Below are 288,358 nucleotides of genomic sequence, written 5' to 3'. Positions count from 1 at the left end.
TGGAGATTTCACAGGCTGGAAAAATGCCACTGAATTGGAGGTATCACAGGCTGGAAAAAAGCATCTGAAATGGAGGTTTCACAGGCTGGAAAAAAGCATCTGAAATGGAGGTATCACAGGCTGGAAAAAAGCATCTGAAATGGAGGTTTCACAGGCTGGAAAAATGCCTCTGAAACGGACTCGAGAGAGTCCAGAAATATTTCACAAGAAGAGTCCTTCACTCCTCCACTCACAACAAAATACCTTATTCCACCAGACTTGAAATATTGGGATTAGACAAATTACAACTACATCACCTCCGATCTGATCTAACTGTAGTTCATAAAATCATCTACCACAATGTCCTTCCTGTTAATGACTACTTCACCTTCAACCGCAGCAATACACAAGCACATAATAGATTCAAACTCAATGTAAACCACTCCAAACTCGACTGCGGAAAATACGATTTCAGCAATAGAGTGGTCAATACCTGGAATGCACTACCTGACTGCGGTTTCTTTCCCAAACCCCAAAACTTTTAACCTTAGACTGTCTACAGTCAACCTCTCCCTCTGCACGGAGGTTTCACAGGCTGGAAAAAAGCCTCTGAAATGGAGGTTTCACAGGCTTGAAAAGCAAGGCATAATGCTCACAACCAATGAACCTGTTACTTAAGTTCACTCTGGTAACAGCTGATTGAGGGTATTCAGGGAGGCCATACACACACACACACACAATCACTTTTTTTCTTATTTTCCTCCCCAAAAACTAAGGTGCATGTTATATTTCGGTGCATCAGAGTAAAATGCACCAAAATATGGTAACTGTCTTGCTTAACAACGGAAATGCTGAACTCAATTGTGGTCGCAAGTCAAGGACTACCTGTATTGAAATGTTATTCCAAAGGAATGCATTTTCCAACAAGATCAAACTTCTGGTTTTAAGCCATTTTCTTGCCATCCTAATTTTGAACATCAGGAGGTACCCAAAGGCAGGTCTCTTAGGCAACCATTGTATCTGACTGACTGATTTAGTTTGCAATGAGATGCTGTCACGCTGCAGGAATTATTTTCCTGCCCTGTTAATCTCTCGGGCAGCTCGGCCTCTCAGCGAAGAATCTCAGGGCACCTGAAAAGGCCAACTTACACTTGTGCAAGTTAAAATCGCCAGCGTTGCCAGTATGTAGAATAAAATGCAAAATATTTCAGGGTAAAGATTTAAAGCCGGGATTCGGCTGCTTTTGCCCAGCCCTTTGTAATGTTGATAAAAGATTAAGGATGGGTTTATGTGTTTTTATGACCTGCCTCGACAACCCAGTGAACTGATTTACTGCCACGTCTTTGTTTGATTCCCTGCCTGAATCTCATTAGGCTTGAAGCCTAAAATGAGAGGAAAGAAGAAAGAATTCTAAGGAAGAACGAAATCCAGCAGCTGCCTTCAGACATTTTTAACTAGCCCAGATAGAAGGTTGCATTGTTCAATATGCAAAGCTGGATGAAGGCGAAACTGGCTTGCTTCGTTCTTTAGCGTAGCACATGGTGCAAATCCAATTAGGTGGCCCTTAATGTAGTGTGTCATCCTAGGAAATGAGCTGATTTTGTGATGTGATGATGTTCATCCATCGTGTTCAAAGAGGACCGTGACATCTAATGGGTTGTGAGCTGTACACAATATGTCCGCAGGTAGCTGGTAAGGCCTATACCCCTGATGGCACATAGAACCATATTGGAGGACACATGAGATGTTGCCCTATGTCAGCTCCAGTGTACATGCATGCGCTAGCCAGCTGATTTTCAGTTTTGGTTCAAAGCCATTTCACCCTCCGGATGCTTCAGAGAAGCTTCCCTGAACCATCTGGATTGCAAAAAGCACAATGGGCAAACCAGAAGTTTGCGCAGAAGTAGAAAATCTTGCCATAACACAGGTGGACCTGCGTCTCCCTCCGTGCACAATTTTGCTATCTGCACGGGCGCAGCAGCACAACTCTGCTGAAACTCACAGGACCTCCAGAGCCTCGGAGGCATTCTGGCTAGTAGCCCACCGATGGATGGGTGGGTGGGTGGGTGGGTGGGTGGGTGGGTGGGTGGGTGGGTGGATGGATGGAAAGAAAGAAAGAAAGAAAGAAAGAAAGAAAGAAAGAAAGAAAGAAAGAAAGAAGTTAATTAGGTAGCAGGTGATGGAGCAGTGGGGAGGGCATGGAGCGCTTTTCCGATGCTCAGCTATGAGACAAACACAGAACTTGCCTTTATGGGGGTTGGTGGGGGCGAGGCAGCAATCTCCCCAGCCACGTTTTCTCCTGCTTGGGCGAAATCGACTGCTGGGCCAAAGTGCAGCAGCCCTCTGTCGCCCTCTAGAGGTCAGAGTTTAGAAAGCTCTCAATTTTTTTTAAAAAAATTGTCAAACATCTATAGGATAATAGTACCGTAATTTCCGGCGTATAAGACGACTGGGTGTATAAGACGACCCCCTAACTTTTCCAGTTAAAATATAGAATTTGAGATATACTCGCCGTATAAGACTACCCCTCTTCTGACGCACACCAAATAAAAATGAAAAAAAACCCATCAGATTTGATTTCAATATGATAATAATTTTAATTCAACTGCTTATGACATGCAGGTGTTTAGCAGGAAAACATAAGACTGCTTGTCATCAAACATCAAACCTAACTACCTAACTACCTACCTACTTTTCTATCATTCCATCTTTCTCATCTATTTATCTCTCCCTCTATCTATTTAACTATCTATCTACCTACCTACCTACCTATCTTCTATCCATCTATCATATATCTTTCTGTCGGTCTGTATGTCTATCTATCTATCTATCTATCTATCTATCCATCCATCCATCCATCCTCCATCCATCATCTGTCTGTCTGTCTGTCTGTCTGTCTATCTATCTATCCATCCATCCATCATATATCTTTCTGTCTATCTATCTATCTATCCATCCATCCATCCTCCATCCATCATCTGTCTGTCTGTCTGTCTATCTATCTACCTATCCATCCATCATATATCTTTCTGTCTATCTATCTATCTATCTATCTATCTATCTATCTATCCATCCATCCTCCATCCATCCATCATATATCTTTCTGTCTATCTATCTACCTATCCATCCATCCATCATATATCTTTGTCTGTCTATCTATCTATCTATCTATCTATCTATCTATCTATCTATCTATCTATCCATCTATCCTCCATCCATCATCTGTCTGTCTGTCTGTCTGTCTGTCTGTCTATCTATCTATCTATCTACCTACCTACCTATCCATCATATATCTTTCTATCTATCTATCCATCCATCCATCCATCCATCATCTGTCTGTCTATCTGTGTCTGTCTCTAAATTTGTAATTGGCTTATAGCAGGACTCTGAGCAGTATACAATTTAATCAATGTAATAAAACGTTAAAACAAAATAATTAAGATTTTTTAAAAATGTAAAATAACATTATCAAATTACATTTTTTGTATGTGTGGTGGTGGCTATCACACACACGTAAAAAGGCTTCAATCCTTGTGGGGCCCACCATTTTAATGCTGTTGACTATGCCTGAAGAGATTTCCACCCCACTTAGCATAGCTAAGAATGCTGACAGCCCAAATTGAGGGAAAAACAAGATTAAGAATTGTCCTAAAATTCATTTGCAGTAACTAAACTTAATAAAGCATCAAACAGTCACCTCTTCAGGTAAAGTCAGATGTAACCAGCTGTTGGACAATTAGTAAACAGGTTGCTCAACGGCCCTCCTAGAACTGACAAAGGCATTCAAACTGTCAACTGCCACAACCATCTTAGAATGGAACGTATTCAAATATGTGAGAGTTCTGAAACAGTTGCTGAAGGGGGCGGGGGAAGACAGGCATTTAAAAAAAACCAAAACCTCTTCCTTTTATTTTTCTTTTTTCTTTTCTTCTTTCTTCTCTGCCTCGCCTCCGCTACTCCCGCCACCTTTGCTCTCCCCACCGGGCGAGAAGAAGCGGCGGATAGCTGGCGAGGCGCCGGCTAGAGGGCTGGACCCCGTCGCTTTGCCGCCGCCGGCTTTGCTGGGGTTGAGCGCCACGCCCGGCGGCAGGAACTGCGGGGGGGTAGCCGGCGTAACGAGCCCTTGCCGCAGCTATCTGCCGCTTCTTTCTTCTCTGCCTCGCCTCCGCTACTCCCGCCGCCACCTTTGCTCTTCCCGCCGGGCAAGAGGCAAAGGCGGTGGCGGGAGTAGCGGAGGCGAGGCGGAGAAGAAAGAAGCGGCAGATAGCTGCGGCAAGGGCTCGTTACGCCGGCTACCCCCCCCCCCCCGCAGTTCCTGCCGCCGGGCGTGGCGCTCAACCCCAGCAAAGCCGGCGGCGGCAAAGCAGCGGGGTCCAGCCCTCTAGCCGGCGCCTCGCCAGCTATCCGCCGCTTCTTTCTTCTCCGCCTCGCCTCCGCTACTCCCGCCGCCGCCTTTGCTCTCCCCGCCGGCGTATCCGGCGTTTAAGACGACCCCCCACTTTGGGAAAGATTTTCAGGGGTTAAAAAGTCATCTTATACGCCGGAAAATACGGTAGTTTGTATAAACATAAGTAAAAAGTAACAATAAAAGATGAGAATAGGACAGTAGGACAGGGATGGTAGGCACAGTGGTGCGCTTATGCATGCCCCTTACAGACCTCTTAGAAATGGGGAGAGGTCAACAGTAGACACTCTAAGGTTAAAGCTTTTGGGGTTTGGGGAAGAAACCAGAGCCAGGTAATACATTCCAGGCATTGATCACTCTGTTGCTGAAGTCATATTTTCTGAAGTCGAGTTTGGAGCGGTTTACTTTAGTTTGAATCTGTTATGTGCTCGTGTATTGCTGCTCCCTATGACATGTAGGGAATGGCCAAAGAGAGTTCGAGGTCTCTGGTCTACATAAAAGTTATTTATGTACATTTGCATGTAGCACTTAATCAGTTTTCAATAGCCAGAGATTTGTTTTCATGTCTTTCCCTCTGGCTTTAGCTTCGGTTTCTTCCAAATTAAAATGGCATTCTCGGCTGTAATATTGCATCAACATACTTGAAAATAGAAGCAAACCATTTTGTGGTTAATTATTATATCGGCGATTAATCACAATCAATGGAATGATTTGCCTCCAGAAGTTGTGAATGCTCCAACACTAGAGGTTATTAATAAGAGATTGTACAACCGTTTGTCTGAAATGTGATGTGCTGGTGCCTGGAAGCTGTAAGGGTCTGGATGGGAAAAACAGGCTCAAACTCAACCCAGACAAGACGGAGTGGCTGTGGGCATTTCCTCCTAAGGACTCCTCAATCTCTCCATCCATTGTTCAGGGGGGGGGAACATTGACCCCCTCAGATAGGGTCCGCAACTTGGGTGTCCTCCTGGACCCACATCTGAGTCTTGACCATCATCTTTCGGCTGTGGCCAGGGGGACCTTCACCCAGGTTCGCCTGGTTCACCAGTTGAGGCCCTATTTGGATCAGGAGGCTCTACGCATTTATTCAGGCCCTCATCACCTCCCGTCTTGATTATTGCAATGCACTCCACATGGGACTACCCTTTAAGAGTGTTCGGAGACTGCAAATTGTCCAGAATGCAGCCATGCGAGCTGTCATGGGTGCACCTCAGGATACCCATAGAACACCTACACTCCGTGAGCTGCACTGGCTTCCTATTAGTCTCCGGTCACAATTCAAGGTATTGGTTGTTACCTATAAAGCTCTACATGGCTCAGGGCCGGATTATTTACCGGACCGTCTCTTACTGCATACTTTCTAGAGACCAATAAGAGCACACAGAGTTGGCCTCCTCCGGGTCCTGTTGACCAAGCAATGAAGGTTGGTGGGGCCACAGGGGAGGGCCTCCTCTGTTGCCCACCCAGCTTTATGGTATCAACTACTCCCCAATATCCATAGTGCTCCCACCCTGCTGGTCTTCCACAAGCCGTGAAAATCTGGCTTTTCCAGCAGACCTGAGGGCCATGAATTGACATCTATCATGGCCAAATTCTGTGAATGGTATGCATGTATGTTGATTGAATTGTTAAACTGTGGATTTTAATTGGGGTTTTATATTATTTATTTATTTATTTATTTATTTATTTTATTAGATTTGTATGCCGCCCCTCTCCGCAGACTCGGGGCGGCTCACAGCAATAATAAGAACAATATACGGTAACAAAACTAATAATTAAAAAAACTAAAAAACCTTTATTTAAAATAAAACATACACTCAAACATACCATGCATAAAATATATAGGCCGGGGGAGATGTCTCAATTCCCCCATGCCTGACGGCAGAGGTGGGTCTTAAGAAGTTTACGAAAGGCAAGGAGGGTGGGTGCAATCCTAATCTCCGGGGGGAGCTGGTTCCAAAGGGTCGGGGCCGCCACAGAGAAGGCTCTTCCCCTGGGTCCCGCCAGCCAACATTGTTTAGTCGACGGGACCCGGAGAAGGCCAACTCTGTGGGACCTTTTTTTTAAAAAATAAGTTTTTTTTAATTAAATTTTTCCACAACAAACAAACAAAAAACTTAAAGAAAAAGTGCCCAACACCGATAACCCCTCCACCATTAGGGGGTTCAGTTATTTACAGTAAATTTCAATTTCTTCCTTGGCTCCGGTTTACATTTCTTTACATACAAAGAGTGATTGAAGTTTGTTTTTCAAATTGTCGTCATATATTCTATGTAAAATATAATCTTTCACCTTATTCCATCGTGCCATCAGCTTCTCCAATTTATTTTCATCGCAGTTAATTAATCTTGATTCCGTAATTTCAAAGTGAATGTGGTCCACCATGTACCAGTACCAATTTTGGATTGTCCATTTATTGCTGTCCTTCCACCCTAATACCACTACTGCTTGTGCACTTTCCAAGGCTGCTGTTTTGATTTCTCTAAATTCTCATAATTCCCTATATTTAACTAGTGTTGCTAATTCTTTCGTGATTATTTATTTATTTATTTATTTATTGGATTTGTATGCCGCCCCTTTCCAGAGACTCGGGGCGGCTAAAAGCGACAATAAAACAGTGTACTGTACAATAGTAATTTGGTATTGATGATTAAAAATCAATTAATATAAAAACCAAACATACATACATACATACCATGCATAGAATTGTAAAGGCCTAGGGGGAAAGAGGATCTCAATTCCCCCATGCCTGGCGGCAGAGGTGGGTTTTAAGTTGTTTACGAAAGGCAAGGAGGGTGGGGGCAGTTCTAATCTCTGGGGAGAGTTGGTTCCAGAGGGCCGGGGCCGCCACAGAGAAGGCTCTTCCCCTGGGTCCCGCCAGGCGACATTGCTTAGTTGACGGGACCCGGAGAAGATCCACTCTGTGGGACCTAACTGGTCGCTGGGATTCGTGCAGCAGAAGGCGGTCCCTGAGGTAATCTGGTCCGGTGCCATGAAGGGCTTTATAGGTCATAACCAACACTTTGAATTGTGACCGGAAACTGATCGGCAACCAATGCAGATTGCGGAGTGTTGGTGTAACATGGGCATATTTGGGAAAGCCCATGATTGCTCTCGCAGCTGCATTCTGCATGATCTGAAGTTTCCGAACATTTTTCAGAGGTAGCCCCATGTAGAGAGCGTTACAGTAGTCAAGGCTCGAGGTGATGAGGGCATGAGTGACCGTGAGCAGTGACTCCCGGTCCAAGTAGGGTCGCAACTGGTGCACCAAGCGAACCTGGGCAAACGTCCCCCTCGCCACAGCTGAAAGATGTTTCTCTAATGTGAGCTGTGGATCGAGGAGGATGCCCAAGTTGCGAACCTTCTCTGAGGGGGCCAGTGATTCTCCCCCCAGGGTAATGGACAGACAGATGGAGTTGTCCTTGGGAGGTAAGATCCACAGCCACTCCGTCTTGTCTGGGTTGAGTTTGAGCTTGTTGACACTCATCCAGGCCCTAACATCCTCCAGGCACTGGCCCATCACTTCCACTGCTTCGTTGGCTGGACATGGGGTGGAGATGTATAACTGGGTATCATCGGCGTATTGATGATATCTCACCCCATGCCCTTGGATGATCTCACCTAGCGGTTTCATGTAGATATTAAATAGCAGGGGGGACAGGACCGACCCCTGAGGCACCCCACAAGGGAGAGACCTAGAGGTCGACCTCTGATCCCCTACTAACACCGACTGCGACCGACCAGAGAGGTATGAGGAGAACCACTGAAGAACAGTGCCTCCCACCCTCAACCCCTCTAGTCGGTGCAGAAGGATACCATGGTCGATGGTATCGAAAGCCGCTGAGAGGTCAAGAAGCACCAGGACAGAGGACAAGCCCCTGTCCTGGGCCCGCCAGAGATCATCCATCAACGCGACCAAAGCAGTTTCCGTGCTGTAGCCGGGCCTGAATCCAGACTGTTGAGGACCTAGATAATCGGCTTCTTCCAAGGACCGCTGGAGCTGAAGTGCCACCACCTTCTCAACAACCTTCCCCATAAAGGGAAGGTTGGAGACTGGACGGTAGTTATTGAGTATGGCTGGGTCCAGGGAAGGCTTCTTGAGGAGGGGGCGCACAAGTGCCTCCTTATAAGGAGCCGGAAAGGACCCACTCCCCAAGGAGGCGTTGACAATCTCCCGGACCCAGCTCCGTGTCACCTCTCGACTGACCGAAACCAACCAAGAGGGACACGGATCCAGTAGACAGGTGGCGGAACACACAGCTCCAATGGCCTTGTCCACTTCCTTAGGTGTCACTAAGTCAAACTTCTCCCAGACAGATGGACAAAGACGTTTAGCCCCAGTCACCTCGACTGACTCGTTGTCAGTTGACTCTGTTTTACAATTGGAGTCGAGATCCGCTCGAATCCGAGCAATTTTATCAGCGAAAAACGTGTTAAAATCCTCGGCACTACTCTGCAAGGGCTCCCTAACTCCCCCCTGGTTAAGAAGGGAGCGGGTTACCCTAAACAGAGCGGCCGGGTGGGATGCAATCAAGGTGGCATGATACGCGCATCTTGCTGCCTTGAGTGCCACTTTGTAAGTCATAATATGAGCTCTTACAAGTGTTCGATCGGATTCGGACTTACTCTTCCTCCATCGCTTCTCTAGACGTCTCTTCTGGCGTTTCAACTCCCGGAGCTCCTCGTTGAATTATCCAATTAATGTTTAACATATTGTTAATTTCATTCTGTACTTCCTTCCAAAATTTTTGAACTTCAGCACATTCCCAAAGCATATGCAAAAAAACTCCTTTTATTTGGCAACCATGCCAACAGTTTCCTTTTCCTTTCCTCTGGAAGTGTGCTAGTTTTACTGGCGTGAAGTACCATTTGTGTAAAATTTTCCTTCTCATTTCTCTAATTCTTGTGTTCTTTATCTTATATATATTTTCAACTACTTCTTCCATCTCGTTTTCATTGATCTGTAATTCGTTTTGCCAGTATCTTGTTAAGCCTTTAATCACTTCCTCTTCCACTTGTAATAACATACTATAAATCTTACTAGCCTGTCCTTTTGAATCATTACTCTTTTCTTTCAGTATTTTCTCTAGACAGTTTTCTTCTCTTAAAAATGCTTCTTTAATCTCCGTTTTATTCAAATATTTGCATATTGCATTAATCTGCAACCATTTTTGTTGGCCCAGCCACCATTCGAGGCGAGTTCTGTTAACTCTTCCATCTGTTTCATATAATTGTTCTATTCTCATTATGCCTTTATCATTTAATTCCTTTATAACTCTATCTAGGTTAATGTCATTATTTTAGTTCAAAACATGCAACGTTGATAATTTTGAATTCCTATTTGCTAATTTCCCTTGCCATTTTGACCAAATATCTACAGCTGCTTTCAAAGGATCGGCTAATCTATTGATTTCTATTTTACTCCATTTTTTAAATAAAATTTCTTTGTTTTTAACGTTGTTAATCTCCTTTTCAAGTTTCACCCACTTCTTTTCTGTCAGTAATTGTAATTCCATTAATCTTTCTATTTGAAATGCCTCTCTATATAATTCTAAATTTGGGTACCCCCATCCTCCATCTTTTTCTCTGGCAATCAGCCATCGTTTCCTTGTTCTAGGTTTTTTATTTCCTTCAATCCAATAGTTCATTTTAGTGTCCCATTCCCTTAATTTTACTCCTGGGAAGGTACCTGGTAAAACTTGAAATAAGTACATCATTTTTGGAATAATCATCATTTTAAGAGCTCTTACTTTGGCCATTTTTCTCAAACTTTTATCTTTCCACTTTTAAATTTGCTTTTGCATTTTTTTCCATATTAAGTTATAATTTGCCTCAGCAATTTTATTTGGGTTTTTAAATAACCAAATTCCTAAATATTTCATTTTTTTACATCCTAATTTCAATCCTGAGTTTTTTCATATCTCGATTTGCTCTTTGGGACCTATATTCAAACAGAATATTTCTGATTTCTCAATATTAATTGAGAGACCTGATTGGTCTTTAAATTCCTGAAGTACCACCATTAATTTTCGCATCATTTCAATGGGGATTTCAGACAGTATTATGGCATTGTCTGCAAAGAGATTTAATTTCAATTCGAGTTTCCCAATTCGGTAACCCTTCTAATCCCTATCATCTCTAATTTTATTTGCTAGAACCTCAATTGCCATTGCAAACAGGATGGGGGAAAGTGGACATCCCTGCTTAGTTCCATTTTGGATATTAATTTTCTCTGTTCTATTTCCATTTACCCTAATATAGGCCATATTATCCTTATAAATTTCTTTTATAATTTGACAGAAATTTTCTCCCATATTTAATTCCTTACAAATTTGAAACAGGTAATTATGATTAACTTTGTCGAATGCTTTGTACACATCTAACTTCAAAACGCATAATTTCTTTTTGGTAGTGCTAGCATGGTGTAACACATTAACAACATTTCTAATTGGTTCGTGAATTTTTCTTCCTTTAACAAATCCATATTGATCTTCACCAATTATTTTTGGTAAGATACTCTCTATCCTATTTGCTATAATTTTCATAAATATTTTATAGTCCTGGTTTAATAAACTGATGGGGCGATAGGATCCCGGATCTAACAAATCCTGATCTGGTTTTGGAATAGTGATGATCTCGGATGTCTTCCATGACTGTGGAATATTGAAGGTTTGAAGTATGTTATTAAATAGTTTCCCCAAATGAGGTAATAATTGAGTCCCAAAAGTCTTATAATATTCCCCCGTAAGTCTGTCTGGGCCTGGAGCTTTGGCAGGTTTCAGTCCATTAACAACTCTAATAATTTCATCATTTGTTATTGTCCCGTTTAACATTTGTTTATCTTCATCAGTTAATTTCTCCTTAGTCTCTATCTTTTGCAAAATAATCTGATCTTTTTTATATAACTCATAAAACTCTTTCATTATTTTTTGCAAGTCATCATTACTACGTTTTGTAACACCTTTTTTATCCCTTAAAGCAACTATACAAGATTTTTCTTTTCTTTTTTTAAAATAATTTGTTTCATTGATTTATTGCCCCATCCCAAAATTTTCTGCTTTACAATCAATCTCATATTATTCCATATTTGTTCATCCATAAGTCTGTTGTTGTTTTTTACTACATAAGTAGAGTGTAAAAAATGTACAATATGCATATCTCTTTTGTCTTTCTGTATTTGGTTTTTATTGTATATATTTAATAAATTTATTTTCAAAAAAAAAAAGTCTGGTTTTTTTTAATTTTTAGTAAATTGTTCCACTCCCCATTTCTTGTACTTTTCAATCTTTCTTGAGTTAACTCAATATCTTTAATTAATTTTTTCCTTTCTGTCTCACATTTTTTTTTAATATAAATTTCGGTACTGATACAATTCCCTCTCATAAAGGCCTTATGTGCATCCCAAATTGTTGATTGCTTCATATTTGCCGTGTCATTTATTTTAAAATATTCAATCAATTCTTTTTGAAGTTTCAATTTATTTTCTTCTCTTCCTGACACAATAGGATTGTATCTCCATATTTTTTGTTTATTGTTTGAGTCAAATACAATTACTGCTAATAATGGGGCGTGGTCAGATAACCAAATGCTTTCAGTTTCAACTCTTTTAAGATATGCATTCCCGATTTTGTTCATTAATATATAGTCGATGCAGCTAAACTTATTATGCCTAGCTGAATAGAACGTGGCTCTATTTGTCGCTTCGGCATGAAGATCCATCATACCTAATTTATTTAATGGCAAATTGTTTTTTCCCTGTTTCCCTGCTATCAGTTCAATATTGAAATCACCTGCCAAAATCACTGTACCTTCTGCAAAGTTATTCAATTTATGCTTTGTATTTAATATAAATTGCTTTGTGTTTACATTTGGGGCATAAATTACTGCTAATGTTATTACCTTATTATTCATTTTTCCTTTAACAAATAACATCCTTCCCTCCTTGTCCCGTTTAGTCTGGGTCAATTCAAAAGGAACTCTTTTATTTGCGACTCCTTTACTTTTATTATTATTGCTTCTTGACTCATATATTCTTCCCCAATCCTTGCAGTTTGTTAATTTATCATTTCTTTTTCTCCCCTTATGTGTTTCTGATAAAAATAGAAAGTTTACTTTTTTATCCCTAGCCAGTTTCATGATTCTGTAACGTTTGATCTGTGACGACAAACCGTTTACATTTAGTGACATCAGAACTTTATCACCCATTCCTTTTAATTATGTTTCTCTCCTCTGTAAAGCGAAGCATATTGGAAGATTCTCCATTTATAATCTTGAACCCCCACCCAAGTGCCCCTCCCTCAACATTCCCCCAGGGGGGAATCAATGGAAGAAAACTCCATTGGCTCCGAGAGGCACCCATGGCTTTGCTATCCCTCTAGTACGCTCTAACAAAAATACTCCTTTAAGAGTCAAATAGTAACCCTCAACCCCCCCCCCCCATTCCTTCCTTTAGATATTAAAGGGAAAAAAATACCCAAAAAGTTAGTCAGCTGGGAACAACACCAGTTATACAATGCAATACTTGTTTCTTATTTCTTCTTTTGGCGTGTGACGCATCCCTCCTCCTTCTTTCCCTTTTCTCGGAGTAAAGCTAGTTCCTTTTCTAATGCGATGATTCTTTCCTCCTTCTCTTGGCTGCTGGGATCTCCTGTAGATAGCAGAGGAATTGCTTCTCCCCCTTCAGCTCTAATTGTATCTTTTGTTGACATTGCTTGGTGATTTATATCTGGATTTATTCCCAGCTGTCGAAGCATTTGCATTCCTTCTTCCAGGGAGCTCGCAGAATAAGTCTTGGCATCTTTGAAAATCAGAATCGTGGCTGGAAGTTTCCATGTGTAACGCTGATTATTCTGATGGAGCATATTCATCACTTATCTGATTTCTTAACATCAGCGTCTGGGGAGATAAATCTTTCAAGACACGGACAGGAGAGCCTTTATAATGAAGATTTGCAGTTTGTTTAAGCTGTGTAAAAACTTCGACTGCTCTCTGCTCTCCGCTCCAAGGCAAATCTTATCACAATATCTTTTTGATTAGCTAAATTCCGAGGACCATAAACCCAATGGACTCTCTCAATTTCATCCAAGTCCACTGTAATTTTACTTTCCAGGAACCATTGGTAAATCAATTGGATTAATTTCTTATTTTCACCAAAATCCTGCTTAAAACCCCTCAAACGTAAGTTTGATCTCCTCTGCCGGTCCTCCAAATTGTTTATACGCTGCTCTTGTTTTTTCCTATCAGCCTCCAGTCTCAAGATCCTTATCTCCTGATCTTTGGATTGAACTTTCAGTTTGTTCATGCCATCTGTCATTTCTTTCATGGCTAGTTGCATTTCTTTAAGTTGTTGCCCCACGTTAGTAAATGCCTGGAGGAGTGTATCCATTTTTTCCCATAGATCTGGGATAGTCACCCTTTCCCTTGGTCGTTTTACTCACTTTTTTAACAGTGAAGTTCTGGTCTATAACTCCTCTTTTTAGCTGATCCAAGCAGGTTTTCGAAGTCTCTTTCAAGTTGTCTAACTCTTAAATCACTTTCACTTAGCTTGAGAGGGCTGTTGAGGGTTAAGATTTGTTTTCTCTAATCACATCTGGAGAGCGTTCCGTGGGAGCGTCTACTCTGGACGCATGCGCAAAGAAGGCTTTGTGCGGAAGAACTCTGTGGGACCTAACTGGTCGCTGGGATTCATGCGGCAGAAGGCTGTCCTAGAGATATTCTGGTCCGATGCCATGAAGGGCTTTATAGGTCATAACCAACACTTTGAATTGTGACCGGAAACTGATTGGCAACCAATGCAGACTGCGGAGTGTTGGTGTAACATGGGCATACTTAGGGAAACCCATGATTGCTCTCGCAGCTGCATTCTGCACGATCTGAAGTTTCCGAACACTTTTCAAAGGTAGCCCCATGTAGAGAGTGTTACAGTAGTCGAACCTCGAGGTGATGAGGGCATGAGTGACTGTGAGCAGTGAGTCCCGGTCCAGATAGGGCCGCAACTGGTGCACCAGGCGAACCTGGGCAAACGCCCTCCTCGCCACAGCTGAAAAATGGTTCTCTAATGTAAGTTTTACATTTTTTTTATAGTTTTACAGTTATAGTTTCAGACTTTTATATTTGATTTCTTTTATTGTATTGTATTTGTATTTTTATGTCATTGTAAGCCGCCTTGAGTTCTTCAGGAATGGGCAGCATAGGAATCTAAACACAACACACATACAAACAAACAAGCAAACAAACAAACAAGGTGTTGCTTATCAATCATTTTGAACCCTCTTTTAGATATATTTCATGGCTACAGGCTATGGCCAACCACCACCAAGACTTAACAAGCCTTTGTGGATCCCCTGTGACATATCTCTCTCTCTCTCTCTCTCTCTCTCTCTCTCTCTCTCTCTCTCTCTCTCTCTCTCACACACACACACACACACACACACACACACACTCTCTCTCTCTCTCTCTCTCTCACTCACTCACTCACACACACACCATGGGGTCCATGGACTAGAGGTTAAGAACCACTGGTATAAGGTTTCATAGAAACATAGAAACATAGAAGTCTGACGGCAGAAAAAGACCTCATGGTCCATCTAGTCTGCCCTTATACTATTTTCTGTATTTTATCTTAGGATGGATATATGTTTATCCCAGGCATGTTTAAATTCAGTTACTGTGGATTTATCCACCACGTCTGCTGGAAGTTTGTTCCAAGGATCTACTACTCTTTCAGTAAAATAATATTTTCTCCAATGCACTTGCAAGGAGAGTCCAACGTGGGTAATTCTCCAGTCTCATTGGAGGGACTGAGTTTTAATTTAAATATTATGCAGGCAACACCCCCTAGCCCCCCAGTCATGAAAACTCAGTCGCAGTAAAGGGACCTTTTTGAGTTTTCTCTGTACTGAAGTATTAGTAATTTTTATATGATTAAATATTGTTGTATTTCTTGTTACTAATGCTTCTTAATCTATCTTTTCTTTATGTTTTGCAGGTTTTTTTATGGAAGACAGGCTCCCTCCCTTACGGCAGTGGACCAGGCCCTCCGTGGGTGCTGTGCACTGGACTGTCATGCTCTGCCCCCCCCTCCTACCTTTCTCACATCGGCCCTTGGAAACGGCCGTGGGGGGGGTGAAAAAGTAATTTCTTGACAGAGCGGCCGGGTTCCCGACCCCCGAGGTCGCTCCCGGTGTCGGAGGCGGTTGACGTCAGGAGGGGCCTGCCCCGCCCGACAGAGATTACCAGAGCCGAAAAACGGAGAGATCAGGCGACCGTAACGAGCTTCAGCCGAGCAGGGGCTATAATGGGAGGAGAAAGGCCGCCAGAGCTATAAAACGCCAGGACGGCGTTACTCAAAGCTGGCAGGCCTATTCCTCACAAAGTCTCGGCGGGAACGACTGTTTGGTTGCCCGCCGGTTGTCATGACGATGGCGCGGCGGCCATTTTTGTTAAATCGGCCAAGTGCGACGTAATTGCCAAGGGGGTGAGAGGAGCGGGAAGGCTCCCAGGCCACACCCCTAGTCTGCCTGGTAACGCGCAGTCGAGCTTGGCATGCAGATAGAGACAGTTGTACACAGCTCTTCTTCTCTGCTGCGACATAGCTGGGCCTTTGGTTTACCGGACAACCCGTGCGTGAGTGTACTATTATGGCGGACAATTCAGTCCACTCAGGGGAGGAGGTGGCCAGTTCAATCAGGCCCGGTACCCCTAAGGACAAGCCTCATTCAGAAAAATCCAAGGCAAAATCCTCTCAGAGTGCCTCCCTTAAAGAGGCTGAGAAGCGGATTCGAGCACTCGAGAGGCAATTAGAACTGTCCCAGAGACAGCAGCCAGCACAGCTGCCTCAGCCTACTCTCATTATGGGACCCACTCCCCCTCCGGCCTCCCCCCTAACCGGCATAGCGGGGGTAGCAGGCTCGGCTACGGAGCATGATTGGTCGCCTGAACGCCCCCTATTAACAACGGGACCTCAATATGGCCAGGAAGTGCAGTTTAACCAGCCCATGGCCACCTTTACTCCTTCCGCCGTGGGTCTGAGGAACTCTTTTAACACCTGGCAAAGTATGCCCCAGAACCTCCAGGACTTAATCAGCAACGTTTATGCTCAGGGCATCACCGGGGGATGAACAACCACCCGAACCACCAAGCCTTGTAGGCCTGTTCAAGCCTTCTCTTTTCCGAATCATGTTGAATAAGGCTAAGCTGGTTTTTGAAGGGGCAGGAGAGGGGAAGTTGCCTAAGGATGTCACCGCACAGGCCTCAACAGGGGTCTTGCTGTCAGTGCCAAAGAAGGAACCAGAAACCATCCCCTCATCTGACATTTTCCTAGACAATATTAAAAAACCTTGGGAAGCACCAGCAGCAGCACAGGGGCCCTCTATGATTGACCGAAAATACTACACCTTCGATCAGGAGATGGAATCCCTTTTGACACCTCCCACCATAGACACCCCTGTGGCAAGTTTGGTATCTACCGCCTTGGTTCCATCTGAGTTTTCTGATGGCCTGAAGGCGGAAGACAAAAGAGCCGAGACTATAGTGATGAAGACCCATCAAATGGCAGCCTGGGCCTTACGTGCCGCTTCGGCTGCCTCATTTTTCAATAGGGCAACTATCCTGTGGATACAGGACATACAATCACGAGTGAGCCAGGAGGATAGCAAGCTCCGCCAAGATTTAAATAAACTGCTGGCGGCTACGGAGTTTTCCGCAGATGCAACAATGGATGCGGCCAAGTTTGCATCTCACGCGTTAGCATCTTCATTGTCCTCCCGGAGATTAATCTGGCTGCGAAGCTGGCAGGCGGACGTAAAATCAAAATGGCGCCTTGCCTCAGCCAGATTCCAAGGGGAAAAGTTGTTTGGCGATTCCCTTGAAAAAGTCCTTATCGAGGATAAGGACAAGAAGAAAGTTCTTCCCAGATCCAACAGGAGAGGAGAAAGGCGTTTCACACCATTCTATAGAAGGCAGTCCTTTCGTGCCGAGCCCTCCTCAACCGTCTCTCAGGGTTCGAGGACCTTTACCCAGGGCTCCTTCAATCAGGGAGGCTTCCGTCAGGACAGACCGTACTTCGCGGACCGAGGAAGACCCTATCAGCAGGGACGCCGTCCATACAGAGGTTCAAACTTCAAGGGGTCCAAACGAGGGAAATGACTCTACAGAATCCTACCCTCTGGGGGGCAAGCTCCTCTACTTCGCCAACACCTGGAAGACTGCCTCCCTCGACTCCTGGGCAGTTGCCACAGCAACTCAGGGGTTGCGGATAAATTTTCTCCGTGTACCCCCAAACAGATTCCTTCCTTGTCCTCAGGTGATAGATCCCCAAAAGAGGGCGCTGTTACACCGGGAAATAGAGCATCTCTTGGAGATAGAAGCGATAGAGGAGGTCCCCTTCCACCTGAGGGGGAAAGGATTCTATTCAATCGTTTTCCTAGTCCCCAAGTCCTCGGGCGGGGTCCGTTTGATTTTAAATCTCAAACGGTTGAATCTGTATGTGCGTTATCAAAAATTCAAAATGCACTCCCTCAGGTCTATTCTGCAGTCAATACGGCCAGGAGACCTCCTCACCTCTATCGATCTCAAGGAGGCCTACCTCCATGTACCGGTATTACCAGAGCACAGACAATTCCTCTGTTTTTTCGTGAACGGATCTCATTACCAATATCGAGCAATGCCATTTGGCCTGTCATCAGCGCCGAGGACGTTCACCAAACTTTTGGACGTCCTCACGGCCACCTTGAGACACCGGTCAGTGCGCCTCATGGCATATCTCGACGACATTCTAATTTTGTCAAAGTCCCGGGACTGGGCACAACGAGATCTCCAACTAACCTTGGCTACCCTACGAACATACGGGTTTACCATAAACCTGGAAAAGAGTCACTTAACACCAACAACCAGATTGGCTCACCTGGGCACCCTCATAGACACGGACATGTGCCAGGTATTCCTATCAGAGGACAGACAGGACAATATCCGGAATCTACTCCAGACACTGTCATCTCAGCCAAGACCTTCCCTGGCCTTCCTATCCAAGATCTTGGGCACGCTTGTCTCTTGCATAGATGTGGTTCCCTGGGCCAGGTTACACATTCGCTCCGTCCAATGGTTCCTCCTACCCTACCAAAGGAGGAAAACCAGCCATACCAGGACACAGGTGATCCTCCCGGCAGGGGTCAGGAGATCCATGCGGTGGTGGACTTCAACCGCCATTCAGAGGGGGTCTCCTTTTCAAGGACAGGACTTCATCACTCTCACAACGGACGCCAGCCTGTTCGGGTGGGGTGCCTACCTTTCATCCAGTGTGGCACAAGGTCTGTGGACTCCTCGGGATTTAGAAAACATCAACATCAATTTTTTGGAATTGAGGGCAGTGTTCCTGGCCCTACTGAGCTTTTCTCACCTGGTGCAGGGCAGCCATGTCCTGGTCCTAACGGACAATGATTCCGCTCGCTCTTACATCAACCACCAGGGCGGGACAAGGTCCAGACGCCTCATGCAGGAGGCCGACACTCTGTTCAGATGGGCAGAGGTCCAGTTGGCCTCTCTCTCAGCCGAGCACATCTCAGGCCAAGAGAATATATGGGCGGACTGGCTGAGCCGCAAAACTCTGGACCCGGCAGAGTGGAAATTGGATCCAGCTGTATTCAGAACCCTGTCAACTCGGTTCAACACACCGATCCTGGACCTGTTTGCAACGTGCCACAACACGCAGCTGCCCCGCTTTTTTTCCCGGTTCCCATCTCTGGGTACGGAGGGGGTGGATGCGCTGCGCCTTCCTTGGCCAAAAGGACTCCTGTATGCGTTCCCGCCTACTCGCATCCTCCAGAGAGTCCTACAGAAGATCATACAGGAACGTGCCGAGGTACTACTAGTAGCTCCCTTCTGGCCTCGACGGGCTTGGTTCTCGGACTTGACGGAGTTGTCGATCTCCCCTCCTTGGAGAATCCCAGACCATCAGATAGCCCTCAGCCAGGGGTGCATTGCGCACCCGGAGCCCCAGTGGTGGAGCTTGACCGTGTGGCACTTGAAGGGGACCGGCTGAGGCGCCTTCATCTCCCTGACACGGTCATAGCTACCATGCAGGCTGCACGTAGACCAGCTATGAGGCGAATTTATCAGTCCACCTGGTCAGCCTTCTGTACTTTCTGCGGAGTCCAGGAAATCGACCCTTTAGCCGCCTTGCCAGGGACTGTCTTAACCTTTCTTCAGGCGGGATTGGATAAAGGTTTGGCTCCTAACACTTTGCACCGCCATGTGGCCGCTTTGTCAACGATTTTAAGTCCAGATTACTACCGGCCTTTGTCACGACACCCTTGGATTCGGGATTTCTTAAAGGGAGCGACGAATATTAGACCGCCTACTATTCATCGATTCCCTTCTTGGGACCTCCCACTTGTACTTAAGGCCTTGACAGCTCCACCCTTCGAACCGTTGAGGACGGTATCAATGCGCTTTTTGTCCATAAAAACGGCCTTTCTAGTTGCTATTTCTTCGGCCAGAAGGGTGTCGGAGTTGTCAGCCCTATCAGTGAGACCTGACCTATGTCTGTTCCATCCGGATAGAGTGGTCCTTCGGTTGGACCCGTCATTCATCCCCAAGGTGAACTCGGGGTTCCATAGAGCGCAAGAAATAGTATTGCCTGATTTCTGTACACATGGCACACATCCATCTGAACTCAGATGGCATAAATTGGACGTGAGACGTGCGGTCAAAATTTATATTCGTAGAACACAGCATTCCCGATCATCGGAAGCATTGTTTGTCTCCTTCTCTTCACACGGCACGGGCACTAAGGTGTCCTCACAGACTATTAGTCGTTGGATAAGAGCCTGCATCTCTGAGGCCTATAAAGCATCAGGACAGGCGATCCCTCAGGGAATAACAGGACATTCGACTCGCAGTGCGGCAGTTTCGGCAGCCTGGTCAACACAAGCTTCGATCGAAGAGATTTGTAGAGCAGCCACGTGGGCAGCTCCTTCTACCTTCATCAAGCATTACCGAATTGACACTTTCGCTTCTGCGGAAGCAGCCTTTGGGAGGAGGGTGTTGCAGAGGGTGTGTTCCACTTAAACGCCCTTGGGCCTAGTTTCCTTCCCGTTTATTATGTCTTGGGTACATCCCACGTTGGACTCTCCTTGCAAGTGCATTGGAGAAGAACCGTTGAAACTTACCTGAACGGTCTTCTCGATGCACTGCAAGGAGAGTCCAAAACCCACCCGTTTGGTGGACCAAGGGCTTTCTTCCTGACATTGTTTAAGTTATTTGGCCGGGCTTGTTGCCTTCCAGTTGTTTAATAAAAAGTTATAGTTTACTGCTCCTTCGTTTTTTTATGACTGGGGGGCTAGGGGGCGTTGCCTGCATAATATTTAAATTAAAACTCAGTCCCTCCAATGAGACTGGAGAATTACCCACGTTGGACTCTCCTTGCAGTGCATCGAGAAGACCGTTCAGGTAAGTTTCAACGGTTCTTCTCATGTTGCTTTTGATCTTTCCCCCAACTAACTTCAGATTGTGACCCCTTGTTCTTGTGTTCACTTTCCTATTAAAAACACTTCCCTCCTGGACCTTATTTAACCCTTTAATATATTTAAATGTTTCGATCATGTCCCCCTTTTCCTTCTGTCCTCTAGACTATACAGATTGAGTTCATTAAGTCTTTCCTGATACGTTTTATGCTTAAGACCTTCCACCATTCTTGTAGCCCGTCTTTGGACCCGTTCAATTTTGTCAATATCTTTTTGTAGGTGAGGTCTCCAGAACTGAACACAGTATTCCAAATGTGGTCTCACCAGCATTCTATATGGCGGGATCATAATCTCCTTCTTCCTGCTTGTTTTACCTCTAGCTATACAGCCAAGCATCCTACTTGCTTTCCCTACCGCCTGACTGCACTGTTCACCCATTTTGACTGTCAGAAATCATTACCCCTAAATCCTTTTCTTTTGAAGTATTTGCTAACACAGAACTGCCAATACAATACTCAGATTGAGGATTCCTTTTCCCCAAGTGCATTATTTTACATTTGGAAACATTAAACTGCAGTTTCCATTGCTTTGACCATTTATCTAGTAAAGCTAAATCATTTACCATATTACAGACCCCTCCAGGAATATCAACCCTATTGCACACTTTAGAGTCATCGGCAAATAGGCAAACTTTCCCTACCAAACCTTCCCCTATGTCACTCACAAACATATTAAAAAGAATAGGACCCAGAACAGACCCTTGCGGCACACCGCTTGTAACCTGACTCTGCTCAGAATACTCGCCATTAACAATAACTCTCTGATGTCTATGCTTCAGCCAGCTGCAAATCCATTGAACTATCCAGGGATTAAGTCCAATCTTCACTAATTTATCTATCAGCTCTTTATGTGGAACGATATCAAAGGCTTTGCTGAAGTCCAGGTAGGCAATATCCACGGCACCACCTTCATCCAACACCTTTGTGACATAGTCAAAGAAATCAATGAGATTAGTCTGACATGATTTGCCTTCAGTAAAGCCATGCTGATTTGGGTCCAATAAGTTATTGTTTTTTAGGTGCTGATTTATCCTCTTTTTGAGTAGAGTCTCCATCATTTTAACTACAACTGATGTCAAGCTAACTGGCCTGTAGTTACCAGCTTCTTCTCTACTGCCCTTCTTGTGAATAGGCACAACACTGGCCATTCTCCAATCCTCAGGAATTTCTCCTGTTAACAAGGATTGGTTAAACAAATCAGTCAGGGGGGTAGTAATGACAGATCTGAGTTCTTTAAGAACTCTGGGGTGGATGCCATCTGGACCCATTGCCTTATTTATCTTTAATCGTTCAAGTTCTTCTAAGACATCGGCTTCTAAGATCACTGGAGCTGAATCCGTACAGCTGGAAGCAATGCTATATCCCTCTATAGTATTATTTTGTACGGTGTCTTTTGAGAAAACTGAACAGAAGTAGCTATTGAAATGGTCAGCGATCTCCTTATTCCCATTAATGCATGTATTATTCCCGGTACTAAGTTTCGTGATGCCGCAGTTTTTCTTCTTCTTATCACTAATATATCTGAAGAAGGTTTTATCCCCCTTCTTTACAGATTTGGCAATTTCTTCCTCTTTTGAGGCTTTAGCAGCATATATTATCTGTTTCGCCTCCTTCTGTCTCATTTTATACACCTCCCTATCAGCTATACTTCCAGACTCTTTATACCTCCTATAGGCAGCCTTTTTTTCATTGACTATAGCCCTTACATCATTGCTAAACCATAGCGGTTTCTTCTTCCTTTTACCTTTAGTTATTTGTCTTACATACAGTCCAGTGGCTTTTAAGATGGCCTTTTTTAATACAGTCCACTGGGTGCTCGCTCCTGCCATTTTATCCCTCCCCTTTAATTCATTTTCTAAATATTCCCCCATTGCATTAAAATTTGTTTTTCTGAAATCCAATACTTTGGTTGCAGTATAGGATTGCTCACAATTAGTTTTTACATCAAACCACAAACATAGATGGTCACTGCATCCTAAATTTTCTCCCACCTTGACATCTGAAACCCAATTCCCATTCGTAAAAACTAAATCTAGAATATTCTCCCCTCTAGTTGGTGTCTTAACCAGCTGTGCCAGAGCTGCTCCTGTAAAGGCCTCTACTATATTCTTACTTTTGCATGTAAGGGCACTGGGGATATTCCAGTCAACATCAGGCGTGTTGAAATCACCCATAACCACAATATCTCCCTTTACTGCCATTTGGGTAATTTCATCCACCATCTTGTTGTCATATTCCTCGGATTGCCCTGGAGGCCTATAGATCACCCCAATTGTAATGACAGAACCTTCTTTATTTTGCATGCAAATCCAGAGAGTCTCTAGATCTTGACATGTATTGTGAATTAGTGTTGTTTTTAGACTTTCTTTAATATAAATGGCTACTCCACCTCCCCTTCTCTCTATTCTATCCTTCCTATACAGTGTATATCCTGGTATGGATATTTCCCATTCATTAGAATCCTTAAACCATGTCTCAGTTATGGCAACCAGGTCCAAATTATCTCTATATATTATGGCCATTAATTCACAGAGCTTGTTGCTCAAGCTTCGAGCCTTCGTGCACATTACCCGAAGAACATTATTTTCATTATTAGTCTGCCCCTTATCATCAACAACTACATCTATTTCATTTGCAACTCCCTTTTCATAAGCTTCCAAAAACTGCTTTATCCTCATTGGTCGGGGACAGAAATCACCCACATCAGTTACATCTCTGTCCCCTTTACCTAGTTTAAATGCCTGTCCAAAAAAGTTCTGAATTCCTCACCGAGCACCTGGGTACCTATGTATGATGGATGCAAACCATCCCTCTTAAACAACTCCCTATTAGACCACCTACTGACATCATGACTTACATAGCCAAAACCTTCAGCATTACACCACTGCCTTAACCACACATTAAACTCTCTGATACACATTGTTTTATCCTCTTGGCCACAAACCGGTAACACCTCTGAGAAAGTCACTGAATCAGTTATTTTACCCAGCTCCACACTTAGACATTGAAAATCTCTTTTTACTACATTAACATTTCTCTGGGACAAATCATTTGTGCCAAGATGCACCACCACATCAACGTTATTACCTTTACTCACAGCCTCAACAATGTTTGTAATCCGCCTCCTGTCCCTGCTGGCAGTGGCCCCTGGGAGACACCTCAGTTTCCTGTTTGACCAACGGATTGGATTAGAAGATGTCCAATGTGCCTTCCAATTCTGTCGTTCTGTTGTGGTCCCTGACTGCAAAGCCACAGATATTATACAATGGGTATTATAGAACCTCATGTTTGAAAATACCCCAGTTGTACTTGGAGGACCTGATGTAGAAACTCCCATGCCCCAAGAATGGACAGAGCCATAATTGACAGGTGAGAATTCAGTTTACTTCTTTCCATTGGGTATCTGCTTTGGACCATTCTAGTACAATGGTACTACTACTTATGAACTTAATTCGTTCCGTGACCAGGTTCTTAAGTAGAAAAGTTTGTAAGAAGAAGTAGATTAGATTAGATTAGATTTATTGGATTTATATGCCGCCGCTCTCCGCAAACTCGTAATTTTCCCCATAGGAATCAATGTAAAAGCAAACAATGGGGGAACCCACAGGGAAGGTGGAGGCCTTGTTTCCTCCCAGGAGATTCCTAGAGAGGCCCCACAGAGGCTTCTCCCTGCCTTTTTCGGCACTGTTTCCTCCCAGGAGATTCCTAGAGAGGCCCCACGGAGGTTTCTCCCTGCCTTTTGCAGTTACAGTTTTGGAGGTTCGGATTTGTAAGTGGAAAATGGTTCTTGAGAAGAGGGGGAAAAAATCTTGAACACCCAGTTCTTATCCAATAAAGTTAATAAGTAGCGGCATTTGTAGGTAGAGGTACCACTGTACTTGCTCTACATGGCATAAAGTCATTTGAAAATAAGAAAAAAAATAACATTAAAGTAATGAAAGAGGAAATTCCTCATCATGCAATAGCTGTACACATTTTGTTACTAGTTCTGTACCTCCTAGGCAGAGGTGGAATTTGAGCAAAGTCAGACATCCCAAGCACCCTAGAAGTATTCACTTGTTGGCTCAAAATCCTGGGTAATTTAATTGCAAAACTATAAAAAGGAAATTATCTGCCATTCTGAATAATTTTACATCCCCATTGCATGTACTAGGGCTGCTTCCCAGATATAATTCTCTCCCTACAAAACAATGTTCATCTTACCCCAATTTAACTGCCCTCTAGAAACACGGACCCAGAATAGCCATGCTAACTAGGGCAATTCTACAAGCCCACATAGCAACTGAATGTCCAAAATGGCGAAGTAGATGAAACTAGCTTCTGATCCATTATCAAATCCATTAAAGGAGGATTCAAAACCGCCTTGTATCCAATGAGTGACATCCTTTTCTAAAATAGGTACTGTTTTTCCCCAAAATAAGACATCCCCTGATAATAAGCCCAATCAGGCTTTTGAGTGCATGGCAATATGGCCAAGCGCTTATTTCAGGGTTCGAATAATATATATAAGACAGGGTTTTATTTTCAGGGAAACACAGTATCACAAGAACAGTTGCCTATTCAAAACCAGCTTCTCGGTGTACTTGGATGACCCTGAATCTGTCATGATTAATTTGTTATTATTTGATTCTATCTTTACAAGGAGCAGGAAGGGGATGAGATGGGTCATCCCCTGGTGCTAGGAAGCACACATGCAGATTCAACCTGTAACAATCGCTTCCTGTAAAGGATTACAAAAGAAAGGCAGTTTTGGGAGAATTTGGAGTGACAGTGCCAACACCAAAGGATCAAAGCTTTGATTTAGCCTCTGCGAAAATCACAAGATAGGAAACAAAAAAATAAAATGGGTAGCTAAGAGCATAGAGAAGTGATGGCAAACCTATGGTACATGTGCCACAGGCGACACGTGGAGACATATCTGCTGGCATGCAAGCCATTGCCCTAGCTTTAGTTCCAGCGCACATGTGCACTCCATCTAGCTGATTTTCGGCTTATGCGGAGGCTCTGGGTGGGCATTTTCGGCTTCCAGAAGGCCTCTGGGCAGGCAGGGGAGGGCATTTTTGCTCTCCCCAGAATCTATGGAAGCCTCTGGAGCCTGGGGAGAGCACAACATGTACCTACTGAACCCACCGGAAGTCAGAAAATGGGCCATTCACGCAAGTACAATAGCGCACATGTATGCACTTTTGGCACCTGAGGAAAACAAGGTTTGCCATCACTGGCATAGAATCAAAAAATGGGAAGAGAAAAGCCCTGGCTGATGGTCTTTCCATTCAAGTCTATTTCCTGACGTCAGGTGACTTCTCTTGCCCAAAAAAATACATCCCAAGCTTAGCAAAATAAATAAAATAGGGGTTCTGGGCTCATTGTTGAGCTAAGCAGGGGATGGAAATGCCAAGAGGATCAACCAATCCATCCAATTAAAGGCTGTACCTCGATGCACCTTCTACAAGATCAATGGTGTCAAACTCAATTTCATTGAGGGCCGCATCAGCTTTTGTGTTTGACCTTGGAGGGGCCAGGGTGGGTGTGGCCAGCTCGATGTCACTCATGTTGGGTCCGCCTGTGCGCTCTGCTGGCAAAAACAGGCTCTCAAACTCAGTTTTCAGCTGCGACGGCCTCCTGCAACCCTCTGCCAGTGAAAATGGAGCACGTGGCTCTCCCAAGCTCCATTTTGCTGGCAGGTTGCATTGCAGCCAGAAACCGAACTTGGGAGCCCATTTTTGCCAGCAAAGGCACTGCAGGCCGGTCCCTCACTGTATCCAGAGTGGCCCCGCAGGGCAGATCTAAGCATTCTGCAGGCCAAATCCAACCTGTGGGTCTTGAGTTTGACACCCCTGTATTAGATGCCAGCTCTGTTTGCAGCTTTTGACTTCTGATTACAGAACTGCACACACACCATCCTTCTTTCCTCCCTTGCTGTTATAGTCGCTGATTTTAAATGTTGCTTTCAACTTGCCTCAACAAACAACACTTTGTGATTCAAATAAGCTGTGGATCACCGAGCCAGGACTTCTAAACCCCAGTGCCCATGACATCAGAAACTTTCTCTGCTTTGGAGACATCGCCAGACATTGCCCACGCATGCACTGCCAAACCAATCTTTGCAGCCTTAAGAATGGAAAAATTTTACATTTCCCCAAAACAAAAGCAGGAAACAACCCACAATCTGCTGGCCTTCTTTTCTATGCTCAGTGTTAATATGAAGGCACCAATCTATCAGCTTGAATGAGTAAAAAAATAGGATTCCATTTAAGAAAGTCATTCAAACCAACTACGTATTTGTTTTTTAAGAGATATCTGATGGAGCGGAGGTTGAAACTTCAGCATTTCAACCTTTGCCTGCTGTTTTTCATTCCCTGCTTTTATTTCATCTGTTGGACAGTTCAAAGGTTATCTCTTCAGCTGCAACAGGTACAATAACATCTTCGTGGTGCTGGCACTTGAGTGCAAAGAGCATCAGCAGAACTGCAAAAACAAAATGTTTTCTGTTTTAATAATGCAGGAAATTGCAATCCAGATGTTTTGCCACTCTGCACCAGCAGCAGTTGACTTAAATTGGGCATGAGCCAAGCTCCTTATGAAATAAGAAAGGTGTGGAACCAGCGCATGTAAGGAAACATAATGCCAATGGGAGAGAATATTTGTAGCTCAGGGTTGAACTGCGGGATCGTTGGGGCTCCCTAATGTCCCAAAAGTGCTTTTATTTTACTTTCAAGAGGCAACAGGACTTTCTGGTTTTTCTTTCAAGGCGTTTCTTCAGCTCTGACTGGATGATGGGAAAGGATTTATACTTCCTGCAGACAGCTGGACAGCAGACAATAATTTGCATTCTTTTAGATCATTGAGGCCACCCCTCTTCTGCCTCTTACTTCCCAGAGGCCGATCAGCACCCACAAGGTTGGCCTCTGGCTTCTGCTGGCCAAACAATGCTGACTAGCAGGACCACGGGGGAGGGCCTTCTCTGTGGTGGCCCCAGCTCTCTGGAACCAACTACCCCAACCAATGGTGGGCCACAACATTTCCTAAAAGGTTGAGGGCCTATTAGCTTAAAGCATTTACTAGCAACAATACAAACCTTCCAGCGATTGCCACACTCATTACAGAGCACGAAAGTTGTCATGGGCTCATCAGCACTCCGGGTTTGCACCTGATTATAGGTGCAGTTCTTTTTCTTGCACTTTCCGCACTGGAAGAGGTCGGTAGCGGTACCTCCTGTCTTTGCCATCTGGTGCTCTCGGATTGCTTCTTGGGTCATGGCGTTTCTTAGCTCCTTCAGTTCATCACTAGCCATTTCCTGCAACGCACAACAGCATTAATTGTATTCAGCATTGTATTTAGCATTCAACTGCAACTGAGTCAGTTTAGTTAGGCAGGTTTCATCGGAGTTACATCTTGCTGGGTTCGAAAGCCAGTGGAAGCATTGGCATGCAATGGTCCATTTGGTTTTAAACCTTGGTTAGAAATTTTTTTGAAGGGGCGAGGGTGTGTGTGACTTGCTAGGCAAACTTCGTTAGTGAATGGGTTATGCAATCCAGAAAATGCATACTTTAAAAAGGTTAAAAGCAGGGTATGGACACAGTCACAAATTGTTGAGGTCTTAATTTGTGGATTAGAGTTGAGAGACTAAAAGACTTAGATCAACTGGGCAGCAGGAAAAAAACAATGGCTGAGCTAACCCATAATGTAGCCTGTTTGTTTTTGGCGTCAAATGGATTGCTAAACTAACGGTTGTAAGTCAAGTAGTAAGTCACTACTTATATCAGTGATGGCGAACCTATGGCACGTCAAATGACCAGCATAAAATTTACATGAACCCAGATATGCAATAACTGTCATGTATCAGCTGTTATATTTACATTTAAAAATGCCATTGAAGACTTAAAGTAAGGTAATCAACTTAACAAACAAGATAGCTTTAAAATCTGATTGTCAGATCTCGATACAACAGATTTTGCACATAGTAAAGCTAATCACTGTGACAATATCCAGCTTTTGCATAAGTGCCCTGGGGACACCCTCTCTTATTTAACAGGCCTTTCCTCCCTCCCCCCAAAACTGATTTGTTAAATTCAAGTTTTATTTGTATTATACAAGCCTGGGAAAAACAACACGCCACCTCTTTCTACTGACCTCTGCCGTCATCTTTGCAATTAGGGCTGGCGGGATGCTTCCACACAGCACATTGCGCCGTAAACCAGGATTCTTGGGGTCCTTCAGGTTGCTGATTCTGCTCCTCACTCGATTGCGGTATTTCATATCTGTGCTTTTCAGTTCTTGGTAGATATGTGGCAGCATCAAGGAATGATGTTGATATTAGTCTGGACTAGTTTGGTCTAGTGGTGATTAAAACCCCAGGCAAAAAAACTCCAGGAGACTGTGAGTTCTAGTCTTACATTATTATTATTATTATTATTATTATTGTTGTTGTTGTTGTTATTGTTGTTTTATTGAATTTATATCTGCCCCTCTCCAAAGACTCGGGGCGGTGTTAGGTATAACTTTGGACCAGGGGTGAAATGCTCCCAGTTTGCTTGTGCCTATCGGTTATCAGAGAGCTGGTCAGGAAGGGAGCTTGAGGCTCCGCCCACCTACCCACATGCTGTAGAGGATCAAAGAACCCAAATGGTGGCGTCTGGGCAGGTGGGTGGAGCCTCACACTCACTTCGTGACCGGCTCTCCTATGACCAGTAGGCATGAGCAAACCGGGAGTATTTCACCCCTGCTTTGGGCCAATCAACAGGAGATGGAGAGCGATAGCCCTGCCTCAGGCATGAAAGCAAGATGGTGGACTTTAGACCAATCCCCAGGAGGTGGTGAGTTTTAATTCTGCCTTAAGCATGTAAGCTGGCTGGGTGACTTTGAGCCAATCCCCAGGAGACGGTGAGTTATAGTCCCACCTTAGGCTGAGTGAGTTTGGGAGTGCCCCACTTTCAGCCCAACCCACTTCACAGGGCTGCTGTTGTGAAGAGAAGGAGGAAAAAGTATTAAGCATATTCTCTGCCGTATGTTACTATAAGAGCCTTGGTGGCGCAGTGGTTAGAGTGCAGTACTGCAAGATACTTCTGCTGATCACCGGCTGCCAGCAATTTGGCTGATCGAATCTCAGCAGGCTCAAGGTTGATTCAGCCTTCCATCCTTCTGAGGTGGGTAAAATGAGGACCTACATTGTTGGAGGCAATATGCTGACTCTGTAAACCGCTTAGAGAGGGCTGTGAAGCAGTATATAAATCTAAATGCTATTGAATGCTATGCTATAAGTAGTAATGGTCGTAAGAAAACAGGTGAGATAAAAATTAAATATGTGGAAAACGAAGAGAACATGCAGAAAATTGCATCTCTAGCAATTCTTGCGGTTGTTTCTGCTTTCTCATTCCACCTTTCTGCTCCAAACAGTTTTCCCAATCCCTGAAGATACTGATTTTTTGTTTGTTTCTTCCTTTGGCATTCCTGCAAACCCAGGATCTTGCTGATTCTCCATCTCCCATACAGACAGAACAAATCTGCCCACAGTAGAGACGGAGAATTGCCATTAGTCCTAAAAGCTAGTTATAGCCATATATATATATATAAATATATTACGCATTATTAAAATTAAGATGTTCTCAAATGTTTTTATATTTCTCATGACTCTGAATCTTAACAATGCCTAATATATTCCCAGAAGAGCATACTTTCTGTCCGAAGCGGTATGCAATTACTGTAGTTCCCATACAAAGTTGAACCCTTTTTAGCCTCTTAACCTTTTAGGGGAAAAAAAGTTCAAGAAAGCATCTCTCGAATTTATAACAATTCAAATGATTGGATTTTTTGTGTTTAACTCATCAAGGCAGCATCTGTCCAATATTAGCATGAACCTTTCCCACTCTGATACATTCCCCACCTGTACTAATAACCAGCAGACCCGAATATCAAAAAGATATGATCTTCAATTTCAGCTGCCATCTTCTCACAGTTGACCATAAATTCTTTGTAATCGTCTTGCATTGAGATGAAAAGGAGAAAGAAATGAAAATGGAGACGGAAGGGAAAAAAATGTTCAGTTTTGTATCCAACCAAAAAATCCTGAACTTCTATACTTAGATCACGCTACCCATCCTTGGCAACTTTAAGACTTCTGGACTTCAAGTTCCAGAATTTCCCAGCAAGCATGGGAGCTGTAAGTCCCCATGTCTTAAAAATGCTAAAGTTGAACACCCCTTAGTTTAAAAAATAAATGCATAATTAACTAGTGTAAGGGCAACAATAAAAAATTATAATTTCCTTGTAGAATGCCTATTAATATCAATAATGCAATAAGCAGTAGCAGCAGAAAATAATTGTTTACTTCTGGATGTGAATTTTTTAAAACTATGGATTGTTGTTTCCATTATACTTATTTGAACTGGGAGCATTTGCAGGTTCTGATGCTTTTATTAAAGTGATAAAGCAACATGCCATGAGTTCTGTCACTTCCAAACCCACATTTGATGTTGTGACATACACCCAAAAGAACAGAGTTTGCATTGTGATGTTCTTTTCATTATTTATCTCCTTGGCTCTCCCTGTAAATGCCTCTGATTTGGAGTTGCTTTTTATCTTAGGGTTGCTCTTCATTTTATCTTATTTTACAGACTGTTTTTACAGACATTTTCTGCTGCTGCTGCTGCTTGGTGTGGTACAATAAGTAAAATGGATGGCATTATCAATCATCTCTACATCAATATCGATGTTGTGTCATGGTGGCACAGTGGTTAGAATGTAGGATTGCAGGCTTATTGCCAGGAGTTTGATCCTGACCGGCTCAGGGTTGACTCAACCATCCGTTCTTCCAAGGTCTGTAAAATGAGGACCCAGATTGTTACGGACAATATACTGACTTTATAAACTGCTGGAGATAAAAACATCTGGACCAGAGCTCCAGATCAGACTGTAAACTCTCTAGTTCCCTTTGACTCTCATCCTAAATTAATGTCTTAATTCCCCCCAGGATGTTTTTTTTTTCTCACCATCCATTTTCAGGGCTGCGGAGATCATCTCAATACACTTGTCCCTAATTGAGTCTCCAGTCAAATAGCAGGAGGGCAAGAAGCAGACAGATGTTCCAAATGTTGGTGTGACAGGGCTGATTGGCATCCTGGGCAGCTCACTTCGAGATCTGTCATTTGATCTGAGCAGGACATCGAGTGAGATTTTTGTTTTAATGAAACATGCTAATTTTTTATCCCTTCAATATAGCCCCTAACCCAGTGGTTCTCAATCTTTCCAATGCCACAACCCCTTAATACAGTTCCTCATGTCGTGTTGACCCCCAACAATAAGTCTAGCACCAATTCTCCCAACAGAACTTTAAGCTAATTGGCAGGAAGGTTAGAGGGACACCCCCACTGTAAACGCCTGATTGGTTGGATTGCAAAAATACGTTCCAAGGTGCCAGAATAGAAATTTTAGTTCTTAACACCATGGAAAATTTGTCTTTTCTCATAGTCTTAGGCAGTGTTTCCCCTAAGATGCGCAGGTGCACGCTGGCGCAGGTAGCAACAGCCTTCTGCACAGGGCTTAACAAACCCCGTGTAGGAGCCAAATGCTATTCCACCCGAGAGGGAAGAAGACACTTTGCTGCTGCAAAGAACTGGACAAGGTGTTCCCTCAGCACATCTTGAGAGTCCCGTGGAGGCGAAGCCCAGACAGATAGAAATTTTACAGAAGCAAAAGATGCACCAAGGGGATGCCTTGCCCCCAGGATCCCTGGGCCCAACCCTAAGTGCCTTGGACTCCCTTTCCAAGCCAGCCCCCAGCAAAGCCCAGGCTGCGCAGTGGGGGGGTGTAGCTCTTCCTCGTCTCGGCAACGTCGAAGCTCTGCCGCTGCGGGGCTTGCACGACACAACTCTGGTTGGTCTCCTCCTCCCCCCTCCCCCCCCCCACATGGCAGTGTTATGGCCTCTTGTTGGGAAGAGGAAGGGTCCATTGCTTGGAAGTCAGCGCACCTCCTGCTCCTCTTTGTGATGTCCTTTGTGTCTGGAACCAGGAAAGCCGTGCCTGGCGTGGGACCAAACGCCACTTCTTTATTCTCTCCTTCCTTCCTTTACCCCCCCCCCTTCACAGCAAACCGGCGGGACAAGACTTCGTAGACCCCACCTCTGCCTTGGAACCATCCCGCATTCCCGCCTCCTCTCTCAGGGCTGCCTCAGGGTGAACTTCTGCGCCCCGTCATGAGAAAGGCGGTGGGAGGGCAAGGCAAGAGCTCTGGTTTGGGCAGCACTGCAGGAGTGTGCGTGTGTGTGTATTCTGTGAGGAAAAAGCAGCAGTCGTTCCTGTTGCTCAGCTGACAGCGCTGCCCAAACCTGAGCTCTTGCCTCACCCTCCCTCCACCTTCCTCTTTAAAGCTCACGCCAGAGCGCTCAGCCTCCTCTCCCCCCAGAGGCACATGGCGGGGCCCAGAAGTTTGCCCTGAGGCAACTCTGAGGAAGGAGGCGGGGATTGCACCCATGTTGCATGTGAGCTCCTCGTTCCGTTGCCAGCCCACCCTGCGCTTGGGGGGGGCAACGTGAGGTCGAACCCCGTTCCCTCCAGCTGGCAACAGTCCAACTCGGTCCCTGGGACTGGCCTCCACATCCGATTCATCAGAGCGAATGTAGGAGAGTGAGTGCCTGCTATCTCCTGCCCTGGTAATCGCCGGGAGTGAGTGCAGCCGGGTAACCCGACAGGAGAGAGGGGAAGGAAGGAAGAGGGGGGAGAAAGAGGGAGAGAGAAAGGGAGGGAAGGAAGGAAGGGAGAGAAAGAAAGAGGGGAGAAGAAAGAGAGGGGGAAAGGGAGGGAAGGAGGTATAGAGAAAGCAATAGGAGAGAAGGAGGGAGAAAGAAAGAGGGAGGGAGGGAGAGAGAGAGAGAAAGAGAAAAAAGACAGAAAGGAAAAGAAAGGAAGGAAGGAAGAGAGGGAAAGGGGGTAAAGAGAGAAAGGAAGGGAGAGAGAGAGAAATATAAAGGGAGGGAGGGAGGAAGGGAGGAAGAAAGAGTGAGAGGGAGGGAAGGAGGGAAGAGAGAGAGAGGAAGGAAGAGAGAAAGAGAGAAAAAGGTGGAAGGAAAAGAAGGAAAGAAAGGGAAGGAAGGGAGAGGGAAAGAGAAAAAAAGAGAGGAAGAAAGAGAGAGAGAAAGAAAGACTGAGGGAGAGAGAAAGAGAGAGGGGGAAAGAAAGAGAGAGGGGGAGAGAAAGAAAATCAAAATCTAGTTTGAAACTAGCTCAACTCTTTCAGCGGCATTTTGATATTGATAAGAGTTGCCCCATTTTGAGGTCACTGTTATAGACACACAGTATTTTATTTTGAAATTCTCTGAGGCAAACTATGGTGGGTTTTTTAAAAACCAAAATATCTTTACTGCAGATTAAGATCACAAAACAATATCAATCACCCAATTTCTTAATATACTTTAATTATTATGTCTCTCAGCTGCATAAAAACCTTTGATAGCTTATAATTAAAAAGGAAAATAACGAAAAGAAAAATGCAGGCTACTGAAAAACAACAACATGGTTTCTTCCCTTTGGCAAGAGTGGTAGAAATTTGAGGAGGGACGATTGATTAATAAATATGGATTGACTGTGATGGTAAAAAATATATTTAGATGTAGACCAGGTGAAATTGAAGCCTTATTTGAAAAGAAGCCATGATAAAAACAACATACATGATAGAAAAAAACATGCTAATTCTAATGAAATAAGAATGAAGATGATTGAAGGTAAGAAAACAGAGAGTGATAGAAAACAACATGCTCTTTCTAATGAAGATGATTGAAGGTGAGGAAACAGCTCTCTGTTTCCTCACCTTCAATCATCTTCATTTTTATTTCATTAGAAAGACCATATTTTTTCTATCATATACTGTTGTTTTTGTGATGGTTTATTATCAAATAAGGCTGCAAAAATCATTCAAGTGGACACCTAGTCCACTTGACAAAGCGTGACCCTTGTTCGACCCCCCAAAGGGGTCCCAATTTCCAGGTTGAGAACCACTGATAGTTTTGAAGAGGTTTCAGATAAAAATGTAAGGACAACTATTTATTTTAGGCTGATATAGGAAACATCTACAGTGGTAGCTCTACCTAAGAACGCCTCTACTTACGAACTTTTCTAGATAACATCCAGGTGTTCAAGATTTATTTGCTTCTTCTCAAGAACCATTTTCCACTTACAAATCCGAACCTCCAAAACTGTAACCGGAAAAGGCAGGGAAAAGCCTCCGTGGGGCCTCTTTAGGAACCTCCTGGGAGGAAACAGGGCTGGAAAAGGCAGGGAGAAGCCTCCGTGGGGCCTCTCTAGGAATCTCCTAGGAGGAAACAGGGCCTCCACCCTCCCTGTGGTTTCCCCAATTGCACGCATTATTTGCTTTTACATTGATTCCTATGGAAAAAATTGCTTCTTCTTACAAACTTTTCTACTTAAGAACCTAGCCATGGAACGAATTAAGGTCATAAGTAGAGGTACCACTGTAGTTCTAAAGCACTCTAACAGTGAATAACAGCTCCTGTAGAAGCAATGGGCAATTGGAGCCACTTCATTTTTTTAGTACTGCTCTCCATTCTTATGCCTCACGGTTTGGCTGGCCTTCTTTTTTCCTTTGAACACCTCCCCCCAGCCAAACATTACCTTTCATCTTTGCTACCCTCTTTGTTTTTATGCGATCCAGGAGGTGAGGCTGCTGGGTTGGAGCCCGTAGAGGTTCTCCTAGAATGGATACAGAGAGGTGCATTGTAACAATTTCAACTTAGATCAGTGATGGGCAACCTTTTGAGCTTGGTGTGTCAAAATTCGCCAAAAAACCGAGCATAATTCGGGTGGTGTGTCACCTTGAGAAAAAAACACTCTCACTCTCTCTCACTCTCTTCCTTCCTCTCTCCTCTCACTCTTTCTTTCTTGCTCTCTCTCACTCTCTCTCTTCCTTCCTATCCTCTCTCTCTTTCTCTCTCTCCCTTCCTTTCTTTCCTTCTCTCTTCCTTCCACTTTTTTCTTTCTCTCTCTTTTCCTTCCTTCCCCTCTCTCTCCCTCTCTTTCTCCCTCTCTCCCTTTATATTTATCTCTTCCTTCCTTCCTCTCTTCCTCCCTTTCTCTCTCCCTCTCGTTCACTTTTCTCTCCCTTCCTTCCCTCCCTCCCTCCTTCTTTCCTCTCCTCTTTCCCTCCCTCGCTTTCCCTTCTTTCTCTCCACGTCTCCGGCGGGCAGCCGGCTTTGCTGACCGGCACAAGGCTCAAGCCAGCTGCCCGGGAAAGCCCTGTGCCGGCCAGGAAAGCCGGCTTTCCGGGAAAGCAGCGCGCTTTTCATATGCGCTGCTTTCCTGCTGCAACTCTTTCCTGGGGGGGGCGACCCCCCAAACTGGTCAGATTCAAGAAAAAAGCTTATCAAGGGGGGCAGGGGGTTGTAAAAATCTAGTTACGAGCCGCCAAAGGAGGAAGCAAACAGCGCGACGTCCACAGAGTTCTTTTTTCGGACTCTCTTTTTTGCGAGCCCAGCATGATTTTTTTAATTACAAATTAATAACCCCTCTTACTCTCCCTCTCTTTTTCTCACTTTCCCTCTCTTGTTTTCTTTCTCTCTCTCTCTTGCTTTCTCTCTCACACTCTTTCTCTCGTTTTCTTTCTCTCACTCTTTCTTTCTCTCTCTCGTTTTCTCTCTCTTGCTATCTCTTTCTCTCCCCCCCCCTCTCTTTCTCACTTTCTCTCTATCTTGCTCTGTCGCTCTCACTCTCTTTCGTTCTCCGGAGGCTGGCAAAAGTGATTTTCAGTGTCGGGCGCGCGGGCCGGCACGTGCTCTCCCCATCGCCCTGCCAGCCCGCCCAGAACATTCAAAGTAAGAGCGAAGGTTTTTCTTACTTTGAATGTTCCTGGTGAGCTGGCAGGGCGATGGGGACAGCGTGCGCCAGGCCGCGCGCCTGACACTGAAAATCGCCTTCGCCGGCCCCCGCCTGCTGCGCCTCTCTTGCAGCGGAGGAGAAAGAGAGGCGAAGCGGGCGGGCGGGCAGGGGGCAACAGCGAGTAGCCAGGGGCGTGAGGGGGCTAGAGGCGGGGGGGGTTGGTTCATGCGCGCCCTTGGAAAAGGGTGTGCAGGGCGGGCGGCATTTTGGGGTGCGCTGGCGCAGGCGTGCGCAGGCTACAGCGAACGCTGTGGCACAATGACTGCTGCGGGCGCCAGGGGGCCGGCACACGGTGGCGGGCCAAAACCGGGGCGGGCGCCCCCCCGCCCAAATTTCAGTTTGGACGGGCCCCTGACGCCAGTCCCGGTAGTACCGGCCTATCGGTGGCCCTGCTATACCTGCTTGCAGTCGGTGGGAAATTGGAAAGCGGGGAGATTTGTATCTTGGCCACTCCCTAAAGCTCCCCTTTTCTCGGCGGCCGCGTGTCACCGAAAATGGCTACACGTGTCAGTGCTGACACGCGTGTCATAGGTTCGCCATCACAGATCATGATCATTCAAAGCACAGTTTTAGGGCCTTTTGAAAAACAAAGCAGCAGGATAAATTCTCTCCATGTCAATGTGTGTGATCTTATCTCCTCTAAGGAAGGAGTAGAAGAAGAGTTATTTCCTCCTGTTAATCAGTAGAACGAATTACCTCCAGAAAGTTGTGGATGCTCCAACAATGGAAGTTTTTAAGAAGAGATCCTCTTGTATTTCTTTCCCTTCTTTCTAAATCCCTTTCCCTTTCTTTCCCTCTCCTTCCCCAATCACGCATGCTATATAAGTAAACTATAATTGCTAGAATGTACATTATATATATTCCCTTTATTTTTCTGTACCCTGTTTTTAATGTATATAACCAATAAATATATTTATTTTTTTTAAAAAGGAATTTTTTAAGAAGAGATTGGACAACCAGTTATATGAAATGTATTTATTTATTTAGTTAAGTACGTATTGATGGCATACAGAGATATAACAATGTTTATATACATGATACAAGTAAAGGAGAAACATTAGCATAGGGGACAGAAGGCATGCTGGTGCACTTATGCATGCCCCTTACTGACCTCTTAGGAATCGGGTGAAGTCAACAGTGGGTAATCTAAGGGTAAAGTTTTGGGTGTTAGGTGATTATACTACAGAGTCAGGTAGTTAGTTCCATGCATCAACTACTCGGTTACTAAAGTCGTATTTCCTGCAGTTGAGTTTAGAGCAGTTTACTTTAAGTTTGTATCTATTGTGTGCTTGTGTGTTGTTGTGGTTGAAGCTGAAGTAGTCATTGACAGGAAGGATGTTGTAGCAGATGATTTTATGGGCTATGATTAGGTCGTGTTTAAGGCGATGTAGTTCTACGTTTTCTAAACCTAGGATTGTAAGTTTAGTTGTGTAGGGTATTCTGTTGCGAGTGGAGGAGTGGAGGGCTCTTGTAAAGTATCTCTGGACGTTTTCTAGAGTGTTTATGTCCGAAATATGGTGTGGGCTCCAAACAGATGAGATGTACTCAAGGATTGGTCTGGCAAAAGTTTTGTATGCTCAGGAATCCCTCAAGAAAGTACAATAATTAATAAAATTTATGAATGCACCAAAATGGATAGACTGACAATAGATTTATGCGGCCAGAAAGATTCAGATTGTTATGAAACCTGGTATTAATGGTATCAATGGATTGAGCATAGAAAAATGAAGAAAGAAAAGTTAGAGTTAAAGTATAATATGTAAATATGTAAAAAGAAATGTATAAATATTATAACAAAAAAGATTAAGTATGTGATTGTTTATACAATGTGATTAAGCTCAAGAAAAAAAATGCAACAATGCAGAATTACTCAAAGTATTATTGTATTATTGTTTTTCAAGAAAATAACTGAAAACTAATCAAGTTTATACAAAAGAAAGACTGTGCGAGAGAAAAGACCTTTTTTGCTGGGGAGGAATTCACTGCAAATTAAATAAAAAAAGGTTTATCGGGGCAAGGACTGGGCTTTGGGCTGCTGGGCAAGCTTAGGTCACAACGCTGCAAGGTCCCAGGACTGTTCCTACTCCTTTATCCTGAACCTTGCTTAGATCAGTAGAACCAAGGTAAAACGATCAGTAATGGAATTAGCACAAGGGCTGGATTATCTTACCTGTCCACCGACAGTCTCCTGGGAGAGGAAGTACAGGAACTAGAAGTAGAGCTGGAAGATCTTGAATCTTTGAAGTCCCTCCTTTATAAGTGGGGGGGAAAGAGGGATGAAGAATGTGGGCAATGATGCATACATCATTAGGCCTCTTTGCCATAAAATTGAATCTAACTCAATTTAGGACTGCAATAACTTACATCAGAAATCCTGGTCCCAATTGTGCTCCCTTGGTCACCTTAAGAATGGTTCTCCACGATATCAGACGGTTACGATAAAGGGACAATGTATCTAATTTATTTATTTATTATTTATTTATTAATCAGATTTGTATGCCGCCCCTCTCCGCAGACTCGGGGCGGCTCACAGCAATAATAATACAATGTAAACAAATCTAATATTTAAGTTAATTTAAAACCCCAATTTAGAAACCAATTATACATACTAGCATACCACGCATAAATTTTATAAGCCTAGGGGGAGGGAAAATATCAATTCCCCCATGCCTGACGACAGAGGTGGGTTTTAAGGAGCTTACGAAAGGCAAGGAGGGTGGAGGCAACTCTGATATCTGGGGGGAGTTGGTTCCAAAGGGTCGGGGCCGCCACAGAGAAGGCTCTTCCCCTGGGTCCCGCCAAACGACATTGTTTAGTTGACGGGACCCGGAGAAGGCCAACTCTGTGGGACCTAACTGGTCGCTGGGATTCATGCGGCAGAAGGCGGTCCCGGAGATATTCTTGACCGAAGCAAGAATTGTCTATGCACAACAGTGGAAGAGCAAAAACACCCCTTCAGAATAGCAATAGCATTTAGACTTATATACCACTTCATAGTGCTTTTATAGTCCTCTCTAAGAGGTTTACAGAGCCAACCTCTTGCCCCCAACAATCTGAGTCCTCATTTCATCCACCTCAAAAGGATGGAAGGCTGAGTCAACCTTGAGCTGCTGGTGAGATTTGAACTGCTGAACTACAGCTAGCAATTACTTGAAGTAGCCTGCAGGTCTGCACTCTAACCAATGCGCTACCCCGGCTCTGAGACAATAAAGAAAATACTTGTCTGTGCAGAAACAGACAGACTAATGTTAAAAATAAAAGATAAATGGGGATACAGAATACCAAGCCACATGGAATAGATTCTATCTATGGTTGGAAGTTAGAATGCAATAGAATCAGGTTGGGTGGAAATGGAAAGAGATACTATATATATACTGTATTAGAATATAGGTACAGTGGTACCTCAAGATACGAACCCCTCGTCTTACGAACAACTCGTGATACAAACCCGGGGTTCAGAAAAATTTTGCCTCTTCTTACGAACTTTTTTCGAGTTACGAACCGGCGTTCGGAGACTGCTGGGAAGCCGCGCGGCTGTTTTAAAAGGTGACAGCCGGGCGGCGGGGCTTCCCAGAAGCTTCCCGAACGCCGGTTCGTAACTCGAAAAAAGTTCGTAGGAAGAGGCAAAATTTTTCTGCACCCCGAGTTCGGTTCGGGAGGTTGCTGGGAAGCCCCCCAGCCTGGCTGTCACTTTTTAAAACAGCCGCGCGGCTTCCCAGCTGTCTCCGAACGCCGAACACGGAAGTTCGGGTTTGGCGTTCGGCTTCGGGAGACAGCTGGGAAGCCGCGCGGCTGTTTTAAAAGGTCACAGCCGGCCTGGGGGGCTTCCCAGCACCCCCCCCGAACCCTGAACCCGGAAGTTCGGCAAAGGTTCGGGGTTCGGGGGGGTGCTGGGAAGCCCCTCAGGCCGGCTGTCACCTTTTACAACAGCCGCGCGGCTTCCCAGCTGTCTCCCGAAGCCGAACGCCAAACCCGAACTTCCGCGTTCGGAGACAGCTGGGAAGCCGCACGGCTGTTTTAAAATGTCACAGCCAGCCTGGGGAGCTTCCCAGCACCCACCCACCCCCGAACCCCGAACTTCCCAGCAGTCGCCGAACGCCGTTTTTTTGCGGGGGGATTTTTTGGTTGCATGGATTAATTGACTTTACATTGTTTCCTATGGGAAACAATGTTTCGTCTTACGAACCTTTCGTCTTACGAACCTCCTCCTTGCACCAATTAAGTTCGTATCATGAGGTATTACTGTATTAGAATGAAAGATACATTTGTTACTCTAGAATGTGATGGTCAGAAATAACTGGGGTGAAATCCAGCAGATTCTGGCAGGTTCTGAAGAACTGGTAGCAGAAATTTTGACTAGTTCAGAGAACCGGCAAATACCACCCAGGGTAGGGAAGGAAGGGAGATTTTGTAGTATCCTTCCCATGGAATGGGGTGGGAATGGAGATTTTGCAGTATCCTTCCCCTGCCATGCCCACCACGCCACGCCCACAAGGCCACAGCACATCCACCAATCCACGCCCACAGAACTGGTAGTAAAAAAAAATGGATTTCATCACTGCTGTATAGCACTAGCACTGTTTAAAATAGTATTTATTTATTTATTCGATATATGTTAGTTTGTTTCCACCTTTGTTTCATTCTAAATCTTTATGTCTCTCATCTTTAAGCTCCTTCCTTGGTGAAGAGTAGTAGCTATCTCCAGACTTCTGAAAACATACCTCTCTTTTTTGAGCTCCAAGTGTGGCTTTTGGGAAGTAGAAGCATCTTTTGGGTCTCTGCAGGGGGAGAACAAATGTTAAGATTGTGTTACATCTTGAACAATACTCAGAGGTAACTTTTTTGATGACATAATAAAACGACTGGTGTCTCAGCTCTGCAATTCACAATCATTAAGTCATTGCTCAAGTCAGTTTACTCTAGAAAAAAACAGGATAATCACAGAATATCCATCTTTCAATGACAAACAAAAAAAATCCCCCAAAAACAAAAAGCCCACTGAAGCATAAGCAAAGGACAATTAGGGACTTCCAGTCTGATGTTACAACCAGACTCCGTTATGGTCATAAGTCAAGGAGTACAGTATTTATATTTCTGTTTCTTGCTTAGCTTTCTCCAACCTGGTTCCCAGAGTGGAGCAGATTTGAGAGATTACGTCAACAATCAATTGCAGGCTTCTTGTTTCCATCTCCCTGATGGATTACAAGCCTGTTAGAACAAAAATCACAACAATCTCCACCCCTATATACATGAGGATTAATTGGTTCTAAGCAGAAAAACATTCAGTTCCTGAAATTGCTTCCCTGTCATCTCATCTCGGTTTTGCTTAGAAGACTTTTGCTTGTCAGATTGAGGCAGCTGCCAAAAATATCTGAAAATAAACAGGATTACAACTGGGATACCCTGGAGGGTTTCTCAACCAAACTTGTGGAAGTTGGTGTTACATTTACAAAGAATCTGTCCAGTCCTTTCATTCTGGGAGAGGAGGCTGAAGATTTTCTACCTACCAGGGGTGAAATTCAGCACATTCTGACAGGTTCTAGTGAACTGGTAGTGGAAATTTTGAGTAATTTGGAGAACCGGCAAATACCACCTCTGGCTGGCCCCAGAGTGGGGAGGGAATGGGGATTTTGCAGTATCCTTCCCCCTGGAGTGGGGAGGGAATGGGGACTTTGCAGTATCCTTCCCTCTGGAGTGGGGAGAGAATGGGGATTTTGCAGTATCCTTCTCGCTGGAGTGGGGAGAGAATGGGGATTTTGCAGTATCCTTCTCCCTGGAGTGGGGAGAGAATGGGGATTTTGCAGTATCCTTCCCCCTGGAGTGGGGAGAGAATGGGGATTTTGCAGTATCCTTCCCACTGGATTGGGGAGGGAATGGGGATTTTGCAGTATCCTTCCCTCTGGAGTGGGGAGAGAATGGGGATTTTGCAGTATCCTTCTCCCTGGAGTGGGGAGAGAATGGGGATTTTGCAGTACAGTGGAACCTCGACATACGAGCAGCTCTACTTACGAGCTACTCGAGATAAGAGCTGGGAGGGGAGCGACATTTTTGTTCGCCTCCCGAGCTCACATTCGGGATACGAGCGCTCACATGACGGTGGAGAATTCTGCAAAGATGGTAAGTAAGAAAAACAGGTCACTTTTTTCATTGCCTTTGACACTAAATGAACTGTGGCAAGCCAAGAGTTATCTGTAATTTCTCTGTGCTTCCCTTCTTTTAGCAGAGCGTCTCCCCTAACAGCACCTACTTTTCCTTCATTTTGAAAAATCTATTTAAACTCTGCTGTCTAATAGACCACCTGCGATGCAAAGATTATCACTGGAATTGAGAGCAGAGAGCAAACCCTTATTATGAATTCTGATTTCTTTTTTTAAAACAAGCGTTTATTATCTGCCCTGTTTTACGGTGTGGGCCTTCTTTTGAAACACCCCCCCCCCCAGTCTTTCTGGAATGCAACCGTTTATACAAATTGCAAATAAATAAAAGATGAGCCTGCCTTTGCTCGGCAATCAACTGGAGACCCTCCTGAGAGGTTAGATGGATATTGACTAAGGTTTTAGCTTCTCCTGCAGCAGCAATCTCTTTCTTTTGATTAAGCAGTACAATGCCAAGTCCTAATAAAGCAGGCTGAGACACGGGATGCGCTTGAGGAAGGATCAGGCAAAACATCTCCACTCGTCAGCATCAGGAGGGAGAGGACAAGCACGTAAATTGTCCCGATGACATCTCAAATGGAAGCCCTGTGACTTTGATACAAGGGCGGAATTTGCATCGTGACATCATAGCCTGCATGATGTCATTTTTCCAACCTCCCCCTTGGAAGGATAGAAGGATTGCCATGGGCACAGAAGATTTATTCAAGCTCATACAGAAGAATCTCCTCGATTCATGATCACCCCTAAATTGTCACTAGATCAGTGGTTCTCAACCTTTCTAATGCTGCGACCCCTGAATACAGTTCCTCATGTTGGGGTAAGCCCCAGCCTTAAGTCTAGCACCCATTCTCCTAATAGAACTTTAAGGTGATTGGCAGGTAGTTAGAGGGACACCCCCACTGTAAACGCCTGATTGGTCGAATTGTAAAAATATGTTCTAAGGTGCCAGAATAGAAGTTTTAATTCCTAACAGCATGGGAAATTTGTCTTTTCCCATGGTCTTAGGCAGGGATAGGCAAAGTTGGCCCTTCTATGACATGTATACTTCAATTCCCACAATTCCTGAGCTAGCATGATTGGCTCAGGAATTTTGGGAGTTGAAGTCCACAAGTCATAGAAGAGCCAACTTTGCCTATCCCTAATCTTAGGTGACCCCTGTGAAACAGTCGTTTGACCTCCAAAGGGGTCCCGACCTCCAGGTTGAGAACCACTGTGCTAGATAAAGGTCAGCAGAATTCAAGTAAGGTTTGACTTGACTAACTACGAAGGGATTACAAACTAATGGTGCATTTAGCTCCGTCTCCCAGCTGAGTCTGTTCTCCTATACAGATCCTATTCAGACCTGATAATTGGATCTGGTGTCATCCTGAGGATTTCCCACCCCCACCCCCCAAATTATCTTCAAGATTGTCTCCTACCGCACATCTCTGAGTGACCGATAAGGGCCCACAGCATCGGTCTTCTCCAGGTCCCATCAACTAAACAGTGTTGGCTGGTGGGCCCTTCTCTGTGGCTGATCTGGCTCTTTCGAATCTCCCGAAATCTGGACTACCCCCACCCGACTGGTCTTCTGAAAAGCCACAAAGACCTGGCTTTTCCAGCAGGCTTGGGGTACACATGGGTTGTCTTAAGTGTTTTAATTGCTTGACTGTTCATTTTATACCAACATAGAAACATAGAAGATTGACGGCAGAAAAAGTCCTTCTAGTCCAGGGGTGGGCAATTAATTTTCCCATGGGGCCGCGTGAGAAATTGGGATGGTTTTAGAGGGCCGGACGAATATAATTAACTCAGTTCTACCCAATACTGTAAAGACCCAGACCCTGGCCTGACCTAAACATCCAGACCCACTCTACAGACCCCTAATTGTTTGTTTTACGGCAACACGGTGCACCATAGTCACTGCGCTGTGTTTGCGTGGTTTCTGTGCTCTTCCGCTCTCAGTAGGAGGTCGGGATCTGCTCCAGTGCGAGGATGAAAGAGCTTACCACGACTGCTGGGACTCCTCCGGTTCCTGCTTTCCTCATGATTCATCAGGAAAGCAGGAACCGGAGGAGTCCAGGCAGACGCAGTGAGCTCTTTCATCCTTGCACTGGAGCAGACCCCGACCACCGCGGACCGGTCACAGATAGTGGGCAGGCCGGTCACAGACAGCGGGCGGGCCAGATGCTGCCCATGGGCCGCCCCTTGCCCAGGTCTGATCTAGTCCATGGTCCATCTAGTCTGCCCTTATACTATTTCCTGTATTTTATCTTAGGATGGATAAGATAAGATCTGTGCTTAGGATAGATAAGATAAGATCCATGCTTAGGATGGATCGCCTAGGAGCAATCAACCACTGGACATTTTCAAGAGAAGATTGGACTGTCATTTGGCTGGGGTGCTGTAGGATATCCTGCTTAAGCAGGGGTTGGACTTGATGACCTGCAAGGTTCCTTTCAACTTTAGATAGATAGATAGATAGATAGATAGATAGATAGATAGATAGATAGATAGATAGATAGATAGATAGATAGATAGATAGATATGTTTATCCCAGGCATGTTTAAATTCAGTTACTGTGGATTTACCAACCACGTCTGCTGGAATTTTGTTCCAAACATCTACTACTCTTTCAGTAAAATAATTTTAGATTGTTTTAGATTATTTTATGTTATATTTTATTTGTATTTGGCTGTGAGCTGCCCAGAATCCTTCAAGAGTTGAGCAGCATGTAAGTCCAAATAAATTAATTATTTTTTACCATTTGGTGAACCAAGGAAACATGCTTCATAGTTAATAGCTTTCGCATTTTTCTGATGCCAACTTGACAACAAATTATTTTATTTACTTTATTGTTTTGTCAAGTACATATTGGTGGTATACAAAGATATAATAATATTCATATACTGTATATGATACTAGCAAAAAACACACACATTAGGACAGGGGTCGGAAGGCACACTGGTGCACATGCACGCCCTTTACTGACCTCTTAGGAATTGAGTGAAGTCAACAGTGGATATCTAGGGCAGTGTTTCCCAACCTTGGCAACTTGAAGAAATTTGGACTTCAACTCCCAGAATTCCCCAGCCAGAGAATGCAGGCTGGGGAATTCTGGGAGTTGAAGTCCAAATTTCTTCAAGTTGCCAAGGATGGGAAACACTGGTCTAAGGGTATGGTTTTGGGGGTTAGGTGATGATACTAGAGAGTCTGGTAGTGAGTTCCATGCTTGATGCTTGATACTCGGTTACTAAAATCGCATTTCCTGCAGTTGAGTTTAGAGCAGTTTATTTTAGGTTTGTATCTGTTGTATGCTCATGTGTTGTTGTGGCTGAAGCTGAAGTAATCGTTGACAGGAAGGACGTTATAGCAGATGATTAGCTCGTGTTTAAGGTGACGTGGTTCTGAGCTTTCTAAACCTAGCATTGTAAGTCTGGTTGCGTACGGTATGACTCATCCCTTTATAAAGAGAAGACATGAGAACAAATACCTAGAGTTTTGGAAGTTTGTTTTTCATGCTTGTAATGCATGCATAGTCTCTGCAAGGCTTTTTTTGAACGTGGAAAGATGTGATGAAAACTGCATGTGAATAAGGCAAAAATATGTACCATATTTTTCGGAGTACAGTATAAGACGCACCTTTTTTCCTCCTTAAAAGAGGCTGAAAATTCAGGTGTGACTTATACTCTGAATGCAGCTTTTTGTTTTGAAAGCTTTTCCCCCCAGTCCTAACTAGGTGCTAACGATCTTCCAATCTCTTATTTTGCAGGTTCTTTCATTGTTACTGTCTGCAAAGAATGTTTTCCAAGCTCTAAGTCTTTGCAGAGTTTTTTCATTACTCTAACTTGCTCCAAGTAAGTTTCTTTCCAGCCCTAACCAAGTGCTAATGATGTTCCTAGCTCTTACAGCTTGCAAGCTCTCATTGTTACTCTCTGCTAAGAATGTTTTCCAAGCCTTAAGTCTTTGCAGTTTTTTTCATTGCTCTACTTGCTCAGAATTTTTCTTTCCAGCCCTAACCAGGTTCTAACAATATTCCCAGCTTGTACTGACTTGCAAGCTCTTTCATGTTTACTCTCTCCAAATAAGGTTTTTTAAAAGCCCTAACCATCGGACAAAATAATGTGCTGAAACTGACCAGACTAAGGATGGTAGCCAGATGAATATCCGGTAAGCAGATTCTTTTCCCTATTTTCCTCCCCAAAAACTGAAGCGCATCTTATATTCTGAAAAATACGGTAAGCCTGTTGGTAAAGTATCTGGTAAAGATAGAGGGAAGAGACTTTTCCCCAGAACTGAATGTGGAGTTTAAACTTTTATGAGGTTACAAGTCAAGTGAAATAGCTTTAAAAGGGGAGCAGTGAAACATACAAATAAACCAGAGAGCAGTGGCATTATTTTTTATCCTTTAAGCTCATATTACAGAAGATCCTACTGTACATTTTGCTTCAAAAGAGCAATCAATATTATTTATGAGTTTTGGTAGTAATGCAGCTGAGAGATGAACACCTCCTAAGCAAGAAATGTACTGAGTCTCACTTAATTTTGAAGGCAGCTGTGGGCCAGGGATTTTCTTTTTAAATACAACTGCTACTCAGTGAGGACCAATGTTCCCTCTAAGTTGCATGGGCGCACGCCCACACAACCATCAGGACCCACGCGCACTAACCTGTTGAAGGCGCGCAAAGCCACACCATCCCAGATCACGAGGAGGGGAGGGGAGCTCTTCCCCGGCCAGGTGACAGAGAGGCCCTCCCAATGCTTGCCCGCCACCCATGCCCCGCGCTGGGCCGCGCTGGGGGCTGCCCCTTGGAGCCGGGGGCGACAGGTCTAGCCTCAGCTTACTTGGCCCCGGTGTGGCCAAAGCGTAGAGCAGAGTATGCAGTGGCAGCATCTGCTGCTGTTCTGGGCCCGCCCTCAAGCTGAGCTTCCTTTGGCTTCCATGGAGGCAAAGCTGCAAAGCTCACCTGCCGCCTCCAAGGAAGCCGAAGGAAGCTGAAGGAAGCTCAGCTCGGGGGCGGGCCTGGAGCAGCAGCAGCTGCCACCGCCTACTCCGCCCCATGCTTCAGCCATACTGGGCAGCTCTGGCGGGTGTGGGGCAGCAGGGCAAGCAGCGAAGGTGGCGCCACCAAGCGTGGGTCGAGTGGGAGTGCACTGGCAGCAGCGGCACTGAGCAGTAGCCATGTGGTGGCGGCAGGGCGGTTGGCTGCGAGGCATCGACAGCAGTGGCTGGATGTGCTACAGGACGCCGTACATGCTGGCGCTGCACTGGGCATGGGACTGGCACCTCAGTCCTGACCCAGCCAGTGGGCCAGTGCCAGTCCCTTGTCCATGCCCAGTGTAGCGCAGCGCCAGCAATGTACGGCGACCCGCCACTGCCACTGCCGTCGGTGCCTCTGTCCTGGAGATCCTGCTTGCAGCCGACCGCCCCGCGGCGCACAAAACGTATTTGTGCATATGAGTGGTGTTGCAGGGCTGAAAAAAACAAGAGAGAGAAAAGAGAGGAAGGAAGAGAGAAAGAAAGGGAGAGAGAGAGAAATAGAAAGGAAAGGAGGAAGAGAAAGAGAGGGAAAGAGTGAGAGGGAAGGAGCGAGGGAGAGAGAAAGAAGAGAGGAGGAAAGAGGGAGGGAGGAAGAGAGAGAAATAGATAGAAAAAAGAGAGGGGAAAGAAAAGAGAGAAAGAAAGGAAAGAAAGAAAAAGAATGGGAATAAGGAAGAGAGAAAGAGAGAAAGAAAATGAAATCATGAATTTAAAATATATTTATTTTATTTTATTTTTTTATTATTTAATTTAATTTAATTTTTTTAATTTTTTTATTTTTTTATTTTTTTACTTCTATGCCACTCAGACACTATACTTTTCCGTCCACACTGAAAAACAATTAGAGGGAACATTGGTGAGGACCTATGAACACCGTGTCTCTCTGCGTCAATAAAGTGCCACACTTCCATAGATTGTTTCTGCTATGGTCAGAGAAGAAAGGGGAGATTAAAAGGTCACAGTAAAGGGCTGCCAAAAGACTATGGGTGTGGCTTATTTTGTGGGTGTGGCTTACTTTGTGGGTGTGCTTGCTGGCCATATGACCAGGTGGGAGTGGCTTGATGATCACGTGACCAGGGGGGCTGGCTTAAAGGTCATGTGACTGGCTTAAAGGTTGCCAACTTGAAGTCACTTACGTCAAGGATTTGGGTGCCTGGCCTCTCCTCGCTTCCAAGAGATACAATTTCCCTATCTAATTACTATGACTGAACATCCAAAATATACTATTTAATTCTTTGTATATATGCCATAGGGGTACATACATATTACACACAGGCACATAAAAATATATATGATCTACTATATAAACTGTATGTGTTTACACACACACACACACACCTCAGTTACCGTGATAGGAAAAACATACCCAGAGCCCAGAAGGAAAAAAAGAAAAAAATTCAAATTTTTTCTACCAGTACTGGGTACCTGATCAAAATTTCTCTATTAGTTCTGCGTACCTGTAGCAGCCCATCACTGCAGCCCAGGCACAAAAAGCTTCTCTATACTGCTTTTAACTTCAATTAAACCACTGAAGTTCACAGATGATACAACAGTGATTGGACTCATATGAGACAATGATGAATTCGCACACAGACGCACACAGGCGCGAGGTTGAACAACTAACCTTGTGGTGCAACCAGAACAATCTGGAACCGAATACAATAAAAACTATAGAAATTGTGGTAGATTTTTAGAAGAATCTTGGCCATACTTCCATCTCTTACAGTATCAACAATAGAGTCCTCCAAATTTCTAGGTTTGACCATATTGCAAGATCTAAAATGGATTTCTAACATCAAAAACGACACCAAAAAAGCACAACAAAAAATGTTTTTTCTACACCAGCTCAGGAAGCTCAAATTGCCCAAGGAACTGCTGATACAGTTCTACAGAGTCTGTCATCTGCACCTCTATCACTGTCTGGTTTGATTCTGCAACCCAACAAGACAGACACAGACTTCAGAGGAGAATCAGAACTGCAGAAGAAACTATTGCTACCAACCTGCCTTCCACGGAGGTCCTGTATACTGCACGAGTCAAAAAGAAGGCTGTGAAAATATTTACAGACCCCTTGCATCCTGGACACAAACTATTTCAACTTCTACCCTCAAAATATTGCTACAGAGCACTGCACACCAAGACAACTAGACACAAGAACAGTTTTTCCCCCCAAATGCCATCACTCTGCTTTACAACTAATTCCCTCAACACTCTCAAACTATTTACTAAGTCTGCACTACTATTAATCTTCTCATCGTTCTCATCACCCATCTCCTCCCACTAATGACTGTATGACTGTAACTTTGTTGCTTCTATCCTTACAATTTATTGACTGGTTCCTAATATGATTGGATTGCTTATTTGTACCCGGACTATCATTAAGCATTGTACCTTATGATTCTTGATAAATGTATATTTTCTTTTATGTACACTGAGAGCATATGCACCAAGACAAATTCCTTGTGTGTCCAATCGCACTTGGCCAATAAAGAATTCTATTCTGTTCTGTTTTCTGTTGTTTTGTTAAGGACAGGTAACTACATACATGGCCAACAGATGGCAGCAGCTCTCAACCCTGCCTGGTTAAAAAAAGAAATTCTAAGCAGGGACAAATATGGCTAAGATTTGGATGGGTTATCCTGGGGTAGGACAAGCCATTTTCAAACTGGATTCTGGATTCTGGATGACACTCCAGGGAGGGAGCGAGGGAAGGGAGAGAGGAATGGAGGGAGGAAGAGGCAAGCAGGCAGGCAGGGAAGGAAGGATGGGAGGGCGAGAGGGAGGGAGGGAAAGAAGGAAGGAGGGAGGGAAGGAAGGAGGGAGGGAATGGAGGGAGGGAGGAAGGGAGAGGGAGGAAGGGAAGGAAGGAAGGAAAGAAGAAAAGAAGGAAGGAAGAAGGGAGAGAAGGAATCGAGGGAGGGAGAGGTAGGCAGGGAAGGAAGGAAGGAAATCAGTTGACCCTCTCAATATTCTTTTAGAGCTTTGTCTCTTGATCATGGGTCCTGGAAATTCTTTTTTATCTAACAGTTGCCACATACAGCTTAATATGCAACTAAATTAAAGGCTAAAGTGCTGTACAAATGCAGAAGTATTGATTTATGTAAATGGCAATCACTGAATTAAAAAGGCACTAAATTAATCTGGAGGAGAAAGATGAAATATTGAGGGAGAAAAAACAAGAAAAGAGCCATTGGGAATCTACATCTTGTTCCACAGATCTTTTACAGAATTGAGGAATATTCAGTAAACTGGCCTCTTTTTTGCTCAGCTATACAGTATATCCTTCTAAACAGCAGATGTGCTGGAGACCTTATTTAATAAACTTTGGAAGAACTTCCCGAAGCCATCAGCTCAGCGTATCTCTGCCATCTTTCAAACTGCAAGTTAGCCGAGTCCAGGGACATCTGACTCACCAGCACTGAAGTGGAAAGTGAAATTAAAGAGGCTGGCATTTCACCAAGGACAAACAAGATCAAGGGAGAGACGTTTTTTATCTTAAGAAACCTAGAACGGGACTCCTTTTCTAAGATAAGAATGATGCTAAAGACCTAATAATATTCTTGAATTCAAAAAGCTGGTAATTACTTTTTAAGCTATAAACCAAAAGGAGATAATCTTTTTACAGACTGGAAGTTGCATTAAAAAAAATTATTGCAGCTCTAAAGATGCCTATCTCTAACATTGTAATATTATTGGGCGAGCAGAAATATTTTGGCTTTGGGGAAGGATTTGAGGAAAGTTAACTGTGTCCATTGTGCTGATAAATTTTAGTAATTCCAAATCAATTAGGAGGATGGTGGCATTAAGAAAAATCATTTTTGGCCTGCAAATCTTGCCGTTTCTACCAAATGTAAGGAAAGTTGGTAGAAAAGGAAATTCTTACTTTCTACCCCACTGAAACCTGCAAGTAGGGAAGAAAAGGTCTTTGAACATTCAATGAGGAATCAAATATGGGTTCAAAACAAATAATCAAGGCATTCAGTTTTGGTTACCACACTATAATAAATATGTTGAGACTCTAGAAAAGTGTGCAGAGGAGAGCAACCAAGATGATTAGGGGACTGGAGGCTAAAACATATGATGAACAGTTGCAGGAACTGGGCATCGCTAGTCTACTGAAGAGAAGAACCAGGGGAGACAGGACAGCAGTGTTTCAGTATTGGAGGGGCCGCCACAGAGAGGTGGGGGGGGGGTGTTGTCGAGCTATTTTCCAAGGCACCTGAAGGCCAGATAATGGATGGAAGCTGATCAAGGAGAGATTCAACCTGGAAGTAAGGAGAAATTTTCTAGAAAGTGAGAACAAGGTTGTGAACGCCCCAAGACTAGACACATTCAAGAGGAGATTGAACTGCCATATGGCTGGGGCGGTGTACGGTCTGCAAGGGGTTAAACTAGATGACCTGCAAGGTCCTTTTCAACTCTAATAAATAATAATAATAATAATAATAATAATAAACAATCAGCCAATGGAACAGAAGTTGCCTTCAGAAGTTGTGGGAGCTTCATTACTGGAAGCTTTCAAGAAGAGCCTAGATTGCCATTTGTCAGAAACGATGTAGGGTCCCCTGCTTGGCCAGAGGGATTGGATTAAATGACTTACAAGGTCCCTTCTAACTCTGTCAATATGTATCATCTGTTAAGGGTACGCACCAAAAGATCAGTGGGAGACACAGCCCTGCAAACGAGGAGATGCACTCATGCTTATGAGTTTCAGAAAGGAGGAGGAAATGATGCATGCATACATATTTGCAAGTAATAATGTTATAGACCCCCAGGTTCCTTCCTGCCCTCCTGTTATCTGCAGAGAGCAATGGTCTTAGTTAGGGGAGAAAAATATTTGCATCTTGAGGTTCAGGGATTGCTATGGGAATGTTCTGATAAAATTTAACACAGGTCAATGGAAGGATCTATCCTTCATGGCTTAATTTGTCTACTCCTCCCCTCCTACCCTCAAAACGTCTCTATAGAGTGCCACACACCAAGGCAACTAGACACAAGAACAGTTTTTCCCCAAACGCCATCACTCTGCTAAACAAATAATTCCCTTAACACTGTCAAACTATTTACTAAATCTGAACTATTATTACTAGTAATTTGTTCTCATCATTCCTATCACCCATTTCCTCCCACTTATGACTGTATGACTGTAGCTTGTTGCTTGTATTCTTAAGATTTTTATTAATATTGATTATATCCTGATTGCTTATTTGACCTCTGTGACAATCATTATGTGTTGTACCTCATGATTCTTGACAAACGTATCTTTTCTTTTATGTAGACTGAGAGCAGTGATGGGCTACGAGCCGGAACGCCCAGAACACGGTTCCGGTAGTGGCAACGGAGTGCGTAGGCTCACTCCATTGTCGCTGGGCATGCAAGCACCATGCACGTGTAGCCGGTGCGATTCTGGTTAAAATTACCAGGGTTTTGCTTCTGTACATGCACAGAAGCAAAGAAATGGCAATTTTTATCCAAATCGCGCTGCCGCAAGGTTGTCAACATGAAATTTCGGCTGCTGCACATGTGCAGCAGCCAAATCTCGCTGTGGCACCTAGAGCAGCAGTTGGGGCCACCAAGCAACAGCCGCCGGGTGGCCTGTTCTCGGCACAAGTGGGAGAGCACAGAGCTCGGGCCCACCCTGCTACTCCCCACACCATGGCCCATCAAACAGGAGATTGAAGGTAAGAGGCGCGGCACAGGGGAGCGAGCAGGCCGCTTGTGCCAGCATCAGAGGGCAGGGGGCTGCATGGCAGTGGCTGGCAAGGCGGCGGGCCGATGAGAGCCAGCAGCTCCCATCGCTCGTGCCGGCATCTGGGGTCGAGGGTGGCATGGCAGCAGCTGGCAACATGGCGGACCGATGGGAGCCAAAAGCTCCCATCACTCGTGCCAGCATCAGGGGGCGGCAGCCGGCAGATGGGAGTGGGCTGGGGGGCATCGGCGTGGGGCGGCAGGGGCTGGGGGCGCAGCTCTTACCTTATTTCGCTGCTCACTTGTGACCAGCAGCTCTTGTCTCCAATTTCGGGGGGGGAGGGTTCCTTTTGCGCATGTGCAGAAGCAAACCCCCTAGGAAATCGCACATGCACGTTTTCGCACAAGATTTGGCTTTTGCGCATGTGCAGAAGCTGAATCACACACTGAGAAAGGGCGCGCACCAGGGGCACACCGGGCGCACGCACTAGGGCGTGCTCCCGGCGTGTTCCAGTAGGGCCAAAATTGGTAGCCCGCCCCTGACTGAGAGCATCTGCACCAAAGACAAATTCCTTTTGTGTCCAATCACACTTGGCCAATAAAGAATTCTGTTCTGTTCTGTTCTATACCAGGGTTTCTCAATGTTGCTGGCTGAGGATCTCTGGGAGTTGAAGTCCATGAGTCTTAAAGTTGGCAAGGTTAGAGAACCCTGTATTAAACAGTCCCATTCATCTGAAAGCTTAATAACCCCCCACCCACCCCACACTCACATATCGAACCAGGTATATCTCATTCCTTTCACATCTTTTAAAATAATTCTATTTCCAATTACGGAGCATACCTGTTTGATTTGGAGATCAAGGAAGAACTACCCTTCAGCATGACTTCATGTGAGCTGGATTGATTCAATTTCCTAAAAAGAAAAAAAAAAGAACAATTGTCAAATTGTGGAGGTCATCAGAGCTTGGGGAATCGAACTATGCTTTTGCTCTTGAACTTGAATAATTCACACTTCTCTTCTGGGTACCTCGGCAAAAGCCACAGCCTTTCAAGTTTATCTCCCAGGGTTACAACAATGACTTATTGATCAAAACCAGACTCCGTGCTTTCCCATCTCAATTCAGTTAAATCAAGATTTGCAAAGGTTCTGTGTAATTTTGTATACTTGAAACTGTAAATCAGGGGTCCCCAAACTTGGCAACTTTGCAATTTCTGGACTTCAACTCCCAGAATTCTCCAGCCAGCATAGCTACCCAAAGCAATTTAAAAATGCTGGCTGGAGAATTCTGGGAGTTGAAGTCCACAAGTCTTAAAGTTGCCACGTTTGAAGACCTCTGCTGTAAATCAACAAGCAAAATACTCCCCTCCCACACACAAAACCTGTTAGCATATCAAAGAATTATGTACAATATTCCTAAGACAAAACGATACAGAGTAAATGTGGCGGTAGTAGATAGCCAGCAAATAACACAACCAATCCAATTTAAGTATAAATATTATTTACATATATCCAATAAAATAGTCAGTAGCAATCCAAGTCATTCACAGAGACATCAATCAATCATATACAAATACAAACCAATATCAGAACGCACAGTTCTCTACACACAGCAATTCTACAATAATCCCCTCATGCTCATGATCCCTCAATCGTCAGCCGGAATGCTGCTGGCTCCTTCTTATGGCCAATGGAATCATTACTCTTAAAGAAACATTATCAAACATACTTTTTGTTTAATTACATATTGTAGCACCCAACTAGTTATACTCATAGTATTAACAAAACCCACTCATCTGCTCTACCACTAACCCTGGAAAAATGACCCTTGTCCATTTTTCTGATTTTTTTAAAAAAATTGATTATGCAGTATTCTGCTTTCTACAATCCCTAATCAACCATAATTTTCATTTTAATAATAATGCCATCACTTACCAACAAAAAATTACCTAGTTTTGCTTTGACGCAAGACAAAGGCAAATATTGAGCTATTTTTTTTATTAAAACTGCAGTCAGATGCAAAAGACAAATCAAATTTAGCAAACTGTCCAACCAAATCCCAGTTTTAAGAGTCCGCTTCAGCACACTCCAAACCTGGAAATTTGATTCCTGCACCAGAGTTGAGCTGTAGATTTAAGTGTTTCTCAAAACACTCCAGGTTTTTTTTAATATTTTCTTTCTTTTATTGGTTTTCAACAGTCTGACACTGGTGGGAAAATATGTTGTGGTCAGAGCAATCAAACAATTACAGATTTATGATTCGTTACAAATTACTCGGAAATCTACTTGTAAACACTAGAGTTTTTCTGATTTCAAAAGGCTGTCTTTGCTCAGAAAGGAGCAGATTGTAGACAACCCAGGAAAAGAGTGGGCTGCCCTATTAGTTTCCCCATGCACTCGGAATCAAATCCAAATCTCATCCCTATTAAATGCCTTCTCTTTATCCTAGGGAGCCAGTTTTCACTGGCAGAAGCACTGCAGGCTAATTCTTCAGTGTTTCCAGGGGGGCCCCACCTTTTTTAGATACTGTTGGCTTGGATGATTTCTGGGAGTTTTAGTCCAGATAACTTAATGTTGTTGAGGATGAGAAAGACTTACTATAGTGTATCTGGACTGCACAGCCTGGAGAAGAGACATATTTTGAGATGGAGAAAATCATCAAATCAAGGCTTGGAATAGAAAGGAGTGGTTGTTGCAGCCAAAAATTGTGCTCGGGAGCATGTTTTCGCTGGCAGAGTTCTCAGCCAACCACAAGCGCCCCGACACATGTGACATCAAGCTGGCCACACCAGGCCTAATAGTATTTTATCTAAGACTACCTTTGTTTATATAATCCCCCTCTCTCTTGTCTTTACCTAATCTTGATTTTATCTGGAAATATTCCCACCATTCCAAATCAATCCCTTCCTCCCCAAGAAGCTTACTGAAGTGCACAAAATCGACAGAGTCTGTGCCGCCCAAGAATTTCTTGACCATTTCGAGATTGAAGGCGAGGTTTTTCCCAACTGTATAGTGACAGGAGATGAAACCTGGCCTTACAACCATACTCCAGAGAGCAAATGTCAATCAATGCAGTGGTGCCATATCCATTCTCCTTCAGCCCCAAAATTCAAAACTCTGGAATTGGCAAGAAAAATCTTGGGCACCCATTGCAGCAGCGTTCATGCCCTTAGCATTCAGGTAACGTATTGCAGTGTGCACTTCGCAATTGGAGGGAAATTGAATGAGCACACTCCTCTCAAACCTTCACCACAATGCCAATCGGTGATCTACTGACCACTGGCACTGCTCCTTCTCTTCCACTGGCTTCCCACTACACAATAATAATACCAACTTTCCCGGCGAACATTCCTAGCGAGAGCTACGTGCCTTATAACCTTATTTTCAGGATAATCCTTGTATTTATTGCACTACTGACACATTTGTGCAAACAGTCTGACAATGCCCATACCTGTCTTTCTGCTTTCCATCAGGACTTTTGCAGGCATCCAAAGAGTTAGTAAGCGGCCCTTCAGCTTTCCAGCTAGAGACACTGATGTCTTTCTCTTTCTTCCCTTTCTGTGTCCCAGATGATTCTGAAAGGAAAAATTCAGGTAGAATTGTAGCCACCTGAACAGCATAAGAACTACCACTTGGTCATTGTGAAAAGTACCTTAGTCACTCAGCCCTTGGCATCTATGCTTTGGTTGGGTTGGTAAGGATCAAAAGCATTACATTTCTTCTAACCACTGAGCTGAGGTGGCACAGTGGTTAGAGTGCAGCACTGCAGGCTATTCAGCTAAATGCTAGCTGTAGTTCAGCAGTTCAAATCTCACCACCGGCTCTAGGTTGACTCAGCCTTCCATCTTTCCAAGGTGAGTAAAAAGAGTACCCAGATTGTTGGGAGCAAGAGGCTGATTCTATAAACCGCTTAGAGAGGGCTGTAAAAGCACTATGAAGCGGTATGTAAGTCTAAATGCTATTGCTATTGCTATTATAGAGTCATTAAAAGAAGATGAAAAACGATGCTGGTCCATTATTTAACAATAGCAATAATAACAACAACAGAGTTGGAAGGGACCTAAGGGATCTTCTACTCCAACCCCCTGCTTAGGCAGGACACCCTACACTACTTCAGACAGATGGTTATCCAACATCTGCTTTAAAATGTCCAGTGTTGGGGCATTCACAACTTCTGGAGGCAAGCTGTTCCACTGATTAAATGTTCCAACATTAAATTTATCCTTAGTTCTAAGTTACTTCTCTCCTTGTTTAGTTTCCACCCATTGCTTCTTGTTCTACCCTCAGGTGCTTTAGAGCAGTGTTTCCCAACCGGTGAGACACAGCCAGGTGTGCCGCCAAGCTCCTAGGGAAAAAGGAGAGCTTAAGGAGAGCCCTGCCCAGCTGGAGATTCCCTGGCAGCACCAGGTAGAAGCCGGCAATGCAGCACCCTTTTCCAGTGTCGCGCAAGGAGCTGGGCGTTGGAGTTTGGGGTGGGGAGCGATGAAAGTGCGGAGGCCGGCGCCGCGGCTGCCCCCACCCCCCAGTGCCTCCGTTCCCCTCGCGCCCCTGGCTTCTTGCCGCTGACGCCTGCCCGCTCACCCTCCCGCTCAATCTGCCCCTTTCTCCAGCTCCTCCGGCGAGCGCTCGGAGAAAACCTTCTCACAGCGGAGGTCGGAGAAGGTTCTTTGGAATGTCGGGAGTGCGTGCGCGCGCGCGCCCTATCCCCCAGCCAGCCTACCCGGAAAAGCTTTGCCGGCCTCCGCAGAGAAGGAAGAGAGAGAACAAGAGAGAGAAAGAAAGGAAGAGAGAGAAAGAGATAGCAAGAGAGACAGAATAAGAGAGAGAGAGAAAGAGAAAGAAAGAGACAGCAAGAGGGGGGAAGGAGGGAGAGAGAAAGAGAGCCAAAGAGAGAGGAAGGAAGGAAGAGAGAAAGAAAGAAAGAGATAGCAAGAGAGACAGAATGAGAGAGAGCGAGAAAGAGAAAGAAAGAAAGAAAGAAAGAAAGAAAGAGACAGCAAGAGGGGGGAAGGAGGGAGAGAGAAAGAGCAAAAGAGAGAGGAAGGAAGAGAGAAAGAAAGAGATAGCAAGAGAGACAGAATGAGAGAGAGAAAGAAAGAAAGACAGCAAGAGGGGGGAAGGAGGGAGAGAGAAAGAGCAAAAGAGAGAGGAAGGAAGGGAGAAAGAAAGGGATGGAGAGAGAGAGAAAGAGGGAGGGAGAGAAAGAGGGAGAGAGAAATAGAGCGAAAGGGAGAAAGAGAGATTTTTTTTGTCCAAACTTTTTTGCGCCCCCCCCCCCCAATGTTCCCCAGGATTTTGAAAATGTAAATAATGTGCCGCGGCTCAAAAAAGGTTGGGAAACACTGCTTTAGAGAATAGGTTGAATCCCTCTTCTTTGTGGCAACCCCTGAGATATTGGAAAACTGATATCATGTCCCCCCTGGTCCTTCTTTTCATTAAACTAGCCATGCCCAGTTCCTGTGATCTTGATTCTATCCCTCTGTTAATGCAGCCTAGAACTGTGTTGGCTTTTTTGGCAGCTGCTGCACACTGCTGGCTCATATTTAAAGGGTTGTTCACTAGGACTCCAAGATCCCTCTCACAGTTACTACTGTTGAGCAATGTACCACATATACCGTACCCGTGCGTTTTGATTTCCTTAGGTTTCCTTCGCATCTAAGAATCCTTCAGTTCTGATGGTTGCCATTTCTAATCATCCATTCAAAAAGAGCAGCTGAAATTCTTACCTAATAACCTCTTCCAGTTTTTGATGAGGACTTTAGCCAATGCTACCACTTCCGTGTCTGAGCAATGCTTACGCACTGTGTTGACAGCCACACCAATTTTGGTAGTCTGAAACAAAGCAAAAAGGGATTCGCATTACCGGAATCTATACTTTGTGGGGAGAAGAATCTCAGTATCCCCGTTTTCAAGTCGTCAGCATAAGGCAGTGATGGCAAACCACTCGGAAACATCATGCATGCTCATGCACTCATTGGGACCGTGCTTTGGAAAAGCCGAAGTTCCAGGTTCTGGCGTGCATGCACACCCAATGATCAGCTGGCTGCCACATATGCGCAGGGTGGGTTTTGACACTGCCGTGCATGCAGATAGCTGATCATCATGCACGCATGTGCACCAGAAATCTGGAAGACAAACAGGAAGGGCTGCACATGCCATCCAACTTGGTTTTGCATGCCACTTTGGGCACACGTGCCATAGGTTCGCCATCACAGCCATGAGGGATGTCGAGATAGGGAAGATCTTTCTGTTTAAGAGGCTTCATTTCCTTAATTCTTCCTCGCCACCAATGAAAACGATGGGAGAATATGGGAGAAATGGCACAAGTGGATTCAAAAAAGATACCAGGCAGAATGACAGTTAATTTTAAACTAAAGGTGTACCAAAATATCTGATAATTTTTCCTTCAATTGGCTTACTGTGTATGTATACGTTCACAACTATTGCTCTTTTAATATCTTTCTTTTTGGATTAAAGTAAGTTTCTCATTTTCCTGTTATTTTATTTTCTTTTTCTTGTATTACAGAAGTAAAGACAAAGTATAACTGTATATTAAAAATGGGCAATGATCGGTAAATAGATGTTTTTCTTAATGTATTAAAAACAATAAATAAATCTTTTTTTAAAAAAAGAAAACGATGGGGCATCAGGTATCCAATTTATTTATTTACTTGATCTGTTTTACAATACCCCTCAATTGCCAAACAATCAGTGATAATGCATTAAAAAGATCCACATGTGTTGGGGGTTAACAGATAGCCAAAATCTGCACAATTGGGTGCAACTATTAATAAAAGGAGATGGGCCTCCATTTGGGGCCTGTGAAATGGGTTCAAATCTACATTTCTCAAGAGAAGAAAGCAGCCCAGCCTTACCTGCAGCAGCTCAATGCTCATCGTGCAGCTGTTCAATTTCTTCAAGAGGTCCAGAGCTCCTTCCTAGAGACAGGGAATGGGTAGAAAGACCCCAGAAGGCATTGTTTAGACTTCACTTTCCATATTTCTTTCTTTGTTTCTTCCTTTAATTGTTCCAAGAGAGCAAAATGGGCCAGCTTCTGAAGCACAGAGGGGTTCCAAATGCTCCCCTAAAAAACACCTCCTATCCCTGAATCCCTAAAACATTTCCTTTTATTTTTTTATGTTATTTATTTTCATTTTCAACCCACTTTTATTACTTTACAAGTAGTAGTGGGTTCCTACCAGAATGGTAAAGGGCGCCACACCGGTAGCAAAAGTTGAAATGCGTGCGCAGTTTCGGGTGTCTTGCATGGACCCGCACGTTACAGTTCGTTTTTGCTTTTGCGCATGTGCAGAAAGCAAAATCTCACGAGGGGATGCACATGTGAAAGATTTCGGTAATATTTTTTGCTTCTGTACATGCGTGGAAGCAAAAAAAATTTCATGAGGGGACGCGCATGTGAGACTTCACGAGGGGACGCATGCACAGAAGCAAAACCCCCCCACCAAAATCTTGCCCGTGTGCATCCCCTCATGAGATTTTGTTTCCTGCACATGCGCAGAAACAAAAACACGCTGGGATGTGTGCGCACGCACACAAGACACCTGAAGCTGCATGCGCAGCGCACCAGTAGCCACGGCAATCCGCCCTTCTTTACAAGTAATTCAAGGTGGGGAACATGTATAATATTCCTTCCTATTTTCCCCCAAAACCACCTGTGAGGTGGGTTGGGCTGAGAGGGTGTGACCGGCCCAAAGTCACCCAGTTGGCTTTCATTTCTAAGGTGGGACTAGAACTCATTGTCATCTGATGATTGGCCAAGTCATCCAACTAGCTTCCATGCCTAAGATGGAACTAGAACTCACAGGCTCCTGTTTCTCTTGATCGTTTAGCCCCTGTTAAGTATTGAGGCGTGTGCCTTGAGTTACCAAAGATGCAGGGAGGAAACCTGGAGGTGGCAGGTATCCAGCTGATAGCCCAGAGATACAAGTAGTAATTCAGATAACCAGATGTATTAATTGTATAAATTTGGAAAATAGCTTAGCCCAGAACAATCCTAGTAATAAACAAACAAACAAATGAGTGAATAAAGCCAACCAGTTATGTACATAGTGCCAACAACCCTCTATCTCCTTCACAACTCTTTGATTTCCTAAGCATTTCTGTTTGGCTTCTCTAAGACCTTACTGAATATAAAATATGAGGCAGGAGGCTTGTAAACTAAATCAGGACATGCCAGCTTCTCAATGATAAGTTTCTCTTCCTTAAAACAATTTAAACATACCGTAATCGCTAACTGGGGCGTTGGCCAGGAGAGATCACAAACAAGATGATAGGTTGATCTTTGGGCAATAGATATCCCCAGCTGGATTTGTTAGTTAAAGACAATGAGAATCAAAATAAGGGTCCCCCCCTTTCTTTCTCTAATTATTGACATTAAGAACAGATCCATAAAGAAAATATCAGTGTTTCTCAACTTGCCAGCTTGAATATGCATGAGCTTCAATTCCCAGCATTCCCCAGTCAGCTTTCTGGGAGTTGGAAGTCTACAGATCTTCAAGCTGCCATGGTTTGAGAAAAATTGAGCAGGGGTGGCGCAGTGGTGAACTACTTCTGCTGACTGCTAGCTGTAGTTCAGCAGTTCAAATCTCACCAGCGGCTCAAGGTTGACTCAGCCTTCCGTCCCTCCGAAATGGGTCAAAATAAGGACTCAGATTGTTGGCGGCAATATGCCACCGTAAACCACTTAGAGAGGGCTGTAAAAGCACTGTGTAGCAGTATATAAGTCTAAATGCTAATGCTGATGCTAAATCGAAACAGACAATCTGGAAAGAAATATTCTTGCCGACGTTTCATTACCCCAAAACTGGTGCAGCCAGTGCATTGATGAAGTTACTTAGTTAGGTAATGAAAAGTCTGCAAGAAAGCAACCAAGCTCAGAGAGCACCAATGGCCCTTCATTTTAACCCTGGGCTACAAATACTTTCCTTTACTAGTACCTGTACTTCGTCCTGTATCAAAACATCATGGGTGAAAGAGGTGGTTAAAAGCTTCCATAAAGCACTGTATACATCCTGATATAATTTCCGAGCCTGCTAATAACCTCTGCTTCGGCAATACCATCCCCTACCTAAATGCCTTTCAAAGGCCAAAGATAAATCCAATATATAACTTTGCCATCTGTCTCTCGCATAGATTCAATTCTCTGCAATTGCCAATCTTCTATTCATTTTGAAAGCTTCAGAAGAGCAGAAAAGTGGGCATTAGAGGAGGAGGAGAGAGAAAGAACATATGCTTCCTTTGGTTGTTGCCTTCATGCTGTGATGTAACAGAAAGGACATTACACCGGGCCATTTCGATCACATTTGTGAGCTGAGGTAGGCAAAATTTCCTCAGCTAAAAGTCACACTTTATTTATACCAGTGGTGAGTTACCGGTATGGTGAATCAGTAGCAGCGGCAGCGGGAGGCTCTGCCCACCCACCCGAGGCACTTCTGCAGAAGTGTGCATGCACGAGTGAACTAGTAGCGACAGGATTTACAACCTACTATTGCTACACACCTCTGTATGCCACCTACCATATTTTTTGGAGTATAAGACACTTTTTCCTTCCTAGAAGAGGCTGATAATTAGGGTGCATCTTATACTCTGAATGTAGCTTCCCCCCACTCAGCCCTAACTAGTTGCTAACAATCTTCCCAGCTCTTACCTTGTGTTCTGTCTGGGTCCCCCCAGATGCCAACACCAACCAAAAAGAGTATCCAAACACACTGGTAAAAAGCAAAGGCAGTTTATATAATTCAAAGCAAACACAGGTAACAAAAACTGTTCTTACAGACAGGAACACTATGAAGCTTCACAGAGGTTTCACGCAGGCCAGGCAATAAAACAGGATTCTTGCTGGCAAAAACAACGCTGGAGATAATAGAACCCACGCCTCCCCCAAGTCTTCCAGACTTCTAGGCCACAAGCCAAGATCAGAGACGCCGAGAATCGAAGCAAGGTCACAGGACTCCTAGTTGATAACTCTCCACAAGACTGTAAGGGCGGGCCTGCCTTTTCAACCCTGCTGAGGAGAACCACACCCAAACCCAGCTGTTGCCAATTCAGGGATGGAAATACCTTTCTAATTGGCCCCGTCTTTGAGCTGCTCGTCGCTGCCTCATGTCTATTATAGCCTGTGCGTCTTCATCCAATGAATCCAGGCTACTAGCTGGGGAGAGCCCCCCCCCCCCCCCGCGGGGGGTCTCAGGCTGCTCTCCCTCCTCTTCCTGACGTTCCTCTCCCCCGTCTGCCTGGTCCTCCCCCTCCTGTTCACTGTCCTCCTCCTCTGGGCATGGATCCGGCAGAGATCCAGCCGGTCCCTGAGGAGCCTCAGGCTGAATCACAACACCTTGGAGGTTCTTTCATTGTTTTTCTCTGCGAAGAATGTTTTCCAAACTCTGTCTTTGTAGGGGTTTTTTTCCATTGCTTTACTTGTTCTGAATGTTTCTTTCCAACCCTAACCAAGACTAACAATGTTCCCAGCTCTTACCAGCTTTCAAGCTCTTTCATTGTTGCTCTCCGCGAAGAATGTTTTCCAAGTCTTTGCAGGGTTTTTTCCATTGCTCTACTTGCTCTGAATGTTTCTTTCCTGGTGCTAATGATGTTCCCAGCTCTTACTAGCTTGCAAGCTCTTTCAATGTTACTCTCTCCTAATAAAGCTTTTTTAAATCCCTAACCAGGGGATAAAATAGTAGGATGCTAGACAAATGAATACCTGGTAAGCAGATTCTCCCCCCCCCCATTTTGCTGCCCCAAAACTAAGGTGCATCTTATACTCCACATTTCTAGATAGCTCACAACAAAACAACAAAAGCATCAGAGACCAAATATTTAATGCATTGCGTGCTTATTAACTCTATCTCCTTGGTGGCAGGACTCAGCTAATGCTAGACATCAGGAAATTCTAAGGCTGAAGGCTGGCTTGGGAAGTCCAAAAAAAAAAAATAGACTGGAAGAAAGCAGTGGCACATTATTTGCATATTATTGCCAACAAAACAATATGCATGTGTTCATGACATGATCAAGAGCCAAGATTAACTTGACGAGAGTTTACTTTTCTAAATTAAAAAAAAAAGCAAAATAGACTGAGAAACATTCGACAACTGGGACATGTTTCAAAAATGAGAGTCAGGTTTGCTTCATTGTCATTCTTATTTTATTTATTTTTATTATTTAATTGGATTTCTATGCCGCCCCTCTCCGAAGACTCAGGGCGGCTTACAGCATATAATAAAAAACAGCAAAACACAATGACAAATCCAATTAACTAGCTAAAAATCTAACCTCTAATAACTAAAAAATCAATCGTACACACTCAGACTTCAGCCACACATGACATTCATCGGCCAGGGGGCCTAAGATCTAATTGCCCCAAACCTGGTGGCCTAAATGAGTCTTAAGACTCTTGTGGAAGATGATGAGGGTGAGGGCAGTATGAATCTCCAGGGGCCCCCCACAGAGAAGGCTCTTTCCCTTGGCCCAGCCAAGAGACATTGTCTGGTTGATGGGACCTGGAGAAGGCCGATTCTGTGGGACCTAAGCAGTCGCTGAGATTCACACAGCAGAAGGCGGTCCCTCAAGTGATCTGGCCCGATGCTTGACAGGTCATTACCAACACTTTGAATTGTGTTCGGAAACCAATCGGCAACCAATGCAGTCCACGGAGTCTTGGAGAAACATGGGCATGTCTGGGAAGGCCCAAGACCGTTCACACGGCTGCATTTTGCACGATTTGAAGTTTCCAAACACTCTTCAAAGGTAGCCCCATGTAGACAGCATTGCAGTAGTTGAACCTTGAGGTGATAAGGGTATGAGCGACTGTGAGTTGAGACGCCCTGTCCATTCTTATCCCCCTTTGGCTTATCATATTTATTCCAGAAACACACTGACGCTCAATGCTGAAAGCTTGCAGGCTTTTTCAAGGTCCACTGGCTGTTGCTTAATTCTAAAGAAAATTAGTGGCCTGCCCAACCTAGACAGGCCTCCTCTAAATCAGGATTTCTAATCCTTTTCAGGACAGGATTTCCAATATTGGAAAAACATTACCAGCCGTCCACCTTTATAGTTGAAGGAGATCCAGGAAAATAACATTAAAGAAGTCATTTATAGTCCACCCAGGCTAGAACAAAGTTTGCAAGGGAAGTCAAACATTAACCTCAAGGTGTAATCTTGCTGCAGAGAGCTCAGCGCTTTTCATGCTTATGTTTCTGGGATTTAAAGGGCTAAAGCCTCCGATTTTAACCAAATGCTCTGCTTCTGCTGGCATAAAAGAACAAAATATGTCTTTCAGGTTAAATAGGTTTCTGGAATAAATACGATAAACCAAAGAGGGGATAAGGATGACAATGAAGCAAAGACGATTCTCATTTTTGAAACATGCCCCAAATTAACTGTCTATCTTTTTTCACCCTTTTTTTTTTAAATCAGGGGTCCTTATCAAGAACACGATAACTGACTAGAAGCAGCCCCCACTCCAGGTTTATAAACTACTACAGGTGGAAAACGTTTGTTCTGCATTTGCTAAAGTATCAATTAGTCTTTTTCTGCATTCAGATTCAAGACATGCCTTTCAAATTGAATCTTTGAAAATGCTCTGGGTGAGCGTTTAAAGTTAGATGCCTTCCCAGTTTAATGTACTATATGAACTATCTAGTTCTTAATTTCTCTACATCATCCTGTTTGTTTTGTTAAGTCTGGGTAAGTTCCAGAGGCCAAGGAAGACACTGTGGGGAGGGGGCACCAAATGAGACAGACCACATCACATTATATAGGTGAGAGTTGATTTCTGGAGAGGAGCTGGGATTTGTTCTTTTTAAGCGTCATTTATGTAGCGCATGGAGCCATATCTGCCAGCACATGAGCTATTGCCCTCGCTCAGCTCCAGCGCAGATGTGCATGCTGACCAGCTGATTTTCAGCTTGCTTTCAGCCTTCAAAGGGCCTACGGGGGGGGGGGGGGCCTCTGGAGTTTGGGGAGGACCAAAAACGAGCCTAATGGCCCCACCGGAAGTGGGGAAATGAGGGAGTGGCGGGCGCTGTGTGCACATACACAGGGGATGGGACAGCGCAGGTGGGGCGTGCACGCATGCGCCAGGGGCAGGGCATGTGGGAGCCATTGAATTATGGGTGTGGGCACACGCACACATGCTTTTGAAACCCGACAGAAAAAAAGGTTCGGCAACACTGGTCTAGAGGTTAAGGTACCACGCTAGAAAGCATGAGACCATGAGTTCAAGTCCCACCTTAGTCATGAAAGCCGGCTGGATGACTTTGGACCAGTCTCTCTCTCTCTCTCTCTCTCTCTCTCTCTCTCTCTCTCTCTCTCTCTCTCTCTCGCTCTCGCTCTCAGCTCAACTCACCTCACAGGGTGGTGGTGGTTGTGGGCAAAACAGGAAGAAGAAAGTGTTCTGAATGATCTTCACCCCCTTGAGTTATTTGTAAAAAATAATAAAGGCAGGCTATAAAACTTTTTTTAAAAAAAAATCAGCCACAAAGTAACCAGACCCACCCTGAATAGAGAGGTTTAGGCAGTTGTAAGAAGAGTAAGTAGGCCCTGGAATGGGATTTGTTGAACCAAGTTAAACCCAATGCCAGTGGGAAAGTCTACATATAGCCCACAATCCTACCTGCTGGCTCAAATCAAAATAGACTTTGTAGCTTAATTGTACAACCCTTAACATCTTGTTCCCTTCTTACCCTCAAAGGGCCTTTAGCTGAGACCTTGAATGTGAGCAACAACAAATAATTCTAGGTTAATATCATACTTGCTAGTAAATATCTACTTGCCTCCAGTAGTAGTTAAAAACACTGGAGGTTTTTAAGAGGCTTGACAGCCATTTCTCTATATAGAACACTGCACGCCAAGACAACTAGACACAATAACAGTTTTTTCCCAAATGCCATCACTCTGCTAAGCAAATAGTCTGTCAAACTATTCACGAAAGCTGCATTACTACATTACTATTAGTCATCTCCTCGTTCCTATCACCCATCTCCTCCCACTTATGACTGTATGGCTGTAACTTGCATCCTTATGATTTATATTAATATCGATTGCTTCCTGATTGCTTATTTGCACCCTATGACAATCTTTAAGTGTTGTACCTCATGATTCTTGACAAATTTATCTTTTCTTTTATGTACACTGAGAGACAAATCCCTTGTGCGTCCAATCACACTTCGCCGATAAAGAATTGTAGTGTAGAGTAGAATATTATATTGTACTGCATTGTATTGTAATTGTATTGTAATAGTATTGCATTTGCATTTGAATTTGCAATGCAATGCAATACAATGCATTCTATTCTATTCTATTCTATTGTCCAAAATTGTCTGAAATTGTACAAGGGGCTGGACTAGAAGATGTCCAAGAACCCCTCTTCCAACTCTTATTATTCTGTTATACTCATATAACAGAATAATAAATGTAACTCCTCCTGCTTCACACAAGGGTTCCATTGGCCTGGCGTCTTCCAAAATTTAAGGCTGGGTGGTATGCATGTATGTATGCATGTATGTATGTATGTATGTATGTATGCATGTATGTATGTATGTATTTTGTTTGTTTGTTTGTTTGTCAAGTACTTATTGGTGGTCTACAAAGATATACCAATGTTTATATACATGATATTAGTAAGAGAGAAACATTAGGACAGGGGACTTTTGCACTCATGTTCGGTTTAAAAAATAGGGATGTGGGGCATTCCACTTTATTGAAAGCAGATCGTGCACAGGGGGCCCTTTTCTCTCCTCCTCCTCCTCCTCGATGGTATTTCTACTTCTCCCAGACTATCCCTGCCTCAGGAGCCCTGCCCCAAGATCAAATTCAAGAGGTCCAGCCTTTGCCAAGCACCTGTTCCCCATAGCGTTCCCCTTCCGCCATCAAGAAAGCTCTTGGTCAGAAAGTTTTAACTGCAACTCAGATGCGAGTTCCGCTTGGTTACACACACGTGGGAATGGGGGAAAGGAAAAAGTATTGAAAAGTAAGTAAAGGAAGGTCGCAGAGTGAACGGGAACTGACTCGGCCAAGGTTTACACCTGAATGTAACCCCGCTTTCCCTTCTCCTTCCCCTCCTCCCCAAGATGCGAGTAGAACAATTTGCAAAGATTAGATTAATTAAATAATAATAATTGGATTACGATGTTGTATTGTTTTTATATGTTGTGAGCCGCCCCGAGTCCTTGGAGAGGGGCGGCATAGATTAGATAGATAGGTAGGTAGGTAGGTAGGTTAGGTAGAGTAGGTACGTAGGTAGGTAGGGTAGGTAGGTAAGTAGGTAGGTAGGGTAGGTGGGGAGGGTAGGTTGGGAGGTGGGGAGGTGGGTAGACAGCAGGCAGGCAGACAGATAAATCAAGCAAGCCTCCGAAAGCCAACTTTGGAAAACAACAAAACGGGGCGGGTTACACAAACTCCCCAAAAAGCCCGCAAAAGCCAAAGTGGAGGAGCCGAGCCAGCGAGAAAGCGCAACCTAAAGAAACAACACGAAGTTAGTCCGGTTTTGGGGTTTTTTGCTTCCTCCCTCCCCCCCCCCTCCTTACTGTGTTCTTCCTGGACACCATCTTCTCCAACTTTTTGGCCGTCCGGATCAGCTCCTCCGCTTGCCCCATGGCTCCCAGCCGTCACTAAACGGAGCGTCCGTCCACACGTTTGCCTTCTTCTGCCCCCGTCGGCCCAAAAAGGTCCAGCGAAGATACGTGTTCGGTTTATATATAGATAGGTATACACGCGTCTGGATCGAAGCTATACAACTACAGCGGGGGTGTTTTCATAACACTTTCTAAAGGCTTCGGTGTGTTTATTTAAGGGAGGAAAGGGAAAGTGCTTGTGGCGTTTTAAAAACAAAAAGAGGCGGGGGGGGAGAAGAGAAAGGAAAAGTCTGTTTAGGCTAGCTAACTTAAAACAAGTCGGACGGAGGGAAGAGAAATCAGGAGAAAAAAAGGGGTTGAGTGGCGACCCCGGGACTTATAAACGACTACCAGGCAGTCGAAATAGCACCCGGGGACGAGCTAAATATAGGAGCCGAAGGATCAAGTGGCGGAAAAGAAGCGCAGGCGGGACGAGTATGGGCGGTGATTGAGACCACGTGCAAAGGGAGGTGGCAGAGCTCCTCCACGGGATGTGTGTGTGTGTGTTTGTGTGTTAAAGCAGTGTTTCCCAACCTTGGCAACTTAATGATATTTGGACTTCAATTCCCAGAATTCCTCAGCCAGCGAATGCTGGCTGGGGAATTCTGGGAGTTGAAGTCCAGATATCTTCAAGTGGCCAAGGTTGGGAAACACTGTGTTAAAGCAAGGAGACCTTTGGAGCGGCCTCCAAGATTCAAGGGTTCAAGAACTGGAGTGGTGCAATGATTAGAGTGCAGCACTGTGGGCTGCTAGCTCAGCTAACTGCTAGCTGTTTCTTTTATTTTATTTTCAAATATATTTTAAAACAGACAAATAACTGCAGAAGAATTGCTGCCAACCTGCCTTCTATTGAGGGCCTGTATACTGCACAAGTCAAAAAGACGGCTGTGAAAATATTACCGACCCCTCGCATCTTGGACATAAACTGCTTCAACTCCTACCCTCAAAACATCTCTATAGAGCACTGCACACCAAGACAACCAGACACATCACTCTGCTAAACAAATAATTCCCTCAACACTGTCAAACTATTCACTAAGTCTGCACTACTATCACTACTAGTTTTTTCTCATCATTCCTATTACCCATTTCCTCCCACTTAAGACTGTATGACTTGTTGCTTGTATCCTAAGATTTTTATTAATATTGATTGTTTCCTTGTTGCTTATTTGACCCCTATGACAATAATTAAATGTGTCACATGATTCTTGATAAATGTATATTTTCTTTTATGTACACTGAAAGCATATGCACCAAGACAAGTTCCTTATGTGTCCAATCACACTTGGCCAATAAAGAATTCTATTCTATTCTATTCTATAAATAACAATGAAAAATAATAATAAAAACAAACAAAGAAAAACCAAAAACAAAGAAATTATAATATCAGCAAACAGTATTTCTGCATTGCTACATCAGATATTTCATTAAATCTTATAATAATATACATATTAATTAATTAAAATAATATTTGTATTATTTCATACAATCACAAACCACCCATATTTACATATTTATATTCTTTATTTTATTTTTCTGATTTTTATGTATTTTTGTGGTCTTTTTATTTTTATTTCTTAACTCAATCCATCTGTACCACTGTGCCCATATTTCATTAATACTCAAAATCTTTTTGGCCCTTTAATTCCATCAACAGTTTGTCCATTTCAGAGCAATTATATATTTTATTAATTACTGCTTTTTCTGAGGGGGTTTCTGTATTTTTCTAATATTGGGCAATTTTTTAAAAAAACCTTTTAATCTTTTTTTTTTTACATTGTAAACAAATCACATATAAACCAGATATACAACAATGCATAAAATATAAACAGATAAGGTAATCACCAACCATTTTTGCAACTATTTCATTTCATTACACTTCATAATATTACTTCATAATATTACTTCTTCTAGATTTACATAGATACATATAGAATATGTACAGGTATGGATATATATAAAAACATATGATACATATATATGTGTGTGTGTGTGTTTCCATATTTCTCTATCCTACATCTATATTATTTACCATTTTCATTACAATTGTTGATCACATTTTAACAATTTTTTCTGTTTATTTAATTTGTTGGTATTAACTCTTCTAATTTCTAGCCACTTGTAAAAGTTTTGCCATACAGTAAAAAAAATCTCGTTTGTTTTGCAATTCATAAGTAGCTGTTTATTTTAATATTTGTTTGTTTGTTTGTTTTTATCAATATGTATTGATAGTATACAAAGAAATAACAATGTTTATATACAGTACATGATACTAGTAAGAGAGAAATATTAGGACCATGAGGTCTTTTTCTGCCATCAATCTTCTATGTTTCTATTTTTCTATGACAGGGGACAGAAGGCACACTGGTGCACTTATGCACGCCCCTTCCCCTTACTGACCCCTTAGGAATATGGAAATGTCAACAGTGGATAGTCTAAGGGTAAAGTTTTGGGGGTTAGGTGATGATACTTCAGAGTCTGGTCGTGAGTTCCAGGCATTAACTACTCAAATCGTATTTCCTGCAGTCGAGTTTGGAGGGATTTACTTTAAGTTTGAATCTGTTGTGTGCTTGTGTGTTGTTGTGGTTGAAGCTGAAGTAGTCGTTAACAGGAAGGATGTTATAGCAGATGATTTTATGGTCTATGCTTAGGTCTTGTTTAAGGCGACGTAATTGTAAACTTTCTAAAACTAGAACTAGTTCAGCAGTTCAAATCTCACCACCGGCTGAAGGTTGACTCAGCCTTCCATCCTTCCAAGGTGGGTAAAATGAGAACCTAGATTGTTGGGGGCAATATGCTGATTCTGTAAACTGCCAGGGTTGTAAAAGCACTATGAAGCGATATATACATTAAGTCTAAATGTTATTGCTATTGTTTGAAAGGAGGCGAGGACGCCCAAAAGCCTCCTTGTCTCAACTTGGAGCCATTTGAAAATGGGTAGAACTTCAACTCCCAAGCAGCTCAGCAAAAAAGTCCGCCCACGTTGAAGAATTCTGGGAGTTAAAGTCCGCCACTCTTCAAAGGGCTCAAAGTTGAGAAAGGCTGCCCTAAAAGATAAGCCTTCAAGGTGACCTTCAATAGCAATGGCATTTAGATTTACATACCGCTTCATAGTGCTACAGCCGTCTCTGAGCAGTTTACAGAATCAGCATATTGCCCCCCAACAATTTGGGTCCTCATTTTATTTATTTTTTTATTTATTTAATTAATTTGACTTTTATGCCACCCAAGGATGGAAAGCTGAGTTAACCTTTGAACCGGTGGTGAGATTTGAACTGCTGAACTACAGCTAGCAGTTAGCTAAAGTAGCCTGCAGTGCTGCACTCTAACCAAGTTCTTGTTCAATGGAATGGCACACACACACACACACACATGGGGGGGGGAGGGAGAGAGAGAGAGAGACCTCTCCCAAATCAGAAATGATATTCCTTTACCCCATTTTGGAAGTTTTAAGTTATAGCCTGCCATAGTAAACGGAGGGGATCAAAAATTCTGGCTTGCAACGTTTGTTTGTTTTGGTGTCAAGCGTGTGTTAGCTCAAAGTTTGCGTTATTAAAAGGGAAATTGGCAGCACTGGGTTGTTGATACACTTTGATAGTCAACATTTGAGTGAGATATTTGAGCAATTGGGGGAGGAGAGAGAAAGAGGAAGGAAAGGAAAGGCAGTTTCAAAACAATATTGTTTGAAGTTTGGAGTCATTCTGTTTTATCACTTAATTTGACAAACCCTGTTCTTTTAATTATTAAAATTGAGAGCATATTGTTTGGTTTAACCGTGCTGCACATGTGCATACAGATAGTCCTTGACTTAACAACTGTTCATTTAGTGACTGTTTGAAGTTATGACGATGCTGAAAAAAGGGACTTTTTCAGATTTACAACCAGTGAAGGGCTACCAAAATTTTTACTACCACACTGTGGGCGTGGCTTATGCAGGACACCCTGCATTTCCTTTCAACATCTTTCAGTGCAAATTGGGTGCTCTGGAGTGGAGCTCCATTTTTACTACCCCACTGCGTCCCCCCCCCATCCCGTCCGGGCAGTAGCCCACCCCTGCTTACAACTGTTGCAGCATCGCCAAGGATTTACATATGGACGCTTGACAACTGGTTCATATTTATGACGGTTGCAATGTCCCGGCAGCCATTCAATCTTCTTTTGCGACCTTCTGATAAGCTAAGTCAATGGGGAAACCAGATTCACTTAAATAACCATGCTACTAATTTAACAACTGCAATGATTGGCTTAAGAAATGTGGCAAGGAAATTCATAAAATGGGATAAACTCACTTAACAGATGTTTCACTTAGCAACATAAATTTTTGGGCCAGATTGTGGTCGTAACTTGAGGGCTACCTGTACATTTCTATTGTTAATTATTTTTGTTTGTTTGTTTTGTTTTGTTTTGTTTCGTTCATTTAACATGTAAGATAACAGATATAGTGGTTAGAGTGCAGCACTGCGGGCTACTTCAGCTAACTGCTAGCTATAGTTCAGCAGTTCAAATCTCACCACCGGCTCCAGGTTGACTCAGCCTTCTATCCTTCCGAGGTGGGTAAAATAAGGACCCAAATTGTTGGGGGCAATATATGCTGATTCTGTAAACCGCTTAGAGGGGGCTGCAAAATGAAGCACTATGAAGCGGTATATAAGTCTAAATGCTATTGCTAATAACTTTAAACATAATTATAAATACAGGATATGGATGCAAATAAATGGGGACGGTAGGATTGGGATGGTAGGCATATTAAGCGCTTAAGCACACCCCTTACAGTTCATCACTTTAAAAAAAAAAATGAGGACCATCAAGCATCTTTGACTTTTTGTCATTGTATAGACTCATGATGGCAAGCCTATGGCACATGTGCCACAGGTGGCATGCAGTCCATATTGGAGGGCACGGGAGATTTTGCCATGTCTCAGATCTAGCTGATTTTCGCCCTTGGGAAAGGCTGTTTCGTCCTCCCTATACTTCAAGAAAACTTCCCTGAAGCCCAAGAGGCAAAAACATCCCCCAACAGACAACCGGAAGTTTGGGAAAATGCATTTCCGGTTTGCCCGTTGTGTTGTTTTTTTGCACTCCGGAGCTTCAGGAAGCTTCACCCGAACCCTCCGGAGTGCAAAAAACAGCACAACGGGAAACTGGAAGTACGTTTCCCCAAATTTCCGGTTTGCCTGTTGGGAGATTTTTTTCCCACCTGCCAGGCTACAGAAAGGCCTGTGTGCATGTGTGGGGCAGCACAAGGGGGGGGTGCATTCCGGGGGGGAGGGAAGGGTGTGTCCACGTGCACACATGCTAATACACACATACACACACCTTTTGCATGTGAACCAAAAAAGGTTCACCATCACTGGTACAGACACTATTTTGATCTCCCTTGGACAACAGCCCCTCTTTTGAGGACCCTTTTTAATTCCACCTATTTATCTTAACTTGGCCTTCCTCCTTTTCCTTGCCAGACATAATCCTTTTTAGTTTTTTATCCAATTGCATGATAGACTCAGAGTTTATACATTTCATCAGCTCAAGAGCCAATCAATCCATAGTATTTTAAGTAATCATATCTGCATTCGTTTTAGGGTATCTCCACATCTCTTCATTTTCCTTGGTACTTGGGCTTTACAACACCACTGAAAAGGTTCTTACTGAAATTACCTTTCTCTCATTGAAGTGCCCTTATTCTTCACAATGTTGGCTCAGTCTGTGTTTTCTCTCCATTCTAAAATTAATATCCTTCTAAATCCTCCAGCATAGTGATTTTTATCTGTTTTCTCCTATCTTCACCAAAACATTAAAAAGAAACATTTTTTAAAAGTTTTAAAACGTTAAAAATAAGGGGAAGCTTCCCCACCACCAAACTTTGGCCTCATTTTTCTGATGATACCATCATTTTTCAGGAAGTGGCCCTGGGATGCTCAGAAGTTTATTTTAGGGGGAAATTGAGGCCTCTTGTCAATCAGGAAGAATTGAGATCACACACTGAGTTGTTGTTGTATTATTATTATTATTATTATTATTATTATTATTATTATTATTATTATTATTATTATTATTATTAGATTTGTATGCCGCCCTTCTCCAAAGACTCGGGGCGGCTATTGATGATTTATTGTTCGTACCTAAACAATCTAGTCAATTAAGAGTCAGCACTAAATTGGTGATAAATGCATTATTATATACATACATACATACATACATACATACATACATACATATATGTAGATTGTTCTGAGTTCGGGTTTTGCCCCGAACTCAGAACAATCTACATACATATACCCGTGAAAACCTACGCAAAATATTACACAGGGCAAAACCCGAACTCAGAACAATCTACATACATATACCCGTGAAAATTTACGAAAAAATATATATATAGACCCAACCCAGGACCATTTCAAGGCAGTTAATTTATTTATAGCCGACAACAACAATGTCGTCTGGCAGGCGAAGAGTCTTCTCTGTGGCAGCCCCAGCCCTCTGGAATCAACTCTCCCCCGAGATCAGAACTGCCCCCACCCTCCTTGTCTTTCGTAAATTGCTTAAGACCCACCTATATCACCAGGCATGGGGGAATTGAGACATCTCCCCCAGGCTTATATAGTTTTATGTATGGTGTGCTTCTGTTGTATGGTTTTTAAATGATGGGTTTTTAGATGCTTTCTTTTAAATATTAGATTTGCTACACTGTCACATTGTTATTATTGTTGTGAGCCGCCGCGAGTCTGTACAGAGGGATGGCATACAAATCTAATATATTATTATTATTATTATTATTATTATTATTATTATTATTATTATTATTATTATTATTACAGAGATCCACTTTACCAAAATTTTCCTACTCATTTCTCTATGGAGAAATGTATAAATGAATTCTCAATCAGATTGGTACCTGTACATGGTGGAATACATTCAGTTTGAAATTATGGATACAAAGATGAATATGATTAATGAAAATACTGTAAAGTGAAACAACTGATGGGAAGATGGGACAGGGTTAGAGGTTATATGGTTAATAGAATTTGAGACCAAGGTATTAAAGAGTAAACTGGAATCACTTTATAATTTATAAATATTGTAACAGTCTTGGTTTAAAACAATATTAAAAAGTACACCCTCATTTTGGTGGTCTGAATGAATGACGTTGGGTGGTGGGAGCATGCATCACTGTGCACTGTGTTTTATGTAGTGTGCATCTGTCATTATTAAAAATTAATAAAATTTATTTTTAAAAAATGAATTCTCAATCAGTATGGATCCTGATTGGGAATTAGGAGAGGCAAAACTATCAACACAGCCAGTAAAAATATATTCTCAAAAGATTCCAGCTATGTCAAAACCAAGGAGTTTTTATTTTCATATGCAGTATTCTTGGGAATTTTTTTTTTTTTGGAAGCTCTCAGGTACGTTTGAGCTGGCTTTCTAAGTGAGTGAGAGTGCAACTGCTGTTTGAAACTGTTTCTTATAATATGGCTTCCTATTTTCCTGTAGCCTTCCTGGCTGCTCACTCTTCTCAAATCTGCCGGGGAAATCTCATAGGACTTCCTTCCTGATGTCTTTTATTAATCAGATTTATTTATTAATCAGATTTCTATGCCACCCTTCTCCAGGTCCTTCCTTGGGGGCTGAATGGAAGTGTAGCACCAGCAGTGGGAATGAAATGATGTAGACCAGTGGCTCTCAACCTTTTCTTCACCATGGACCACCCCCACACCCCCTTTAAAAACCTTTTGTGGCCACGGATCAAACAGACTTACTGTAATTCAAGATTTCAATCTAGGACTCCACTAGGAGTTCTAATGGATAACCATTTCAATATTTATTTATTTATTTATTTATTTATTTATTTATTTATTTATTTATTTATTTTATTTATTTTATTTATTTATTTATTTATTTAAATAATTAGATTTGTATGCCACCCCTCTCCGTAGACTCGGGGCGGCTAACAACAGTAGTAAACAGCATATAACAAATCTAATGTTTAAAATAATTAAAAACCCTTATTTAAAACCAAACATACACACAAACCTACCATGCATAAATTGTGTAGGCCTAGGGGGGGAAAGGGTAGTTCAGTTCCCCCAAGCCTGATGACAGAGGTAGGTTTTAAGGAGCTTATGAAAGGCAAGGAGGGTGGGGGAAATTCTGATCTCCGGGGGGAGCTGGTTCCAGAGGGTCGGGGCCACCACAGAGAAGGCTCTTCCCCTGGGGTCCCGCCAGACGACATTGTTTAGTTGACGGGACCTGGAGAAGACCGACTCTGTGGGACCTAACCGGTCGCTTGGATTAGTGCGGCAGAAGGCGAATCCGGATGTATTCTGGTCTGATGCCATGAAGGGCTTTATAGGTCATAACCAACACTTTGAATTGTGACTGGAAACTGATCGGCAACCAATGCAGACTGCGGAGTGTTGGTGTAACATGGGCATACCTGGGGAAGCCCATGATTGCTCTCGCAGCTGCATTCTGCACAATCTGAAGTTTCCGAACACTTTTCAAAGGTAGCCCTATATGAGCCAGCAGTGTGCAGCAGCTGTCAAAAAAGCCAACATAGTTCTAGGCTGCATTAACAGAGGGATAGAATCAAGATCACGTGAAGTGTTAATACCACTTTATAAGGCCTTGGTAAGGCCACACGTGGAAAACTGCATTCAGTTTTGGTCGCCACAATGCAAAAAGGATGTTGAGACTCTAGAAAGAGTGCAGAGAATAGCAACAGGGGACTGGAGGCTAAAACATATGAAGAATGGTTGCAGGAACTGGGCATGGCTAGTTTAATGAAAAGAAGGACCAAGGGTATATGACAGCAGTCTTCCAATATCTCATTGGCTGCCACAAAGAAGAAGGAGTCAAGCTATTCTCTAAAGCACCTGAAGGTAGAACAAGAAGCAATGGGTGGAAACTGAACAAGGAGAGAAGTAATTTTGAACTAAGGAGAAATTTCTGGACAGTGAGAACAATTAACCAGTGGAACAGCTTGCTTCCAGAAGTTGTGAATGCTCCAACACTGGAAGTTTTTAAGAAGATGTTGGATAACCATCTGTCTGAAGTAGTGTAGGGTTTCCTGCCTAAGCAGGGGGTAGGATTGGAGAACCTCCAAGGTCCCTTCCAACTCTTTTATTGTTGTTATTGTCATCCTCATCATCATCAGATTTAAGTCTTTGCGGCCCCTCTGTGACATTGCAGCCCCCCCCTCCACAGGAATCCACGGACCACAGGTTGAAAGTCACTGATGTAAGATATGGCCAGGCTGTGCCCAAGGGAAGGGTTAAATGCATCATCAGTCACGAGTCCTCTTGCACATAGGTCTAAATCCATCCGACCTTGAATTCCTTCTACTCTTATCTCCCACTTAAATTCCCTCAGCTGTTGATAGTTCAGATTCTTGTAGACAGCTAAAGCTTGCAACCAATCTTTATATCTTCTTTGAACTGTCAGCATCTCTTTTAATCTTGCTAGCACTTGACAAATAATTCTCCAAGACAGAAGGTGTGTGGATGATGTCACACTCAACAAATGTCAGGATTGCTACTCCACCAAGAAAAAATTTGAGAAATCCCTTCACGTTTGAAAGCACATTTTCTTTCCAGAAATTCCTAGTAGATTACAATACCTTTCAGAGGTGACTTGCAAGAAAATCTCTGCAAAAGTGATGTGCAATCTTAAAAGGATGAGCCCTCGAGCTGCTTTGTGGTGCATTACTCGTAGATGCAGTTTGTTAATCTGTAATTTTACTAATGAAGTGCTTTTTTCGGGGGGTTTAAAAATGAAATTTCTAACTCAAGCTTGCCTCCTGATGACATCATAGGCTTGTCTATATTGTTTTCTTACAAGATGGAAATGGTTTGCCATTATCTTTTTCCAGGATACTTTCCCCCAAAATTCACATCCAGCCAATGAAAATGAAGCGTAAGTGGAGGATTATCTGTACAACTAACATTCCTATAAGGAAGTCTGCATACAGAATTAATCCAGAATTATTTTTGAAATCATTTAGAGAATCCCAGATAAAGGATTAAGTGGTAAATTCACTTCCGGTACACAGCAATTAGGAAGAAATGAAATGAAAGAGAAAACCATTTGTTATTTAAGGATCTTGTCCATAACTACTTGTCCATTTCCTTCTCATATTCTCATTCCTCTTTCCTTAAGAGGATTTATGTTTTAAAAGAAACTAAAACTTTAGGTAAATCAACTGAAAGTCCAAAGCCAGGCTTTGTTACATATACCTTTTACAGACTTCTCTGACTTTCGGCATTAAAATATGTCTTGCAACTGGGTTCCTACGGTTCGGACCAGTTCTATAGAACTGGTAGTAACTTGGTGGCCTGGGTTGCTGGAACCCTCAGCAACCCAGGCCTGCCACGCCCCCAAGCTGGTTCTCAAGACTGCCATCTTGTTTTTTGCTTGTGAATGCACACGGCGCCTCCCTAAGCGAACCAGCAGCAACAAAATCCAGAACCCACCTCTGATGTCTTCATAATTCCTTCTACCTGTTATTAGTTTACACAAGTCCATTTCTCTAGGTCAGTGTTTCCTAACCAGTGTGCCGTGGCACACTAGTGTGCTGCGAGACATGGTCAGGTGTGCCGCAAAGAAGGAAGCTCAGCTTCTGGTCTCGCAACTTTTTGCTGAGAGTGCAAAGTGGTGACTTGCTGCTGATTCGGGTTGGTTCTTTAGAACCGGTAGCAGAAATTTGCCACCGCTTGCTGAACCGGTAGCAATGACTGGCAAAACTCTGGTTACCGTGGCTTGCAAAAAAACCTCTCTGCGCATACACAAAGGCTTCTTCAGAGGGTTGTTTCTGCGAAGTGACATGCGGGCTCACGAAGCAAGCAAGTGCACGCACGCAAAACACGCACTTCTGTTGCAATGCGAACCGGTAGCGAAGGTAAGTAGAACCCACCCCTGACCTGCACATGTTCAGAAGTAAAATTTGAAACGAAACACATACATATTTTTTTCTTTATAACAGTGGTTCTCAACCTTTCTAGTGCCGCGACCCCTTAATACAGTTCCTCATTTTGCGGTGACCCCCAACCATAAGTCTTGCACCCATTCTCTCAATAGAGTTTTTAAGCAGATTGTCAGGAAGGTACCCTTCCCCCTGGAGTGTGGAGAGAATAGGGATTTTGAAGTTTCCTTCCCCTGCCACACCCGCAGAATCGGTAGCGAAATTTTTTGAATTTCACCCCTGGCCCCAATCTATAAATTTCCATGGAAATCTACATTTAGCTTATTTAATCTAGATCCAACCATTATTTTTCTAACAACAATGATGAAGCTTGGGATAGTAGTATCCCCCCAAAAAAATTAGCAACCCCATTGAATTGTTTCAAGTTTTCTACTACATTATTTGAAACTGAAGCTTTTATTGGCTATTTGTGTCATAAGCCCCTTCAAAGTATAGATGTATAATGTTCAACACCAAGTAGATAAAATATTAGCTGAGGACTACAAGCAATCTTGACGGCACTGCCTCAATATATATATGGCTCCTTGTCCCTTTCAGACACAACTAGTTCTGGCCTGCAGTATTTTTAAAACAACTTTGCTCAGCAGGGATGTTTACCCAACAAGGTGAGATTTTGTTTTTCGTGAAGTTGTTTAAGAGAGAAGGTTTTTAGAGTTGTTACAGGAGAGAGAAAGATTCTGAGAAAACAAAATGGCGACACTTGGCTGAGTGGCAATCCATTCGGCTTGAGTGAATAACGTCAACCAGACTGAGACAAAACCCAGACACTTCTATAGCAGAGAGTCATATATTCTGCGGTAGAGGAATTATTTCCCCATGAACAAAAACAACAAAGGTGACTCATACAATTGGAGTAAGGATTACGGCAGCCCTGCCCAACCCCCAAGGCTTCCCAAACAACCTTCAGCATTGATTCCTTGCAATTTCTACCTCTTCCCCCCTTCTCCCCAGAAAACTACTTTCTAAATACTTCTGATCCCTCATGGTTGTTGACATGGAAACTGATATTAAATCAAGTGGTGCGCTGAAGATCTTGGATCCATTCCTCAACGGCTCAGTGTGGGCACAGAACGACCTGAATGAGACCCAATGGCAAAAAAGGATGATTTCATAGTAGAGTGATGAACCTCACATACTACTCTCCACCACTGAAGGGACAAAAAGAGGTCCATCAAGTCACATTGACATATATGTCCATGGCCCCTCTCACTTTCTGTTTACAAAAAAATAAGGGTCTCAAAATCCAGATTATACTATCCCTAGAAACGTTATCATGGAACTGAATAAGGAAATGACATCCCATGAAGAGTAGGCTCTATGGAGATCCAGCAAAGCCTCTACACCTTGTCCCGTCTCCAGAGCAGATCACGCTGCCTCATCCGTTTAGAGAAGATCAATCTGGGACCACTCAGTCTTGCAAAGGCTGGACAAAGGTGGAAGGAAAGACACCTGTCCTTGTGCCGTCACCTTCAATGAATCCAACCTGGAAAGAAAAAACATCTAATGAGAACACAAAGCTACCAAGAAAGAGTAGCAACGCATTAGGCTCTGATCCCAGGTTCTTCCCACAGGAAAAACGACAAGAACTGGATGGGAAGCAACCCTGCTTCATTGGATCTGCAGTCTGCTCAATTCAGTAATGGGTTGCAGCCAGTATGGCTGGGATTATTTATTTTATTTATTGTATTTAATTTGACTTCTATGCTACCCAATCCCAAAGGACTCAGGGCGGCTTACAACAATATAAAATTACCATATAAAATTACAAACAATAATAAAAAAGAAGTCAAGAAAAATAACCCTAACCCTAACTCCAAATTCTAAAACCCTAATTAAAACTCATAGTAGAACAATGTAACAACACGCGTACGTACCATTCATACAGAATCATATTTGTAGAGGTGGTCAAGCTAGTTGTTAATTTAGGGCCCCCAGCCGTGCTGGCAGAGCCAGGTCTTCGTGGCCTTATGAAAAGCCAGCAGGATGGGAGCAGTACAGACATCTGGGGGGAGTTGTTGTTATTATTATTATTATTATTATTATTATTATTATTATTATTATTAATTAGATTTGTATGCCGCCCCTCTCCGCAGACTCCATAGATTCCATAGAGCCGGGGTGGCCACAAAGAAGGCCCTCCCCCGAGGTCCCACCACTCTACATTGGGATTGCATGCATCTTTGAGTCCCCAACACGTGCACACATGCGCTGACATGAGATTTGGCTCCTGCGAATGCACAGCAAGTGAAATCTCGCATGAGGATGCTCTTGTGTGTGAGATTTGGCTTATTTGGGGCAGTTTTTTGCTTCTGTGCATGTGCACAAGCAAAGAAATTGCAGAAAATAGGCGAAACCTTGTGTGCAAGAGCATCCTCATGTGAGATTTCGCTTGCTGTGCATGCGGAAAAATTGAATCTTGTGCCGAGGGGCACTTGCATGCACACTGGGTACACGCATCCCCGCAACGGTCCTGAAGAGCATACCAGTAGCGGCCGGTAAGTGGAACTCCCATCTGGCTCAATCCCTTTGTCAGCTTTAGAGGCAGTATTGGGTTTGTACCGGTATGGGCCACGCAATAACTCCAGTAGGGAAAATGGAGCTGCATGTGCAGTTCCAGCTAACTGGTGGGCAAGCACATGTGCCTGTGCAAGATTTGGCTTCTGCGCATGCAAGGATGCATGCATGAGATTTCGCTGATTTCCAGCGTTTTTTGCTTCTGTGCATGCGCAGAAGCCAAATCTCGCACAGGTGTATGCGCCCACCCGCCAGTCAGCTGGAGCTGCACATGCAGCTCCATTTTCCCTACTGAAGCTATAGAGCAGGCCAAAAATCGGCAAAATATCTCACGCACGAGTGTCCTTTACCAAAGACATCCCTCTTTTCAAAGGGGATTGTACATTTCACTTCTCAGTTGCTTGGGGAGGTTTTGTTTTGCCCTCTTGCTTCATGTATTATTGAGTCCTCACCTTTTCCAAGCTGGCACCTCCTAGTTACATTGGGAGTTCTAGTCCCAACACATCTGGAATACACCAAATTAGGAATGATGGATCAAAGGCTGATGAAACGTTTGAAGAGTGCAAAAGCTGGCAAGTTGTTTTCATTTGCCTACCAAGTAAAATAATAGCTCTGACACAGACCCCAAAATGAGAATTTCACAATCGGGAAAGTTGTCGGCCACTCTGGGTAAACCAAACAAGGAAGTCCACCTTACAGAAAAGCTAAAGCTATTTTTATTGCAACACAACCTTGCAAGTCTGATTTGTGCTCGGCCGCCTCAATCTTGTTATAATTTATTGAATTAGGAATGAGCCTCTCTTCTAAATGTTCTCTGGCTGTTCCGGACTCCAAACCCTCCCCCCAATTTCATCCCCTTTTGACTTAGCCCAATGCTTCTCAATTATTTTCTGCTACACCCCTCTCCCCTAGAAAGAAGTAAATATTCCCCCCCCCCCGCCCCGCCCAACACTCCACCAGGACAATTGTTTGCAATATTTGGCATGTTTCGCTGAAAAAAAAATCAAGTGCCTTATCAGTGTGATTAGGGTGTAATGTGTTTAAGGGACACCTTAATTTATTTGGCTTCATGGTGTCCACTGCAAATATTTTTTAGACACAGTAAACATAGCAGTCTTTCCTCGTCTCCCACCGTAGTCACAGTGAAGCCAAGCACTACAGATGCTTCATCATATTTCCTCATCTTAGCTTTCAGGAGACTTATGTTTGTCTCATTATTTCCATCTCTCTCCTTCTTTCTTTTCATCCCTGTTAAATATTTTTCCATGGTGTTTCTTAAGGGTTTGTTATCTGCACTTCATATTTTTGCTCTGTGCTGTATGCTATTGTTCAGTGCAAAAAATCCCTGCTCCCTGCAGCAAAAAAGAGCATGTTCCCCAGGGTCATGTGCCCCACTATTTGAGAAGCACTGACTTAGCCAAAAGCTTGTGCATATTTTCATGAAAGTCATTTTCCTTGCTCTTTCTGCACGTTGAAATTTTAGCTCTCGTTTCTCCTAAAATGGCTCTTGAAAGTTTACTAATCTAAAGATAAAATGCAATTCTGAGATATTAAGTCAAGGGCTGCATGTAAGAAGAAGATACATTTTGGAGGGTGGAGATGAACAAAAATCATAATCCAGACGAAAACGGGAGCGTCTTTTTCAGAAACGCTTCCCAAGATATTTCTCTTTTCTCCTTCTCTTCTGAAACTAAGAGGGAAGTTGTATTTCTACGCTACTCCGGGGAGGAAAATAAGCAATACTGACCCAATTTTGCTCGTCCTCTTCCCGCGTTACTACAATGACTTCGCCCTTGAAGAAAGTCAACTCGCGGGCCTTGTCCCCTTTGCAGTCAGCCAAAGCCTTGACTCGCTTTAACCGTCCTTTGGCCTGTGAAGGATAGAAGAGTCATTATCAGTTTTATGATAAAACTGCACATGCGCAGGAAGAAAAATCTTGCAAGAGGATGCAGGCAGGAGAGATTTCGGCAATTGCCCAAATCTCGCAGGCACGTGCTTCCCCTTGCTGTGCGTATTCGGGAGACGCAGAGCTGCACACATAATTCCATTTTCACTATTGATGCGCAGTGTGGCCCATGCCTGGTAGCAACCCGATACTGCCTCTTTGATAATCTTGGCTATAGGGACATTCATATACACTGCTCAAAAAAATAAAGGGAACACTCAAACAACACATCCTAGATCTGAATGAATGAAATATTCTCATTCAATACTTTGTTCTGTACCAAGTTGAATGTGCTGACAACAAAATGAAATTGATTGTCAATCAGTGTTGCTTCCTAAGTGGACAGTTTGATTTTACAGAAATTTGATTTACTTAGAGTTATATTCTGCTGTTTAAGTGTTCCCTTTATTTTTTTGAGCAGTATATTTTATACACATAGACATAAATGAACAGCTACAAGTTTAGCTGGAGGAGTCACTGCTTTAAAAATGGAAAACTGACACATCCACATATGTGTCATAATTGACAGGGCAGCCTTTCAGATCCTGGAACGGTAATACAAATGGGCATTCAAAAGCAATTGCTGTTGCTTGCCAACACAGTATTACTCTTTGCCCGTTATGGTCTACAAAACACATGGCAGATCCATCATTGCCTCTTGGCATGGATTCTTATTTTGAAACTCGGGAGGAGAATGCCAACTGTGTTTTCTCCCCTGGCTTTCTGAGATTGCTGCCATCAGCTCTAAGGTGGAAATGAATATACATCTATAACTGAGCCCAGACGGCTGCCCAGAGATACCATGTTAATGCTGGTGGAAAGAAGATGCAACCCCCCCCCCAAAAAAAAAAAACCCCTCCAGACTGCTCAAACTATTTTTAAAAAGCATGACCTCTTGCTGTCTCTACACAACTCACTGGAGCAAATCTCCTTGGTGTTGGCACAGGCAGAGGTGTTGGTCCTGGCATCACAGTTTTGCATAAAGACCCTTCTTCTGGGCAACAGGGGCTCTGCGGTGAAAGGGAGCTGTTGGAAAATTTACCCATTGAGCTGCTACTAATCCGTCGATAGGACCTGGTGCTCTCTGAGCTGTAGGAGAAAAAAAGCTGTCTCAGAAATCATTTTTTAATTTTCCTAATCACTTTTGAAGGAATACGCGATGATTTAATTTTAATTTACCAAAGACCTGAATAACGAAATAAGAATTGGGGCAGCAATAGATAAGGAGTTAACACTGAGGGGAAAGGATTAAATTAGATATTGGGTTAAGATGTTTATGTTTTATTATAGACAGAAAAAGGGAATATAAGGGAATAGATTTTATAACATTGCTATCTGTAGATGAAATATGTCTCATGTGTAGTTAATTTATTTAATTAATTTAGCATGGAAGAGGATAAAAAGTATATATTAAAGGCATTGTTAGGATTTTTTCTGAATGTTTAATGTAACAAAGAAATGTCATTTATTATTATTTTAGGCACTGATTCTGTGGTGTTTTTTTTACTGCTTATGTTGTTTTTACTGTATGTTGGAGGGGGGGAAAGAAAATTTTATACCCATAAATAAATCATTTTTTAAAAAATTTCACCATACGCTCCATCCATATATCAATATAAAATACCTTAAAATAATCAGTGGTACACATATACATACATTTTAAATCAAACAACCATAAATCAATATCCTGCTTTGCACCAATTTTCCATTCTATTTCTTCAGTCTGTCTTTTGCGCTCCCCACCTCTACCTTTCTCTCCTCTTCCTACTTTCTTACTCCTTGTCTCCTCCTTTTCTTTCCCTCCATCCATCTCTCTCTTTTCTGCTTTCTTGTGCTTCTTCTCCCTCCTCTCTTCTACTCTTTCCTCACTTCCTCCTTCCTCTTCCTCCTTCTTTTACCTTCTCTTGAGTGCTTCTCCTCCTTAACTCATATCATAATTGACAGACGGGAATTTTTTCCCCTCCACTTTTACTCTAATAGTGCCCCATCCTAAAATTATTATTATTTCTCTATATCGTCTCAGAAATCATTCTTGGCAGTGGGAAGTGTCTTCTTGTGGGACTGTCGAAAGAGATACCTGTTCGGCATGGAAAATAAAGACTTCCTGAGCTGGAATGGAAGACGTTCGAACCCTTCAAATTCAATGATCATCACAAAAATATTAGAATGTGTGGAATGGAAATAAAAGATAAAAGAGGAAACAGGGTTTTAAAAAATCTGGATGAGTTAGTACAACTGGTTGGAACACAAACGTAAAGCTAAGGAAAGTGTTACATATATAGACTATAAAGAGATATGTAGATAGATGGGAAGTGGAATGTGTAAAAATTAAGATGTGTGTTAACATAGATAAGTCAAAGGAACAAGAGTTATAGTGATACAAAAATGTATCGATACGGGAAACTGCTAAATGATTAACAACAAATTGTTATATGATTTGTTAGGCTATGTCATATAATGTTAATGTAATGTCTGTATGTGTATACTGCTCAAAAGAAATAAAGGGAACACTCAAAGAACACATCCTAGATATGAATGAATGAAATATTTTCATTGAATACTTTGTTATATACAAAGTTGAATGTGCACAACAGTGTGTGAAATTGATTGCCAATCAGTGTTGCTTCCTAAGTGGACAGTTTGATTTCACAGAGGTTTGATTTACTTGGAGTTATACTGTGTTGTTTAAGTAGTCCCTTTATTTTTTTGAACAGTGTATATATGTATATATGTACATTTTATATTTTCATGTTGTTGTTGTTTTTAAAACTATTCAATTAAAAAAAGACTTCCTGAGCTAATGGTCCATCTCACTTTCATAGCAAATCTAAAGGTTAAGATTCCCCTTCCATATATGTGCTACTTGTTACCAACTCTAGGAGGCAGTGCTCAACTCCATTTGTAAGCCAAAGAACCAGCACTGTTTGAAGACTTCTCCGTGGTCATGCAGCCAGCATGACTCAACCCCAAAGGTGCATGGAGTGCTGTTATTTTCCCACTAAAGTGGTCCCTATTTTTCTACTTGCATTCTTTTTGAACTGGTAGGTTGGCTGAGCTGGGACAAATAACAGGAGCTTACCCCATTATGCAATGCTAGGGATTCGAACTGCTTAACTGCCAACCTTCCGATCAACAAGCACAGCGTCTTAGGCCATTGAGCCATTTCTCGAGAGTGCTACAGTGGTGGGTTCCTCCACTAAGAAATGATAAATGATCTCTAAGATGCATTCCAATTCCAACCGTTCCATTCTCCAGTATTAATTTGGCCACGCACAATGACTGTTGGTGTAACGTTTTGCAGAAGCTAGCCCTCCCAGATAACCAAAGCAGCTAAACAGCCTGCCTCAGACTAGGATATCAGGAACCTTTGTCTTTAAGATAATTGAAGATGCATACTGCAGAGTTTCTTAGGAAAATATTTACTTCTTTTGTAGCAAATCTACACTAACTATTGTTAGTGTACAATATCTACACTGTAGCTATCTCTCTTGCAGTTACTATACAAAGTACAGTACTCATAATTCTCTATCTGCTATTCTCAGTTACAATATTCAACTACATATCTTCAGCCAGGGCCGCCGATAGGGCAGTATTACCAGTACTGGCGTCAGGGGCCCGGCCAAATTGAAAAATTAAGGGGGCCCGGCGATTGAAGAAGATCGGTAACCTCTGCAGTGGCATGCTAAGAAAGCTAATTGGATTCAGCTGCAAAATTGTTACAATTGGGACAGCACAGATCAGCAAAAATGCCTAGTTTTCTCTATTCTGCCTGAAGAGCTTCATAGCTGTTGAAGATGAAGTTTGGATCAGAGCTAATTTGGTATACATTTTGATTATGGTGTTAGATTTTTTTCGAAATTGTTCCCTTCTAAGCGTGAGGGAAAGATGTGTTGCTTTGGAGTTGACATGTTTTTTGGAGCCATCTCGCCATTTTAGATTTGAGAATCAAAAACACCATCCTGGATTCGAGAAGCAAGCATTGTGGGAAGTGGAATGATTTGAATATGCAAAGGAGAAGCTGGGTAATGCTACTATGGTCTTTTCAAAAAAACAAAACTACATCATATTTTGACACTTGTACAGAGAAGATCTGAAGCGGGAGTTGGTTATTTTACATTTTACCTTCTAAATTATACTAAATGCATACACAGTAATATCTCACCGTATGTTTAATAGATATGATAACATCCTAGGAAAAGAAGAAAAAAGAATAAAGAGAAAAAAGGTGTTGCTCCTAGAGCCACGGACATGCTATTTGTTAAGAGACATTATACATTACACATTGAAAAATTTAAATATATTAAGTTATGGAACTCAATAGCAGGTACATGTATGAGAAAAAAATCTTGGATTTTTTGCACATTTGCTTCATAATGTGGATTTAATGATACATGAGGGTATGTTCTTATTTATAAAGCAATTTTAAAATTTTGCAAACTTTGGAAAATGCTATAAGGAGATAGGTGGAGAGGTTAATGAGAAGAAGAGGGAAGGGTTTTTTGCTCTTCCCTCTTCTTTCTCTACTTTTTTCTTGCACTGTGCTTTTTACACCTATGGTGGAGTTTACGTATAGTTTTAAACATTATTGCGTATAATTTATCTTCTGGTTACCTGTTATTTATTGGTATTAATGTGAAAACAAATATTTTTCTAGTGTGATGCAGGAGTATTTTGTCTTTATCCTTTGTGCCATCTTATTGCTGCTTTTAATATTGTTGATGGTAAAATTAATAATATTTTGTTAATTTGGTGTATTTGCACTGTTCTGGTTATTTATTTATATGTATGTAATATGTTGATGTCACTTGAATATATTTTCTGCGTTATTAACATATTATTGATCTGTCAAACAAGTGTACCTTGTTGTAGTGGCAGGGTTTAAAATTTTTTTTTGAAAGGTAAATTTAATACATAATTGGTATGTTGCAAAATAAAGTAGTTTTAAAATGGTGGGGGGGGGGCAGACACTTCAGCTGTATGGGGCCCCAAAATTCCTGATGGCGGCCCTGTCTTCAGCCACCACAAGTTACACTAATTCACACGCCACACCTATGCAAAGGTGCATTATGTATATATATACAGTGGTACCTCTACTTACAAATTTAATTCATTCCCTGACCAGGTTCTTAAGTAAAAAAGTTTGTAAGAAGAAGCAATTTTTCCCATAGGAATCAATGTAAAAGTAAATAATGTATGTGATTGGGGAAACCACAGGGAGGGTGGAGGCCCTGTTTCCTCCCAGGAGATTCCTAGAGAGGCCCCACAGAGGCTTCTCCCTGCCTTTTTCGGCACTGTTTCCTCCCAGGAGATTCCTAGAGAGACCCCACAGAGGCTTCTCCCCACCTTTTCCGGCCCTGTTTCCTCCAAGGAGATTCCTAGAGAGGCCCCCACGGAGGTTTCTCCCTGTCTTTTCCGGTTACAGTTTCGGAAGCTTGGGTTTGTAAGTGGAAAATGGTTCTTGAGGAGAAGCAAAAAAAATCTTGAACACCTGGTTCTTATCTAGAAAAGTTCGTAAGTAGAGGTGTTCTTAGATAGAGGTTCTTCTGAATATACTTTTGTCAGCCAATCAAATTACATAAAATCTGCATATTCACCATGACTAAGTAGTTTTACATGGTTGAAGTCATTACAATTCTTCACTCTGCAATTTGGCATATTGCATCAGGTAGGCCACAAATCCTGACAATAACTGGGTTCTTCTGTGGAGTTAAGCTGGAGGGTTTAATCTCGTTTCATTGAACATTTAGACATAAACTCTGACTTCCAAGCCATGTTGTCTGAACACCAGGCAAAGTCAAAAGCAGAAGAGCCACATTTTGGCTTAGCATGTGGTACGAATCCTGCCAAAGCATGGTGACCTTGGAGGTAGAGATGCAACTGATGGGTGTGCGTAGCAGGGGAAGGATATTGCAAAATCTCCATGCCTACCCCACTCTGGTGCCAGCCAGAGGTGGTGTTTGCCGCTTTCCCGAACTACTCAAAATTTCCACTACCGGTTCTCCAGAACCTGCTGGATTTCACCCCTGCTGTAGAGTTTCCTATGCCTTTGCAAATATTTTAACAATATTACAGTAAGTTTATTTATTTGAGAAACTAAATACAGTGGTCCCTCGACTTGCGCGTTCTCGATTAGCGCGAAACGCTGCAACGCGGTTTTTCAAAAAATATTATTTAAAAAAATAAAATATTTAAAAAAAATTTTTTTTTTATAAAATATTAAAAAAAATATTTTTTTTTATTCTGTTCCCTGAATGGAGACCGCCGGCCGCTCAATCGGGCCGGCAGGGAACAGAATGGAGCCTTCCGCGGCGGGGCTGGGGGAGCCGAGCCCAGCCCCGTGACATTCGCTTTCCTGCCACCCGCAGCCGAGTGATCGTGGGCTCCTTCGCAACCTCAGAGAGCTTCCTGGTTTTCGTGAGCTTTCATGCCCAGGAAGCTCTCCGAGGTTGCGAAGGAGCCCAGGATCACTCGGCTGCAGGAAAGCGAATGTCACGGGGCTGGGCTCGGCTCCCCCAGCCCCGCCGCGGAAGGCTCCATTCTGTTCCCTGAATGGAGACCGCCGGCCGCTCAATCGGGCCGGCAGGGAACAGAATGGAGCGTTCCGCGGCGGGGCTGCTATGGGGGGGGAGACGAGCCCAGCCCCGTGACATTCGTTTTCCTGCCGCCGGCAGCCGAGTGATCCTGGGCTCCTTCGCAACCTCGGAGAGCTTCCTGGGCATGAAAGCTCACGAAAACCAGGAAGCTCTCTGAGGTTGCGAAGGAGCCCACGATCACTCGGCTGCAAGCGGGAGGAAGGCGAATCCCACGGGGCTGGGCTCGGTTATCCCCCCGGCTCCCCTCCTACCAGCCCCGCCGCGGAAGGCTCCATTCTGTTCCCTGAATGGAGACCGCGGGCCGCTCAATCGGGCCGGCAGGGAACAGAATGGAGCGTTCCGCGGCGGGGCTGGGGGAGCCGAGCCCAGCCCCGTGACATTCGCTTTCCTGCCACCCGATTGAGCGGCCGGCGGTCTCCATTCAGGGAACAGAATGGAGCCTTCCGCGGCGGGGCTGGTAGGAGGGGAGCCGAGGGGATAACCGAGCCCAGCCCCGTGGGATTCGCCTTCCTCCCGCTTGCAGCCGAGTGATCGTGGGCTCCTTCGCAACCTCAGAGAGCTTCCTGGTTTTCGTGAGCTTTCATGCCCAGGAAGCTCTCCGAGGTTGCGAAGGTTACATCTTCCGCTGCCAGCCAGGCCATGCTGGCGGCAGCGGAACAATCGCTGGCTGTCAACTTTTCTTTTTAAAACTGGGCAGGAGCTGACTTGCCTCCCCAGTGCTAAAAAGAAAAGTTGACAGCCAGCGCTGCGACTGACGGAATGCTGAGCCTCCCGTTCTCCCCCACCTTGCCCCTTCCGGTTTCGGCGTTCGGCAACGGAGTCCGGCGCTGGGGCCATGCGGGGCCGCTCATCCAGGGGGGCGTGGACTGGCAAGCGGCAAGTGATCTGGCGGGAAGACCAAGGGAAGGTTCCTTCAGCCGCCCAACACCTGATCCGCTCCGCAGCGCGGCAGCAGCGAGGAGCAGAAGATGGGGTTTCCCCTTTGCCTTTACCCCATCTTCGGCTCCTCGCTGCTTCCGCGCTGCGGAGCAGATCAGCTGTTGGGCGGCTGAAGGAATCTTCCCTTGGTCTTCCCCGCCGCCCACACGCAAACTCCACCATCTGCGCATGTGCGGCCATGAAAAAAATGGCGCACATGCGCAGATGGTGGTTTTACTTCCGCATCCAGTATAACGCGGAAATCGGTTAGCGCGGGAGGTCTTGGAACGTAACCCCCGCGCTAATCGAGAGATCACTGTACTGGTTGTCTCTCTTGATAGGGAAAACTATTATTGTGTCAATGGTCATGGAAAATGGATTCAAACATCTGAGCAACATGTCAAGCTCCACACTGGCCTGGATTCTCTACCAGCTGGATCCATATGATGTGTAAGCAAATCAACTATGCTACAGAAGGCTTAATGCGCCAGCGCCCTTCATGCGCCATGCTGGGAAAATGGCTGGGTCCCAAACAGAGAGAACTGAAAATTATGGTTTGCTTGCTCATAGTATCTATCTATCCACCCACCCACCCACCCACCTACCTACCTGTCATCTATCTCTATCTATATCTATATCTCTATATATCTATATCTATACATCTGCATCTATATTTATTTGTTTATTGATTGATTGATTCATTGATTCATTGATTGATTGGATTTTTATCCTATCCCTTTCCGAGGACTCAGGACAACTTACAACATGTGAAAAAATACAATTCAGAAATCCAATAAAACTAAAAACAAGCAGTCTAAAACCCCAATTTAATCTAAAAATAGTCATATTCAATCCACCAACATACTTCCCATCCAACATACATTCATTCATGGGTGGGGATGATGATTAGTGTCCCCAAGCCTTTTGGCACAGTACAATATTTAACATTGTATATTCAATAAACTCCAGTTGCCTGGCTCCTTACTTGCTAAGCCACCAATGATGGTTTACAAGCTGCAGTTGCCGGGTTCTTATGAGGCTAAACCATTAAATGGTTGAATGCCTTTGTCTTAATCAGAGATAACTGAAGGAACCCAAAGCCTCCTATAGATTTTAGTTGAAAACTGTACAAATAATGGAAACTGCTGATAATAATAGCAATAGCATTTACACTTATCTATAACTCCCATAACGCTTTACAGCACTCTGTGAGAGGTTTAGAGTCAGCATATAGGGTTCCTGCTTGGGCAGGGGGTTGAACTCGATGGCCGTCATGGTCCCTTTCAACTCTAACAATAAATAAATAAATATTGCCCCCAATAACCTGGGTCCTCATTTTACTGATCTCGGAAGGATGGAAGGCTGACTCAACCTTGAACCAGTCAGGAGCAAACTCCTGGCTGTGGGAAGAGTTAGCCTCGAATCCTGCATTCTCACCACTGCACCACCAGGGCTCAACTTACCAAGCTGCCCAACTTACGATGGATTGATTTTTATTTTATTCATGTGATCTATGAGGGTCGCCCAGAAAGTAATGCAACACGTTTTTTTTTCTCAGCCTACAGTAATGATACAAATGCGAAACTTTACATGTACATTATTTGAATTGTTGTGAGTGCGTGTGTAAATTTTGCATTTCTTCACACAGATAGTGTAGCTGCAGCAGTGTTTCAAAATGGTGTATGTAAGTGATGTATGTTACAAGCAGCGTGTCTTCACTGAATTTCTCACCAAGGAGAAAGAAACTGTTCACCAACGTTTGTGTACAGCTATTAAAGGATGACATTTTGAGGATGACGAAGAGGTGATTCGCACACTGCAGAAATGGCTTCATGACCAGAACAAGGAGTGGTACCAACAGGACATACACGCCCTTGTGTCTCGCTGGAGGAAGGCCATAGAACGGGATGGAGATTACGTGGGAAAATAGGGAGTGTAGAAGAAACATCATTCTTTCTCGTGTGTAAGTTTCATTGTGTTCAATAAATAATTGTTGAAGAAAAATAATGTGGTGCATTACTTTCTGGATGACCCTCGTATATGGACCGGCCTTCTCCTAGACAGTATGCAGCCATCTTGTTAGGACAGTTTCTGTTCTCACCTGAACCTGACTGGGGTTGTTTGTCCTGGTTCAGGAGAGGTTCCAGGGGAAGGTTGTGGTGGTGTCATCTGAGTAGGCTCTGATCTTCGCCGTTGGGAGGCACCGCCATCAGAGCAGGTCTCCCAATAGGCTGTGCCTTTGACTTCCATAGAGTTACGGAAGTTGGGTGACTGCCAGAATGGGCCACCCTCCGACACACTGGGAACAGATGAGTTCCAAACATCAGGGCTGTCTGGTGAATGGGACAGGGATTCAGAGGTATCTGGAAAGCAAGGGGGAAATAATCACTCATGGGAGCAGAAGCTCTAAATCAGAGATGTCCAAACCTTGGCAACATTAAGGCCTGTGAACTTCAACTCCCAGAATTTCCTAGATAGCCATGCTGGCTGGGAAATCCTGAGAGTTGAAGTCCTTAGATCTTAAAGATCAATCAAAACAGATCCGGATGATTAATCAAAAGAGAATAATTAGTAGAGGATGTAAAGAACAGTTTTAAAAATTAAAACCAATTGGGAGTATGAAGCAATAGATGTAAACTGGGTGGTGTAGCTAGACAAAAGAGGCAGTGGAAGATTAATAACATATACCGTAACAGATATGTGATTAAGCAATATTGACAATATTTAGTAGATTATATATACATAGTAAGTTGACCTGGATGAGGTTGATTCTTTCTTGGTGGGGAGAAAAATAATTAAGAAAAAAAAATACAGTATTTTGTACTTAAACTATCCACTCAGGGAAGGATTTAGAGGGTGTAAGAGGAAGAAGGTAAGAAAGGGTGAGAGGAGTGGGAGTAGAAGGGGAGGTAGAAAAGGAGGAAAGAGAATGAGATAGGAGAGGCAGAGAAGGAAAAAAGAAGGAGGGGGAGATGGTAGGAGAAATGGGGAAAGAAGGTGTAAGAAGGTAGGTACTGGAGATGGAATAGCTACCTGAGATAGAAAGAGGGGAGTGGGGAGAGGAAAGATCGAGATGGATTAAATAATCAAATTAAAATTAAAATTGGAATGCAACAAGTAATTGTACTATTGTTTTTTAAAGTGATAAATATCTGTATATTGATTCTTATTGAAAGTATATGTGATGTATTACTTTTTTAAAATGTTATGGGTGTGGAGGAGAAAAATAAAAAAAAACTTAAAAAAAAAAAAGAATAGAGCCGGAAGGGACCCCTGGAGGTCTTCTAGCCAAATCCCCTGCTCAAGTAGGAAACTCTACACCTGTGATGGTGAACCTGTGGCACATGTGCCACATGTGGCATGCACCCTCTCTATGAGCATATGAGCCATCACCCTGCTCAGGTCCACTGCGCATTGGCCTACGCCTTTTGCATACAGGGCAGGGCATCTCCCCAGGTCCAGAGGCTTTCCTCGAGCCTCCAGGAGGATGAAAATAGTGTCTTCCAGGCTCCGGAGGCCCTATAGAGGCTGGAATTGGGCCCATTTCCAGACTTCTGAAACTTTTGGGAGGCCTGTTTTTCGCACTGCCCAAGCTCTGCAGGCTTTTCTCGAGCTTCCACGAGGGCAAAAACAGCTTCCTCCAGGGTCCGGAGCCTCTCCGGAGGGGCCGTAGGGGGCGTGGAGGGGCACGTGTGCATGTGCTGGGGGATGCAACAATAGTCAGCCATCATACGTACATCCCATCTACCTTGATACCGTGCCTCTATGACTTTCAAATCATGGTGGAATCACTCATCCTGCTTATCACTGAGTGCACCAAGATTTTCCTGGAAGTTAGCAAGACGGCTATGTAAAAAATGCAATTTGATGTTCATGTTGCCTAATTAACTATACAGTGGTACCTCAAGATACGAACCCCTCGTCTTACGAACAACTCGTGATACGAACCCGGGGTTGAGAAAAAAATTGCATCTTCTTACGAACTTTTTTCGTGTTACGAACGCCAAACCCGAACTTCCGGGTTCGGCATTCGGAGGCTCCTGGGAAGCCGCCCGGCTGTTTTTAAAGGTGACAGCCGGGCTGGGGGGCTTCCCAGCACCCCCCCCCAACCCCGAACCCGGAAGTTCGGCAAAAGTTCAGGGTTCAGGAGGTTGCTGGGAAGCCCCCCAGCCCGGCTGTCACCTTTTAAAACAGCCAGGAGGCTTCCCAGCGGTTCTGGGAGAAGCGCTGGGGAGGAGCAGAAGGGCTGACTTGTCTCAATCCCCAGAGCTTCTCCTAGGAACACAGGGATGGCGAAGGGGCAGTGGGGGAGAGAACAGGAGAGAACGGGAGGCTCAGGACTCGGTCGTTCGCAGCGCTGGCTGGCAACTTTTCTTTTTAGCGCTGGAGAGGCAAGCTGGCCGTATCTATTCACCCACCCACCCATCCATTCATTGATCCAGAGGCTTGCCTTAGAACGGAATAGAAACAGCTTTGTCTTTGGCAGCCGGGCTGCCTCTCGTTTGCAATGATAGACGAAGCTGCCTAAGTGAAAGTCCCGTCCCCCCCCCCCCCAATTTTCGTTACGTATCCCGGACTGGCAACTGTTTCAGTTTTCTTCTCAGGCAAACCTGGCTGGATGGATAAATGGATGGATAAATGAATGGGTGGGTGGGGGGGTTGATGGATGGATGGATGGATAGATAGGGAGATAGAGAGATAGAGAGATAGAGAGATAGAGAGATCGTGGATAGATGGATGGGTAGATGGATGGATAGAGAGATTGAGAGACTGAGAGAGAGATAGAGAGATAATGGATGGATAGATAGATAGATAGATAGATAGAGAGAGAGAGAGAGAAAGAAAGAAAGAAAGAAAGAAAGAAAGAAAGAAAGAAAGAAAGAAAGAAAGCCCCCACCCGGGGAAACACGAGGCTGCGAAGCTGCGTGAGGCACATATGGGAGGAAGCCTCATTGATACAGAGGCTTGCCTTAGAACGGAATAGAAACAGCTTGATCTTTGCCTCTCCAATGCAATGATAGACGAAGCTGCCTAAGTGAAAGTCCCGTTCCTCCCCCCCCAATTTTCGTTACGTATCCCGGACTGGCAACTGTTTCAGTTTTCTTTTCAGGCAAACCTGGCTGGATGGATAAATGGATGGATAAATGAATGGGTGGGTGGGGGGGTTGATGGATGGATGGATGGATAGATAGGGAGATAGAGAGATAGAGAGATAGAGAGATCGTGGATAGATGGATGGATAGATAGAGAGATTGAGAGACTGAGAGAGAGATAGAGAGATAATGGATGGATAGATAGATAGAGAGAGAGAGAGAGAAAGAAAGAAAGAAAGAAAGAAAGAAAGAAAGAAAGAAAGAAAGAAAGAAAGAAAGGAAACCCCCACCCGGGGAAACACGAGGCTGCGAAGCTGCGTGAGGCACATATGGGAGGAAGCCTCATTGATACAGAGGCTTGCCTTAGAACGGAATAGAAACAGCTTGATCTTTGCCTCTCCTTTGCAATGATAGACGAAGCTGCCTAAGTGAAAGTCCCGTTCCCCCCCCCCCAATTTTCGTTACGTATCCCGGACTGGCAACTGTTTCAGTTTTCTTTTCAGGCAAACCTGAAACCTTCCCTGGCATTGTTTAAAAAGTGAAATGGGTTGGGGAGGGGGCGGATCCGGGGTTCCCCTTCTTCTTCGCCCGCAGCCTGGAGAGGGAAAGGGCCGCCGCGGGGCTGAGCGGGCGGGGTCCGGAGAACAATGCCTAGCACCGCGCTCCGATGCCCGAGCTCCTTTCGCCTGCGGCTCCCAGCCCACCGCCTCGCTGGTTGGCTTCTCCTCCTGCTCAGCCTTGCCTCTGCCTTTGTGCGCGGCTCCTCCACCGGAGCTCTGCTGCGCGCCCCTTCGCAGCCCCCTCGCTCCTTGCCCCCTGGACTTGGGGAGGGGGCGGATCCGGGGTTCCCGCTCTCCCCAACCTTCATCGGTGTGCGGGGAAAACCGCAACCCGCTTCTCGTGGGCGGGAGGGATGACTGGACCAGCATCCCCACGGAGAAGGGTCTCCTCCCTGGCGCCCCTTCCCACTTTTCCTCCCGAGTCCCGCTGGGGTCCATTTCCAAAGCGAAGGGCGTGGGAGGCAGGAGACAATCGGGCGACCGGAGCAGCAGCACCGCCGCCGTCACCGCCATGCCCGGCTGTTTTAAAAGGTGACAGCCGGGCTGCGGGGCTTCCCAGCAGCCTCCCGAACCCCAAAATTTTGCCAAACTTCCGGGTCGGGAGGCTGCTGGGAAGCCCCCCCCCCGGCTGTTTTAAAAGGTGACAGCCGGGCGGCAGCGGTTTTTTTGCGGTTTTTTTTTTGTTGTTGCACGGATTAATTGACTTTACATTGTTTCCTATGGGAAACAATGTTTCGTCTTACGAACCTTTCATCTTACGAACCTCCCCCCGGCACCAATTAAGTTCGTATCTTGAGGTACCACTGTATTATATGTATAAGGTGTCAAGAAAAAACTTGACGTGGTAGAAGAAAACTAACTACAGTTTTGAAACCAGCATGCCTAATTAACTATAAAAAAGTTAAAAAATCAAACTCAACAGAAATTGTGTTACAAATTGTTCCCCAGTGTTATCAGTCCACTTTCTTAATATGTATTGTAAGAAATCATTGAGTATGCAATCCCAAAGGATGCTGCAAGCATCCTGTTTGAATGGATGGGACAGCAGTGCAGAGTTTCACCTGCAAAAAGGACAGCAAGCATTGACATTTCCCCTGGTTGGCTTGCCAACATTTTTGCCTCACCTGGTTTTGGTTTGCTGCTCCTTTTGGGAGGCTTTTTGAGCGGCAGTGGTGGTGGGGTCCTCTCATTGGTTGAGTTCCGTTGGCCAGGCTGCAAAGGGATCACAATGGTTTCGTAGGTCTTGTTGCTGATATCCATACCAGAGCAACCCCATCGATTTGGAGAGAAGAGATGGCCGGTGGTTGGAGATGGTGAAGACCCAAAAGATCGCTGCAGTGGGCTAATCTATCAGAAAATGCAACAGATAATATCAGCACCTGAACCCACCACTACCTGCCCTGTAGATCTGCTTTTCCTTCCTCCAGGCTCCAACCCCAGCCCTTTTATACCATCCACATAGTGATGGGCTCCTACGGATATGGTCAGGTATGCAGAAGCAGTAAACAAAATTTGGTCAGGTATGCAGAACCAGTAGAAAAAATGTGAATTGTTTTCTTTCTTTTTTCTTCTGGACTCTGAGTGTTTTTCCTATTGCAGTAAATGAGATTGAATGTGTATAATTTTAGAAGAGCTGTGCGTGCATGTGTGTACATACACATACAGTTTATATAGTAGATAATGTATATTTTGGTATGCCTGTGTGTAATATGTATGTACACATATGGCATATATATACATACAATTAAAGAGTATATTTTGAATGTTCAGTAATAGTAGATAGGGAAATTGTGTCTCTTTGAGGCGAGGAGAAGCCAGGCACCCTAACCCAAACCCTTGATGTGAGTGACATCAAGTTGGCCATCTTTTAAGCCAGTCACATGACCTTTAAGCCATCCCCTGGTCACATGATCATCAACCCACTCCCAACTGGTCACATGGCTGGCAAGCCACACCCACAAAATAAGCCACACCCACAGCATGGTAGTAAAATATTTTGCAGCCCTTCACTGCATCCACTTCTTCTCTAAAGAACTTTATGGCACTGGATACCCTCCATGCTACTAAGATTGAAAATAAGGAAACAAATAAGATAGTAGCAACAGGGCAAATCTGAAGTGGGGTCGGACACAAGCAAGCAGACACCAGAAAAACAAAGCTAAGAAGAATCTGGTGCGATCAGGCCAAAGGTCCACCTAATTCAACATCTTATTTTTCACTTGTGACCAATTGGCCTAGGCACAAACCAGGCAAAATATGAAGCCAAATAGCATATTGTTGCTTGACAGAGCAACGTGTGTGTCCTCTGTTAACTGGAGCTTGCAGAAGATTGGGTGAAAGTAAGGAGACAAAAGAAACACAGAGAGTTAGATGAGAAGATGGGGACCTTATTACTGAAGCAACACTCAGTCTGGCTATGTTCTCACAACATGCTAAAGCAGGCTAGATAAGCTTTAGCAAATGTATTTGTACAATATACTGAGCTTATTTAGGGGGAATCTTGGTGGCTTAGTATGTGATGAAAAAGCAAATCTATTTGGTTAATTTATGGTTCAGTAGCAAATGGATTGATACAATCACCAGTTTAGGAACATTGGGGGAATGAATGCAGCCAAGATTTTGAAGACCCCTATAAAATTCTTCCTTTCACAGCTTAAGATCAAGCAATCTTTTGGTGTTCCATTTCACAGCCAGCTAGAGCAGTAGTTCTCAACCTGGGGGAACGACCATTTCATAGGGGTCGCCTAAGGAACTAAAGCTTCTGTTCTGGCGCCTTGGAACATATTTTTACAATCTGACCAATTAGGCGTTTACAGTGGGGGTGTCCCTCTGTCCTTTCTGCCAATCAGCTTAAAGCTCTTTTGAGAGAATTGGCGCTAGACTTATGGTTGGGGGCAATGTTCCCTCTAATTTTTTTTGGGTGTGGGCGGAAAAGTATAGTGTCTGAGCGACAGTCCCTTTGGGACTGGGCGGCATAGAAAAATAAATAAATAAATAAATAAGAAAAAAATCCCCTTCTTTTTTTATTAAAAGAAATTAATAATAAAACAAAACCAAAATCTATTACTATTATTATCTTCTCTTTTTCCATCCCTGTCTCCTCCCCCCTTGTGTGTGTGTGCGTGTGTGAACTCTTGAACCATTTCCAATTAGAGGTGAGCTATTGGAAATGGTTCAAGAGTTCACACACACACACACACACAAAAACGGCTGGGGGGGGGTTTCTCTGTTATTATTTGGGTGCTTTTTACCATATGCTTTAAATCAAGAGTCATCACCGTTCCCTGTAGGCTGTGCGCGTGTGTGCGCGCGCCCCAAAATACCCCCGTGCATGCCCTTTTCCATGGGCGCGCGCTCCCCATCCCCCTGCCAACCCGCAGGGGGGGGGGGCGGGTAGGTGTGGCAGTAGGAGGAAAGGGAGCCGTGGCCGCCCCTGCCTCCCCACGGTGCCACCGGCCCCCTCTCGCCCCTGCCCCCCGCCCGCCCGATCCACCCCCTCTCCGCCTCCTGCCTTGGGGCGCGATTTCTCCCGCGGCGGTGGCGGCTGCGGGACAAAAGCGCTGCCAGCCAGGGGGCTGCGAGAGAGGGCTTTCTCCGCGCGCTTGGGGAATGCCTGCCCCGCCCCTCTCGCAGCCCCTTCGCTGGGAGTGCTTTCGTCCCAGACTTCCGGCAAGGGGGCTGCAGTAGAGGCAGGGCAGGCGTTCCCGAAGTGCTCAGAGAAAGCGCTCTCGCAGCCCCCTCGCCGTCAGTGCCTCCGTTCCGGAGCTCCGCCTCACAGCTGATCACCCTGCCGCCGGCCACGGCTACTGCCCAATGCCTCTGCTGAGAGAAAGAGAGAAAGTGGGGGGGAGAGATAGCAATAGAGAGATAGAAAGAGGAGTTTGCGCAGGCAAGATGGCTTTGTTGCGGGGGCTTCTGGTGTGCAGCTTGCTCTTGCTCAGTTGTGTCTGCAACCAGGCGCTCGGGACTAGGGTCGGGATCCTCGGGGGACTTTGGGATGCTTCTTTGGAGGAACCGGAAGTCCTCTAAGCCCTTCAATTTGCCATGAACGAATACAACAGAGGGACCAATGATATGTATCATAGTCGCGTATCCGAAGTGGTCCGAGCCCAACAACAGGTTGTTAGTGGAATGAAGTATTACTTCACTGTTAAGATTGGACGTACTGTTTGCCGTCAGGGAGCATCTGACCTCGAAAATTGTGCATTTCATACCGCACCTAAACTGGCAAAGACAACCGCTAACAACCTGTTGGGCTGCGAGAGGGGCGAGGCGGGCATTCCCCAAGCGTGCGGAGAAAGCCCTCTCTCGCAGCCCCCTGGCTGGCAGCGCTTTCAGCCCGCAGCCGCCACCGCAGCGGGAGAAATCGCGCCCCAAGGCAGGAGGCGGAGAGGGGGCGGTTCGGGCGGGGGGGAAGGGGCGAGTGGGGGCCGGAGGCACCGTGGGGAGGCAGGGGCGGCCGCGGCTCCCTTTCCTCCTACTGCCGCACCTCCCCGCTCCCCCGTGGGCTGGCAGGGGGATGGGGAGCGCGCGCCCATGGAAAAGGGCGCGTGCGGGGGTATTTTGGGGGGGGCGCGCACGCACCCAGCCTACGGGGAACGGTGGTTGGGGGTCACCACAACATGAGGAACTGTATTAAGGGGTCGCGGCATTAGAAAGGTTGAAAACCATTGAAGAAACTGAAGGAAGCTATATACAAAATTTCATATCACTGCCATGTTTCTCGATAGAAAAGAAAACTGACACAAGATTGTCCCACCTGGAACATTATATAACAAGACACAACAGCAAATGGGAGTTGTTATCCCAGCACCTTTTCATCCAGCTCATCTTCACTGTCATATGAAAACTCCTGAGAGGTTTCCCAGTCGTAGTCCACATGCATCTGCATAGCCAACTTCCCAGCCTGGACCTGCTCCAGCTATCACAAAAGGGTAAAATAATAATAATTAATAATAATAATTTATTAGATTTGTATGCCGCCCCTCTCCAAAGACTCGGAGTTGCTCACAACAATAACAACAATGTAACAAATCTAATACATTAAAAGAAATCTAAACCCCATTATTTAAACACCATACAACACACTCATACCATACATAAATAATAAAACCCAGGGGCTCAGGTTCCCCATGCCTGATGACAAAGGTGGGTCTTTAATAACTTACAAAAAGCAAAGAAGGTGGGGGCAGTTCTAATCTCCGGGGGGAGTTGGTTCTAGAGGGCCAGGGAAGGCTCTTCCCCTGGGACCCGCCAGATGGCATGTTTTGTCAACAGGACTACGAGAAGGCCAACTCTGTGGGACCTAATCAGTCGCTGGGATTCGTGCGGCAGAAGGCGGTCCCGAAGGTATTCTGGTTGGATGCCATGAAAGGCTTTACAGGTCATTACCAACACTTTGAATTGTGACCGGAAACTAAATGGCAACCAGTGCAGGATATCCTTGGTCACTTCACCATCTAAGACAGCGATGGCGAACCTTTCTTGGCTCAGATGCCAAAAGGGTGTGTACACCAGCTAGCACACATGTGGCTACCTCAATGCCACCCCCCATGCATGGACACAACCCCCATGCTGCAGTGAAGGGCCGCTTGTCTTTGGCACTACCGGTGCTCCCTCCAAGGCCATTGCGGGCATGCGGGAACCCTTAGGTGTGAGATTTGGCTTCTGTGAATGTGCAGCAAGCGAAATCTCACATGAGGATGCAAACACAAGTGAGATTTCAACAATTTTCACTGATATTTTTGTTTCCATGCATGTGCAGGAGCAAAAAATTGGCAAAAATCGGCAAAATCTCACTCACACAAGCGTCCTCATGCAAGATTTCACTCGCTGCGTATGCACAGAAGCCAAATCTTGTGCGGGGGCACATCGGGGTCACGCAGCTGCATGCGCATCCCAGATTTTCCTACCAGGACGGCCCACTGGATAGCGCAACCTGGAACCCCTTATTGCCGTGCTGCCCCACACACATGCCTGCGCATACACGCCCATGCTGCCCACCCCCTGCGCACTCACTGGCCTCACTGAAGCCTCTAGACTCCTGAAGCCTGGGAATGGAAAAAAACAGCCAAACAGAAATTTGGCCAAACGAACTTCTGGTTCGCGTGTTGGGCTGTTTTTTGCGGCCCCCAGGAGGCTTTCCTGAAGCTGGGGAAAGTGAAAACAGCTGAAAAGAAGGCTGAAAATGAGCTGGCCAGCCTGTGCATGCACCCTGGAGCTGACATAGGACAACACCTCGTGTGTCCTCAGATTTGGCTTTGTGTGCCACCTGTGGCACGTGTGCCATAAGTCCACCATCACTGATCTAAGAGGTTCTCCTATTCCTTCAAAAATAGGAGGCAATCCACTGTCTTCGACAGCAGTCTGAGAAAAGTCCACCTTCCTTTGGAGCTCCCATCCAGGGTCTGATTCCCCCAATATCTTGTTCTAACCAGAATCTTCAGAATGGTTGCTCTCTCTCTCCAACATCTCAGTCTAATATACTTCCTCAAACGGAGACCTTCCTGCTGTAGAAAAGTTGTCAATACAGCCCTGGCCTACTGGTCAAGAAGGATGGCCACTGTGAAGTAACATTCTCTGCAAAGCACATTTCTCCTACCTAAATCCCCCTTACCTCCACCTACCAAGTCTTGGCACTCCGCATTCTTGAATCTTCTTGCCATCTCTAGAGGTGTTTCACCAGCTGCATTTACTGGAGGAGAACCAAAAGGAACACACCAATCTGAATCCAGAGATTTTCAAACAATATGTAACACAAAGAAAGCAAGGACTGGTGCACCGTAATCAGTGATGTATTAACCATTATGCAGACTTAAGCACGTACTTATAAGGCACCAGGTCCAAAGCAGGCACCAGAAAGTTGAGAAAGAAAAAACAACCAGTATATAGAAGGGGGGGGGGGGCGGCACCAAAATTTGTCAGATCTTAAGGCACCAGTGAGCCTTAATCTGCCAGTGACTATAATTTTGTATGGTGGTGTGTGATAGTTCATAAGGGTAATCACATAGAGAAGCTGATTATCTATTTTAATGGAAATAGGATGGTACCACATTCATCAAAGCCTAGTCACCCAACCTTCCTTGCATTTGTCCCAGATGTGGTTTCCTCCTGGTTTGCCTTAACAGGCAGCAAGTTGCTGGTGATGTCATGATTTTTTTTAAAAGTTTTAATTTTTTTTAAAAAATTAAAGTTTTATTTTTTATTTTTTTAAAAAACTTTTTAAAAAAATTCCCGGGTTTTTCTTCTTCTGTGAATGTGCAGAAGCCAATTTTCTGGCACTGCAGAAAACATTGCCATCTTGTTTTGGGCTTTTTAAAAAAGAAAATATTTTTTGGCAATGTGCATGCACGCATGCGCGAAGCACGTGTGTGCCCACGAGGTTCAGCCACGCAGCGCAGGAGGCAGTGAATCTGCAGCAAGGTAAGTTTATTTCAGTTAGAAACCACCCCCTGATTTGCCCACCCTTTTATTCAATTGATCAAAGAAACCATTTGTTTTTCAAACAATCGCCAAAATTTCTCATTGGAAAAGCATCCAAGATGTTGCAAAGGATAATAATATTCTCAGCCAGCCTGGAAAATTCCATTGACAGGAATTGACCAGACAGCTATATTTTATTTTTACTCCAGTACTGGCAACAGGCTCCAGTATTCTATCATGCTGAGAACAGTAGGCAGGTTTGGGGCCATAAAACAAGCTTGGCACACACAACAAGAAAGCAAGAATAAACAAGAAGCTCAAGAGAAAATATATGGGGGTTGTTTCCAGCCATCTGCCACCCAAGCTGGTTACTTCTCTCTGCCTTGTGACAGGATCAGGCCACAGGCTCCCTTGCAGTAAGACTCTGAAGTTACCAATCCTTCTCCCTCCCTTTCCAGCCAGATGGGCATCCTACCTGCCTTTGTAGAAGCTTTCCCTTTCAGTAACAACTTGATGCAATTGGGCTGATTATACTGAACTCCGTAATGCAAAGCTGTATTCCCATCCGTAGAGAGTCGGTCCAGATTTCCCCTACGTATAGAGAGACAGCAAAGTGGCAGATTTCAGGTCTGGTTGGAGATTTTTTTAATCAGTAAAATTGTGGAAAACCTCAGTTCTTAAAAAGGACACAATTATTCAATTTGCACAATCACACAAGGAACCCTTTGGACTTCCAAAAGTGACCTGGCAAACAGAAACACAGCTTTGTTTGAACAGCCAAACCATGTTTCTCCCCAGTTCTGCCAGTGCAATCTTCTCAATAAATATTAAACATTTATATCTCTGTAGATTGCAAATAATGGGGTGGGGAAAGGGAGGAGGGGCAGGGTGGGCGGGGCCAACCAGAGGTGGGATTTGGAGGTTCTCCAAACTGGCCATCACGTTAGATATGGGTTCTCCCGAACCTGGGCGAGCCCGTAGCAGTCCACCCCTGCGATCTATTGCAAATTGCACCTTGAGTCTAAATAAGTAGAGGTGCTTGCTGCTTCAAAAGCATGTGGTCAAGGCTAATGAGTTTAATTCTTATTCTCCCCTCAATACACATCTAACCATACTAGGAGCAGAAGACAACTTATTTATTTATTTATTGGATTTATATGCCTTCACAGAAGAGACTCCAGAATTCAGTAACAAGGGTCCTTCAAACTAAGACTTACCCATTCTGAATAATGAAATCCACCAATGGAAGGGAAGTTTTGTCAGCATAGCGTACTGCCCAATGCAAGGCTAGTTCACCTTGTTCCTATTAGAAGAAGTAACATTTTGCAAAACTTTTTATGATATTTTACAATAACAACAAAAAAGCAGTATAAAAACACATTAATAACCGTTAAAACCCATACATACTCTCAATCATTCATGGTCCCAGGCCTGCCAAGAAAGCCAGGTCTTAACAGCTTTCTGGAAGACTGGTAGGGTGGGGATAATGCAGATCTCTGGAGGTATTTGGTTCCAAAATGTCAGAGCCACTACAGAGAAGGCATTCTTTTAAAAAGAACCACAAAGACATCCGAATTACATTACATCAAGTTGATAGCAATTGCAATAGCACTTGGCCTTATCTACTGCTCCATAGTGTTCCACAACACCCTCTGGGCAGCTGACAATGTCTGTACATTGCATCTGGGTCCTCATTTTACCGATCCTGGAAGGCTTAGTTAACCTCTAGCTCATCAGGATAGAACTCCAGACTATGGGCAGAGTTAGACTGCAATACTGCACTTTAATCACTGAGCCACCACCAGGACATTTTAAGTTACGGTCATACCTCGTCTTACGAACCTAATTGGTTCCAGGGGGAGGTTCGTAAGATGAAAGGTTCGTAAGACGAAACATTGTTTCCCATAGGAAACAATGTAAAGTCAATTAATCCGTGCAACCAAAAAAAAAACCCCCGCAAAAAAACCTGCCGCCCGGCTGTCACCTTTTAAAACAGCCTGGGGGCTTCTCAGCGACCTCCCGAACGCCGAACGCCAAACCCGAACTTCCGGGTTCGGCGTTCGGGAGGCAGCCGAGAAGCCCCCAGGCTGTTTTAAAAGGTGACAGCCGGGCTGGGGGGCTTCCCAGCAACCTCCCGAACCCCGAACCCAGAAGTTCGGCAAAAGTTCGGGGTTCGGGAGGTTGCTGGGAAGCCCCCCAGCCCGGCTGTCACCTTTTAAAACAGCCGGGCGGCTTTCCAGCAGCCTCCCGAAGCCGAACGCCAAACCCGAACTTCTGGGTTCGGGGTTCAGGAGGCCGCCGAGAAGCCCCCAGGCTGTTTTAAAAGGTGACAGCCGGGCTGGGGGGCTTCCCAGCAACCTCCCGAACCCCGAACCCGGAAGTTTGGCAAAAGTTCAGGGTTCAGGAGATTGCTGGGAAGCCCCCCAGCCCGGCTGTCACCTTTTAAAACAGCCGGGCAGCTTTCCAGCAGCCTCCCGAAGCCGAACGCCAAACCCGAACTTCCGCGTTCGGCATTCGGAGACTGCTGGAAAGCCGCCCGGCTGTTTTAAAAGGTGACAGCCGGGCTGGGGGGCTTCCCAGCAACCTCCCGAACCCCGAACCTGGAAGTTCGGCAAAAGTTCGGGGTTCGGGAGGTTGCTCGGAAGGCCCCCAGCCCGGCTGTCACCTTTTAAAACAGCCGGGCGGCTTTCCAGCAGCCTCCGAATGCAGAACCCGGAAGTTCGGGTTTGGCGTTTGTAACACGAAAAAAGTTCGTAAGAAGAGGCAATTTTTTTCTGAACCCCAGGTTCGTATCTTGAGTTGTTCGTAACACGAGGGGTTCGTATCTTGAGGTACCACTGTATATTAAAGGATGCCTCTTAGGTGTCAGATGTGGGCTTCTGTTATGAGAGATTCAATCTATGATTGTCAATTCTTGTGTCAAGAATACCTATGTCATGGTGGCCATTAGCAAGCTAAAACCACAATTTTTAAAAAATTAACAATAGCCATTATTAAAGAACCAAACCCTCAGAGGATTTTGTTCACTATAATCCCAGGAACAATAAAATTTGCCTGGTTTCAAGATGAAAACTTGAGACAGAAGAGAGCCTGTGGTGTAGCGCAGCGTTTCCCAACTGGTGTGGGACACAGTCAGGAGTGCCGCGAAGCTCCTAGGGAAGCTCCAGCTGGGCGGGGCGCTGCCGGTGCTGGTGTCTCCGACCTGGAGCTCCCACTCGTAGCTGTCCCCCGGCTACTGCCCGATGCCGCTGTTTTCGGCGCTCTCCTGCTGGGCCCCAAAGAAGGAAGGCGGGAAAAAGGAGAGCTTCATTCTTCGCGCCTCCTTTTTCCTGCCTTCCTTCTCTGGGGCCCAGCAGGAGAGCGCCGAAAACAGCGGCATCAGGCAGTAGCCGGGGGACAGCTGCAAGTGGGAGCTCCAGGTCGGAGGCACCGGCACCCGGCAGCGCCCCACCCAGCTGGAGCTTCCCTGACGTCGGCGGCAAGCGTCCTTTGGGGCCCGGCAGTGGGAGCAGGAGGGTGCCGGCTGCAGCGGCTCCAGGCAGTCACAGGGAGATGGCGGCGGCGAGAGGGAGCTCCAGGGTGGAGGCACCGACGGTGGCGGTTGGACGTGCTGCTGGAGACCTACATGCTGGCGCTGCGGGGCTGGCACTAGCTCGCTGGCTGGGCCTGAGGTGCCAGCCCCATGCCCAGCGCAGCGCCGGCATATACGGCGTCTAGCAGCACGTCCAGCTGCCGCCGTCAGGACTCTCACTCACAGTCAGCCGCTCTGCCGCCACCCTGTCAGCCGCTCTGCCGCCACTCTGCCGCCATCAGCGGCCTGATGCCGCTGTTGTTGGCGTGGTAGAAAGAGAGAGAAAGAAAGAAAGAAAGATAGCAAGAGAGAGAGAGAAAGAAAGAAAGAGAGATAGCAAGAGAGAGAGAGAGGGACATAGCAAGAAAGACCGAGAGAGAGACAGAGAAAGAAAGAAAGAAAGAGAGATAGCAAGAGAGACAGAGAGAGAAAGAAAGAGATAGAGAGAGAGATAGAGAAAGAGAGAGAAAGAAAGAGATAGCAAGAGAGAGAGAAAGAAAGAGAGATAGCAAAATAGAGAGAGAGAGACATAGCAAGAGAGAGAGAAAGAGAGACAGAGAGAGAAAGAGAGAGAAAGAAAGAAAGAGACATAGCAAGAGAGAGAGAGAAAGAGAGACAGCAAGAGAGAGAGAGAAAGAGAGAGAGAGAAAGAGACATAGCAAGAGTGGCAGAGAGAGAGAGACAGAGAAAGAGAGAAAGAGAGAAAGAGAGACATAGCAAGAGAGACAGAGAGAGAGAGAAAGAGAGACAGAGAGAGAGAAAAAGAGAAAAAGAGAAACAGCAAGAGAGAGAGAGAAAGAGAGAGAGAGACATAGCAAGAGAGGCAGAGAGAGAGAAAGAAAGAGAAAGAGAGACATAGCAAGAGAGACAGAGAGAGAGAGAGAGAGAAAGAGAAACAGCAAGAGAGACAGAGAAAGAGAGAGAGAGACATAGCAAGAGAGGCAGAGAGAGAGAGAAAGAAAGAGACAGAGAGAGAAAGACAGAGAAAGAGAGACAGAGAGAGAGAAAAAGAGAAACAGCAAGAGAGACAGAGAAAGAGAGAGAGAGACATAGCAAGAGAGGCAGAGAGAGAGAGAGAAAGAAAGAGAAAGAGAGACATAGCAAGAGAGACAGAGAGAGAGAGAGAAAAAGAGAAACAGCAAGAGAGACAGAGAGAGAGAGAGACAGCAAGAGAGGCAAAGAGAGAGAGAAAGAAAGAGACAGAGAAAGAAAGACAGAGAAAGAGAGACAGAGAGAGAGAAAAAGAGAAACAGCAAGAGAGACAGAGAAAGAGAGAGAGAGACAGAGAAAGAGAGGCAGAGAGAAAGAGAAAGAAAGAGAGACAGAGAAACAGAGACAGAGAAAGAGACAGCAAGAGGCAGAGAGAGAGAGAGACATAGCAAGAGAGGCAGAGAGACAGAGAAAGAGAGACATAGCAAGAGAGAGAAAGAGAGACATAGCGAGAGAGAAAGAGAGACATAGCAAGAGAGGCAGAGAGAGAAAGAGAAAGAAAAAGAGACATAGTAAGAGGCAGAGAGAGAGAGAGAGAGACATAGCAAGAGAGACAGAGAGAGAGATAGCAAGAGAGAGAGAAAGAGAGAGAGAGAGAGAGAAAGAAAGAGATAGCAAGAGAGACAGAGAAAGAGAGAGAAAGAGAGAGAATGAAAGAGAGATAGCAAGAGAGGCAGAGAGAACAAGGGAGAGAGAAAGACATAGAGGGAGGGAAGGAGGAAGAGAGAAAGAGAGCAAAAAAGAGAGGAAGAAAGAAAGAAAAAGGGATGGAGAGAAAGAAGGGAAGGAAGGAAGGAAGAGAGAGAAAGAGAGAGGGAGAAATAGAGCGAAATGGAGGAAGATAATTTTTTTTGGTCCAAACTTTTCTTTAGCCGGCCCCCCGCACCCCCCTCCTCCCCGTTCAGTGTTCCCCAGGATTTTGAAAATATGAATAATGTGCCGCGACTCAAAAAAGGTTGGGAAACACTGGTCTAGCGGCTAAAACTACTGCCTTGCAAGGCAAAGTTCAAATCCTGGTAAGGATATGGATAGCTGATGAGAGCATAATAAGATCGAAATAGATCTATACTAGTCTCCCTTCCTTTTCACTTATCAGCAAAAAAACCCCATTGCACATATAAATTATAGTTTGTTCGGCTATAAACATCTATCTGCCTTGGATATGGCACCTGGTGGGGCCAAAAGGCAAAAGAAAAGCAGTATGCTTCCTCCCATATTTGGGTATACCACGGTGATTCGATAGAAAACATATAACTCTTACCTGGTACAAGCTGAGAAGGAGGAGAGCCTGTGGTCTAGAGCAGTGTTTCCCTACCAGTGTGCCGCAGCACACTCGTGTGCTGCGAGATATGGTCAGGTGTGCCGCAAAGAAGGAAGCTCAGCTTCTGGTCTCGCAACTTTTTGCTGAGATTGCGAAGAGCAAAAAGTTATGAGACGGGAAGCTGAGCTTCCTTCTTTGCACCTTCCAAGTTTTCCGGCAGCTGCAGCGCCCCGCCCGGCTGGAGCTTCCCTGGCAGCGGCAGCAGGTGAGCTTTGGGGCCCAGCAGCAGGGCAGTGGCAGCGGGAGGGCAGCTGCGAGCCAGAATTCCAGGACAGAGGCACTGACGGCGCCAGCTGGACATGTTGCTGTACGCCGTACATGCTGGCATTGCGTGGCTGGCACTTGCCTGCTGGCTGGGCCGGGACGGAGGCTCCAGCCCCATGCCCATGGCCAGTGCAATGCCAGCATGTACGGCGTCTAGCACCATGTCGAGCCGCCACCGTCGGTGCCTCCATTCCGGAGCTCTGCTCACAGCTGACCACCTTGCCACCGCCCCACGGCTACTGCCCAATGCTGCTGCTACGGCGTGGTGTACGAGAAAGAGAGAGAGAAAGAAAGAGAGAGATAGTAAGAGAGAGAAATAGATAGCAAGAGAAGGGGAGAGAGAAAGAGAGAGGGGGAGAGAGGGGGAGAGAGATAGAGAAAGCAAAAAAGAGAGAGGGAGAGAGAAAGCAAAAAAGAGAGAAAGAGAAAGAGAGAGAAAGCAAAAAAGAAAGAGAGAGGGAGAGAGGGGGGAGAGAGAAAGAGAGAGAAAGACAGCAAGAGAGAGAGAGAAAGAGGGGGAAGTAGGGTGAGGGAAAGACATAGAGGGAGGGAAAGAGGGAGAGAGAAAGAGAGCAAAAAAGAGAGGAAGGAAGGGAGAAACAAAGAGGGATGGAGAGAGAGAGGGAAAGAAAGAGAAAGGAAGGAAGAGAGAGAAAGAGGCAGAGAGAAAGAAATAGAGTGAAAGGGAGGAAGAGAGAGCTTTTTTTGTCCAAACTTTTTTTACCGTGCCACGGCTCAAAAAAGGTTGGGAAAACTGGTCTAGAGGTTCAAATTACTGCCTTGCAAGGAAGAGTCTGCAGGCTCAAATCCCAGTCAGATTATGGCTAGCTGGTGAGAGCATAATAACCTCAAAATAGATCTATACTAGTCTCCATTCCTTTTCACTTATCAGCAAAAAATATGTTGCAGAGGGTGGACAAAAACATGGAAACACCTTGAAAAATCATCAAAATATCTTTTAATATGGTGTTGGTCCACTTTTTGTGGCAAATACAGCCTCAATTCTCCGAGGTATTGATTCATACAAATTGTGAATTGTTTCCAAAGGAATTTTAGCCCATTCTTCAGTTAAAGCACCCTCCAGTTCTTTTAGAGACGATGACGGTGGAAATCAACTTCTTACTTGAATCTCTAAAATCGACCATAAATGCTCAATAATGTTGAGGTCTGGTGATTGTGATGAGATGCTGAATTTTATTAGAATGTTCCTCGTGCCATTCTTTAACAATTCTTGCTCTATGGATTGGTGCATTATCATCTTGAAAAATGCCACCCCAAAAGTCCTAAATAGTGATGGCTGTTAATTCTTCCATGAAGGGAAATCATTGGCCTGGTGGATTTCCAAGAAATAGCACCCCAGATCATCACTGAACCCCCGCCATGTTTGACGGTTGGGAGAAGGCAGTCTGGATGAAATGATTCTTTTGGCTGTCTCTAGACATAAACACGGTCGGAGGTCGGAAAAAGGGTAAACAATGATTTGTCAGAGAAAATCACATTTTGCCACTGCTCGAGGGACCATTTCTGGTGGTTTCTACATCACTCTAAACGCTTTGAAACATTTGTCTTTGAGAGCAGAGCTTTTCTAATTACAGCTCTTCCATGGAATCCAGATTTGTGAAGCTCCCTTCAAAGAGTTTTTGTGGAAACTGGGTTCCGTACCTGTCTATTGAGCTCTGCAGTGATTTTAGGAGCTGTGGTCTTGCGATTCGCTCTAATAATTCACTTTAGAGTCCGGCGGTCTCTCTCAGACAACTTCGACTTTCGACCAGACCTGTGCTTGACTGAGGACGTTTTCCCTTTTCTTTCAAAAGCAGTCATTACCTCTTGAAACGCCAAACATTCAGGCACTTTCTGTTACACTAGCGCCTGCCATTCAAGCACCAACAATTTGGCCTCTTTGAAAGTCTGAGAGGTCTGCCATTTCTAGAAGGTTATAACCAATTTCCTTAAATTTCTGTTAAAAAAAAAAAGGTAGTTTAAAAAAACATATCAAATAACAAAATTTTAAAAAAACATTAAAATATGTCAAATTTTGATTGATTTGAACATGTTCAAACATTGATGCCAAAAAGTGTTTCCATTTTTTTGTCCACCCCCTGTATGTGTGTGTTTGTCTCTCTCTCTCTCTCTGTGTAATATATTTTGCTGATAATTATACATATATATAATATGTGTGTGTGTGTGTTTTCATATGTATGTTTTGGTATATTTGGGTCTTTTCCCATGTAGGATTGAAAGTATTTTGGTGATGTTTCGACGTCATTTATATACAGTAGTACCTTGTGATACGAACTCCTCGTCATACACACTTTTCAAGATATGAACCCGGGGTTCGGAAATTTTTTGTCTCTTCTTACGAACTTTTTTCGCCTTACGAACCCGCCGCTCGAATGCCAAACCCGGCTGACGCCTTTTGAAATAGCCAGGGGGCTTTTTGGCGTTCTCTTGAACGCCGAACCCAGAAGTTCGTCAAAAGTTTGGGTTCGGCGTTCGGGTTCAGGAGGCCGCCGAGAAGCTCCGCCACCCAGCTGTCACCTTGCCAGAAGAGCCACGGAGCTGTCGACCGGTCGGGAGGCTCAAACGGAGGTGGGGAATCCCAATAGGGAATTCCATGGGCAGAGCTTTGACGTCACAAAGATGTCCTTCCTGGACGGTTGAAACGTGGACTGTTTCAAAAGGCGACAGCTGGGCGGCGGGGCTTCTCAGCGGCCTCCCAAACCCGAACCCGAACTTGAACTTTTGCCAAACCTTTGGGTTCGGCATTCGGGAGAACACTCAGAAGCGTCCGGCTGTTTCAAAAGTTGACAGCTGGGCGCCAGCGCCCAGCACAGCACCGTTTTTGTGATATATTTTTTTTGCTTGCACACATTAATTGATTTTACATTGTTTCCTATGGGAAACATTGTTTCATCTTACGAACTTTTTCCCTTACGAACCTCCTCCCGGAACCAATTAAGTTTGTATTACTGTATATTGTTACACACACACACACACACACACACACACACACACACACACACAGAGTACATAAAAATAAAGAACGTGAAGATCATTTCTCAAAGCAGCCACGTTTTTGCTGACTTCTGTTTCTTGGTCCTCACTTGGTCCTACTTACCTGACCTTCAGGACTCATGAGAGGTTTGGACAGATTGTGTCCTTCAGCAAAAGCCTGGAGTAGTGCCAAGAGATCCCTGCTTCGGATAGCTTCCCAGACTCGGTAAGGATCTTCCTTGGTAGCTTTGTGGACATACTTGCGTTCCATATACTTTGCCATGATGAATTCCTTCCTGGTATTCCTGCATTCCGGAGGAGGAAAAGTTCTCCAAAAGTGTTGGGTTTTTTTTTTAAGACCTTAGAGCAGGGGTGGGAAACAATGGCCCTTTCATGATTTGTGGACTTCAACTCCCAGAATTCCTGAGCCAGCCATGCCAGTTCAGGAATTCTGGGAGTTGAAGTCCGCAAATCATAAAGGTTCATAAGATTAATGCCTTAGAGCAGTGGTTTCTAACCTTTCTAATGCCTCAACCCCTCATGTTGTGGTGACCCCCAGCTTTAAGTCTAGTGCCAATTCTCCCAAAAAAGCTTTAAACTAATTGGCAAGAAGGTCAGAGGGACACCCACACTGTAAACGCCTGATTGTAAAAATATGTTCCAAGGTGCCAGAATAGAAGTTTTAGTTCCTAACACCCTGGGAAATTTGTCTTTTCCCATGGTTTTAGGCGACCCCTGTGACACAATCGTTCGACCCCCAAAGGGGTCCTGACCCTCAAGTTGAGAACCACTGCCTTAGAGGTTCATAAATTTCAGCCAGTCCTGTCTTCTATTACAGTGGTACATTAGTATTCATTGTTAATTGTTTCCAGGAGGTGGGATGAGTACCAAAAATGATGAATATCAAACAAATGTTTCCCATAAGGGATAATGTAGTGTCACAGATGACCCCAACAAGTTCTAGCTTGTGCACTAAATAGCAAACAAACAAAAAGTACCAGGAGAAAATGTTTGCATCAAAATGTGTTGAGTAGCAAATTCAATGAGTTTCAAAGCAGTTGAGTACCAAGGTACCACTGTACTTTCAATGGGTGTGCACTTCTCTGTGTTCTCCATCCCCACTGTTTAATCCTCAAATAATTGGTATTTAGAAACAGGGACTGCCAAAATCTGAAGGACTGAAAATGGCTGTTGGTATTTATTTAATTTTATTTCATTCTATCTGTATGATGCAGAAATGCATCAACTCCACGGGAAGGCCATTTCGAAGCCCAAAGACGGCTTCTAAGCATGACCCAAGATGTTGCACATGTGAAGGAATGGATACTACGTATACACCATCCACTATTCATTTTGGGACCATAAGTTGTTAGATTTATGGCTAACAAGGTAATCTTGGTAGACCATGGCTGGTAAAGCATGCAGCTGGGGTAAGCAAAGGAGCAGATTTCTAAATAGCAAAGTTAGATTGCAAAGTCAAAATTATTTGCTTATTTATTAAATTTATATTTATTAAAATTATGCACAGCTTGGGTAGCAAAGTTTCCTATTGGTGAAAGCAGAATTTGGAGAGAAAAATAAATGCAGAGGAAAAATAGAAGTAAGTGAATGTTTTTGCAGTTGCCGACAGCCAGTTCAAATTTCCGTAGAAGAAAGGCTGTGCCCATCCTATGCAAAACTACAGACACAGGTTTATTTAATTATTTATAGAATTTATATGGCTACCCATTCACCCTCACTGATTCTGAGTGACCTTACCGTTGTTCCTTCTTCTATTCCAAAAACACAGATGGGGCCCAACCAGGGGTGAAATGCTTCCGGTTCGCTTGTGCCTGTCGGTCATTGGAGAGCCAATCGCGAAGGGACCTCGAGGCTCCGCCCACCTGCCCATATGCCTCAGAGGCTAAAAGAACCCAAATGGTGGGGTTGGGCAGGTGGGCGGAACCTCACGCTCTCTTCACAACCGGTTCTCCTACAATCGACAGGCACGAGTGAATCGGGAGCATTTCACCCCTGGGCCAAACTCTCTGCCCCAAATCCATCCTCATCAGATGTCTCCAAGGCCTCCCCACCAGAGGTGGGATTCATCAGGGTCTGACAAAATCTGGAGAACCAGTAGAGGAAATTTTGGGTAGTTCAGAGAATCGGTAAATACCACCTCTGAGTGGTCCCACCCGCATCTATTCTCTGCCTCCTGAGTCCCAGCTGATTGCAGGAAATGGGGATTTTGCAGTATTCTTTCCCTGCCATACCCACCGAACCGGTAATCAAAAATTCATATCTCACCACTGCCCCCCCCCCCCCCCCCGCATCCAAGCTCTGCTCCTTAAAGCCATGCTGACATCACTCACATGTCACTGCTCGAAGAAGGTTTGGGACTGTTCTGGATTGGCAAGGTGGCTTCCATGACATCATTAAACTTGGCGTTTCCAATGCTGACTGCCAGCTGCAAGAGAGACAAAAGCCATTGATATGAATCATTGATATGAACTGCCATAAGAGGACCCTGAGAGGTATATTGTATAAATGTTAGTGTGTTATTTAATGTTTGTGCATTGTTGTTTTCTATTTTGTGTGCGCGTGTGTATTGTATTGTATTTTTCTTTTGTTTTTAATGTAAATAAATTAATATATTTTTATTTTTATTTTTAAAAAGAGAGATGAAAGCCATTGCATCACTGGCAGGATGGGGAAACAGAATATCATATCAAGGGCAGCCACAAGCCATTTTGGATTAACCAAAAAAGGGTAAAAATGAAAGTTAAGAGGTTGAGAAAAGAAATGTGGGGTGCTATTTTCTACCCAACTCCCTTTACTGTCTAAATAAAGTTTGGCTAGTGTGAAATAGAAGAATATCATTATTATGGTTTGTCACACAGTCTGCCAGATCTTCAAACTGGATTTGGCATTTTTACCTTTGTATTAAGTTCTTTCCAAGGACCTAGGACAGGCAGAGGTGAATGTTTAATGGCTCCAGCTATACTGGCTAGAGAATTCTGGGAATTGAAATCTACAAGTCTTAAAGTTGCCAAGTTTGGGGACTCCAGCTTTACTATTACACTGTCTTTTATTGCGAATATTCCACTCAGCTCTGCTAGTTTTAAAACCTGTTTTCATTTTTATAAGTATCTGGTCTCTAAGCTCTGCAAGACATGAAACATCTGCAAGAAAATAATCAAGCTTAGAGAGCACCCCTCCTATCTGGTCTCTGCCGAATGTGGCAGTAAGTTTAGGATGCCCCAAAACCTTGTGGTAAAGAAGCCCCTTTGGCCCTAACATGAAAAAGAAGACGCCGGAGTACAAGAATAGCAGAAAGGACATATTTTCTTCCAACCTGAGAGTTAGCACTTACCAATAGTTCCGACGTGCTGAGCACATCTAGTGTTAAAGATTGGATGCGGGAATAGTGCACCCCTAATTCACGGTGAATCCCTGAGCACTCAATACATGTCAAGATGCCAAGATTGGTGGAGAGCCAGGTGGGATCTGCAAGATAGCAAACCAGGAAGAAGCTTTGATGCATATATAATGACATATCCTTCCCCTACTGTAGGGGTTGGCAACCTTAAACACTCAAAGAGCCATTTGGACCACAGAAAAGAAAACACCGGGAGCCACAAAATCCTTTTGACATCTAAAATGAAGATAACATTGCATATATCATTTTTTAAAACCTTTATGCTATGTATTATGCAGAATGCAGCCATGCGAGCAGTCATGGGCCTCCCAAGGTATGCCCATGTTTCTTCAACACTCTGTGGACTGCATTGGCTGCCAATTGGTTTCTGGACCCAATTCAAAGTGTTGGTTATGACCTATAAAGCTCTACATGGCATAGGACCAGATTACTTGCAGGACCGCCTCCTGCTGCATGACTCCCAGCGACCAGTTAGGTCCCACAGAGTTGGCCTTCTCCAGGTCCTGTCAACTAGACAATATCACTTGGCGGGACCTAGAAGAAGAGCCTTCTCTTTGGGGGCTCCGGCCTTCTGGAATCAGTTCCCCCCAAAGATTCACACTGCCCCCACCCTCCTCACCTTCTGCAAAAGTCTGAAGACTCATCTATGCCATCAGGGTTGGGCTGATTATATCTTAACTCCTGGCCAAACAAATGTAGTATATGTTTGTTTATGTGAATGGCAATGACTGACTTTTAATGTTATTGGGGTTTTTAGATTTACTATTTTAAATTAATTGTATTAGGATATTTATATTGTTTCTTTTATATGTTGTAAGGTGCCCCGAGTCCTCAGAGAGGGGTGGCATATAAATTCAATCAATCAATCAACCATAGTGTGTTGCATTTATGAAATCAATGACCTGCTACAGAGAAAACACATTTTTATTTCTGCATGCCAACAAAAACATTTTCAACTTTGGGGGGAAAATAGGTTGGAAAGCTAAATAAATTACATGCCGGCGGGTATCGCACATTGGTGATTGTGACACATATTTTGAGCGATAGGGAGCCACAGCAGAGGAATGAAAGAGTCACATGCGGCTCCAGAGCTGCGGGTTGCAGACTCCTGGCCTACTCGCTCTGCAAACAGACCTTTCTTTCCCCACTCAATGAAAGACAAAACATTCCCCAGTTCTTTACTGCAGATGGGATGCTCTTCATGGCCTACATTCTGAAATTATACTCAAGACCATTAAGTCTGCTGCAATGGTTCCAATTCAGCATGGTCTTCATCTGGATTGTACAGTTTTGACATTTGCCATTCTCTCCCCCCTGCCCTTCACCAGACTGAGCATTTCTGCCCATTGATTTCTGGGTGATTTGTGAGTCAAATCACATTAGGCCACCAGTGTGGTGAGAAAGTTCATCTTGTTCATCTTAAGTGGGATCTGATCCAATTCAATATCCATCAGTGTCCTCATCAGTCCCCTAAATCAGGTGTGCCCAAACCCTGGTCCGTGGGCTTTGCTTGCTTACATGGCATGCCAGCAACTGGTTTGCACAAACAAGCAAAGCCCCATCCAAGGGGACGATAACATGAGCGCATGATTGTGATGGATGAATGTGGGTGACTGATTTTTTAATAACTTTGGGTTTTAGATCAGATTTTACGTTTGGATTTCTCACATGCTGTGCTTTGTATTTGTTTTTTATCATGTAAACCGCCCTGAGTCCACTGGAGAAGGGCAACCTAGAAATCCAAATGAATGAATAAATAAATAAATAAATAAATAAGAAGGCCGGCCTAGAAATTCAAATACGGTAAATAAATTAATTAATTAAATAAATAAATAAATAAATACATACATACATACATATATACATAAATAAAAAAATAAAATAAAATAAGTGCTTGTGCAGAAGGGAGACTCTTGCATGGAAAAGGTTTCCTGAAACCCACCTGGGGCTCCACAATCACAGCACCACCGATTCCCTGGCATGTTTTTCACTTCGTCGATGATGAGCTTGGTGAGCTCTTGCAATCCACTGTCAGCCATGCTTCCAGATGAAGACACGGAGCCTCCTGGGTCCCCCTTGAACGCATTGCTAAGCGCTTCGTCCTTACTGTTCTGCAGCACTGATACCCACCTGGGGAACAGGAGGGAGAAAGCATCAACTAGCAAGCAACTGACTGAACAAAGGAAGTCAGCATATAGGATCGTGATGGGTCTTTGCCATGTTTCAGCTCCTTTTCAGCCTTGGGGAAGGCCGTTTGGCCTGGAGGCCAAAAAAATCACCCAACAGAAAAACTGGAAGTTTGGAAAAACGTACTTCCAGTTTGCTGCTGTGCTGTTTTTTGCAACCCGGAGGGTTCACATAAGCTTCCTGAAGCCCTGGAGTGCCAAAAAAAGAACAATGGGCAAACCAGAAGTGCATTTCCCCAAATTTCTGGTTTGCCCATTTGGACTTTTTTCTCACCTACCAGGCTTCAGAAAGGTCTGTGCGCATGCGTGGGGGGCATGTGTGTGTGTGTGGGGGGGTGCATATACATGGGCGATAACGATGCTAGCACACCTACATACCTCCTTTTGGAATGCTCTCTGGAAGCCAAAAACACCCTCCCAGTGAGTCAAAAATCAGCTGGCCAGCACACACATGCACGTTGGAGCTGAGCTTGGGCAACAGCTTGAGTGCCAGTGGATATGGCTCCGTGTGCCACCTGTAGGTTCGCCATTACTGCCCTATGCTTTTTCTGACAGACTGCAGTCCAGTCTCTTCTCGAAAGCTTCCAGTGAGGAAGCTCCCACAACCTCTGAGAGCAACTTTTGTTCCATTGGGTGTTCGCTCTCAAGGTCAGAAAATGTCTCCTTATTTCCAGGTTGAATATCTCGTTAATCAGTTTCCATCCATTATTCCTTGTCTGGCCTTCAGTGCTTTGGAAAATAGCTTGGCCCGCTCCTCTCTGTAGCAAACCCTCAAATATTGGAAGACTGCTATCCTGTCTCCCCTGGTCCTCCTCTTCTTTGCACTCTTTCTAGAGTCTCAACATCTTTTTTCTACTGTGGTGACCAAAACTGGATGCAGTATTTTAGGAGTGGTCTTACTACTTAGGCTTTATAGAGTGGTATTAGTACCTCACATGATCTTGATTGTATGCCTCTGTCAATGCAATTTAGGATTGCATTGGCTTTTTTGGCTGTTGGATAAAACTCCTCTAGTTGCGAATGTCTATGCTAGATTACTCATACCCCACCTTTATAGGAGCCTCTGCTATTGATAATCCCTTTCTGCAGTGACTTTATCAAGATATTTCAGTTCTCCATTTGCCTTCACTGCCCTCTTGTTTGCTCAGTGAGTCTGCAAATTTGGCAGAAAAGAACCGCTGATTATCTTTTAGCAATCGCAATAGCACTTTAAACTTAGATACCGCTTTACAGCCCTCTCTCAGTGGGTTTTGCAGAGTCAGCATATTTTCCCCAGCAATCTCAGTCCTCATTTTACCCACCTCGGAAGGATGGAAGGCAGAGTCAACTCTGAGCCTGGTGAGATTTGATCTGCAAAGATTGCTGGCAGTCAGTGATCAGCAGAAGTAGCCTGCAATACTGCACTCTAACCATTGCACCACTGCTGCTCTTAGAGTCCATGTCTGAATTTACTACACAAATATAATATGGGTAGTCCTCGAGTTACGATCACAACTGAGCCAAAATTCATGTTGCTAAATGGAATGTTTGTTAAGTGAATTTTGCCCTGTTTTGCCATTTTTTTGCCATGGTTATTAAGTGAATCTGGATTCCCCATTGAGTTTCACTGCTAAGTGTGAGTCAGTTGCCAAGTGCCTGAATTTTTATCATGTGACCTTGGAAATGCTGCAACCAGTTTTGAGTGTGAAAATCGGTCGTTGTCACCTTTTTTCAATGCTGCTGTAACTTTGAACAGTCACTAAATGAACTATTGTAAGTCGAAGACTAACTATAGACATAAATCAGGTAGAAAACCTAAGGCAATGATGGCAAATCTTTTTTTCCTCGGGTACCGAAAGAGCGTGCAAGCACGCTATCAGGCATGTGTGAGTGCCCACACTCATAATTCAATGCCTGGGGAGAGCCAAAACAGCTTCCCCCACTCTCCGGAAGCCCGGAAATGGCCTGTTTCCCAACTTCTGGTGGGCCCCGTAGGCTTGTGTTTCACCCTCCCCAGGCTCCAAAGGCTTCTCTGGAGCCAGGGGAGGATAAAAACACCCTCCTCCATCCCCCCCGGAGGCTCTCTGGAAGCCAAAAACACCCTCCCAGAGCTTCTGTGTGAGCCAAAAATCAGCTGGCCGGCACACACATGCATGTTGGAGCTGAGCTAGGGCAACCGCTCATGTGCCAGCAGACATGGCACCTGTGGCACCCATACCATAAGTTCGCCATCACTGACCTAAGGCATCCTACCCTAATCCAAATTTCACTCCTCCAGTAATATTTCTAAATTCATGGTTTTCCTGTTCAAAATGCAACAGGAAAGAGAATATTTAAACTTACACTATACAGTCTTGCTCTTCTTCGGCTTGGAAATGGTATGTTCTATTGTCTGTAAAAAAAAGAAAAAATAGATAGACCACAGTTACTGCTGTGTAGAGACCTGCGTATGTTTCACTACATAAAAAAACCCATGACTCTACATTTTGTAGCTATGATGAGTGGGCGGCGATAACAAATTTATTTTCACTTTAATCTAGTTCTCATCGCTTCAAATAACTGTCTCCAACCAATTTTAAACTTAACATGAAATACATGTGAGAAAAAACTCACGTCTGTCCTCAGCTATTCTGGTGCAAGATATTTAAAGAGGACAACACAGCCCAAGTATTGTTTTAAAATATTTACTTACGTGTCACAAGATCAAAGGATTTTTTATCTTCTGGATGTGGCCTCACTTGGCAAGTTAAGAGATTTAACTTTACTGGAGGACGGTTTATCTGTTCAAAAAAGTTGGGATAATGAACCAGCATCTCTGACAAATGCAAATATTACAGGTAATCCTCAACTTACAACCTCAGCAGAGGCTAAGCGAGACATTTGCTAAGTGAATTTTGCTCCATTTTATAGCCATCCTTGCCACAGTTGCTAATTGAATCACTGCAGTTGTTAATTTAGTAACAGGGTTGAATCTCGCTTCTCCATTTTACTTTGTCAGAAGGTCACAAAAGTGGATCGCAGGACTCCGCGACACTGCAATTGTCATAAATGTGAGTCAGTTGTCAATGTCTGAATTTTGATCATGGGGATGCTTCAGTGCTTTGAACAGTTACTGTATGAACTATTGTAATTTGGGGACTACCCATATTTCTTAATTCTTATATCACATTCTCAGACTGAGTAATAATGGAGAAATATTACCAACTAATCAAATTGTTGACATTTGCTATTATTTTACATTATTTATGTGCTGTGCAATACAGAAGAAGCAACGTGAAAAAATATTATTTCGCTGAAAGAGTAGTAGATGCTTGGAATAAACTTCCATCAGATGTGGTTGGTAAATCCACAGTAACTGAATTTAAACATGCCTGGGATAAACATATATCCATCCTAAGATAAAATACAGAAAATAGTATAAGGCAGTGAGGGCGAACCTATGACATGGGTGCCACAGATGGCACGCGGAGCCATATCTGCTGGCACGCAAGCTGTTACCCTAGCTCAGCTCCAATGTGCATGTGCATGCTGGACAACTGATTTTTTGGCTCAACCGGAGGCTCTGGGAGGGTCTTTTCGGCTTCCAAAGAGTTTCTGGGGGGATGGAGGAGGGCATTTTTGCCTTCCCCAGGCTGCAGAGAAGTCTCTGGAGCTTGGAGAGGGCAAAAAACAGGCCTACGAGGCCCACCAGAAGTTAGGAAATTGGCTGTTTCAGGCCTCCAGAGGGCCTCGGGCTGGGGGAGGCCATTTTTGCCATCACCAGACATTGAATTATTGGTGTGGGCACTCATGCATGCGCAATAGCACAGCACACACGATTTCGGCATACGAGGAAAAAAAGGTTCGCCATCACTAGTATAAGGGCAGACTAGATGGACCATGATATGAGTTATTTTTCTGCCGTCAATCTTCTATGTTTCTAGGAATGCAACCGGATATAAAGCAGACAATATAATCAGATAAAGACTGAAACTTGAAAAAGCCTCAAATTATAAAGAAATTTATCCACAAATTAGTTTCTTAAGGCCTGCCTGGAATTTCCTGTCATGTAGGCATCTCAGTGGATTCGTGTGCAATTTACAATGTTTTTTAATAGCCACCTGTATTTTTCCTATTCCACTTTTTATTCCATTTTTCTCTGAGCTTTACTTGCTAACTTTCAAGATTCATGAATAGCTTTTCCCAACCCCTCCCCTAAAAATCAGCGGTGGGTGGCTCCTGGTTCGGCCCAGTTCAGCGAACCGGTAACAGCAGCAGCAGGAGGCTCCACCCACCCACCCTGGTGTGTGTATGCAAGTGCACACGTGAAATGGTAGTGATGGGTTTTAGAACCCACTACTGCTAAAGGTTTTGTAGCCAAGGCAAGATAGGTAGTGAATGGTATTCATTTCATCTCTGCAGGGAAATCTACGTTGCAGGGACCCAGCCTTTCAGTGTCAAAGACAGCCCATGATGGATTACATCTTTAAATTTCTTCATGTGAGAAGATCTGCGGTTTACCAGAGCACATTCCAAGAGAACATGATATATCCCCATTACAGAAAATAGTACCTGGCACTCTGTTTGGGGAGCACAATCAAATGACATGCTGGACCTTTTCCATGCCATTCTCATTGGCTATGGCCAACTCCCCACCCCCACCCCGATATCCGTACTTCTCCCGAAAGGCTACGAAGGCCTGGGTTTGCCAGCAGGCCTGGGGGGGGGGGGGGGCATGAATTGTATATCTTTCATGGCCAAATCGTATTGAATGGCATGTTGTGTTGATTGGATTGCTGAGTTGTGAGTTTTTACTGGGGCTATTGTTTTAATTTATATGTGACTTCTTTTTATTGTTAATTGTATTTTTATATTTTTTTGTAAGCCACCCTGAGTCCTTTGAGATTGGGTGGCATAGAAGTCGAATGAATGAATGAATGAATGAATGAATGAATGAATGAACAAATAAATAAATAGGTTTAATCAGGTCTGTGTAAACAGACGTGTGCAAAAGTCCTCAATCTGGGAACAGAAAGATCTGGAGAATTCTAGAATGTTCTGTTTATTTCCAGAACACACCAGAACCTCTTTCAGAATTATGCTGTGCTGGGGACAATCCTGTGGAATGGCATATCCAGAAGGAAATGGAATGTTCTGGACAAGCCTATCAGCTTTACTCATACAATGCATTTTGCTCTATTAGTTCTTTTGTCCAGTCTTAGCACCTTCTTTGTATCCATCCTGCCTGGCTAGTGCATGGTTCTATGTCAATCAAACCATGGACGACACTAGAACCATGTTAAGCATATGAAAAAGCTATTGAACATCCCTCAATAGTGCATCCACCCAAAGCAATTTTAATCTGGAATTTTTCAATGAAGGAATCCCACCCTCTACCCCACTTACTGTGCTATGGGAAATAGTGAGAAATCCGTATTTCACCCCACACTTTCTCTTCTGCCACACCTTCCGAATTCTAGGACAAGCAAAGAGGAAGGACAAATGAACACAATATTGAGAATTAGTCTGTGTCAGAGGCCATGTACTTCCGGTTGTTGTAGATCTGGGGTTGCCACTCTTTGATAGCAGTGCATCCCTTCAGGAATACAATAGAATAGAATAACAGAGTTCGAAGGGACCTGTTGTGGCCTGTCCCATCCTTTGCAGCTGGTCATGGATCCCGAGGATCGAGAGACAGTTGACATCATAGGCTCGGGTATCTAGCACCCGAGTTTGATAGCGAGGAGGTCAGAGAAGATGTGGGTCAGAGGCTAAAAGCCAACCAAAGCCAACCTTCTGGACCTCCCAAAGTGCATATGAGTGACTCAGTAGAAGGACCGTTGACTTACCTGAACGGTCTTCTCGATGCACTGCAAGGAGAGTCCAGGATGGGTTATTCTCAGCCTGATTGGCTGGGACTGAGTTTAATTTAAATATTTAATATTAGCCAGGCACCGCCCCCTTAGCCCTCCAGTCTAATAATTACGAAGGAGCAGTAATGCAAAAAAACTAACGATTTATTCATCAGAAAAAAACATTCCCAAGTGTCAACAACCAAATTGTAACTGTGACCCTGGTCCCGAGAACCGGGTGGGGCTGGACTCTCCTTGCAGTGCATCGAGAAGACCGTTCAGGTAAGTCAACGGTCCTTCTCCAATGCACTTGCAAGGAGAGTCCAGGATGGGATATACCCAAGTTTAGTCAAAGGGAGGGAGAAGGTTGTACCAGGGGCGCTGAAAAAGAGCACACCCCTTGCAAGACCCTCCTTCCAAAGGCTGCTTCTGATGAAGCGAACGAATCAATCTTGTAGTGTCTTATAAAAGTGGATGGAGCTGCCCACGTGGCTGCTCGACAAATGTCCTCAAGAGATGCTTGGGTCCTCCAGGCCGATGACGTGGCCGCACTCCGGGTAGAGTGAGCAGTTATCCCTTGTGGAGCTGTGGTGTTTTTAGCAGCGTAGGCCTCGGAAATGCAATCCTTCAACCAACGACTGATCGTAGGAGGTGACACTTTCTTCCCCATCGTTCTGGTGGAGAAGGATACGAAGAGACCCTCAGAAGATCGTAGGTCTTGGGTCCGACGAATATAAATTTTTAAGGCACGTCTAACGTCTAATTTGTGCCATCTCAGTTCAGAAGGATGGCTACCACGGGAGCAAAAGTCTGGTACCACAATGTCCTGTGCTCTATGAAAGGAAGTGTTCACTTTCGGAATAAAGGCCGGGTCCAATCTCAAGACAACTCTGTCCGGGTAAAATCTACAGAGGTCCTGCCGTATTGACAGTGCCGCAATTTCAGAAACTCTCCTGGCAGATGTGATGGCTACCAGAAAGGCAGTTTTGATGGACAGAAACCTCAAGGAGATGAGCCTTAACGGTTCAAAGGGAGGACCCGTCAAGGCATGAAGGACCAAGGACAAGTCCCAGGAAGGAAATCTGTGAACCACCGAAGGCTTCAAGTTGTTTGCTCCGCGCAGGAAATCTCTGATCCACTGGTGCCTTGAGAGGGACCGACCGTGGTCTTTGGCAAGGACCGTCGATAGGGCCGCGACCTGTCGTCTAAGTGTATTAGGAGCGAGACCCTTGTCCATTCCCGCTTGCAAGAAGGAAAGCACCATCAAGGGAGTGTCTCCCTGTGGGTCCACCTGACGTTGTATGCAGAAGTCGGCGAACGCCGCCCAGGTCGCCTGGTAAATTCGCCTTGTAGACGGCCGGCGAGCCGCCTGCATAGTATCTATGACCGCGTCTGGCACGAGCTGACTCCTCAGATGTTCCCGCTCAAGTGCCAGACGGTCAACTGCCACCACTGGGGATCTGGGTGACTCATTGCTCCCTGTGTGAGGTGCAATTGGTGGTCCGGAATTCTCCAGTGTGCCGCAATTGATAGTTCCACTAGATCGGCAAACCAGATGCGCCTCGGCCAGAACGGGGCCAGTAGGAGAACCTCCGCCTGTTCTTCCAATAGTTTCCGGATTACTTGCGGTATTAGAGGGATCGGTGGAAATGCATAAAGAAGGCCCGACGGCCATCGTTGATGTAACGCGTTCACTGCCTCCGCTCCTGGGGAAGGAAAGCGGGAGAAGAAACGGGGGAGCTGGGTGTTGTGGGCCGTCGCAAAAAGGTCCAATATCGGTAGGTCGAACCTCCTCACCAGCTCCTGGAAGATCGCGGGGTCCAGTCGCCACTCCCCGGGGTCTAGAGTCTCCCGACTCAGCCAGTCTGCGCATACATTGTGTATCCCCGAGATATGTTCCGCTGAAATAGAGGCTAAGTTGGCCTCTGCCCACCGTAATAGGGACTCGGCCTCCTCCATCAGGCGGCGAGAACGTGTCCCGCCTTGTCTGTTGATATGTGCCCGGGTAGCCACATTGTCCGTGAGGACCAGAATGTGTCGCCCTCGAACCCAGGGGGTGAAGCTCCGGAGGGCCAACGAAACCGCCTTCAACTCCAGGAAGTTGATGTTGACCTGTCGTAAATCCCGATGGTCCCATACGCCCTGGGCCAACTGGGAAGCAAGGTGGGCCCCCCAACCAAACAAACTGGCGTCTGTCGTCAGCGTAAGATGGTGTTTTGGCAGGAAGGAGGAACCCTTGTCCAAGGCCGGAGAAGTCCACCAACGAAGAGAATTGCAAACCCCGCGCGGGAGCAGAATCCTCCTGTGTAGGTGGCTGGATTTTGTCTTTTGGAAGGGCAGCAGGAACCATTGTAGCGCTCTCAAGTGATGCCTGGCCCAAGGGACAACCTCTATGCAGGATACCAGGGTCCCCAAGATCTTTGACAGGAAGGAGAGTCTTGGGAACCGCTGACTGTTCAGATCTCTTACGAGTTTCCTGATGGAGGCTCTCCTCCCTGGGGAAAGAAACACCATGCCCTGGGTGGTATCGATGGTAGTCCCCAAATGAGCCAGCCTCCTTGTTGGTGTCAGGTGGCTCTTGTCCCAGTTCACTGTGAAGCCATGGCGTTCGAGCGTAGTGATGGTCAAGTGTAGATCCCGAAGCGCCTGGTCGTTTGTCTTGGCCAGTATCACAATGTCGTCTAGGTACGCCATGAGGCGCACCGACTGCTGTCTCAGGGAAGCTGTGAGAACGTCTAAAAGCTTCGTAAAGGTCCTTGGGGCGGACGAAAGTCCAAAGGGCATTGACTTGTATTGAAAGTGGGTCCCTTCTAGGCAGAACCGGAGGAACCGCCTGTGCGGTGGAAAAATGGGGACGTGTAAGTAAGCCTCTTTGAGATCTATTGACGTCAGGAAGTCCTTGTGCCTGATAGAGGCGAGAATAGTCCGCAGTGAGTACATTTTGAAACGTCTGTACTTTATATAAATGTTCAACTGACGCAGGTTCAGAATTAGTCTGACCCCCCCAGAGGTCTTGGGAACGAGGAAAACTGGGGAATAAAACCCCTTCCCCTGCTCTTCCAAGGGCACCTCCTCTATGGCCCCTATTTCCAGTAGATGGGAGACCTCTTTGTAAAGGAGGCCCTTCCTTTGGATATCCAAAGGGATGGGGCATGTGACGAAGCGGTGAGGGGGAAGTTGAAGGAATTCGAGCCTCAGGCCCTCTGCCACAGTAGTTGCCGCCCAAGTGTCTGAAGATAGCAGGGCCCATTGTTCTGCGAAGTGGATGAGCCTGCCCCCCAGTGGAACGGAGATGAAGGAGTCATTTGTTTTTCCTAAATCCCCTCCCAGCCCCTCTGAAGGGTCGGCGTCCCTGATAGGATCTGCCGCGGTCGTTAGTAGCTGACCTATCCGATCGGAATGACCCCTGGTTGAAAGAGCCCTGGAAGTAAGGCCTCGATGCCTGGGTCGAGCTCGAGGAGGGCTCTGACCGAAAGGGCTGGCGCCTTTGGTAAGGAGTGAACCGTCTTTCCGTCTTTTTGGACTTCGGCATGACTTTCTTTTTATCCTTGTCCTCGACCAAAACGTCGTCAAGGACTTCCCCAAATAATTTTCCGGCCTTAAATGGAGCTGAGGCCAAGCTCCATTTGGACTTAACGTCCGCCTGCCAGCTGCGTAGCCATATGAGCCGGCGGGAGGACACTGATGAAGCCATGGCCCTGGCCGCGAACTTGGCCGCATTGACCGTCGCATCTGCCGAGAATTCGGTGGCGGCTAAAATTTTGTTCAGGTCCTGTCGAAGGCGGCCGTCTTCAGGATCCACCCGTGATTGGAGGTCCTTGATCCAAAGGAGGGTTGCCCTGTTAAAAAATGAGGCCGCAGATGAGGCCCGAATGGCCCAGGCCGCCATCTGGTGGGTTTTACGCACGACATTTTCGGCCCTCTTGTCCTCAGCCCTGAGCCCCTCTTGAGACTCCGAGGGGACCAGGGCATTGGAGACTAGGCTGGTGACCGGTTTGTCCACTGTTGGGAACGTTAACAGGTCCTCCATTTGCTGGTCAAATGTATAAAATTTGCGGTCCAGGTTGGATGGGCCCTGAGCCGCTGCTGGATTTTCCCAGGGTCTCCGCACAGTCTCCAAGAACAGATGGGAAGAGGGAATGTCCACTGTTTCTTGCTTTGGTAGTACGAAGAGGCCCGCCTTGGGCTGGGATGAGTTGGGGTCATCCGGCTGGCTGCTCTCTCCTGCCTGCTCAATGGTGAGTTTGGCCTTATTGAGTAAGAGCCGGAATAATGATGACTTAAAGAGACCTGCGAAGACAGGTGGTTCTGGAGGGTGTTCATCCCCTGAAAGGTCATCTTCGTGGTCACTGTAGTCATCCCTAACAGAGTCCTCCTCTTCCATAGATTCAGACATGGAATGTGAGGCTGGAGCAGTCCAGGGACTCCTGTGTTTTTGTGGGGGGTGACCCATCACATTTTGCTGCTGCAGAGCCCCTGTCTCAACTCCTTGGGAAAATACATTGGAGATTAAATCCTGTAGGGCCTGTGGCATGCTCTGCCAGGAGTCCTGGGCGTTGCGCAGTCCTGCAGCTGTTGGTGTAAATGTGGAGGATGGTGCTGGGGCATGTTGAAAAGGAACGTAAGATTGAGGACCCAGGTTGCCAGGCCACATGGTCGCTTGTCTGCCCCAAGGAAACCCTTCTGCAGGAGAAGGCAGTATGGGCCTTTCAGGGGACCAGTCCTGCTCCAAGGCCGAGCCTGCTACCCCTGTTGGGATCGCGGGGGAGGCTGGCGTGGGTGTGGGAGCAAATCCTTTAGCAGGTAGGAAAGCCTGTTTTTGAGAGGCTTCCAATTGCCTTTCCAGGGCCCTTATTCGCTTCTCAGCCTCTCTGAGTGAAGAACTCTGAGAAGATTTGGATTTTTGGCTTTTTTCCTTAGGGGTACTGGGCCTAGCAATGGTGTTGGCCTCCTCCCCTGCGTGAGATGGTGTTTCAGCCATGACAGAAAACTGAGATAAACTCACGGTCAGCCAGGAAGAATACTCGGAGGGTGAGCAAGAAATCTCTCTCGTTGTATTAAAACAATGACGAAGTTGGATTTCTGAGGCTCTATTGCGGCTGCGTAGCTCCCGGCAAACCAAGAATACAAGGAAAAGCTCTTCCTCGGCCTTTCCGGCCTTCGCGCTCTCCTATTGGTTCGCCGGAATGTCACTCAGACGTTGCCATGGCAACCTTCGATCCGGAGCGACAGCTACCTTAGCCTTATGGAGGGCAACGGTCCGACCACAAAGGAGTAAACAGGAGGTGGGCGGGGATTCTACCTCCGCCCGTGCCTGTTACTAGCCTGTCGTTGTCATGACAACCGCCCCTGCGGTCATGACGGAGCAGGCAAAGGAATGGCCGCTTTATTCAGGCGGGAACTCTTCTCCGTTCCCGCCTTTATCCCCCCCCAAGATGGCGACGCTCGTAGCCGGGTACGTAGTTGGTCCTCCGACTGGCTTGGTGCTCAGCGCGCCGGGGGGGGAAGGGGAGGGGGCTCCGTCGGGGCGCGAGGCTTCCTTCTGTCTTCAAGCGGCATATCCGTCATGGGGAGCAGGCCCCCCATGGCGTCAGCCGACCGCCTATCCACCGGGCGCTGTCGCGGAGACAGGCAACCCGGGCGCTCCTCTCAAAGCCCTCCATGAGCCTCCAGGCTTGTGGGCTAGTCAGGAGAGGAGCTGCAGCCTAGGGGGTTAGTCCCACTGGGGGAATTAACCCTCGCTGCCAACGAGAAGCCGCCCCTTGATGCCTGAAAAATAAAGGAAAAAGAAGAAAAGTGTTAAAAGCACAATATAAACATATATAACATTTATTAAAACTCAAATTATACCCTATTAAACCGTGTTTAACAGGAGCAATAAACTCAATGTCCCATTACTGCGACTGAGTTTTTTAGACTGGAGGGCTAAGGGGGCGGTGCCTGGCTAATATTAAATATTTAAATTAAACTCAGTCCCAGCCAATCAGGCTGAGAATAACCCATCCTGGACTCTCCTTGCAAGTGCATTGGAGAAGAGCCTTTTCTTGATGCTAGGGCATGCAGAACTGCTAGAAGGCAGGAATGGTTAGGCAAGATGAGGTCTCTGCGTGAATAGATATGTAGAACAATTGGCCACACACATGGCCTAGTAAGCCTCCTGCACCACAGTGGGAGGCCTGTTGTTCACCCTCCCCGGGCTGTAGAGGCTTTTCCCGAGCTCCAGTAAGGTGAAAACAGCCTCCCCTGGGCTCCACAGTCTCTCCAGAAGCTGGAAATGGGCCTATTTCTAGCCTTCCAGAGCCTCCAGAAGGCCCATGTTTTGCTCTTCCCAAGCCTCTGTGTGTTGTGGTTGGCTCTGGCCCAGCTCCTGCCCCAAGGAATGTGGAGGTGGATGCAGGGGAAACATCAACATGTCATAGGCCTGTTTTATTGCCGACAGAGTCAGGTAGTGCAGTTTCCTCGGACAAAGAAGAAGATGAGAGTGACTTGGAAGAGGGGGGCTTGGCACACAGCCCAGGAAGCCAATCTCCATTATCTTCAGTCGATTCGGATGTGGAAGTCTTGGACCCACGCAGGCACAGAGTTATGCGTAGAAGAGACCAATTGTGGACATATTACATGAGATAAGAGAGGCCACCTGTGTTTGGGTGGGGCTCTAGTAATTAGAGCTGCTGATACAAATAGCAGGGTGTTGGTTTGGCCATCTGATCGCAGTTCTTCAGGACCGTGCTTTGCTGTTTTCCGGACTTTGTTGATTTTTCACGCCTTTGAAACCAAAGCAGAGCAAAGTGTGTGTGTCTCACTTCGTTGGAAGAAGGAGGGCTGTGACGTTTCTTCACAGCTGCTAGCTAAGTACTTAAGGACTGATTAAGGGAATTGTACAGCCTACAAGGTTGTTTTGGGACGAGTGCTCTTTGCAATACAAAAAGGGTGCTTTGTTTCTTTTGAATTTTGTGATAAAGAACATTGTTTTGAATTTTCAAACGTGTGTGTCTCTGAAATTTGTACCCTTGAATTTTTGGGAGGCTCATACCAGAGAGCCCGGCAGAACACTGTGTGGGACCTTTATTTACCTGGCATCAAAACAGACCATGTGGAAACTCCTGGGCGGATTGGGTTGGGCGGGGCCAGTCAGGAGTAAGATTTGGGGGAGAATCTTCGCTAGAGGATCACCCAAATGTGGGGAAAACCCGGAGCAGCCCAGCCCTGGGGAGAACTTTCCCAAGCAAAATATCATAGGCCTACTTTCATGACAATCCTTTTTTGGAGCTATCCCCACGTATCTAATTTCTGAAAGATGCCCTTTGGATGAGATGATGACAAGTTTGTAAAGAAGAACTGAGGGTAGGCAGTCTACAGGTTGCCCTTGAAAGCAGGGAGAGAGTTTGAGCCAGGCGGGGGTTGCTGCTACCGCTGCTATTGGTGTACTGCGCAAAAAGCTACACATCCCCACTTTGCGTGCTCACACATCTGAGCAAGATTTTGCTTCTGCGCATGCACAGGAAACAAAATCTTGCAAGGGAATGCGCGTGTGAGATTTTGGCCATTTTTTTGTTCCGCGAATGCGCAGAAGCAAAAAAAATGCCCAAATTTCTCTCTCGCACGTCCCCTTGCACAATTTTACTTCCAGCCTATGCACAGAAGCAAAATCTCACTCAGGCGCACACACACATGCCAGAAACATGGAGCTGCGCGCACAGCTCAATTTTCCCTACCAGTGTCACGGCGTCAACCATACTGGAAGGAACTCACTACTGGTTTGAGCCCTTGACAAATGATGACATCTCAGAAATGAACGGGTCAATTAAAATAAAATATTGACTAAGGCAGGGATAGGCAAAGTTGACTCTTCTATGACATGTGGACTTCAGCTCCCAAAATTCCTGAGCTAGCATGATTGGGTCAGGAATTCTGGGAGTTGAAGTCCATAAGTCATAGAAGAGCCAACTTTGCCTACCTCTGGACTAAGGCATTTTTCCACCCACCCCACCCTGGGATGCAGCACAAAGCATTCCGAGAACTTACCCATCACTTTTCTTATATAAGAAGCCCGACTTCTCAGTCCCGTATTGTTTATTGCCTTGATGCTGATGGATGCTGTACCCACTGCCAGAATTCTTTCTGTTGAGGTTCTCCTGGGTGCAAGATAAATAAATTTTGGGTTATGGGTGCTTTGACAATTTGCTGCTTGTGGCTCACAAATCCATGCAACAGAAAACAGCCTTGGTTTACCATCTTGCTATTTGCCCCATCCTTCCCCAGTATTTCTAACAACTTTTAAGGTTTCTGGACTTCAACTCCCAGAATTCCCCAGGTTAGTGTGCCGGCTGGAAAATTCTGGGAGTTGAAGTCCAGAAATCTTTAAAAGTGGATAGGGTGGAAAAATACTGCTTTACACCTCACCTTCATAAATGCTCTCAATTATTTTGGCTTCTGCTATCCATTTTGGAATGTCAGGTTACTCCCCAAAGCCTTGGGATATATGCAATGGCTTACTTAATTGTTAAATTTATACGGCTGCACATCTGATGAAAAAGTGATGCAATTTATAATAAAACAAGTAATATATAAACATGTATTTTTAAAAAAATTAAATACAAAAGGCCAAGAGAAAACAGGAAATATTAATAACAATGGAGTTGTCTTACAGATGGGGTGGCTTCAAAAATTTTAGCAAGGGGTTCTCTACTCAGTTGCTGGGTGGGCACGGCTATGGTAGGTGTGCCCTAGTCAGCCTCCTACACTACAGGGGCAGGGGCAGATTCCTGGTTTTGCTGGTACCGGTGCACTGCGTGTGCAGCTTCAAGTGTCCTAAGTACGCATGTGCGCATCCCAGCCTGGTTTTGCTTTTGCACATGCACAGGAAGCAAAATCTCACAAGCGGATGCATGCACATGACAGATTTCAGTGATTTTTTTGCTTTCACGCATGCGCAGAAGCAAAAAATCATCAAAATCTCACACACGCGCATGTTCCTTTGTGAGATTTTGCTTCCTGTGCATGTGCAGAAGCAAAAACATGCTGGGACATGCACGCATGCAGGACACCCAAAGCTGCACATGCAGCTCAACTTTCGCTACAAATGCGACATCCTTTACCGTTCTGCTAGGACCCTGCTACTGCACGGAGGAGCACATGTTTTTACCTTTTCTGGACTCCAGAGGCTTTCCTCAAGCCACCAGGAGGGCACAAAAGTCCTCTCCAGACTCCAGAGGCCTTCCCTGTAAGCCGTTTTTTACCCTCCCGAAGCCCTCGTGCGCATCCTGCACTTACCTGCATCCAAAACAGACCGCGTGGGGACTCCGGGAAGGGGCAACAGGCAGGGGGGCAATGGGGGGGCAGCCAGGAGTGGGATTTGGGAGTTCTTCAAACTGCACAGAATCTTAATTAGAGGTTCTCCCAAACCCCTGCGAACCCCCAGCAGCCCACCCCTGCTCACAGGCCACCTCACCACCCCTGGAGGACCCTGATGGCATAACCAGGTTTAGAGAGACTTCTAAGAATATCAGCACAGATGGAGCCAGCCTCACTTCAGGGGCAGAAGGATGACCCATAAGGCAAACACCACAATAGAGAAGGCCTATCTTGTGGAACCCACCAAATGTAGCTTCGTAGCATGCCGCACCTGAGATGGGCTGATATACTAGTAATTAGGGAGAAGAGTTCCCTCAAATAACCCAGCCCAAACCATGAAAATCAATAACCAGAACTTTGATTTGAATCTGGGAACATTTCTTTTATTTATTTTCTTTAAAAAAGTTAATAGAACTTATTTGAGTCCAAGAGGCCTCCTTCTAGATAAAAAATAAAGCTGGAAGTTGGCAGATAATGACCTTTAAAAAAAAAAAATACATGTATTTTTAAATCATCTCTAACGTGCCATGGGGCTAAAAGCTGGTAGGCACTAAGGCAGAAGTCTGTACATTATTGGTCTCCACCAGGTGTCACTCAACGATTTCTAGGGTATTTCATAGCATCTCATAATGCTGCTATTGCTTAAAATCTGCTTTTTGGAATTATCTGATGGCTTCCGTCCACACTGCAAAGCCAAAGCAAGGTATTAAAAATCCAATCTGCCAGACTGGCTTGTTTCAGCAGAAAAAAGATAGTAAATAAAAAATATTCTTGGACAGTTTTATAGGCTTGCAGCCTGTTAATTAGCGTTGTTGAAGGAGCCTACAAATCAGGGGTGATGGGAGAGCAGTTGGATTACAAATGATCTAAAGATTTTCAAAATTGGCACGTTTAAAATGTGTGGGGTTCAATTCCCAGAATTCTCCAGCCAGCTAAATTTTTTACAGAGCTGCCCGGGGGAATGGTGGGAGTTGATTTCTAGATATCTTAAAGTTTTTGCAAAGAAGTAAACTTTTGCAAAAAAAAAAAAATCATTGCACCCATTGCAATTTTTCATAGATCCCAGAAAGTCCTGATTAAGCCCACCCACCCCCATTTCCCCCACTCCCTGCCTTCCCAAAAGACTCTCAAAGCTTTACCCCTTTGTTCTCCAGCTGCAGGATGCCTCGGAGGGAATCACGGATCCGAGTGAGCTGTTTTACCTCCTCTTCCTTAGCTTGACGAAGCTAAAATAAGATTAGAAATTGATAAGGACAAACAAGTTGGAGCTATCCTATCACTCTAATGCATATCCTTGGGCAAAAAATGGGACAACTCACTATGGTCTGTGGGACCATTCCACAAATACAAAAGTTACATTAGTTTCAGTGGGTAATAATGATAAGATAATAATAATAAGCGCCGGGTCCTCGGAGAGGGGCAGCATACAAGTCTAATAAATAATAATAATGTCAATCCAGAAATACAAGAATTGCAATAATTTTGACAAAAATGTGAGCTGCTGATACAGTTCTACAGAGGAATTATTGAGTCTGTCGTTTGAACTTCTATAACTTTCTGGTTTGGTTCTGCAACCTAACAAGACCGGCACAGACTTCAGAGGAGAATCAGAACTGCAGAAAAAGAACAATTACTGCCAACCTACCTTCCATTAAGGCCCTGTATACTATATAATTCCCTCAACACTGTCAAACTATTTCCTAAGTCTGTACTACCGTTAATCTTCTCTTCGTTCCCTTCACCTTTCTCCTCCCACAAATGAGTGTATAACTGTAACTTTGTGGCTTGTAATTTATATTGACTGGTTCCTAATATGATTGGATTGCTTATTTGTACCCTATAACTATCTTTAAGTGTTGTACCTTATGATTCTTGATGAACCTATATTTTATTTTATGTACACTGAGAGCATATACACCAAGAAAAATTCCTTATGTGTCCAATCACACTTGGCCAATAAAATTCTATTCTATTCTATTCTATTCTATTCTATTCTATCTGAATGAAATTATCCATAAAGCATGAAATTATCTCATGGCAAATTTCATATGTGCAGAAGCAAAAATCATGCAAAACATGGGCACACCTGTGTCTCTATGCACAATTCTGCTTCTTGCACAGCTGGAGACAAGCACATGTCACTGTTCCACCTTTAGCAGCCCACCTCTGGTAGTAAGTCAGGGACAACCTGGGCTTACTGAAGACCTAGCAACCCAGGAAAGTCCAGAACTTAACATTAGTTAAGGAAAGTCCAGAACTTAACATTAGTTCACTGTCCTGTGAAAATCCAGTGACAACTTACTGCATGTAAGGAGGCGGCTAGTTTTTCAATGAATGGGTAAAGGTTCTGAGATGCCTTCCAGCCATCTTGGAAGAAACTGGAAACATTTTGAAATCAGCAGAGAAATAATGAAAAGCCAAGGATGGGAAAGAAAAAGAAAACAGGGAGAGGTTAGTTCAATTTTCTGCCACAGAATAGCAATAGCAATAGCAACATCACTTAGACTTATATACGGCTTCACAGTGCTTTTACAGCCCTCTCTAAGCGGTTTACAGAGATTCAGCATATTGCCACCATCAATTTGGGTCCTCATTTTACCCACCTCAGAAGGAGGGAAGGCTGAATCAACCTTGAGCCTGATGAGATTCAAACTGGCAAATTACAAGCAGATTTTTTTTTAATAGTCTTTATTAATTTTACAATGTTAAAAAAACATAAATACAAAATACAAATACAAAAAAACCCCAAGACAAAGAAAAATAAATAAAAGTAAAAAATAATAAGACAAAAATCAAATTCAACAATACAGACTACGTACAAATATAAACATTAAGAACACTATACAGTATACTTTACAGTATTTTGTGTCAAAATAGGTATACTACTTTCCTATTTCACCATTAAAGTTGGTACATATTTTTTGCCATTAGTAATTTAACCTATAGTTTCACATATACATGAATTGAGCCTGGTGAGATTTCAAATCTGTCAAATTGCGGGTAGCTGGCAGTCGGCAGACGTAGCCTGCAGTACTGCACTCTAACCACTGTGCCACCATAGCTCCAAGTCTTTAACCACATTTGAAACAGACATATTTTAACTTCTTCCCTTAGGACACTACTAGATAGCATTGGCCCCAAACCTTTTGGGCACTAGGGATTGGTTCCACAGAGAGAGGCTTTTCCATGGACCAGAGGGGATGTGGTTTTGTATGCTGCCTATATCCCATGGATGAGGATTCATTTGTTTGTACAGCCTGGTTTCTGGCCTGCTGAGGCCCAGCACCAGTTTATAGACCCGGGGTTGGTGACCACCTGCTTTAGAGCATTACATGTCAAAACAGTCAGACAGAGTTTTCCCCCCCATGCCATTACTCTGCGGAACACCTAATTCCTACAAAACTGTCTTAAGCTTAAGGATGTCTAACCATAATATATAATATTATGTAATATTATATACTTAGTTATTGGAATAGTTTATTAGACATATAGGATTATGGTTTTCTAGACTTTTTGTTGTAATATGAAGATTCATCTACTCTGTTTAGATGATGATAAGAAAACTGTTTTTTTGAATAGTCATAGTTATAGTTTATAGTTTATTGGATTTGTATGCCGCCCCTCTCCGAAGACTCAGGGCGGCTCAGAACATAATAGTAATACAATACATTACAAATCTAATAGTAAAAGTTAAATCAATTTAAAAACATTAATACATATTAAAATCCCTAACTATACATTCATACACATTCAACCTAATTCATCATACAGTGAGGCTGAAAACATAATAAAAAGGGGGGGAGAAGGTGGTAATTATCCCCATGCCTGGCGACAAAGGTCGGTCTTCAGCATTTTATGGAAAGTGAGGAGGGTGGGGGCTATTCGAATCTCTGGAGGGAGTTGATTCCAGAGGGCCGGGGCCGCCACAGAGAAGGCTCTTCCCCTGTGTCCCGCCAGCTAACATTGTTTGGTCGATGGGACCCGGAAAAGGCCAACTCTGTGGGACCTAACCAGTTGCTGGGATTCGTGCGGCAGAAGGCGGTCTCGGAGATATTCTGGTCCGATGCCATGTAGGGCTTTGTAGGTCATAACCAACACTTTGAGTTGTGACCGGAAACTGATCGGCAGCCAATGCAGGCCGCGGAGCGTTGGCGAAATGTGGGCAGATCTTGAAAGCCCCATGATGGCTCTCGCAGCCGCGTTTTGCACGATCTGAAGTTTCCAAACACTTTTCAAAGGTAGCCCCATGTAGAGAGCGTTGCAGTAGTCGAACCTTGAGGTGATGAGGGCATGAGTGACTGTGAGCAGTGACTCCCAGTCCAAATAGGGCTGCAACTGGTGCACCAGGCGAACCTGTGCAAATGCCCTCCTCACCACAGCTGAAAGATGGTGCTCTAATGTTAGCTGTGGATCGAGGAGGATGACCAAGTTGCAAACCATCTCTGAGGGGGGCAGTAATTCCCCCCCCCCAGATGGAATTGTCCTATGGAGGCAAAACCCACAGCCACTCCATCTTATCAGGGTTGAGTTTGAGCCTGTTGACACCCATCAAGACCCTCAGAGCCTCCAGGCACTGGCACATCACTTCCACTGCTTCACCGACTTTTAATTCAATAGATTTGTAAGACTCAAATAAGATATTATATGTTTGTACAGTCCGTTTGTGAAAGAAAGAGATATAAGAGCCTCCACTGAATGATCACAAAGTAAAAAGAAAAAAAATTGTATATGTTTGATAATAAGCTTGATTTTGTGTTGGAAACTATGTATTGTTTTTATATTATGTTGGAGAAAAAAAAATTATGCAGGATGTCTAACCACAAAGTAGGGCTACATTGCTATTGCCCTTCTCACCTTTCTCATCTTCCTATCTTTCTTACTAGAATAGAATAGAATAGAATAGAATAGAATAGAATAGAATTTTATTGGCCAAGTGTGATTGGACACACAAGGAATTTGTCTTGGTGCATATGATGCTCTCAGCATACATAAAAGAAAAAGATACATTTGTCAAGAATCATGTGGTACAACACTGATTGCTATAGGGGTCAATAAGCAATGAAGAAACAATTTCCTATTGGTACCTTACGATTTATAATTTGTTGTTTTCATCTTACGATTTATGGTTGAATCTTATGATTTATGAGCGATGACTTACTACTTTGTTGTTTGCATTTATGCTGAGAATTTACGCACTGGAGACAAATTCTTTGAGTGTCCAATCATATTTGGTCAATAAAAACATTCCTATTCCTATTATTTGAAACAGCCTCAAGGACTTGAGCTCTGCTCAAGAAGTCCACCCAGAGGAGTAACGCTGACACGCCATCATAAACTGTAGACACAACTCTGTTGTGTACTTACTTATGCTGAGCATGATAAAACTTAATGAGGCTCTGTAGAAAATCTGGTCCTTGCTTCATTTGGCATTCGTTGGCTTTCAGAAGATACTGAGCAAGAAAAAAGGTGATGGTTACAGCCAGTCTAATAATAACAGCTTCCTCAAAATGTCAATGTATTATTAGTAAAAGAGATACCATATGAGACAATCTATTTATCGTTAATTCACCATCTTAGTTACAACATAGAATAATAGGATTAGAAGGGACTGTTGGGGGAGAGTTTTGTGCATGCGGAAGTTAACCCACCAAGTAGCCAAAGTTAACAACTATACCCAGGGCCGCCATCAGGAATTTTGGGGGCCCATACCACCTAAGTGTCTGCCCCCCCCGCCCCGCCATTTTAAAACTACTTTATTTTGCGACTTACCAATTATGTATTAAATTTACCTTTCAAAAAAAAAAATTAAACCCTGCCACTACAACAAGGTACACTTGTTTGACAGATTAATAATATGTTAATAACGCAGAAAATATATTCAAGTGACATCAACATATTATATACATATAAATAAATTACCAGAACAGTGCAAATACACCAAGTTAACAAAATATTATTAATTTTGCCATCAACAATATTAAAAGCAGCAATAAGATGGCACAAAGGATAAAGACAAAACACTCCTGCATCAAACTAGAAAAATATTTGTTTTCACAATAATACCAATAAATAACAGGTAACCAGAAGATAAATTATACACAATAATGTTTAAAACTATACGTAAACTCCACCATAGGTGTAAAAAGCACAGTGAAAGAAAAAAGAAGAGAAAGAGGAGGGAAGAGCAAAAAAACCTTCCCTCTTCTTCTCATTAACCTCTCCACCTATCTCCTTATAGCATTTTCCAAAGTTTGCAAAATTTTAAAATTACTTTATAAAAAAGAACATACACTCATGTATCATCAAATCCATATTATGAAGCAAATGTACCTGCTATTGAGTTCCATAACTTAATATATTTAAGCTTTTAAATGTGTAATGTATAGTTTCTTAACAAATAGCATGTCCGTGGCTCTAAGAACAACACCCTTTCTTTTTTTCTTCTTTCTTCTTCTTTTCCTAGGATGTTATATCTATTAAGCATACGGTGAGATATTACTGTGTATGCATTTAACATAATTTAGAAGGTAAAATGTAAAATAACCAACTCCCGCTTCAGATCTTCTCAGCACAAGTCTCAAAATATGATGTAGTTGTTTGTTTTTTGAAAAGTCCTTTGCATATTCAAATCTTCCCATTTACCACAATGCTTGCTTCTCGAATCCAGGATGGTGCTTGCTTCTCGAATCTAAAATGGCGAGACGGCTCCAAAAAACATGTCAACTCCAAAGCAACACATCTTTTCCTCACACTTAGAAGGGAACAATTTCAAAAAAAAATCTAACACCATAATCAAAATGTATACCAAATTAGCTCTGATCCAAACTTCATCTTTAACAGCTATGAAGCTCTTCAGGCAGAATAGAGAAAATTAGGCATTTTTGCTGATCTGTGCTCTTGCCTGGTCCCGATTGTAACAATTTTGCAACTGAATCCAGTTAGCTTCCTTAGCACGCCAACTCACCAGCACACCGTTCAATCGCCGGGCTCTCCTAATTTTTCAATTTGGCCGGGCCCCTGACACCAGTACCGGTAATACTGCCCTATCAGCGGCCCTGACTATACCTGATTAAAGTCTTCAATTGAAAACACTGCAGCAGGCTTTCTTGTAAAAATATATATTTACTTTTCTTCTTATCAAAATGCTTCTCTAAATAAACTATCACTTTTACATTTAACTACTATAACAAACTACCTACAATACTATTGTATAACTCTTATTACATCCACCACTGTAACCACTAAGCACTAACCACTAACTACAAACCACCCAGCACAAAACTACTCGATAACAAACCACTCTATAACAAACCGCACCCCTGCAAGGGTGTTACTCCTTATATAGGTATAGCCAATCAGGTTGCAGCACATTTAACAAACCCATGATTACATACTGATTATGGCTTACATCAGCCTTTCCCATGGTTAAAAACCATTTACTTGCACTGTGATATTACCTCCAGAAATAAACTTATTTCTGACAGGGACATTGGAGGTCTTCTAGTCAAGTCCCCTACTCAAGTAAACAAATGATTGTACAAACTCTCCTTGAAAATCTGCAATGAAGAATCACTAACAACCAGGGATGGATTGCCATTACTGTAACTACCAATGCGCTGTGCACATGTATCCCCAGTATGTTTTTGTTTCTGAGCATGTGTAGGAAGCAAAAACATGTTAACATTTCATGAGGGAACACGGGCGTAAGCGATTTTGGTGATTTTGCTTCTGTGCATGTGAAGAAGCAAAATATCGCCGAAATCTCGTGCGTGCATTCCTTTGTGAGATTTTGCTTCTGCGCAGGTACATGAAGCAAAAGATACATTAAAAAAAAAAGGTGGCAGCGCCCATAGGATTGCCACTGGAGCAGCCGCGTGCAAATTGCGCAATCTGGCAACAGCTATCAGTGTGCAATCTACTATCGCACCGGTAGCAACACACACAACTCTGAATGCAAGACGTTCCAGAGGTGGGATTCAGCAGGTTCTGACCAGTTCTGGAGAACCAATAGCAAAAAGTTTGTGTCGTTCAGGGAACCGGTAAATACCACCTCTGATTGGCCCTGTCCCCATTTATTCTCTACCTGCAGAGTCCCAGCTGATCGGGAGGAAACGAGGATTTTGCAGTAACCTTCCCCTGCCACGCCCACCAAGATTCCTGGGAGGGGTGGGGTAGAATTTGGGGGTTCTCCAAACTGCACAGAATGTTAGCTAGAGGTTCTCCCGAACCCCTGCAAACCTCCAGCAGCCCACCCCTGCTTCCCATGCTTCAGTTCAATCTTAATGGAAAACATGGAGAGGTGGGCTTTTTTACCTGGAGGACATCAGTGATGGGCTCCTACGCGTATGGTCAGGTATGCAGAAACAGCAGAAAATTGATTTTTTTCCTCTTTTTTTCCCTTCTGGGCTCTGGGTATGTCACGCTGAGAATTGCCAGCCAACAGAGACATTCAGTAGTTAAAGAGTTAATGTGTGTTCTCCCTCTGATCACACCCCCTCTTACATCACTCCCACAATCCTTATCCTTTCTACATGTCACATCCGTCTGCTTGCGTAAGCAGGCGCATTCCAATCTATACCTCTGTGTGTTCAGCCATGTTCCGCTTGCTTGATAAAGTGCCGCTTCTTGGCACAATGCATTTTTATTCTGTTTTCTAAATAAAGTTTTGTTTTTACTTTGAATCCTGACTGCCGAGGACTCATTAAAATTCCATCCATCGCAACATGGTAGCAGAGACGATGGTTTACAAAATAAAGCAAAGATAACTTCTCTGCTTTTGAAGAAAAAACATGGATACCTCGGCAGATACAGACGCTGCTACGGAAAGATGTACAATTTTAGCCGAACAGCTGCCTAACTTCACTTAAAAAGCAACAGATAAGTGAAATTCCTAATCTGCTTCTTTTAACTGAATGTATAAATCCTAGTCTGCAAGAGAATTTGCCAGAATTGAGAGACAGTCAAACTGTCCCTGATATTACTAACTTCTTCCCTGCAAAGCAAAAGGCATTTCTCTGTGAAAAACAATGCTCTTTGAAAACAAATGTTTTGAATCTTGAACTTAGCAAGCAGGCTAATTTAAAATGCTGTATCGAAGAGACAGAAAATGTTTTGAGTCTTGAGCGAAGCGAGCAAACGAATGTTTTGAATTCTTATCAGCTAGAAGAAATGCCAAATATTCTTGAAGCTCTGCCAAAGCTCAAAGTTAATCAGAACCAGGTGTTACTGAATTCTGAACAAGCTTCACAAGAATGTCAGTCCTCCTTACAATGTATTGACATGCAGACTGCAAATGTTTTAGCAAATAATTTGAGACTTGAAATTAATATGATGCAGAAATCTTTATTACAATTGAAGCTAGACAAGAAAGCAAATGATTTACCACAGCATAAGAAGGATCTTATGGACTTTTATTGTAGTGGATTAATCAGAAAACAGATTATACTTGATCAGATAACAAGCTTGCAGCTAATGTTTTGCCAAGAAGAAATATGTAGTTTGACAGAACAAAGGAAAAAAATGGAGACTGTGCAAAGACAGTGTGATGACATCACACATTCCTTAGCATTCAAGGAACTAGGTGCAGCACCACCCAGTGGCCAAACTGAAAAAATACCTAGCTCAACTTATTCTCAGGAATTTGGCTCAGTTCCAAGCCAGACCCAAAATGCGCCACCTGGTGGCCAAATTATGCAACTGCACCAAAATGTTGTTTTATTGCCAGAAAGCTCAGAAATGCCATCCAGTGACCATTTTAAGCAGTACTGGTCACCAGAAAATTTAGATGGCCAGAAAAATGTTGATTTGCGCCAAGAGGATTTCTTTTTAGATTTCCAAATAAATAAAGAAGCTTCAGCAGAACAATTCTACTCTGCAGAGAAAGAAAGGTTTGTACCTCAACAGGCATTTTCGCAACAAGTACCCCAACCAAGTCAAGGGGTTCAATTCTCACAGGTACAACCGCCACAAGTTCCTGCTACGCCCGTGCAACCGGTGCAAATTCTACTTCAGTCGGCTCAGCCATTATTGGCACCATGTCCTCAACTACAGCAACTGATGCCGGCTGCAACTCAAGTGCAATTTTCTGCCTTGCCGCCATTAAAAGAAGAAATAATCTTGGAGCGCATGCTTAAATCCAGATCAACTACTACTAGAGCTCCAACGAGTCGTGGTTACCAACAAAGAAGTAACCAGTCCAGAAGATCAGATTTTCAACGCTCTCAATCTGCTAATCCACAACGCTCTCAATATCCCGCCCAGCCCAGAGGAAGAGGTTCCAGAGGTGGCAGACGCAGGGGTTCCAGTAACTCCAAATCAGTTCAACGAGATTCCGAAGGCGAATCACACTCTACAATCAATACCGTGCTTCTTAAAAATGTTCCTGATTCAAATTGTAAGTACAGCACAAAACATTTATGGACTGTAGATAGTGGAGCTGCTTTTCACATTACTCACCAAAGAGAACTTTTTACTGAATTACATAAGTCTGACATAAAGGAGGTGTATGGATTCTCGAAAAACCTATCCCGAGTCGAAGGAGAAGGAACTATCTACATTGATGAACTGGACCAGATGATTCCACGCGTTCTCTACATTCCAGAATCTGAAAGCAACATACTCAGCCTTCATCGCCTAAACCAAGACTTGGGCTACAAAGCTATGCTCCTGAACTATGATATCCATATTATTAGAAATGGAACTGTTGTCGCACATGCCACTCCGATTGGTGGTGTTTTCTACCTGAAACCAAATTTCCATTCACTGGTAGATGTAAGTATAAGCGTTCCAAAACATGAAAGCACAGGCCCAGAGAGAAAACCTGCTGCTATTATAAAATCAGAGGCTCATAAAGCCAATGAATCTCAAGGTGTTCCGCATAATGTTGCAAATGCTAAACCTGTACTAACTAATAAACCTTTTCATTCCAGGTGCATCCACCGTTGGCATCGACGCTTGGGCCATGCTTCATATGATGTCTTATCCAAGATGCCCAAGTGCGTGAACGGTTTCAAAGTCAATAGTAATTGTCCTATTTATCTCGATTGTTTTGTTTGTAACAAATCAAAATCAAAGGCTTCCCCCATTGCTAAGCATGCCCTTCATTTGTCTTCACGCATTTTCGATTTGGTTCATACCGACATTGTCGGTCCATTTCGGCCTACTAGGGGTAACAATAAGTATTTCTTAACAATTGTTGATAGTTTTTCTCGATATGGTTTTGTGTATCTAATGAAACAGAAATCAGAGACGTTTCAGATCTTTACAGACTTTGCTGCAAAGGTCTTCAATCAATTCGGTGTCCGTATCAGAAGAATCCAAAGTGATCGTGGTGGAGAGTTCATGTCTCAGCGATTCCAGAACTGGATGAGACGCAAAGGAATACGGCACCAAGCTTCAGCCCCTTACACTCCTCAGCACAACGGGATTGCTGAGAGACGCCAAGGCGTTCTACAGACTACGTATTGCTGTCTCCTAGAAGACGCTGATCTCGACAATGCTTACTGTGGTGAGGCACTAAGGTATGCAAACTACCTTGTTAATCGTACTTGGAGCAGTGTTTTAAAACAAACTCCATACTACATGTTTTATGGGAAGAAACCCGACATTCAAAACCTTCACATTTTTGGCTCGTATGCCATGGTTAACATTCCACTGGCTCAAAGAAAGAAGGGCGGTCCAGTGGCAAAAAGACTGAGATTTATAGGTTTTGATGAAAGTTCCAAGTACTACAAATTTACTGACTCTAACTACAGAGCTATTGTTTCCAATTCAGCTAAATTTGAGGAAGATACAAATTGGTCCAGAATACACAGTAATGATACTTCAGTTTATTTTCCTAAAGATGTTCAAGGTACAGCGCAACCTGATTCTCAGATAGCTGTTCCAGATGTTCCAGATGTTCCAGTTGTTCCAGATGTTCCTGATGCACAGTCTTCACCAGTCGCAGATGATGTTACTAGCGATGTAAATGAAGACGGATATGACCAAAATGAATGGACCACGGTTCTAAGACGTTCCAAGAGAACCACAAAAGGAGTTCCTCCTCAGAGATATCAAGCACAAGTAGCTCAAAAACTGTTTCCTGTTATTTGTAACAATGTTTTACTTCCTCCCGATAATTTTCATCAAATAAGACATTTACCTGAACCTGAACAAGAAAAATGGTATGATGCCATGCAAGCTGAACTTGACAGTTTAAAGAAACTTAAGGTGTACAAACACGTTGACCCTCCAGACGACAAAAGAGTTATTGGTACATGATGGGTCTACAGAATTAAGCGAAAGCCAAATGGTGAGGAACTGTACAAAGCAAGATTAGTAGCGCAAGGCTTCGCTCAGACTTTTCCAGATGATTACACCGATACTTATTCACCTACTGTCAGAAATGAAAGTGTCAAAATCGCCTTAACAACTGCCGCTGCCCTGAACTTAGAAGTTTTCCAGTTCGATGTCGAAACTGCCTATCTGAATGCTGATCTAGATGAAGAAATCTACGTGAAAGGTGCACCTGGATTCCAGGACCAGGAAGGACGTGTCTGGCGCCTGCAAAAGAGTCTGTACGGATTGAAACAATCTGGTTTAATGTGGCATAGGTGTCTAATTGACAAGCTAAATTCAATGGGCTTTATTAAGTCCGACTCTAATGAATGCGTGTTTACAAAAGGGCAAGGTAATGTTTATGAAATTGTTCTTGTTTATGTTGATGATATTGTTTACATTGGTCCAAATCAACGTATGAGTGAGATTTTTGCAAAAAGTTTAGAAAAACACTTTACACTGAAAAGCTTAGGACACATTCATGATTACTTAGGAGTTCAGATTCAGAAAACTCAGAGGGGGTTTAGCCTCTCACAAGCAAACAAGATTGATCAACTTTTGCAACAATGCAACATGGCTGATGCACGCCCATGTTGGTCTCCAATGCAGACAGACTTTTACAAGTTGACATACCAAAACAGTCCTTTGTTTAAAGACCAAACACTTTATCGCTCAGTCATTGGGTCACTGTTATACATTAGCAGTTGGACAAGACCCAACATTTCACTTAGTGTGAATTTGTTGTCACGACACGTAGGCAACGCAACTACATTTCATTGGACATGCATAAAGAGATTGCTCAGATACATGAAGCACACAATGGACATGAAATTGTTCCTTGAACCAGAACACAACAAGTATCCTGAATTGATTTGCTATGCAGATTCTGATTGGGCGAGTGACATTGAAACTCGTCAAAGTACTTCTGGTTTTATAATGTTTTTGAATGGTTGTCCAATTTATTGGAAAGTTAGAAAGCAGAAATTTATTTCTTGTTCCTCCACTGAGTCCGAATATGCTTGTGTTTCTGACTGTTGTAATGATTTAATCAATGTTTCTGCTCTCATTAATAGTATCTGGGCTGATCCAATGAAGCCAATTGTTATTATGGAGGACAATACTTCAGTAAAATTCATTGCTGAAGCTGAATATGTGGGAGCTCGTTCACGGCACATCGACTTAAGATATAAGAATGCAAGAGAATATGTGAAACAAGGATTCGTGAAACTACAATATGTGCCTACAAATGAACAGATCGCTGACGTGCTGAATAAACCACTGCCAGCTGACCAACACGAATACCTTTCTGAGAAAATGTGCCTTATGTGAACCAATGTCCCTGATGACTACCAAAGAAGGGGTGTCACGCTGAGAATTGCCAGCCAACAGAGACATTCAGTAGTTAAAGAGTTAATGTGTGTTTTCCCTCTGATCACACCCCCTCTTACATCACTCCCACAATCCTTATCCTTTCTACATGTCACATCCGTCTGCTTGCGTAAGCAGGCGCATTCCAATCTATACCTCTGTGTGTTCAGCCATGTTCCGCTTGCTTGATAAAGTGCCGCTTCTTGGCACAATGCATTTTTATTCTGTTTTCTAAATAAAGTTTTGTTTTTACTTTGAATCCTGACTGCCGAGGACTCATTAAAATTCCATCCATCGCAACAGGGTATGTTTTTCCTATCCCAGTAAATGAGGTTGAATGTGTATAATTTTAGAAGAGCTGTGCGTACACTTAGTTTATATACACATACAGTACAGATACAGTTTATATAGTAGATGATGTATATTTTTGTGTGCCTGTGTGTGATATGTATGTACACATATGGCATACATGCATAGAATTAAATAGTATATTTTGCATGTTCAGTAAATAGATAGGGAAATTATATCTCTTGGAGGCGAGGAGAAGCCAGGCACCCTAACCCTAACCCTTGATGTGTGTGACGTCAAGTTGGCCACCTTCAAGCCAGTCACATGATCTTTAAGTCACCCCTGGTCACATGATCATCAAGCCACTCCCACCTGGTCACATGGCCAGCAAGCCACACCCACAAAACAAGCCACGAACACAGTGTGGTAGTAAAATTTTTTGCAGCCCTTCACTGCTGGAGGTGTTTTAAGATTGAAAAGTTGTGGGTAACTAGGGAGATTTCAGAGCATGGAATGTCATGTAACCAAAATGACATCCCTGGAAGTTTCCTCAGTACCTCCACGATTACAGATTACCTTAAAAACCACCACCAAGACAAAATAAAAACCAAATTGGAACATTCATGTTACGTTCCCTTGGGTGCTTGCAGCTTTTCTGCCCCCACTGCCCCCCAAACACTCAGCATTCAAGGCATCAAAATTGCCATACAGTCTTTCACAAAATTGGGATTCTTTTTTCCCACAGTAAAAATACAATTCTCACGGTCATGTGTAGAGAATCTATGTCCCATCTGGTCAGTTGCAACATGCCAAGTTTTGTGTGGAAACCAGAGAATTTTAGAGTCATACACAGTCCGTTGTGTTTCCTTCCAACCATCACCTTCCCTCTCTTTAGAATTCAACTGAAATGTTTCAGCTGGGGGAAGATTTCACAGTGACACTTCAGCAAAGCTTCTGCCAGATGCCACCAAATGTTGCAATGGGGTGGGGGGTGAGTCTCGCAGAAAAACTTGACAAAAGCGAGACTTGATATCTTTACAGCAGAGCTTTAGAAGCTAGCACAGCCATAATATTTATGTCTTTCACTGTCTTCCTGCCAACAGTGTGACTAAATAAGAGTCCAGAGAATTGTAGACTCAGAAATATTACAGCCAGGATAAGCCAAGCCAAAGGCTAAAGGCGAGGGGAGGTGTGTTTGGGAAATATGACTTATTAGCATGGACATTCAATAGCTCTCATCTGCATTCTACTGTAGCATTTCTCTGGAGGCAGGCCACGACAGTATAATGTTGTTTAAATATCAATATACGTGGCTACGTTCTTGGAGATTTAAAGCTGAGTATATGTGCACATGCATACAATTTCCTTGGTTTGCAAAAGCAATTTGGGGCCAGGCCAACTTATTCATATTGACCCAGATATGGGTTATTTTATTACTTTCTTTCTTTCTTTATCAGGTTTTATTTATTAGTACTGACATTAATGTTAAACAGAGAACTTTGTCTGCATCGACTATCATCCCAGTGCCAAAGAAGCCCTTCATCAAGGAACTGAATGACTACAGACCAGTTGCTCTAACATCTGTAGTTATGAAAACCTTTGAAAGGCTAGTGATGTTTCACTTGAAAACCATCACGGATCCACTGTTAGACCCCTTGCAATTTGCATACCAAGCAAATAGATCAACAGATGATGCTGTTAATATGGCTCTACACTACATCCTTCAACATCTTGAATCTCCAATGACCTACGCTAGGGTCCTCTTTGTGGACTTCAGTTCAGCATTCAATACCATCGTACCGGACATTCTCTTAACCAAACTAAATCAGCTAGCGGTACCTGAACACACTTGTAAGTGGATCACAAGCTTCCTAACAGACAGGAAGCAGCAGGTGAAGCTAGGAAAAATCACATCAGATACATGTACAATTAGCACAGGTGCCCCCCAAGGCTGTGTACTCTCACCACCTCTCTTCTCTCTATACACTAATGACTGCATCTCAAACGATCCATCTGTTAAACTACTGAAGTTTGCTGATGATACAACAGTGATCGGACTCATTCGAGACAATGATGAATCCGCATACAGACGGGAAATTGAACAACTATCCTTGTGGTGTGACCAGAACAATCTAGAACTGAACACACTCAAAATCGTAGAAATGGTGGTAGACTTTAAGAGAAACCCTTCCACCCTTCCACCTCTCACAATACTAGACAACACAGTATCAACAGTAGAGACCTTCAAATTTCTAGGTTCTATCATATCTCAAGACCTAAAATGGTCACCTAACATCAAAAACATCATCAAAAAAGCACAACAAAGAATGTTCTTTCTGTGCCAGCTCAGGAAGCTCAAACTGCCCAAGGAGCTGCTGATACAGTTCTACAGAGGAATCATTGAGTTTGTCATCTGCACCTCTATAACTGTCTGGTTTGGTGCTGCAACCCAACAGGATCGACACAGACTTCAGAGGATAATCAGAACTGCAGAAAAAACAATTGCTGCCAACCTGCCTTCCATTGAGGACCTGTATACTGCACGAGTCAAAAAGAGGGCGGGGAAAATATTTACTGACCCCTCACATCCTGGACACAAATTGTTTCAACTCCTACCCTCAAAACGTCGCTACAGAGCACTGCACACCAAGACAACTAGACACAAGAACAGTTTTTTTCCGAACGCCATCACTCTACTAAACAAATAATTCCCTCAACACTGTCAGACTTTCTACTAAATCTGCACTTCTATTCTACTAGTTTTTCTCATCATTCCTTTCACCCATTTCCTCCCATGTTGACTGTATGACTGTAACTTGTTGCATATATCCTAAGATTCTTATTAATATTGCTTCTTCATTGCTTATTTGACCCCTATGACAATCATTAAGTATTGTACCACGTTTCTTGACAAATGTATATTTTATTTTATGTACGCTGAGAGCATATGCACCAAGACAAATTCCTTGTGTGTCCAATCACACTTGGCCAATAAAAATTCTATTCTATTCTATTCTATTCTATTTCTTTAAACCAGCTGCATCCAATCCATGGCCCAGGGACCACATGAAGCTAGCAATGCGGCCCCACGAGATCGTAAACTGCTAACATTACGGTATGATTTGTATACGTGAACTATATTATATATTTCATAAGCAGCCCAAAACAATTCCTTTTCAGTCAATACAACCCCGAAAAGCCAAAAGGTTGGATAACGATGTTTTTAAACAATTCTGCCTATTCTGGATTGAAATGGATTTGCTTTCAACCTCTCTTTCTCAGTGGAAGGGAAATGTAAGGTGTGGCCTGGTGTTTTTCCACTTATTTAATAAAGAGGTGTGTACAAGGTCCTGTCACTCAGTGTAGCTCTCCTGTCTATGGTCTTCAGCGAGCAGTTTGGCTTCCGAATAAAGGGAAATATACATGTCCCTGGGAAGGGGTCAGGTAGGGGTTGCCTTAACAGTACAATGCATGCACAGCTCCGCATCGGCGGCATGCTCACATGTGCGCCCCAGCGAGATTTTGCTTCTGTACATGTGCAGGAAGCAAAATATCACAAGAAGAAGCATGCGCCAAAGCAAAAAATTGCCAAAATCTCACTTGTGCATGCGTCCTCCCACAACATTGCTTTCTGCACATGCGCAGAAGCAAATTCTTCCTGGGGCGCACAGGCGCACACGCCGGCGACAGAGAACTGTGTGTGTTGCTCCATTTTTGCTACCAGTACATAGTGTGGCCTGTACCGGCTAACAACCCAATACTGGCAGCAGTAGGATTCAAAAATTTTATCCAGGGATTCTCTGCCTGGTTGTTGGATGGGCGTGGCCAGTAATAGGCAGCCAAAATTTTTAGTGCCACACTGTGGGTGTGGCATAATGGTCATGTGACTGTGTAGGAGTGGCTTGCCAATCATGTGACCAGGTGGGAGAGGCTTGAATGATCATCATCGTTCAAGTGAACTGTTAAGTCCTTGATTTACAACCTTACCAGTGTCGCTCCTGGGGTGACAATTTGCTTTGCATTTCCCGCGCTCTCCTTCCTGGGTCACCCCCCCGGCCTCAGCTGGGTAGCTAGGGAATGGGTGCTGCCAGAAGTATAAATGCTGCCAGCGTCGCTTCCACCCATGCCTTATGCTTGCACCTCAGGCGGGAGGTGGCCATGTGAGGCTGGAGGGGAGCCAGGCAGGAGAGAGGGAAGCTTGTCCTAGGTCAGGAGGGAGAAAAGAGGAAAAGAGCAAGGAGTGCAGACGCAGTAGCAGCAGTAGGGGGGGGGAAAGGAGAGATGAGACGAGACCAGACCAGTAATCCAGGAACTGATAGCCATCGATCAGCTGGAGCTGCGCACGCATCTTCATTTCCATCCTGCCTGCTGCTCAACCCTGGGCAAGGCCATGGTGGGCGTGGCCTAGATGACTGCTTGCACCATGACAGGGGGGCATTTTTGCCCTCCCCAGGCACCAGAGGCTTTAATTGAGACTCTCGGAGGGTGAAAAACGGCCTCCATAGGTTCTAGAGGCCTTTTGGAGGCCGGAACCCTAACCCAAACTTCCAGTAGGCCTGTTTTTCACCCTCTCCGAGCCTCCATGCATGTACTGTATTTGCCTGCATCAAAAACAGGCATTGTGGGGACTCTTGGGAGGGGCAGGATGGCGGGGAGAGGCCACCCAGAAGTGGGATAACTGCACAAAACCCCTCCTGGTCTCTGGGTAATGTGTAAGATCCCAGTCTGGGTCGGTCACTGGGACCAAAGGTTTAGTCTTCTGAGCTTCTGGATTCAATCAATCAATCAGAATAGAGCTAGAAGGGACCTTGGAGGCAGGGGTGGGCTACTGCCTGGACAGGGGGGAACGTAGTGGGGTAACAAAAATGGAGCTCCATCCCAGAGCACCCAATTTGCACTGAAAGATGTTGAAAGAAAACCCAGGGCGTCCTGCATAAGCCACACCCACAGTGTGGTAGTAAAAAGTTTGGTAGCCCTTCGCTGCTTGGAGGTCTTCTAGTCCAACCTCCTGCTCAAGCAGGAGACCTATACCATTCTAGACAAGTGACTGTCCAGTCTCTCCTTAAAATCTCCCACTGTTGGAACATCCACAACGTCTGAAGGCAACCTGTTCCACTGGTTAATTGTCCTCACTTTTAGTTTCTCCTTGATTCCAGGTTGCTTCTTTCCTCGATTAGTTTCCAACCATTCTTTCTTCTTATGCTAGAGCCCATCCTCAAGGAGCTTTCCTCTCTACCGGAATATATGCATACACGTAGAATAGACCAAAGCACACATTCCAGTAGAGAGAGGTTCCCTGAGGGTGGGTTCTAGCACGAGTCCAAAACTCAGAAGACTAAACCTCTGGTCCCAAGGAACCAACTCATACCTGATCCTGCAATTTGTCCTCCAAAGATAGGAATCCAATCTCAAGGGCAAACATCACAACGGAGCTCCACGGAGCTGCTTCCTTATTGGTGCTTTATAATTCTTGACTTACAGTGAGTTGCTCAGTGACCATTAAGTTACAAGCAGTAATGGGCTGCTGCCCCCACAGGGGGGCGGGGAGGACGCAGTGGGGATAGTAAGTCTATGCACTATTTATTGAATACTTAATAGTTTTTTAATTGTCCTTCCTTCTCTAGTACATTAGTATGATCCTTAAATAGTACATTTTTACCCATAAACGCTTTCATCATTTTAATTATAATCTAGAACTGAACTTTTATAGCAATTGAAGAAAATTGAGCTCATTGCCTAATCTGTTATCATACTGAACCTTGTGGGTTCAGTACTAAACCTTTAAATGCTACTGTGCTCCTCAACAAATAATGCTGTCTATTGTTTGTCCTTTTTGTGGCTATTCAAATAATGTGACTTAATCCACTGAAAAAGAGTCCAAGCACCGATTTGAAAACGTATCTTGGTCGGTAAGCCACTCCCACGCAGTCACATGACTTTTAAGTCACACCCACAAAATAAGCCACACCCACCGTGTGGCAGTAAAAATTTTGCCAGCCCATCACTGGTTACAAGGGACCCAGAAAAAGGTACTTACAAAGTACCACCCTTTGGAATGCAAAATCATCCAGTTATCTTCTTTCCTGAGAAGGATACTTTGCCCAGGAACCCTTTATATGCTCTAGGCCAGGTGTTTCATAGCCTTGGCAACTTGAAGATGTGAGGGCTTCAACTTGCCGGTTAAGGATTTCTGGGCACTGAAATCTACACATTGCAAAGTTGCCATGGTTCAGAAACATTGCAACCTTTTGTTATAGCCAAGAGGAACGTTGGGTTTCCCCATTATTATTTACGATAATAAATCCTTCCCTGATTCCTGATTGTAGGCAAATCACAATCCATAATGTGCTTCATTTCATTTTCGCTTAGGGCACTGAATGCACTGAATGAAGAATTCAATGATCTGTGGTTAACTGTTGACCATATTGAATTTTATGGTTATTGCCAAGGCTAAAAAGCATGCAGCTGAGCCATATATTCAATGCAATATAATTCTTGTTCCTAGCTCCCCTTCAAAGAGGATGTCATAGACATTGAGGAAAGCCAGGCTCCAGAAGAGAAAGGAAGGTTCTAGAACAGTGATGGCGAAACTATGGCACAGGTGCCACAGGTCGCACTTGCAGCCATATCTGCTGGCACGTGAGCCGTTGCCCTAGCTTAGCTCCAAGGTGGATGTGTGTGCCGGCCAACTGATTTTTGGCTCTCACTGAGGCTCTGGGAGGGCATTTTTGGCTTCCAGAGAGCCTCCAGGGAGATGGGGGAGGCCGTTTTTACCCTCCAGGAAGGCTTTGGAGCCTGGGGAGGGCGAAACATAAGCCTACTGGGCCGCCAGAAGTTAGGAAACAGACCATTTCTGGCCTCCATAGGGCCTTGGGGTGGGAGAGCTGTTTTCACCCTCCCCAGGCATTGAATTATAGGTGTGGGCACTCACTTATGTGCGATAGTGGGTGCACACACTCTTTCGGCACCCGAGGAAAAAAAGGTTCACCATCACTGTTCTAGAAGAAGGTAATACTTCAGTACATGGGCCAACCAATGGCCTGGCTCAACCTACCACTCAGTAGTGGGTTCTTAAACCCTTTGCTCCCAATATGCGGAGCATCCCACCCCCAGCGCTACCTGTTCGCAGAAACAGGTCAAACCAGAAGTAACCCACCCAGTGAAGGGCTGCAAAAATTTTTACTACCACACTGTGGGCATGGCTTATTTTGTGGGTGTGGCTTGCCAGCCATGTGACCAGGTGGGACTGGCTTGACAATCATCTGACCGTGGCATACAAAAATATACATTACCTACTATATAAACGGTATGTGTAAGCTCTCTGGAGGAATTATTAGCCTTGTGACAGATCACGCGCTTTCCCGGATTTGCTCAACTACAACTTCCAGGTGCTGATGATCTACTAGGTTAGGGAAAAAAGCTGTTTCCAACACCAGACTCCAAGAGAGATGTCGATTTCCGCCAAGTTCCTCTGTCTGCCCTCCTAAGTTGCAAGTAAATCCTTGAGTGCTTCCATGTGCTGTTATTTATTTAACAGTGAAGCTATTCAAAGAGATGACTCAACCTCTGGCCCATCCCCAATCCTTCCACACAACCCAGAAGAAGGAAAACACACACAGAGAGATACACAAATGGAAATCACCACCTCCTGGCATCACAAAACTCTTTTAACCCTATCCAACTCCTGCAACTCTTCCCTAGCAGCCACAACTCAGCCATTCTTCTCTTTCACTTCTATACTTCTATAAACTTCTATACAGAGTTGGATCGCTTCCCTTGAGTACTTCTATTAAAACCAAAACATCCATTAAATCTCAGGCAAAGAGTACTGCTATGAGAATTGGGAAAGGGAAATGTTTCCCCTTTCTATAAAAATTGCATTCAGCTATTTCTCACTAGCTGCTCTGATAAAGATAAAGGTAACAGTTTCCCCGTCCAATTTTTATTTTAATTTATTTTATTTTATTTTCGTTATTTTATTTTATTTTATTTTATTTTAGTTTAGTTTAGTTTAGTTTATTTTAGTTTAGTTTAGTTCAAAGGGACCTTGTAAGTCATCTAGTTGGACCCCCGCTCAAGCAGTAGTCCCTACATAAGTGATGGTGAATCTTTTTTTCCTCGGGTGCCGAAAGAGTGTGGGTACATGCTAATCATGCATGCATGAGTGCCCCTGCCCATAATTCAATGCCTGGGGAGGATGAAAATAGCTTCCCCCGCCCCCTGGAGGCTTTCTGGAGGCTGGAAGCAGAGTGTTTTCCAACTTCTGGTGGGCCCAGTAGGCTCGTGTTTCCCCCTCCCCAGGCTCCAAAGACTTCTCTGGATCCAGAAGGTAAAAACGCCCTCCCCCATCCCCCCTGGAGGCTGTCTGGAAGCCAAAAACGCCCTCCCAGAGTCTCTGTACGAGCCAAAAATCAGCTGGCCAGCACACACATGCATGTTGGAGCTGAGCTAGGGCAAAGTCTCACATGCCAGCATGGCTCTACGTGCCATCTGTGGCACCCATGCCATAGGTTCACCATCACTGCCCTACACCATTTTGGACAAAGGGCAGTCCAGTTTCCCTTTGAAAATCTCAAGTGTTGGAGCTCTCACAACCTCTGCAGGCAAGCTGTTCCGCTAGTTGATCGCTCTTGCCGTCAAAAAGTTCTGACTTATTTGCAGGTTGAATCTATCTTTGGTCAGGTTCCATCCATTATTCCTGTCTGACTTTAGGGGTCAGTGGTCATGTGCATGTCTCAGCCAAGGGAGCCAGCATTGTCCTAGGATGCTTCCATGTTCATGTGGCCGACATGAGTACACATTGACATGCACAGAATGCGTTTACCTTCCTACCAAAATGGTACCTATTTATCTACTTGCTTTCAAACTGTTAAATTTTTTTTAAAAGGAGCTGGAACAAGTAACAGGAGCTCACTCCATCATGTGCGGCACTTGGTCTTGAACCCAGGCTGTCAGCTTTCCAGTTTGTTTGTTTGTTTGTTTGTTTGTTTGTTTGTTCGTTTGTTCGTTCGTTCGTTCATTCATTCACTCATTCACTCATTCATTCATACATTCATACATTCGGATTTCTAGGCCACCCTTCTCCAGCAGATTCTGGGCAGTTTACAGAATAAAAACAATACAAAATAGGAAGTTATAAAATCCAACCATAAAAGCTACTCATGAAAATCCAAACATATAAAAACAAATCTTAAAACCCCGAAACATTAAAACCATTCAACTGACTTCCTCACATCACAGTCATACTATCAACCGGAGCAGAATGTTAACGCTCAACGGTCCCAGGCCTGCCGGCAAAGGTGTGTTTTTAAAACCTTTCAAAAGGCCATCAGAGTGGGGGCAGTGCCATCAGAGTGGTTCCAAAGGACCAAAGCCATCACAGAGAAAGCTCTTCCCCTAGGCTTTGACAGACTACATTGATTGGCTGACGGGACCTGGAGAAGGCCGACTCTGTGGGATCTGACTGGCCACTGGGATACGTGAGGCAGGAGACTCCTATAAGTAGTCTGATCCTAAATCATGTAGGGCTTTATAGGTAATAACCAACACTTTAAATTGCGTTCAAAACCAACCGGTAGCCAATGCAGCTCACGGAGTGATGGTGATATATGAGTAGGCCTTGGTAGGCCCAAAACTGCTCACGTGGCTGCATTTGATAAGTTGTTGTTCTTATTATGTTATTGTATTATTGTACTGTTGTGTTATTGTGTTATTGTGTTGTTGTTGTTGTTGCTGTTGTTGCTGTTGTTGTTGCTGTTGTTACTATTGTTATTATTATTATAGGTCAGCGGTTCAAATCTCACGAGTGGCTCAAGGTTGACTCAGCTTTCCATCCTTCCGAGGGGGGTAAAATGAGGATCCGGATTGTGGGGGCAATATGTTGGCTCTGTTAAAAAGTGCTATTACTAATGTGTTGTAAGCCACCCTAAGTCTAAGGAGAAGGGCAGCATAAAAAATCGAATGAATGAATGAATCAATGAATGAATAAATCAATCAATGAATCAATCAATGAATCAATCAATCAATCACCCTGCGAAAGAGGTTGTTCCTCCCCACAGTGGTTAAAACTACTCTTTTTGCATTTCCCACAATGCATCAGAGCCATGCAAAATTAAGGGTATTCTGGGAAATGGAAATTTGCCACTTCCCACAGCAAGACAGCCTGGAAACTTCCCACAAGCTGGTAGGTTTGAATGTGGCAGATTGTGACGTGGGCATATCAGAAGATTTACACGAAGAGAGAAAGCACTTTCAGATGGAAAGCATGCTTGCTGTCTTCGAGATCTTTTGTGAGATCTTTTGGCACTGACAACGTCATTCTTTTGAAAGCATTTTTCTATCCGTTGGTTGTCCTGCAGGGAGTGCAAAATGTTTTGAATTCCAAACACCCTACCAATCAATCGCCCTGCTTCATATTCAAAAGTCTGAGTGCAAAATAGGGTGCTTTCAACTATTCCGGAGGAATTTTAAGCTGAATTTATAGCATTTCAAACTTTCAAAACAGTCACTCATTCAAAACAGTCACTTTCATGCTTGAAATCAGGTATTTCTTACCCAGATTGTTTCCCCCAATTCAGATCCCCCTACTTAAGGGTGGCAGCAAAAATTCTAGCACATTTTTTGACAGTTCTTATAAATTCAGGGGGCAATTCTTAAAAAGCTGTTTGTATTCAGTTCTAGTTTTAAGTATCTACGTAACTCCAGAACAATTATTTTTCTTCTTCTTCACCCGTTAATTAATGTATAGTTTTTACTCTTTAAACCTTTCAAATCACTTTCCGACTTGCTTCAGAGAACTGAGGCATATTAAAAATAAAAAGACATAGTAATTTAGATTTTCCCTTTGCCCTTTTTTTGGCTGCTTCTGTCACTACTGTCTACTTGACTAGTTGGTTTTTGCAATATATAACTTAAGCCAGCAATGTAGGGTTAAGAGAATTAGCACAATTTAGCTTGAAGTGTTAGTGCTGCAATTAGCTATAAGAAGAAGGCGGATGCGTCTCTCTTCCTGTTTATTTTTCTGCTAATTTTCTCTGTGCAACTGCTTTGTGCTAAATGCTGGTTTAATGTATATGTATTATGTAACTAAGCTTAAAGTTGGTTGTATGTATTGAATACAACTTAATTTGTATATGTATTGAGACTATTGCTTACTGTAATATGTAAATGACTAGGACTGGAACTGACTACGCTATTTGTCTACTGTAAATAATAATATTTAAACATTCAATGTATGTGGTCTAATTATTTGAAGTACTGCTCATGAGCCGAGGTGATGCAGTGGGTAGAGTGCAGTACTGCAGGCCACTAAAGCTGACTGCTAGATTTGTAGGTCAGTGGTTCAAATCTCATTACCAGCTCAAGGTTGACTCAGCTTTCCATCCTTCCAAGGTGGGTAAAATGAGGACCTGGATTGTGGGGGCAATATGCTGGCTCTGTTAAAAAGTGCTATTGCTATCATGTTGTAAGCTACCCTGGGTCTAAGGAGAAGGGCAGTATTAAAAAAAATCAAATAAAGAAACAAATAAATATCTGTGTGAACATTAGCTGGATATCTATAACCTCCATGTTTAGTCTCCGTGCATACGCTCAGTAACTCTGCTAACTCCTTAATACTTAACATTTTCTCTGTACAGCCCCTGAAGTACTGGAAGATTGCTGTCATGTCTCGCCTAATCAGAGGTGGTTCTTCTCAGTTTGCACTGGTCCTATAGAACCGGTAGCAAATTGCTGCTGATGTCACAATGATATCACAGAACTGGTTCTGTCGATGCCAGTCTATGGATGCCACCATGTTTTTTTGAGAGGGGGTTAATTTTTTTTTGGGGGGGGGGAGGATTTGAAGCCCACAAATCCTAAAGTTGCCAAGTTTGGGGACGCCTGCTTTAATTCCCAATTCCTGCAGGTAAAACACACTGGAAAAAGACCACGTGAATCTTGTTTCTTTGACCACATTCTACATTTATTGGGCTTGAGAAAAGGTGGTTTATAACCACACAGGTATCATATACAGGTAGTATTCCTATATACATCCATTCAGCAACCATCTGAAGTTACCACAGCACACAAAAAAGTAACTTAGGATAGTTTTTCACACTTATGACTGTCACAGTTTTGGTCGCCATGATGCAAAAAGGATGTTGAGACTAGAAGAGCAACAAAGATGATTAGGGGACTGGAGGCTAAAACACGAAGAACAGTTGCAGGAGCTGTATGTCTAGTTTGATGAAAAGAAGGACCAGGGGAGACATGATATCAGGGTTCCAATATCTCAGGGTTGCCACAGAGAAGGAGTCAACCTATTCTCCAAAGCCCCTGAGGGTAGAACAAGAAGCAATGGGTGGAAACTAAACAAGGAGAGAAGCAACTTAGAACTAAGGAGAAATTTCCTAACAGTTAGAACAATTAACCAGTAGAACAGCTTGCCTCCAGAAGTTGTGAATGCTCCCACACTGGAAGTTTTAAAGAAGATGTTGGATAACCATCTGTCTGAAGTGGTGTAGGGCAGTGTTTCCCAACCTTTTTTGAGCCGCGGCACATTATTCATGTTTTCAAAATTCTGGGGAACACTGAAGGGGGGGCGGGGGGGCTAAAGAAAAGTTTGGACAAAAAAAATATCTCTTCCTCCATTTCACTCTATTTCTCCCTCCCTCTTTCTCTCTCTTCCTTCCTTCCCTTCTTTCTCTCCATCCCTCTTTCTTTCTTTCTTCCTCTCTTTTTGCTCTCTTTCTCTCTCCCTCCTTCCCTCCCTCTATGTCTTTCCCTCTCCCTCCTTCCCCCCTTTCTTTCTCTCTCTCTCTTGCTTTCTTTCCCTCTCCTTCTCTTGCTTTCTTTCTCTCATTCTCTCTCCCCTCCTTTTTCTCTCTCTCTCTTTCTCTCTCGTTCACCACACCAGCAACAGAGAGAAAAAGAAAGAGCGAGAGAGAGCCGGAGAGAGAGTGGAGTGCGCAGCAGCCATCAGCCTCCTCACCCTCCCAGACGTCCCCAGCGCCCGGCCTCGCGCCGCCTCCCGTTAGCCCGGCCGAAAGCCACACAGTCCCGGACTCCCAGATCGCTCGCTTCTCCGGCCAGCGCGGCGCTTTCCTGGGCAGATGGCTTTGCTGACCGGAGAAGCGAGCGATCCGGGAGTCCGGGACTGTGTGGCTTTGCGCCATGAAGAGAAAACGGCAGCAGGGAAAAGTCGGCCGTTTTCTCTTCATGGCGCAAAGCCACACAGTCCCGGACTCCCGGATCGCTCGCTTCTCCGGCCAGCGCGGCGCTTTCCTGGGCAGATGGCTTTGCTGACCGGAGAAGTGAGCGATCCGGGAGTCCGGGACTGTGTGGCTTTGCGCCATGAAGAGAAAACGGCAGCAGGGAAAAGTCGGCCGTTTTCACTTCATGGCGCAAAGCCACACAGTCCCGGACTCCCGGATTGCTCGCCCCAAGGCAGGAGGCGGTGGCGGAGGAGAGTGGGCGGATCGGGCGGGCAATGGGGCAGGGCGGAGAAGCCAGGGGCGCGTTTGGCCGGAGGCACCGTGGGGAGGCAGGGGCAGGGAGGTGCGGCAGTAGGTGCCTCCGGCCAAACGCGCCCCTGGCTTCTCCGCCCTGCCCCATTGCCCGCCCTATCCGCCCACTCTCCTCCGCCGCCTCTCGCTGCGGCACACCTGACGTTGTCTCGCGGCACACTAGTGTGCCGCGGCACACCGGTTGGGAAACGCTGGTGTAGGGTTTCCTGCCTAACCAGGGGGTTGGACTAGAAGTCCTTCAAGGTCCCATCTAACTCTGTTGTTGTTGTTGTTGTTGTTGTTATGACTAAGCAGGGGGTTGGACTAGAAGTCCTCCAAGGTCCTCAATAAATAATAATAATAATAATAATAATAATAATAATAATAATAATAATAATAATAATAATAAATATAATAATAATAATCATCATCATCATCATCATCATCATTATCACTACTACTATAGCATCCCCATTGGTCAAATGATCGAAATCTGACCACCATGTCATGATGTAGATGATGTAATCGCCATTTGTAACTTTTCCAGCTGGCTTCGGACCAGCAAAGTCAGTGGGAAAAGCCAGATTTGCTTAACAAGCTCATGATTCACTGAACAGCTGCAGTGATTCGCTTAACAACCATGGCAAGAAACGTCATAAAATTGGATGCAACTCACTTAGCAATTGCCTTATATAGTAATAGAAATTCTGACCCCAGTTGCGGGTTGTAAGTTAAGAACTACCTGTACTGTATATGTATATGGGGAGACATGATAGCAGTGTTCCAATATCTAAGGGGCTGCCCCAGAGAGGAGGGGGACAAGCTATCTTCCCAAGCACCTGAAGGCCAGACAGTGAATAATGTCTTTTTTCACAATAACTGTAACTATTTACTTTAATGAGTCTATCTTGCGTGCAATAGCTCTGGCAGCCAGCTGAACAAGTCTGAACGCATGTAGACAAAAGCAAGGTTTTGTAAACCACCACCAGGAAGTAGCCTTAATGCGTATAGTATACAAAACACTCAGCCTATTGCCACAGAGAGAAAGAGAGAGGCTCATTTGCCTAAGTCAAAGTTGTTTTTTGGCATTACTACAGATCAGATGATCTCTGTAAGTACACACAAGTCAACTTGCTTTGCAAAGCCACCAGGATTTGCAGAATGAAATTTATTTATTTTTTTAAAAAAGAAGACACTTGCACAGAGAAAATGGAGTGACTCAAGCAGTGTTGGTTGTAAGAGTGAAGGGCTGCAAAAAAAATTACTACCACACTGTGAGTGTGGCTTATTTTGTACGTGTGGCTTGCAGGCCATGTTACCAGATGGAAGTGGCTTGATGATCATTTGACAGGGTGACTTAAAGGTCATGTGACAGGCTTAAAGGTGGCCAACTTGACATCACACGTCAAGGGTTTAGGTCAGGGCCGCCGATAGGCCGGTACTACTGGTACTATGCCGCCCAGTCCCAAGTTTTTCCTTATTTCCAGATTGCATTTCTTCTTGGTGAGGTTCTGCCCATTGCTTCTTGTACTACCTTCAGGTGGCATGGAGAATAAATAGATGCCTTCTGCTCTGTGGCAGCCCTTTAAGGATTGGGAAACTACTATTATATTCCCCCTCAGTTTTCTAATTGTTGAGCTAAACATACTCCTTCTCTTAGCCCTTGGTCATAGGATTTAGCCTCTAGGCCAGGGGTGTCAAACTCAATTTCATTGAGGGCCACATCAGGGCTGTGTTTGACCTCAGAGGGCTGGGGGAGGGCTTGCCCATGGTGTGTGGCCATGGTGGCATGGCACGGGATTTGGGGACAGTAGTTTTAAAATGGCGGAGGGGGGGGCAGACACTTAGGCTGTATGGGGGCCCAAAATTCCTTATGGCGGCCCTGGTTTAGGTCAGGTTTAGGGTGCCTGGCCTCTCCTCGTCTCAAGGAGATAAAATTTCCCTATCTATTTACTATTACTGACCATCCAAAATATACTATTTAATTCTATGTATATATGCCATATGTGTATGTACATATTACACACAGGCACACCAAAACATACATTATCTACTATATAAACTGTATGTGCAGATACACACACACACACCAGCCCAGCTCTTCTAAAATTATACACATTCAACCTCATTTACTGCGATAGGAAAAACATATCCAGAGCCCAGAAGGGGGGGGAAAGGAAAAATAAAATCAAAAATTTTCTACTGGTTCTGCGTACTTGACCGTACCCATAGGAGCCCATCACTGGTTGTGAGATCCAGGAAGAGACCCAATCGTCTAAATATTGGATTACTTATTCAATCAAAAGTTAATACACTTTTGGGAAACTGACTTCATGCAACAGATTGGGAGAAGGCCAGGAGTAAGTGAGGAGTGTACGCATGCAGAGCAACCCTAAAATGTTTCCAGCTGTTTGGATGCTAACCAACCAAGGAGGCCAATTCACCATTAGCCTGATTCCATCTCCACCCTTTGTCTCCTATCTCCATTAAGGTCTTTGGCTAAATACCATCTCTGCTAGAAAATAGGAAAATGTCCACCATTGCCAAAACTGGATGAAATTCTCCGTGTTTGCTCGTGCCTGTTGGTCGTCGGAGAACTGGCTGCAAAGGCAGAGTGAGGCACTGCCCACCTTCCCGGATGCCGCCATTTGGGTTATTTTACTCTCTGCGTATGCACAGTATGCTTTGCACATGCGCAGAGGGTAAAAGAACCCAAATTGTAGCATACGGACAAGTGGGCCAGCCTCGTGCTGCCTTCACGACTGTCTCTACGATGACCGACAGGAGCGAACTGGGAGAATTTCACCCCTGCTGCCTACGAACTAGAAGTCACTGGCCAGCGGCCTCATGGGTGTCTAAAACAGAGATGACAAGACAGCATCAACAAAGATATTCAAGCTGCATGCCTGCATCAGTAATGGGTATGGCTGGGATTGGGCCTCTGGCAGTGGAAATGGAGATGCACATGCACCTCCACACCCCCGACGCATGCACACATGAGATTTAGCTTCTGTGCATGCACAGCAAGTGAAATCTTGCACAAGGATGCTTTCACATGCAAGATTTTGCTGATTTTCAGGCTTTTTTTGCTTCTGCGCATGCGTGGAAGGAAAGAAATTGCCCAAAATAGGCAAAATCTCATACGTGAGAACATTCTCATGTGAGATTTTGCTTGCTGCGCATGTGCAGAGGCTGAACCATACACTGACGGGGGGCGCACGCTCATGACAGTCCAGAAAGGCGTACTGGTAGCGGCTGGTAAGTGGAACCCCCACCTGGCTTGTACCCTGGAGACGCTGCTGACTAAACAAAGTGGTGTTCAATGATCTGAAAAGCAGACCTACACCTGCGGGAATACGCTAGGAAGAAGAAGAGTCCCAGCTAGAAAATGTTTGCTAAAAGTGCACCAAGGAAAGTTTATTTAATTTATTTAATTAATTTATTTATTTAATTGGATTTGTATGCCTCCCCTCTCCGAGGACTCGGGGCGGCTCACAGCATATATAAAAAAAGAACAGTAATATAATCCAATTAGTACTACAATATTAAAAACAATTAGAAAGAGAAGATTAACCTAAAAAATTAACTTATTAACCAAACATTCAGCAATCATACTTAAGGCATTCAGTGGTCAGGGGAAGATCTAAGAGTCCCAAGCCTGGTGGCAAAGATGAGTTTTTAAGCTCTTTCGGAAGGCAAGGAGGGAGGGGGCAGTGCAAATCTCTGGGGGGAGTTGATTCCAGAGGGCCAGAGCTCCCACAGAGAAGGCTCTTCCCCTAGGTCCCGCCAACCGACATTGTTTGGTCAACGGGACCCTAAGAAGGCCAACTCTGTGGGACCTCACCGGTCGCTGGGATTCGTGCAGCAGAAGGTGGTCTCGGAGATAATCTGGCCCTGTGCCATGTAGGGCTTTATAGGTCATAACCAACACTTTGGATTGTGCCCGGAAACTGATCGGTAGCCAATGCAGTCCGCGGAGTCATGGTGAGATGTGGGCATTTCTTGGAAGGCCCAAGACTGCTCGCGCAGCTGCATTTTAGATAAGTTGAAGTTTCCAAACACTCTTCAGAGGTAGCCCCATGTAGAGAGCATTGCAGTAGTCGAACCTTGAGGTGATAAGGCCATGAGTGACCGTGAGCAAAGACTCCCTGTCCAAATAGGGTTACAACTGGTGCACCAGGCGAACCCGGGCAAACGCCCCCCTCGCCACAGCCGAAAGATGCTGTTCTAAAATTAGCTGTGGATCGAGGAGGATGCCCAAGTTGCAAACCCTCACGGAGGGGGTCAATAATTCCCGCCCCCATGGCAGTGTCCCCTCTAATTTTTTTTTGGGGTGGGCGGAAAAGTATAGTGTCTGAGCGGCAGTCCCTTTGGGACTGGGCGGCACAGAAATAATAAATAAACAAACAAACAAACAAACAAACAAATAAAAAACCCACCCTGTTTTGCCTCAGAGAATTTCAAAATAAAATACTGTACTGTGTGTCTATAACAGTGAGCTCATAATAGGGCAACTCTATCAATATCAAAATGCCACTTAAATAGTTGAGCTAGTTTCAAACTAGATTTTGATTTTCTTTCTCTCTTCCTTACTCCAATTCTTTTTCTTTCTCTTTTCCTTCCTCTCTTTTTTCTATCTGTTTCTCTCTCTTCCTCTCTTCCTCTCTCTCTCCTTCCCTCTCACTCTTTCCCTCTCGGCTTCTGGGCAGGTTTGAAAAACTCTGAGTTAATGATGATTTTTAAGTGAGCGATTGCTCACTGCTCAGCTTAGAGGGAACTATGCCCCAGGGTGATGGACGGACAGATGGACGTGTCCTTGGGAGGCCACTCCATCTTGTCTGGATTGAGTCTGAGCCTGTTGGCACCCATCCAGACCCTGAAAGCCTCCAGACACCGGCACATCACTTCCACTGCTTCACTGAGTCTACATGGGGTGGAGATGTACAACTGGGTGTCGTCAGCGTACTGATGGTAACTCACCCCATGCTCTTGGATGATCTCACCCAGTCGTTTCATGTAGATATTAAACAGCAGAGGGGAGAGAACCAACCCCTGAGGAACCCCACAAGGTAGGGACCTTGGAGACGACCTCTGCCCCACCACTAACACCAACTGTGACCGACCGGAGAGGTAGGAGGAGAACCACCGTAAAACGGTGCCTCCCACTCCCAACCTCTCCAGCCAGCGCAGAAGGATACCATGATCGATGATATTGAAAGCTGCTGAGAGGTCAAGAAGCACCAGGACAGAGGATAAACCCCTGTCCCGGGCCCGCCAGAGATCATCCATCAGCGCGACCAAAGCAGTTTCCATGCTGTAGCCGGGTCTGAATCCTGACTGCCGAGGGCCTAGATAATCGGCTTCTTCAAGGACCGCTGGAGGTGGAGCGAAACCACCTTCTCAACAACCTTCCCCATAAAGGGAAGGTTCAAGACAGGACGATAGTTATTAAATAAGTTCTAAGTTTTTGCAGCCTGAAACATGATTATCCAGATGCGTAGATTGGACTCCTTAGAAACACACAGGCATAGACCTGGCAATCCAATTCAACTGGGGACAAAGAGCAAGCGTGTCATGTAACCCTAGGAACAGAATTAGCCTTTGGTAGCCTTTGCAAAGGTTTCCATTGAGACAGAAAGTCCAGTTTGACATGACATGCCAGAGTGAAGGCCAACAAGAACTATATCATACAGCAAAATAGAAGGTATATTGTGTCTTGTATGTTTTGATATGGAAAAATTACCTTGAAAAGAACTGCATCATAATAGGGCGGTAGACCAGGGTGGGGCAGCTATGGCCAGCAGTGGGTTGCACCTTGTACAAGTGGAATCGGCGATCCATTAGCGGAAATAGAGATGTGCATGCATCTCTGCGCCCCCGACTAGTGCAAGTGTGAGATTTGGCTTCTGCACATGCACCCGTAGCAAAATTTCACATGAGGATGCACTTGCAGATGAGATTTTGCCCATTTTCTGCAGGTTTTTTTATTCCACGCATGCGCAAAAGCAAAAATATCACCAAAATCACCAAAATCTCACTCACATGCACATCCTCCCGCGAGGATGCACACGCCCACCCACCGGATGCACACCCACGCTGGTCTCCAGGAGCCTTGCGGTAGCAGTGAAAGTAGGAACCCCTGCCTGGCTATGGCAGGTTTACAACCTGTGGACTTCCATTCCCAGAATTCCTGAGCCAGCACGCAACGGAAGTTATTTGCTGGGCGAAAAGTTCTTTTCTGCCATCTTGTGAGCTTGACCAGAAGAAGCCGTTTCCTACCTCACACATCTGCAGCTGGAAGGTGCGGCGTTCCTTCTGCAGGTCCTCCGTGATTTCGACAGCCGAAGGTTCAGCCTGGATGACCCCCAATATCTTGGCTCGCTCCTTCTCCTTTTCCAGCTTTGCTCTAAGGCAACAGAGAACCCCAGAGGCAACAGGACAGTTAAGAGTTGGGATCATTTGTGATGTGCGAATGGTTGTGTGGGGAATTCTACAGGTGGATGGGGCTGCAATCTGTCTGAAATCTGTGGCCATATTTTAATAAAGATTGCAACGCAGGGAAACGCCTTGAAGTCTGGTTCATGCCGTGATCTACTTGGCTCAATCCAGGTCACAAGCTGGACTGACAGCTACTAACTAGCTTTTCGGCACGGAGGCCAAGATACCAAGATCACGCTGAGGCATTTCACAACAATGGCAGGCAGTCCTCAACTTCCGACCACAATTGAGCCTAACATGTTTGTTTGTTATTTTGTCAAGTACTTATTGGTACAAAGATATAACAATGTTTATATACATGATACTAATAGAATAGAAACATTAGGACAGGGGACATTAGGCAGGCTGGTGCACTTATGCATGCCTCTTACCGAGCTCTTAGGAATCAGAAGAGGTCAACAGTAGATAGTCAAAGGGTAAATTTTGGGAGTTAGGTGATGAAATTATAGAGTCAGGTAGTGAGTTCCAGGCATCAACTACAGTGGCACCTCTACTTAAGAACTTAATTTGTTACGTGACCGGGTTCTTAAGTAGAAAAGTTTGTAAAAAGTTTGTAAGTAGAAGCAATTTTTCCTATAGGAATCAATGTAAAAGCAAATAATGTGTGCAAACCCATTAGGAAAGAAATAAAAGCTCAGAATTTGGGTGGGAGGAGGAGGAGGAAGAAGAGGAGGAGGAGAGTCGCTGCCGAAGGAAGAAGGTGAGGGGAATCAAAAAAATCCCAAACTTTAAGGCTTTAAAAAAAAAAGAGGGCCTCCCATACACCCGGTGCGAGGCTGCCTCAAAAAAATCCCAAACTTTAAGGCTTTAAAAAAAAAAGAGGGCCTCCCATACACCCGGTGCGAGGCTGCGCCAGAGAGAGAAACCCAGGTGGGCAAGAGGGGGGAACCTCCCGCTCCTTTGATTGAAAGACGGCGGCTGCTGCTGCTACCTGCTTCCTCTTCCTTCCCATGCTGAAGGGCTCCTCTCTCCTCTCGCTCACTCACTTTGTAACCGACTCCTCGGTTTGGCTGAAGCTGAGTTGATCCGGCCAGGGTGAAGCGCCCCCTTTTGCCTTTCCATGCCCAGATGCTCTGGGAGGCAACCTTGTGCCAGGTATATGGGAGGCAGTGCAAGGGAGTCGCCACAGCAAAGTGGTTTATTCTCTCTGCAAGCATCTAGAGAAAGGAAAATGCTCCGTTAGCTCTGGGCTGCCCAGAGCGAAGGGAGCGTTTCTTTTCTCTGGGCGCTGACAGAGGTTTATTCCCTTTCCAAGTGCCCAGAGAAAGGAAAATACTTCTGGACTGCCAAAGCCTCCTTAAGTGCCAACGAAAGGCTCCTCTGGCAGCCCAGAAAAGTCCAAGATGGCCTAGATTAAAGAGGGAATGGCAGAAAACTGGCCGGGTCTTTGTGCTGCTCAGGTTCTTAAGTAGAAAATAGTTCTTAGAAGAGGCAAAAAAAATCTTGAACACCCAGTTCTTATCTAGAAAAGTTCTTAAGTAGAGGCGTTCTTAGGTAGAGGTACCATTGTACTCGGTTACTAAAGTCATATTTCCTGCAGTTGAGTTTGGAGCGGTTTACTTTAAGTTTGTATCTGTTGCGTGCTCGTGTGTTGTGATTGAAGATGAAGTAGTTGTTGACAGGAAGGACACTGTAGCAGATGATTTTATGGGCTATGCTTAAGTCATGTTTAAGACTTTCTAAACCTAGGATTGTAAGTCTAGTTGTACAGGGTATTCTGCTGTGAGTGGAGGAGTGGAGGGGTCTTCTAGTGAAGTATCTCAGGACATTTTCTAGAGTTTTTATGTCTGAAATGCGGTGTGGTTTCCAGACAGATGAGCTGTATTCAAGGATTGGTCTAGCGAAAGTTTTGTATGCTCCGATTAGTAGTGTGAGATTATCGGAGCAGAAGCTATGTAGGATTAGGTAACAACTCTTGAAGCCTTTTTGGTGATGTTGTTGCAGGGGGCTTTGGCACTTAGGTCATTTGATATGAGTCTTGCAAAGTCCAAGAGTTCTTCAAAACACTTTTTTTTTTTTTGCTTTTGGGATCCGTAGCACTTTAATCACCATGGCCAGGAAAATACCGGATAGCCCAAAGGCACATTGTAAAGGACACTCTCGTTGGTTGGCTGGCTGATCCAAATCCCACAACCTCCCTTCTGGCTTGTCCACAACAAAACACTTTTGTTTAAGAGAAGATGGAAGAATTAAATCCGCTTCTGCCAGAGGCAGTAGGGGTTGGTTACTCACACTTTAGACTCGTAATCCTTCCAAGCCTTTTCAATTTGCTTCTTGGAATCCTGCCCAGGGAAAGAAGAAAGGAGAAGAAATCAGCAAGGGAGTCACCAGAGGGTAAAAACACGCACACACAAGCACCCAAAGCATTGAGGGAATTTCCTCCTGCCCCCCCAAACCTGCAAACACATATGGATCTCTCCAACCTTCTCCATGGGGAATGAAGGTTGGTAATCTGGGCTTCTCAGGAACCTTCATAGCAATGTGCCATTGGTGGCGCAGTGGTTAGTGTGCAGTACTGCAAGCTACTTCTGCTGACTGCCAGCTGCCTGCAATTTGACACATTGGAAATCTTACCAGGCTCGATTCATGTATATATGAAAGTATAGGTTAAATTACTAATGGCAAAAAAACCATGTAGAAACATAGAAGATTGACGGCAGAAAAAGACCTCATGGTCCATCTAGTCTGCTACTATTTTCTGTATTTTATCTTAGGATGGATATATATTTATCCCAGGCATGTTTAAATTCAGTTACGGTGGATTTACCAACCACATCTGCTGGAAGTTTGTTCCAAGCATCTACTACTCTTTCGGCAAAATAATATTTTCTCACATCGCTTCTCATCTTTTCCCCAATTAACCTCAGATTGTGCCCCCTTGTTCTTATGTTCACTTCCCTATTAAAAACACTTCCCTCCTGAACCTTATTTAACCCTTTAACATATTTAAATGTTTCGATCATGTCCCCCCTTTCCCTTCTGTCCTCCAGACTATACAGATTGAGTTCATGAAGTCTTTCCTGATAAGTTTGATGCTTAAGACCTTCCACCATTTTTGTAGCCCGTCTTTGCACCCATTCAATTTTATCAATATCTTTTTGTAGGTCTCCAGAACTGAACATAGTATTGCAAATGTGGTCTCACCAGTGCTCTATACAGCGGGATCACAACTTAATGTACCAACTGAAATGGTGACATAGGATAGTAGTATACATATTTTGACACGAAATACTGTAAAATATATTGTATAGTGTTCTTAATGCTTATATTTGTATGTGTTCTGTATTTGTTCAATTTGATTTTTGTCTTATTATTTTTGACTTTTATTTATTTTTCTTTGTCTTTGTTTTTTTTGTTTTTGTATTTTGTATTTATGTTTTTTAACATTGGAAAATAAATAAATATTTTTTTTAAAAAAAAACCTGCTTGCAATTTGCCAGTTTGAATCTCACCAGGCTCAAAGTTGACTCAGCCTTCCATCCAGGTGAGTAAAACAAGGACCTGGATTGTTGGGGGGGGGGGCAATATGCTGACTCTGTAAACTGCTTAAAGAGGGCTGTAAAAGCACTGTAAAATGCTAATGCTAAGAGCAATAGCATTTTAGGCTTATAAACTACTTCATAGTGCTGTTGACCACTCACTGGGTGGTTTAAGAAGTAGATGTGTTGTTTGCATATTGCCTCCCACAACAATCTGGGTCCTTGTTTTATTGACCTCAGAAGGATGGAAGGCTGAGTCCACCTTGAGCCCCATCAGGATTGAACTTCAGAGTTTGCCTGTAATTCTGCACTTTAACCACTGTACCACCATGCCGCCTTCATTGTTTTTGGAGTCGCCAGGGTACCTTTAACCCAGTGCTTCTTAATTATTTTATGTTACAGCCCCCTAGGGAGAATTAAACATGTCACATGCTGCTACCCCCAAACTCTCCGCCGGGACGATTGTTTGCAATATTCGGCACATTTTTGCTGAAAAAACCTCAAGCAGCTTATCAGTGTGATTGAGGTGTAATGTGTTTAAGTGATGCCTTAATTTATTTGGTTTCATGCTGTCCGCTGCCAACATTTTTAGACACAGTAAACATACATATCTTCCCTTGTCTCCCACCGTAGTCATGGTGAAGCCAAGCGCTACATACACTTTGTCATATTTTCTCATCTTAGCTTTCAGGAGACTTACGTTTGTCTCATTATCTCCGTCTCTCTCCTCCTTTCTTTTCATCCCTGTTAAATATTTTTCCATGGTGTCTCTTAAGGGTTTGCTATATCCATATCTCCTATTCTGTGTTGTATGCTATAGTTTGGTATAAAAAACCCCTACTCCTTGCAGCAAAGAAAGGCACCTTCCCTAGGGTCATGCCCCCCCCGGCATCAATCCATGCGCCCCCAGGGGGTCCCACCCCACTATTTGAGAAGCATTGCTTTAACCATTGCATCCATCAAGGCACTTTCATCATTTTAGGAACCCGATGCTATTGGCCCATGGGCTTAGCAGCCCTATAGCCAGGTGTTTGTCAGAAGAAGTGTGAGGTTGGAGATAGAAGAAACATGTATTAGAAAAAGTCTAATAAAGTAAAAATCTATTTTTGTGGGGGGGAGAGAAGTTTAAAATGAAAAGTAAGCTCTTGTTCAATATTCTAGCATCAGTGCTTATTGCATTACTCAGAATACCAAACTATCTTGAAACTATCTTCAACCAGGCATTCCTCTGGAAACAACTTGCATGTGTTTCTTTACTGCCTTCCTCCCCCAACCCCAATATATATTCCCCTACTTTTATCCTACTTTTTAATTTCAAGAATTTTTCAGGTCAAGCATGGATAGGAATGAAACAAAAAAGAGTTGATCCCAGAAAGGTCCAAAGTCAACATTAAAATGTGAGTTGTTTCTTTTGTTTGCTCTGTTTGTGGTGTGGTAGGAGAATTCCTTTCTGGTTCCCAGCATCTTTTGCACAATTGTGATGTGACTGCTTTAATGAGTCATGCACAGCTGCTACAATCACAGCCCAGGGTCTCAAAACACCTCTTTCTGAGTCAAATCTTTTCAAGTGTTGCACAGCATGAGTGCATCAATTCAATTGGAATGTAACTTCTGGCTACAGGGCTGCATCTTTGCAACTTTCTTGACAGCCAGATGGAAGGTGTTTACCTTTGATTTGGTCTCTCACCCAAGTAGTAACCAAGTTCACACCTGCTTAGCTTTTGCAAGACTAGCCAAGATCATTCAACAACCAAGATAAACTAACACAGTGATTCTCAACCTTTCTAATGCTGCGGCCCCTTAATACAGTTCCTCATGCTGTGGTAACCCACAACCATAAGTCTGGCATCAATTCTTCCAACAGAGCTTTAAGCTGATTGGCGGGGAGGTCAGAGGGACACCCCCACTGTAACCACCTGATTGGTCGGATTGTAAAAATATATTCCACGGCACCAGAATAGAAGCTTTAGTTCTTAGCACCATGGGAAATTTGTCTTTTCCCATGGTCTTAGGGGACCCCTGTGAAATGGCCGTTCAACCCCCAAAGAGGTCCTGACCCCCAGGTTGAGAACCACTGGACTAGCAGGTTGTAAAACGTTTCCAAATAAAAAGATCAATCAGTTGTAAGGTTTTCCGATGAGCCTTGGTGGATCAGGCCCATGGCCTATCTAGTCCAGTATTCTATGTCTCACAGCAGGATTATAATAGGAAATCACAACTGCGGGATTTTTAGCTGGTGTTGGCCTTGATGCACATCTAATTCTTGTCAGCAATCCAGGTTGTTGCGATGTATCAGTGTTGTACATGTACACATCCAAACAGTGTGGTTTTTCGTAATTGACTGATGGAAATGTTGTCAATGCAGAGATTTTCTAAGTCCCATTTCAAGATTTTTTGGTACAGCACCCAGTATGCAATTAATCACTGGGACCACTAGAGCCAGTTTATGCCTAAAGCAGGACTAGAACTCACAGTCTCCAAGTTTCTGGCCTGAATCCTTACCCACTACACCAGGAGTAGGTAAAGTTGGCTCTTCTATGACATGTGGACTTCAACTCCCAGAATTCCTGAGCGAGCATGATTGGCTCAGGAATTCTGGGAGTTGAAGTCCACAAGTCATAGAAGAGCCAACTTTGCCTACCCCCACTACACCAATCTGGCTGTCAGAGTGGGGAAAATGTTGCATTTCTGCCTGCCTGCCTGCCTGCCTGCCTATCTATCTATCTGCCTATCTATCTATCTGCCTATCTATCTATCTGCCTATCTATCTATCTATCTATCTATCTATCTATCTATCTATCTATCTATATATCTATCTATCTGATTCGACTTCTATGCCACCCAATCCCATGGGACTCAGGGCAAGCAGTATAAAAATACAATACAACACAAGTGAAAAGAAGTCAAATTGGTCATTCTTTCTCAAGTGGATCAGGTAAAATTGAAGCTTTATTTGAAAAGAAACCATCACAAAAACAACATATATGATAGAATAAAACATGTTCTTTCTAATTAAATAAAAATGAAGATGATTGAAGGTGAGAAAACAGAGAGTGATAGAAAAACACTTGCTCTTTCCAGTGAAGAGCTCTTTGTTTTCTCACCTTCAATCAACTTCATTTTTATTTGATTAGAAAGAGTACATTTTTCCTATCATATATGTTGTTTTTGTGATGGTTTTTTTTTCAAATAAGGCTGCAAAAATCAGTCAAGTGGACACTTGATCAACTTGCTCAAGTGTCTCTTGGTCAATCCCATTATAAAAACCCATAAAGCAGTCTAATCAAAAACAAGCATGTATACCAATCAAACACAATTCATCTGTGAAAGATGTCAGAATCTAGTATAAAAGATGAATTACATTATCTCAGTCTTCGATTGAATTCTGATTTGGAGTTGGAATAAGTTTAACATTAGGGTTATTATTAGATTTACTAATAGATTTATACTCCTAGCAATGAGAAAGAACAGATGATCCGCTTACTGTGGCTCAAAAGTCAAAGAAGAAAAGGAAGAACCAAACAAGCAGAGGTGTCTCCAGGGTACATACAGTCAAGAAAATCAACAAAGCAGCCATAACAGTGTGACCAAAGCTCTGTATCTCTTTTACATGTAGTTTCAATCACATTCTCACAACCATTTATTGGACTGTTTCGACTACAGCCTGCAGGCACTCCTGGAAAAAACCCTACCCAACCATGCACTTCAAAAGCTAAGGCTCTCCAAAATAATTCCACTTTTAATTACGCATGGAAAGACAACAATTATGAGAGGCAATCAAATCTCCATGGTGCAGTCATTCTACAATGCAGGCACATTAAGTAGAAGAGATCAGTTGAATTCCACCCCTTTTGCCTCGCCAAAGCGAAGGACTGATAGCACATTTTCCCAGAACATACGAATCAAGCAGGTTGAAACTGGCTAAAGCAAAGTGTCCCAACCCCAGGACTGTGGCATGCCAGCAATTGGGCCATGCAAACATGGGATGCAGATACCAGGGATGGAGGCAGTAAAGGGCAGCCATTCACAGCCCTAATGGAATGCTCCGATGGGAGAGGGAGGGAGTGTGTTGGAAAGATGATGTCACTCCTGCGTCGCCCGCGTCACCCACGTCGCCCACTTGCCAGAGTCTCCGCCACGAGCTGCTCTCCTTCCTGGAGGATTTCTTCCTGCTGGTGGCTCCCAGGCGGGACTGACCACCACCACCGGCCAGCCAGAGCAGCAGAGACCCCCCATTCAGTCCTGCCCAGAAGAAATCCTCCAGGAAGGAGAACAGCTCATCGGGGAGACAACACTTCCCCGTTGCCCGCTTACCAGAATCTCCCCGATGAGCTGCTCTCCTTCCTGGAGGATTTCTTCCCACTGGTGGTTCCCGGCTGGGACTGACCACCGCTGCACCTTACAGGACCCAGCCACGCGGCTGCTGGCCAGCCGCATCGGCAGCAGCAGCAGAGGTGCCCCACACCAATCAGATGAGTGCCCCGTTCTCTGGGCCCACCTAGCAGGGGGCACTATTGCTGCTGGCGGGGGCGTCGAGATTCGGCTGCTGCCCATGCACAGAAGCCAAATCTCGGGTGCACAGTGTGCGCAGCTCCATTTCCGCCAGTGGAATGGCATTCCATGACGTTCCACTTGCTGCCCAACCCTGGATGCAGGCACCAAGGACTGGTTCTGTGGAGAGAGGACTGGACCAGTCTGGTCCTCTCTCCACAGAATCAGTCCCTGGGGCCCTATAGGTTGGGGTCTGCTGAGCTAGAGCATTTGAGAAGCTCACAAATCTGGTTTTAAAAAAGAGAATGAGAGACAGACAGAGAGAACCCTTCCAATGTCATTTCCCAGAATTCAGGCAGTGTCAAAGAGTGGCGGTGGCAGCAATCCCCATACCCTAGAACAGCTGATTGGTGATATTCCAGGAGGCTGATCCAACTATCAATCAGCTGCTCGGCAGCAAAAGTTCAGAAATTCCTGTTGCCAGAAGAGGCAGTGACAAATGGCATCAGATAACACCGCCAACACACTAACCCCTTTCCACCCACCAAAATATTCAGTCCATAAGACATGCAGATTTTTCCACCCAGGTTTTTGGCATGGAAGTGTCTCTTATGGACCTAAAAATATGGTAGTTAAAGGTTTTTCTCTCTCCAGTTGTGTCCAAGATGAGCGGTATTCATCTCCGTTTCTTGGCTAAGGGAACCAGTGTTGTCCAAAGACAATTTCCATGGTCGCATGGCCAGCATGCTTAGAGAAACATAGAAGATTGACGGCAGAAAAAGACCTCATGATCCATTTAGTCTGCCCTTATACTATTTCATGTATTTTATCTTAGGATGGATATATCTTTATCCCAGGCATGTTTAAATTCAGTTACTGTGGATTTACCAACCATGTCTGCTGGAAGTTTGTTCCAAGCATCTACTACTCTTTTGGTAAAATAATATTTTCTCACATTGCTTCTCATCTTCTCCCTGATTAACCTCAGATTGTGCCCCCTTGTTCTTGTGTTCACTTTCCTATTAAAAACACTTCCCTCCTGAACCTTATTTAACCCTTTAATATATTTAAATGTTTCGATCATGTCCCCCCTTTCCCTTCTGTCCTCCAGCCTATACGGATTGAGTTCATTAAGTCTTTCCTGATAAGTTTTATGTTTAAGACCTTCCACCATTTTTGTAGCCTGTCTTTGGACCCATTCAATGTTATCAATATCTTTTTGTGGGTGAGGTCTTCAGAACAGAACACAGTATTCCAAACAGGGTCTCACCAGCGGGATCACAATCTCCCTCTTCCTGCTTGCTATACCTCTATCTATGCAGCCAAGCATTCTACTTGCTTTCCCTACTGCCTGACCACACTGTTCACTTATATGAATATGCAAAAGGCATCCAGAATGCTGTTACTTTCCCCCTGAAGTGGTACCTATTGATCTACTTGCATTTGCATGTTTTCAGGCAGCTAAGCAGGCAGGAATTGGAGCAGTAATGGGAGCTCATCCCATTTTGCACAGAGTTTGGGTCTCGAACCCTGGACTGTCAGCTCTCCAGCTGACAAGTTCAGCATCTTTCACTGCTGAGCCATCGCACAACAGTAATTAGCAAGCAACCTTTAATGCCAGCAGCCATCATATCCTGATATTCTATTCTTCTTTTAAACTCAACTGCCCGCCTTTATCACAACAGACAGCACTGAATTCTGCAATTTAATCAGAAGCTGAATAAAATGTATTTCTTTTAATGTACGCAAGCCTTTTTGACATCTGGCAACAGACCACTGGACAAGAGGTGGTCATTTATATAAAGAAAAACCCTTGCTCTTAAATCTACTACTTGCCATCCAGCCTCCTTTACTCAATCCATTGTAATCTCTTAAATTCCATTGGTTGGCAGCCCCCTAAAAAACCCACATCGTTACTAAAGAATCAGTTCCTTAGAAACAGCATGCAGGGAACTATTTGATGTAAAGAAATGGCCTGTAGCAATGGGGAAAAAATATTTCCCTCTGCCAGAAAATCAACACCACAAAAAGGGCCAGCAAAGAAAACAGAAAACTGAGTGAGCCTGTTTTACGGAACAAAGCAGGTTTTCCTGTTTAGCCAGTTTACAATAGATTAGGCATGGGGGGGGGGGGGCAGTGAAACACAGCTAGAAAAGGGGGGGAAACGAGCAGCATTGGTGCTTGGTTTTAACTATGTGCACATGGATTGACAGCCACCGTTTGAACCATACAGAATCAGAGTCTGTCAATAGAGCCAGTATGCTATACAACTGCAGAAGATTGAAATGAAATCAAATGAAATGAAAAAAAGCAAGTTACCAAAAGCAATTTTTATGGCTATGAAATTAGTCTCTATTCTTGGCCTAATCTTATGTTGCAAGAGCTGTTGTAAGCATTTTTGCTAGCAGGAAATAAAAAAACACCCCAAGCTTTTCACAAACAAATAAACAAAGAGATTAAATATGCAAACAGGTTGAGAAATTTATATCTGTTCCTGTAAAGGTGCCATTTTCTAAATCAGAAGTCACACATCCATCCAACCCAAATTCCTATTAAAGGAATACATTTGTAATCTGCCAATAAGCCATGGTATGAAATGAGGTAACTAAAAATAAGCAGCCCCGCCCTCCCCTAATATGGCCACCTACAACCTGCTTCTGAATATAAATACATAAATTAAAACATAAATAAACAATTGGGCATGAAGGTAAGCCCCACAGAGTTCAATAGTTTGTTTCTCCCACAAAATTGCAGAAGAGAGCAAGCCTTACTAGACATGGTATGATAGTTTTGCAGAATCCAGCTCAATTAGCACCTTTTTACTGTGTTTTATTTTTAGAATAGAACAGGATAGGACAGGACAAGAATGGGATAGAATGGAATGGAATTCTTTAGTGGCCAAGTGTGATTGGACACACAAGGATTTTGGTCCAACGGTTTCAGTGTACATAAAAGAAAAGATACATTTGTCGAGAATCATGAGGTACAACACTTAATGATTGTCATCATGGGGTATAAATAAGCAATCGGGAAACAATCAATATTAACAGAAATTGTAAAAATACAAGCAACAAGTTACAAAAGCTAAATAACACAGGAAGTCACCCACTGCTGCTTGCAAACCATGGTCGAACTGGACCTAAAATTTCTCTTGCTAAGTGAGACAATTATTAAATGAATTTGATCCGTTTTATGACCTTTCTTGCCACAGTTGTTCAGTGAATCTCTGCAGCTGATAAGTTAGTAACAGAGCTAAGTGAATCGGGCTTCCTTCCTTGCTAGTCAGAAAGTCTCCAAAAGGTGATTCCAAGTGAGCCTCCATTGGGCCTCTCTAGAAATCTCCTGGGAGGAAACAGGGCCAGAAAAGGCAGGGAGAAGCCTCCCTGGGGCCTCTCTAGGAATCTTCTGGGAGGAAACAGGGCCTCCACCTTCCCTGTGGTTTCCCCAATCGCACGCATTATTTGCTTTTACATTGATTCCTATGGGGAAAATTGCTTCTTCTTACAAACTTTTCTACTTAAGAACCTGGTCATGGAACGAATTAAGTTCGTAAGTATCCATCTAGTCTGCCCTTATACTGTATAAGTCTTTTTTCCCCAGTACCGTTGTAACTTTGAATGGCCACTGAACAAACTGCTGTTAAGTCAAGGACTGCCTGTAATTTTTTTTCTCCCATTGTGAATTTTCGCTCATTGTAACTTTAGTTCATCAATTCAAAGAACACAAAGCAGTATCTTGGGGAAATCTTGGGTGGGTGGAGCCTCATGTTGCCGCCAATACCAGTTCTCTGAATCACTGGTGATCACCACTACCGGTACCTCTCAACTGGACCAAACCGGTAGCATTACACCCCTAGGCCTACCCCAACTTAAACCCTGCATTCATTCATTCGCTCATTCGTTTGTTTATTCGTTTGATTTTTTATGCCACCCTTCTCCTTAGACTCTGGGCGGCTTACAACATGTTAGCAATAGCACTTTTTAACAGAACCACCATATTGCCCCCACAATCCGGGTCCTCTTTTTACCCACCTCGGAATGATGGAAGGCTGAGCCAACCTGGAGCCAGTGATGAGATTTGAACCACCGACCTGCAGATCTAGCAGTCAGCTTTAATGATCTGCAGTACCGCACTCTACCCACTGCATCACCTTGGCTCCCCCAAGTATATGATTCCCAATTCCTTATTAAAGAGGGGGGGGAAATAAACCTACCAGCCGAGTGTCCTTCAGCTGCCCTTTCAACAGATTGTCCAGAGGAAACGATACTATATTGTTCAGATTCTGCACCTGGAAAAAGGATGAAAGAGAAAGACTCTCTTACACACCACCAAACAAAGCAAAAGCAAACTAGAATTATTATCAGATCTGCCCAGGCTCAGCGGTTATTTGTTATATCCAATCTATTTGTTTGTTTGTTTGACTTTTATGCTGCCTCTCTCCAAGGACTCGGGGTAGCTCACAGCATATAATAAAACAATACATAACATTTTGGGTCCAATTAATTAATTATAAAATCTAAAACAAAAACCATAAAAACCCAGTCATTCCTATTCAATCAGTTTCTCTCAATCCATTCATCGACCAGGGGGCAAGAACCTAATGGCCCCAAGCTTGGCAACATAAATGAGTCTTGAGACTCTTGCGGAAGGCAAGAAGGGTGGGGGTACAAATACCCAGGGGGAGTTGATTCCAGAGAAGGCTCTTCCCCTAGGACCCACCAACCAACATTGTCTAGTTGATGGGACCTGGAGAAGGCCGACTCTGTGGAACCTGACCAGTCGCTGGGATACATGAGGCAGAAGGTGGTCCCATAGGTATTCTGGCCCAATGCCATGTAGGACTTTGGAGGTCATAACTAACAGTTTGAATTGCATCCGGAAACCAATTGGCAGCCAATGCAGTCCACGGAGTGTTGGAGAGATATGTACATTCATTCATTCATTCATTTATTTATTTATTAGATTTGTATGCCGCCCCTCTCTGAAGACTCGTTGCGGCTAACAACAATAAAGAAGACAATATAACAAATCTAATATTAAAAAATAATCTTTAAAAAAAACCAATTTAAGAGACCAATCATACAAACAAGCATACCATGTATAAATTCTATAAGCCTAGGGGGAAGGGGGGGGAAATCAAAATCAAAATGAAAAATGAAAAATCAAAATCACTGCCCTGAAGGCAAATTACAGTGGTACCTCTACTTAAGAACTTAATTCGTTCCATGACCAGGTTCCTAAGTAGAAAAGTTTGTAAGTAGAAGCAATTTTTCCCATAGGAATCAATGTAAAAGCAAATAATGCGAGCAAACTCATTAGGAAAGAAATAAAAGCTCGGAATTTGGGTGGGAGGAGGAGGAGGACAGTTGCTGCCGAAGGAAGAAGGTGCAGTGAGGGGAATCAAAAAAATCTAAAACTTTAAGGCTTAAAAGGAAAAAAAGAGGGACTCTGAGGTGGCGAGGAGGAGCACGTTCCTCCATTGGCTCTGGGCTGCCACTGAAAGGCTCCTCTAGCAGCCCAGAAAAGCCCAAGATGGCCAGGATTAAAGGGGGAATGGCAGGAAACTGGCCGGGCTTTCATGCCGCTCTCAAATTTCCTGGGAAATTTTTCCAGGTTCAGGTCCTTAAGTAGAAAATGGTTCTTAAAAAGAGGCGAAAAAATCTTGCACACCCGGTTCTTATCTAGGAAAGTTCTTAAGTAGAGGCGTTCTTAAGTAGAGGTATCAATGTATTTGCTTTTAGGCTATAATATTTCTTCTTTCCTCACAGCTGTTTGGATCTCATTTTTTTTTATTCTGACCCCGTTGTCCTCTCCTTTGCCCTCTGTACCTGTGTAGGGACACTCAGTCTACTGAGATATAAGGTCTTGGTGTTGAAGCGTTTGAGCAAAGTTTCCTCCAAAAAGATATTGAGCGCAGACAGAGTAGAAGAAAGGACAGGCACTCAATCAGCAGTACTTCAGAGTTGAACAATTCCATAAATGACGGTTCGCCATTCCAAAATGTAAAGCCCTTTCTCATTCCCCCACCCTCCGCAAATTTCTTTGCCGCCTTTGTTTCCTCAATGCAGTATGAAAAATAAACGTTTTATTCTTGACAAAACTTCAGATCCTTGACAATCGGGATTTGAAGGTGCAAGTGAGTGTTTTAATTTGCAGGCGATGGAAAACTCTGAATTGTTTTAAGCACTTTTTCCAAAAAATCGATAAGCCCTAATGGCAGGGTGGGTCTGTAACTCTATTCTGAAGCCATGAACGACCATGTGGAAACCACGGTAAACTTTGCCAAGGCCAAAGGAGCCACGTTTGAATTTCATGGAGATAGTTTATAGTTGTAGTAATAGTTTATTAGATTTGTAGTAATAGTTTATTAGATTTGTATGCCGCCCCTCTCCGAAGACTAGGGCCGGCTCACAGCATAACAGTAATACAATATATTACAAATCCAATCATAAAAATTAAATCCCTTTAAGAAAGCATTAATAACATAATAAAATCTGAAATGAAGCAGACCACACAGGAATTCTCAAAGACGGTTCCGTTTATTCAGCTCTCTTGCAAGTGACTTCAGCAAGGAACGCGTCTGGCTGTCAGTGTCAAAAACAGCCCTATTTATACTTTAAAGGCTCGCGCCTAAAAGAAACGGCCGCGCGTCTTAGCCAATCAGACGCGACCTTGATTTATTCACATTTTAAATTGACAGAGACAGTATTTTTACAGAATTTCTTTTTACAGACTTAACACCCCTCCCTCATTGGTTGAGAACAACTGTCAATCAGTGAGCCATGTGATGTAATCCTCCAGTCTGCTTGGCCTGCGTGAAGTCCGATCAGACCTGCGCAGATCATTCGCGTCCGGGATTTCCACAGAGGAGGATGGCTCGTTGTGTTCTCTTGCTTGCGGCTGGGCCCGAGTTGGGGCTCCGGCCTGTGATCGCGGATATGTTGGCGTTGCACCGATTTCAGATGAGGAGGTTGGCTCGGAGTCGTTTGAGGATACTTCTGGCCGTGGTGAGTCCATTTGATAATCAAAAAGTTCAGGCTGTGTGTGAGAGTCTGCTTGGGGGGAAGATTTGTTGTTAGCGGCCTGTTCGTTGTTAGGAGTTAAACGCCCCCGCAAGTGATCAATGTGCCGCTTCCATGTGCGGCCATCCTCTAGTAGAATGATATATGTTTTAGGAGCTGTTTGCTGGATTATTTTCCCTTTGAGCCAATTTAAACCCCCATCAAAATTTTTTGCAAATACATTTTGCCCTAGGAACAAACTTCTTTCAGGATTTACACAGATTATATCATTATAATTATTTGTACAATAACGGGGGTGCAACCTGTCCAGAGGGGACCTTATTTTTCGACGCAATAAAATTTCTGCAGGACTTTTGTTCGTGATGGAATTTGGGGTTATGTGCTGCATTAATAAGAATTTATCTAAATTGTGTTGTATTTCTCCTGGGCCTGCCCTGCGCAATGCTTCCTTGGCTACCCGAACATAACGTTCTGCCAGACCATTAACCCATGGGGAATAAGGAGATGTGAGGGCGTGTCTGACCCCCAAATTACTTAAAAAGCATTCAAATTGTCTGGCAGTCAATTGTGGCCCGTTATCAGAAACCAGGATGTCTGGACACCCATGGGTGGCAAACAAATGGTACAGAGCCTTTATAGTGGCGCAAGTAGTGATGTTTTGCATGGCTATTATTTCTACCCATCTAGAGAAAGCATCCACTACAATCAAAAAATTCTGAGATCCAATAGGGCCCGCAAAATCGATGTGTATGCGTGACCATGGCCCAGTGGGTTTCTCCCATTCAACCGGTGTTGTCTTAGGGGGATTTGGACGTGACTCCTGGCATGGGTCACAGTTTGCTACCCACTGCTCGATGTCAGTGTCTAGGCCTGGCCACCACAAGTGTCCCCTGGCCAAACCCTTCATTCTGACAATGCCTGGGTGGCCCTCATGCAGCATACATAACACTTTCTGTTTTAGACTGTTGGGAATGACCACCCTGTCACCCCATAACACACAACCCTTCATGTAGGACAATTCCAACCTTTTTGATTTAAAATCTGTTAGTCCTGCTTCCTCAGGGCCTCCCAACCAACCCCTTTGAATACAATTGATTACTTGTAGTAATGTTGGGTCCTTCCTGGTGTATTCAGCTACCTCTTTGGCTGTGGTCAAAGGGTTTTCCTCGAAGTCTAGAAGTAATATGTCCTCTGACGGGGTTGGGTCTTTAACTAAGTCTGCCATGGGGCATCTGCTTAAACCATCTGCATGGTTTATTGCTTTTCCACCTTTGTGGGTTAATTCGTATTGATAACCTGATAAAAATAGTGCCCACCTAATTAATCTGGGGGACATGAAAGGAGGAGTTGGCTTGTTAGAAGCTAGAAGACCTAAAAGGGGTTTGTGATCTGTGACTAGTTCAAATTTCCTCCCACACAGGTAGTTGTGAAATTTCTTCACGCTAGATACTAGGGCCAATGCCTCTTTGTCCAGTTGGCTATAATTTCTTTCGGCCATGGACAATGTCCTGGAAAAAAAGCGATTGGGGCCTCTGTTTTGTTAGGCATTATATGGGCCAATACTCCGCCTACCCCATAAGCCGAAGCGTCACATGTAAGCCTTATGGGCAATATTGAGCTGTATTGAACCACTACGCTTTGAAATGTTAACAATTGTTTTATTTTGCGAAAAGCTTCACGCTCAGGTGTGCCCCAGGTCCAGGGAATTCCCTTCTGCAGCAGTCGGTGTAGAGGTTCTGCTGCCGTTGCCTTCTGTTTTAGAAAAACAGAATAAAAATTAAGAAGGCCCAGAAATGCTTGGAGTTCTGTCTTATTATTTGGCTCGGGTGCTTCTGTTATGGCTTTTAATTTTTCTGTTGTGGGGTGGATTCCCTCACCGTCTATTCTGTAACCCAGGAATTCGATGCTGTTGGCTCCCCATACACATTTGTCTGCTTTTACTCTTAAACCCCTAGATTGTAGCCTGGACAATACTTCCCTAATTCTTTCATTTAATTGTGATTGGTTTTCCCCTGAGATAAGGATATCATCAAAATATGGGGTGGTTCCTTTGATGCCTGCTAGTAAGCGCTCCATGAGGCTTTGGAAAATGCCTGGGGCTATGCTAACCCCAAATTGTAAGCGGGTGCATCTGAAAGCACCCCTGTGAGTTACTATGGTCTGTGCCAGAGATGTGGCCTCATCGACCGGAAGCTGTTGGTATGCTTGCGCAAGGTCGATTTTAGAGAAGACCCTTCCTTCCCCTAATGAATGCAGGAGCTGTTGGACTACTGGAATTGGATAAGGGTGGTGTTGGAGGGCTTTGTTAATGGTTGCTTTGTAGTCTGCACAGACCCTTAACGAACCATCAGGTTTAAGCGGTGTTACTATAGGGGTTTCCCATGGCCCTTGCTCCACCGGGACTAAGATGCCCTGAGCTATTAGTTTATCCAGTTGGATGTCCAATTTAGGGAGGAGCGGTAAAGGAACCCTGCGAGGCTTGAGTCTGACAGGGGGAACCTTGGGGTCTAGAGAAAAAGAAATAGGGCCCCCATTATACGTGCCCAATGTAGGGCTGAAAACCTCAGGGAACTCATGCACAAAATCAGGAATATCATTATCAGCATTAATTTTACAAATTCCCAATATTTCAATGCCCAGAGGAGACATCCACGTTAACCCAAGGAGGGAGTGTTTAGCTCCCTCAACCACAACCAATGGAAGAGAACATTTACATTGCTTAAATTGGACAGGCACATCCACTTTCCCTAATACAGGTATAACATTTCCCTGAAAATCCCTTATGACCAGAGTTGTCTGCAGAAAATCAGTTTTCAGAAAATTAGGCATATACATTTTAAATTTGTCCCAAGGCATAATAGAATACTTTGACCCTGTGTCCAATTCGAAATTACAAGGTTTGCCATTTAAAAGTAACGAAATGTCAATTTTGCTCCCTTTTTTTGTATTTGCGCAATTTACGTAAGTTTGTGCGTTACCTCGTGAGTAGTCACGGTTAGCGGTGGAGTAGTTTCTTCGGTTGAAGCCTCTGGAAAATTTGTTGTCTCGCGGTTGTTGTGCCTGGTTGTTAAATCTTTGTTGGCGGGGTGCAGAGAAGGACTCCTCGGGAAGGGGCGCTCTGCATGCCTCGGCGATGTGCCCGCGCCGGTTGCAACGGCGGCAAATGGCGTCTCGGAACGGGCAGCGTTGTCGTGAGTGGTTCCCTCGGCATCCGGGGCAAGGGTTGGATGGTCGTTGGTATCTGGGCTGTCTGGGTTGGTCAGATGGCAGGAGACAGGTGTCGTCGTCCGGAGCAGCTGGGCTGAGGTCATCTGGTGCCTCGGCGTGGGAGACAGCAACGGAGATTTTAGAAATGGTTTCTTTTTTCTCGTGTTCTTTGAGTTCTTTTGCGGCCGCGTCAGCTACTTCGGCAGTTTGAGCCAGCTTAATAACAGATTGAAGCGTTGGCTCGTCTTCAGTTAGGATTTTATTGCGGACTGCGGCGTTTTTCATTCCAAAAATAAGAGCGTCGGTGAGGCGAGCTTCCGGGCTGTCAAATTTGCACTTTGACAGCACCGTACGAAGTCGCGTGGCGAATTGGTTTATGGATTCCGACTCACGTTGTGTCATTCTTGAAAATTGGTGTCTGTAGACCACGGCAGGTTTTGTTGGCTTAAAGTGATTGGCGAGTCTTTCTTGAAGGTCGTCCCACGGAACAGCTTTAGCCGGGAGCGGGTCGGTCAGCGTTTGGACGAGGTCGAAGATTTCTGTACCGCAATAATTGAGAAAAATCGCCCGCTTCCTGTCGGCTTCGGCTTCTCCCATTCCTGCAGCTTCGAGGAAAATCTCGAATTTTGCCATGTAGGCGTCCCATGATGACTTTTCGGGGTCGAAGTAGTCGGGAGCCCGGCCGATCTGGAGGTTATTCATGCTTGACACGTGGATTCGTCGCCAGTGAAATGAAGCAGACCACACAGGAATTCTCAAAGACGGTTCCGTTTATTCAGCTCTCTTGCAAGTGACTTCAGCAAGGAACGCGTCTGGCTGTCAGTGTCAAAAACAGCCCTATTTATACTTTAAAGGCTCGCGCCTAAAAGAAACGGCCGCGTGTCTTAGCCAATCAGACGCGACCTTGATTTATTCACATTTTAAATTGACAGAGACAGTATTTTTACAGAATTTCTTTTTACAGACTTAACAAAATCCATAACTATGCAATCATACACATTCAACCTAATTTATCATACATTAAGGCCAAAAACATAATAAAAAAGGGGGGGAGAAAGGTGGTAATTATCCCCACGACTGGCGACAAAAATTGGTCTTCAGCATTTTACGGAAGGCGAGGAGGGTAGGGGCTGTTTGAATCTCTGGAGGGAGTTGATTCCAGAGGGCCGGGGCCACCACAGAGAAGGCTCTTCCCCTGGGTCCCGCCAGCCAACATTGTTTGGTCGACGGGACCCGGAGAAGGCCAACTCTGTGGGACCTAATCGGCCGTTGGGATTCATGCGGCAGAAGGCGGTCTCGGAGATGAAAGAAAGTCCCTTTCCATTTACCATATTGACTATAAGATGCATTCTCCCTCCACCCAGAAAAAAAAGAGGGTGAAAATTTGGGTGTGTCCTATACACCAAATGTAGCCAGGAACATGAGGCACGAAAGTGGTGATGGTCTGTGGCAATCCTGGCAGCCTGGAACAGCTGATTGAGGATATTCTGGGAGGCCAATCCACCCACCAATCAGCTGCTCGTGCTGAATCAAGTTGCAATAATGGGCTTCAGGTCAGGGATCTCCAATCTTGGCAACTTTAAGGCTTGTGAATTTCAACTCCCAGAGTTCCTCAGCCAGCAAAGCCAAACTCTGGCAAGCTGACAATGGGGCGAGGTGTACAACTCGGGGTGGGAGCGGGGGACCCCCACATTGGCTGCGGCAGGGCGGCTCGAGCAGGTGGGGCGGTGGGTGCATCTCCTGTCTGAGCAGCTCAGCGAGGTGGGCGATGTCACAGGTGGCCATGCGCCGCATGAGGAGTTTCTTGTTCTGGCTGGTGTTCTGCCTTCATTTTAGAAGTCAAGATATTGCTGAATAATGGTATTTCTTCACCTGGATGTATTGATTTCAAAGAGCCTCAATATATTTATACTGTAATTTCATGTACACTCACAATTTGCCATGAAACAGAGTTGAGAGTCCTAAATATATTTGCTAGACCTACAAATCCACATCAATTTAGATGGGATCTTTTCCCAAACTGGTTTACACTGAGGACGTAACTAGCAAATTTCACCTGGATTTTCTCTACCACTCCATTCAATTCAGAGCTGGTAGTCATCAGGTTGGGACTGATTCACCTGAAACAGTAGTATTAGTAGTTGTTGTTGTTATTGCTAGGTTGGTCTGTTAGGTTGTGTAATTGTTTTCTTTTTATAAGGGTTTTAAATTGTTTTTAACATTAGATTTGTACATGATGTATTGTTGTTGTGAGCCGCTCTGAGTCCTCGGAGAGGGACGGCATACAAATCTAAATAATAATAATAATAATAATAATAATAATAATAATAATAATGGTACAAAAGCAGCACAACAACAAATCTGATTAATTAAAAGTTACTACTAAAATCCCATATATAATAAAAAACAGTCAACCAATTCATTCACAACCACACATTACATCTCGGGCTTGATCTAATTGCCCCAGGCCTGGTGACATAAATGAGTTTTGAGGCTCTTGCAAAAGGCGAGGAGGGTGGGGGCAGTGCGAATCTCAGGAGGGAGCTGATTCCAGAGGGCCGGGGCCACCACAGAGAAGGCTCTTCCCCTGGGCCCCGCCAAACATTGTCCAGCCAAGAGGACCCGGAGAAGACCAATTCTGTGGGACCTAACTGGTCGCTGGGAGGTTCAAATCATGGGTGGTTGAAATCACGGGTCGGATCGCCTACCCATCCCGGCTCTTTGACATCTTATGTAGGGTTATTTTTGAGACTGGGCACATGTGTAGAAGGAGCATGCCTGCAAAAAGCACATGTGTGGAAGGCAGGCATGCACACAAACTTGGTGAGTGCATATATGGCAAACCAGCAGTGCCGAAAATGGGAACCCCGCCCTGATTCAATAAAATACAATAATTTGTTACAGATTTATTTTCAAAGGAGAAAACACTTTCAGAGAAATTCCTATGGTTGAAATACATGTATTTCTTATGACAAGGTGCCCAAGGAGTGGCTTTTGTCTCTGTGGTAGAAGCATTTCTCCCTCAAATCCATTCCTCCCTTAGATGACTATTAAATCAGATTTCTCCAAGGGTTTTTTCCCCCAGTAACCACACTACTATTGCTGTACTCTCCTAAAAAACTGAGGACAATTGAAAACAATACACTGTTCTAACAGTGAGGACCATTAGCAATAGGACTTAAACTTATATACTGCTTCACGGTGCTTTACAGCCCTCTCTAAGCAGTTTACGGAGTCAGCCCCCAACAATCTGGGTCCTCATTTTACCGACCTTGGATGGATGGAAGGTTGAGCCAACTTTGAACTGGGGGTAAGATTCCAGGCAGTTGATGATCAACAGAAGTAGCTCATTGAGCATGGGAACAGTTTGCCTTCAGACCTTGTGAGTGCTTCATCTAAAGTGAGCAGATTTTAAGATTGGGAAAGGGGGACACCATTGGGGGAGAGGGAGCTAAAAACTTTAGCAAAAAATTTTATTTCTCTTTCTCTCTCTCTCTCTTTCTCCCTCCCTCCCTCTTTCTTACTCTCTTCATCCCTCCCTCTCTTTTTTCTCTCTCTTTTTCTCTCTTCCTTCCTCCTTGTTTCTTTCTTACTCCCTCCTTCCTTCTCTCCCTCTCGGTCTCTCTCTCTCTCTCTCTCTTCCTTCCTCTCCAGGTAGCGGTTGGCTAACCTTTTTTTCTTTGGTGACGAAAGTGTGCGGGTGGTATTGCGCAGACGTGAGTACCCATACTCATAATTCAATGCCCCCTGCGCCATGCCCTGCGCTTGTTCACATGACCCCCTATGCTACCACACCCTCCCATGCATGTGTGTACAGCCCCGTCCCCATTTTCTAATTTCCAGTGGGCCCGGTAGGCCCGGTAGGCCTGCTCCATTCTGACCTCTGAAAACCTTCAGATGTGGGGGGGCACTTAATGGGCAGTCTGGTGAAAGATCCCCAACGCCTTGAAAGGTAGGCCCCTCGAAGGTGGCTGTTGGAAAGGGAGGAGGACCCAGTGGGCTTTGATGAATGGGTGGAATAATCATGGCTGAGGGGCTAGGCCCCTGTCTTGGCTTAGCCTTTTCCAGCTGGGCCTCGAGGGCCTTTATTTTCTTCTCAGCCTCCTTTATGGCATTGGAGGACTGAGAACTCTTCCCCTTAGATTTTGTGCTGGGCCCCTTGTCCTTACTTTTATTTTTTGAAGAAACCGCAGGGGCGCTGGGGCTGATCTGAGGTGGTTGAGACATAATTGCAGATCACACTCACAGTATAGACTCAGGAGAAAAAGCTGTTGCTCAATGCAATGCAAAATGGTGAAATGGGGATCTCAGGTCCCCTAAATATGATGTCATCAACCTCCTCGCCTGTGAATGGCTAGTTGTTAGGCAGAGAGCCAATCAGGCCTTGGTTGCCCTTCCAAAATGGCAGCCGTGAGGAGAGGTGAGTTTAGCTTACTCACTCTGCCTCATATCCCCCAACATGGCAGCCGTGACATCAGGCGGGAAAAATCCCCCTTTTGAAGACGGTCTGGAGGAGCCTCGAGGCTATGGCCCTGACCCCAAAAATGGCGGGCGCGATATCGGGTGGCCGGCGATCCCCTTTCGCCACCCCCCCCCTTAGGATTGCTGTTCCTCTGCTTGCCGATGTCCCCGGCAAGTTGCTAGCCGCTTTAAACGAGGCCGCCAAACAGCTGATTTCCTCTGTTCTATGGAGCTGCCGATCCAAGCGGCTGCTTCTGTCCGCCAAAGAAAACAAGACCGCCAAACAGCTGATTTTCCTCCTTTAGGGAAAATACCTGAAGCTGTCATCCCTTTGATCGGTAAGTGCCGATACTGGGGGTATCGTTGCGCTGGATAATGCTTTGAGAGCGGCGGGGTGTGGGGGGGTCTGATCGCGGACGTCAGGGACCCCAATCCAGCGATCCCTGTCCTCAAGGCAATACTCCGGAGAGCAGTGGCCTCTCAGGGATTGAAGAGTTGGAGAGCCATACCCCGGAGGGCAGTGGGTCTCTTGGTGGAGTCTTCCCCCTATAGAAAAAGGAAAAAGAAAAGGCATTAGTAAAAAAACAACAAAGAAACATCCTCTCTTACGAGAGGAGAAGAAACTCATAGTCCCTACACTATGACTGAGTTTTTAAGACTGAACCTGGGGAGACAGAGGTGGGCGGGACATAATAAATATGTTAATTTTTAACTCAGTCCCTGCCAATGAGGCTGAAGAACAACCCACATTGGACTCTCCGAGCAGTGCAGGGGAGAATGGTGGGGTAGGAACATATGTGGACCAAACCTCTCTTTTCTTGTCTTTAGGTGTCTTTCTGCTACTTTCCCTGATGATTGCCTGCCTTGGGATTGCCCATAAGATGAATATAGAGGAAATCCATCTATCACTATCCTTTAATTTTTATATAGGTTGTTTTGCCTCCGCCCTGGACTTCTTGTTAGGTATTTATTGATTGATAACTTTATTTCTGGTTTGCTCTGCTTCCAATGATTAAAGGCAGGATCTAACAATATTGCGATGGTCAAAGTGAAATTGGACCATCACAAATCAAGAGAAAAAGGACCTCATGATAAAACCCAAACTAAAACGCTGTGGAATAAGATGTTCTTGAATGATGTACCAAAAATAAGTTAGATGGAAGATCCTTGCCTCTCACAGGACCTAAAGCAAGGATGTCAACAGGGGTGGGCTGCTGCCCAGATGGGGGGGGGAAATGGAGTTCCACCCCAGAGCACCCAATTTGCACTGAAAGTTGAAAGAAACTGCAGGGCCTCCTGTATAAGCCATGCCTACAGAGTGGTAGTAAAAATTTGTAATGCTCAAGGCTTTGAGTCCGATTTGGCCCACGGGTCTGACCCTGGAAACAGCTAAATTGCCTGACCTCTGTTTTCCCTGCATGGTGGGGAATGGAAGGATTTATATTACTTGTAGACAGCTGGCAACTTGCATTCTTTTTAGAGAGTAGTTGAGTAAAGTGACCATATTTTCCCATTGGTAAATAGGGACACCATTAACAGACGTGTGTGTGTATGTGTGTGTCTTGATTAAAAATTTGGTCTGTAAAAATAAAATTCTTTTTTCTCTCTATCTCTCTTCCTCCCTTTCTTTCTCTTTCTCTCTCTTTGTCTCTCCTTCCCTATTTCTTTCTCTTCCTTCTTTCCTATCTTTCTTTCTCTCTCTCTCTCTCTGTCCCCCACCAGCCTTGATTAAAAATTTGGTCTATAAAAAAATTATCTTCCTTTCTCTCTCTCTCTCTCTTCCTCCCTTCCATTCTCTCTCTTTCTTTCTCTCTCTCTCTCTCCCTCCCTCTTTCTTTCTCTTCCTTCCTTCCTCTTTTTCTTTCTCTCTTTCTCTCTGTCCCCCACCAGCCTGGGTGAGCGTGAGCACCCTCCCGAGCTGCCATTTTACTAGCAGAGGGCTGCAGGAGGCCCAAAATAGAGCCCAGGCTGGTCACATGTGGCCTCCCTGAGCTCTATTTTTGCTGGCACATGGCTGTAGGAGGTTGTTGCGGCCAAAAAACAGAGCCTGGGAGGGCCATCAGAGCCTGGTAGCGCAACCTGAGCACCAGGACTGGCGGCCCATCACTGGATCAGGGCTAGAATCAAGATTCTTTTAACCTACCCACCTTCCAATCCACACCCAAAATGCTCACTTTTCAGAAGCCTAACGGTTGGGTAATTAAGAATGAAATATCCTTGCTGATTGATTTCCAAATCACTTTTTTTTTTAAAAAAATTGATTGGTAGATGCACAGATATTCTGCACAGGTTTTCATTCTCCACCCCTCTCTTCCATCCGTCCCTCACTCTTTTCCAGGTATAGTTTGTTTCATGCACCCTGTTGACTTGTTCGAAAGCAGCAAGAAGGGGAAGGCTCCGAGACTTGTAATAACTACCATTTGATCATTTCCTGAGGATCCCATTGACCAATTCACACAATCTTCTTTATGAACTCCGATTCAGTCCTGGAGCTTGGGTGGATATTGGCATTCTAACTGGTGATACATTATTTGGATTCCCCCCCCTTGTAATTGTTATATTTTTTTCTCAGTAAGGTTTAGACATAATTTTAAAAAACTGTTGGATGTAATAAGAAATTTTTGCTCTTTTTTCCTGTTGTTTTGAAAGGGTATTTATTATAAGACGGTTAAGAAATATACATGAAGATTGATATTGAGGATATATGAAGAAAATTGAAGCTCTATAGCCGAATTAATTAGATGTGATTAAGTTTAGGAATAGTCTTAAAAGTGTATTAGCTAATAGCTTTTTAAATGTCATATAAGAAATCTGAGTAATTATTTTTGTCCAGATGTCAAATGTAAAGGAGATAGCACTGGATGGATTAAGTATACCGAAAATTTAAAAACTATTTATTGTAATACAAATTCAATATTGATGTTATTTTACTTTGTATATCTAATTGGTTGATGGCATTTTATTTTGTATATCTGATTGCAGTGAAAAATAAAAAAATTCTTTGCCATAAAAAAAAGTTTTTTATTTTTCTCCACCTTCACATGCAAATTTTAGAAATTTAACATGTACAGTGGTACCTCGAGATACGAGTTTAATTCGTTCCGGACCTGGGCTCTTAAGTCGAGCAGCTCTTATCTCGAACGACTTTTCCCCATAGGAATTAATGTAAATAATTTTAATTGGTTCCAGCCCTCAAAAAACTCACAAAGTTAGTCTAAATTATGCAGAAAGACATGTTTTTAATGAAGAAATGTACATGTACATATAAATGAATAATGAAGTTTCTTTCACTTAACTTGTAAACTTTCTTAAACTTTTAAATTTACATATGTTCAACTTCTCTGCCACCCAATCCTGTAGGACAGAGGTCCCCAACCCTTTTTGCACCAGGGACCGGCTTTAAGCGATCAAGAGAGGAATGGGTGAATGAATGGACGGAGGGTGGGAAGGAAGGAAGGAAAGAGGGAAGGGACAGGAACAGAGGAAGGAAGCAAGGAAACTTATGAAAGGGGAGAGTAAGAGAGGAATGAGTGAAGGGAGGGAGGGAGGGAAGAAGGTGGGAAGGAGAAAGAAAAGAAGAAATAGAGGAATGGAAGGTAAAAGAGAGAAAGAAAAAGAGCAAGAAAGAAAGAAAGAAAGCAAGAAAGAAAGAAAGGGGGAAGGGACAGGAACAGAGGAAGGAAGCAAGGAAACTTATGAAAGGGAAGAGTAAGAGAGGAATGAGTGAAGGGAGGGAGGGAGGGAAGAAGGTGGGAAGGAGAAAGAAAAGAAGAAATAGAAGGGAAGGTAAAAGAGAGAAAGAAAAAGAGCAAGAAAGAAAGCTGCAAGCACCCCCCCGAGCCCCCCAGGCCGGCTGCAACCTTTTAAAACACGCGCGCCGCTTCGCAGCTGTCTCCTGAAGCCGAACGCGGAAGTTAGCGTTTGGCTTCAGGAGACAGCTCCTTGGCGCTTGTATCTCGAATTTGGGCTTGTAAGTAGAACAAAAATATCTCTCCCCTCCCAGCTCTTATCTCGAGTTGCTCTTAAGTAGAGCAGCTCTTATGTCGGGGTTCCACTGTATATACATTTCAATATTACATACACATAATTCCAAATTATTCTTTGTTTCGTTAAGCCAATATCTTGATTAATTGATTCACCCCCTTTTGACCAACACCAGCCTGCCCCTCTAGCTATTCTTTCTTGTACACTCTCTCCTTTTTCAAACCCTTTTCTCCTCCAACCTGCTTTTCCTTCATTCCTCTTTGTTCTCTCTTTCTTTCTTTCTCTCTCTCTTACAGCTTCCTTCCTCAACTTCACTCCCCTTCTCTTCCTCCCTTTCTACTTCCTCTCCCACCTTCTAATACATTTCCTAGAGTATTTTCCAACCTAAAAAATACCTTAACAGACTGATGCTGTACTTTCAATTTTAAAATCTAGAACTATTACTTCGGACTTCAGAAAGAAAGAAAGAAAGAAAGAAAGAAAGAAAGAAAGAAAGAAAGAAAGAAAGAAAGAAAGAAAGAAAGAAAGAAAGAAAGAAAGAAAGGAAAATACAATTTTATTGTAGGTATATATCCTCTAACTTCCACCCCTAAAAAGGCTAACTTTGTCATCTGGCTTCTCCCTCTAATTAATACTAAATTTCTATCAAAATTCCACATTTGGAATGTTGTGTCCAGTTCTGGAGACCTCGCCTACAAAAAGAGATTGATAAAATTGAATGGGTCCAAAGACGGGCTACAAAAATGGTGTAAGGTCTTAAGCATAAAACCTATCAGGAAAGACTTCATGAACTCAATCTGTATAGTCTGGAGGACAGAAGGGAAAGGAGGGACATGATTGAAGCATTTAAATATGTTAAGGGGTTAAATAAGGTTCAGGAGGGAAGTGTTTTTAATAGGAAAGTGAACACAAGAACAAGGGGACACAATCTGAGGTTAGTTGGGGGAAAGATCAAAAGCAACAAGAGAAATATTATTTAACTGAAAGAGTACAGTGTTCCCTCGATTTTCGCGGGTTTGAACTTCGCGAATAGCCTATACCACGGTTTTTCAAAAAATATTAATTAAAAAATACTTCACAGTTTTTTTCCTATACCACGGTTTTTCCCACCCAATGATATCATATGTCATCGCCAAACTAATAATTTTTGCAAATAAATAACAAAAAAAATAATTATAGTTAATAAATAATTATGTTTATAAATATCAGGATCACTAAGTATCTTATTCAATGGTGAGTACCAGTAATAATGGTGAGTAAATGGTTGTTAAGGGAATGGAAAATGGTAATTTGGGGGTTTAAAGTGTTATGGGATGGCTTGTGATACTGTCTATAGCCAAAAATGGTGTATTTACTTCCGCATCTCTACTTCGCGGAAATTCGACTTTCGTGGGCGATCTCGGAACGCATCCCCCGCGGAAATCGAGGGAACACTGTAATAGGTGCTTGGAACAAACTTTCAGCAGTGGTTGGTAAATCCACAGTAACTGAATGGAAACATGCCGGGGATAAACATATATCCATCCTAAGATAAAATACAGAAAATAGTATAAGGGCAGACTAGGTAAACCCATGACCGCTCATAGTTTAGCTGCGTTCTGCACAATTTGCAGTTTCCGAAAGCTCTTCAGAGGTAGCCCCATGTAGAGAGCACTGCGATCATTACAATTCACAAGGGGTTGAAAATAATCCCAGTTGGGAGAGAGAGAAAAAAATACTGCTGAGTTTAAAATGGCATTAAAAGCTACAACCAGATCAGCATCAAGAGAACCCCATACAGCCCTTCTCAAAACTGCTTCGTACTTAAAATCCTAACAATACAATAAACTACTGGTCATGACATTGGAAAGGTCATGCCAATACTACAGCCAGTCTTCAATTTACAACTGTTCATTGAAGTCACGGTGGTGCTGGGAAAAAAGTGATTTACAACCCGTCCCCACACTTATAACCATTGAAGCACCCCAAGGTTCATGCAATCACAATTTAGTTTAACTTATTTAACTTCTAAGACACCCAGTTCCTACTGGACTTTGGGTGGTGTACAGCCATAGGCAATATAAAACAATAAAATATATAACATTAAGTAACACACGAAATAAAACCAGTAAAAAAAACCCCAAACATTCATTCAATAACATTCATCTTTCTGGGGCCAAGTAGTTGTTCCATAGCCCCTGAGCTTGCTGGCAGAGCCCTGTTTTCACAGCCTTTCGGAAGGCCAGAAGGTGGGGGATGGTATGAGTCTCTGGGGGCAATTGGTTCCATAGAGCCAGAGCCACCACAAAGAAGGCCCTCCCCCACGGCCCTGCCAATCGGCATTGTCTGGCCGACTGGACCTGGACTAGGCCAACCCTATAGGCACTGGTTGGTCACTGGGAGTTTCATGGCAGAAGACAGTCCCGCAAATAGTCTGGTCCGATGCCATGTAGGGCTTCATAGGTAATAACCAACACCTTAAATTGCATCTGGAGACCATTCGGTAAACGGTACAGCTCTTGGAGCGATGGAGTTATCTGGGTGTACCTCAATAGCTCACGCGGCTGCATTTTAAACTAGTTACAGTCTCCGAATGCTTTTTAAGGATAGCCCCATGTTGAGCGCATTGCAATAATCGAGCCGCGAAGTGATAAGGGCATGAGTGACTGTAAGGAGAGCATCCCGATCCAAATAGGGCCACAATTGGTACACCAGGCAGACCTGTATGAAGGCCGCTCTGGCTACAGCCAACAGATATTGCTCTTGCCTCATGTTGTGGTTGGCTCTGGGCCAGCTCCTGCTCCTAGGACTGTGGAGAATCCTCAAGTTCTCAGAGACTGGTTTTACTGCCAACAGTTTCGGACAGTGAAGATTCTGTGTCAAGGGCAGACTCTGAGAGTGAAGCAGAATCGGATGGTCAGGTAGGTGCAGACAGCCCATTAGCTAATGACCCCATTAGTGAGTCATTATCATCAGACTCAGAGGAAGATGGATTAGTAGATGCTCGCAGGCGCAGGTTTATGATGAGAAGGGAACAACTACGCAAGCATTATAGAAGATAAGGGAGAACACCTGTGGCTGGGGCAATTAGGCTAATGGGGCTGCTGATAAATTGCCAGTGTCACTGAGAGCGTGCGTGGGAGATTATCTCTTTGGAGAAGGACAAGTGTTGTTTGATTGGGACTGTTCCAGGATTTACAAAGACGTTTTGGATATTTCACAGTTAAGTACATTTTGTGGACTCTTGAAGGGGGGTGGCTGTGACGCCTTCACAGCTGCCTTTATCTGCTCTGTGTTGTATTTGTTTTTCGCAGCATTCAAGGTTTGTGGTTTGTGGGAGAGCACTTTGGCTGTTTAAAGTGTGTGCGTACAATATTTTTGTTTTGATAAACCGACTCTCTGTTTACTTTACAAAAGTGTGTGTGTTTGAATTTACATTTCTGACTAAATTGGGGCTTGTAACATGAAGCCCGGCATAACACCTCAGCTGTGGATCTAGGAGGACCCCCAAATTGCAGACCTGCTTCAAGGAGGTTAATATTCCCCCCCCTTCCCAGAGTCAAGGATGGGCAGATGGAACAATACCCACAGGCAGGGCCGCCGATAGGGCAGTATTACCAGTACTGGGATCAGGGGCCCGGCCAAATTGAAAAATTAGGGGGGGGGCATCGATTGAACACTGTGCTGGTGAGTTGGCATGCTAAGGAAGCTAATTGGATTCAGTTGCAAAATTGTTACAATCGGGACCAGGCAAGAGCACAGATCAACAAAAATGCCAAATTTTCTCTATTCTGCCTGAAGAGCTTCATAGCTGTTAAAATGAAGTTTGGATCAGAGCTAATTTGGTATACATTTTGATTATGGTGTTAGATTTTTTTCGAAATTGTTCCCTTCTAAGTGTGAGGAAACGATGTGTTGCTTTGGAGTTGACATGTTTTTTGGAGCCGTCTCGCCATTTTAGATTCGAGAAGCAAACACCATCCTGGATTCGAGAAGCAAGCATTGTGGGAAGTGGGAAGATTTGAATATGCAAAGGACTTTTCAAAAAAACAAACAACTACATCATATTTTGAGACTTGTGCTGAGAAGATCTGAAGCGGGAGTTGGTTATTTTACATTTTACATTTTAAATTATGTTAAATGCATACACAGTAATATCTCACCGTATGCTTAATAGATATGATAACATCCTAGGAAAAGAAGAAGAAAGAAGAAAAGAGAAAGAAAGGGTGTTGTTCTTAGAGCCACGGACATGCTATTTGTTAAGAAACTATACATTACACATTTAAAAGCTTAAATACCGTATATTAAGTTATGGAACTCAATAGCAGGTACATTTGCTTCATAATATGGATTTGATGATATATGAGTGTATGTTCTTTTTTATAAAGCAATTTTAAAATTTTGCAAACTTTGGAAAATGCTATAAGGAGATAGGTGGAGAGGTTAATGAGAAGAAGAGGGAAGGTTTTTTTGCTCTTCCCTCCTCTTTCTCTTCTTTTTTCTTTCACTGTGCTTTTTACACCTATGGTGGAGTTTACGTATAGTTTTAAACATTATTGCGTATAATTTATCTTCTGGTTACCTGTTATTTATTGGTATTATTGTGAAAACAAATATTTTTCTAGTGTGATGCAGGAGTATTTTGTCTTTATCCTTTGTGCCATCTTATTGCTGCTTTTAATATTGTTGATGGCAAAATTAATAATATTTTGTTAATTTGGTGTATTTGCACTGTTCTGGTAATTTATTTATATGTATGTAATATGTTGATGTCACTTGAATATATTTTCTGCGTTATTAACATATTATTAATCTGTCAAACAAGTGTACCTTGTTGTACTGGCAGGGTTTAAATTTTTTTTTTTGAAAGGTAAATTTAATACATAATTGGTATGTCACAAAATAAAGTAGTTTTAAAATGGCGGGGCGGTGGGGCAGACACTTAGGCGGTATGGGGCCCCAAAACTCCTGATGGCGGCCCTGCCCACAGGCACTCAGTCTTGTCGGGGTTAAATTTAGAAACATAGAAACATAGAAGATTGATGGCAGAAAAAGACCTCATGGTCCATCTAGTCTGCCCTTATACTATTTCCTGTATTTTGTCTTAGGATGGATATATGTTTATCCCAGGCATGTTTAAATTCAGTTACTGTGGATTTACCAACCACATCTGCTAGAAGTTTGTTTCAAGGATTGATTGATTGATTGGTTGGTTTATTGATTGATTGATTGATTGATTGATTGATTAATTGATTGATTGTTAGAGTTCAAGGGGACCATGAAGGCCATCGAGTTCAACCCCCTGCCCAAGCAGGAACCCTATAGTACACTAGTCAAGTGGCAGTTCAATCTTCTCTTAAAAATATCCAGAGTGTTGGAGTTCACAACGTCCGCTGGTAGGTTGTTTCATTGGTTGATCGCTCTGACCATCAGGAAATTCCTCCTTATCTCCATGTTGAATCTCTCCTTAGTCAGCTTCCAGCTGTTGTTCCTCGTCCAGCCCTCTGGTACCCTGAAAAATAAAGTGATCCCCTCCTCTCTGTGACATCCCCTCGTATACTTGTAGACTGCTATCACGTCCACTCTGGCCCTCCTTTTCTCTCGGCTATCCATGCCCAGTTCCCTCAGTCTCTCTTTGTAAGTCTTGGTTTCCAATCCCTTAATCATCTTGGTTGCTCTTTTTTGCACCTTCTCCAGAGTTTTAATGTCTCTTTTGAAGTATGGTGACCAGAACTGAATACAGTACTCCAGGTGTGGTCGGACCAGGGCGTAGTAGAGTGGTATTAAGACTTCCCTGGTCTTGGAGTGTATTCCCCAGTTGATGCAGCTTAGGATTGTGTTGGCTTTTTTAGCTGCTGCTGCACATTGTTGGCTCATGTTTAGTTGATTGTCCACCAAGACTCTGAGGTCTCTTTCGCAGTCGTTACTGCTAAAAGGGGTTTCTCCCAGGTTGTATGTGTGTCCAGGGTTTTTTCTGCCTAGGTGAAGGACTTTGCTCTTGTTGATGTTAATCATCATTTTGTTGGTGTGGGCCCACTGTGTTAGTCTGTCTAGGTCTTTCTGTAATTTGAGCCTGTCTTCTAGGGTATTGGCTACCCCCGCCAGCTTGGTGTCGTCTGTGAATTTGATCAGTTGCCCTTCTATTCCTTCACCCAGGTCGTTGATGAAAATGTTGAAGAGCACAGGGCCCAGGACTGAACCCTGTGGTATACCCCACTGCCTACGTTCTTCCATGTGGATTTGGAACCGCTGAGGACAACTCGTTGGGTGCTGTTGGTCAGCCAGCTATTGATCCATCTGCATGTGTTGTAGTCTACTCCGCTTTTTTCTAATTTGTTGATTAGGAGATAGTGGTCGACTTTGTCGAAAGCTTTGCTGAAGTCTAAGTATATGAGGTCCACCGTGTTGCGCTGGTCTACTGATTTGGTTATGGTGTTGAAAAAGGATATGAGATTGGTTTGACATGATTTGTTTCTGACAAACCCGTGTTGGCTGTTGGATATTATCTTGTTTGTTTCCAGGTAGTGGCAAAGCTGGTTTTTTTTTATTTTCTCCAGTATTTTTCCAGGTATTGAAGTCAGGCTAATAGGTCTGTAGTTGCTTGGATCCGTCTTTTTCCCTTTTTTGTGGATGGGAACTACGTCCGCTCGTTTCCAGCCTTCTGATAGGCCTCCAGTGGCCCAAGATTTTTGGTAGATGAGGGGAAGAGGTTCCGCTATGGTGTCTGCCAGTTCTTTTAGGACTCTGGGGTGGAGTCTGTCAGGTCCCGGTGATTTGTACTCGTTAAGCTCCCTCAAGTAGTCCCTAATGGTAGCTTTGTCTGTGTTGAGTTCGGTTCCGGGGCTGTTATTTGCAGTTAGGTTGTAGGTTGGTTGTTTGGTGGTTCCTTTATGTGTGAAGATTGATGTAAAGTAGGTATTGAGCAGCTGTGCTTTGTCTCTGTTGTCGGTGATTTCGTTACCATCTTTGTTTTTTAGTATGGTGACTGTTTCCTTAATTTTTTTCTTGTGGTTTATGTGGTGGAAGAAGCTTTTTTTGTTGTCATTAATTTTTGTTGCGAGGTGCTGTTCGTGTTGAGCTTTTGCTGTTCTTATCTTTTGCTTGCAGGTTCTGGCTGTTTGCTGATATTCCATCTTGGTTATGAGTCCTTCTTTCCATTTGTTGTATTTGGCTTTTTTTCTTTTATGTTGTCTGCGAGGTCCTTGTTTAGCCATGCTAGTTTCATTTTAGTTTTTCTGCTTTTCTTTTTCGTGGGGATTGAATTGTTTTGGGCCTCAATGATAGTGTTTTTTAGGGCTTCCCAGGCATCCTGTGTGGATTTACTCTTTAGAAGTTCCTTCCAGGGTTTATTCTTCAGGTTCACTCTGAGCTTGTTAAAGTCTGCTTTTCTGAAGTCTGGAACTGTACTTGAGTTGGGTGTTGTAGTCAGGGCCGCCATCAGGAATTTTGGGGCCCCATACAGCCTAAGTGTCTGGGCCCCCCACCATTTTAAAACTACTTTAAGTCACCGAGGCACTCCATCCCCTGGGGATCATTTCCCACTTTATGCCAAGCGAGGCAGTCCCATAGGCCAGTGTTTCCCAACCTTGGCAACCTGAAGATATCTGGACTTCAACTCCCAGAATTCCCCAGTCAGGGAATGCTGGCTGGGGAATTCTGGGAGTTGAAGTCCAGATATCTTCAAGTTGTCAAGGTTGGGAAGCACTGCCATAGGCTATTTCAGGAACTGGGTTAAGCCGATTGTGTGGACTCATCCAGGAGAAAGAAACGGAAGCGGCAAGGGAAAGAAAGAGCCTCCTGGCATCGGTCAGGCGGAGCATGGCTTATTTACGGCTCCTTGGCAATTCTCCCTTCTTGGAAGAGGCCTTGTTGACAAAACCATGTGCTTTCTAGCGAGGGGAGAGGGGAGGGGGATCCCACACCCGGCAGCCACCGGCGAGGAGCTGGAAAGGACGAGGGGAGAGAAAAAGCAGGGCACCAGCAGTCAGGCAGGTGTCTTGAGGGGGCACTCCCACCTGGAAGGAAGGGAAGAAAGGTGAGGGCGAGCTATGAAGAAAGGAAGGAGGAAGGAAGGAAGGAAGGAAGGAATGGTAAAAGGGGCGATCAAGAGAGGAATGGGTGAATGAATGGACGGAGGGTGGGAAGGAAGGAAGGAAAGAGGGAAGGGACAGGAACAGAGGAAGGGCGCAAAGGAAACAAGGAAAGGTGTGAAAGGGGAGAGGAAGAGAGGAAGGAGTGAAAGAAGGGAGGGAGGGAGGAAAGAAGGGAGGAAGGAGAAGGAAAGCAAGAAATGGAGGGAGGGAAGGAAGGAAAGCAAGAAAGGGGGAAGGGACAGGAACAGAGGAAGGAAGCAAGGAAACTTATGAAAGGGGAGAGTAAGAGAGGAAGGACTGAAGGAAGGGAAGGAGGGAAGAAGGTAGGAAGGAGAAAGAAAAGAAGAAATAGAGGAAGGGAAGGTAAAAGAGAGAAAGAAAAAGAGCAAGAAAGAAAGAGAAAGAGAATGAAAGAAAGAGAATGAAAGAGAAATAAAGAGAGGGGGAATGAAAGAAATGGAAGGAGGGAAGGAAGGAGAGAAAGAAAGAGAAAGAAAGAAAGAAAGAAAGAATGAAAGAGCAAGAGAGAAAGAAAGAAAGAAAGAAAAAGAAACAGAAGAAATAAAGAGAAATAAAAAGAGAGAGGGGGAATGAAAGAAATGGAAGGACGGAAGGAAGGAAGGAGAGAAAGAAAGAAAGAAAGAGAAATAAAAAGAGAGGGGGAATGAAAGAAATGGAAGGAGGGAAGGAAGGAGAGAAAGAAAGAGAAAGAAAAAAGATTGAAAGAGCAAGAAAGAAAGAGAGAGAGAAAGAAAGAGAAAGAAAGAAAGAAAGAAAGAAAGAAAGAAAGAAAGAAAGAAAGAAAGAAAGAAAGGCAACTCCAAAGAAAGGCTCACTGAGTGGATGCATGAAAAGAGGGACTGGGATCTCCACTTGCCTCCCCCTCGCGCCTCGCCTTTCCCACCCAGCCGCCCGCGCGTGCTTACCTGCTCCCAGCGCCAGCAGCAGGAAGGCGAGTAAGCCGGCGCCCGCCAAAAATAAGCCATTGGTTCCGGGCGGCAGGCGGTGTTCACGGGACCCCAAACCCCCGGCCCAGCACCTCCGGAGGCCAAAAGGCGCGGCTCTCTTGCCCTCGCAATCTTTGGAGGGACACAAGGCCGGCGGAGAAGCCAGCCGGGTTCAGCCCTCTCCTGGCTTCCCCAATTGCGCTTCCCCAGCAACGCGGCTTGGCTTCCGGAGGACCGAGCCACCCCCGCGGTGACTCCTCCTTCTGCGGCTGCCATCGGGGCTCCCTGCCTGTCTGCTGGCCTCCCTGCCTTCTTTCCTCGTGGGGGTGGGAAGAAGGTGCGGGCCGCGGTCGGAGAAGTTCGCCTTGGCACGCTTTTCCCCATTGCAATCGGGGTTGGAGAGTTTTTGGCGGGCGCCGCCCCCCCCCATTTTTCAATTTGGCCGGGCCCCTGACACCAGTACCAGTAGTACCGGCCTATCGGCGGCCCTGGTTGTAGTTAGTGATTGCGCAAGGTTGAATTTTAGGATGGTATGGTCACTCTCACCTAGCGTCCCTTCTCCTTCTATTCCCTCAATCATTTCTTCCCTGTTTGTTAAAATTAGGTCTAGTATTGCAGTCCCTCTGGTTGCTGTTTCCACTTTTTGAGTTAGAAAGTTATCGGCGAGGCTGGTGAGAAATCTGTCAGACTTTCCACTTGGTGCTGAGTTTGTTTTCCAGTTAATGTCGGGGTAGTTAAAGTCCCCCATTATTATTGTGCTGTGCTTTTTGCATATTGCTGATAGTTTGGTTGTAAAGAGGTTGTCCATTGTATCTGTTTGGTTTGGGGGACTGTAGTAAATTCCAATTGTAATGTTGTCCTTTTTTTCTTTTATGTTAACCCATATGGTTTCAAGGGGGTTATCTTCTTTGGATTGATATAGCTCATGGCAGTGTAGTGGTCTTTTATATATAGTGCAACTCCACCTCCTTTCTTGTTTGACCTGTTTTTCTTGAAGAGATTGTAGCCCTTTATCTGTATGTTCCAGTCATGTGATTCATCCCACCATGTTTCTGTAATACCAATTAGATTGTATTGGCTCTCATGCATTAGTACTTCTAGCTCATCTTGTTTGTTCCCCAGGCTTTGTGCATTAGTGTACAGGCATTTTAGGTGTTTGTGTCTGATTCTGGGTGGGTGTTTTTTATCCTCTGAAATGTTAGTGGGCTTAATTTGCACCCCTTTCTTATTTGGTTCATTGTTCAGTCTCTTACTTTGGTCACCCGCCCCTCTCAGATCTAGTTTAAAGCCCTCCTGATAAGTTGGGCTAGTCGGTTTCCAAGGAGGTTCTTTCCAGCTCTGGTAAGTTGTAGTCCATCTGTTGCTAGGTGCCCTTCTTGAAGGTATTGTAGACCATGGTCGAGGAGCCCAAAGTTGTTTTGGCGACACCATCTCTTTAACCAGTGGTTTATTTGTGGGATTTTGCATTCTCTGTCAGGATGTTGTCCTCTTGTGGGCAGAATAGAGGAGAAGACGACCTGTGCCCCTATCTTTTTGACTGTATTGCCCAAGTGGTCATAGACTTTCGTGATTTGGTTCATGTCTTTCCTTGTGTCATTTGTTCCTGCGTGGATCACCAGTACGGGGTAGTAGTCAGTGGGCTTTAGGGTTTTTGTGAGGTTTAGCGTTATGTCCAAGATTTTGGCTCCAGGGAGGCAGCTCACTTCTCTGGATTGGTTGTCTGGTTCCCCTGAGGATTGAGTCACCAATTACCACCACTCTCCTTTTCTTTTTGGTTGGGTTGGGGAGAGGGGGGCTAGCCTTCGTGATGACTGTGTTTGATGGTGTTGTATTGTTGTGCTTGGTTCTTGGTGGCTCCTTGTCAGGTGTTTGTTGATCTTCTTGTGCCAGGAGTACTGCATATTTGTTACTTGTAGGCACTGGGGTTGGAGGGAGGTGGGTTGGAGTTGGTGGGAGTTTGGGGATGGTTTGTTTTTTTCTTCTTTGGGTGATGTCTGTCCAGTCATTTTCAACCTCAGGGGGGTTGGTTCTGATGTGCTCTTCTGTGGTGTTGGATGTGTTGGGAATATATTGGTCTTTCTTGTTTTGATGTTGGTGCTGCAGGGTTTTGAGGTTTCTCTCTAGGTTTTCTATTTTTTCCTCAAGTAATTGGATTACTTTACATTTATTGCAAGTGAGGTTTTGGAAGTTTGAGGGTAGGAGTGTATACATGGAGCACAGTGTGCAACTCACTAGGAAGTCAGCTCTTTCATCTTCTTTGTGTGTGGTGGGTTTGTCTTCCATGTGGGTAGTAGGAGTGTCTTCTCTCTGAGTGCGTGGTTCGTTCTTTGTGGTTGGAAGCTGGTAGTGGAGTAGTTGATGAGTGCTGCTGATGAGTGCTGTTTTTGTATTTAGTTGTGTTTTGGTTGGTCTTGTTTTTGCTGATTTGTTAGTTGATTATGCTTTGATTAAGCGTAAGGCTCTGTGGAAGCTCCTGCGTCAGCTGGTTGCCGGGTGTGATGCCGGGACTCAAGGAGGGCTCTGTGCATCTTCCACTGTTGTTGGGGGTTCTGTGGAAGCTCCCATGTCAACTGGGCACCGGGTTTGATGCCAGGGGCTTTAGGAGGGCTCCGGGCTGAGTTAGAGTCCTCCGCTGTCGTCAGGAGCTCTGGGGAGGCTCCCGCGTCGGTAGAGTGCCAGGTGTGCTGCCGGGGGCTCAAGGAGGGCTCCAAATATCTTGCCCCAAATCTCTCCAAACATCGCTCCCCCCAAAGCTTCCTATCTAGCCCCAAATCTCTCCAAAAATCGCTGCCCCCAAAGCTTCCTATCTAGCCCCAAATCTCTCCAAAAATCGCTGCCCCAAAAGCTTCCTATCTAGCCCCAAATCTCTCCAAAAGTCGCTGCCCCAAAAGCTTCCTATCTAGCCCCAAATCTCTCCAAAAATCGCTGCCCCAAAAGCTTCCTATCTAGCCCCAAATCTCTCCAAAAATTGCTGCCCCAAGAGCTTCCTATCTAGCCCCAAGTCTTTCTAAAAATCAATCTACTACTCTTCTTTTTTTATAAAGTTTATTTAAGCACTTCCTTCCTGAACCTTATTTAACCCTTTAACATATTTAAATGTTTTGATCAGGTCCCCCCTTTCCCTTCTGTCCTCCAGACTATACAGATTGAGTTCATGAAGTCTTTCCTGATACGTTTTATGCTTAAGACCTTCCACCATTCTTGTAGCCCGTCTTTGGACCTGTTCAATTTAGACAATATCCTTTTGTAGGTGAAGTCTCCAGAACTGAGCACAGTATTCCAAATATGCTCTCACCAGCGCTCTATATAGCAGGACATAAACAATATATAAACAAACAATCTATAAACAAACAAACAAACAAATAGAGAGGCCTTTTCCCTGTTCCCACCATTTTTAGCACAGCCTTAGAAGAATGTTGGCAGTTGATTCCTGCCACAAACCACCTTTCCTGTTCAGCTGTGCAGGCAAGTCCAGCCCTTCTTCCAAAGACCACATTCTAAAACTGGGCTGGAGAATCCCAAAGCTCCAAATAAAAAGAGAGCCAAAGGACAGAGAAATCTTTTCCATTCTGCCAGAAGTCTGGAAACTGGGAGACGAAACCACACAGAAACATTCAAGTCTCCAGCTAACCTCCATTGGGAGGAATGGCTTTGGAAGAGGAGAACTTGTTGGGGGCAAAGTCACCATAATTGGAGCCCAGATGGCTGCCCCCCCCCCCCATTTTTTAAAAGGCTTGAAACAAACAGAAGCTGTGAGATGGTTTTGATCAGGTACAGATGTGCTGGAGGCACTGCTTGGGAAATCAAAGCCTCCGTCTAAAACTGGCTTTTTTATTGAGCAAGGAAAAGCTGGAACATGGGTATCCAAGGGGCATCACCCATGTCATGAGACTGGCCAATATACTATAATGTGCACTATGCGGGGGTTCCACTTACTGGCCACTACCAGCATGCCCTCTGGGATCATTGTAAGCAAGTGGGCATCTGGCAGGCGCATGCGTGCCCATCGGCACATGTGCAGCAAGCCAAATCTCATGTGAAGATGCTCCCGTGCGTGAGATTTTGCAGATTTTCAATTATTTCTTTGGTTTCTACTGATTTTCGGTGATTTCTTTGTTTCTACTTGCATTTTTTACGTGCTTTCGGGCTGCTAGGTTGGCAGAAGCTGGGACAAATCATTTTACCCTTAGACTGTCCATTATTGCCCTCACCTGATTCCTAAGAGGTCAGTAAGAGGCATGCATAAGTGCATCAGTGTGCCTTCTGTCTCCTGCCCTAATGTTTCTCTCTTGCTAGTATCATGTATATAAACATTATTATGTCTTTGTATGTTACCAACACGTATTTGAGTAACTAATTACCTGACTGACTGACTGACTGACTGACTGACTGACTGACTGTCTGAATGACTGAATGAATAAATAGATAAAGAAAGAAAGAAGGAAGGAAGGAAGGAAGGAAGGAAGGAAAGAAAGAAAGAAAAAAGAAAGAAAGAAAGAAACGGGAACTGACTCCGTTATGTGGTGGTAGGGATTCAAACCGCTGAACTGCCAACCTTCTGATCGACAAGCTCAATGTCTTAGCCACTGAGCCACCGCATCCCTGAACATCCATAGTCCTACCTTAAGGAGAAAAACTCCCCAACTCCGGATGGGGGAGATTAGTAGAGGACCTCCTTATGCCTAACCAAATTCCTGTGTGCGGAAGAATGAATTTCCCACAACTTACAGGAATGACTGAATCATTCAAGATCAGCTAAAAAGATGAGAGCCCTCTATTTCTGAAGCCAGCCAACCATCACAGACTGTAAACCATAATTATGGCTTAGCATAACATGAGGATTTCAACCACGGAGGACTCTTCTTCGACAAGTCATGCTTCAAACCAACCATAGACGGTTTACACATCGCGCTAAGTCAATATTTGGGTTTTCGAGAGGATCTGCAAACCAACCCAGCCATTCAAGGGGGCCAGGCATGACAAAATGCTCCATCTGATCATAAATCATGGGGTTGGAGGTAATTGTGGAGGTCTTCTACTCCAAATTGATAAGGATTTATTCCAGAAGCCAATGTTAATCAAACCATGGCTTACAGCCTAGCGTGAGACCTGTTTAAGTCTTCCTAGCAACAATAGCCTTTAGGCTTATATACCACTTTACAGTGCTTTTACAGCCCCCTCTAAGCAGGTTGCAGAGTCCAGGTTGGTGCAGGAGGACTTCCAGGCCCCAAACAGCGCCCCTCCTGCATCCCGTTTTGGGCCTGGAAAGTCTCCCGCATCAAAGTGAAAGACCAACAAGGGTGTGGGAGAACCACAGAAGGACCCAAAATGCAATGCGAGCGCCATCTTGCGTATGCACCCCACCCCTCACACTTGTGCAGCACCCGAAGACCAGCTGCCCTGTGGAAGGAGTGCACACCTGTATTGGGCTGCAGCCGGCACGGTCAGGTACACAGTCCCAGTTGGAAAAATGGAGCTTTGTGTGCAGCTCCAGTTGGCCGGTGGGTGGGCACATGCGTCAGCGCAAGGTTTGGCTTCTGAACATGCACAGGACACAAAGATGCTCACACATGTGAGATTTTGCCAATTTCTGGTGTTGTTTTGCTTCTGCACATGCACGGAAGCAAAGAAGTCACCAAAATTCGGCAAAATTTCTCACACACGAGCATCCTTGCGCAAGATTCTGCTTCTGTGCATGCACAGGGAGCCGAATCTCATGCCAATGCCTGCACATGTGCCTGCCAGATGCACACATGCCTGCACGCACTGGACGCATGCATGCATGCACCTGCCACCGGTACTGCGTTGGTAGCACCAGTGACGGGCAACCTATCCCTGGTGTACAAGTGTGTGGTGGAGCTGGGCTGGAGCAATGGCTGGTGTAGCTGCAAAGAATGCTCTGCATGCCACCTGTGCCAGGTGTGCCATAGGTCCTCCATCCCGGACCTAGATACCTTGTTGCGCAAGGCTCGTGTAAGAGTTAGTCATTTAATTTGTCTGGTTGCTTAAAGCATCAAGGGGTTTTAGTCCCCACATCTCTCTATCTCTCTTCCTCTTTAGAATCCATTTGTTCTTGGGCTACCAGGAAGCTGTGAACTTGAGTGATGGAGTTTTATTAATTTTGTTACAGACCCCTTCTGCCTGCCTGCCTGCTCTCCTCTTTCATTATCATTTCCTTATAGTTGCACCATGCAGCATGTGTTGCATGAAAGCACTCACTGGCAGCCAGCCGGTATTTGCCTCAACCGCACACCATTGCAAAAGAAATAAATGGCAAGCAGGAGAATGTCGCCAAAGAGCAAGAGTAGGAAGACAGCAGGCTCCGATGCCTGCCCGGTGACCATGAAACTGAAAATCTAATCGTTTCAATTATTTTCCATTAAAAAATATTGCAGTTGCTTTTTGCCTTGATCAACTTTCTAGCACAGGGGTCTCCAACCTTGGAAACTTTAAGACTTTAAAACTTTAAGACTTGTGGACTTCAACTTCCTGAGTTCCTCAGATAACTTTGTTTGTTTGTTTGTTTGTCAAACATGTATAGGATATTAGTTTGTATAAACATAAGTAAAAAAGTAATGATAAAAGAGGACAATAGGACAGTAGGACAGGGACGGTAGGCACAATGGTGCGCTTATGCTCACCCCTTACAGACCTCTTAGAAACAGGGAGAGGTTGACTGTAGACAATCTAAGGTTGAAGATTTTGGGGTTTGGGCAAGAAACCACAGAGTCAGGTAGTGCATTCCAGGTTTGCTCACTCTATTGCTGAAGTCGTATTTTCTGCACTCGAGTTTAGAGTGGTTCACATTTAGTTTGAATCTATTACGTGCATGTGTATTTGTTGCGGTTGAAGGTGAAGTAGTCATTAACAGGAAGGACATTTTGGTGTATGATTTTGTGAACTACAGTTAGATCAGATCAGAGGAGACATAGTTGTAAATGGTCTAATCTCAGTATTTCAAATCTAGTGGAATAAGGTATTTTTTTGCGAGCAGAAGAATGAAGGACTCTTCTTGTGAAATATTTCTGGATTCTCTCCATTGTATTAATGTCTGATATGCAATGGGGAGTCCAGACAGATGAGTTGTATTCTAGAATTGGTCTAACAAATGTTTTGTATGCTCTGGTTAGCAGTGCAAGTTGAAATCCAAAGTCTTAAAGTTGGCAAGGTTGGAGACCCCTGGTAGCAGTCCCCCATTTTTGATCTAGAGGTCCTCTGGGCGTTCAGGATCGATTTCTGGATCACAGGAATCCAGAAGCTGCTTTGAAGAATGAGATTATTTAATTAATAAATACATTATAATAAGTAAACCTGGAGCAAAGCTACCTCTTTTCCAATCTGCCTCTATTGTGCCTGGCTGTAGGAAAGCATGAATAATAGAATAACAGAGTTGGAAGGGACCTTGGAGGTCTTCTATTCTAACCTCTTGCTCAGGCAGGAAATCCTGCCTTATACCATTTCAGACATTTCCTTTATGGGGAAGGTTGTTGAGAAGGCGGTGGCACTCAGCTCCAGCGGTCCTTGGAAGAAGCTGATTATCTAGGTCCCCAACAGTTGGGTTTCAGGCCCGGTTACAGCATGGAAACTGCTTTGGTCGCGTTGATGGATGATCTCTGGCGGGCCCGGGACAGGGGTTTATCCTCTGTCCTGGTGCTCCTTGACTTCTCAGCGGCTTTCAATACCATCAACCATGGTATCCTTCTGTGCCGGCTGGAGGGGTTGGGAGTGGGAGGCACTGTTCTTCAGTGGTTCTCCTCCTACCTCTCCAGTCAGTCGCAGTCGGTGTTAGTGGGGGGTCAGAGGTCGACCCCGAGGTCTCTCCCTTGTGGGGTGCCTCAGGAGTCGGTCCTCTCCCCCCTGCTATTTAATATCTACATGAAACCTCTGGGTGAGATCATCCAAGGGCATGGGGTGAGGTATCATCAGTACGCTGATGATACCCAGCTTTACATCTCCACCTCATGTCCAGTCAACCAAGCAGTGGAAGTGATGTGCCGGTGTCTGGAGGCTGTTGGGGCCTGGATGGGTGTCAACAGACTCAAACTCAACCCTGATAAGACGGAGTGGCTGTGGGTTTTGCCTCCCAAGGACAATTCCATCTGTCCATCCATCACCCTGGGGGGGGGGATTATTGACCCCCCTCGGAGAGGGTCTGCAACTTGGGCGTCCTCCTCGATCCACACCTCACATTAGAGAAACATCTTTCAGCTGTGGTGAGGGGGGCGTTTGCCCAGGTTCGCCTGGTGCACCAGTTGTGGCCCTATCTGGATCGAGACTCACTGCTCACAGTCACTCATGCCCTCATCACCTCGAGGCTCGACTACTGTAATGCTCTCTACATGGGGCTACCTTTGAAGAGTGTTCGGAAACTTCAGATCGTGCAGAATGCAGCTGCGAGAGCAATCATGGGCTTACCCAGGTATGCCCATGTTACGCCAACACTCCGCAGTCTGCATTGGTTGCCGATCAGTTTCCAGTCACAATTCAAAGTGTTGGTCATCACCTATAAAGCCCTTCATGGCACCGGACCAGGGTATCTACGAGACCGCCTTCTGCCGCACGAATCCCAGTGACCGGTTAGGTCCCACAGAGTTGGTCTCCTCCGGGTCCTGTCAACTAAACAATGTCGTTTGGCGGGACCCAGGGGAAGAGCCTTCTCTGTGGAGGCTCCGACCCTCTGGAATCAGCTCCCTCCAGAGATTAGAATTGCCCCCACCCTCCTTGCCTTTCATAAACTCCTTAAAACCCATCTCTGTCGTCAAGTGTGGGGGAACTGAAACATCTCCCCCTGCCTATGTAGTTTTTGTGTATGATATGACTGTATGTATGTTTTTATATATTGGGGTTTCTTGTTTTTTAGACATTTTAAATGTATTATTGTTATTTTAGATTCTAACTATTAGATTTGTCATTATATATTGTTTTTATCATTGCTGTAAGCCGCCCCGAGTCTACGGAGAGGGGCGGCATACAAATCTAATAAATAATAAATAATAATAATAATAAATAATAAAGAGAGAGAGAGAGAGGACAGAAGGGAGAAGGGTTTGTATTATTATGCAAAATTGCACACTGCTTCTGAGCAGCCTCCTTCTAAGGTAGCTAATGCAAATTTCCTTCATTTCTATCAAGGGGTTAGCTAGCCCCGCCCATGTCTCTGGCTGCCCAAAGCAGAATGCAAACAGAGACACAACGCATGTGCACAGAAACTTCATCTCCCTTTCCAGTTACCACACTGAAAGAAACCTGAATTCAACACGGTTTCTTTCACCAACCTCTCTAGTATTAAAGCGATCTGGACTCCAGTCTCTCTTTCCCAGGGTGAGATCAGACTAAAGCAACCCCCAGCTTTTCACTTCCTATAAGATCATTTTCGATCTTTTCTGCAAGTGGGGGGGGGGGGAGATAAGCAGCTCCTCTTTCCCTCCCTCCTTCTTTCTCAAAAGACTACAACTTTGCCCCTCGCACTTCCTTTCCTGAATCTGCGGTGATCATCTTTATGGCTCTTTTAAATAGAGCTAAAAAGTTTAAAGAGCAAAGTAGCCACAGGTAGAGGAGGATAGCTCAGGAAGTTTGAATATCCTTGCAGTGTACCCTAATCCCTAACCTAGGGGTCTTCAAACTTGACAGCTTTAAGAGTAATGAACTTTAACTCCCATTCCTGAACTAGCATGACTGGAGGATTCTGGGAATTGAAGTCCACAAGTCTTAATGCTGCCAAATTTGAAGACCCCTGGGTTAGGGATTAAGGATGCAAAGGTCTCCAAACCTGGCAACTTTAAGAAGTGGATTTCAACTCCCATTCCTGAGCTAGATGACTGGACGAGGAATTCTGGGAGTTGGTCCACAAGTCTTAAAGCGGTCAAGTTTGAAGTTTGTAAAAATTGTCCATGGTTGTAAAAAGTATACATGTTTGTAAAACTATTCTGCTATGCTGGTATTTTATTAAATAATATATCACTGCACCATTTGGTTCAGAATACCTTTTTCCTTGTTTTGCACCTCTAAAATCTAGGTGCGTCTTATATTCCGGTGCGTCTTATACTTCAAAAAATACGGTAATTAATTTTGAACAGTCACTAAATGAATGTTTGTAAATCAAGGACTATCTGTTTTACATTTTAACATGTTATTGCACAAGGCCCGAAGTCCAACTTTGAGGAAGATGGACAATGCAGAAATCTGAAAAATACATGAATACTGTATTTTTCAGGGTACAAGATGCACTGGAGTATGAGACGAACCACAGTTTTTGGGAAGAAAAATAGGGGGGGGGGGGAATATACCTACCAGATACTCATCTGACTAGCATCCCTAGTCTGTTCACTTTCACCACATTATTTTATCCCCTGGTTAGGGCTGAAAAAAATCCTTAATTGGAGAGAGTAACAATGAAAGAGGTTGCAAGCGGGTAAGAGCTGGGAACATTGTTAGCACCTGGTTAGGACTGGAAAGAAACTTATTCAGAGCAAGTAGAACATTGAAAAAAACTCTGCAAAGACTTAGAGCTTAGAAAACATTCTTCGCAGAGAGAAACAATGAAAGAGCCTGCAAGGTAAGAGCTGGGAAGAAATGTTAGCAGCTACCTAGGGCTGGGGGGGAAAAGCTACATTTAGAGTATAAGACACGCCCAAATTTTTAGCCTCTCTTAGGGAAGAAAATGTGCATCTTATACTCCAAAAAATACGGTAAAAATCCAGATCAAGGTTTCCCCAGCCACTGTATCCATGTGTTTCCAGAAGCATGATGTTCCTATTTCCAATGCCATCCCAATCCTGGTTTTAAGAAATATTTAAGTCCATTGTCCCAAAGGTGATTTTTTTTTTTAAAGAGGCAATTGGACCTCTTTTTTACCAGAAAGTCTAGTTGCCTCTTGAAAAAGCACTTTGGGGACAACCAATGACAGTAGTGGGTTGATATTGCTTTGCCCCGGATTGGATGAACTGGTAGTAGTGGTGGCGGGAGGCTCCGCCCACTCATCCAGATGTCTCGGTGCATGCACATAAGCGCCTGTGCCTGCACTCCCAATAGTGAACCGGTAGCAAAGATAATTGAAACCCACTACTGAACCCACGACCTGGATGGCTGAGAATCTCCATCATCCACATTTAAGTTGTTCATGGAAATTTCTTTCAAGGCTTAAAGGCCCAGCTGTTGATTCGCAACCCATTCTCTTTTCTCTCTTGCAATATGTCTTCATCAGACATTTTACAAACAACACATAAACAGGGAAGGAAGAAAAGAACCAACCAAAGAAGCAGAGATAGAAGAATTGGCTACACACACATGAGTCAACAAGGGATTTACAAATGTCATCGAGACTATAATTTTCTAGCATACCGTGAATGGTTATGAATAAACGATACGTTATATCATTTTAAAAGCTTGACAACCGCTATTAAACTATGAGCAAAGCATAAAATGCCAGGAACCAGGGTTAGCCAAGCAGAAATCATGAGACCATAAACTGCCATATCCTGTCGTGCTACTAAAAGATGATTATTTGGGATGTTTTATAAAATTAAAATGCAGACTTCGTGTGGAGAGAAACCCCAATGTTGGATGCAGTACAAATCCGAATGGAACTGCAATTCCTTCCCTATGCAGTTTCCCCAACCCCAAACCTCAGGCTTGGAAACTTTTCTTCCCTTCTTAGCAAAATAAATAAAAATCCCAGAGAAAGTTACAACAGGGGGCTGAATTTGATAGGCTTGTCATCTTCACCTCCAGATTTGCACCAGGCTGGCCTGGGGACTTTTTAACCTTGGACCAGTGATGGTTAACCTTTTTGTCATTGTGCACCAAAAGCACATGTGCGCACACGACAGCACACCCACACCTATGTGTGCGTGACCCACCATTTGCGCCCTGCCCTCCTGCATGCGTGCACAACCCCATGCATGCACTAGTGACCTCCCATGTTCCCCGCACATTTATTTACTTAATTTATTTATTAATTGGACTTATATGCCGCCCCCTCTCCATGGACTCATACACATGTGACATGCACATGTGACTACCCTGCATGTGCCCCACTTCCCATCACCCATTTTTGGCTTCCAGATTGGTGCAGAAGGCCTTCCAAAATCAAAACAGTGCACGCCCCGCACCCCATTTGGGGCCTGGAAAACTTCCTACAACAACCTGGAAGCCAAAACGGGGTGTGGGGGCATGGCGCAAGACCCCAAAATTCAATGTGAGTGATGCCCTGCGCATGCACCCCACCCCCATGCTTGTGTGGCACCCGAAGACTGCCTGGCCTGCAGGAGGCATGCACACATATGTGGTGGAGCTGGGATGGGGTGAGGGCTGGCGTGCACTCAGAAAAGGCTCTGCATGCCACCCATGGCACATGTGCCATAGGTTCGCCATCACGGCCTTAGACCGTTCCCCTGGGTGCCCATGGCTGCAACCCAGGCTGCTTAACGTTTTCTCCACAGCGGTGTTACTCAATCTTGGCAACTTCAAGAAGTTGGGACTTCAACTCCCAGAATTCTCCAGCCACCATGCTGGATGGGGAATTCTGGGAGTTGAAGTCCAAATCTCTTAAATTGCCAAGACCAAGAAACACCTGGTGGGCTGTCTGCTAAAATAAAGCCAGGTCGTGACACACACACTTGAAAGTAAGTCAGGAAGCCTGTAATTGTGTAATCTGTGTGACAAGAACGAAGACTGCTTATTCACAAGAAATATGCATGTGTAAAGCTTGCAACAATCCTGGGTTAGTTAGAAAGCTAATAAAAGTAACAAAGAGTTAGGCAACTTGCAGACATCAGCTAAAAGTTAGGAATGGAGATGGCCTGCAACAAATAAAATGTGTACAGTATTAGATCAGGGGTCTCCAACCCTGGCAATTTCAAAGGAATGTGGACTTCAGCTCAATTCAATTCAATTCAATAAATTAGATTTGCATGCCGCCCCTCTCTGAAAACTTGGGGCAGCTCACAGAATAAGTACAGTATAAAAACAAAGCATATAGAACAAATATAATATATTTTAAAAGTACAACTAAAAACACTATATAACAAAGTCAGACAGTCCAATCACACCATACATCACATTTATTGGTCAGAGGGGCAAGGTCTAATTGCCCCAGGCCTGGCGACATAGATGAGTCTTAAGACTCTTGCGAAAGGTGAGGAGAGGGAGCAGTGCGAATCTCTGGGGGGAGCTGATTCCAGAGGGCTGGGGCCCCCACAGAGAAGGCTCTTCCCCTAGGCCCCGCCAAACGACATTGTCTGGTTGACAGGATCTGGAGAAGGCTGACTCTGTGGGACCTAACCGAACACAGGCCGCTTTGCTTTGCTTCGCTGACTTAGGAATTCTGGGAATTGTAATCCACCATTCTTAAAGTAAACAAGGTTGGAGATCCCCTGGATTAGATTTATTTATTTATTTTATTCATTAAATTTATAGGACTCCCTTCTCCTTACGGACTCAGGGCAGCTTACGACAGTAAAAAAACAAAATAAAAGTGTAATACCCCAATACATAAATAAGAACAACTAAAAAAAGTTTAAAAGCAATAAAACAACACACAGTCATCACTCAGACATACTAGTGGCCAGAGCGGAAAACCATTGCTCAATGACCCCAGGCCTGCTGGCATAAAGGGGCATGCATAAGCGTACCATTGTGCCTACCATCCCTGTCCTATTGTCTTCTTTTGTTACTTTTTATCATTACTTATCTAATGTTTAATATGTACAAATTATCACTCTATAATTGTTTGACAAATAAATGAATAAAATAAATAAATAAATGTGTTTTAAGAGCTTTTCGAAAGGCGAGAGTGGGGGCAGTACAAATCTCTGGGGGCAGTTGGTTCCAGAGGACCGGGGCTGCAACATAGAAGGCTCTCCCTGCGGGCTCCCCAGCCGGCATTGTTTGGCCGACAGGACCTGGAGGAGGCCAACACTGCGCGACCTAATCAGTCGCTGGGACATGTGAGGCAGAAGATACTACTGGGGCATTCATTAGCCAAGGCTTAGAAATAGGGACAGCTAAGAGACTGATAGAACAAACAGAATTATTACTGAAATGTTTATTAGATTATATTTCTTATTATTCCATCTTGTCCTGCCTTCTTTGTTGGTGAAAATGTATAAAGCTTTCTTAATCCTTTGTTCTTGGCTCTCTTGGCATTTTGTCCAGGAGCCCTTTTTCTTGGGCTACCTCAATAAAAAGCGTAACCTGCATCTCATGTCTGGCATTCTTTATTGGCCTCGGCAACAGTAATGGACTGCTGCCCCCAGGATGGGGGGGGGGACACAGTGGGGGTAGTAAGCACTATTTGTTGAATACTTAATAGGTTTTTTTATTGTCCTTCCTTCTCTAATACCTTAGTATGATCTTTAATTACTTTTTAAATAGGAAATAATTAAATAGTATGTTTTTACCCATAAACGTTATCTAGAACAATTATCTAGCAATTAAAGAAAACTGAGCTACTTACCTAATCTGTTATTTATTTATTAGATTTATTTATTTATTAGATTTGTATGCCGCCCCTCTCCGCAGACTTCAGTTATCCTACGGAACCTTGGGGGTTCAATACAAAACTTTAAAACGTTACTATGCTCCTCAACAAATAATGTTGTCTATCGTTTGTCCTTTTCGTGGCTATTCAAATAATGTGACTTAATCAACTGAAAAAAGAGTCCAAGCACATATTTGAAAACTTATCTTGGTCGGTGTTCTGCCAGGCTCTATGGTATGAGTCTCCCGAAAATTCAAGGGTACAAATTTCAGACACACACACACTTGAAAGCTCAAAAACAATGTTCTTTATCACAAAAATTCAAAAGAAACAAACCACCCTTTTTGTATTGCAAAGGCACTCGTCCCAAAACAACCTGGTAGTCCGTACAATCCCCTTAATCAGTCCTTAAGTACTTAGCTTCTTCCATGAAGTGAAACACACACACTTTGCTCTGCTTTGGTTTCAAAGTTGTGAAAAATCAACAAAGTCCGGAAACAGCAAGGTACGGTCCTGAAGAATATCGATGAGATAATCTTCCACAACGGCCAAGCCAGCACGCTGCTATTTATATCAGCAGTTCTAATTACTGGAGCCCCACCCAAGCACAGGTGGCCTCTCTTATCTCCTGTAATATTTCTTCAATTGGTCTCTTCGATGCATAATTCTGTGCATGCGTGGGTCTAACACTTCCTCATCTGAATCGACCGAAGATAATGGAGATTGGCTTCCTGGGCTGTGTGCCAAGCCCCCCTCTTCCAAGTCACCCCCACCTTCTTCTTTGTTCGAGGAAACTGCACCACCTGACTCTGTCGGCAATAAAAGAGGCCTATGACATGTTGATGTTTCCCCTGCATCCACTTCCACATTCCTTGGGGCAGGAGCTGGGCCAGAGCCAACCACAACAGTCGGTAAGTCACTCCCACCCAGTCACATGACCTTTAAGCCACCCCCTGCAGTCACATGATTGTCAAGCCACTCCCACATGGTCCCATGGCCGGCAAGCCACTCCTACCTGGTCACATGACCATCAAGCCACACCCACAAATTAAGCCACACCCGCAGTGTAGCAGTAAAAAAAAATGGCAGGCCATCACTGCTCGGCACCAGGCTCATACTCGAACCGGAGACAACACACCGCTCTGGAGAGTTAGCAACAGAATGCACGCGAGGGTTTTGCGATGCAGGAAAGATTCAACAAATGCAAAATCGTGCCTGGTTGTTGAGTGTGTGTGTGAGAGGGGGGAGTGGCGGACTGCACTGAACCCAAATAAAACCCCAGAGACTTTCAGCTGTAGAGCAAATCTCCTTTTATCTTACTCCACACCCTGCTGTTCAATGGACCACCTTGAAATGGCTCTTCTACAATCCCTGGCTGGCAGCCATTCAGCTCAGGGGATTGGCAGCCTGTCAGGAAGGAAAAAACGTGTTTGGGATAACAAGCAGCCAAGCTAACGTAGGAAACAGTTGCCCGCAATGAGGCCCATTCTTTGTCACTGCCTGGGTTGTAAACCACCATCGCCGTTGCCTTCTACGGAGACGGTTTTTAGGGGGTGGGCTGCAGGGGTTTGGGAGAAGCTCTAGCTAAGATTTTGTGCACAGAACCTCCAAATCCTATTCCTGGCCCCCCCATCCCTCCCTGGAGCCTCCACACCAATAGTGGGGTCCTACTGGAACGATAAAGGACACTGCACTGGTAGTAAAAGTTGAGCTGCATGCGCAGCTTCGGGTGTCTTATATTTATATATTTATTAAATTTGTATGCCTTGAGTGCATGTGTGCGCGTCCCAGCATGTTTTTGCCTCTGAGCATGCGCAGGAAGCAAAATCTCATGAGGGGAGCGTGTGTCAGCGAGATTTTGGCAATTTTTTGCCTCTGTGCATGCACAGGAAGCAAAATCTTTTGAGAGCACATGCACGTGAGTGAGATTTCGTTGATTTTTTTTTTGCTTCTGCACATGTGCAGGAAGTAAAACCTTGTGAGGGAAGGTGCGTGCGAGTGAGATTTCAGCTATTTTTTAATTCTGTGTGTGCGCAGGAAGCAAAATCTCATGAGGAGATGTCTGCGCAAGCGAGATTTTGGCAGTTTTTTGCCCTGCACATGCGCAGACGGAAAATAATCACCAAAATCTCATGTGTATGTGCATCCCCTTGCAAGATTTTGCTTCCTGTGCATGCACAGAAGCAATAACATGCTGGGGCGCACACAGGCAAGATACCCGAAGCTGCTTGCGCAGCGCATTGGTAGTAGGAGCAATCCGCCCCTGCTCCACATGGACCATTTTGGATGCAGGTAAGTGCAGGGTGCACGCAGAGACTCAGGGTGGGCAAAAAACGGGTCTATCAGAAGTTTCGCACACCATGGCCATTCCTTCCCAGCAACTAGGAAGAGACCATCTTCTGCCACATACTTCCCAGCGAGTGATTAGGGCCCACAGAGTTGGCCTACTCTGGGTCCTGTCGACTAGACAATGTTGGTTGGCAGGGCTGCGTGGGAGCGCCTCCTCTGTGACGGCTCCGGCTCTTTGGAACCAACTGCCCCCAGAGGTCCATACTATCCTCACCTAGCTCTTGTTAAGAAGAATGAATGGTTTTATATTTAAGGGTTTTACTGTTGATTGTTTTTAAATTTGTTGTTTGTCGCTCAGAGTCCACAAAAAGTTGGGCGGCTTAGAAATCCAATTAATAACTCCACAAACTGCTTTGGTTGCCAATTGGTTTCCGAACACAATTCAAAGTGTTGGTAATGACTTATAAAGCCCTACATGGCATTGAACCAGATTACCTATGGGACCGCCTTCTGCCGCATGAATCCCAGCGACTGGTTAGGTCCCACAGAGTCGGCCTTCTCCAGGTCCCATCAACTAGTGTCATTTGGCAGGACCTAGGGGAAGAGCTTTCTCTGTGGGGGGGGGGGCGGCCCTCTGGAATAAGCTCCCCCCGGGGATTCACACTGCCCCCACTCTCCTCACCTTTCATGAGAACTTGAAAACCTATTTATGCCCGCCAGGCTTGGAGTCATTAGATTCCAGCCTCTGGCCACTGAATGCTTAGTATGCTTGGTTTGTCTTTGAGTGAATGATTTTTGATATTTACCTTTTGTAATGTTTTAGATTAACTATGTAATTAATTGGATCCAATTGTATTTTGTACACTGTTTTATTGTTGAAATGTTGTGAGCTGCCCTGAGTCCACAGAGAGGGGGAGCTTACAAATCCAATTAATAAAATAAATAAGTAAGTAGGTAGGTAGGTAGGCAGGCAGGCAAGCGGGCGGGCGGACGGACGGACGGACGGACGGATGGATGGATAGATAGATAATAAACCCCTCGCTAAAAATTTTGAAGCCCACCCCTGGACATTTTTGTCTTGGCTATGCTCACTACTTTGAACTGGGAAAGCTGTGCCCAGGGGCCTCCAAACTCAACTTCATATCTTAAAAAGAAAAGAAAAGAAAAAAACCCAGCACAAACAATCAGTTCAGGAGCAATTCATGTCCGCCAACTCTGCCCCTTACCAGGTTTTTCAAAAGCGCCGTCACTTCCCTGCTGAAAACAGCCAGGTTGAGGAAGCCAGTAGAAAGTTCGTGGTTGTTCTGAGAAAGGTGGTTATTGCCAAAGTTCTCCAGAGTTTCGCTGTATTGTTCCTTGTTCTCCACATGAGCTGAGAAAATCAAACAAGAGAGGGGGAAATAAAGGTGAGGCTGGAAGATTGTTGGAGGTTTGAGATTCTCCTCAGCATCAGCATGAACGTGAATTAAACGAATAGGAACAGAAGAACCAAACTGTCTTTTTATTTATTTTTTTTCCTGTGAGTTAACCACCCTTTTGAGGGCAAAAAGAAATGACAACACATACCATATTTTTAAGAGTATCAGACACACCGGAGTATAAAACGCACTTTACCGTGTTTTCCCCAAAATAAGACACTGTCTTATATTAATTTTTGCTCCAAAAGTTGTGCTACATCTTATTTTCGGGAGGTGCCTTACTTAAAGCAGCTGCCACAAGATCCGACGGGACAGGGTGAGACGGAATGGGAATTGGGATCTGACACGCCCCTCCTGGCCACCTGCTTAACAGCCTCCCAGTCTCTACCGTCTAACTGCTCCAAGCTGCAGGAAGGATAAGGCGGGCTGCAATACCGGCAGCTTTGGGGGTTCCTTTCCTCAGCGGTTCGTTTCGTTACCTCTAGGCAGCTGCACCAACTTTTTCCTTCCTGGCAGTGGCGATGGCGGCGGCTTCCCTTCAAGGAGCAGCAGCAGCGCCAGGAACATCACGTGATGAAGGGAAGCCGCCGGAGCCACCGCCACTGGGAAGGAAAAAGTTGGTGCAGCTGCATAGAGGTAACAAAATGAACCGCTGAGGAAAGGAGCCCCCGAAGCTGCCGGTATTGCAGCCCGCCTTACCCTTCCTGCAGCTTGGAGCGGTTAGATGGTAGAGACTGGGAGGCTGTTAAGCGGGCGGCCAGGAGGGGCGTGTCAGATCCTGACTTCCATTCCGTCTCACCCCGTCCCCTCAGATCTTGTGGCAGCTGCTTTGCAAAGTTGCCCTGGTCACACATTTTGGATAATAAACAAAGTGAGACAGCAGCAGACTGTGTCTGCTGTACTAGATAGTACAAAGTGATGGAAGGGGCCAGCAGGAGACACCACATTATTACAGTACCACTATGAACAGCTTTGAATGGTACCGTACGTTTTTCCACCATACTGTATGTAAACTTGACTACGCCTTATTTTCGGGGGGGTGCCTTATATTAGCAAATTCTGCAAAACCTCTGACATGCCTTACTTTCGGGGTACGTCTTATTTTCGGGGAAACACAGTAGTTTTTGGGGAGGAAAATAGGGAAAAGAATCTGCTTACTAGATATTCATCTGGCCAGCATCCTTAGTCTGGTCAGCTTCAGCACATTATTTTATCCCCTGGTTAGGGCTTTTAAAAAAACCTTATTGGGAGAGAGTAACAATGAAAGAGCTTGCAAGCCAGTAAGAGCTGGGAATATCGCTAGCAACTGATTAGGGCTGGAAATAAAAATTTGGAGCAAGTTAGACCATTAGAAAAAAAACTGCAAAGACCTAGGGCTTGGAAAACATTCTTTGCAGAGAGTAACAATTGTTCTGCCGGCGTGTCTCAACCGCACATAATTACAGGGTAAATGGTCCAAAAAACACACACCACATGATAGAAGGAAAACCAAATGTCTTTATCAACAGAAAAGCAGAAAAAACTCCCTTTTTAAATGTCAAAGGGATTTTCTGGTACACACAAGGCACAGGTTAAATGCAATCCAATTTCTCACCCAGTAACTGGGAAATTGAGTCCAATTCCAAAGTCCAGAAAGTCCACACACAATCTTGAACAGGGAAACAGCAAAACCACAATCTTGATGAAACTATGAATCAGATAAACTTCCACGAGGCTAAATCAGCACGCTGCTCTTTTTATCTGTAGCACTAACTACAGCAGCCCCACCCAACCACAGGGGGCCTCACCTATCTCCTGTAATAATCCTTCAGTTGTTCTCCCCTATGCATCACTCTACGCATGCGTAGGTCTGTCATACGTTCTTGTTTTAGAATCCAGGGATGATAAGGATGATTGATCTCCTCCTGGGTTGTCTGCCAAACTCCCCTCTTCCCTGCTACTCATGCTTTCTTCGTCAGATGAGCCTTCATCAGGAGATTCTATCGGGAGCAAAACAGGCCTGTGGCATGTGGATGTTTCCCCCACATCCACATCCACCTCCACATTCCTTGGGGCAGGAGCTGGGCCAGAGCCAACCACAACAAACAATGAAGGAGCTTTCAAGCCAGTAAGAGCTGGGAACATTGTTAGCACTTGGTTAGGGCTGGAAAGAAACTTATTCAGAGGAAGTTAGAGCAATGAAAAAATCCGGCAAGGACTTAGGGCTAAGACACACCCAAATTATCAGCCTCTTTTAGGGAGGAAAAAGGTGCATCTTATACTCTTAAAAATACGATAAATTGCTTGATCTCTTTTGCCCAAGTGGTTTGTTGGAATTCTTGCAAATGATTCTAGACAAGTGATCTGATGAAGAAACTCCTTAGTACAGTGATGCCGAAGCTTTTTTTCCTTGAGTGCTAAAAGCGCACACATGCATACTATCATGCGTACGCATGTACCCACATCCATAATTCAATGCCCTCCATGTTGCCCCATTTCCCAACCTGGCAATGCTGTTTTTTCTCCCTCCCAGGCTCCAGAGGCTTTCTTGGAGCCTGGGGAGGGCACTTTTGCCCTCCTAGAGGCCAAAAACAACCTTCCCAGAGCCACTGTACAAGCCAAAAATCAGCTGGCCAGTGTGCACTGGAGCTGAGCTAAGGAAAAGAGCTCACTGGCCAGCAGATATGCAAACTGTGCCATGTGTGCCATAGGTTTGCCATCACTGCTGTAGTATTTTGAAACAAAACATACAAACGACAGGCAATCCTCGATTCAGACCAGTTCATTTTCTGATTGTTCAAATTTTGAGAAATGTGATTTAGGACTTTGCAGCATGCGATCAAGAGGCTCTGTGAGGGCATTTTTGGCTTCCAGAGTGCCTCGGGGGGGGGATGAGGGAGGACATTTTTGCCTTCCTCCAGCTCCAGGGAAGGCTTTGGAGCCTGGGGAGAGAGAAACATGAGCATCTCTTTGCGCCCTCCCAGGGGGGCCTGCCCCACTATTTGAGAAGCGCTGCTGTATCGCAAAGATCATGGGAATCTCCTTTTGCCCCAAGCAAAGTCCATGGGGAAGCCAGATTCACACTTAATAACCATGTTACTAGCTTCACAACTGCAGGGATTTGCTTAACAATGAGGAAGGTGATAAATGAGGCAAACCTCACTTTACAAATGTCTCACTTAACAGCAGAAATCCGGGGCTCAAATTGTGGCCCTAAATTGAAGACAATCGGGAGTTGGGGTCTAAACAAAAGAGACGCCGAATCAATTCCCTGGTTTGCAGTATTGACTTTGATGGGTGAACAAAAGCAGATGGAGACTGTAAGGCCCTGAAGGGAGGTTAGGTATGCAGGCTACCTAGAAATCCAATCCCCAAACATAACCTGAGAAAATAAGCAGACATTCTTGGCAGCTGAGGAGGAAACCAGCTGTCAAGGAATGTTTATAAATGGTTGTAGCCACTGCAGGAAAAGCAGAAAAGTTTTAGAGAGAGAAGGTGATAAGCAAAAAGAAAAAGATTAGAAGTTTATTTGGGGTTTTTTGTAATTTTTTTTAAAATTCTCTACAATTTATATATCAATATACATGCCTCAAAATATATCAATAACATACATATTTGTACATTTTTATTCAATCAGGCAAAAAGCAATATCCTGTTAACTCCTGTTCATCAGCCTCGGGGTAGATTCCTATTACTGGCTGTTACCGGCGCACTGTGCGGGCAGCTTCAGTCGTCGTGGGATATAAATATAAATATATTTGATATATATATTTGTTTAGGGAAAGTTATGTATGGTCGATGTCTGAATGGGTGAGACTGATTTTTAATGTTATCGGGGATTTTAGATTATGTATTTTATTGTTTCCTTGTAAGCTGCCTAGAATCCTTGTAGAAGGGTGGCATATAAATCTAATAAATGAATGAAGAAATGAACAAACAAACAAACAAACAAATACTGGTGGATACAAACTGAGACATGCTTACTGTAAACATAGGGGAATTGTACCCATACCTAAGAACGCCTCTCCTTACAAACTTTTCTAGATAAGAACCAGGTGTTCAAGATTTTTTTGCCTCTTCTCAAGAACCATTTTCCACTTACAAAACCCAAGCCTCTGAAACTGTAACCGGAAATGGCAGGGAGAAGCCTCTGTGGGTGTGGGGCCTGTCTAGGAATCTACTGGGAGGAAACAGGGCCTCCACCCTCCCTGTGGTTTCCCCAATCACACATATTATTTGCTTTTACATTGATTCCTATGGAAATAATTGCTTCTTCTTACAAATTTTCTACTTAAGAACATGGTCATGGAACAAATTAAGTTCGTAAGTAGGGGTACCACTGTATATGTTTGTCTGTCTTGTTTATGTAGGTGCCTTTATGTGTATATAATTTTTTTAATTGTAATTATTCTCCTCCTTGGTGAGGGCAGTTTTTGCCTAGGTCTGTTTCAACTTTTGTAATATTCAGATGTGTGGACTTCAACTCCCAGAATTCCCCAGCCAGTGTGGGACTCCTAGTTGAAGTCCATACACTTGAAAGTTGCCAAGGTTGAGCCACGCTGGCTTTGGTGTATGCAGCTTAACATACAGCTGCTTTCGAGCCTGTATCTACAAAGCCAAATGGCACATGACAAACCTATACCCCTCCCACGAGTGATCAGCCAGATGGCCTCCCAGGCTGATGCACCAGATGATAATGAGCGTTAACTTACTGAGCCCAGAAACATGAATCGCTTTCACGTATTTCCTGATCCGCTGAAGAATGGCTTGATCTTCATCCAAACTCTGAAATACAAAAAGGGAAAAATTGCAAAATTGTGTTAGATTGTTCATTTAGTTTTAATTTAATTGGATTTCTCAATTTAATTTATTTGTTGCTCTAAACTAGGGGTCTTCAACCTTAACAACTTTTAAGAATTGTGGACTTCAATTCCCAGAATTCCTCAGTCAGCTGTAGGAGCTGAAGTCCACAGTTTTTAAAGTTGCCAAGGTTGGAGACCCCTGCTCTAAGCAACAGTAGGAACAAGTTTACAAGTGATAGTAAAAAAGAGGGGAAAGGCTTGAATCAGCAAAGAGTTAATTGCAGTTTGGCAAAGTTTCAGTCATGATAACAGTGCTGGAAAATACTTGAGAAGTGTAATCGTTGGCAGGAGGGATAATCATTGTTTAGGGTCAAACAAGGGATAATGAATAAGAGAAGACCGTTTCCTTACTGTTGGGAAAGTCAGCTTGGGGAGAGAACTTGTACAGTATCGGTTCTTTGATGGTCTCCTTTTATCTGATGAAATTTTAGCATTTTGGCTCCTGATTTTAGACTGTATTTTTATGATCATAATGCACACTGAGAGCTTATGCATCAAAGACAAATACTTGGTCAATAAATAGTTCTGTTCCATTCTGTTCTTGATTTTAAAAGTTGGTAGAGATACAGGGAAAGGGGGTGCAATGGCTCAAGAGTTAAAGATGCTGAGCTTGCCAGATTCAAAAGCTGACAGCCAGATTCAAGATCTGAGCATCACATGATGGGGTGAGCTCCCATTCCTTGCCTCAATTCCCATCCACTTAGCAGCTTGAAAGCAGGCAAATGGGAGTAGATAAATAGGTACCACTCCAGTGGGAAGATAACAGTGTACCTCAGTGTATAGTCATTCTGGCTGCATTTTTCACAAGAGAAATCCCTGAAAGCTATCTGTTTGCATCCCTACTATTATTATCACTATTATTGTGCTTTTTTGTTGTTTCAACTTAAAGAATAAAAAGAAATTCCAAAGCCCAGATGCCAAATGCTCTTTTTATTCTTGAAGTCTGCCTAAAGCCCCATAGAAAATAAAAACATAATCAATACAATGCTTTTCAGTAATGCCAGCTTGGTGTATCATTTTTTAAAAGTTATAAGATGAGCAAAGGGGTGGCTGTGGCCAATGGATGCAGTTGCTAGGCGATATTTTCATTCCCTTTTCTCTATTAAAGAGGCATCACCTAAACCAGTGATGGCAAACCTATAACACACGTGTCACAGGTGGCACGTGGAGCATTTTCTGCTGGCACACAAGCCATTGCCCTAGCTCAGCTCCAACATGCATGTGCATGCCGGCCAGTTGATTTTCGGCTCATACGGAGGCTATGGGAGGGCGTTTTCGGCTTACAGGGGGATTCCGGGAGGGATGGGAGAGGGCATTTTTGCCATCTCCAGGCTCCAGGGAAGCCTCTAGAGCCTAGGAAGGGTGACAAACTGGCCTACCAGGCCCACCAGAAGTTGGGAAATGGGCATATTGGGCCCACCAGAAGTTGGGAAACAGCCCATTTCGCTCCTCCAGAGGGCCTCCAAGGGGAGGCGGAGGCCGTTTTCATCCTCCACAGGCACTGAATTATGGGCACTCGCACATGTGTTGATTATGAATGATGGGCACTCACACATGCACGATAGCACACGTGTGCACACTTTCGGCACCCGTAGGAAAAAAGGTTTGCCATCACTGCTCTAGAGCCTAGGGAGGGCAAAAAACAGGCCTACAGGGCCCACCAGAATTTGGGAAATGGGCAATTTCTGGCCTCCGGAGAGCCTCCAGGGAGAGGGGGGATCATTTTCACCCTCCCCAGGCATTGAATTATGGGTGTGAGCATTCGCACATGCACAACAGCACACACACACACACTTTTAGCACCCTTGGGTAAAAAGGTTCACCATCACCAGATTAGATTTAATTTACATTATTCCGCACAGGCATTTACTCCAAGATTTCTCCATGCTGGCTAGAGAATTCTAGGAGATGAAGTCCATGCATCTTAAAGATGCCATGGTAGAGAAACATTGATCTACTCCAACTAGCATTGTCTCCGGCAAAGGAATCTTTCCCCCTCTGCTGCAGATTCTCTTTTGCCTGGAGCTAAACGGGGAATTCATTGCCTGCAAGGGTCAGAGGGGCTGTGAATTTGACCCAAACCACCTGAGTCAGCCTACAGTTTCTCCCGTACCTCACATGACAAGAGTTCACCTGGGCAAGGCAGATCTGACAGCAGAAGTCTTGGCATGTTTGATCTTGTTGGAGGAACTGCAGGAGGATCAAGGGAAGGTGGATCACATGCATGACAGGAGACAGATTGTCGGTTGAGGAATTATTATTATCCAGCACTGCAAGATCCATCAAGAGGCCTCAGACTGGAAGGAAGGAATCACACCATTGCAACACAATGCAGATCTCAATGCAGAGCTTTCTATATTGTCCTGTTAGGAGAACATCTGTAATTCTCAACTTTACAAACTTTTGATTAGCAACCATTTGAAGTTCATTCGTTCGTTCATTCCTTCATTCATTGGATTTGTATGCCGCCCCTCTCCAAGGATTCGGGGCGGCTTGCAACATATCAAAACAATATACAATATATCTGGCCACTCGGACATTGCCTATCTCCGGTGGCTGCTTGGGGATGAGCAGACCAGGATTACGACACAGGTGGCCAGATTCTGCGTGGCGGCAGCGGGGATTTGTCGCAAATGTGTGCCTTCATAGCGAAATATGTACATCTCTTGTATAGTTACGATGGGTCAATCTTGGTTGCTCAGCCTGTTTCTTGTTATTTTTCCTTTTAATTATTATTAATATTATATTGATGGTCTTTGACCGTAAATAAAAAATTTATTATTATATCTTAAAAATCCAATTAATATAGCTAAAAATCTTTAAAAACTCTAATAACATTTAAAACCATTCATTCCCATTCACGCAGCAAGTCTTACTACACTCGTTGGCCAGGGGCCTAGGGTCTAATGACCCCAAGCCTGGCAGCACAGATGAGTCTTTAGACTCTTACAGAAGGCGAGGAGGGTGGGGACAGTGCAAATCTCTGGGGGGAGCTGAATTCAGAGGGCCGGGCCCCCCAGAGAAAAGGCTCTTCCCCTAGGGCCCACCAAGTGACATTGTCTGGAGAAGGCTGACTCTGTGGGACCTAACCGGTCACTGGGACTCATGCAGTTATAACACCAGAGGTGGGATTCATCTGGTTCGGATCGGTTCAGGCAAACTGAATATTAATTTTACATCTGGTTCACTGAACCGGGGAGTTGCAAGGACTGGCTGATGCTGCCCACCCCATCCCTCCCCTCTCAGGAGTCTCCATACAGCCCTGTTTTGGATGCCAGGTGACTGCAGGGCCTGCAAAGAGGCTCTGGGAGGGTGAGGGCCTACCAGAAGTAGTGCAAGTCCGGAAACAGGCCCATTTCCAGCCTCCAGAAGGTCATTTTCTCCCTCTCAGAGGCTCCAGGAAAACCTCCAGAACCTGGGGAGCAGTATTGGGCTCCTACCAGTACAGGCCCCTCAATAGAGTGGTAGCAAAAATGGAGCTGTGCGCGCAGCTCCGCATGACCAGCAAAGGGGGGGGGGGTGCCCATGCCCGCGTGAGATTTGGCTTCTGTGCATGCACAGGAAGCCAAATCTCGTGCGAGGAGGCTCGCGCATGTGGGATTTCACCGATTTTCGGTGATTTCTTTTCTTCCACACATGTGTGGAAGCAAAAAGCAGTGAAAATTGGTGAAATCTCACACACGCAAATGTCCTTGCATGAGATTTGCCAAATCCCACCTGACGGTCACGTGTGCACTCCCACCTGCTGGTCACTAGTAGCAGCGGTGATGGGGAACCTTTGCCTGACAGGGAGGGTGAAAAACGGGCCTACTGGAAGTACCAGGCATAAACTGTTTGACGGTCTTACTGTAATCATCAATTATTCAAACGGGACCTCACTTAAATGAGAATTGGGGGTGTACACTTCGTATTTTGAGCCCCTTGGGGACTTTTCCTTTAATGTTTGGGATGTTCCTGCCAACAGAAAACAAGCCAAACAGCTGGCCTGATCCATTGGAGTGGAGACTCTCTGGGCATCCATCCCCAGACAAATGACTCAGCCCAAGAGATGAGATCCAGAATAAAGGAGAAAAGTAGACTTTCTTCGGAAAGAGAGAGAGAGGAGGGACAGTAGCTCTGCAGCTGGCAAAGCCCTTACAAAAACCCCTTCTATTCAATTCTATTCAATCTCGAGATCTCTCTGTGCAAGGATCGCATTGACACTTAGCTTTCCAGAAAGAGGCCTTGAACCCGTTCAAATGGACTTCGCCAGCGAGTAAGAATCACAATAAGCTTCAAAAATAGGGTCTTTGGGGCAGTGCTTCTCTATCTCTCTCTATTGCATAATGGACACCAGTCAGTCAATGGGTGCATTCTCTATTTTATCATCTCAATTCAGCAAGTACCAGTTAGTACAAGATACGAGCCGCCAATTGGCAAGGAGAACTGGCCCAAGAATGACAGCAATGTAATCTAAATTTAGGCGGAGCGTAATACATATTCACAACTAAACCAAAGGAAATCCTTAGGGAGCAAGACAGAGACTGGCACAGCCTACTCAACAGTGGGCAACCTGGGCAGCTGCCATGCCAAGGAGCCCATAAATAAGAAAATAAGGTCAATCCAGGATTATAAGCCTCAAATCCTTTCCAAGAATTACGAGATGCCAAGAATTTAGCATGCCATCTACACGCTGTCCGGTCACTGATTTTTTACCTCCAGGAATTTGTATCATCACAAGGAAAAACAAACAGAGAAAGTGCTCTTTCAGGCTGATTCAAAATATATAGCACCTTACGCAACTTGGCAAACATATCTCTAGTTTTCCTGTTGGCATGGATGTCGGGAGAGAGAGGTGTTTATGCACATGTTTTAGGAGTGTTTGGTAGTGCAGAAATTCTGGAAAGAGGTGCAAGAGGAAATTAATAAGGATGTTAAATATAAAATGGGTGATTACAATGGAGAAGGGAGTATTAGTAATAAGGAGAGATATGGGTGAATTCAGAGAAATTAAAGAAGCAGCTATAGAAAGTGCTCAAAGCGGTATTAGGTTGGAAGGATGCCACAAAATGGACAATACAAAATTGGTACACGGTGGACTCAATTTTAGTTTGAAATTATGGCTAAAAAGATGAATATGATTAATGAAAATAAAGTGAAAGAACTGATGGGAAGATGGGACAGAGTTAGTGGTTATATGAGTAGAATTCGAGACCATAAACTGGTATAACTCTACAGTTTGTAAATATTATAATGTACTTGGTTTAAAATGATGTAAAAAAGATACGCCCACATTTTGGTGGAGGGATCTGAATGAATGATGTCGGGTGATGGGAGCACGCATCACTGTGTCCTATGTTTTATGTAGTGTGTATCTGTTATTATTAAAAAATTAATAAAATTTATTTTTTTAAAAATTAAGCAAACGTATCTCTAGTTTGATGGAAGGCACCAGCTAGAAACTGAGAGTGAGTTCCCAGACACATTTCCTCACAGGAAGAGTTAAAGCATAGTTGGAATTCTCCTTCAACACCCGCTTTCCTCCAAAAACTCCACATTCCTCAAATATTGAGATATAGCACAACCACCAGTATTTCTCAATGTGCCTATGAATGGGCATCTGGACATTTCATGCAAAATAGGCGTTGATTGCTTACCTGAACGCCTCTTCTCGTACGGTGAGCGGGTACAGCAGTCACATGGGTTGCTCATGTCCAATCCGGTGGAACTGAGCCTAGTATTAAAAAAGCTTGCCGGATCCGCCCCTTCCCCAGAATTCGCGAATCCATAGACTAGGCTCAGTTGTGAAGCTCTGTAGTGTTCAACTCTCATAGTTAGAGGAAGAAAGGTATAGAAAGGTAAAGAAGACACATACAAGGGCGGGAAGTGACTGCTGTACCCGCTCACCGTACGAGAAGAGGCGTTCAGGTAAGCAATCAACGCCTATTCTCCGTACTGAAGGAGCGGGTCCAGCAGTCACATGGGACATACCCAATAGATGGTCCCTAGGGTGGGATTAGCTTGCTATCGTGAGAGATAACGGATTGGAGTACCCTTCTGCCGAAGGCAGCGTCCGCTGAAGCATAAGAATCAATTTTGTAGTGCCTGATGAAGGAATTTGGCGAGGCCCAAGTGGCTGCTTTGCAGACCTCCTCCAACGGGGCTTGAGTCGCCCAAGCGGCCGAGGTGGCTGCGCTCCTGGTGGAATGCGCAGTGATGTTCCTTGGAACTGAGAGGGAGGCCGACTCATAGGCCTTAGATATAGTCCCTCTGATCCAACGGCCTATTACTGTTGAAGACACTTTGGCCCCCATGACTCTGGGATGATAGGCTACAAAAAGTGCTTCTGACCTCCGAAAGGGTCCTGTGCGTTGGATATATATTCTCAGCGCTCTGGTGAGATCCAGGGTGTGCCATCTAATTGCCAAGGGATGGTCTCATTGGAGGCAGAAGGAAGGTAGGACAATATCCTGAGATCTGTGGAACATGGAACTGACCTTGGGTAAGAAGGTGGGGTCCAGTCGCAAGACTACCTTGTCCTGATGGAATTGGCAAAGGTCCTGCCTGATTGAGAGGGCAGCCAGCTCCGAAATGCGTCGGGCAGAGGTAATAGCCACCAGGAAAGCTACCTTAAAGGATAGGTACCTGAGGGACGCCGATTTTAGGGGTTCGTATGGTGCCTGCGTGAGGGAATGGAGAACCCGTGGCAAATCCCAGGATGGATACCTGTGGACCTTGGAAGGTCTGAGGTTGGCTATGCCCTTGAGGAATTCCTGAACTTCAGGGAGGGATCGGAGAGGCTGTCTGCGGGGACCCCCTAGGACAGATGAAATGGCTGCCAGATGACGCCGGAGGGTGCTGGTGGAAAGTCCTTTTTGAAAGCCTTGCATAAGGAAGGAAATAATTCTGTGTATGGGGATGCACAGAGGGGAGAGACCTTCCTGTAGACACCACTGGTGAAACTTGGACCACGTGTGGTCGTAGATTCGATTGGTCGAGCCCCTTCTGGCCTTTAAAATGACCTCCACTGAATCGGGGTCATGCCCACGCAGTTCTAAATCTCTCCTGATAACAGCCAAGCGGTGAGGTGGAACCACTCCGGGTCTGGATGGAAAGAGGCCCCCTGCCGCAGCATATCCCCCGAAACGGGGAGTCGCCAAGGGTCCTGGACGGACAGCTGTTGGAGATCCGCGAACCAGGGCCGGCGGGGCCAATGAGGGGCGATTAGGATTACTCGGGCCCTCTCTGTGAGGACCTTGTGAATCACGTCCGGGAGGATTGGAATCGGAGGAAATGCGTAGAGTAGGCCTGGAGGCCATGGACTCCGGAGGGCATTGATTGCTTCCGCTCCCGGGGATGGAAATCTGGAATAGAAGCGAGGGAGTTGGGCGTTCGCATTGGTCGCGAAGAGATCCAGAACTGGAAGGCCGAATCTGAGGGTGATTTGATGGAACAGGTCTTGATGGAGGTTCCACTCTCCTGGGTCTATCGTTGCTCGGGATAGCCAATCCGCCTGGACGTTGAGACTCCCCGAGATGTGATCGGCTAGGAGCGACTGGAGATGTTTTTCCGCCCAAAGGCCCAACTTGAGGGCCTCCCTCATGAGAGCCTTGGATCTCGTGCCCCCCTGTCTGCAGATATGGCTTTTTGTGGCAATGTTGTCGGTGAGAATGAGAACGTGCCGGTTGGGAATGCGAGGAGAGAAATGCTTCAGAGCCAGGGAGACGGCTCTTAACTCTAGCCAATTGATTGGCCTGGAAGCTTCCTCCGGGGACCACGTGCCCTGGGCTATCATCCCCTGGGCGTGGGCGCCCCATCCCGATAGACTGGCATCTGTGGTGATGACAAATTGATCCGGGCACCTGAACGGGGATCCTCTGTCCATGGCCGGAGACTTCCACCACTTGAAGGATCTGCGAACACTCAGTGGGATGACAATGCGTCGATTTGAGTTGCTGTGCCCCGATCTCTGAAAAGGCAACAGAAGCCACTGGAGTTCCCTAGCATGAAGGCGAGCCCAGGGAATGATGCCTATGCATGACACCATCTTCCCCAAAAGGGAAGATAGAGTAACTATGGATACTGAAGGATTAGATAAAATGTTAGAAATTAACTCCACTATACTGAGTTTTCTCTCGGGAGAGAGAAAAACCTGGGAAGATTTTGAATCAATAATGGATCCCAGGTGAGGAATGGAAGTGGAAGGTTGGAGGTGACTTTTTTCAAAGTTGATGGAAAACCCATGGTCCTGAAGGACTGACATGGTGACAGAAAGGTCTGATTTCACTCTCTCTAGGGAGTTCCCATGAATTAAAATATCATCAAGATAACATAAAATGTGGATGGGAGACGCCCGGATATAGGCCGCCAGGGACCCCAAGAGCTTTGTAAAGACCCGAGGGGCCGAGGAAAGGCCAAATGGCATCGCCCTATACTGGAAATGCCTGCCTTGAAAGGAAAAGCGTAAAAATTTTCTGTGGCATTTGGCTATAGGAATGTGAAGGTAGGCCTCAGTGAGGTCTAAGGAGACCATGAAATCTCCTGAGTGAATGGCGGCCAAAATAGAAGACAAGGAGTGCATCTTAAACTTCCTATATTTGATGAATAGGTTTAGTTTCTTTAAATCCAAAATGGCTCTCCAACCTCCGGAGGACTTTGGAACCATAAATAGGATGGAGTAAAAACCTAGGCCCTTCTGACCGGAAGGGACTGGTTGAATGGCTCTAATGGACAATAGATGAGAAATGGCCTCCTCCATACGGTTACAATCTGAGGATGACCTGGGAGAAGGGCAGGAAATAAAACGTTTAGGGGGAGGAGAAATAAATTCTAAAAGAAGGCCTGATTGAACAGTGTCAATGACCCAAGGGTCCTTGGAGGTGAGACGCCAATTTGAAGCGAAATGAGCTAGGCGACCCCCTATGGGAATGGAGGAAAGATTACCATCTAGGTTTTTTTGAAGCCCTGTTAGAGGAAGCTCCCCTTTGGAAACGAAAGCCTCTACCCCTGGAGTTCCTACCTTGGGAACGAAAGCGGGGGGAATACTGACCTGGAGATCTCTGATAGGAAGCCGCTTGATCTTGCTGGCGCCCTGGGCGACGAAAGGACTGCGTTTTGGTAACCTTTTTCGTGGTTGGACCCAAAACCTTCTTCTTGTCCGTGGTCTCCGTGAGGAGTGGATCCAGAAGATCACCGAAGAGAAGGTCGCGCTTTAAGGGGCCCTGGGATAACTGCCATTTTTGGCGAACTCCCGCTTGCCAAGGGCGAATCCATAGGAGTCTTCTTGCCGTTGTAGAAGCTGCAATAGACTTAGCAGAAAATCTAGTAGATTGCAAGGTGGCATCAGCCACGTACTGGGCAGCTGCAAAGACTTTGTTGAAGTCTTGTTGACCTCTCAAGTCATCTGGAGGAATGTGCTGTTGAAGTTGGCGAAGCCACAGCAGCATGGCTCTGGAGAAGAAGGAGGCTGCTGCAGAACTTTTAATGGCCCAGGAATCAGCGGAGAATCCTCTTTTGAGCATTTGCTCGATGCGCTTGTCCTCTGGACGGAGGACTTCCTCCGCCTCGCCTGGCACAGCCGCTGCCGAGTGAAGAATCTTGACAGGTTCATCTGGTTTGGGAAAAGATAGAAGCTCTTCATAGGAAGAGGAGAGTTTATACAACTTTCTGTCCTTGGTGGAGGGATTAAGGCCAGAGGCTGGAAAATCCCACTGTTTGAGTAAGGCATCTTTAAACAATTTAGGCATAGGAATTACCTCGTTATCCTCCTGTTCCTCTGTGAAGTAAGGTAAATTCTCCTCCGGGGGATCAGTAGAAGTGGAGGCTTGTTTCTCCTGGGCTGCTAATCCCGTAGAAATTCTAGCTTTGAGGAGGAGAGATTTGAATAGTTGAGAAGGGAAAATAGTAATTGGAGGAGGGACCTTTATTTGGGATTCCTCATCCTCTGATAAGCCCTGAAAAGGGTCTTCATCCTCCTCTACATCCTCATATTCATCCTGGGAGGACTCTGAATCATCCTGAATAGGAGCTCTGACCGCTGGGGAAGAACCCAAGGGGCGGGAGGAACGAGAAGGAGGAAGAGGTAAAGGAAGCTCATTGATGGAGGAGAATTTGGCATCAATGGCTTTGGACAACACAGCAAAAATAGATTGGAACTCAGGAGGTAAACTGGAAATATCAGCAGAAATGGCAGAAGAATCCCTAAAGGCCTGGGAGGATCCTGGCTGGGGGGAATCTTCAATAATATCTGGTTCCTCTGGACCTATGCCCCATAGGTTAGGTTGGGGTCTGTCTAGGTTTGGCTCATCCAGAGATAACACAGGGACCCCAGAAGGAGGCAGACTAGAGGCCTCTGGTGGGTCTTGACTACTGATTACTTGGGCCTGCACTTTCAAACGTTTTGCTGATTTGTCATGAATTTTTTGTAGGGCTAGGTCCCTTCTCTTCTCGGCCCTGGTGACCTTGGTCGAGGGGCGGGCCCCTGGAGAAGAGGAGGAAGAGGCCTGGGGGATACTAGTAATCTCATCGCCTGTAGGCCTGGCCTCTCTGGGACCTTTAGTTGTGCCTCTCTTGGGAAAAGTAGCCATAGTCTGACAATTAACAGAAGACAAGGCTGAGCCAATAACTAAATTATAAGGAGAAGATTTCAAGGACTTCCCAAGAGGAATGGATCCTGCTTCGAGGCCTCGAAGCTGCTGAAACGTGAGGACAATCTGGGCAAACCCAGAGTTCGTGCCCCCAAATCCAGCGGGGCCAGCCTCCCTAAACTTTGCAATTAAGTAAAACCAAGGCACTCTGGTTGGAGGCTTAGCCGGTGGAGAATTTAGCCTGGGACCCCCAAGGCCCGCTCCCGGATCCACGCGGTGGACTGAGGCCTACGCGGCTGGCAGAAGGCCAACACGAGAGGCCTAGATTTTTTAAAAAAGGGCGCGAAGGCCTTCGCGCCGAAAAAATCGCTCCGTAGAATTTCTTAAGGGAAAAGCGATCGACTAAGTCCAGGAGACTAGAAGGCGTCTCACTCCGCAGGAGGTATTTTATAAGCCCTTAAATATTTGTATACAATAAATAAACAATAATTCAATGATAAATACTTGCACCAGGACCTCCAGGCCAAGGGATTAGAAGAATCCACAAGCGGCCGCAGGAATCGTAACCGGCAAAACCGCCGGGGGAAAACGAAACCGCAACTTCTCCCAAGGAAAAAAGCCGAGCCGCTTTTTAACTTTTTTTCTTTTAAACGGCTGGCGCAATTAGTGCAAGTAATTAAATAAAGACAATAAATCTTACTACTTTTTTGAAGGAAAGATCGAAGGGAAGGTGTTAAAATGTTGAACGAGCTATCACAATACAACCGCAGGATATGCGAACTGAGCGAATTCTGGGGAAGGGGCGGATCCGGCAAGCTTTTTTAATACTAGGCTCAGTTCCACCGGATTGGACATGAGCAACCCATGTGACTGCTGGACCCGCTCCTTCAGTACGGAGAAAACCTTTTTGGGACTCATTCATTTTGTCTTTGGGGACTGATGTAAAAAATGCCTTTTACACTGCCTTTCCCATCATTGCTGCCAGTGATGGGCCCCACACGGTACAAATGGGATCGGCGATCTGTTAGGACTTTTTGATGGGTTCTGGAGGCCGGCCCGGCTGCATGGTGCCCGACAAATGTTTGTGTGTCCCCTCATGAGATTCCGCTTCTGTGCATGCACTTGAAGTGAAATCTCATGTGAGGACGCTTGCTCAGGTGAGATTTCGGCAATTTTTGCCCTTTTTTTTGCTCCTGTTCATGCGCAGAAGCAAAAAAAGGGGGGGGGGGTGTTTGCCAAAATCTCGGCCATGCAAGTATCCTCATGTAAAATATCACTTTGGGTGCATGTGCAGAAGCAAAATTTCACGCGGGGGCCTGTGCACATGTGTCGGCCGCACATGGGCCCAGGCCAGCCTCAGGATCCCGTACAGGTAGGAAAAAGCCAGTGCAGTTCTTCACTGATTGCTGCCCTGTTTAAAAAACAACTCATGACAAAATCCTAAATAAATAATAAACTAAATCCCAAAGTACCTATGAAAAGTTTAATTATTTAAAAAAATTACAACTGCTGAAATGGATAAACTCACAGTAGAGCTAAAGGGACAAAAAAAATTCAAATTACTATAACATACGGGAAAAATGGTATCCAGTGGATAGAATATAAAGAAAAAAAAGGAAAGTTAAACAAATATAGAATTCTGTAAATATGTAAATGTAAATGTGACAAATGAAAGCAGTTAATATGCAATGTATTGATATATTAACAAGAGATGAACGTACACGTGACAGTGTAGAATTGCTCAAAGATGCATTGTGATTTTTTAAAAAAGATTTGAAAATTAATAAAGTATATTTTTTTAAAAACTATTGACTATAGAATACTTTGGATCAAAGAAACAAGGATGTGGACGGCTGCCCAAGAGGAGAAAGGAAAGAGATTCAGGTAGAGTCTGATAATTGCTAGTAAAACCTGATAGCCCAGAAAGTTATGAGATCATCTAACTTTATTGGTGGGGGAGGGAGGAACACAGAGAAAGGGAGGGAGAGAGGGAGAAAGAGACTTGGTAAATTTCCTAAACACTTCTCAGTCTTGGAATGTACAGTGTCTAGGATAAGAGCTTCAGCTCCAAATAAATCTAAGTTTATTTATTTTATTTTATATATATATAATCTTTATTGAAAATAAATGGGGAAGGAGTACAAAAAATAAAAGCACTGTGCAGGTACAGATACAAATGTGTATGAGCTTTGAATATATATTTGTACATCGGGTTACACATTTATGTAAGAGGAAAAAAGGACAAGGGAGAGGGAAAGGAAGAAAGAGACAAAAAGAAAGAAATAACAAAGAGAAGAAAGGGAAAAGAAAAAAAGGGGGGGAGAAGGGGAAATAAGTTTATGTCTATAAATTTATCAAGTATTGTAGATTGTTGTCAACTTATCTGTTGACCCGATTATTCTACAGCTTCTAAGTTCTCTACTATACTATCAGTGTACATCATCTTTTTGGAATTCTGATCTTGGGTTTGGGTTAACATTTTTATCTTTTTGTTCTGTCTGTCTTTTTCCACTGACGTTTGTTATTGTTTTGTGGATTTGTGGAGTAGTCATTTTGGATAGAGGTTCTGGACTTCATATTGGATTTGTGTATTCTCTTTCCCCCAGCCAGATATACCACTTGTTCTGCGCTTTGTAGAATTCTGATCAAATAAATCTAGGTTTAACCTAACTAGGCCAATAGAAATTGCTATTATTATTGTTGTTGTTGTTGCTGCTGCTGCTGCATTGCAAATGCCATTAAGTCATTCTGCAAAAGTGGATTTCCAAGCAGGGGTGAAATGCTCCCAGTTCGGGTGTGCCTGCTTGTTACTGTAGAGGCAGTTGTGATCGCAGCATGAGGCTTTGCCCACCCACCCGAACGCACCATCTGGGTTATTTTACTCTCCGCACATGCACGGAATGCTCTTTGGCACCCCCCCTAACTCTTAATGAGGTTCACTCAGTGTATCATGGTCTCCTTCCATCTTAACTAGACCATAATTTTGGTGGGGTCTTTAGAGCAGTGAATGGTTGTTCGCAGGCCCATCCAAAGAAAGCCCAGATCTTCCAACTTCAATTCTTCTCCTTTTAGAGCCAATGCATATTCAGAAAACACAAAAACAATAAGAGAAACATGGGATGCAGGTAAACTGAAAGCAAGTAAAGACTCATTTGTTTAATAAAAGGGAGTGAAGAGCTCAAGTTCCATCTAGGTAAGACAGAGTGTTTCATTCTGAAATAGTGTCTTTCCCTAGTTTTGTTATTTTTTGTAAAAAAAAATATTAACTCCATATTCATACATATAATCAATGAATATACCTTACAAACATATAAATGACATACAGTTACATATTGTCATATTGTAACTGAGATAATATTCCAGTTACAATGGTATAGAGTGTAATTAGTGTAAATTAAAAGGAATGCTGAGTCATGGTGTATCAGCAGAATGTGCTACGACCTGATTGGTTAAGAACTGTATATACTGTAATGCACCTTTGCATAGGTGTGGTTTGTGGTTACTCTGTGGTTGGTCTATGACTGTGGTTAGTGGTGTCGTCCAGTAAGAAAGTGTTGGTGTTATGTAAATAGAATATAGAGAGTATAGTTTTGCTACAAAGAAGTAAACGTCTTCTCAAGAATTTCTGCTGCATTGTCTTCATTCTGAAACGTCTCCAGTTCCTGATTATTATTATTATTATTATTATTATTATTATTAGTAGTAGTAGTAGTAGTAGTAGTAGTAGTAATAGTAGTAGTAGCAGTAGTAGTAGTAGTAGTAATTATTTATTAGATTTGTATGCTGCCCTTCTCTGAAGACTCGGGGTGGCATACAAATCAGATGATATTGTATCTGATTCTGGGTGGGCAGCTTCTGAATGCAAACTCTGATGCTCATTTCTAGCTGATCTCTTTTGTATTCATATCAACACCTCAATCATATTAATAAGTCATCAGTCTGTGTTCATGTTTCTCTAGTTTCGAATCAACCCGATGAATAGAAGTTTTCATGATAAACAGAAATGGGTCATTCTTCGTCAAGTGGACCACGTGTCCACTTGACTGATTTTTCAATCACCTTCATTAGAAAGAGCAAGTTTTTTTCTATCGCTCTGTGTTTTCTCACCTTCAATCATCTTTATTTTTATTTCCTTAGAAAGAGCGTGTTTTTTTCTATCATATATGTTATTTTTGTGAAGGTTTCTTTTCAAATCGGGCTTCAGTTTCACCTGGTCCACTTGACAAAGAATGACCCAAATTATACCTCCTCCTTCTAATCTAATCAAATCTTTATTATGGGTATCTGGCTAACAGGAACAAAAAAAGTAAGAAGAAGGGAGAGGGGAGGAAGACGTGTAAGAGAAGGAAAATTAATGAAGATTTTCCAGCTCCAAACAAAGATGCAAAATACACAGACAAATGTAAAATTGTGCAACCGCAAAGGGCCCAACTGAACAATGGTCAGGCAAGGGTGGGGGGAGGGAGGAGGAGAAGAAAGTCACATGCTTTGCCAAGAATTCTCTCCTGGTATATAATGTTAGTACATGGGCAGTGTTTCTAGTACATTGAGAGCTGCCCAGAGTGGCTTTGGACTCCAGCGATGCCAAACTAAAATTAAATAAATGTTCGCTCAGAACGCCAAATGCCTGCTAAGCTTGTAGAAATTGTGGGCTCTCTAACCAGCCAAAGCAAAATGTCTATGGAGGTTCTGAGCCATCCAGGTCGTGGTTGTCCCAAAGGTGCTTTATCAAGAGGCAACTGGACTTTCTGGTTTTTCTTAGAAGACATTTCACTTCTCATCCAAGAAGCTTCTTCAGTTTCTTCAAAGGAAGAATGTGTATAGAAAGTTTTCCCCCTCCCCCTTGAAACACTGCCTATGAAAATGAAATGTTGTTTTTTGATGCAGGTGAGATGGTAAGGAACAGGCTTCACCCAGTGTCCTGAATATTCAACCATCTACACCAGGAGTTCCCAAACTTGGTAACTTTAAGACTTGTGGACTTCAACTCCCAGAATTCTCTAACCAGCTATTGCAAAGGTCTTCGAACCTGGCAAATTTAAGACTTGTGAACTTGTAGAATTCTGGGAGTTGAAGTCCACAAGTCTTAAAGTTGCCAAATTTGAACACCTCTGGTCTACACACACAGAATCCTATTTCCAATCTAGAGATAGAGGGGTGGGACAATGGAGAGAAGGATGATTAATTTATGGTACAGCCCAGCATTAAAAACTTGACAGATTCTGTGTTACAAACTTCATACAAATCTAAATCATGTAGTGATTTAGAGCAGGTGATATGTGGACCAGCATTGGTCGTGGCATACCCACAACTAGGACATGCAAACAAGTGAAGCCCCATCTCCAGGATATGGTTTTATGATTAAGGCTTTCCACCATTTTTGTAGCCTGTCTTTGGACCTGTTCAATGTTATCAATATCTTTTTCTAGGTGAGGTCTCCAGAACTGAACACAGTATTCCACATGTGGATCACAATCTTCCTCTTCCTGCTTGTTATACTTCTAGCTATGCAGCCAAGCATTCTACTCGCTTTCCCTATCCATTTCCAGATTTCAACCTTTTGTCTTTCTTTCACCATACAGATGGCTTGATGTTCTGTATGGAAAGGGTTTTATAGTCTCTGCTGGGTGGAATTGTCTGTTTTACCCCTTGTGGGCTGGATGGGAGGGGGATGGATGAGAAGGGAGAGAAAGAGAGAGAGAGAGAGAGAAGTTCCCACAGAGTCGGCCTCCTCTAGGTCCTGTCAACTAGACAATGTTGCTTGGTGGGGCTTAGGGGAAGAGCCTTCTCTGGGGGGGGGGCCCTCTGGAATCAGCTACCCCCGGAGATTCGTACTACCCCCACCCTCCTCACCTTTCATAAGAGTCTAAAGCTTGGGGTCATTAGATCCTGCCCCCTGGCCAATGAATGTATAGTGGGTTTGTTGATTGAATGGATATTGTGTGTATTTTAATTGGTTACTTAGTTTTTAGATGTAATTTTTAATTTATTGGATTTTGATGTACTGTACATTACCTTTTTATATGTTGCAAGCTGCCCTGAGTCCTCAGAGAGGGGCAGCATATAAAGCCAAATAATACATACATACATACATACATACATACATACATACATACATGTATTCATGCATACATACATGTATTCATGCATACATACATATATACATACATAAGAGAAAGAGAAAGAAAGACAAAGACACCACAGTTTTCCCATTTTCTTTTTGTGGTCTGAGAAAAAAAAGGTGTTCTGTCTTTGTTAAAAGAAACCAAAAAAATCTCCATGTTGCATTTGTCTCCTCAATAATATTGTGGTGGTGGTAAAGTTCCCATCACAGGCAGACTTGCCGATTGGCATGGCGAACTTTGCTTACACAGGACTGAACTGCAGCAGGCAAACCAAGTGCTGCAGAAGTTTATTTATAATAGAGGTTTATTTATATCCCATCTTATGTTAATAACTCAAGGTGGGGAAAGTATCTAATACCCCTTCCTCCTCTTTGCTTTTCCCACAATAACAACCCTCCCATGTAGATTGGCCTGAGAAAGGGGGGGCTAAAGTTGAGGGTGGATGGAGGATAAGAATTTAAAGTGTTGATTATTACCTATAAAGCCCTACATGGCTTAGGACCAGATTACTTATGGGACCATTTCCTGCCTCACGTATCCCAGCGAGCGGTCGCATCCCCACAGAGTTGGCCTCCTCCGGGTCCCATCAGCTAAGCAATGCCAGCCGGTGGGGCTGAGGGGAAGGGCCTTCTCTCTGGCGGCTCCGGTCCTCTGGAATCAATGCCCCCCCCCGAGATTCGTAGTGCCCCCACTCTTCTGGCTTTTTGAAAGGCTTTAAAAACATGCCTTTGCCGGCAGGCCTGGGCCCGTTGAGTGCTCGCACTGTGCTCCGGCTGATAGTACATTAGTGATACTGGATGATGTTTGGATGAATTGTCTCTTAACATTTGGGGTGTATAAGCCGCCCCGAGTCTACGGAGAGGGGCGGAACACAAATCTAATAAATAAATAAATAATCAAACAATCAAATAAACAAACAAACAAACAAACAAATAAATAAATAAGATTTTGTATTTGCTTTAACTTGTATGCCGCCCTGAGTCTGCTGGAGAAGGGCAGCTTATAAATTCAAACAAACAAACAAGCAAGCAAGCAAATAATAAATAAATAAATAACCAAGCAAGCAAATAATAAATAGATAAATAAATAAATGAATGAATAAATAAGCAAGCAAGCAAATAATAAATAAATGAACAAATAAGCAAGCAAGCAAATAATTAATTAATAAGCAAGCAAACAAATAATAAATAAATAAACAAATAAGCAAGCAAGCAGTTAATAAATAAATAAACAAGTGAGCAAGCAAATAATAAATACATTAATAAACAAGCAAGAAAGCAAATAATTAAATAAATAAGCAAGCAAATAATAATTAATATAAATAATAATAAATAAATAAATAAATAAATAAGCATGCAAGCAAGCAAATAATAAATAAACAAGCAAGCAAATAACAAATAAGTAAGCAAGCAAGCAAACTGCACGGATTCAGCTCCAGTGATCTTAGAAGCCGATGTCTTAAAAGAACTTGAACGATTAAAGATAAATAAGGCAATGGGTCCAGATGGCATCCACCCCAGAGTTCTTAAAGAACTCAGAGCTGTCATTGCTACCCCTCTGACTGATTTGTTTAACCAATCCTTGTTAACAGAAGTTCCTGAGGATTGGAGAATGGCCAGTGTTGTGCCTATCCACAAGAAGGGCAGTAGAGAAGAAGCTGGTAACTACAGGCCAGTTAGCTTGACATCAGTTGTAGTTAAAATGATGGAGACTACTCAAAAAGAAGATAAATCAGCACCTAAAAAACAATAACTTATTGGACCCAAATCAGCATGGCTTTACTGAAGGCAAATCATGTCAGACTAATCTCATTGATTTCTTTGACTATGTCACAAAGGTGTTGGATGAAGGTGGTGCCGTGGATATTGCCTACCTGGACTTCAGCAAAGCCTTTGATACGGTTCCACATAAAGAGCTGATAGATAAATTAGTGAAGATTGGACTTAATCCCTGGATAGTTCAATGGATTTGCAGCTGGCTGAAGCATAGACATCAGAGAGTTATTGTTAACGGCGAGTATTCTGAGCAGAGTCAGGTTACAAGCGGTGTGCCACAAGGGTCTGTTCTGGGTCCTATTCTTTTTAATATGTTTGTGAGTGACATAGGGGAAGGTTTGGTAGGGAAGGTTTGCCTATTTGCCGATGACTCTAAAGTGTGCAATAGGGTTGATATTCCTGGAGACGTCTGTAATATGGTAAATGATTTAGCTTTACTAGATAAATGGTCAAAGCAATGGAAACTGCAGTTTAATGTTTCCAAATGTAAAATAATGCACTTGGGGAAAAGGAATCCTCAATCTGAGTATTGTATTGGCAGTTCTGTGTTAGCAAATACTTCAGAAGAAAAGGATTTAGGGGTAGTGATTTCTGACAGTTTCAAAATGGGTGAACAGTGCAGTCAGGCGGTAGGGAAAGCAAGTAGGATGCTTGGCTGCATAGCTAGAGGTATAACAAGCAGGAAGAGGGAAATTATGATCCTGCTATATAGAATGCTGGTGAGACCACATTTGGAATACTGTACTGTGTTCAGTTCTGGAGACCTCACCTACAAAAAGATATTGACAAAATTGAACGGGTCCAAAGACGGGCTACAAGAATGGTGGAAGGTCTTAAGCATAAAACGTATCAGGAAAGACTTAATGAACTCAATCTGTATAGTCTGGAGGACAGAAGGAAAAGGGGGGACATGATCGAAACATTTAAATATATTAAAGGGATAAATAAGGTCCAGGAGGGAAGTGTTTTTAATAGGAAAGTGAACACAAGAACAAGGGGACACAATCTGAAGTTAGTTCGGGGAAAGGTCAAAAGCAACATGAGAAAATATTATTTTACTGAAAGAGTAGTAGATCCTTGGAACCAACTTCCAGCAGACGTGGTAGATAAATCCACAGTAACTGAATTTAAACATGCCTGGGATAAACATATATCCATCCTAAGATAAAATACAGAAAATAGTACAAGGGCAGACTAGATGGACCATGAGGTCTTTTTCTGCCGTCAGACTTCTATGTTTCTATGTTTCTAAACAAATGATGGATGGATGGATGGATGGATGGATGGATGGATGAATGAATGAATGAATGAATGAATGAATGAATGAATGAATGAATGAATAAATAAATAAATAAATATTGGCCTTCCAAGAATGGTGAGTGTGGGTGCTGCCTTCCTTTGGGATAAAGAAACTGGAAATGTGGGTTTGCCCTAGGATGCGTCTGACACTGAACAGCCACCCTGGCTGCTTCTACTGAAAAGGCCTCGTGGGAGGAATTAACCTGGCGTGTCCTGCCCTGGAATGTAGTATATAAAGAGAGAAGGCGTGGAAATCCGCAGACGGATTGAGAGAGGGTTGTGTAATGGAAGGCAAGGCCTTTATCCACGCCTGGAAGCTAAAACGTACAAAGAACAGTTGCAGGAATTGGGTAGGTCTAGTCCAGGGGTGTTAAACTGGATTTCTTTGAGGGCCGTATCCAAATTTATTTATTTTCATTTATTTGTTAGATTTAGAGGCCGCCCTTCTCCTTGCGGACACAGGAGGGCTTACAAGAATAAAATACAGTGGTACCTCGAGATACGAGTTTAATTCGTTCCGGACCTGGGCTCTTAAGTCGAGCAGCTCTTATCTCGAACGACTTTTCCCCATAGGAATTAATGTAAATAATTTTAATTGGTTCCAGCCCTCAAAAAACTCACAAAGTTAGTCTAAATTATGCAGAAAGACATGTTTTTAATGAAGAAATGTACATGTACATATAAATGAATAATGAAGTTTCTTTCACTTAACTTGTAAACTTTCTTAAACTTTTAAATTTACATATGTTCAACTTCTCTGCCACCCAATCCTGTAGGACAGAGGTCCCCAACCCTTTTTGCACCAGGGACCGGCTTTAAGCGATCAAGAGAGGAATGGGTGAATGAATGGACGGAGGGTGGGAAGGAAGGAAGGAAAGAGGGAAGGGACAGGAACAGAGGAAGGAAGCAAGGAAACTTAGGAAAGGGGAGAGTAAGAGAGGAATGAGTGAAGGGAGGGAGGGAGGGAAGAAGGTGGGAAGGAGAAAGAAAAGAAGAAATAGAGGAAGGGAAGGTAAAAGAGAGAAAGAAAAAGAGCAAGAAAGAAAGAAAGAAAGAAAGAAAGAAAGAAAGAAAGAAAGAAAGAAAGAAAGGGGGAAGGGACAGGAACAGAGGAAGGAAGCAAGGAAACTTATGAAAGGGGAGAGTAAGAGAGGAATGAGTGAAGGGAGGGAGGGAGGGAAGAAGGTGGGAAGGAGAAAGAAAAGAAGAAATAGAAGGGAAGGTAAAAGAGAGAAAGAAAAAGAGCAAGAAAGAAAGCTGCAAGCACCCCCCGAGCCCCCCAGGCCGGCTGCAACCTTTTAAAACACGCGCGCCGCTTCGCAGCTGTCTCCTGAAGCCGAACGCGGAAGTTAGCGTTTGGCTTCAGGAGACAGCTCCTTGGCGCTTGTATCTCGAATTTGGGCTTGTAAGTAGAACAAAAATATCTCTCCCCTCCCAGCTCTTATCTCGAGTTGCTCTTAAGTAGAGCAGCTCTTATGTCGGGGTTCCACTGTAGAAGCAAAGATAAAAATAGTATGATACAATTAAAAAGTTAAGAGAATTTAAAATAAGACCTAGTATAAAAACATAAAATCATCCCTCATTCATACTACTGACCAGAGCAGAACTATCGCTCACGGCCCCAGGCCTGCCGACATAAATGTGTTTTTTTGGAAGTGAGGAGAGTGGGAGCAGTATGAATCTCTGGAGGTGGGAGCTGGTTCCAAAGGACTGGGACCACAACAGAGAAGGCTCTTCCCCACGGACCCGCCAGTGGGCATTGTTTGGCCAACAGGAACCAAAGAAGGCCGACTCTGTGAGACTTAACTGGTCGCTGGGACACGTGAGGCAGAAGAGAGTCCCGTAAATAATCTGGTCTAATGCCATGTAGGGCTTTATAGGATCATGGTTGACCTCGGAGGCAGTAGTGGGATTCAATTTTTTTTTACTAGTGCTTCTGTGGGCGTGGCTTAGTGGGTGTGGTATGGCTTGGCGGGCGTGGCTTGATGAGCTTAGAAAGGGAAGGATACTGTAAAATCTCCATTCCCTCCCGACTCCTGGGGGAAAAGATATTGCAAAATCTCCACTCCCAACTGACTCTGGGGTCACCCTGGAATAACGCTTTACATTATTTACCCAAATGACAGCATCGGGGTGAAGCTCTCCGATCACCAGCAGGCACACCTGAACAAGGAGCATTTCAGCACTGGAAAATCAGGCTTGTTTTGGCAAAACTGGAAGCACGAAGCAGGGTTTTGGGAGGCCAAAAATGGCTTTCATTCAGTGTATAAGACACACTTACATTTCCACCCTCTTTTTTGCAGGGGAAGTATGGGTTTTTTTAAGTACTTTTTTTTTTAAATTTTTACACATTTCAGGTCATGAACGGTGTGTTTTCCTGATTTCATACATATCAATAGAAATAATTATAACAATATTATCCTTATTAATAATTACAATTCATTTTCATTTCTGATTTTAACACACAATGTCTGTTATCATCTTTCAATTCTATTCCTTCCCAGAAATCTACCACACTTATCATTTTAATATCCATTTTTACTCTTTTTCCCAATATTTCTATCTCTATTTTAATCCTCTTTTTTTCTCCATCATTCTAATAATCAAAGACATGATCTTTCTTTTTTTTATTATTCAATATTTCTAGATATCAATCATAATCTATTCTCTATTTTTATGTATTTATATTATCTAAAAAGTACAGTACTTATGGCCTCGCAAACTTTACTTTCTGGCTTGTCCCTGGGATATAACCAGGGGTGGGCTACTGCCCGGACCGGGGGGGGGGGAATGCAGTGGGATTGCGAAAATGGAGCTCCACCCCAGAGCACCCAATTTGCACTGAAAGATGTTGAAAGAAAATGCATAAGCCACGCCCACAGTGTGGTAGTAAAAATTTTGGTAGCCCTTCACTGGATATAACTCTTTTCTCGCCTCCAAGGTATTAGTGAAAGTCCCTTAAGCTTAAGAGTCACCTTCTGGTGAGATGAGCAGCAAACAAATTTAATAAATTTAATGAAACCAGTGTACTTTGTCCAAAGTACAAATTGCGGGCAAAGTACAAACTGTACTTTGCCCGCAATTCCATCATCATCCAATGGTAGCTTCAAAAGTTCATAAAATCAATTAAGCCTGTCACCCATAACCTTGGAGAGATTTCAAGTGACCTCAGGGAATTGGGAAGAGAGACAAGTCATCATAACTGGGAATGGCAAATATCATGCTGGTGTGGTCTACAGTGAATTGGATACGTGAGGGAAACATGTAGTCTTGACCAATACCAGAAAAACTAATAGTAAAATGTATTTATTTATTTTTATTTATCAGATTTGTATGCAGATGGAAATATATATATATATATATATATATATATATATATATATATATATATATATATATATATATATATATATGTTTTCGTAAATTTTCACGGGTATATGTATGTAGATTGTTCTGAGTTTGGGTTTTGCCCTGCGTAATATTTTGCATGTTTATGCGACGTTTCGGTGAAATCACATCCACCATCATCAGGCTGAAGTTTCCAAGCTTGGAAACTTCAGCCTGATGATGGTGGATGTGATTTCACCGAAACGTCGCATAAACGGTATGACGGTCTTGGTATATTCGGGTTTCTTCCTGTGTAGGATTTGGAAATTTCTGGCGACGTTTCAACGAGGTCTCACTCGTCATCTTCAGGCTGGTGTTTCTGTCCTTGTTCTCAGGTGAATACTGAGAACAAGGACAGAAACACCAGCCTGAAGATGAAGAGTGAGACCTCGTCGAAACGTCGCCAGAAATTTCCAAATCCTACACAGGAAGAAACCCTATATATATAATGCAGATCACCAGGATTCCTCAGACCTTTTCTGAAGGACCGGAAATGAGAGCCCGTTTCAACTAGTGCAGTGATGGCAAACTGTGGCACGGGTGGCGAACGTATGGCCCGCGACAGCTTTGGAGGGCACACCAGTAGCGCCGAAGACGGCAGCCCTTCTCTGTATGACGTCATTGTCATGTCACCAGTGGGTTGCTAATGTTTTGGGCAATCTGATCTGAACCAGGAGAAACCCATCCCTGGTACCCGGTTAGAAAGCAGGGGAGCCCTGAGTTCAAGTCCCATGAAAGCCAGCTGGATGATTTTAAGCCAATCATTCTCTCTCAGTCCAACTCACCTCACAGGGTTGTCATTGTGGGGAAAACAGAAGAAGGAAGTTGTGTTGGGTATGTTTGACGCTTTGAGTTATTTGTAAAAAAAGAAACAAATAAATGCAGTGGATGAGACAAGCATATCCCAAGCATCTCTCCACTTATGGGTCGTCTTCACTCATCCTCTCAGATTTATTTCACTTTCACAAAGGAGAATTGGAAAAATTTGGGAAAATTCTATGACAACACACTATCTCTGATATAAAGCACTTCTGACTGGATTATCAATTTACCTGAAACAAGGATTTATCTACAATAACTGAATGAGACATAACAGGCTACAAACCATTCAATAAGCCCACAGCCTGGTCCATAACAGCAAAACAAACTATATAACTACGCAGAACAAAGTGTAAATCCTTACAAACACACACACCTTTCACAAGTTTCCTAGTTTGACCCCAGGCAGGTGTGGGCTTCTCGACATCTAATTTCTATAAAGCTGAGCATTAAGAGGGCCTCAACATGAATTGCAATTACAGCTATCTCTTTTTTTTTAAGCAAAGTATTTTCCAGCAAAATAACTGGGAGCTGTGGAGTTTAAAATCTATGAGCGTAGGGGATATTAGAGGAAGAAAAGCTGCTTTAATTTACTTTGTGGATTTTTTTTAAAGTACATAGAGTGGAGTTGTCCGACCTTGGCAAACTTTAAAACTGGTTGAGAATTCTGGAAGTTGAACTCTACAAGCCTTAAAAGTTACGCACCTTGGATGCCCCTTGTGCAGAGCCTTCTCCCCTACATTTCAAATAATCCTCTCACTTATTTATCCTCAGAAAGGGATAGCCAACCAACCTCCTTTAACTCAGTCAGGATGCCTTGCAGCTGGGACAGGTGCTGTGTGGGCTCTGCACCCCATGCAAAGCAGGATTTCTGAAGCTCTTCCCTTATAGCAGGACCTGAGATGAAAGACACTGAAAAGTTGGGGGTGGGAGGTTTAAAGCAGCTAAACACTGTATATAGTTGCCTTAAACCTCCCACCCCCAACTTTTCTCTATTTCTATTTCTATTTCTATTTCTATTTCTATTTCTATTTCTATTTCTATTTCTATTTCTATTTCTATTTCTATTTCTATTTCTATTTCTATTTCTATTTCTATTTCTATTTCTTCTATTTCTATTTCTTCTATTTCTATTTCTATTTCTATTTCTATTTCTATTTCTATTTCTATCTGTATCTATATCTAATCTATCTATCTATCCATCCATCTAATCTATCTCGAGTATGGCTAGCTGGTGAGGCCAGAACAAGGCCAAAATAGATCTATCCTAGTCTCCCTTAATTTTCAAATTCAGCAAAAACATGTCACACACACACACACACACACACACATATATACACATAAACACACACACACTGCTCAAAAAAATAAAGGGAACACTTAAACAACACAATATAACTCCAAATCAATCAAACTTCTGTGAAATCAACCTGTCCGCTTAGTAAGCAACACTGATTGACAACCAATTTCACATGCTGTCCTGCACATTCAACTTTGTACAGAACAAAGTATTCAATGAGAATATTTCATTCATTCAGATCTAGGATGGGTTCTTTGAGTGTTTCCTTTATTTTTTTGAGCAGTGTATATATAACATATTTTGCTGATAATGAAAATGAAGGTAGATTAGTATAGATCTATTCCAAGCTATTTAGCTCTCATCAGCTAGCCACATCCTTACTGGGAATTGAATCTGGGCAGTCAGCCTATAAGGCAGTAGCATATTTTTATTATTTATTTTATTTATTCTTTTATTATTCACTTTATTTGCAGCACGAAGCCCAAATCACCAACCTGAGGATGATGAGCGTGATCGCATTGAAATGACATATTAGCAGCAAAAATATGTACATATATACATAAATATATATAAAGTCTCTGCCTTAAACCTCACAGACACACACACACTACACATAGACAGGCAGACATAGATAGATATAGAAAAAGGCCGTGGAACAGAGTTGGGAAGAACTTAGCTCCTCTTTAACTTGGTTGGACTCCTCCGTCCCTGCATCCCTGGAGAAAGCTGCCCCACAGTGAACTTAACCGACTTTGTGGAATTAAGCCAATGCTGTCGGGTTCGCACGACAACACCGAACCGGGCGGAAACCAGCTTAACAGGATGGGGGTAGCCTTCATAAATTGTGGCTAGTACCGTTAACAGCTAGAGAAGGTGGGGGTAGTCTGTTCCCCCAAGCAGACTTTCTCTTTCCTTTCCTTTCCTTTTCCTTTTCCTTTTTTCCCTTTCCTTTCCCTCTGTCTTTCCTTTATTTCCTTTCCCTGTTTCTCTTTCCTTTCCTTTCCCTTTTTTTTTCATTCCTTTCCTTTCCCTGTTTCCCTTTCCCTCTGTCTTTCCTTTCCTTTTCCTTTTTTCCCTTTTCTTTTCCCTCTTTCCTTTCCTTTTCCTTCGCTCCTTTCCTTTCCCTTTTTTCCGTTCCTTTCCTTTCCTTGTTTCCCTTTCCCTCTGTCTTTCCTTTCCTTTTCCTTTTTTCCCTTTTCTTTTCCCTCTTTCCTTTCCTTTTCCTTCGCTCCTTTCCTTTCCCTTTTTTCCGTTCCTTTCCTTTCCTTGTTTCCCTTTCCCTCTGTCTTTCCTTTCCTTTTCCTTTTTTTTCATTCCTTTTCTTTCCCTGTTTCCCGTTCCTTTCCCTTTGTCTTTCCTTTCCTTTTCCTTTTTTTCATTCCTTTCCTTTCCCTGTTTTCCTTTCCTTTCCCTTTGTCTTTCCTTTCCTTTCCCTTTTTTCCGTTCCTTTCCTTTCCTTGTTTCCCTTTCCCTCTGTGTTTCCTTTCCTTTTCCTTTTTTTTCATTCCTTTCCTTTCCCTGTTTCCCGTTCCTTTCCCTTTGTCTTTCCTTTCCTTTCCCTTTTTTTCATTCCTTTCCTTTCCGTTTTCCTTTCCTTTCCCTTTGTCTTTCCTTTCCTTTTCCTTTTTTTCGTTCCTTTCCTTTTTTGCCTCTCCTTTCCCTGTCTTTCCTTTATTTCCTTTCCCTCTGTCTTTCCTTTTCCTTTTTTTCCTTCCTTTCCTTTCCCTGTTTTCCTTTCCTTTCCCTTTGTCTTTCCTTTCCTTTTCCTTTTTTTCGTTCCTTTCCTTTTTTGCCTCTCCTTTCCCTGTCTTTCCTTTATTTCCTTTCCCTCTGTCTTTCCTTTTCCTTTTTTGCCTTCCTTTCCTTTCCATGTTTTCCTTTCCTTTTTTCCTCTTCCCTTCCCTCTCCCTCTTTCCTTTCCTTCCCTTCCCCATTTTTCCCCCAGCGAAGGGGCAGAGCGCTAAAAAAAGAAAAAAGGAAAAAAAGCCGAATCCAGGCGAGGCGACCGCAGACCGCTCACCTGCCAATACCTGCCCCGCTGAACAAAGGGAAGGCGGCTTCCTTCCGGGTAAACAGGGGGGGAGGCATAAACACGGCGGCGGGTCAGGTGCGCCCAAACCATCGCCCCAGCAGAGCCCGCACCGCGGTGCTTTAAAGGAAAGTTTGCTTGTTTTTGCAAAGCGGAGAAAGTGAACTTTCTCCCCCGCCCTCGGCTGGAGCTCCTTTGTGTGTGGGGGCAGCCTGCTCGCCCCTTTTCTTCGCCTCCCTCTCCCCACCTCCTCTCCCACCGGCCCGGCCCCACCGCTCACCTCTTCCAGCGCCCCCACCGCGCCCCGACACTTCTGCATCTTGGCGGCGAAGCCGGAGCCCAGCGGCGAACTGAGATCCTCCGAAGTGACGGCCACGAACTCCGAGACGCTGAGCTGTTCGGGCATGTTGCCCCCCCCCCCCAAAAAAAAAGAAAAAGAGAGGGGAAGGATCGCCCGCGCGGTCGGCGGAGGCGCTGCGCCCCAAGGGGAGCGGGGAGGGAGAAGTCAGCCAAGGCTGGGGAAGGGGCCAAGCCCCCGGTGCAGGAAGGGAGGGAGGGGTCGGTGGGCTTTTGGGGGGGAGGGAGTCTTGGGGGGGAGTTGCAAAAAAGGGGGGTACGAAGCCCCCCTGCTGGGTCGGAGCAGTCGAGGAAAAAAAGACTCCTTTACATCCCTCGCTCCGACGCCGCTCCGGTGTGCAAAACGGACTCGACTCCCTGCGCCTTTGCAACTTTGGCTCCCCCCCCCGCCGCCTAAACGGTCACGTGGGTTAGATTGGTTACGCCGCCCGAGCCGGAGAGCGCAGCTTTTTTTTTTCCCCTTTCCCTTTTTTGGACCCCCGCCCGTTAAAGGCGAAGCAGCTTCCAGTTTCCTTCGGCCTTGTTTCTCTCTCTCCTTTCCCTCCCAACCCCCCCCCCCCCGCGCCCTCCCCGTCTTTCATTGGCCTCCGGGGATGGAGCCGCTCTCAAAACAAGCGGCCGAGGGACTTCCAGCCTGTTTGCGGTGTGTTGTTGGCAAACTGTAGTTCCACTTTGAGATCCCCCAAAGCGCTTTGTTGTTTGTTTTACTTTTCGGGAGGCGACTGCATAGAGAGTTCAGGGGCGGGGTGGGGGGACATCTTTGGGGACAAGGTTGAAATTCAGTAGTGGAAATTTTGGGTAGCTTGGAGAACCCGCAAATTTATTTATTTATTTATTTATTTATTTATTTATTTATTTATTTATTTATTTATTTATTTACTTACTTACTTACTTACTTACTTACTTACTTACTTACTTACTTACTTTCTTTTTGTTTGTTTGTTTATTTATTTACTTATTTATTTACTTATTTATTTATTTATTTATTTATTTAATTATTTATTTATTTATTTATTTATATTTGTATGCCGCTCCTCTCCGAAGACTCGGCCCCAGAGTTTTGTTTTGTTTTGTTGTGTTGTCAAACAAGTATAGTATTATAGTACATATTAACATAACATAAGTAGAATTTAGTAATAGAAAGGATAACACAATAGGACATTAGGTACAAAAGTGCATTTATGCACGCCCCTTACAGACTTCTTAGAAAAGGGGAGAGATCAATTGTAGATTGGGAATGGGGATTTTGCAGTATCCTTGCCCCAGGAGTGGGGAGGGAATGGGGATTTTATTTATTTATTTATTTATTAGATTTGTAGACTCGGGGCAGCTAACAACAATAATAAAACAGCGTATAACAAATCTAATATTTAAAATATTTAAAATAGCTAAAAACCCTTATTAAAATTCAAACATACACACACAAATTTTGCAGTATCCTTCCCCCAGGAGTGGGGAGGGAATGGGGATTTTGCAGTATCCTTTCCCTGCCATCCCCACCAAATCACACCCCCATAACCTGTAATTTTTAAAAATTGAACCCCATCCGAATCCCCCATCTGAACCCAAATGGGGATGCCGCAATGGTCATAAGTGTGAAAAATTGTGATAATTTGCTTTTTTCAGTGCAGTTGTAGCTTTGAACGGTTATTCAGTGGACTGTTGTAAGTCAAGGACTCCCTATGCTCTCTTTCAGGTATCCATTTCTGGTTTTTCTAGCATTCAGGGCAGTGGTTCCCAACCTTTTTTTGGCCATGCCCCACTTAAGCATCTCTAAAATCCTGATTTCCACTCCCATCCCCACCAGTGACATATAATTCTTACTATTCAAAAAGTGAAGTCCTGCACACACAGTGGAAACCTAAAAGGCCATTAACTTGGTTTAAACATTAAACCTTAAAAATTAAATTGTCCCCCCTGTGGGGCGTGGCCCCCATATTGTGAACCACTAGTTTAGGGTTTAGCTGTGTTTCACTCTCTTGTTCATTGCTGCAGAAAATTTCCTTCAGGGGCCCTTGTGAAGATCTCTACAGTCAATATATTTTGGGGGCAAGGAGTTTCTTTCAAGGTCATTTCCGCACTTGTGATTTAATAGGATCTGCATGTGATATCCAGGCCATAAGATTCTCCAGGTGGAGTGCAATAAAATCTGTTTATGATGGCTATATGGATACAACAAATGTCTGGAAGACTCAAGTGAATAAAAGAAATCCCATTTGCGAAATTTAAAGGATAGCACAAACCAAGCAGCCCCTTCAAATACAAGAAATGCAAAATAAATAAGCTACACCACCAATCAACAGTAATGCCGCACAAACTTACCATAACTGTTATATACATAGATGGCAACGGAAACTAGATTACTGACTAGTAGATTACTAAATAATATATATCACTCTTGCAATCACACAGAATAACCACAATAATAATAATAATTTATTAGACTTGTATGCTGCCACTCTCCGAAGACACTTTAGCGTATAGAAAACATTCATATATGAATTGAAAACCTGCAAGCTAGATAAACACCCTTAAATGACAGATCACTTAAGTTCGTAAAATCAACGGGACAGTTGACTAAATATATCTGATCCCTGTCTTTCCTTTTTCCCTTTCTTTCTTTCTTATTATCTCTTTATCTTTTTTCTCTTTTCCCACTTTTTCTACAAAACAAAATGTATGAGTAGCCAGACAAAGAAAAACAGAGAGGGTGACAGAGAAATAAGCTATAAACTCTAGCTCTGTCTTGTGGCAGTTTGCAACACCTGCAGCCAATATATTGCCAACACAAAAGTTATGGATAGAACCCTAACAGAAACCATGTCTGAAGTGCAAACAAGAATTGGTAGAGGACTGGCTATACATGGAGAAATGTTGACATCTTGCAAAGAGATCCTGCAAGAAGGGAGAGAGAAAGATCCACAGTAGGTCGGTTATGTCACTAAACCTCACAGCCCATAGCAGCTGCCTTTGTAAAACATATGCAGATAGTCCTTGACATGCAAGCTTTCATTTAGTGACCTTCAAAGTTATAACAACACTAAAACAAACGTAACATGACCCTTTTTTAATCTTATGACCAGGGGTGGACTTCAAAAATTTTAACAGTTGCTGGGTGGGCATGGCCATGGTGGGTGTGGCTTAGTCAGCCACCTGCACCATGGGGGTTGGGGTGCGGTTGCCCTCCCTGGGCTCCGGAGGTTTTCCTCGAGCCTCCAGGAGCGGGGAAATGGCCTCCCACAGCTCCGGAAGCCCTCCTGGACTTCCAGTAGGTCTATTTTTCACCCTCCCCAAGCCTACACATGCGCCCTGCACCACCACCACCACCAACAACAACAACAACAACAACAGAGTTGGAAGGGACCTTGGAGGTTTTCTAGTCCAACCCCCTGCTTGGGCAGGAAACCCTACACTACTTTAGGGTTATCCAACATTTGCTTAAAAACCTCCAGTGTTGGAGCATTCACAACTTCTGGAGGCAAGCTGTTCCACTGATTAATTGTTCTATCAGGAAATTTCTCCTTAGTTCTAAGTTGCTTCTCTCCTTGTTCAGCTTCCACCCATTGCTTCTTGTTCTACCCTCAGGTGTTTTGGAGAATAGGTTGACTCCCCCTTCTTTGTGGCAACCCCTGAGATATTGGAACACTGCTATTGGAAAACTGTCCTTTTCATTAAACTTGACATACCCAGTTCCTGCAAAGGTTCTTCATATGTTTAAGCCTCTAGTCTCCTAATCATCTTTGTCGCTCTTCCCTGCACTTTTTCTCTGCACTTTTTTGCCCTCCCTGGGCTCTGGAGGCTTTTTTTGAGTATCGGGGAGGGCAAAAACAGCCTCCCCAGGCTCCAGAGTCCCTCTTGAAGCCGGAAACAGGCCCATTTCCTGGTTTCCGAACTTCTGGTAGGGCCAGCTTTCACCCTCCCTGAGCCTCTGCATGTGCCCTGCATCCAAAACAGGCCACATGGGGACTCCTGGAAGGGGTCAGTGGGGTTTGGGGGTTCTCCGAACTGCACAGAATCTTAGCTAGAGGTTCTCCCGAACCCCCGCAGACCCCCAGCAGCCCTCCCCTGCTTATGACATTGCAGCATGGTCACGTGATCAAAATTCAGATGTTTGTCAACTAATATTTATAGTATTTAGCATTTAGACTTATATACTATTTCACAGTGTTTTACAGCAGTTTACAGAGAGTCAGCATATTGCCCCCAACAATCCGGGTCCTTATTTCACTGACCTTGAAATGATGGAAGACTGAGTCAACCTTGAGCCTGGTGAGATTCGATCTGCCAAACTGCTGGCAGCCAATGATCAGCAGAAGTAGCTTGCAGTACTGCACTCTAACCTCTGCACCACCAAGGCTCTTGATGAAGGTTGCAGTATCCCCTGGTCATTGTTATCATCATTTATGACTTTGTGACAAGCCTGGTCACAATGGGGAAGCAAGAGTCACTCTACAACCGTGTTACTAACTGAACAACCAAGGATTGGGGTGGCTTGCATGATTAGGACTCTGGATTGACAATCAGCAAGCTTGTGTTTGAGAGCCTGGTGCTGCTGTGACAGGGCGAGCTCTCGTCATTCGCTCCAGCTCCTGCCAACTTAGCAGTTCAAAAGTGAGCAATTGCAAGTAGATTGATAGATCGATAGGTACCATTTCAGCAGGCACATTAATAAGGTTGTTGAGTCTGTCATCTGCACCTCTATAATTGTCTGGCTTTGTTCTGTAACCCAACAACACAGACACAGAATTCAGAGGATAATCAGAATGGCAGGGGGGAAAAATGCTGCCAACCTGCTTTCCATTGAGGATTTGTATACCGCACGAGTCAAAAAGAAGGCTGTGAAAATATTTACTGACTCCTCACATCCTAGACATGTAAACCTTTTTAACTGCTACCCTCAAAATGTCTCTATGGAGCACTGCACACCAAGACAACTAGACAACTAACAGTTTTTTCCCCAAACGCCATCACACTGCTACACAAATAATTTCCTCAACACTGTCAAACTATTTCCTAAGTCTGCACTACTATTACTACTAGTTTTTTTTCATCAGTCCTATCACCCATCTCCTCCCACCTATGGCTGTAACTTTGTTGCTTGAATCCTTACGATTTTTATTAATATTGTTTCCCGATTTCTTATTTGACCCCTGTGACAATTGTTAAGTTGTATCTCATGATTCTTGACAAATGTATCTTTTCTTTTATGTACATTGTCAGCATATGCACCAAAGACAAATTCCTTGTGTGTCCAATCACACTTGGCCAATAAAGAATTCTATTCTATTCTATTCTATCCTATTTGAAAGGAGTCCTTAACTGGGCATTGCCTGGGCAATGGTGATATCATCAGTTAACCCTTTCAAACCAGAAGTGCTTTGGGACTTCCAACCTGAACACATGCATACTCCTAACAGCTGCAGTAATTCACTTAGCTATGTGGCAAGAAAAGTCCCAGAAAGGGAAAACACTTGACCAACTAACGTTCAGTAAAAGGAATTTTGAACTGAACTGTAGTCATCAATCCAGGGTTATTTGTTCAGGAACTTGCAAAATACATTGAACTGCAGCCAATGGGGAAGAATCAGGGAATGCTATGATGGCTGTTTGACCTGAGCCTCAAATTCAAAAGGCAGCCTCGAATGCAGGCACTTGGGTGGTATTTTTTTTTAATTAAATATATATTCAGATCATGTCTGACTGAGAAGTTGAACTTCTGGCAAGTTTGCCTTTCTTCTCTGTCTCCATCCCTCCCATCCCATTTGCCCTGACTATAATCTAAGTACCCTGACTGCAATCAAGAAACTGAATTGCAAACTAGCTCACCAATTTTTAGCCTTTTATTTATGTAATACGGTAGCAATAGCATTTAGACTTATATACTGCTTCATAGTGCTTTTACAGCCCTCTCTAAGTGGTTTACAGAAGGATGGATGGCTGAATCAACTTTGAGTCAGTGGTGAGATTTGAACTACTGAACTAGAGCTAGCAGTTAGCTGAAGTAGCCTGCAGTGCTGCACTCTAACCACTGCACTACCCCGTTTCTGCAAGTTGGGTCATTTACTACAGAGCAAACAAACATATGGGGTAAGTCCCAAAAGTGCTTTTTCAAGAGACCACTGGATTTTCTGGTTTTTCTTTGAAGACATTTCGGTTTTGATCCAAGAAGCTTTTTCAGTGGATAAGAAGTGAAACGTCTTCAAAAAGAAATCAAAAAGTCTAGTGACCTCTTGGGGGGAAGAAAAGACACATTTGGGACATTGATCAAATCAATCAATTCCAGAGATTTCAAAAATAACTTATCAAAATGAAATGCACGGGGATTCTATTTATTAAGAACATAAGAAGAGCCATGCTGAATCAGGCCAAAGTCCATCGAGTCCAGCATTCTGTGTCACACAGTGGCCCACCAATTGTCCATGGGGATTTTGAGCAGAAAGAGAAGGCAAGACCCTCCTTTTCCCTTGACCCCCAACAAGTGGTACTCAAGGAAATCCTGCCTGCCTCGACCAACATAGAGGCATATTCATATTCATTTATTTAATTCGACTTCTATGCTGCCCAATCCTGAGGGACTCAGGGCGGCTTACAAATACAAAAACAATAAAAAAGAAGTCAAATATAGTTTATAGTTTATAGTTTATTAGATTTGTATGCCGCCCCTCTCTGAAGACTCCATTAAAAAACCCCCATTAAAAACCCATTATGGAGCAATCACAACAGCATGCATACATACCATTCATACGATTTGGCCATGATGGTTGTTAGTTTATGGCTCCCAGGCCTGCCGGCAAAGCCAGGTCTTCATGGCCTTATGGAAGGCTAGTATGGTGGGAGCAGTATGGACATCAGAGGGGAGTTGATTCCATAGAGCCGGGGCAGCAACAGAGAAGGCCCTCCCACCAACCTGCATTGCTTAGTTGGCAGGACCTGGAGGAGGCCAACTCTGTGTGCTCTTATTTGTCTCTGGGAGGTATGTGGCAACAGACAGTCCTGCAAATAGTCTGGCCCTGAGCCATATAGGGCTTTATAGGTAATAATAACCAACACCTTGAATTGTGCCTGTAGACTAATAGGAAGACAGTGCAGCTCGCAGAGCATAGGTGTTATGAGAGCTAGTGCTAGCTGCATTCTGCACTATTTGCAGTCTCCGAACACTTGAAGTTCTACTCTTGAAGTTCTGCGAAATTTCCAAAAATTAGATACGATTAGATCAGGGATGAGCAACCCACGGCTCTGGAAACGCATGTAGCTCTTTCATCCCTCTGCTGTGGCTCCCTGTTGCCGGTTGGCACCACAATTTTGAGTGGAGATTCTGGTTATGGGGGAGAAGCACGGAGTGCAGAAGGAAAGACTATGGCAAGGGGCAGGTTTTCTGGTCAGATCCATAATGGATAGGGCTTTCGGTTAGCCTAGGTAGAGAAAAAAGGATGCTGTACTAGGAGGAGGATGTCCTTTGTCACCATTGTTATTTATTTTGATGCTGGAAGTTCTAAATAGAAATATTAAATCTGATCCTCAATCTTAGGACTTAAGAAAAGAGATCAAGAATATAAGTTGCAAGCCTTTGCTGGTGATTTAATCTTTAAACTTGAAAACCCATTAACTTCAGGTTTGAATCTTTTCTCACAAATTGAAAGATATAGAGAAATAGCAGGACTAAAGATTAATAAAGATAAAACTAAACTGATTATAAAGAACATGACGGAAAGGCAGAAATTACAGTTAAAAAGACAGTTGGACGTTCAGATAGTAAAAGATGTTTAAAGAAATCTGGGGATCCAGTTAACAGTGAGATGTTCATCACTCACGGAAGATAATTATCCAAGTCTTGAGAAAGATTTAGAAAAACGGAAGATTCTTCAGTTATCACTGATGGGCAGAACAGCTTTAATTAAAATGAATATACTACCAAGATTATTGTATTTATTTCCTACAATTCCAATTCAAATTGATACGACTTTTTTCAATGACTTTAACAAAATGAGAACAAAATTTATATGGCAAGATCTATTGGGAATAGCACGAGAGAAGCTAGAAAAAAGTCAATTATACTTGATACTACACATAACGACAGCTGCAAGGATAACTTTTGCACAAGCATGGAAAAATGATGATATACCGAAAGAAGAAGAGGTAATTTAAAAAATAACAGTCTGCGCTGAAATGGATAAATTAGCATATGAACTTAAAAATAAAGAAGATCCAGATTATTATAAATGCCGGGATGGATTTTACTGTTGGATGGAAAAGTGGAAAAGTTCAAAATAGATACTTAAAATAAAAGACATAATGATTAAGGAGAAAGAAATAGAAGCTTAAATATCGGGGGGGGGGGGGAGAAAGAAGGGAAGACCTATTCGAATGGATGTATAGAAACTAATAAATTGTCAATATTAGCTATATAAGTATGAATAATATCATGAGAAATATAAACAGACTTGTCACGTAACGTCCACTGTTTTTAAATTATTTTTGTTTGTTATATGTATTTGTAAATAAAAATTTTCTATTAAAAAAAAGAAATATATATGGCAAGGGAAGAGACCGAGGATCAGTTAGGACCTTTGTGGCTTTTTGAGTATATAAGGTTACCAACCGCTGGGTTAGATCTACCACTCTGCGCAGAGTGTAAAAAAACAAGGAAATTGTGACATCCAGGAGAGTAGGCAAAACCTTGCACTACTTCTCCAAACCACCAGCAGCCACCACTACTGGTAAGCCCGAACCAGGGCATACCAGAAGCGTTTTTATTTTATTTAATTATTTGGTTTTTTTGTCAAGTACGTATTGGTGGTATACAAAGATATAATAATATTTATATACATGATACTAGTAAAAAAAGAAACATTAGGACAGGGGACTGGAGGCACGCTGGTGCACTTATGCACGCCCCTAACTGACCTCTTAGGAATCGGGTGAGGTCAACAGTGGATAGTCTAAGGGTAAAGTTTTGGGGGTTAGGTGATGATACTACAGAGTCAGGTAGTGAATTCTATGCATCAACTCAGTTACTAAAGTCATATTTCCTGCAGTGGAGTTTGGAGCGGTTTACTTTAAGTTTGTATCTGTTGTGTGCTTGTGTGTTGTTGTGGTTGAAGCTGAAATAGTCGATGACAGGAAGGACGTTGTAGCAGATGATTTTATGGGCTATGCTTAGGTCATGTTTAAGGCAACATAGTTCTATGCTTTCTAAACCTAGGATTGTAAGTCTAGTTGTGTAGGGAATTCTGTTGCCATTGGAGGACCAGAGGGCTCTTCTAGTAAAGTATCTCTGGACATTTTCTAGAGTGCTTATGCCCGAAATGCAGTGTGGGTTCCAGACAGATGAGCTGTATTCAAGGATTGGTCTGGTGAAAGTTTTGTACAATCTGGTTATTAGTGTGAGATTACTGGAGCAGAAGCTACATAAGATTAGGCTAGCAACTCTTGAAGCCTTTTTGGTGATGCTGTTGCAATGGGCTCTGGGCCACTGGGTGTGTGCATGTGTGCCTGTGTGTGCCTAAGAAACAAATTTGGATCAGTCTTCTGTTTTGTTGCGGCTGTTCTGGGGAATAATACCTGGCCTGACTGCTTCTGTCAATAGTGGCTGCCAAAGGAGAAATCAGCAGGCAATAAGAGTTCAAGGTAAAACATAAAACAACGATTCTTGCCAACAAGGCAGGGCTGACAGCCTATATATTTCTTCAAGTCGAGTTTCTCTTGATAACTACAAAGACACACCCAGCTGATTTGTTTGGCAACAATATGAAAGCGTTCCGTTCACTTCTTCCTGGATGCTACAGGTTGTCCTCAACTGACGGATCACAGCCAAGCCCAACATTCCCGTTGCTAAGGAAGACAGTTAAGTGAGTTTCATCCCCATTTTATGATCTTTCTTGGCCACAAGTGAATCCCGGCATCCGTTGCGTTAGTAACGCAATTGTTAAGCGAATATGCTTCAGCAGTGGGTTGTTCCTGGTTCAGCCCAGTTCTGAAAACCAGTAGCACGGGTTTTAGAATCCACCCACCCGGGAGGCCTTCTGTGTATGCAAACTGGTAGCAACGGGTTTTAGAACCCATGACTGATCTGCTTCCCCGTTGACTTAGCTTGTCAGAAGTGATCACATGACCCCGGGGACACTGCAACCATCATAAATACAAGTCACATGAATTTTGATCATGTCACAGGGTGGGGTTCCTACTTTCTGTTGTGTCTTGCATGGCATCTGACCAGTAATTAGCCCTAAATGAAAGCTCTCTCACACACACAGGTTTCAAAAATAACACAAGTCCTTTTTACTAGACATATGTTACTTCGCAAATGCAAATGAAAGAAATGTCTCTTCCTTTGCCAAAATCCAGGCATGAGGCCAAACATAACGGCACACACACTTGCTTCCCAGCCCAAAGTCTACTCACAAGATTAACCCTCTAAATGTCCAGCACTGAATCCAGGTTTGTCAGGCAAAATACTCTTTACAGGCTTTTCTCCTCCAGAGGCACAAATATTGACTTCTTGCAAAGAGCACCCTCTAAACTCCTCTCCTTATATACTCTTGGGGAGTGCTGACTATGCACAGCTGTGCTCACTTCTTCTTTCTGATCTTTCCCAACTGCTCCTGCCGGCCCTTCATCCTTCTCACCCGAGCATTCAGGATCGGGTCCCTCATCTCATCGTCCTCAGACCCTGATGAAGCCCCAGTTGGGGACTGCACATCCCCTGGTGGGGGATCTATAGCCTCTGTAGGCTCCTCACACCCAGACTCTCTCTTCCTCTGGCTCATTCTCTGATTCCTCCAGCAGCCACACAAGCCAACCATGCCCAGATGTCCCCAGCTAATCAGGCTCAAAGTCCGTGACCAGAGAGCCTGGCTACGAGCCAACCACAACACTTACTGCTGCTAGCGGTGCAATGTACGTGCAGCTCCGGGTGACTGGCGGGTGTGTCCCAGTGAGATTTTGCTTCTGTGCATGCGCAGAAGCAAAATCTCACCGGGCCCTGCCTACCTACGGGTCACCCAGAGCTGCGCATGCATCACTGGTTTTACTACTAGTGTGCAGTGTAGCCTGTACTGGCTAGTAACACAATACTGGACCATAGGGATACTACTGCAATGGCTGTTAGTGTGAAAAATGACCATAAGTCACTTTTTTCCAGTGCCGTTGTAACTTTGAATGGTCCCTAAACAAGCTGTTGTAAGTTGAAGGCTACTTGTACTTGATTTCATATTGTAGTTTGATGTATAGCCCCTTAAGATTTTCCTGGTGGTCTCCCTTATAAACAGTAACCATACCACCTCTGTTGAGGTTGGTTTGGAGAGAGCAGGAAAATGAGAATATTCTCCCACCCACACCCCATCACAACTACTTTCAGTGAAACAGATATATATCGAGGAGGTGCCAAATGTGTTGTTTTTAAATTCGTAGTGGTAGCAATAGCTCAGGGGTTCAAACGTAAGCCCTGCGGGACTGATCTGACCAATGGAGTTCTTAATACATACCTGTGGAGCTATCCTGGAAATAGCAAATGACCGGCCTACCATGCCTCTGGCAGCTAAAATGGGGCACCGTTTTCAGCCTGGATGGCCTACTGCAGCACTTTGCTGGCAAAATGGGGTACGGGAGGAGGACCCCGTGGCCTGTTTTGGCCAGCAATGTGCTGCAGGAGGCCATCCAGGCTGAAAATAGAGTGCTGGGGGCCTCACACATCCTGTTTTGGCTGGCAAAGTGTTGCAGGAGGCTATACGTCACATCTCCCGCCATCCCCACCCTGGCTGGCCCATAGAGGACAAGTACAGTCCTGATCTGGCTCTCAAAGAAATCCAGTTTGACACCCCTGTAACAGTTGAATTTATACAGGTTTTGGGGTAAAGGGATTCCTGTTCAGATTAGATTAGATTAGATTAGATTAGATTAGATTAGATTAGATTAGATTTATTGGATTTATATGCCACCCCTCTCCGCAAACTCGGGGCGGCTCACAACAATGGTAAAAACAATACATAATAACAAATCCAATACCCACCAATCCAATTACAATTTTAAGCTAAAAAATTCATAAAAAACAACCCCAGAATATTAAAAAACAAGCACACAATCAATCTAACACCAAAACAACATGGGCAAGGGGGAGATGTTTCAGTTCCCCCATGCCTGACGGCAGAGGTGGGTTTTAAAGAGTTTGCGAAAGGCAAGGAGGGTGGGGGCAATCCTAATCTCAGGGGGGAGCTGGTTCCAGAGGGTCGGAGCCGCCACAGAAAAGGCTCTTCCCCTGGGTCCCGCCAGACAACATTGTTTAGTCAACGGGACCCGGAGAAGGCCAACTCTGTGGGACTGAACCGGTCGCTGGGATTCGTGCGGCAGAAGGCGGTCCCAAAGGTATTCTGGTCCGGTGCCATGAAGGGCTTTATAGGTCATAACCAACACTTTGAATTGTGACCGGAAACTGATCGGCAACCAATGCAGACTGCGGAGTGTTGGCGTAACATGAGCATACCTGGGGAAGCCCATGATTGCTCTCGCAGCTGCATTCTGCACGATCTGAAGTTTCTGAACACTCTTCAAAGGTAGCCCCATGTAGAGAGCATTACAGTACTCAAGCCTCGAGGTGATGAGGGCATGAGTGACTGTGAGCAGTGAGTCCTGATCCAGATAGGGCCGCAACTGGCGCACCAGGCGAACCTGGGCAAACGCTCCCCTCGCCACAGCTGAAAGATGTTTCTCTAATGTGAGCTGTGGATCGAGGAGGATGCCCAAGTTGCAGACCCTCTCTGAGGGGGTCAATAATTCCCCCCCCCCCTGGGGTAATGGATGGACAGATAGAATTGTCCTTGGGAGACAAGACCCACAGCCACTCCGTCTTGTCTGGATTGAGTTTGAGTTTGTTGACACCCATCCAGGCCCCAACAGCCTTCAGGCACCGGCACATCACTTCCACTGCGTTGAATGGACATGGGGTGGAGATGTATAACTGGGTATCATCAGCGTATTGATGATACTCACCCCATGTCCTTGGATGATCTTGCCCAGCGGTTTCATGTAGATATTAAATAGCAGGGGAGAGAGGACCGACCCCTGAGGCACACCACAAGGGAGAGACCTCGAGGTCGACCTCTGACCCCCCAGTAACACCGACTGCGACCGACCGGAGAGGTAGGAGGAGAACCACTGGAGAACAGTGCCTCCCACTCCCAACCCCTCCAGCCGGTGCAGAAGGATACCATGGTCGATGGTATCAAAAGCCGCTGAGAGGTCAAGGAGCACCAGGACAGAGGACAAGCCCCTGTCCCGGGCCCGCCAGAGATCATCCATCAAGGCGACCAAAGCAGTTTCCGTGCTGTAGCCGGGCTTGAATCCAGACTGTTGAGGACCTAGATAATCGGCTTCTTCCAAGGACCGCTGGAGTTGAAGTGCCACCACCTTCTCAACCACCTTCCCCATAAAGGGAAGGTTGGAGACTGGACGGTAGTTATTAAGCATGGCTGGGTCCAGGGAAGGCTTCTTGAGGAGGGGGCGCACGAGTGCCTCCTTATAAAGGGCCGGAAAGGACCCCCTCCCCAAGGAGGCATTGACAATCTCCTGGACCCAACTCCGTGTCACCTCTCGACTGGCCGAAACCAGCCAAGAGGGACACGGATCCAGTAAACAGGTGGCGGAACTCACAGCTCCAATGGCCTTGTCCACTTCATCAGGTGTCACCAAGTCAAACTCCGCCCAGACAAATGGACAAAGACGTTTAGCCCCCATCACCTCGACTGACTCGTTGTCAGTCAACTCTGTTTTACAATTGGAGTTGAGGTCCGCCCGGATCCAAGCGATTTTATCAGCGAAAAACGTGTTAAAATCCTCAGCACTACTCGGCAAGGGCTCCCCAACTCCCCCCTGATTAAGAAGGGAGTGGGTTACCCTAAACAGAGTGGCCGGGCGGGATTCCGCTGATGCAATCAAAGCGGCATGATACGCGCATCTTGCCGCCTTGAGCGCCACTTTGTAAGTCTTAATATGAGCTCTTACAAGTGTTCGATCGGATTCGGACTTACTCTTCCTCCATCGCTTCTCTAGACGTCTCTTCTGGCGGTTCAACTCCCGGAGCTCCTCGTTGAACCATGGAGCTCTACGGGGTCTAGTGCCGCGGAGAGGTCGCAACGGCGCAATCCGGTCAAGAGCCCCCACTGCAGCCTTGTTCCAGGCCTCAGCAAGAGACTCTGCCAAACTGTGAACGAGTGTATCTGGAATAACCCCAAGCGCCCTCTGAAAACCTTCCGGATCCATCAGGCATCTGGGGCGGAACAACTGAATCGGTTCCGCCTCCTTGTGGGGAAGGATTGGAGCCAGGAAGTTAAGCCACTTAGTCTCAGACCATTACTCAATTGCTCAGAGAGGAATATCATATTGGGTGCGTGCCCACCCTCGTGAGTCGGACCCTGAACTACTTGAGTCAGGTCCATGGCTGTCATGGTGGCCATGAACTCCTGTGCCAGTCCAGAGGAACCGCCGAGTGATGGCAGATTGAAGTCCCCCAGGACAATAAGTCTAAGGAACTCCACCGCCAACCCGGCCACCTCCTCGAGTAGCACAGGCAGAGCTGTTGACACGCAGCTGGGAGGCAGGTGTATCCCTGTGACCTGTGGTTGATCAAGTAGGATTGTGATAGGATGGAAGCAGTGGTGAAATCCAAATATTTTTACTACTGGTTCTGTGGGTGTGGCTTGATGGGCATGGGGTGGCTTGCTGGGCATGGCCGGGGAAGGACACTGCAAAATCCCCATTCTTTCCCCAGTCATGGAGGAAGGATTTTGCAAAATCTCTACTCCCACCCTACTCTGGGGCCAGCCAGAGGTGGTATTTGCCGGTTCACCAAACTACTCAAAATTTCCGCTACCAGTTCTTCAAACTACTCAAACTTTCCACTACCGGTTCTTCCCAACCTATCAGAACCTGCTGGATTTCATCCCTGGATGGAAGCATCTCTGAGGAAACATCCCAAGTCACCCATCTATTTTGGAAATTCCCAGATCTGTGCTGCCTGCATTGTCATTTCCTGCCAAGACTTTGGGCAGGGAGCAATTTTGCACAGATCCTGCATTTGGCCCACAGCCACCATCCCAGGACCAGCTCTGAACTGCAGAGCGAAGCAGCCAGATTTGAGCATTCTTTGCTTTTTCCCTGCTCCCCACCCTTACATGTTCAAACCATCTGGAAAACTCAAAATGCTTCCATCTGTTTTAGTTAACCTTAAGAAAAGAGTCCCCTGACCACAATTCCTGTCAACTTCTTTGCTCTGTGTCATTGTGCCCAGCTTCCTGGGACCATTCCAGGAAAGGTTCCCGAATAAGGTGTTGCAACAAAAAGGGGACATCTACATGGATGTTGCAAGAGTAAAGGTTTGGACAGCACCCAAATTCCAGATAAGTCTGAATCAGGAGTGAAATCCAGCAGGTTCTAACAGGTTCTGGAGAACCGGTAGCAAACATTTTGAGTACTTTGGAGAATCGGCAAATACCACCTCCGGCTGGCCCCAGAGTGGGGTGGGAATGGGGATTTTGCAGTATCCTTCCCCCTGGAGTGGGGAGGGAATGGGGATTTTGCAGTATCCTTCCCCAGGAGTGGGGAGAGAAGAACTGTTGCACTTACCTGAACGGTCTTCTCGATGCACTGCAAGGAGAGTCCAAGGTGGGTTATACTTCAGCCTTATTGGAAGGGACTGAGTTAAATATTAGCATAAATAACAGGTCCCGCCCCCTTACTGTCCTTACTGGGTCAGTCTTCAATAAAAACGAAGTTATAGTGTTAATCAACCAAGAACTTTTATTAACTAATGTTAACTGATAACCAAAGAGAATTTAAATCAACTGTAACTCTAATAGCTGTGCTCCTGGGCCAAATAGCCAGGTTGGGTTTGGACTCTCCTTGCAGTGCATCGAGAAGACCGTTCAGGTAAGTGCAACGGTTCTTCTCCACTGCACTGCTGTGGAGAGTCCAAGTTGGGATATACCCAAGCTTAATTATCTAGGGCGGGAAGAGGCTGGACCAGGTGCGCAGGGGCATTGCACACACTTTGCAGCACTCTACGTCCAAACACTGCTTCAGCTGAAGCGTATGTATCTAGGCGGTAATGCTTGATAAATGTGTTGGGGGCAGACCAGGTTGCTGCCCGGCAAATGTCCTCAATAGGTGCTTGAGTTGCCCATGCCGCTGATGTGGCCGCACTTCTAGTGGAATGTGCCGTAATGCCTTTTGGAATTGGAATGGGGCCTAGCTTGTACGCTGTGGTTATGCAGGAACGTATCCAGCGACTAATAGTCTTAGAAGAGACCTTTGACCCCATGGAGGCAGGAAAATAGGACACGAATAGGGATTCCATCTTTCAAAATGTACTCATGCGTCTGATATAAATTTTCAATGCGCGTCTTACATCAATTTTATGCCATTTAAGTTCTAGAGGGTGTGACCCATGGGTGCAGAAGTCTGGCAGTATAATCTCTTGTGCTCGATGAAAAACTGTGTTTACCTTCGGCAGGAAGGAGGGGTCTAACCGTAGGACCACCCTGTCTGGGTGGAAGGTACATAAGTCCTGTCTGACTGAGAGTGCTGACAGTTCTGAGACCCTTCTTGCTGATGTAATAGCTGTCAAAAAAGCTGTTTTAATGGATAACAGTCGTAATGGAATGTCCTGTATTGGTTCAAAGGGAGGCTTAGTGAGGGCTTGCAGTACAAGTGGTAGGCCCCAAGTAGGAAAATGATGGACCGGTGGGGGTCGAATGTTTGCTGCTCCTCTAATGAAATCACGTACCCAGGGATGTTGTGAAATTGGTTGTGCAAATTCTGTTTTGAGAATGGTAGCTATGGCTGCTACTTGTCTGCGTAGGGTATTTGGTGCTAATCCTCTGTCTAGACCAGTCTGTCAAAAGGCCAGAAGTTGAATCACAGATGGGGACTGTGGATCCAGGTTCTGTTTCTTGCAGAAGGTGCAGTATGCTGTCCACGTTGCCTGGTAAATCCGAGTGGTCGATGGACGTCGTGATGCCTGGATAGTATTAATGACGTTTTCTGGCACTTGAAGTCTCCTTAATCTGTCCCCTTCAAGTGCCACATGGCAAGTTTCCACCAATGTGGTTCTGGGTGCATTACCGATCCCTGTGTTAGTATTATCTTGTGATGTGGTATGCACCAAGGAGGGGAGATTGACAACTCCTTCAAATCCGCAAACCACGGGCGTCTGGGCCAGTATGGTGCAATTAAGAGAATTTCTGCTTCTTCCCGTAGGATTTTGTTTATCACTCTCGGGATCAGGCATACTGGTGGGAAGGTGTATAGAAGGCCTTCCGGCCAAGTGCAGAGCAGGGCATTGATTTGTTCCACTCCCGATGTTGGGAAGCGGGAGAAGAATCTCGGGAGCTGATTGTTGAGGTGGGTGGCGAATAGATTCACCTCTGGTGTCCCGTATCTGCGAGTTATTTCCTGGAAAAGTGATGGCTCCAGACTCCATTCTGCTGGATCGATGGTCGTCCAGCTCAGCTACTCTGCTTTTACATTCGAGATGCCAGAGATGTGTTCGGCTCTCAGGGATGCCAGATGTTGTTCTGCCCACCTGAATAGGGAGTGTGCCTCTCGCATCAAGCGATCTGACCTCGTGCCCCCTTGGTGATTGATATGTGCCCGTGTAGCCACATTGTCCGTCAGGATCAACACATGTTGATGTCTGACTTGTGGTGCAAAGTGTAGAAGTGCCAAGCGAACCGCTTTGAGTTCTAGGAGGTTGATGTTTGGGTCTGTGAGATCCTCTGTGTTCCACAGTCCTTGGGCCACCCCTGAGATGGAGTGGGCGCCCCATGGAAGGGATCTCTGCACTTTTGTTGAAATTGTCACTTTTATGGAAGAGTGACTGGTCCGGTTTCTCTGGAAGGGGAGGAGAAACCACTGCAGTGGTCTGGCGTGTAGTCTGGTCCAAGGCACAATGTCTATGCACGAAATGAATAATCCCAGCAGTTGAGACAGAAAGGCTAGTGGAACTATTTTCCTTCATTGTAGCTCTGCTACCATGTCTTTGATCTTGTTCTGGTGCTCGGGAGACAGGTAGACCTTGCCGGTTGTGGTGTCTATGTTGGTCCCCAAGTGAGACAATTGTCTGGTTGGGGTCAAGTGGCTTTTCTTTTAGTTGACTGAGAAACCATGATTCTCTAGAGTTCTGATGGTCTCCCTCAGGTCCTCTCGTGCTCTGCTGGGACTGCTGGACAGTATTATAATATCGTCCAGGTAGGCCATGATTCTCAAAGGTCGGGTTCTGAGTTCTGCTGTTAGAATGTCCAGTATCTTTGTGAACGTTCGTGGGGCCGATGTTAGGCCGAATGGCATGGCTTTGTACTGAAAATGGTGATTCTCGAAGCAGAATCGAAGGAATTTTCTGTATTCTGGATGTACCGGTATGTGCAGGTACGCCTCTTTTAGATCTATCGATGTCAGCCAATTGTTTTGACGTAGTGCTGCAAGGATAGTCTTTAATGAATGCATTTTGAATCTGCGGTATCTCACGAATATGTTCAACTGTTTTAGGTTGAGTATGAGTCGGCAACCGCCTGAGGTTTTGGGTACTATGAATACTATTGAGTAGTATCCTTGACCCTCTTGGTGTGTGGGGACCTTCTCGATTGCGCCTATTTCGAGGAGATGGTAGATTTCCTGGTGCAGAAGGTCCCTTTTGTGCTGGTTGAAAATCACTGGGCATTGGAGGAATCGATTTGGAGGCCGCTGTAGGAATTCTATGGTAAGTCCCTGGGCAAGTGTATTTAATGCCCAGGTGTCTGTAGAGATATTCTCCCAGGAGTCGGTGAAATGTTGTAGCCGGCCTCCTATGGGAAAAGAGTCTTTGGAGTCACTTACTTCTACGGTAACCGCCGCTGTTGGAACCTCTAAAGGACTTCCTGGGTTGCTGAAATTGCCTATTTCTGTGTCCATAGTTGTTCCTGTCTGTTCTATAGGCAGGTTGTGTGAAAGACCCTTGGGTGTATGACCTGTTGACTGCGGGTGTAGCCAGGGAAGTTTCTGCCCAAAAGGGCTGACGTCTGAAATAAGGGGTGGTACGTCTGTCCTGGCGTCTATAGGTTCTAGGTAAAATCTTCTTTTTATCTTTGTCCTCTATAAGGACTTTGTCAAGGGACTCCCCAAACAATTTGGTCCCATCAAAGGGTGCTGAAGCTAGACGCCATTTGGATTTGGCATCTGCTTGCCAAGTGCGGAGCCAAAGCAGTCTACGGGATGATAGGTTCGCTGCCAAGGCCCGCAAAGAAAATCTCACCAAAGACAAGGTAGCCTCAGCTGAAAATTCTGCTGCTGCTAACAGTTTGTTGATATCATGCCTCAGCCGACCATCCTCTGGTCCTAGCTTTGTGAGCATCTCTTGAAGCCACAAGATTGAGGCACTGTTGAAAAATGACGCAGCCGTCGATGCCTTGAGTGCCCAGGCCGCCATTTGGTGTGATTTTTTAATTAGTCCCTCAGCTCTCCGGTCGTCTCATTTTAAGCCATCTGCCATCTCTGATGGTACTAGTGCATTGGACACTAAGCTTGCGACGGGAGCATCAATGGGAGGAAATTGCAGTAAGTTTTCTATTTCTTGATCGAAGGCATAGAATTTGCGCTCTGAGGCCGTTGGGCCTAGAACTGTAGCTGGCTGATTCCATGGCCTTTTAATGTTGTCATGGAACATTTGAGAGGAAGGTATGCAGTCTGATTCCTTTTGAGGTTCGGTAAACACTCTAGTGGCTGGTGGTGTCTCTGCTGTTGGGTCTGTAGGCTTGTCTGCTGTGCCCAGTGCCACCACCTGTTTCGCTTTATTTAGTAAAAGACGAAAAAGAGATGATCTAAAAAGACCTGCAAATGCTGGTGGTTCTGGAGGGGCCCCTTCATCCTCTGATAGGCCATCATCTGGCTCCATACCAGGATCTCTTAGATCTGAGTCCTCATGGAAGGAATCATGAACAGGAGATGGGGGTGCTGGTGCTGCCCATATATCCCTATGCATAGAAGGAGGAGGACGAGACGGGAGTGTGGGAACTGCAGATGTTGCATATTGTTGAACCCCGCTGCGATGCCATGCGAATAGGCTGATGCAATCATGTCCTGTAAAGCTGGGGGCATGCATTGCCAGGTATCAGGGGAGGAACGTAGCCCTGCAGCTGTAGGGGTAAAGGTGGCTGAAGGCAGGGGTTGTGCTGCTATATGCCACGGTGAAGAAGGTGGTATGGTCATTTCGGGCCTCACTGGAATCTCTGTGATCTGGGCCAGTTCCCCAAACCTATCTGGAGACCAGTCTCTATCTGTGACTGATCCAGTTCCCTCTGGGAGTTTAGGGGGTGTAGCCATGGCTATTAAACCCGAATTCTGACCTGTTGGTGGAGCTACAAGAGCTTGAGGCACAGTTGTCTGTTTTTTAGCTGCTTCTAGTTGATCTTCTAGGGCCTTGATGCGTTTCTCTGCTGCTTTCAAGGCAGAAGATGATTGCAGAGTTTTAGGTTTAGACCTGGAGGAGTGTGATTTCTCCTTGGTTTTTGTAGGGGGTTCCGTTGTCCCTTGTTGTGGCACTTCAGCCATTATTAATAGCTATATTTGCTGAAAATGCAAAGGGATCTTTTCTAGTCATGATTAGAATCAGAATGACTCATTCAAAATGGTGTCCGTCTTTAGGAATGCCTCTTCCTGTTTGTAACAGGCTATCCTGGCTACTGATTGGGCTGCTTAGGTGTCAATCATGCCTTCCAAAATGGCAGACGGAGGTTACTGTGCCCAAAATGGCGACTGCCTATGAGGCTACAGAGCCCAAAATGGCGACTGCAAATTGCTTGTCTGCCCTTCAGCCAGAACTATCGGCTTTGAAGAGTCCAGAGACAGGAGGCTAACAAGACGATTCCTTTATTTCAGCTCTTTAAGACAAGTGACATTCAGCTGGAACGCGTCTGACTTTAACAGAGAACAAGCGCTCCTTTTATACTTTTGCGGCTCCCACCAAAAGAGAACTGTCAGCGTCTGAGCCAATCATGCGCGACTTCTATTTTTACACAGCTTGCATAGAGACAGCATTTTTTTACATAGGAGCAACTATTTACATAGGATTCAACACCCCTCCCTCCTTAGTCAGAGACAAGTCAATCTGCCAGCCATGTGACAAAGTCCTCCAATCGGCTTGGCCTACGCAGAGTTCTTTCTGACCTGCGCAGATCATTCGAGTCCTCGCTTTCAACGGTGGAGGTCGGTTCGCTTGTACCTCCACAGTGCGGCTGGGGCCGAGGCTGAGCTCCGGCCTGCTGTGTTGAGTGGGCAGGCACAACACCGACCTCCGAGGACGAAGATGGCTCGACATCGCTGAAGGACCTTTCCGGTCTTGGTAAGTCCATTTGTATGTCCATTAAGACGGGTTGTGCGTTAAAGTCTAGTAGGGGGGAAGAGTCTGTATTAGCGGGTTGTACAGGGGAGGCCTCAATGCGCCTTCGTAAATGATCGATGTGCCTTCTCCACAATCGGCCATCATCCAATTTTACAACATAAGTTTTAGGAGCTGTTTGCTGTACAATTGTTCCCTTCATCCAATTTAACCCCCCATCAAAAATTTTTGCAACAATACTTTGACCCAAGTACAATTGTCTTTCAGGATTTACATACATAGAATTATGAGTACAATACCTTGGGTGTAATCTATCCAGTGGGGATCTAAGTTTCCTTCCCATTAGGATTTCAGCAGGACTTTTGTGTGTGTGGGAGTTAGGTGTAATATGTTGTGTTAACAAAAATTGGTCCAGATGCTGTTGTACATCCCCAGGGCCTGACCTGCGCAATGCCTCTTTTGCCACCTGAACGTACCGTTCTGCCAACCCGTTAGCCCATGGCGAGTAAGGTGAGATGAGAGCATGTCTGACCCCCAAGTTATCCAAGAACAATTCAAATTGCCTGGCTGTCAATTGGGGCCCATTGTCTGACACTAAGATGTCAGGACAGCCATGGGTGGCAAACAAATGGCGCAGAACCTTAATTGTAGCACTAGTGGTTATATTATTCATTGCAATAATTTCAACCCACCTTGAAAATGCATCTACCACTATCAAGAAATATTGAGACCCCACTGGCCCTGCAAAATCAATATGGACCCTGGACCAAGGCCCTGCAGGTTGCTCCCACTCAACTGGAGCTGTTTTGGGGGGATTTGGCCGTGACTCTTGGCATGGGTCACACTTGGCTACCCACCTTTCAATGTCTGTATCCAGACCAGGCCACCATAAGTGCCCCCTAGCTAAGCCCTTCATCCTGACAATACCAGGATGGCCCACATGTAACATAGTGAGTACTTTAGTCCTTAGACTTTCAGGAATGATTACTCTATCACCCCACAACAGACAACTCTTTACATATGACAGTTCCAGTCTTTTGTTTTTAAACTCAATTAAGTTTGCTTCTAAAGAGTCGTTATGCCACCCCTTGAGTACACAATTTACCACCTTTTGTAAAATCTGATCTTGCTAAGTGTGGTCAGCAACCTCTTTTGCTGTTGTTAGTGGGTTATCCTCAAGCTCTAGAATTAAAACATCAGCAGATGGGGCTGGGTCCTCAACTATTTCTGCCATGGGGCACCTACTTAGACCATCTTCGTGGTTGATGGCTTTACCTCCTTTATGAATAAGCTCATACTGGTAACCTGAAAGAAACAATGCCCATCTGATTAGTCTAGGACAGTGTTTCCCAACCTTTTTTGAGCCGCGGCACATTATTCATATTTTCAAAATCCTGGGGAACATTGAAAGGGGGCGGGGCGGGGGGGCGGGCTAAAGAAAAGTTTGGACAAAAAACCCCTCTCTCTTCCTCCCTTTCGCTCTATTTCTCCCTCTTTCTCTCTTTTCCTCCCTTCCCTTCTTTCTCTCTCTCCATCCCTCTTTCTTTCTTTCTCTCTTTTTTGCTCTCTTTCTCTCTTCCTCCTTCCCTTCCTCTATGTCTTTCTCCCTTGCTCTCTCTCTCTCTTGCTATCTCTTTCTTGCTTTTTTCTCTCTCTTGCTCTCTCTCTCTCTCTTTCACTGTCTTGCTATATGTCTCTTTCTTTCTCTTTGCCTCTCTTGCTATCTCTCTTTCTTTCTCTTTCTCTCTCTCTCTCTGCCTCTCTTGCTAAGTCTCTCTTTTTCTCTTGCTATGTCTCTTTCTTTCTCTCTCTCTCTGGCTCTCTTGCTATGTCTCTCTTTCTCTCTCTCTTTCTCTATCTCTCTTTCTCTGCCTCTCTTGCTGTCTCTCTTTCTTGCTCTGTCTCTCTTTCTCTGCCTCTCTTGCTATGTCTCTCTTTCTCTCTCTGCCTCTCTTATATGTCTCTCTCTCTTTCTCTCTCTCTCTCAGCTGACTGCAAGTGGGAGCCCTGGCGGCGGCAGCTGGACGTGCTGCTGGACACCGTATATGCCAGGCCCGCAGCACCAGCATGTACGACGTCCAGCAGCACGTCCAACCGCCACGGTCAGGGCTCCCGCTTGCAGTCAGCTGAGAGAGAGAGAGCGCTCCCTCTCGCCGCCACCTGGAGCTCCCTCTCGCCGCCGCCATCTCCCCGCAACTGCCTGCAGCCGCTGCAGCCCCCCCGCTCCTACCGCCAGTGCCCTCCCGCCGGGCCCCAAAGGACACTTGCCGCCAACGCCAGGGAAGTTCCAGCTGGGCGGGGTGCTGCCGGTACTTCCGTCCTGGGGCTCCCGCTCGCAGCTGTCCCTCGGCTCCTGCTCGATGCCGCGGTTTTCGGCGCTCTCCTGCTGGGCCCCAAATAAGGAAGGCGGGACAAAGGCACGAAGAATGGAGCTCTCCTTCTTCCTGCCTTCCTTCTTTGGGGCCCAGCAGGAGAGCGCCAAAAACCACGGCATCGAGCAGGAGCCGGGGGACAGCTGCGAGCGGGAGCCCCAGGACAGCACCGGCAGCGCCCCGCCCAGCTGGAGCTTTGCGGCACACCTAGCCGTGTCTCGCGGCACACTAGTGTGCCGCAGCACACCGGTTGGGAAACGCTGGTCTAGGAGACATAAATGGAGGTGTTGGTTTGTTAGGGCCTAGCAGGCCTAGCAAGGGTTTGTGGTCAGTGACTAACTCAAATTTCCTGCCAAAAAGGTAGTTATGAAACTTTTTACCCCAGCCACTATAGCTAGAGCCTCTTTATCTAGCTGGCTGTAATTTCTCTCAGTACTAGTCATTGTCCTGGAAAAGAAAGCAATTGGGGCTTCTGTATTATTTGGCAAGACATGTGCCAAGACCCCCCCGACCCCATACGGGGACGCATCGCACGTAAGCCTGATGGGTAGCAAAGTGCTATACTGAACTACCACACTTTTGGAAGTTAACAACTGCTTTATTTGCGAAAAGGCTACATGCTCAGTTCTCCCCCATGTCCAAGGAGTTCCCTTCTGAAGCAGCCGGTGTAGAGGCTCTGCTGCTGTTGCCTTCTGCTTTAAAAAAACAGAATAAAAATTTAGAAGGCCTAAAAATGCCTGCAATTCTGTCTTATTCTGTGGCTCTGGGGCTTCTCTAATGGCTTTTAATTTTTCAGTAGTGGGGTGGATGCCTTCGCCATCAATCCTATACCCTAAGAATTCCACACTGCTAGTTCCCCAAACGCACTTGTCTGGTTGATTCTTAGACCTTTAGCTTGCAGCCTATGTAATACCTCCCTTATTATCTGGTTGAGTTGAGATTGGTTTTCTCCTGAAATCAATATGTCATCAAAATAGGGAATAGTGCCCTTAATTCCTGACAACAAGCATTCCATTATGCTTTGAAAAATCCCAGGGGCTATGCTTACCCCAAATTGCAATCTGATACATTTAAACGCCCCCCCTGTGAGTGACAATAGTCTGCGCGAGTGCGGTTGGCTCATCGACAGGGAGCTGTTGATAAGCTTGCACCAAATCGATCTTGGCGAACACTTTCCCTTCCCCCAGGGAGTGAAGAAGTTGTTGCACCACTGGAATGGGGTAAGGGTGATGTTGGAGGGCCTTATTAAGCGTTGACTTATAGTCAGCACAAACCCTCAAAGAGCCATCAGGCTTTAAAGGCGTGACTATGGGTGTTTCCCAAGGCCCTTGATCCACGGGGACTAAAATGCCCTGGCCTATAAGCTTGTCAAGCTGTAGATCAAGCTTTGGAAGAAGCGGTAGGGGAACCCTACGGGGTTTGAGCCTGACAGGGGGGACCTTAGGGTCAATAGAAAAGGAGATAGGTGGCCCTTTGTAAGACCCCAAAGTGGAGCTAAAGACCTCAGGGAATTCCTGCAAGAAGTTGGGAATGTCATCAGATTTGACATTACAAATACCAGAGATTTCAATACCCAAAGGATCCATCCATGCCAATCCCAGAAGAGAGTGCCTAGCCCCAGCAACAACAATCAAAGGAAGGTTACATTTGACATTTTTGAACATAATTGGTACATTTACCTTTCCCAATACTGGTATTATTCCTCCTTGAAAATCCTTAATTACTAAAGTAGTATGCATAAGATCAGATTTTGAGAGACTAGGCATGTACAATTTTAGCTTTTCCCATGGCATAATGGTATACTTAGACCCAGTGTCCAGTTCCATGTTGCACGGCTTGTTGTTTAGGAGCAGCAAAATTATGATTTTGCTCCTGTTTTTTGTTGCTGTGCTATTTACAGAAAAATGTTTTTTACCTCTTGCGTAGTCGCGGTTGACGGTTGAGTAGTTTCTGCGGCCGGAAAACCGAGGAAGTTGGTTTTCGCGCGGTTGAGCTGTTTGGGTCTGGAACCGAGGAGGCCGCGGGGTGGAAAAAGTGTCTTCTGGCATGGGGGCTCTGCAGGCTTCGGCGATGTGGCCCCGGTGGTTGCAGCGGCGGCAGATGGCGTCCCGGAAAGGGCAGCGTTGGCGCGGATGGTTCCCTCGGCCACCGGAGCAGGGGGCGACGGGGCGAGGGTATCTGGGTTGTCTCGACTGGTCCTGTTGCATCAGGAAACAGCTGTCCTCGGAGAAGGCAGGTGGGCTGAGGTCGTCTGGGGCCTCGGCGCGGGAAGCTTTGGAGTCGATCTGGGCGACGACTTCCTGCTTGTCATGTTTCTTCAACTCCTTGGCAGCAGCGTCGGCGACTTCTGCGGTTTGTGCCAGCTTGATTACTGCTTGGAGAGAAGGCTTGTCTTCTGTGAGGAGCTTGTTGTGGACCGTAGCATTTTTCATGCCGAAAATGAGGGCATCGGTGAGGCGAGCTTCTGGGTTGTCAAATTTACATTTTGACAGCACCGTACGAAGACGCGTAGCGTACTGGTTTATTGACTCGGATTCGAGCTGGCCCATTCTGGAAAACTGGTGCCGGAACACGACGGCTGGCTTCGTGGGCTTGAAGTGGGCGGCGAGCTTGGTTTTCAGGACATCCCAAGTGACGGAGTTGGCTGGTAGCGGATCGGTTAGGGTGTGGGCGAGATCGAATATGTCTGAGCCGCAGTAGTTCAGGAAGATTGTCCGCTTCCGTTCGGTGTCGGCGTCCCTCATCCCGGCAGCTTCGAGGAAGATCTCGAACTTGGCCATGTAGGCGTCCCAGGAGGATTTCTCCGGATCGAAGAACTCAGGAGCCCGGCCGACTGGAAGGTTGTTCATGGTGAGAGCGTGGTTCTTCCGTCCGACATCGCCAGTGAAGAGTCCAGAGACAGGAGGCTAACAAGACGGTTCCTTTATTTCAGCTCTTTAAGACAAGTGACATTCAGCTGGAACGCGTCTGACTTTAACAGAGAACAAGCACTCCTTTTATACTTTTGCGGCTCCCGCCAAAAGAGAACTGTCAGCGTCTGAGCCAATCAGGCGCGACTTCTATTTTTACACAGCTTGCATAGAGACAGCATTTTTTTACATAAGAGCAACTATTTACATAGGATTCAACAGGCTTTTTTTTCCTTTTTGGTGCTTGTCACTCTCGTTGCGCCAGGTTTGCAGGTCCATTGGACTCAGAAAAGGGAGTCCTGGTTAGCTGCATTTGTTTCCCTGTCTGCTCGATCATCGGGGCATAACCTGGGCGGGAGATTTGAAAACCGCGGTTTTCAGGGTCTCAAGTTTGCCGCCGAGAGTCGGTGGTCGCCAGGTCTGGGGTGTGGCCGCGCAGGCCGGGTCTCCCCCCTTGCCATTTGCGACTCCCAGTCTTTGGAGCTGTACCCTTGCAGGGAAGAGGCTCCCACTGGGACAAGAGTTGCAGGCAATACTCCTCAGAGCAGGGGCCTGTTCCAGGGTGGTAAGTCTCTCAATTCTGTATCCTGCAGAGAGAAAAACACAAACAGTGCATTAAAGGCAGATTAATCTAAACAATAATTAACAAGAATATTTAAAAAGTTTAATAATAATAGAGAAAGAACTCCTAAAATTTTTAGAAGAAACTCATGTGTCCCTTCACTAAGACTGAGTTTTTTAGACTGACCCAGTAAGGGCAGTAAGGGGGCGGGACCTGTTATTTATGCTAATATTTAACTCAGTCCCTTCCAATAAGGCTGAAGTATAACCCACCTTGGACTCTCCTTGCAGTGCAGTGGAGAATGGGGATTGTGCAGTATCCTTCTCCTGGAGTCGGGAGGGAATGGGGATTTTGCAGCATCCTTCCCCTGCCATGCTCACCAAGCCAACCCCACCAAGACACACCAGGACCACCAAGCCATGCCCACAGAACCAGTAATAAAAATAATTGGATTTTATCACTGGTCTGCGTGGCTGGATCTCCTGAAGATGAAGTCTTGAGCAGAAGAATGTGAAAAAGATTGCTACTAAAGGACATTTGATTGGACCCACAAGAGGCAGTCCTCAACTTCCGATCACAATTGAGCCCAAAATTTCTGTTGTTTAAGTGAGGCATATTTTAAGTGAGCTGTGCCCCAATTTACGACCTTTCTCACCACAATTGCTAAGCGAATCACGGTAGTTGGCAAGTTAGTAACACAATCCTTAAGTGAATCTGGCTCTCTCCCCATCTTGATTTTGCTTGTCAAAAGGAGATACAATGATCCTGGGGCACAGCAACTGTCCGAAGTATGAGCCAGTTGTCCGAGCATCCTAATTTTGATCATGGGATCATAGGGAATGGCTGCAAAGGTCGCAATGGTGAAAAAAACAGTTCCAAGTCACTTTTTTTTCCCAGTGCCATTGTTAACTTTGAATGGTCAGTAAATGAACTATTGTAAATTGATGACTACAGACTGCATCTATGTGTGGATTGTGAGCAGGAATGCAGCCGACACAATTGTGGGTCACTTGGATTGAGAACAATTGCTTCCTGTCCCACTTTTGTTCTCCACTCAACTGTCTGTTGGCTCATTTGTCCTGTCATTTTCCTCCCGTATCCCTGGCAGGCCCTCTATCTTGTTTTGCAATGGGGACGGTGACACGGCACTGTTGCAATTGTTGTTGCTTTGTTGATCAAACACTAGTTTGACATGGCTGGAATCCAACATCAACATCTGCAACCGCAAGGAGAATGACTTTCCTTGATTCGCTGTTTTTCTCCTCTGCATTTTCATTTTGGCTTCCTTTCCTCTTAGAGCTCCGGTTCTCAGTTGCTCAGGCCAGAGTCCTAGCATCTTGTACCCCATAAAGAGCTGGAGTGGCACAGTTGTTAGAGTGCAGCACTGCAGGCTACTTCAGCTAACTGCTAGCTGTAGTTCAGCAGTTCAGATCTCACCACCAGCTCAAGGTTGCCATCCTTCTGAGGTGGGTAAAATGAGCTGTAGTTCAGCAGTTCAGATCTCACCACCAGCCTGCCATCCTTCTGAGGTGGATAAAATGAGGACCCAGATTGTTGGGGGCAAGAGGCTGATTTTGTAAACTGCTTAGAGAGGGCTGCAAAAGCACAGTGAAGTGGTATGTAAGTCTAAATGCTATTGCTACAAAGATGCATGGGGATCCATGGCTGATTTAGCTATTTATTTATTTATTGGATTTGTATGCCGCCCCTGTCCAAGGACTCAGGGCGGCTCACAACATATCAAAACAATATACAATATACATATCTTTAAAAATCCAGTTAATACAGTGGACCCAGGACATGGGTTTATCCTCTGTCCTGGTGCTTCTGGACCTCTTAGCGGCTTTCGATACCATTGACCATGGTATCCTTCTGCGCCGGCTGGAGGGGTTGGGAGTGGGAGGCACTGTTCTTCAGTGGTTCTCCTCCTACCTCTCTGGTCAGTTGCAGTCGGTGTTAGTGGGGGGTCAGAGGTCAACCTCTAGGACCTCTAGGTTGCTCCCTTGTGGGGTAGCTCAGGGGTCGGTCCTCTCCCCCCTGTTATTTAATATGTACATGAAACCGCTGGGTGAGATCATCCAAGGGCATGGGGTGATACCCAGCTTTACATCTCCACCCCATGTCCAGTCAGCGAAGCAGTGGAAGTGATGTGCCGGTGCCTGGAGACTGTTGGGGTCTGGATGGGTGTCAACAGACTCAAACTCAACCCTGATAAGATGGAGTGGCTGTGGGTTTTGCCTCCCAAGGACAATTCCGTCCATTATCTGGGGGGGGGGGAATCACTAATCCTCTCAGAGAGGGTCCGCAACTTGTGCGTCCTCCTCGATCCACAGCTCACATTAGAGAAACATCTTTCAGCTGTGGCGAGGGGGGCATTTGCCCAGGTTCACCTGGTGCACCAGTTGCGGCTCTATTTGGACCGGGAGTCACTGCTCACAGTCACTCATGCCCTCGTCACCTCGAGGCTTGACTACTGTAATGATCTCTACATGGGGCTACCTCTGAAAAGTGTTCAGAAACTCCAGATCGTGCAGAATGCAGCTACGAGAGCAATCATGGACTTCCCTAAGTATGCCCATGTTACACCAACACTCCGCAGTCTGCATTGGCTGCCGATCAGTTTCCGGTCACAATTCAAAGTGTTGGTAATGACCTATAAAGCCCTTCATGGCATCGGACCAGAATATCTCTGGGACCGCCTTCTGCCGCACGAATCCCAGCGACCAGTTAGGTCCCACAGAGTTGGCCTTCTCCGGGTCGCGTCGACTAAACAATGTCATTTGGCAGGACCCAGGGGAAGAACCTTCTCTGTGGCAGCCCTGACCCTCTGGAACCAACTCCCCCCAGAGGTCAGAATTGCCCCCCCGCCTTTCGTAAGCTTCTTAAAACTGTCGTCAGGCATGGGGGAATTGAGATATTCCCTTCCCCCTAGGCCTATACAATTTATGCATGGTATGTTTGTGCGTATGTTCGGTTTTTTATAATAAGGGTCTTTTAATTATTTTAAATATTAGATTTGTTATATGTTGTTTCATTATTGTTGTTAGCTGCCCCGAGTCTATGGAGAGGGGTGGCATACAAATATAATAAATAAATAAATAAATAAATACATACATAAATAAATACATAAATACACAAATAAATAAATAAATAAATAAATAAATAGAGCTCTAATAACAATTAAAATCATTCATTCCCATTCACACAGCAAGACTCATCGGCCAGGGTGCTAGGGTCTAATGGCTCCAATCCTGGTGGCACAGACTCTTATGGAAGGCGAGCAGGTTGGGGGCAGTGCAAATCTCTGGTGGGAGCTGATTCCAGAGTGCCGGGGCCTCCACAGAGAAGGCTCTTCTCTAGGAACATTGTCTAGTTGAAGGGATTTGGAAAAGGCCGACTCTGTGGGACCTAACCAGTTGCTGGGATTCATGTGGCAGAAGGCGGTCTCGGAGGTAATCTGGTTCAATAGGGCTTTATAGGTCATAACCAACACTTTGAATTGCACCTGGAAACCAATCGACAGCCAATGCAATCCACTGAGTGCTGGAGAAATATGGATATGCCTTGGAAGGCCCATAACCAGGGGTGGGCAGCAGGTAGAACGGGGTGGAACCCAGTTCCACTGGCCGAAATCTTTTTTACAATATATTTTTTAATTAATTAATTAATTAATTAAAAATATATTAAATTTATTAAAAAATTAAAAAACCATCTGTGCATGTCCAGGGAGAGTGATTTATGAGCCAACAGGTCCCTAATTAGCTGGCTCGCCAATCACTTCCCCACCCAACTTGCTTCTCTATACACCAGTGCCAGCCTTTAGAGGAAGGTTTTGTTTTTCTAGCTTGCAGCTTGCAAGTTGCCTTCCTTACTTTTTGCAGTCTCTTAAACTACTTTACAAATTCTTTGGTTGGCAAGAGGAGGACCTGCTGCGCCAGTAAGAAATGATTTTTTAAATTTATCAGGATTTATTTCTTTATTGTTCACGTGTGGCGAGGCATCGGCTAATGGAGGAGCCCAGTCTTTCAATCTGTGAGTGTGTGCAGAATTATTTTTTAAATTTCTAGGAGGGCAGCATTTCAGAGGATATTTGGCATACAGACTCATGAATGAGGACTAAATACATCCAGGCAGCAGCAAAAGATGGAGCATCATTTTTCTCAGCAGTATGCTTAGAAGAGCAAAGGGGCAAAAGGGCAACCTCACCAAAGGTACCTCATACTATTCCACGCCCCCCAGTAATCAGCCACATGATTTGCAAGCCACCCACCACCCGGTCACATGACCTTCAAGCCATTCCTATCCGGTCACATGACATCCGGTCGCATGGCCGGCAAGCCACTCCCACCCAGTCACATGGTATGTAAGCCATTCCTACCTGGTCACATGACCTTTAAGCCATCCCCTGGTCACATGGCTAGCAAGCAACAGCCACAAAATAAGCCACGGCCACAGTATGGCAGTAAAATTTTTGGCAGCCCTAGCCTGATTGAGAGCCCTCAAAACTGCAGGTGATGAAAAACTCCAGGTGGTGCTGGTCCTCTGTAAACTTAACTGGATGCAGGTAAAGAAGAAGGGATGTTGACACCCTTATTTCCCCCCCAAGAGAACCTTTGCTTCGCTCCCATGCCCCCCCTTCCAACAGCCTCCAACTTTGCGCTGTTGCTGCTGCTGCTGCTCTTCGCCCCTCCTTCCTCCAAGGCTGCAACACCAAAGAGAGAGAAATCCATCCCCAGAGCCCCACAGTGGCCAATCCACCCTTCCCAAGAATGGCTTCCCTGTGTCCACCAGCCCCACCTGCCTTGCCTGCCTACTTTGCCGACTTCTGCGGAGAGGGGGCGAAGGCAGATGCCTCCCCACACAAGACCCCTTGAGTAAGGTGGCCAGACGTCCCGTTTTTTTAAAAAACGGGACTTCTAAAAAATGCTGTGGGACGTGGAACAAATTGCTCAAAAGCGGGACTGTCTCGCCAAAAGTGGGACGTCTGGTCAACTTAGTCTTGTCATATCTGTACAGCCATCTTCAACCCGGCTAATATCCTTGCATTTACTATACACTTGTTACCCTCCGGGTCCTTTAATTAATTTTTTCATTTCAATTTACATTTCATTGTGTTCAGAAATGTTCAAATTAGTATACTAGCAAACAGTACTCAAAAAAACCATTCCAGTAGCTAGAACCAACCTTTTTTTTACTCCGGGTCACATATGACCCGGAGGACTCCTGTTGCAGTATAGCATGAAATATGTTAGAATAGGATTGTATTATAATTATATATCTGGAACTCTAGCATAAAAATACTCTTACCCTGATTCTATAACCCAGGACAGGAAGGGCACTAACCTGCCTAATCTGCATTCCTGGCAATTACAACAGGGAAACAAAAGGGCTCAAATAAACATCTCACAAAGTTTTCACCACTCCCGACAGGACGTTATAGAATCAAAGGGGGAGGGATTTACATTGCCTGAAGCATACAACAGGAGGACAGAGTGATTAAGGAAGATTAGTGAGATAAGGCAGAAGACTTCAGAGAAATTAGGTGTGAGGAACATCTGCTCTTGGGAAGAGTTTTCTAGGAAATTGTTTCTTGATATCTATGGGAAAAGGAAGAACTCAAAAGATACGTTTGAAGTTATGTTATTTGAC

The 288,358-nt window shown here is 44.5% G+C and overlaps 2 protein-coding genes across 11 annotated transcripts; both read right to left on the bottom strand.

Moving 5' to 3' along the window:
* Window positions 1-9,287: 9,287 nt before the first annotated feature.
* TCEA3 (transcription elongation factor A3) lies at window positions 9,288-69,701 on the bottom strand. Of its 4 annotated transcripts, none has more exons than XM_070764527.1 (13): window positions 69,186-69,701; window positions 60,522-60,584; window positions 59,373-59,478; window positions 57,098-57,221; window positions 54,490-54,561; window positions 41,507-41,563; window positions 38,956-39,036; window positions 35,526-35,603; window positions 31,892-32,052; window positions 30,828-30,883; window positions 29,037-29,192; window positions 27,982-28,200; window positions 9,288-14,581 (listed from the first exon to the last, which is right to left on the bottom strand). In XM_070764527.1, the coding sequence occupies exons 1-13, from the start codon at window positions 69,252-69,254 to the stop codon at window positions 14,492-14,494; spliced, it is 1,332 nt and encodes a 443-aa protein (XP_070620628.1). In that variant the 5' UTR covers window positions 69,255-69,701; the 3' UTR covers window positions 9,288-14,491. The 4 variants fall into 4 exon arrangements, with proteins under 4 accessions (XP_070620628.1, XP_070620631.1, XP_070620630.1 ...); XM_070764529.1 differs by lacking the exon at window positions 9,288-14,581 and adding an exon at window positions 24,266-27,371 and having other exon boundaries at window positions 69,186-69,700; XM_070764528.1 differs by lacking the exon at window positions 9,288-14,581 and adding an exon at window positions 27,411-27,710.
* Window positions 69,702-81,023: 11,322 nt separating this feature from the next.
* ASAP3 (ArfGAP with SH3 domain, ankyrin repeat and PH domain 3) lies at window positions 81,024-256,069 on the bottom strand. 7 transcript variants are annotated; one of them, XR_011560334.1, is made up of 27 exons: window positions 255,432-256,069; window positions 227,703-227,775; window positions 222,820-222,965; window positions 181,343-181,417; window positions 171,392-171,441; window positions 168,941-169,067; window positions 140,568-140,653; window positions 137,506-137,581; window positions 136,343-136,429; window positions 133,875-133,984; window positions 125,404-125,473; window positions 122,711-122,798; window positions 122,362-122,410; window positions 119,796-119,983; window positions 117,788-117,921; window positions 116,787-116,881; window positions 114,560-114,740; window positions 106,513-106,598; window positions 105,771-105,886; window positions 104,500-104,567; window positions 102,687-102,794; window positions 98,998-99,220; window positions 94,322-94,583; window positions 85,627-85,798; window positions 84,512-84,634; window positions 83,217-83,355; window positions 81,024-81,733 (listed from the first exon to the last, which is right to left on the bottom strand). XR_011560334.1 is itself a non-coding variant. In XM_070764522.1 (27 exons), exons 1-26 carry the CDS (start codon window positions 255,555-255,557, stop codon window positions 83,255-83,257), a joined length of 2,934 nt encoding a protein of 977 aa, XP_070620623.1. In that variant the 5' UTR covers window positions 255,558-256,069; the 3' UTR covers window positions 81,024-81,733; window positions 83,217-83,254. The 7 variants fall into 7 exon arrangements, 5 of the variants coding, with proteins under 5 accessions (XP_070620623.1, XP_070620622.1, XP_070620620.1 ...); XR_011560333.1 differs by lacking the exon at window positions 255,432-256,069 and adding an exon at window positions 229,986-230,121; XM_070764522.1 differs by having other exon boundaries at window positions 83,217-83,269.
* Between the last annotated feature and the right edge of the window lie 32,289 nt (window positions 256,070-288,358).

Source organism: Erythrolamprus reginae, chromosome 11 (genome assembly GCF_031021105.1).
Source record: "Erythrolamprus reginae isolate rEryReg1 chromosome 11, rEryReg1.hap1, whole genome shotgun sequence".
Taxonomy (NCBI): domain Eukaryota; kingdom Metazoa; phylum Chordata; class Lepidosauria; order Squamata; family Dipsadidae; genus Erythrolamprus; species Erythrolamprus reginae.
This window is presented reverse-complemented; position numbering and strand designations above follow the sequence as displayed.

Bases quoted from the DNA above. Each gene is read 5' to 3' on its own strand.
- TCEA3 (XM_070764527.1), bottom strand. From the start codon at position 69,254: ATGGGGCAAGCGGAGGAGCTGATCCGGACGGCCAAAAAGTTGGAGAAG. The intron at 41,564-54,489 runs GTATGCTCCGTA...CTCCCCCTGCAG, and splicing joins TTGATCTCCAAATCAAACAG to AGACCCAAAAGATGCTTCTA. The intron at 39,037-41,506 runs GTATGTTTTCAG...CCACTTATAAAG, and splicing joins TTGGAGCTCAAAAAAGAGAG to GAGGGACTTCAAAGATTCAA.
- ASAP3 (XM_070764519.1), bottom strand. From the start codon at position 255,557: ATGCCCGAACAGCTCAGCGTCTCGGAGTTCGTGGCCGTCACTTCGGAG. The intron at 122,799-125,403 runs GTAAGTGGGGTA...TTTTTTGAACAG, and splicing joins TCACTATTTCCCATAGCACA to ATAAACCGTCCTCCAGTAAA. The intron at 122,411-122,710 runs GTAAGTAAATAT...TTTTTTTTACAG, and splicing joins ATCCTTTGATCTTGTGACAC to ACAATAGAACATACCATTTC.